At 33.8% G+C, this 232,945-nt stretch overlaps 1 protein-coding gene across 1 annotated transcript; it reads left to right on the forward strand.

Moving 5' to 3' along the window:
* Positions 1 to 3,696: 3,696 nt before the first annotated feature.
* Positions 3,697 to 230,337, forward strand: LOC148277422 (uncharacterized; the record flags this gene model as incomplete). Its single annotated transcript, XM_088232903.1, has 12 exons — positions 3,697 to 3,814; positions 4,896 to 4,931; positions 6,079 to 6,105; positions 162,503 to 162,568; positions 206,220 to 206,420; positions 222,757 to 223,743; positions 223,850 to 223,980; positions 224,093 to 224,488; positions 225,319 to 225,494; positions 227,160 to 227,431; positions 228,828 to 228,974; positions 230,284 to 230,337. Coding segments are annotated over exons 5-12 (2,169 nt in total), but the record flags the coding sequence as incomplete, so codon positions are not given.
* Between the last annotated feature and the right edge of the window lie 2,608 nt (positions 230,338 to 232,945).

A 232,945-nucleotide genomic window follows, 5' to 3' on the forward strand; every position in this document is an offset into this window, starting at 1 on the left:
CGATGACGGCAGTTGGCAGTGAAAGATTTTCGACGCTGAAGCGAACAAAGACCCTTTCAAGAAACTCTATGAGCCAATATATAGTGCACTCGCTATGTTAGGTATTTTGATAATTTGTGTATCATATTTGAAAAATCCAAATAGACATAGATATATTAATGTATTCTTACAAAAAAATATTGTGTGAAAATTATTGTGAAATACACATGTACCTATTTTGTAAAATAAATGACCCCCCCTCATTTTAAACCCCTTCAGCCGCCACTGAACATGCCAATGTTAGCGTCTGCTCCACAATTATTATCAGACCACTGCGCTGCGCATTGGTTGTAGGGGTTAGGTTGAAGTGAACTAACTACATTCAAAGTATCAATGTCAATTCAGTTGGCCAAATGATTGGTTGTACCGGTCGGGCAATAGTTGGCAGCGGGAATCTTGTTTGCGGTTGTAATTTCGTTTTCTTCGAATTAAACAATTATCTACTCCGGGATGTTCCTGTTAGCCGGAATTGGTTTCAAACGAAATAAGTTTAACCCGTGGCAAAATTGGATGCTATCTCTCTAGACCAGTGGTCGGCAAACTCATTAGTCAAAAGTGTCAAAGATCAGCATCACGACAATTCAGACTTCTTTTCGTTTTAAACTGTTTCCTCTTAAAAGCCAACGCACCTCATTATGCAGCGAAGCTCTCTGTATAAAATTTCCTTTCTGTTATTAAGTAAACATTCTTTAAATTAGCGATGTAAAGGAGATTTAATGACAATAGGGAAATATTACTTTTTTTTTTATTAATTACATACTTAAAGTAATAAAGTTCTATGAAACAACGTCCAGTAAAAAAAAAATGTTACTTACTCGTAGCATAAAAAATATTTTTTAATTTTTTATTCCCGCAAAAACAGTCATTCCATTGGCCACGCCGCTAATACGTCACGATTCATGTTTCCTGACCATTCAAATTTGTTTACAAAAACTATTAAGGCCATCAAAACATCGCGTTTTTCTAGTAACGTATTTAAAAAATATATATATATGAAAACATTTCTCCGCAATATCCATATTGATTTTGAAAATACAATTAATTATTCTTAATTCATTTCATGCATTTTTATCGGTATTCATAGTATGTGATATTTCCCTATTGTGTTGACAACCTTGATCACCAAATCCATAACATTTGAAATTTTTCGCCTTTTGATAAATGATGCAATGGTAAAAAATAGAAAAAAGACCGATCTCACTTCGATCATACTTTTAGCTCCATAATATGTTCAAATAATTTCATCAAGTTAATTATGATGCTTCTTCATGCATTCGATTACAGTATTTGCAATATCCTTATTAAAACAAAAGACAATAGTCCTAGAAGCTCTTCTATAGAACTCGTAGACTAAATAAATTGAACGAAAACTGTAACTTGCGTTGTGTGAGCCGCACTCGAGTGGCTAAAGGGCCGCATGCGGCCCGCGAGCCGCGGTTTACCGATCACTATTCTATACCCTTTAACTGATTTAGAGCTTTAAGAAAATCCTGCTCTTTGGGTAGAGCAAATATAAAATGTATACCTATATTTTATTACTCCTGAAGTATTTGGAGCGGGAATAAACGGAAAAATTTCAATTTTAAACAAAATTTTATTTATTGTTTATCTTATTTATTAGTGTATACACGGCACAAATGCCTTTTATAAACATAAACATAAATACAATTAACATACAGTGTTCTATTACAAAAATAGAATAACAATATATCTATTCATATTACACAGTTGTTTTATAAACGTTCTATGTAATAACTTTAGGATTTAAATACTTAACATACTTAGGTAGAAAAATAATAAAAATAAAGATAACGCGGTACATTCGAAAGAGCAAAAATCATAAATGTTGCAATGTATATTGAATGCCTTAGGAATAATACTAACTGACTCCTGATAAGAGCTCAGGCGTTCTCAATCGTTTTAAAAATAAAATATTTAAAAAAAAACAAAATAATAAACTTTAAAAAAAAAAAAATTAAATATATAAAAATTTAAATTTTCAAAACTAAAAAAAAAACAAATATCTTGTCGTACGTTTATAAATATATTTGACGTGTATTTATTTATATATTTATTTTTCTCTTTTTACAAATGAACATAAATACTTGAACGTCAAAATCCTAAACTATTTCGTTTAATAGCAGTTTAAACTTCATTTGGCTAATGTGAAAAATGTCAATACAACTGATCTGGTTCCCTGGACTGCAATCTTGAAATAGGTGAAATGAATTATATTATAACAGATATGTTTTTTTTATTCAAACATGCTTGAATTATCATCAGTGTCGCTTGAAAAGTCGCCTTTTCTACTCCCGAATCTCATCACCGCAACCAACGCACGCATAAACTGTGCGTGCGTTTCGCGAAAGGCTCGGCTGTGTGCGTAGGGTATCACAGATCACAGGCGTACATCTAAACACGGCCCAAACCCCGAACAAAACGCGAATGTATTTTTTAGATAAATATTTTATGTTAAATTATCTCGTTATATTCGGGTTAATACGGTATTTGTTTATAAGATGGTTTTCCACTGCAATATTTTACTGTCCTTGGACTGGCTTCTGAAGCGCAATACATCACATTGCCTTACTGTAACAGATAATAGAGTAAACTGCACCTGATGGTTCGGATAAGGGTTTAATGATCTCGGTCTCGACGAAAAATCCGTTTGTGCCGTTGTTCGGTGTCTCGGTCACCACGTAACCAGTCACAGGCAGTCGAGGAAGATGCCCTCGGTAGTGATTACAGAGCCCATTCGGCTGCGACTATGGCAGTGTGGCGGCGCCGCGTCGGATTAATTTCATTAGGCAGCGCTATTAGCGACATCCCCGAGCCACCTTGTACGGTGCGATGCTAAAGGGGGTTGGTTGTTGGCAATGATTGCTGTTTAAATGGTTCTCAACCCTGAATAATTTCACATCGAAAACATAGAAGAAAAAAAAGCCATTTTTGAATTCGCGCGGTATTTGAGAAATTCGTACATTGCTCACAAATGCAATAATCTGTCGACCGTCCTTCAAGAACTCTGCACTTTTACTTTAAACAACAGGTTGGACATTACTCAAAACGCCTCACAAACTTCCTGTTTTTGTCTACAGCAGTTATTCAGTCTTCTATCGCGGGGTATTTTATACCCCTTTTTTACCGAATTACTTTCTCCACTGTTAACCGCATTTCCACCCTCCGCTCAGTCCTCATCCCGCGTCGCTTTCTCGGTCTACTTCTTACTAGAAAGAAAGTCACGGTCGCGTGATAATTCATTGCTTTCTCGGGTCGTTCTCTTTCGTTAAGTGTATTTTCTTCTCTCAATTCTTCTGCCAAAGTGCTCGGAGGAAGGAGGAAACACATTGTGTCCCGTCGTTCGTGTAGTTTTTTCCCATTTTCGAATTGAAATTGACTGGATCCCTTCTGAACGGGTCGGCCCCGGGAACATTATCCGGGGTAATGGAGGCAGTAATATTGTTGTTAGAGCTTATTGGAATGTAGGTGGATTTTGATACACTTTTTGTGATATTTTAGGGTTATGTTCCCCGCGTAAGATTATCTTTATGTTTTCACATATCTTCCAAAAGTGTTTTATTTGTAGGCGCAATTCGGTTTGTCCTTTCTGTGGGGATAAAATTATAGGTTTTTATTATTTCTTGGTTTTTTGCAGGGCGTGACGTTAACGCACGATGCGGGAACGTCGGACGATAGTGGGCGAGCTTCTGAAAGACTGACCGGTAGTTCAGTGGCGCCCCGAGATCCTGACAGCTCCAGAGATCGACTTAGTGACGTAAGTGCATTCTTCATCCTTTGCTTGGCTCTGAGTCTCCTTAGTTATTTTTCTAATGAAGCCTCAATTATAAGTGGTAATTCATGAAAAAAATACTTCTTTATTTTGAATTCTACTTCAATATATATCGGTGTCGTTAGAAAATATTAGTATATAATTACCCACCGACTTCTTAACTCCATCCTGACGAACAGACGTATACGTCTCTGTACCGGCAAAATTAGGAAGTCTGTAGGTACTTTTATATTCATATTAACAAAAATTAAAATGTTTGACCACAAAGTTAATTCTTGAAATAAAATAAAATTATATCTTTATTTTTTTAAACGTAGTCTCAGTATTGGTCAATATGTAAAACTAGAATCAATGAATATTTTTTTTCAATTACATTTGCAAAAAAAACATATGTGTTCTTTCCACAGGGATTTTTTAAGGTGGATTAATTAATTTTTTAATTTTTATAGTCATTTTAATTTTTCTTAAATGTGCTTTCAATGTTTTTATTATTTTATGTTGCATGACCATTCATGTTTAATTTAGTAATATTAATATTTTAAATACATTTGTTTAGTGCTATGTATTCAAAAATATCCTCGTTCCATTATGCTTGTTTTATTTCGGACTTACTCTAATGAACGCGCCCGCGAGTAATTATTTCCTAATTAAATTCATCGCAATGTTCACAATTGAATTTTCTAATTCCGAATAAAATATGACACTAACTCTTATCCATTTTTTTCTATTGGAAATTAAATAAATGATTTTCCTCTCGGTTAAGTGTCATTTTGACGATTAACTTTTCAGTTAATTTCTCCGACCGTCCCGTGAATGAACCCCTATTACTCGTATTATGATCCCCGCTTATCACGATTCTTTGTGCCAACTAAATCCGACGGGGAACATTGTCGCCCTTCGATTGAGCAATCAACAGCCCCGTGGAAAGTTCATTAGTCATTTTATTTGTTTTTGTTTCCTCATTCCCGCTTTTACGTTTTCACTTTATGTTTGGACGAAAGTCGTTTTTATTGTCGTGTTTAACTGTTACCTATATGTGTTTTGTTTTCTGTTTTTATGCCCGCAGGCGAGTAGCCGCTGTAGCTCCGGTAAAGGCTATATCGTAAGTATCATTTTTATTCACATTATGTTTTATTTATTTTTCGTCCCCCTCTTCTCTTGCATTATTTTATTATCATACAATGTGATGTTTTTTCATGACCGTGCGTATGTTTTTATGCCCTCAAAATGTATTGTACGATTTTTCTGCACGTATATTTTCTTTATTGTTTTCCTGTATCTGTCAGCACAAAAGTTATGAGGTTTTCTTTTTACCATATCGTTCAGAGATTTTCTCACGGGAAATAAATATTGTATCATCAAAATATACTAAATTATTTCGATTATTTAGTTTCTGTAATTTATGTAGAAACTTTCTGAACACATCTACACCCAAATCTAACTAAGCGGTAACTTTTTTTTGTGTTTAACCTTACGACTTAACTCAATATAAAATTACTTTTGTGTTTTTTTTCTATAGTAACTAATACATTGTTGGAACATCATATTACAAGCTTTCATTTTGTTTTCCTGTAAAAAGTTTATTACCTGCTGCTTTATTCGTTATGGATGTAGATTTATAGTATTGTTAAATATTTTTATCAGCATTTTCACCATGTAATCTGTTTTAAAGTTTACAAGCGATACAAAAACGATGAAACAATTATTTCATTGAGGATTTTATTTTTCAAAGATCGCCTAGACGTGCGGATAGTAGAAAAAATTGAGTTAAGTCTTTCGACGACCTTAGATGCGCAGTAAGTCTGATTCGGTTCAACTGTGATATGCCTTACATATTCTGTAAATTTTAAATTGTTTTGCAATATGTCATTTTAAAGACGCCAAATCGATATAGGCAGAAAAATTACCCGAACGTAAGACTTGACTCAATTTTACTCTACCTCTTGAAGATTAGATCTCATCTAATTCAGACGATCTTGCATGAAGTCTCAGGTTCGATTCCTCCCGAAAAATATTATTTAAAAGGCTGATCAAAATTTATCATGCTCACAAGCAATAATCACTACAAGCAGTAGAAAAATTCAGAGCCCCACGTACCTCTAGGTGCGAACCAGATAGAGAAAAATTAAGATTTTTAAATCTGTCGATTTTCTGATATAGTTATTTTTTAAATAAGAATTTGCCTGTATTTTAAAAATATTTAGTTTTTTAAAACCGGCGTAAATTAATAATTTTTTTTGTACTTTCAGTGTGATAGTGAAGACGACGACGATAAGGTAAGAACATTTATTTCTTCTCGTCATGTTCCGGTTGGATTCCGGTATTTTATTAGTCGGGTTCCTCATAGAAAGGAGGAATGTCCGGTCGCCCCGACCGATCCCGTGTCCCGCATCGGACGTCCGTTATCTGACTAAACTGCTGAATTATATTCTGTATTGTATCCTTAGTTCCTCACCCCGCCCCCGCCCTGTCCTTTCGGCCGTACTTTACAGCCGACACGGGCCGTGTGATTGCTTATTTATACGGACGGTGATATTTGCCCCCTTTCTGTCGTATTTAAATTTATACGACAGTATATTTGGAGGCCTCCAACTTTTACCAGATCTTTTTTATCGCCGTTTTTATGAACATCAATTTTCATTCAATATGGCCTCCATAATTTTATCAGCTTTCGCATTGAATATAAACTGAATATATTGGTTACTTTGTTGATGTTTCCACGTCATGTACATAATCATATTGTAATTATTAAATTCTTAATTGTGATTAATTTTCATAATTTTACGATAAAATTATTTAAAGTCTTTTTATAATGTTTCAGTAATTTTTCCTCGCATTTCGGTCCCGGGTTCGTTTTCTGGCAAATTCGTTATGAAATAATTTTAAATCAAATGTCTAATTAAGTTATCCATGGTTTCCTCGCTCTACTATCTGCAGCGTAAGACCGCTTTCATGTAAAAAAAATATGCATATCGAGCAGAAAAAAGTGTACTACTGCAGTGCCTTTTCCACCATTGTGGAGTGTTTTTTAAGGTACGTGATAGTGCCTTTTCTTGTACGCGATATAATACTTTTCAAATGGTAATTTCCAAATTACTACCAAGGTATTAAAATAACGCCAACGCGAAAGTCAATTTATTCCACGTAAAAATCCGTGTGAAAGAAAGCGAATGTAAAATTGAGATTTATCGTACAATTAAAACTTGCTTTCAGGGTGGAAATTTACTTCGCACCTCATTAAAAAAAATCTCTCTTTCGTTCGAGGTAACGGTCCATCTTCCTTTTCACTTGTAGCCCCCCCCCCCCATTCATACATAATTAGGCGGACCCCGACACACCTCCCTCCCATCCTTTTTCTAAATGAACGTTCTCAAATTACCATTAGCGCGGGCCAAAACTTTTTATGAAAGAATTATTACATCTTTTTGTTGGTGTTATTTTCTCTTCACTCGGTAATTTAATTTCAAATAATCTCCACGGGCGCGCCTCCTCTTTTTGCCTTCTCGCTCTGTCCCTCTTGTGCTCGTTATATCACGGCATTCCTCTCACTCACCCCGCAGCGCTTTGTACACTCTTTGTAAAAGTTTTTATACGCTTTTAATGATACACTGAACCTCGCCATTTGTAGCCGTGTTGAAGATTTCATTTGCTCGGACATATTTAATTATATTGCTCTCGACAGTTTGCGATGTTTGTGTTCAATTATGTCATCTTGTTTTGCCATTTAAAGGATCTTAAATGTTTTACATTTAAAGGATCTTTGTTGTTTTTGTCAAATTAAAATAACGTGTCGTAATATCTAACTGTTGCCTACATTATCGTGTATGCAAATTCATGTTGTTTTTTCAGTATTTTTTCTTAAAACATATAGATATATGAATATATATTGGAAGATTTCAAGTATATATATATATATATATTTTAAATAGTCCCTCTATTTGATCTTCTATTATTTTATGCCGCGCAACATATTAACGGTTTCTTAAATATTTAGCTTTTTACCTTATAATCATAACTGGTGTTTACCACGACAACCTTTTTAGTATATAAATCCGTCGCCCCATTAAGCATATCTACCTACTGCCTGCTAACCATCTACCCATCTACCCATCTACCCACAAAGCTCAAGCCGTAAACATTGTCGAATTAATAATACCGCTTTCCGAATCGGGGGAATTTAGTCAGAGAATGCTTTACGTTTTTTGAGTTGCTGGCTCCTTTATTTAACTCGTTTCCGTTCTTGTCGGAGTGTTTTTACGCTGCTATTTCGCGATTAACTCCATTCCCGAGAGATAAATGTTGATGGAACGCAATTTCGTTCTCCCATCAAAATTCAATATCAGTGACATTGAAATATTAATTGTTTCGTGCTATGTAATAAGTATTTTTTTTACAACTGAAGTATTGCTTGGATTTTACGCGCTGTGGGAAGATTCGTAAATCATTAACACACCATTATTTTTTTAATGCATCTAACTTTGTATCTATGAATGTACATCTACAATTGTATGGTCAGCTTAATACCTATCAGGCACCGTACACTAATATCAGCGGAAATTAGAGTTTTGTGGACTGTATAGAAATTGTTTACTCGCTTTTAAGTTCTTCCGATTGTTTCTTTTATGAAGAACTTTTTTGCTATTGCACGAATACCGGTTTCGTGTATATTGATGATGAAATATTTATTTTAGGCTGTTAATATAACACTAATTCCACTTTGTCCGGAGTATGCAGATGCGGGATATGATAAGGATTTATAAGAGAAACAATAAAATGTGACTAGCTCACAGGACGGTAGAACAAGAATTTTTAATATGAAGGATGTGGTAGGAACGGGATATTTACAGTCTTATGAGTCGCCAGTATAAAAAATATAAATATTTAAAATAAAAAAAATAATTAAAAAATATAATAATAATAATAATATATAAAAAAATAAAAACAGTAGATACTAAACAACAATATTTACGTTTATAGTATTATTTCATCTCATTTTTCATTTCATTTGTTTTTTTTTTAAACTAGTTTAATTTGGAAGTGCGTTTTTTTAAACATGCAGATATATTTTTTTAAAACAACATATCATTCAAATTTAAGGCTTAACGTACATTTACTTAAATAATATTTTATAATAACCTTTAACATATTCAGTTACTACTGTAATGTAGATTCGCGTAAGTTTGTACTATTAATTTCAACTAATTGGATAAAATGTTTACTTGATAAAAGTTTCGCGTCATCTCAGTGGGAAAGTCTGACTTAATATTTATCCGACTAGCGCATGGCGTTCCGCTTTACCGGCCCGAGAGTTTATACTACCTATGAAGGGCTAAGTTAAAGAGGTTGTTAGTCTTACATTCACTGCCGTGGTATGAATAAAGCGTTATAGTCTAAATGTGAATATCTAAATTCAAAATAAAAAAAATATATATATATGGACCCCTGTATTTCTCGGAAAAAATCGTTTTTGTTTGTCTTGGAAATGGGATGTTCGACAACTGATTTTGGTTTATTACCTTTATGATTCCAATCACCATTGTTGCAAAGTTCAAGAACAATGGCGCGTGATAACTACTTTTAACTACAGTGTGGATATCTGTTAAGGATATTCCATCTTTCCTGCATTCTGCTTCAAGATTATGGCGTTGTAAACTGAAAAGTGGGCACTGAAATAACAGATGTTCGATACTCTCTGAAGAAATATCATCGCATGGACAATAGTCATCAATCCTTAATTTAAACATATATAGATAACTTCTCATAGCTCTATGTCCGATAAAAATTTGGGTCGTTTCGAAAGTACTTTGGTGATGATGACGGAAGTTTGCTGCATCATATGAAAGTCTAAGCATTTACATGGCTGTCATGCCCCGTCATCGGCTGGTTTAAGTGGTCACTTTTAGATCTAAATAGCTCTAGGGAGGAAATCCAGCCAGTCTGCAAACATTTTGACATACTAAAAACAGTGTGTTATGTGAATATTTTGTGTATTACCGCGTAAAAGGATTATATTGTATTTCATTATGTAAGGGTTATCATGGTTCATCGTGTAATGTAGACTAATCATAGTTCCGCAAATAAACTCTCGCCCCGGCGTGTCGTTAGTTGCTATCATCACCGCCGATGTCGAGTCGGTCGGGGGATAATCTCCGCCGGAAAGGTACCGCTTGAGCCCCGCTTTGCGCGCATATACCGGTACTAATTCCCCCCCCGTTTCATCTAGAACTTTGGCTGAGCTTTCCGACGGTTTATTTACACTCCGTTATCCCTTCTACAAACCGAGTATCCACCTTGTCCGAGAACTTGGATCATTCTTGCGCTTACACCATTTTCCATATCTCTCTAAAAATTAAAAAAAGGTTTTTGCTAGTGAAACTCGTTTTCTTCCGGAATTAGTTTATTCATCACTGTCAGAGCCCTGATGAATTTCCGTATTTTGAGTACTTACTCAAATTAATAAACGATGTAACATATAAAGCGTAATAAATATTAGCGAAGACGGGTCTTGTAATGAATATTTGTTATCTTGATTAAACTTGTAGGATCACAATACGCCGACCACGAAGCTATTAATTGAATGAGAGCTCGGAAGTTTACCACCTCGCGGGGAGTGGGAATTGTTGTAACCCGCTCAGTTTTACTCCTCACTGAAATCTCTCTGGCTCACAAAAGTACACACGGATCTCTCCCCCATATCTCTTTTACTTACTCTCTTGATATTTCATTCCACGCTCGTTTTGTTCGCCGTCCTCTTTCACCTAGGCATCCTTACTTTGCAAAACTTAATTGCTCCCGTGGGAGATCAAAGTTATATTGTTTAACGAAAGAATGGAGATGAAAGAAGTCTCTTTTCTCCTATTCCTTGTAAACCGGGTCTCTCTGTTCCCCGAATTCTCCAACACGTGCAACAAATACTTCGGTCATGGATATGACCCTTTTTTATCTGCTCTTTATTTTATGGTGTTTTCAATTATTTCCTTTTGTCCGTTGCAACAAATGTTTTCTTAATCAGTTCTTTGAATATTTCATTTTCAACCTTATTTTTTTATGGAATAATCATCTAAGACTCTATTTTTACAGGCTTGTCGGAGATGGCAAATGTACGGAAGGAAGTTATAAAAAATACACAATAACACCTAGTTTAATTGAGAAAAAATCTCCTGATTTTTTTTCTTGTAACTGGCGGGAATCGAACCCGCGACGTCAATTTTACAAATTCATCGGTTGCATTATGTGATAACGTTACACTGTGTTTACATTCACCCTTAGCCTATAGGTAGTTGAATTCCATATTCTCAACAGTTTCATCTCTGTTGATCTCTTATTGATATCGATTCCGTAAGAGAAAAATACACAATTATGACTACGAAAATTCGGGCATACCCAAAATATTGTTAATAATTTATTCGTTTATTTACTCCTAGTTTATCTCTGTGTCAGTAATTTGCAGTAGCACCTACTAACATAAGAAACATATCGTCGGTGATACTGCAATACCGCGTAACGTTTAATTACTCCTAGTTTATCTCCGTGTCAGTAATTTGCAGTAGCGCCTACTAACATAAGAAACATATCGTCGGTGATACTGCAATACCGCGTAACGTTTAATTACTCCTAGTTTATCTCCGTGTCAGTAATTTCCAGTAGCGCCTACTAACAAAAGAAACATATCGTCGGTGATACTGCAATACCGCGTAACGTTTAATTACTCCTAGTTTATCTCCGTGTCAGTAATTTGCAGTAGCGCCTACTAACATAAGAAACATATCGTCGGTGATACTGCAATACCGCGTAACGTATTTTTTTAACAAAAACAATTAACTGTTCGTTATTCGGACTAAGAGCCGTTAATTTTATTGCTATCTTTTCATTATAAATAATGATAGTTTTTAATAATACTCCAGCGGTATTTTCGGTTAGTTAATATCGTAAGAAATATATTAACAGAACGCTTTTAAAGTTCCCCTACCAATTTTTTTTTGTTATTATTTTTTTTTTAAAGAAGAGAAATATCTGTATTCTGATTATTTACTCAAATATTTGAATTTTCAGACCATTTCCTAAATGTTGTAAATAACTTGTGCTGGAAAAATGGAAATCGAGTAGTTGTAGAGTGGAATTTGTACCTCGGACCTTTGGTCGTGAGTCCACAATACTACCATGGGGCATGGGACCACTACTCGGTTCAGAAATTAATAGATAGTTACGCGGTATTGCAGTATCACAGTATCACCGACAATATCTTGATTGTTTTGTTGATTTATTATTTTTTATTTAAAAACCTCTTTGAAACAATTATTGTAAAATTGTGTTTTTTATTTTGTAAAACCCTTTTAAAAATAAACAAAAGTCTACAAATGCGAAGTCAGTATTGAAATCTTTTGCTATAAAGATTTTCATTAAATACATATTGTTTCGGTCAAATGTTTCGATACCAAAAACCGAATACCGTCAAAATGTTTCGATACCATAATACAAAGCTTTTTCCCTGATTCGTTTTAAGTCGATATCACTTTTATCGCCCTCTCGGATCGGATTGCAAACTATACTTTAGCGAGTGGCACTTCTTTATCTTTTCGTCACATTAAACGAGATTCGCCTTACTTATTCGCAAGGTGATACGAGACCGAAATCAGCGGTAGCAGTTTAAATTCAGACTACCAAGAAACATCGGTTCTCCATTTAGGTTTATGCCCCGACCTGAATCGTAATGTCGCCTTTATGCGGCCCGGATCCGTGGCTTCTCTTTTGATTCCTATTACGTGGCTTATCCCGGCCACGATTTCCATCTTGCCGTATTTTAAAGTGGCTCCACCAAAGGGATTGAATAAATTGCGATAACATTTTGGCTGAACATCATCTCGCCTTTTTGTATTATCGGGATCAGTTATCGCGTTAGGTAAGCGAGGTAATTTCTATGTTAATATGAAACATCCACAATGTTTTTACTTTTAATTTCGAAAAGCGGATATTTTATCAAATTTTATTTTTAAATGTGTCACCCTTTATTTCATTCAGCATTTTTTCCGACGTATGCTAGATCAATAAAGCAAAAAAACCGATTGTACGGAATAATAGTCCTCGGCTCCTCTTTCCACAGCCCTTTAGTTTGGTGACACGCCGCGCTCTAGCTATAAAGTCGATTCTGAGCATCTCATCGGATGGTGACAAACTCTCGCTTATTAGCCATGAAAAGGCGCCATTCCTTCATTTACGACTGTCTTCCCTAACGTGGCTGCAAAAATGGAACGAATTTTTAACGCTGAAATATATTATGTCGGAAGGCTTTTCCGTAGATTCTCTGGTGAATTTTCCCCCGGGCTGTAATACAGTGTTGCGGTAATGTTTTCTCTCTGCTTTATGCGATGAGTTTTATAAGGTTTCCCACAAAGGGCGCTTTCCACTCGTCACCGAAGTACTCTCCCGACGTTCGACATATTACCGCGTTATAAAATTACTTTACTGAATATCGGTAAACAGATTACGCGCACCAAAGTTGGCGTAATGTCGTACTGTCGTGTGTCGTAACGTTTATTGTAAGGTTCCAATTGCTTTTAACATAATAGTTACCCCTTGGTTTTCCTACTTCCTGCATTGATAACACATATTTAGTTCTGCTATAACTTGTATGCCCTTTTTTTTGTTTAGAAATGTTTTCTTGCATTTAAAATCTACAACTTAAGCAGAAATTAAATAATCAATTCGATTACTTCATTTCTCTGTGCTGCGTAGTTGTTTTTTTTTTCTTCCTTAAGTAGCCCTCTTGTTGTAATGGTTAAGATGCTTTCCTCACACACTTGAGGGTTCCGGATTCGATTCCTGGTGAGATAACAAAAAAATAATAGTGATTTTTCTCAAGTAATTAAAATTCACCACCGTAATTGGGCCCCCTGACCTTGTGTGCGTATTATTTTTTTTATGCATAAAAATATGCTGTTCCTCAAATCAACTTATATAGTCCGTAGCGTTTTTAGATGGGCCGCTAATTTCGTGCTATTTGTATACACGATTTGTAAACTCCTTATTTCCGTTTTCTCTGGAAATAATTTTTTTTTTCAATTCGGTGACTTTTCTTCATTTTTAACTGTAGAGTTAGCCCTTATGCTTCACATCACATATTCTTCGCAAAGTAAAACAATAAATATTTCACGGTATGTTAAGATTGTAATGCGGCTCTTTCTCTTTTACATTCTTTGTACATATATTCAGTTTCATTGGGAAGCAGGATCGTAAAAGAGGTATCCGAGTTGTTATCTTTGATTTAGCAATCCCTGTCGTTTATCACCGGTTGATTCCACTTGACGGTTTCCTTTACGCCCGTCTAAGACCTCCGTTCATTATTTTGTATCTTTCTTGTACCTCCGTAGGCGAATTGTTAACATATGTACTTGTGTATTCGTTTATTGTATCCGGGACATCAATAAACATGATTCTTTTTTTAAAGCGAATTAGTTTAAGCAGACTGTTGACGTATTATTTTTTTTAGGTTCGTCATTTATTTTTTGTTTATTTTGTGTTGGTACACCGCATGTAACATTTAAACTATCTAGTCGTGTAATTTTATAGTCTTTTATCGGATAAACCATTATAGCTCGTTACTCTCCCCTTTAGTTACCGTTAAAATGTTTTTATGCGCTGTATTTTTGATATTATTAAATTCCGGCATAAAATGTTTTTGCGGTACAGCAAAATACTTACTAAACCTATTAAATACTTGGTACGTACATTTCTTTTAATACTAAATTAAGCATTTAACAAAAAAGTTAATTACAATAAATTAAAGATTACCGTTAAGGTACCGGTGCTGGGTGAGTTTAGGTGTGTTTTGAGTTTAAGTACATTGCTTCCTAACTCACTTTTAAATCGTCTCGCAATTTTTCTTGCTTCTTACACAATTTAGCCATCAACACCTTTTTAGCGGAGTAATGAAAACCTCGGCGTCACAGGTGCCGCGTAATTACCTTTAATGTGATTTATTTACACTACTTGTCGCTACGTGGCGGTGGCGGTGGTGCGCCGTATTCAGAGCACGCCGCAGCCTGGAAGCTCTTCGGCAATTTCTCCCTTCGTTTTCTCACGCCTCGTTACATGGCCACTCGACAAACCGACGCCGACGCCGACGCGCGTATATTCCTCGTGTACAGCACAATTAAAAACACCCTGAAAATAGATTCGGCTTACTCCGCACCGAAGGTATTTTACAAGAATGTCGGATTTATTTACTTGCAGATTTTGTTTATTGGATATACGCGCATTAGAATTTTTCGCGAGTTCGGCATGCTTTCGCAGATTTTACGTAAACGAATTTACTCTTGATTTTTCTACTCCGCTAGCATCCAAGCCTTCTTTCACACCCGAGTGTTTAGCTCTGTGGATAGCTCTCGTTTCGATGTAAAGGGGTTTTCTTTTGTCTGTTCCTATCGCGTCCGTCACCTTTCCGTGCTTGGCGTATGCAAACACGCACTGGTGCCGAAACATTTGTCACATCTCCTTGAATTAAAAATCTGTTTTTTTACGCCAAGTATTACGAAGGCTTTTGTGGAAATATATTACGCGCCATGTTTTTTTTCCCGTTGAAACATGTCGTAGCTACGTACTTCCAATCCTAAAGGATGTTTTAAAAAGCTTTCTACTAAAATTTGAGTAATGGTATTTTCATTGATGATTTATTCATTGATCATAATCAAGTTATTGCGGCAGGTAATGAAATAGGTATTTGATGTTTGGCTTTTGCAACGTTGAAAAAACTTTGAAACGTGATTTTGAAAAGCGATTATTGCACTGGACTAAATAACGGAATTATAATGTATACTTTAACACCGTAGATACATTAAATTGTAGTAAATCTACATTTATGTATTAATCCGTAAGGGTTTATAAATAATTTAAAATAAAAAAATAATGAGATGAGGTTAATTAAAAAAATCGGGAATAACGTTAAAAATAAATTTAATATTTAGAGCGGATTTTTACGATTCTAATTCTTTATTCATAATTTTTGGATTAAAAAAAAGATCTCATACAAAACAACTCTAAGTTGGCGCCAAGTCACTTTGACGTCACACGTCGGACCCGCCGACTTTGCTTCTAATAAACATATATTTTTTTAGTTGTCCCATAGTGCACAAAACGTCTATTTTTTGGGAAAATCAAAAAATATATAATTAAACCTTCGTAGAAAATTTATCCGACGTCGCACAAAAAAAATAATATTACCGTTAGTATATTTTTTTGTTTATTTGAATATAAAAATATTTTTTTAAAAGTGAAGAGACCCTGTTATGAACATTTAAAAAAAAAATCTGTTTCGCTATAATTTATTTGTGCATTATAATTTATTCCATTTATATCTATTAGTTCATTTAAATCAATCGGCCACACGTACACACCCCAACTCACCCTCAACCCCCCCACACTCACACATTATTGTTGTAAAATATTTTTATGCATGTTTTTATTTTTATAAATAATTATTTGCGTTCTTATGATTTACCTAAATATTTAAATGTTGGTGGCCATTTTCAACGAGTTGTAAATAACTCACTATTAGAAAATGGAAATCAAGAAAACTGAAATTGAACATGTTAAATACTTAGGACTAACAATAGACAGACAATTAACATGGACAATTCATATCAACAATTTGATTAGCAAAGTCGCGACATTATCGAGTCTTTTTTTAAAAATCAAAAATTTTAATCCAAAAACGGAAAAAATTCTAATGTATGAAGCCTATGTAAAAACTAAAATATGTTATACGCAACTATTATGGGGAGCAGGATATCAAAATGACATAAACAGACTACAAAGACAACAAAATAAAATATTAAAGTTAGTATATGACCTTCCCTATTTAACTGCAACTAGAGAACTTTTTAAACAAACTAAGCAATTAAATATAACTGAACTCTTTCAACTAGAATCATTAAAATTTATCCATAAATTAGCCACTAATGTAATTGTAGACGAAGAACTAAAACTAGTAAAAAATTGTAGTCAACATGGACATAATACGAGAATATCAGACAAATACCATATACAACTTTCTAAAACAAGACAAGGACAATCAAGACTAATGAACCAGGGACTGAAATTATACAATAAACTACCAGACAAAACTAAACAAAAGACTCAGACAAACTTTACAAAAGATGTAAAAAATATTATTTTGAACAACAGAGTATAAATGAAAAATATATATATTATTTTATGTAAAATGAATGTTATAATCCGTAAGGGTTTATAAATAAATTTTCAAATAAAAAAAAAAAAATAAAAAAAAAAAGTTGTGGTAGAGTGGGGTGCGATCTTCGGATCGTTGATCCATGAGTCCACGACACTAGCCACGGGACTACAACCCGATTCTTTTTTCGATTTCTATCTTTATTGGATTTTAAAAATGTTTTTTGGGTTACTTTATTGGCTTTATTTCATACATGCACATGTTTTATATAAATTGTATTGTTGCTGTTTTTCCTAACATTCCTAACAAGATTTCTGTAAAAAAAAATAACTGTCTGGTGTTACATTTTACACGATGGAAAGGAAAAAGTTATCAATCGATATTTACCAACTTTACAGAAGACGCAATTAAAGTTTTTTTTTAAATTATAAAGAATCATATTTTATTTTTTATTAAAATAATGTAGGAATCACGCCAAAATAATTCGTATTGATGAGATTTTTTTATTATTATAATTGAAATACAACAAAATGATTTTACCTAGCTATTCTGTAAAGTTGCTACATGTCGCTTGGTATTTTTTCCTTACCAGCGGCAGCGTCGATATCTATAAATGGAAATCTCAAAAATCAACCAATCTTTTTTTAATATTTTTTTATTCAATCTTTTAAATTTTTTTTTTTATTCAATCTTATTCATTAGAATTATGCAAGTCTATGAAGCTTAGTTTTAGAATAAATATTTGCAGGTTTTTTTGTTTGGCTGTGGGATAATAACGTACCTATATATTTCCAAGTTTAGAAAGAAGATAGATGTCACAAGCCGTACGTGGTGTATACTACGAATATGCAGCTCCCGTTTTGCATTCGGCTTCTCAGACGTCACATCTGTTGGTTCGCACCATTTTCCAGGGACAAGTGATCTCATGCGGCATTGTGTGCGTCGCGCTTTCCCACCGTCATACGGCGGCGGCTCATTGTGCTCGCTGGAAGATATATCCTAGGAAGGGGATCCCGACTGGGGGATGAGCAATAGAGCGACAAACGAAATGGAGTGCTTTTTATTTGGTTTGAAGCTCCATTTAAATAGTATTTTCGAAATTCGGCGAACATTTTCATATTTTCTTATTTTTATATATTTATTAAATGTAACTGCCCGAGTTGAACTATTTCCTTGTCTAGTAAAAATGATGTGTTAAGTCTGGAAATCGAATGTACAAAATAGATACGTAACTACGTGGAGTCTTTTTATATTAATAAAATAAAACTCTAATTTGATGTTATTAAATTTATATAAATACTATAATGGACATATACTTTTGTATCTTAATTTGATACAAGTATACACAGCTTTTGCTACCATTCGTGTTTGCAATATGGTCATGACGAAGAATGATAATATCCGACCAAGGGCCTCTGTATAAGTTGCCAAACTCACAGTGAAAGGGGGAGTGAAAGTAGTAGAGTTAAATTTAATTAAAATCGCGATTCATGGAATTAAAAAATTGAATGAATAACGCGTTTATTGACAAAAAACATTTATTTTTATACGAGCGAAACTGATAGGAAGACTCGCGGTTTTTAAATGGCTTTTCGAGTATGTGGAGGGAATACATTCACTGGATATGATTTTTAAATTAATAACAATGGATTAGGTATCCATTTATACTTCACGACGCGACGCGACGTTGAAATTAAACAAAACAAAAATGTTTTTTTCACAAAAATACCACCATTTCACTTAATATTATTTATAAAATATATTTTACCAATAGTCTAGTCATTATTTAAAAAAGGACCCTCTATCATGAATTAAAGATAAAGAATTTAAATAATTCCTTTCGATTTCCCTGAATGTAGTAACCCTACAATTCCTGTGTACACACTCCAGCTATTTCCCGTTTCCATATGCAGTACGGGGATTCTAGAAGATTCGACAGAAATCCAATTTTCTTAGAGGCTAACAGTGGCGGGCTGCGCGGCGGCTTATTGAATTGTAGTCACGCGGAGGGTTACTCGTTTAAGGCCTGTGCGACGTACATACCAACCACAATATTATGAGAAAGGAATGTAAATACGGCGACATTACACGTAAAATGCTATTTTTAAATCAGTTCCGGAAATTTATTTACTTTGTAATACGTTCGTGGAAAATTTCAATTGTAGTCAAAGTAAAAAAAAGTCAATCACTCGCGCTTGTGCTCTTTATTATCAAAAATAATTTAATTTTACTTTTCCGATTTCTTTGTAAAATTTTAAGAAGCTATTTTTATACTTAATCCTTATCCGCTCCCTGGGGTATAATTTTCTATACAATAAATTAGTATTATTTAAATTTTTTTCTACGAGCTGAACCCGGCAATGCTTTGCTATTGCTAGATTTGAGTATATATTCGGATATACATTCAATGAACAAAACCGAAAATTTATGGAATTGAGTTAAAGCTCATGTTAAACTTTACTTTTAATTAACCATATAAACATGTTCGGTGTTGTTAAATAAAATCGTCGACCTATTATTACACACGCGCCCTGAGAACTTAAAAATTATAACGTGATATATACGTGATTAGTAGGAAAAAACATCACAAAAAAAAAATGATTTCGTGGGTTAGTAAATTTACATCATATTCCTTTATTCCATACAGCGAGCCAGTTGCGCCTCTATCGGCCAAAATTATTACTACTGAATTACTTTTATTTATTTATTTATTTATTGTGGATAACTTATATAGCGCCATTTTCGTAATAAAATACCTCAAGGGCGCTTTACATGGTGATTCTATTGTTAAGTTAATTTAATTGAAGCTTTTAAATTTGTAATTTAATTAAAATAATTTATTTTGTTGTCACGTGCTACGGATTTATTCAAATGATTTAGAGAACAAGTGGGTTTTAAGTTTTTTCCGAAACATCACTTCACTTACACAGCCTCGCACCTCTGCTGGGAGAGCATTCCATGCCATAGGGCCTGCGACCGCAAATGCGCGCTCACCAAATTTAGTGCGCTGTTTGCGTAGAGGTATAATAACTTTTCCTCTCGCCGTAGACGTAGCTGATCTAAGCGTGAGACGCCTGTCAGCTAGTTCATCTGGAATGCATAGTTCCCTTAGATATTCCGGAGCCGAGTTGTGCAGTGACTTATACATAAGCCAACAGAGTTTGTATTCGACCCTTTGTGGAAAACGTAGCCAGTGTAGTTCCCGAGATTACTCTGCAGAAAAAAAAACATGAATACTATTACGTCTTTAAATCCCAAATTTTAGAATCATGTTTGGAAAATGATACTTGTGTTTACAGTAAAATCTTGCAGCTTTCCTTAATGCAATTTAGTCTTTCAACACTTCTTCATAAGGGCTATAATTCTTTAAAATAAATCTATTTGGCTTGAGACGGTCCAAAAGAGGTGACATTATACGCACTAGTTATGTGTGAGAAAGAGATAATGCATATATTTTGTATTTCTTAACACGGAAGTTACAAGTAATAATGCTTAATAAGTTTCGGTGGTTTTGTGAAATTTTGTTGTAAAATAAATAATATAACGAATTGATATTTTAATCCATAATAATAGCGTTTCAGTAAAAATCCTTTAGTGGGTTTTAAAAAACAAAGATTCGCTAAACGAAAAAAAAATATACATGATTTATCAAATGTTTTTGTGCAGACTGATGACAGTTGAATTATAGGTTATTCTTCAGTATCCATTTAAACTTTTTTAAATATGTTTGAGTTATGTTAAAAACGTTATTAGTGTTGAGAATAAATGTACATAAAGTATTATAAAATGTATAACTTAATGTCGTTTCGTGAATATTAATGTGATATTAAAATTCGTAGAATAAACGTTAGTTAGATTTTTTTTTAAAGTTTTGTTTGATAATATTTTTTTCAATTTTACCCAATTGTTTATATTGCTCAGAAAATTAGTAATGCACGTTCATTTAAAAAAATAAAATAGTACAAACATAAACGAAGTTGTCGTTAAGTATCGTGAGTTTGCAGTCACCAGTCAGTCAGCGCGTAAAACTGGATTTACGCGAACATTATGGTGTAGCACTAAAGCACCCTCTACAAACAGACGATGCATATTCGTGATTACCATTCCGACCCCAAGCTCGATTAGTGCGGTCCCTGTTAAATTATTGACACGATATTGCGGCTGTTGTACGGGCGGATGCCGCTTGATGTAATGAATCGGATATTGGCAGACAAACCGAAAAGTTGGATAATAGAATTGCGGTTTGAACAGCGTTTAACAAACCCCTTTGTTTTCGCAGTGTTGCGACTAACAATCGTTCTGCGTGCCTAGTTCCTACCCATTGCGTGGTTTTGTTTTTATTTCGAGCTAAAGAGATCATATTCTACAGCCTATTTTGTAAAACAAATAGTGGTTTAAAATACAAAATGATAATCGGTAAAAAAATAGGATTTCTAATATTTCACAAAACTTAGTAAAATTATTAATTTTATGGATTATTTTACTCGCTAACTTTATTTCAAATTACTTAAATAAATAACTGAGCTATTTTTAAAACATATGTTTGTTTATTAAAACTTTTATTAAAAAAACAATACATATAAATATATAGGTATGTGTACGAATACTTTGTATCATATAACTTTTTAATATGACTATCAGTTTTATACCATTGTAGAAACAAATAATAACCGTAATAATGTAGATAAAACCAATTACATTTTTAGTATTATTTGTAACGAAAAATATATACAGTGGTGCCTCACACAACGAACTTAATTCGTTCCAGGAGCAAGTTCGTTATGCGAAAAGTTCGTTATGTGAAACGCGTTTTCCCATAACAATACATGTTAAAAATAATAATTCGTTCTGTAGCATAAAATATGGTAAGATGACATAAAAAAAAGATAAATTTTTTGTTATTATTTTTATTTAGATACATCTAAAAACATAATGAAAAAAACACACATTTTTTAATTTTAAGAAATAATCGAATCTTGCACATCTTCATCCATTTTCCGCTTTTTGGCCGATGGTGCAGTGAAAAACCTGTCCAAAGTCGTTTGTTTCTCTCTTTTCTTCAACATCTGCCGGAAATAACGGACAAGAGTATCGGAGTACAGGTCGTTGATCCTGTTTGCTTCAGCGGAATCCGGATAGTGGGCATTGGTAAACTCCTGAACTGCTTTCCATTTGACCAGGATGTTCTTGATGTCAGCAGTTGGAATTGGTTGATTGTTTGATTGTTGCTCCTCGTTATCAGATGACGCTTCCCTTTGAGCATTGTCCTGTTGTTGGGCCAGAAGTGTTTGGAGCTCTTCAGTTGTCAGCTCTTCTTTGTGTTCCTCAATAAGCTCCTCTACATCCTCTTCAACGATTGCTGCGACACGTGCGTAAGTTAAGCGTACTGCTCAGTGACTAACGACTGCCTGCGCGGAAGGATGCAATAAATCGGCAGTGATCGTGTGAAGTGGGCGACTTCGTTGTGTGAAGCGAAGTTCGTTGTGTGAAGCGAAGTTCGTTGTATGAATCGTGAAATGAACGAAAAGGAAGTTCGTTGTGTGCAGCGTTCGCTGTGCGAGGCGTTCGTTGTGCGAGGCACCACTGTATATAAATATATATATCAGTATCTACAAAAATAAATATATGTAACGTAAAAACCCCCTCCTCTCGTCTATTAACAGGCGTCATTTCCCATCATGTTTGCATTGTTTTCTTAAAACTGTTTAATTTTGTTTCGCAGAAATAAATATACGGGATATTTATTACAAACGGGTGTTTAAAATCATGAAAATGTAATATGTTTCTCGATGTTTTTATGTCTACCTAAAACGTTGAAAAATGAAATTCAGTGACTTCATTATTTTTATTGCTGAAATCCCCGACCCTAGTGTAAATAACGCCGAGAAGTGTGACGTTTATTTTCCCACCCCGAACCCAGAAAGGTGTCCCTAATACGCTTTCGATTTGAATGCTAAAAGAATTCCTGCCTTTCAATGGACATGTTGACCCTTGTCGTTTTCGGAACGGTTGCCATCTAAGAGTTTGCCCCTTTTACGATGAATCGAGTGTTTACTTCTCATTGTGTCATTCACTTGTTTCTAAACTCAGCTTGTTTGTTTATTTTTGTTGCTTTTTATTTACACTTTTATTACATTGTAACTCCCATCTCAAATGAAAAATGCTGCTCAAATTCTTATTTTAACAATTCACGCATTAACTTGATTATCCCTGAGATTCATTCCGCAGTTTATATTTTTAAATAAAAAAAATCATATAAACGATAATTTGAAATAGCTGTGTAGATTTAAGATTGGATGTTGCTGGAAATAATATTTATTACATTTTTTAAATAGCTTTCTGGTTCAAAAGAGCGTTTTCCCTGGTCTCTTCAAAATGTATGGAGAGTGTATAATAAGGAAAAGCTCTTGACGGCTGGAAGGCTGGTTTCAGTATTGGAGGCAAAAAAAAATCAAACCTGCAATTTGCTGATGACGCAACACTAGTGGCAACTTGTGAGTCCAGAATGAAGGTACTTTTAGATCGTGAGAGGGAAAGTCTGGCATTCGGTCTAAGTATCAATCAAAGTAAGACCAAACTAATGGTGATTGATAGAGCCAATAAACAAAATAAACCATCGTGAAAAAGTACACGACTTTGTCTATTTGGACTCAATGACACAGGTGGTTGTGACAAAGAAATAAAAAAATGGATCGCAATGGCTAAAGGTGCAATAGGTAGACTCATCAGTAAATGAAAGGATCGAAGCATTACCAAAAATTCGAAGGTTTATCTTGTTTTAACTCTGATATTCTACATATTTCTTTACGGAGTAGAAACATGGACCTTGGTGCTGGAGAAGAAAGCTCCGGATTCCATGGACGGCTATGCGTTCTAACGTGCCCATACTGAATGAACTAATGATTGGGGATCGACTGTCAACTATACGTTACTGGTGAGTTCTATAGTATTTTGGACACATCGCCAGGAGAGAACTAGACCTCCTCAGTCATGAGGCCGAGGATGAAAAGAATAGAAGAGTTTTTTTGTTCTGTTAAATAGGAATAAAATATTCTATAAACATATAAAGAATATTTTTAAAATTCGCTTCTGATTCTCCAAATCCTAAACTTTATAATCCATTCCCGTCATTCCGTTTCCTGCCGAATATTGTATTAAATTATAGAGATCAATGCTTAATATGTTATATTTATAACGAGGCCGAATTGATATAATTAAATCATAAAATAATGTGCTTTTAATGTGTTCGCTTTGTGTAGTGTTATGGTTTATTGTCACGATCGTTTTGTTTATAATAGTCGCACGCGATAGCGGTGTTCTGTTTCAACAATAATTCCCATCTGTTCTGTATTCTCTCTTGACTGCATGTTTTGTTTAGATTTTATAACATTTGTTAACAATAATCTACCTCACTTTGTATCAATTAAATCAATGAACTCAGTTTAAATATCTCGTAAAGTGATGCAGTGAGTAAAAATACAATGCGCGATGATTTGAACGATAAATTAATATATCAAGTTTTTTTTATTTATCTTTACTAGTTATTTTATTATTAATATGTAATCTGTGTTTTACTGTGTATCTCCTTCATAACTAAAGATGTATATTTTGCAAACATGACTTAATTATTCGGTAAAAACTTTTTTAGGTTCTAGCTTGGAAATACCATTTTAAGTTGTTCTTTAAAAATCTTATATTTAACTTCTTTTTCGAAAGTTTTTTCCGCGTTTTGAAGACTATGCGTTAACAATATTTATAGTTTGTCCAAATTTTTGTAGACAAGGACTGGATTCAACTCCCTGGGGAGCTGTTTATATTAACATATTACAACAGAGATGAAGAACATTTAAGAGAAGGTAATATAGAAGTCAAGGCATCTACAGTGTGTAAAGTGGACACTTAAACCAGCCATTGACAGGTCAAGCCTTGTAGATGCCTTGACTTCTATATTACCTTCTCTTAAATGTTCTTCATCTCTATTGTACTATGCGTTAGGTATTTTTTAATAACGGTATAATGTTATAATTTGTGTTATCAGGTTGTTTGATTTTTATTATTTCTTCGGTTGAGGTGTTATTTTTGTCTATAATTATTTCACGAGAAGTTAATTAGAATAGGTAAAAAATGTAAATTGAAATATTTTGAATGTAGAAAGCATTATCTGAAAAACTTTCTCGATACTTCAACTACTTATTTCAAAATGATATGATTTTGATGCTGACATGTGTTATGAGCGCACTTTTTACTTCGCAAATAAATAAAAATAAAATATTACAGCTGTTTTTTAGTGATAAAAAAAACATTATAATTTTTTCGTTCCTACATCGTAGAGACAGCAAAAAGCAATTCGGTAAAATGGAGAAATTAATAAAATGTTTTAGGTGATGAAATACAATTTGTAATATTTTTGGCATCCCTTTTCATCTCCAATAAATCCGTCTCGGGTGAAACAACCGCTGCCGCCGCTTGTCAGAGCAAATACTCGAGTCTCGAGCTGAACATGTGTCAGCAGCTTTGGGATTTTTCCGAAGCGTCGTCGTGTTATAAGGATTACGCTCTTAGTCTTCCTAATGCCGGCTGAGCGCTCTACAGTTTTATTACTGCCTCCGTTTTCCTTTCATCTCGCTACAGACTGCCTCTCTTTTCACTCTTACAGAGTTTACCTACATATTTTAACGCCAGCGTTCTTTCAATTCAGGGGAATGGCATGATACCACTTTTCTTGCTTTTTCGCGCACTTTTTTCTTGATTATGCAACTATATTATAATACATTGAATCACAAAGTCAAAAGAAGTTATCCTATTCTGAGGAGACTTAACAATAACAAAAATAAATGTACGCTGATTTGATTTAATAAAAAAACACTTAACAAAATTTTCAATTCGGAATTGTTTGAGCTTAATCCTATCTTAAGATTAAGGCGTACTTCTTGCCTTTTGTGTACCTTTCTTGGTATATATTATACCCCTTTACTCTTTTGACTACCTTCCCCTAAACTTCTCCCACCCGCCTTTTAATCTGCCCGTTTTAATTACTGTGAACTCAACCTGCTCGCTGTCAATTACTCGTCCTCTCGGCTGAGCCCTTTATTTTGTCTTTATTTTGCATATCTCGTTAGTACCCAGTACCCAGTACCCAGATTCCCAGCTGAAACTTTTCACCCTCCGCCAAATGACTATAGTACAAGAATTTCAAGAAACATAAATGGCTGAATTACGCTCTTGTATTCATTAATTTTGTGTTAATATTATACCTGAATAAAATGTACAATATACTCTTATACCACTTAAAACTTAAAATACTAAGAATATTATTCTTCAGTTCAACGTGGAATACAGTACATCTCTTTTTTCTAGAACTGTGGTGAAATAAAAAAATATCCGTCTTATTGCCCTTTTTCAGAGAATATTGAAAGACCTCTCGAGCGAACATTTCCTCCAGTTTTTTTCCACCGTTTTTATTTCTATGGAACGATTATTCTTTTATTCTCCATTCCCCCGTTGGGGTTTTTCTTGTTAATTAAAACCTGCTATCTGATTTTTAACGTAAACCTCCAGAGAGAAAGGGATTTTTGTTAGCAATAAACGGTGGCTTTGTTATGTAAATATTATATCGGATAACTTTTAGAATTTTCTGCCTTGTTTTAATTTTGTTAGCGGGAAAACTCCCTCCCGCTTTGTTTGCACATTTACTCATCTTTGATCTCCTTAACGTATATGAATTTGGATTTTGCTATTCTGCTTGGAAAAAAAGAAATATAAATGCTACTCGAACGGCTACTTTTTTTATTGTTTGACCGACTTTCCTAATTTTATTCTGGATCTTTTTCTCTATTCAATCACACTTGAACGTAAATCAACTGCCAACATTCCGACGTTGGACTGAAGCTCATGTTCCCGTTTCTCACCCGTTCTGTTTGCACCAGAGAGTGAGGGTGGGTAATATCCAGTCGGTGATTTTATTACACCTTTCCTGATTTACGACCCTCCTTTCCTGACTGTCCCACTCGTCACGTGTCCCATCCCTCTTGTCCCGGTAGGAGGAACATACCCCCGGGTCCAGGCGACTTTACGGCACTTACTGCTGTATCACGTCCCGGTTCCCGGTATTCTGTCATTCCTAACATGTCGTATCTGATATTGATTACTTTATTCGTACCTCTCAAATTTTTATTTTTTCACCGCTCAGCATCCAGTTAGTATGTCTTGCAATGTTTCGTTTATCGTGTTGTTTCCAATCGTTGAACTATACAAAAAAAAACTTAAATATTTCAACACTATAACCGTCAGAATCCCAAATTAATCAAGAATAATGCGGTTCAAAATGTATATCTTATTGTTATTTATTAATTTATTGAAATAACTTATTAAACCCGATTTTACATTATATTTCTTAGCAGTTAAATAATGTCTAATGACAAATTCAACGTCCCTAAAAATACTTTAAATATCTAGCTTGTTTATGTTATATTTTACATACGCGTCATTTGTCAAATGAAATAATCCATATTTTTTTTCACAGTTGTCGGATATTCTCTCCCCATTTCTCGTTTATTTCGTTTCTTTCTTAAAATGCCGAAAAGTCATGCTATTTGAGTTTTCATCGCTGTGTAATTTACTTTTCATTGTGAGCTTTAACTCAGCCGAATCGACTCCGGCGAATATCCGTAAAAATATATTTTTATCCCTGTGTATTAAGATACTCGTATTACACATATTTCGACAATCCACCCACCGAATATTGCCAACATGTGTTTTGGGGATTTATGTTCATATATAAAGCCCTCCCACGTTTATAATAAAAACAACATATTTATATCAAAATTTATTGCAGTCGCAATTATGAGCGCAAATTATGAATGGTATAAATCGTTTTATTATGAATGCCGTAATAAATTACAAAAAGATTTACAAGGGGACAAATAAAGTTTAAAGAAGAAAATTGTCCAATAAATAAAAATGAATGTAGTGTAATTAATCAATAGATAAGCAATAATAGGAATCTAAATAGGGAAAGTGATTAATATTTTGAATACCAAAGAGATTTAGCAATTTTGAGCAATAACTCTTTTATAGCGGTTTTTATTTACTTTTTTTTGTGTTTATTATATTTAAAAATGATTGTCTGTATAAAAAATAATATTCATAATCTATGCACTCAAAACTCTCGTGTAAAATTAAGTAGGTACTCGCTATTTACTTTAACCTGCCAAATTGTAATACCTTAATATTAATGCTATAATTGTGATTATAAAATTGTTACGCATAAAATGCGTGAAGCCTTGTATATATATAAATATATAATTTGATTGTACAAAATAAGTATTTACTTTTTTTTTTTACCCGTTACCAAAATTACATGCATGCATAAAACAAGTCGTTTGAATTATTATTAGATGAGGAAATATTTTAACTCTTAAGTAGGGGGAAACAGACAGGTTTCTACAGAATGTTGAAACACGGGTAAAAATATGTCTCGGCTCATTAATAATCTCTCGAATATAGGAAACTTCATCGCATCTTTCCGATCTTCTCTCACTCGGGTTCCCTCTATAAGTCCCTCTCAGCCGATCTAGATGTTTGCCGCTCTCCCCTCGGTCCATTAAAATAATATGTTTACGTTATCTTTTCACTTTGAATTTCTCCGCGAAAGCCTTTCATAAATCAATTTCACCAAGGCGGAAAATTTATGCCCCGATTTATGTTTATGACGGAAAGTTAACGGTTGTTGTTCCACGTTTATTACGTAATACAAAATTGAGCTTTCAATGTTGGCTCAGAGGGATTTCAGATGGAATGAGAATTTTATTTCACAATGTATGAGACTTAATCTAAGGTATTTATTAAAACTCTATGATATTTTTAAAAATTATAAAATTTTGTTAATGGTCATGATTTCTCAGGTATCGTCAATTACCGACTGACTATAAGTAATATTTACTGTTAATGTTTTTTAATCACTTCGTCTAATAACTAATTAATATATTATTGATAATCATGGGGTAGTGTACTTAGTAATATCCAATAATGAATGCACTCATTTTAACATTATGTGATAGATGTAGAAACGTGAATTAATTGAACAATAACAATTTTTGTAGCAATCTTGTTTTCATATACCATATCATGACCAATATACGATGAAATTTGCGTACTTACGCAGTGCCCTGCGCACCATTGCGTGCAAATAAGGGGGTTAAAAGAAGAATACGGAGAAGAGGTAAAAATAAAAATGTTACCACGAGGCCGCTAGTACTCGTATCTTATCACTTCATAACCCAGGTCACTTTGACACTGACTGAATAGTTAAAAGGTCCACGGGGACAGCTAAACTTAAATTATGGAAATCTCGTCGCTCTTTCTTTCCTCATTCTGCCAGGGCTCCGCGCTGTTAACTTTTTATAAGGAACTGATCGCGGCTAGACGAGCGAAACATTTAAGTGATCGTAAAAACTAATCGCATTGCACTGTGTGTCAATCGCACAGTAATTATCGAACCGTACTGTTTTTTTTTTCTTTTACATTGTTTTATTTTATCATCATCATTCCTTTTCCGCATCTAATGGTGCATATGGAACTGCATTAGTACACCAATCGCAGTGTGTCTTGATCATTTTTGTTACACGAAGGTAAAATGATCAATTTTACGTTTCAGGTGCCAACCAATCCAGGGATTATGAAATATTCTAGTGAAAAACACCCCTTTAAATAAATATTTAATGTCAACCATGTCGGGAATCAAACCCTAGACCTCTTGCATGGTAGGCAAACGCGCTGACTACTACACCACGAGGCCGACACGTTTTATTTACGAATATTAAAAATAAAATTACGAAAATCATTATTATTTCCCTATTTGCACCCAGTGGTCTATAGGGCGCTGCATTTGTACACCAAATGCAGCGTATCTCGATTATTTGTTTCGCGAAGGTAAGGTGATCAGTATTACGCTTCAGGCGCCGCTCCAGGAACAGTGAAATATTGCAGTGTAGAGCCACAATTAAAATCATGTCTACGGTGTATTGGTTTGGAAGTAGATAAAATTGTGTCAATTATAAAATATGTTAGGGTAGGCAATTAATCCTTAAGGTAGCATTTAGCAGTTATACAATATTAAATGAACCGTTTCGCACTCTCCAGTCACGTTAATGCCAATTCTGAACAATTTATGTACAGATGCACGAAACTGCGATCGTTAATTCAGCAGCGAGTGAAAGCTTCTGATCAAAGTGAGATATTGTGCAGTTGGATCTATTAAATAAGCAAATTAGTCAGGCCCATATTCAGTGTTCTTTGTCGGAGCTGTCCAACTGCCCTCTGCGGTGTGGTAGAGTCACTAAATGCATTATCACGGCACTACTGTCGAATGCTTGCAGCCAGACCTAAACCAATAATAGTCCAACTGCGTTGAATCAATAACTACTATTACCGATTTTCGGCCTCGATATTGTTTGTGATGTCTAATTAATTATTTCTTCCAGTAATGAGTTCATGTCATAATGAATTGGTAAAATCAAATTCAATAATTTAGTCAATGCCTTAAAAATTACACATATCGGTGATTGAAGCTTTTCTACTTATTAAATATGTTATTATTATTTTTATTAATAAAAAGTCTGGTCACGTCCAGAGCAAGCAGAACCGAAGAACATGTATGACAAAATGTGTAAATGCGGAAGAAGCTAGGAATGTATCCCAGGATAGACGTGTATGGCGGTCCATTTTCTCCGCCTACCCCTACGGGGAAATGACGTGATGGGAGTAGTAGTAGTAGTAGTATTAGTAATTATTAAAACAACTCTTTTTTTTAAATTTATGTGATTTTTAACGATATTTTGAGTATGTTCGAATGTTTATAAACAAGGTTGGATTCCACCCACTAAAGAGTTCTAAAGATTGACATTTATTGCAGCAGAAAATAAAGACATGAAATGATTGTCATGTTATTAAAAGTTTAGATTAGTTCTTAAGATGTTATGAACTAACTTAATAAAGCATACTAAATAAGAGAAGAAAATATAGAAGTCTAGGCATGTTTGTGATACATTATTAAAAATAAAAGTTTTTTATTGCCTAACTTCAATTGTATAGCGACGATATCATATGATAATGTTTAACTGAAGGTTCAAAACTTTGTTTACACGCAAAAGGCTCAACTCATGTTGAATGAATTGGATGGAAATCGAGCGTAAAATCTAATTATTTTAATGCATACTCAAATAGCCATCTGTGCTGCCGTCTACGATCTGCAATAACCCTTCATTAGGGAAACCTCCTACTCCGCATTCGTCGTTCACGAGCGCATAATGTGCCTCCTCCCACTATCCGTTATTTATTCCACGACCATACTAAACTCTATTGTGGCCGAGTATGGTTTTGAATATACCACGCACTTTGAATTATTTATCCGGCCGGAATAATACGAGTACAATGAAGACGTGTTTCGTTTTCTCCGGTCAACTTCACAATTCGACTGTGTCACTGAATTGTGCCGATATTGATGAATTGGCATTATTACCACTATACACATTACGGTGTAGTGGCCAACACCCGGGTTTCTACCTCAAGGTTCCGGGTCGATTCCTGGTGAGATCCCATAATAATTATCGTTGATGCTATTTTTTCAAACCTAAATGTTTGTGTAATATGCTGTATTTAAGAATCTTTTATATTTTTTATTCTCATGTTTGCTGTAGAGCTAAAACCTGTCTCCTTATCTTTATTTATATTTTTAACTAAAATTTTAAAAAAAATCAATTTAAAAAAAACTTTTGAATTTAAAAAAACTTTTAAATTTGAGGACTTTTCGCTAGTCATAATATCAGTTTAGATTTTGTCTTCTTTGTTCTCCTGTTCAGGAATATTATTTAATTTATTTATATTTTAGATCATACGTTGCAATAGCTCTCTCTGAGACAATTCTATCAGCGTCGCTTACCAACATTTCCTTAATTTATTTAAAAAATGTTAAATGTATAATGTACTGGAGCTTCCACTATTTTTTAATTTATCAATAAATAATAGTGGAAGATATGATTCACAACCTGACTTTTATAAATCCACCTAACCACTTTTCAGAAGGTTCTATTTTTAAACCGGCTTTTCATTAAAAAGCAAATATTGTTTATACGAAATAACACTTAAACCCATAAAATTCTTATGAACTAGTATTCAAGCAGTTTACTTTTTATTCGTGAATTTATTATGTTAAATAATCACCCTCAAAATGCTTTTTCTTAACAAAAATACGAATAAGATTTTGTTCCATTACAGTGGATTGTTTTAGCATGAAAAATTTCGTGAAAATGTCGAGTTTATTTTGCCACCTCCAAAGTTTGCCCGCTTGAATTATTGCTGGAGGGTGGTTATAAGGAAGGGTACTGTCTGGAGGTCTCCTCCCTCCCATCCTATTTCCTTCTGGAAGTTATAAGTGTATTTTGAATTAGTTCTCAATAAGATTCCGGGAAGTTTTCCGATTGAATTATGATTCGATTTAGAAGACTGTAATGAGTTGTGTTTTCATTAAAATTATACGCCTTAACAATTTTTTTCTGCCAAGTACTTTCAGTTGAATACTTACGAGTTTGATCTTTGTTTAAAAAAGGTATCGTGTTTAATTATTAGAAAGTTTATCAAAAGGTTTTTTATAATATTAAAACATTTTTTTGAAAATACACGTTGAAAAGAGTAATAACTTCTTTGGCTTACACTCTTTTTTGTAATTCTGTATTTTTCTAAATATCATGAATACTTTAAAGGAGCTTCTAACCTAACCGTAACCGTAATGTTTACAGAAACCTGTCGTGATTAAATTTCATCGCGAAAGTTGTGCTCAGTGTTAGGTTAAATATTTTATAGCTCGTTTCCATGAAATAAATTCTCATTTTCCATTCCTCTAGCAAAATGCCATGTAAAACACAGTATAATTTTAAAATAACGTTTCTTAAGGAGTCTTCTGTGTACAAAATTCATAACAAAATTCTTACAAGCTGCCATAAAAAAGCACATTATATTCCCCCGTTTTCCCGGCGCTTTCTTGTGTCATTTTCATCTCGTATATTGTAATGGCGGCCGTTTCGGTTGATGGCCGCAAAAGCGATTCCTCTCCGTGTTTTCACATCACGAATAAAGTTTGCGCTAAGTAAGTTGCCTTGTAATGTGACTTTATTGTTATCCGTCGGGTTACGGTCCCTAGTCCCTAGTCCCTAGCCCCTAGCCGGCATAAAAGCACTACTTCCGGAATAATTGACAGTTTGCATCCAACAGATTATTTTGTCTCCTGCCGTTCAAAGTAAGGGATTATTCTTGTTGGAACAGTTCATTTCATTTGTGTTTTAGGTTTAACCAATCTGGGGAGTAAATTTCAAATTACAGTTTCGCCCGTACCGAATACCTACCCATAAAATAAACAACAGTAGTAAGTAGTCCGTAACCGCACGTCCATTACAAGTGGCGGCCAAACGCCTCACGACTCACGATAAACTTTTAAGTATTTTTACGACGCATTGTTCTGATAATCTTATTGTTCGCCCTTGCCATTTTGGTCAGACGGCTGCCACAGACCTGCTAATGGCGTCTGACTTGTATTTCTCGTGTAAGAAAATTAATTTTCTTGCACGTAAAAACATTAACTTTTTTCATTTCAATACAGTGATTTACCTACCGTAAAGCTCGAGCGTAACATAATTTTTCAAATATATTCAGCATTATTTTTTTTAGTTAAATTTTTTTCTCATTAAATTGTTTTTGTTTTTGACTTCGGTGTGCTGTAAATTTTCCGTTTTTCAAATTGCCGCGGCTTTGTTTAATTTATAAGTTTTGAGTATGTTAAAGTTATGTATATTTTAGGTTACTTACAAGTTTATTATTTAAGTTAAATATGAAAAAAAAAACGTTATATTTTTTTTTCGTAAAAGCCTGTTAATAATATTTGTAAAGTACCTTTGCTAGCTTTTAAAAATAATACGGAAACTACCAGATAATTTTCTTTCACCATAAATATCGTAAACTGCCCCTTTTTCCACTTACTTTACCAATTTTATCGTCCAGCAAATATAATGTAGAATTGTCTACATTCTTCGATAAGCTTAGAATCTGTCACATCTGTTAGAATAATGCTTTTATCCTCGTGCTTTCGTGTAGGTCATACTAATAGGTATAAAGTGTTTTTGTTAGGCCGTAGCTTATATTCTTGAATGTATTGGGTGTTTTGAAAAAGTACTGAATTGTCTAAAAGTAATATTTTATTATATATATTATATATAAGTATTTATTTTATTATTTAAAATGTAACCTTCTTTCCCTTTTAAAAGATAATATCCATCCTACCTCTTATCCCAATTTCTGGACACAAAAGGCTTCGAGGGGCTTTTACAAGTTGCCCACTCGGTGATCAAGTGGCCACTAGTTCTGTCTCCCACTACCCTCCCTTCCTCTGATCGTGCTTCTCGGTCCAATAGATTCCTCTCAAAACGCGAGTCAAGGGACAGCCCCGCGAATCCAGTGAGGCGGCTTCTTAGATTCGCACCCTCTTTCGCTTCTTTCGCTTTCTTTCAATTGTCTTTACCGGCCAGGGCTGTTGACGTCTCTCCTCTCACTACACAAAAAGTATTAAAATTACAAAATCTTTCATTTTTAAGATATCGCCAATTTTATCGAGCTTGAGAAATTAAACTAACACATTTCTATAATTTCTCATCATCGATATGGGTTAACCGGTGAATGGGGATATTGACGGCCCTACTTTATTTACATTACCTTAGTACGCTATCAAAGCTCTGCCAAAAATAATGCTCCTAGATAAATGAGTCCATGAAAAAGTTTTACCTTTTTATGAAAATTATAATTAATATACACGATGTTTTTAACGAATATATTATACACAAAAACCCTTACACTACGAAGCCCGTTTTTTAAATATTATATCTTCTAATGTTTTATTGTCTGTGTCATTAAATGTTCGCTTTCTATTTAAATCAATGTCGTGCTGTATTGGAGGTATAATTCTATTAAAAAAATTATCATTTATCTTCTTTCCATTAAAAATTGAAACGATTTTTTTTTTAAATCCTAAGGACACACTAAAAATGTCTACCAAAATATAAATGTTTACCGATAGTAATGAATATAATAATACCACATAAAAAAACTGACGTATAAAAATGGTTAAGTTAGAATGTTGTGCCCGAGTTCGACCTTCTTAATTAGGAATAAGTTAGTTGTAGTTCGGTTGGCTATTCAATCTGTTAAGTTCTAATGTCTTGTCTCCGTCGGCGGCAATCTCGCGCTGGCCCAACTTTTCCATTGTGTAATTTCCCCGGTTGCCGGTTTTTCTCGGTACCGCCGGGATTCCGCCGCGGAGCACAAGTTAGCTTCGCCGCCCGACCCCTCTCCGAGAGCGATCAAATTGGATTTAGCCGGCCCCACTTTCGCATTACTTACTCTCCTTCAACTTTGATTACCATACGAAAGGGGAGGACTCGCTACCCGCTACCCGCCGCCCGCACCCTTTCCGTCGTTTCTTTATTCTTTCCTTTTACATTATAATTCTCGAGAACCTTCTCCGCTATTTTGATTTTTGCTTTTAAACAACCTCAGACGACGTGCTACAGAGAAAAATCCACCTTTGCTCTTTCCATCTAAGATTAGATGTCTTATATTTGACGCGATGTGCTTATCTCTCTTATTCGATTTTTTTTTAAAACGAGTTTCTCTCGAATTAAATTTTCCTTTTATTTTATTCTTTATATTAATAAATAAATATATGTAATTCTCTTACTCTGGGTGTGTACACTAAAATTATATTATTGTTTCTCTGTATTCTTATGCCTTTATTTTATTATATCTTAATTTATTATGTTTTAAAAGACTCCTCTTTCCTTTTTTTATAAAAAAAATAATGAAATTACCTGTTCTTATTTTAAAGAAAAACTTATTCTACAACTATGTTTATTAATGAATTTTGGTTTATTTGTAAAAAAAAAATGAATTTCACTAACTTATTGTGGCTTTTTCGGCTGTGCCCGAGTTAAGCTATAAAAATGAACAGTAAATAAATGTATGTGTAGTTACTTGAAATAAATAATAATTACATGTGAAGAATAACAATCCAAAAAAAGGGAATAACATAAAATATTATCAAATATAAATAATAAAAAATAAAGACACCGGTATGCAGGCGTAATGTTGCAAATTAAAAAAAATGTACTTTTTTACACAAATTAACATTTTACGTACAGGTACAGCCTTTTCACATAAAGCCAACTACACTACCAAAAAGTATCTGAAAGCCTTAATTTTAAGGGGAATCAGGGTATTATTTGTCAATAATTTTACCGGTGTTCAAAGCTTTTACCCCAGATATCTCTGCTTTTTTTATCACTTAACACCTGTATCCACTCATGTATTTAAATATAAATTATATATATATGTAGTTACAGGCAAACCTAATTAAATAGACAAAATAATAGAATCATGCAAGTTATAGAAAATAATCATTGAAATACGATTTATAAGTACAAATTAAATTTGTTAACATAATAAATAATGTAACCAAATAACAGTTTGTACTAAATTCAATAATCGTCGAAAAAACATCGAAATATATAAAAAGTAAATAAAGCTATGGAAGGAAAGCAGATACAATAAATTGAATAATTTAATGAATTAGTGTAGTGAGTGCATAATGTAGAATGCAGTAAATTTTCTCTAATCTGTAACTTTAAATTTAGATTAATTATCCATAGATGATTTACGACTAAGCGTATAAATTCTGTAACTTTTGTTTAGACACCGTAATCTCAACAACGGGTATCGTACACGACGCGAAGCGCGAAAATGTCAAACCTTTGGACTAATTTATTTTCTTGAATATTTTTTTCATAAGCATAAGGCTCAACAAATAGCTCGGTCAATTGGTTTCCCACCCGAGACGCGCGTGCTTACATTTGTACCGATCATAAATCTTCCACATGAAAATTGGCAAGAGCCAGGGAATCTCCCTCGCCGGGTTTTTATTTTCCTGGCCACGTCTTGATGGTTATAAGCACACTTCATTAGTTAACTTATATATATTATGAATATTTTATACGTAAAAAGTAGAGGTATTTTTTTTTGTGAAATGAGAAATATTTTTGTTGCTTAATTCAGGTGTTTTTAATTCAGTATTATTTCTATTGAAATAATCAGCTCATTTTCCTTCTATGGGGTGATTTATTCTTAAGCTAGGTGAATTTCGTTTAATTTTTATATATACACAAGCTTTATTTATTTTATTTGAATTTCATCAGTAATTATTATTGAACACATGGATTGTTCGAGCACGAAATGGTGGCGGAACCAGATGATTCTAATTGTCACCTGTGCAACAATTTATGACAACATTAAAACCAAACCTTATTTTTGCATACTGCAATTATTGTTTTCAAAGATTTCTAGTAGAAACGAACTTTTAATTGTATAATTATAGCGCTCGACTTAACGGTCAAAACGAATATGATGTACACTATATAAATGCGAACAATACGAAACAGGTCCCTTAAGGGGTACCCTAGTTGCTGTTTCCGTCATATCTATTCCGTTCGATAAACGTCCTTTGTCTTCACGTACCAACATCAGATATACTTTATATTTCGCTCCGAGCTCAAAATGCGGGCCCGATGTGAATTATTAAGTTTCCTTTTATTTTGCAAATTTATTGCGTGTTGAACAAGCTATAAATCTTGAAGTTTTTGGCTTAGGAGTACCGTACTTATTATGTATACGAGTACTGGTACATGACTTACCCGACAGTTCTGTTAAGAGTCGAGATGGTATTTGTTGTATGAGGAATATATTTTGCGAAATTCCGCAACCTTTATGTCGGAATTTTTAAAATTTTATTTTAAAGTTTCACTGTACACCGAAAAGATTCACCATGTAGGGTTTTGAAACACCTTTGTTTTTATTTTATAACAAATCTCTCAAACTTCTCGGTTTTACCAATAGAATGACGAGGGACTTCAAAAATATTAATACCATGAAAACTCTTTATTGCTCACTAGTTCGACTCCCTCTAGAATACGCTTCTCTTATTTGGTCTCCATTCTACCGGACTCATATTGACCTTATCGAGTCTGTCCAACATCGTTTTCTAAGAAAAGTGGCATGGTTGCTCGGATTACTAAGGGGTAATTATTCCTATTTTTAAATAGAGCAATCTCTTAATCTGTCTTCATTGGAGAGACATTGAACTGAGATGGACCTTAAATGCCTTTAAAAAATACTTAATGCCATTAGTGATGTCCCATCTCTGTTGCAATTAATTTCTTTTCATGTTCCCAACCATGTCACCAGAAGTCAAAATGTGCTATTTATTCAATCTTCTAAGAGCAACTTTTGTTTTTATGCCCCAATGTCCAGAATGTGTAGATTAGTCAATTCATCACACGACTTGGAATTCTTTAGGATAGATCCTCCGACTTTTCGTAGATCTCTTCGCGACTAAACAGTGTGGGATGAAGTTGGATTGGAATGGTTTAGCTCAAAGTCTTATGTCTTTCGTTTTTATGAATATATTTTATACCATTATTGTTTTGCCCTTGTTTGTCTTTGTTGTATAGTTTTATGTTCTTTTTGTTCAGTTTCTTGTATTCATGTTTCTTCATGTAACTGTTGTAATTGGCTTAGGCCGTATATATTATAAATAAATAAAAACAAATAAATAACATTTTTAATTCATATTTTTATTAATTGTTTTTTTCTCTAGCGGATTTTGGTTTTATCCTCCTTTTATTAATAGTAAAAATCTTAATCGTTAGACATCTGAATTTTACAACTTTTGCCGACCTATGGTATATGTTGGTTGGCGGCAGTGGCGGGTGAAGGGGTCAAAAAAGGGGGGGTATTTTTTTTACTAAATCTGCACTTATGGATTTTACAATAAAAATACATTCATAGGTATGGAGGCAGTCAAAATGTGATACGCAAATGCACAAAACATTACTTTTTTATTATAATTTCTAAAAACCCGCTAGGGTTTAATAAAAAATATTGTAAAATCTAGTCATGTTATGATTCGTCTGGTTAGTGTATTTATTAAACAGAAATTTTTTATTAGGGCTTAAGGCTAATTTAACCTAGAAATATAAAAAGTAAGGAAATCATACGATTTAGCCATTTTAAAACTTTTTTTTTTAAATTGTGCCCTTACAAAATAATGTAAATCAACATTGGGCAAAACTTTTTTTTTCTAAATCCCAAAAGGCGTTATCTGCTGGTCGAAAAGTATTTATGTTTCAAATACGTAAAACTATTAAGTATACTTTTTACCAAATATATTTTGAAAAATAATTGTATTTGCCCAATATTTATTTACTTTACTTTTTAAGGGCATGATTTTTAAAGGAGAACGGCGTTTTTAAATGGCTAAATAGTATGATTTCCTAAATGTTTATCAGACCACTTAATAACTTTTTTATTGATATTATATAATTACTGAATATAAAGAATTTTTTTGTAAATTAAATCTGTTTTTCTTCGTTTTCTGGTAGTAAAACGATTTATTACACGAGAGTGAAAAAATAATAACCATAATATTGACGAAGCTCATTTGAATATTGTAAAACATTACGAACATCTGACAGGATGGCACATTCTCCAAAGAGAAGAGAAACTGTTATCTCATTTTAATCATTTGCATTAAGAATTTTTTATTTTTAGTGTAGGCATGTAGAATACTTAGGAATACAATTATAATTTTTATCTCTTTCACACCGATGACAGTATTATACATTTCATTCTAATATATTTCTTTCATTCGTATTGTTTATCTCACACGGGACACTGTCCCGCGTTCATGTAATTTTTAGCGAGGTGATTTAAAATCTTCTCGAACTAGGGTACGTTTTATCTCTTTCCTTTCCATGCAAACTATAAAGACAGGACATTCGTTTTGGTACATTTTAGGAATTGGCCCGCGCTGTGAAATATGCTGCGCGGATTTGAAGGGCAATTTTGATATAATAACATATTAATAAAAATATGGAGATTAATAGGTACTTTATATTTCAAAACATTTTTAAAAATATTATAAAACCTTTATTATAACCTATTACATTATATTATATACTTTCTTTATAGTAGGTACAACTTTTTTAAAATTTTAAATTAAATTGGTAGCAAATTTTGGGAGCTCATCGACCCAGTGGACATAAGGCGAAACAGCCACTGGTTGGCGGAATATTAAATGAGTTTACCGAATATTCGCTTCTTGAACTAAGTACACGCATTAAATAACTGTTCCACCTCTCCTAAGTTATGCATTATTCACGAATTACGTTTTTACAAAATAAGTTGTAATTATTTTTCCTCTGTGATTTATACGCGTACTTTGACAACGTATAAAAGTTTATAAAAACGCGTGCTCATCCGAGAGCAATTCATTCCTACTTGTATGATATTCATAGGGGCGCATTAGCCGTAAATTCCCGAAGTTTTCCCTCGTTTGGCATTCAATTTTCTTGCGCGGGTGGGAAGGGTCCCGCAGGTGTCCCGGCTGGGGCCGGAGGTGCGCTCGATGATGTTATTCCGCAGTGTTTTCTTGTTCCTTATCCCGCGCCTACTCCTCCGACTATAAATTCCCGTACAAAACGTCGCTTTAGCCTATCTGTTTCTCCAGTATTTTCTCTCTATTTGCCCTTGTTTTAGCATTCTACTCCATCGAGAAATTCCGACTTTATTTATTCATGATTTTTCCTCGCTTATGATATCGTAGGCGTTTTAAATCTCGCGTGTTCTTGCGGATTGCTTGGCGTGTTTAGACTGGTGGAAATTTCAATCTCGCTGAATTCTTAACAAATAAAGATAACATCGTTGTTATGTTTTTGTATAAAACGCTACGAAGTTAATTTACTTATTGGATTATTTGTAAGTTATTTCCTTGAAAAATAACAAATATTTTTTTTAGTATGAAATATTAATTTTCTCTACTCGCTTACCTCTGATATATATTTTATTATTTTAAAAAATCAATTAAATCCCTTTTAAAATATAAAATGACTTTATTGGTTTACTTACATATTCGTTATGTCGGTCACAAAATATACCAGAAAACTATAAGGATTTTGTAAAGCCCGCGTTATCCGCCTGTCTTATAACCCTTTCACGGTGCCCCGAGCGTGTAAACATATCTCATACTATATTAACTCCAAATTCTCACCTTTGTTTTCTCGGTCCGCATGTTTTTTAACAACTCCAACAACAAATGTTTTCCTACCGAATTTACGATCCTGCCCGCCATGTAACACGATACACTCACTTTAATACTGGCGTGTTTTTGTTTTCCCGACAAGACTTGTTTTCACTGGTGCTAATATATCAAATTACCTAATGAATGGCGTTCAGCCGTTTATGCAAATGTTTGCGTAAGCCTCGCTTGACAGGCGGACTTGTATTAGCTCGCGATGAGAGGAGGGCAATAAGGTACCGGTACTGAATAATACTGAAGGCGAGGCAATAGACATTAGACATGATGGAAGTATCCTGGCTCCGTGCTCTGTTCACGAGATTTTTTTTTAACTACGCATTTAAAATGTTATTCAAATCATTATTTATGCATTATATTTCATGGTATTTTTTAAATATTTAAAAGGTAAACCTAAAATGCAATATTTTTAACGAATTCGTGAGAAATCAATAAATTACAGGGTTACGAATGTTGAAATCAGGTTAGAGTGTACATCTGAGACAGGTATAATTGATAAGAATTAGAAACGGTCACTGAGATGGTCATGTAGAACGAATGGATGGCGAAAGCGTTGTAAAACACACGGTTTTTCAGGACCATACACGAAACTTCAGAGGAACATTTTTTAAGATGTAGGTACTTTTAAAAACATCGTGATTATATATTTTTTTTAAATCGCATTTTTAATTAATAAAAAAAAAGCAATTAAAAAAGTATTTGACCAATTAAGCGATACACACCGGACGCGGACTAATGAAGCGGCAGGATAGGGGTTTGTGGAAGGGATGCTAGTCTGAGACATTAAGGATTGTCCCATTTTCAATATCAATTCATAATAATATTTTTTTTAAATCAAAATTTAAAGAAGAACGTAAAATAATTTAGTGTTTTATTTTATATAGAACCATTAACAGACAATATTTAAAAACAAATACGAGGGTTACTACTTAAGTTTTGAAATATGGCAACACTAGTGTGAATATGTCAAATCTGACATTGTCATCGTAAAGTTTGCCATTTTTAATAGTAAACGTACTCAAAACGTTTTGTCATATGTGTGATATTTGTGTTGTTTCAGATACTTAAAAAAAATTTTGTTAAAAAAATGGAACTAAATTTGTTTTTACTTAACTTGTACATTTCTCAAAATTATTTTTAATATTACGATTATTAAATTAGATTTTTAATATTTTTGATGATTTGGATAAGTTACTGAGCTTTTTCTGAAATTTAATTAATTTGTGTAGAATTTGTTTTCAATCTAAATTAATATCCAAAAATATAATTCTCCAATAATATGTCCCTATAAAGTGAATAAACACCCTTATTTCACCCGTTTAATGCATATAACACCAATATGTTCACATAGGTAGAGGGCGTAATAAATTCAAATGAGTCAAAAGCCTAAACGTTGGTGTTTTACCTGGCGTGTTTATTTAGCACATAAATACACAGCGAGAATAGCGAGGGAGTGGAAACTTGATTAATAGTATTATAATTTGGGTATAATCGATACAATAGTTCTTATTCAGATAACATTTCCGTCATGCACCAATGCACATGTATTGAAGAACTCATTCAATTGTTTTTTTACCTAAATCGATTGTGAAGTCATTTTGAAAATTAATTCAGACTTTGCGCATACTGTTATTTTCAACATACCGATTGTTTTTATTCTCGAACCCTGTCAATTTTGTATGTTCAATATTTAGTTTGATTTTCTGTGCCCGGGCGGAATGAAAAATACCGTTTTTTTATTCATTTGTTTTTTTGTCATTTTGTTCAAGAATTAAATAATTTACGACTACTTTTCCCCGTTGAACGGGGAAAACCGACATCTAATACTAGCATTATTTTCACACTGACTGAGCCTAAACTGTGGATCCTCCCCATTGAAATCCCACTCTTATTGTATTACTTCGAGCATTCATTGCACTGCACTGGGTCCACTTTTTACCCAAGATCTGATTGCAGGATCCAACAAGTTCGGATTGAGATATTTTTCTAAGCGTATTTCTCGGTATATTGAAGGTAGTAGCAGCATTTTATTTATTTTTATTGCTTCTACCGCTTAAGTCATATTTTTTTCATCCCATGAGCGTCGTTCAGAAATCTTCGGCCAGGTACGTACCATGGCTCTAAATTTTTTAATGCCCTGGCAGGTAATATATATATTTTTTTTTTGTGGTGTGAAACAAAGATTTTACTACTAAAGATATTATTTTAGATATATTTAAGTCATGCAGACATGCCATTGATCCGATTATAACATTATCCCTCAAAATTCAAAACTCTGGGAACGCAATAATTTCAATTGACGTTTGAAATATATCGCTAAATATTATGAATAATTCCCAAAAAACACCGGATGTCTGCCGATTGAAGTTTTTATAGCGCCAGCAAGTACGTTTTGTATTATTTGACATACCTACTCGTAAAAAAAAGAGCGACTGTCGGCAAGATTTAGGAGAGGGGGTCAAAACCTTAGCTGTGTGTCGAATGCCCTCCTGTCGGTTTTCCCAGGATTACCCTACGTATGTTTAAAAAAACAAAATAAAATAGATACTCAAATAGAATCAGCAATATGTGAATATAAATAAATTAATATCGCTAGTAGTCTTTAATAGAAAAAAAGCGTAAAAAAGGAGAGAAAAAGAAGGGAGTTTAAGGAAGAGACAGGTCTGTGCGTTAAATAAAACCAAAATCTTAAATGAGTGTTATTAACCCGTATAGGACATCTAGAACAAAGTGGTACAGAAATATACCACTAGAATAGATGTATTTATTTTCTAATGGTTCGTATTAATAATAAGGCTTATGTCAAATGTGTATCATAATAACATACTCTGGTAGATCAGTCTTCCACTCGGCTTTTACAAATGCAATATGTTTATTATCTCAAAAAATAACATATTTTATTAGGTTTACAAGACGTAAATCAACCAAAGTTTGTATCCTATAAAGGGTTAACTTGAAGGCATCTCTCATGTAATGCGGAGTGTGTAGTGTAGAACAACTAACTAAAGTCAAAATCAAATAATTTCAAGTACTGATATCATTTAAATCGTTTTTGTCTTCTTACTAGCTTATTTAAATTCATTTAAAGAGTTACAATTTTTGTGAGAAATGCACCGAATGGTTTGATTAGTTGCGTCCGATAAATCGAACGCTTTCAAAGCTTGCACAAGGACCGCCGCGTCTCCCTCCCCTGATTTGGAGGCTTTATTAGCCCCATATTCTATCTCCACATAGCTCCATGCAAGTGCCCACCGTGCAGAACAAAGAACACCCCGGCCCGCCCCGGCTCCGGCTCAGCTTCTGCCGCAGCGCCATGTTGCCTGTAATCACATTACTTAGTCCTACTCCGGGCGCGTGATATGCTCTTTTGAAATTGGTGGACCTAACACAATCGGATGTCCTTGTAGGACATACATGCATCGTATAACTTGCTATGTGCACGTACATCGCTTAATATACGTACGTACTGTTGTTTTAAACTCATTTAAAGTTTTTTTATTACTTAAAAAATAAGACATAAAAGCATACAAAATAAAAGAAAATGAAAATCTCGCTAAACTGCGAAACCGGTTTGTCGGCGAGTTTTTATTTTGAACCATTGGCGTATAATACATAGACATGTCCTGTAGAGTAAAATATTTTAAAAACAGTGACACGAAAACGTATCCATAGTTACTAAGTATTGTTTTTAAACCAGGGCTGCATTCAACAAGCATGCATATGCTACATAAAAAAGTTTTTATTTCAATGTTAACAATCAACATTCGTTTTTGGTGGACCCCAATCAGCTTCTTTTCTTAAATTCCTTATAATTTCGACCTAATTATTACTTTTCACTGGATATTTAGGAACGAAAAGATAATATTAACTCACGTTTATTATATTTTAAAAACGTATCTATATCTGTGCATCACTGTAGCTAAGAGCTTCGCATTTGCGCCGCTAGGAGTAGTTTGACGTCAAAAAAATATATATTTAAATTGAAATATGAAATGTTTTAAGCTTTGGTAATCACTCATGAACAAATATTTACCAATGAATAGTTACACAATCCTTTTTTTCTTTATATTTTTAGTTTGTATCACAAGTAAGAATTTTTGTTTCGATTCTAAACGTCACGCCTAGCTGGCGGCCAAGGAACGACTAAATACGCGTTGGGCATGACGGAGCGTTTGGGCATTAGTTAAGTGTCATTATTTTTTAGGGCTCAGAGCATGTCTATGTATTATACGTCAATGTTTTAAACAGGTATATGTTAAACTCAGTTACCTTAATTTAGAAATAAACGTAAATATTATACAAAACTAAATAATAAATCACCACAGAAGTTCACTTTCAAAAATCTAAATTTTGCTGTTTTGCGTTTTAAATGCAGCCCCTTTTTTATCGTGGAGAAAATTCACGTAAAATATTTTTGAGCAAGAAATATCACAAACTTCTGTATTTTTTTGAGTAAAATATTGAAAAAACACTGCACTATTTATGATGCTACAGTATTCTCTTTATATTTTAACCATAAAATGATCAAATACCAGAAAACAATCTGGGCATTATAATGCCAATATGCGAGCATTAATAAATTTTAAAAAGTTTTTTTTTCTTTTCCTTCAAAGTGACCGATTTAAACATATTGCAGTGAACTTCTGGGGGTGGGATATATTATACACATATCTATTTTCTTTACTTAATGAAATTGTTTAAAAATGTTGACATGACCAGATTTAATATTTTGGTTTGAGATTTGATCATGTCACGTCTTTTTTGGTCGTCCTCGCCCTACTTTACTGTTCACTCTCGCCATACATATCTGTTTTACCATTATTTCGTCATCCATTCGTTGTACATGACCAAACCACTCCAGTAATCCTTTTTTTTCTTTCTTAGATTTGCACTCTTACCTATTTCATATTTTGTAACCCTTCCACACGTTGTTGTTCTACACATTCGTCTAATAGATCGCATTTCGACTGCGTTCACTCTGCTTTCATCCTTATTATTTATTTGATTCATGATCTAACACTTGATTGAAAAATTATCCCATTTAATAAATCGTTTTTAATTCTAGGGCTTTTGCCTACGTTAATATAAAGCCCTTGTCGTCCTTCCTCCTTTTTAACATCGTCACTTTTAATTAAATTGAAACAATACGGCCCTGTAATCTACATTCCGCAGAAGCGAATGAAAAATAAATATTAAAATGCGTAGAATTTGAATTCTCCGGCAGATCGCCGCCGCCACCACCGCGCACCGGTAGCCGCCAGAGATCTCGATTAGCCGACCCTTTTCAAAGGGCGTTTGTTTGTTTTCTGCGAATAAGTTAGGTCCCTTTTCACGCTTTCGTATGGACTATTAAACGTTGTTTTATTATTTCCACTTTTACAACTGAATTAAACGTACTCGTATTTCTCAGTATTTTATCGTTATAATTAAATCGCCCGCAACTTGCTTATTTTAATGAGGTATTTTTAGCAAATTATAGTCAATCACCCTTAAACCATAATATTATTTTGCAATCTATCACAGACGTTAGAACCACGTATATTCAATTTAATCAAGTTTTAAAAATCAATACTCGTTTTTTTTTAGTTACGTATGAAATTGTCGATACAATCGGATAAAATTTACAAGATTATTTTTTGACACGATGTTTCTCATCTGATTCTGTCATTGTTTGATCAATCTCCGATTCATGTCTCGACAAACCACGTACTAGCGGCATCAATAAAAGTCGATATAATTTCCTTCTAGCATTTTAGGTGTCTTAATTTTATTGAAAAATGACAACACCGTTATAAGGCAATTATAATGTTTTTGATCCTATCGACTCGTTTTAGGAAAGAGAAACTTGTCTATTCCCATTACCATTTATAGTTTCATTTTTAAGGTTTGTGAACTCATGTTTTTGTGACCTACTAATTTATTTTGATAATTCCTTACTAACTACTTAAAAACAAAAATATAACACATATTATGAGTACTGTTAATTGATCTATTTTCCATAATTCATTTAAATAATTGTATAATTTAGGCCTCTCCTAACAAAACACGGATTTAAAAAACATATTTATATGTTATATGTATCAAGTTTTGTATTATATGTAGACTCGTGTAACACCAAGGGTTGATTTCAAGTCTACCAGTTAAGGCATATCAATAAACATAGGTTTGCGCTGACTATATTTATTAGTTTACTAGACAATTATAAAAAAAAAAAATTTAAAAAAATGGTGAACTGTTTACGATTTGAGTACCTCAAGGTGCCCTTTTTCTAATGACTTGTGATAATATGAGACTGCAAACATTCTCCACCCAACTTTCTAGGGCCCAGTACTTATTCTAACCGCAAAACCTGTGGAAACCTCCCGCACTCTAGATAATATTTATACATTAATTTTAATAGAATAAGGTTATATAACCGCAAATTTTATTAAACCTCCGCAAACCCTTATTTTATCTTGTTTTTTTTTTAATGCGCTTTCCATTAAAACATTTAAGTTTGTAAGTGATAGCCATTAGCTTGTTATTATTATTAATATTATTATTATGGATAACTTATATAGCGCCATTTTCGTAATAAAATACCTCAAGGGCGCTTTACATATTGATTCTATTGTTAAATTAATTTAAATGAAGCTTTTAAATTTGTAATTTAATTAAAACAATTTATTTTGTTGTCACATGCTATGGATTTATTCAAAAGAGAGAACGAGTGGGTTTTAAGTTTTTTCCGAAACATCACTTCACTTCACTTGTATTTATTCAATGCATGTTCCGTTAGATTTAGTAAAAAAACACATTAACTATAGAAACGTTACGTAGGTATGTAATTTTTAAAAATTATATCTGTATATTTTTGTTTATTGTTGATGGTATTTTAACGAATTTATAATAACACAACTGCATGTATATGCTAATCTATTATCTTGATTTTCAAAATTTTCCACGACTAATAAAAACATAAATACTTTTGTGGTAACGCAAAAAAAAATGCTATGCTTTCATCCTTTGATCGGAACATAATGTTTTGTTGAATTTTAGAATCTCGCACTTTCTGAATAGTGCGATATCTCGGCAAGTCCCCTTGTCGCTCCATTGATTCCGGCATTTTCCCCTGTCGAGCGAGGATTTCGCCAACATAAGCCTTCTTTTGACGGGGACGTTTAGCCCTTTCCAACGCCGGATGACGGCACTATTCGTCAGGAGATTGACAGCCCGTGATAAATAGTACGGCTCGATAGCACTCCAGACTAGAGAAACGTCTAGATTTTGACTCCTAACACTGAGTGATCAAATGTTAATGTTTTTTGAACTCGATAATTTTTTTTAATTAATCATCATGTGACGTTCTTGCTTTATTTTGTATTTTTTTAAAAATTTTATCCGAATTATACAAATACAGCAAGATAATATAGTTTTTTTTTGTTATAAAAATACCTCGTTTATATTGCCAAAAAATTGATTCTGGTGTATTTTTATTTACATTTCATAGTGAGACTGCATGTTTTAAGTATTATGTGGTTTTTCTTACCTACTATAATTAATAGCCAAAGAATTTGAAATTTTATTTGAATAGCAAAGAATCTCATTAAATGTATTTTTTTCTATTATTTTTTCTTCTACCATGCCGTTTTGTCACATTTTAAGGACACATTTTAAGTAATGAAGTTTCAAAACTACAAATTCGTTAGTTTTATTTACGATGTGTTAAAAGCTCAAAGAAAGGTAGCTTACTCATCGTATTAACATCGACAGAATGAGGAACTTAAGCCCTACGGGAATTTCGATTCCATAAATGTTTTCTTGCGCGCGGTAAAAATTGGAGCAATAAATTATATGGCAGTTTCCTGAAAATGTTCAAAAATAGTAATAAAATATATTTTAATAAAAAGGAACTACTTTTAACGAGGTCACTAGTTCATATAAATCAACCAATGATAAGAGAGTTATGGAAGATTTCCGGTTTGCTTGACATCAATGGACCAATGGGCAGAACTGATCGAGAATAAGCGGAAGAGAATCTCCGACGTCACACGCGGAGTTATTATAGATGTATCGTCTTAATGGTACTGGAACATGGTAATCTCGTAAATTAAAGAGAAGAAAAACACTTTTGATTTTAATTTTCTTTATTTTCCAATTATTTAGAAGTACAACACTATCAAAACAGGGCGCAGATGTCAACTTGCGAAGAAAAGGCGTATAAAAATAGAAGAAGGGAGGTCCGTATACAAAGACAAAGTAATACGGCGTACTATCCTCTCCGCCTACCCCCGCGGGGGAACGGCGTTAGTACACACTCCATTGAACCAACTAAAAATGTTCCACACTCTCTTAATTCTGATTACAGTCTGCCTCAATCTGCTCGCGTTCCCTTCTTATAAAGGGGAACAATAAGTTTTTATCATAAACAAATGGCCGGCGTGAAGACGCCATAGTAAATAATAAATTCGTCTAAAACAAAACTGCGTAATTCCAAACATGACAAAGTTTCATTTCCTTTATAAGAAATATTACGCAGCAAATCTAAAAATTTAAGAACTTTACATACGAATTGCATTGTTCAAAGAAATAAAGTCATACCCAAATAGATTTTTCTTAAAGCGCCCTGTTTTACCTACTCTTATAATGTTACAAACACAATACACATTGTTTCTTATTAATAACACAATAGTCTAAAAATTATAAAAAGGCAAAAGTACATCTTTATAGTTTCAAAACTTAAATACAAGTACATGAAAATGTTAGATAAGACATAATCAGAATACTCTAGTAGGCCAAATAGAAAAATAAAATATTTTCAAAAATCTGCACGTAAAAGGTCCAAACAATAGAAATACAAAACTTTGAAAAATCATAGCGCTGATAATACGAAATATAAAAATTGAAAAAAAAATTTTTGGTTAAGTTTAGTCTACTAACAAGTTTTTTTTTTTCAAAAAAACAGTTAACTTCCTCATTAATGTAATTGTCCAAATTTATAAAAAACAGTAAATTTATTTGGAACACCGCACGTAATTTTTTAACTAGCAAGTAATTGAACTCCTATTAAATAATGTATTTTTTGGCGTACGATCGAACTTAATGACTTTTTTCTTTCAGGTAAGCTCCACTTCTTTTCGTTGTTCGCCTCGAGGAAATCCCATCCTAAAACCGGTAAGAGCGAAATTTTATTTTATTTCCGACACATTTATATAATCGTTTCGCATTCCAAAAATGACCCCTTTTAACTAACAGTTTAATGAAGTGAATTTGTAAGCATGGTAATAATAGTCTTCCGCGAAGTCAACGAACGCTGACACATCTGATTGGCTCTCTACCTTGTAAATACGGCATTCCATCTGACAGCTGTCAGGTGCGACCACGTGCCGCACTTTCAGGCAGCCACGCTACTGCCATCTCCCGGCAACGCGGTGAACTAATACACTGTATATATTCCCCTCGCCTTCATCGTACCCCAGATTAGTACAATACTAATACTTGGCGAATGCTATTCTTTTGATCGGAAGGCAATTTTTTAAGACCCATTAAAGTATTTATATTTTGTTATTTAGGATTTAAATCATGTTTTACAAAACAAAATATTTGTTTAGTACCTACCTATTTGACGACTAATTCAAATTATAACTTTTTGTCTTTTTTATTTGAATTATGATGCAGGTATGATTTATATATTTTTGTAAAAGACGAAAGGAAACTGATGTGTTTAATTTTTTTATTCGTTTTATAAAATGTAAATTATATATTTCGTTTTTACTACTACTACCATCACGCCATTTCCCCGCAGGGGTAGGCAGAGAGAATGGGTCTCCACACACGTCTATCCTGGCATATACTCCTAACTTCTTCCACATTCATACATCTTGTCATATATGCCCTTCGGTTCTGGCTGCTTTTGACATTAACAGACTTAAGATTTTGGTTTATCTGATCACGCCACGTCTTCCTTGGTCGTCGTCGTCTCGCATTGCCGTTCATTTTCGCCAAATATACTTGTTTAACCATTCTTTCGTCGTCCATTCGTTCTACATGACCAAACCATCTCAGAGACCCCTTTCTTATTCTTATCAATTATACTTGACTCAGTTTTACACTCTCGCCTGCTTTCATTGTTCGTTTTCATATTAATTAATATTTTAGTAAAGTGCTTGGAGGTATAAATATTTTTATTTTATTTAATGTAATGCGTTCCTGTATTTTTATACGTTTTGTACCTTTTAGCTATATCATAAAAAACTGTTTATATTCTTATCTTTCGAGAAAAAAAAACTTTTTTTTTATACAAAAAAGTACCTTTATCAATAACAATTTCGTTTAAATCCATCTTATCATATCACGTGTTATAAATGAGTTAGTAGCCCTTTCTTCTAAAAGTTTAGTGAACTGTAAATAACATTGTTTCAACAATTAATTGTAGGCTCCTGCTGCTAGGAAAGTTTTTGAGTTTCCCCAAATCGCGTTCGGTAGGAAGGGAGGCTGTCGGATTATTAACTAAACAAAGGCAATCATCTCGTAAAAGATCCTCTCTCGGCGAAACATCTCCGCTGCCCTCAAATTACTCGTCATTATTACATCCTCGGCTCGACTCACCTCCGCAGGTAAATACCGTAATGTGGGTTCACATTCCATCCCAATTGTTACACATCCCCCGCCTCCGCCACCCTCCCGCACTGGCCCATCAACCCACTACGGGGATAATGGATTCGGAACCGTTTTACGGCAAGATGGGTTCATGTTGCCTATAACTTCGTGATTGGGGTTTATTGATACGTACCGAGCGTTATTGTATCATTGATGGAAACAACTGCGATCCGAGGTATGAGTTTTGCTCGTTGAACTGAGAGATCATTTTAATTAAGTACGTCGTTAATCGTTTATAAACCGTGACGACTTAAACCTACCGAACAATGAACTTTTTTTCGGTGAACTATAATCGATATTTTAAAAATTCCAACACTTGGGTTTCTTTTACATCGCTTGTCTCGATAGGATATTTTGACATTTTCCCGACGTATTTTGCCTAAGTTTCAACATCGAAGCATTCATTTTCTTATTTTTATTTGATATTCTTATCAAATAAAAGTCTCCTCAAACGGAGTATGTTCCGTTTGCGACTCGTTTTAAGAAAAGGTTGCCTCTTATTCGATTCTATTTTATCCCGACTTATTTCCTTTAAACTCGCTCCCTTTGAACGCCGCTCCCGCTCCCGCTCGCCTCGTGTGTTTATTCGCTTTTCAATAGTCTCAATCCACGAATTCGTCCCGCCTGGGAGCAGCATGCGGAGCCGGAGAGAAGAGAGAGAGACGGTAAACGTGTTCCGTGCCCACCTCGTTGCGTTATCCGAAACACGAACTATTTGCATTCCCTTTCGCATACGTAATAACAGCTACGGAGCTTCGATAAACCCGACTGAGCCGACAGCCAGCTTTATTCACGGCAGATTGATCTTATGTAGTCGTGGAATTCCCCTCAGGATTGTTATATAATCTCGGAAAGTGATCCCTCGCTGGCACTTATATTACTATGTAATTACGACTAGTGTAGCAAACATATCCGAAGGTACTCGTTTCAATTATTTAAAACGTTATTTTACCTTCGCTAATAATAAATTTGAATCTATTAAGGTTTTAATTTCGCGAATTATTGAGTAAAAATGATGGGTCAATATGCTTAAAATATTCATAATTTGTGCGCCTTCGTCGGTTTGTCAAATGGTAGCGTAATAAAACTTAAGATGAAAGTTTATTTCAGCAATTTTCAACATAATCTCGTGATTCGATTATTTCTTATAGAAATATTCAGGTGGAAATTCTTTTCGTTGGAGTTTTTCCTCTGATGGTTCTCCAGTCACTCTCCCTCCATATCCCACACCCCGTATCGGCGGGGGTCGGGTTGAGGGCAACATCGATTTTTAGTGAAAGAAATGGGGAGCGCTTGTCAGAGTCACTGACGTCAGTGAGTACCCGAGCTGTTAGGAGCACTTTGGAAATCATTTTTTCTGCTTGACCTAACCCGGCGCCACCATCGACACTTCCGAAATTATTTACTTTTCTGTCAACGGACATGCAATACAAAAGCTGTTTTCTGAAAATGTTCAACTTTTATTTATCACACAAATTTCATGTAAATACTTAATTTTACATAATATCTTAAAGGATATTTTCAATAATCTACATTTGAATCCAGTGATATTCTTCTTGATTTTTGTAATAAAATTATCAAAATAAACACTGTGGAAAAGCCGTAACTTTTTAAAACAATGTATATAAATCATAACCAACAACAACAACAAACCATTACGCCGTTTCACCGCAAGGGTAGACAGAGATGATAGAACGCCACATCACTCTTTATCTTTGCATACGGATCTCGGTTCCTCTACATTCATACATCATCACATGCACGCGCGCCGTTTATTCCGACTTTTGACATGTCCATCTTCAAGTATTTGTTAGATTTGGTCATGCCATGTCTTTCTCGGCCTTCCTCTATTTCTGCATCCAATAACATTAGCATTGTAAATATTCTTAGCCGTTCTTTCGCTGTCCATTCGCTCTACATGTCCAAACCAGCGCAGAGCTCCTTTCTTGATTTTGTCGATAGTGCTTTTCTCAGTTTTACATAGTGTACGGATCTCAACATTTGTGCATCTATCGTACATAGTTTTACCAGACATTCGCCTGAGAGATCGCATTTCGATAGCATTGAGCCTACTTTCATCCCTGTTTTTCTAAGTCCATACTTCGCTCAGAGTCGGGACCAGGACTCCATTATGAACTGCTAATTTTGCCTCTTGCGACAAACATTTATTTGCCAAGGTTGACTTAAGTGCACCGTTCACTCTGTTCCCGGCACTCACTCTCCTTTCAATATCTTTCTCAGTCATTCCATCCCTAGTAAACATACTCTTCAGATTCACAAATTCCTCTACTTGTTTTCGTAAAACTCCATTCACAGTGATTTCACATTTAGTCATGCTTTCATTTCTTTCGAAAACCATCACATTCGAATTATCGACATTTATCAGCAAATCGTTTCCCTTGCACGCATAGTCATAACCATGCCACAAATAATATGATGCCTAGTTTGATTAATATTTTTTTCTAAAAACTCTGGTAGTGTGTTTATTTTATTTTTTTCGCTGGTGATTTTTTTGACGAATGTAGGTCGACTTGGTCTGTAATATATGAACAAATCCCGCGATGCCATCAACAACTCCGTATGAAATCTGTAGTCCATAGTTTATTACCTGGCTTATAGGATATGTCATCACATTATTCTGTTTTTTCATCGTGTCTATACTAGACCAACCAATCAACGGGCTTAGTATATCGACCATTATCTGTCATCTGCCATCGATGGCCAATGAGGCTCCATTCAATCATCGTTTGTCCCTGGGGAGGTGTGGTAGATAACCCTCCTTCCCCTCCAGACCCGCGGGTGGCTCCACCCACATTACCCTCCTGACAGCACTCCGGGGAGCTGGAGGCGTTTATTCTCCAATCTGCATATATACGACAAATTAACCTGACAGATTTACCAAAAGCTTAGTCCTCTAATCAGTATTGGTAGAGATTAATCTGTCACTCCCGATTTTTTTTAATTCTTATTTTTGCACGTCGCGCTCTCTATTTCATTTTCCGTGGATTTATGGATCACAGGCATTCATTACATAGCTTTTTAATAATCTCCGGTTTTCTGTAAAAAAATGTTTATTCGCTCTCTTATTTGATTTGAAATATTTTCCAGAAAATTGAGTTTAGAAATAACGTAATGTCACAAATGTATCTTGTGTTCAACTTACGCTGACCCGACTTGGGCTCGGAGCGCAGGGAGTTCTCAATTATCTTGTTAGTGGAACAATCTCCTTGTCTGTCAATCAGTGCCTACCATTGTCTCCCGGGGTTCGAATTTTCGATTCGTTATAATCCAACAATTGATGGACTATAATGTCGGTTAAGTTATTTCGTTGAATTAAGCGTTGATTGATATATTGTTTTATTGCAGGTCCTAAAAAAACAGCTGTTTTATTTTGGATCATTATTTTTTGCCTGGAATCATATACAATCTATCTAAATATTTTATAATTGTTTAAAATATTTTTACCACGAACGTTTATATGTTTAGAATACAAATTAAGGGACAATAATAATAATTGAGTGCAGGTAAGAACTACCGAAAATGTTGTGGTGTTGTGTGGTCTAGCGAAGCCTGTCTCGGTAAAGAAACGCAATAAAATATTAAGTTCAAAACCTGTGGTACGTTACAATATTATGCTATTTCAATTCTCATCTGGGAGGACAGTGTGAATAGTGAACCGCTGAACTACGTTCAGGTGACGTTGTGCGCCGGTGAACCGTCACCGCCTCCTGAGATCGATCTGGCCGACTGAGCAAACATCTGCGGCAATCACTGCTGTGGAAACAATTTCGGATGTATTTGTTTGCCTTCGGAGACCGTACGACGTAACAAGTTTTCCTTGTAGGAAAACATCGTATCCTTCTTGTGTTTCCACTTTATGACCCGCCCGCGCCCCCAACTCCTCCCGCGTTGTGTCGCTCCTCTCCCTTTGTAACTCTGGAAAGTATTGTTTTTCCCCTTGACCGGATTTTATTCGATTTGCCGTCTCCCTATAAAGCGATATAAAATGAAAAAGGTTTCCGTCATATTCCCATTCTATCCACTTTTTATGGACACATTGTTGACTGCCGTTAGTGTTTTATGGCCCTTTTTGTTTGCTCCGCTAAATATTTTATTCCCGCTTTATGTTCTGAGAGAACACGCGCGGAAACTTGAGTAAAAAGACCACTCGGCAATACGGTATTCCACTAAAAATGTAAATAAGATAATCTTTATGCTGAAATTTGAGAAAATCCTAGAGATTCTTCCGTTTCGCTGTCGCGAAATGAATAATTTATATTCTCGGCGAACATATCATCCGAAAATGTTTTACAAACTACTTCGCGATTATGGCTTAAGTACGTAATGCAATATAATACCGCGATTACACAATGTACCTTTCGTTTAATCCCGCGAGTTCAAGCTTCTCGCGTAGAGACCTACTTAAGGGATGTAAATACTGAATTATTAAATAATGAGTTGGGAACAGTAAGGCTTCTTTATAATCCTAGTATTTCCGTTCCCCCGTTCAGTCACCTCGTCGCTCCCTATTATCGAGTCACTCAGCTCCCTTGACTTTGGGCGTGACGAGTAGAATGTGACAAATCACTCAGCCGCCCTTCTGCATATTTATCCTTTGACTACGAAATGGCTTTTTTCATCATTACTTTTGCGCTCATCAGTATTCAGATCGGCGGCCCGGCTATATCCAGCTTTTACGGCCAGAGGAGGATATAAATTTATTTCTCTTTTGACTTTCATATTTGCTGAGCAACATTGGTATTCTGTAGAGTCACCTGGAGGCTTTGTGATTCAGATTGTGCGGCCGCGTTATTAGCTCCCGATAAATCACACCCTTCGTGACCTTACCCCTTACCCCTACAACCCACTACTCTCCACATGACCTTTTTTATTTCATGTTTCTATTCAATTGAATAAAATAAAAACAATGTATACATTATTGCGATACTACATAATAATATTTTAAATAGAAATATATAGATACTATATTTTGTCATTGTTTAAAATTATTTATCATTTATTTGAATTATATAAACCCTTCTACGAGTTGCTTGTAAAGCGCACGTTTGACGCCAATAGTGGTTTTTCAAACATTTTATTTGTCTTTTATGTATAATTTATAAATATTTATGTATTTGTTGATTTTATTGAATTTGTATTTTTTTGAGATTCAGAATGATCACTTTTTTCATCGCGGTTTTTTTTTCATACCCTGTTTGCTAAAAGAACCAGTTTAACATAAAAGTGTTCTTCCCTCGCAATGCATTCAAGCTGACATCAGTGGTAATTTAATATTTTAACGCGTTTCTGTGGAGAACGTGGTAGGATTTTAAATGCTCAAACACTGAAAGGAATAATATAAATTAATCTCAGATAAACCCTTTTAAGGCAACTCGATAGTAATAATATTCATTGCATCTTTTGCCAATTTTTTTTCTTCGATGAAAGTCAGCACGTTGACTATAAGAGAAATGGGATACATTGCGAGAAATATGTCTTTTTATCTCCAGTATAAAACCAAGTAGTCTATTTAAAAATTATAAAATATATTTATTTATTTGTTTACATAAATACTATGTTCGTATGTGTGTCCTCGATGAACTGAATAACTACTGGACCGATTTACATGCGGTTTTCGGCGAAATGTAGATCTTTGCTACGAGCATATTTATAGCTATTAATATCTTGAATTTATTAAGTAGAATCAAAGCTTGTATCGCAGATGTTTTTTTTATCCATCACCAGGGTCGCATTCGACTAGAATGCATATTATAAAAAAAATGGAGAGATGTTATTTTTTCGTGCATAAAAAAGTACGTTTTTGAATTTTTACAAACAACATTATCTTTTTATGGATGCCAATCAGAGTATTTCCTTAATTCCTTATAATTTCTACACATTTGTTTCTTTTTATTGGATTTTCGGTAATATTAAAATAATATCAACTAACATTCGATACATTTTTGAAAATCGCATTCCTAAATACAGTGCAACCCTGTTGGTGAGAAGATCAAAGTTTGACATTTGCAAAAATAATTCCATATTTGAAAATTAATTATTTAAAGTTTTGGGATTCGACCATAAACAAGTTTCTAGGTACCTACTCAATTTCCATATTTGAAAACGAATTATTTTAAGTTTTTTAATTCAATCATAGACCTAGGCACAACAGTACGCTAAATACAATAATTAATATTAAACTTTGGATTGTGTTCATTACTCAAATCTAGCAATAGCAAAGCATTGCCGGGTTTCAGTTCGTATTCAATAATATAGTATCGTATCCCACACTTACGAGAATAAAAGCCCTGTGTCGAGCTGGGATACAACATAATGGTAAGGGGGATAAAAATAATATATTAAACTTTCTTGCTGATTAATTTCTTGGGTTTGGTGTACAATTTGTAGCAAATGGCTCTGCAAAATAATATTAAAATGATATTTTACTAAGAATACTATTGTACCGTTAAAATAATGAATAATTAATTTTCCAATATTCGGATACGCACAAAACAAGTCCTCGCTACATTTAGTAATCCACTGGGTGCTGGGTTGTTACTAGTTGTCATTAGTATTCCACGGAGCAAATATCTTGAGTCTGTTTTGCTTCCGGTAATCAATACGAATGACCATTACGTGCCCGATTACCCTGTGATCCTCACCGCCTGACAATAAGGCTGAGCCGTTATTTGAATATCGATACTCGCAAGAAACAAAACGTTAGCACGTTCTCCGCCCTACATCGGCAACTTACTCCTGCCCCCGCTCTCCGGATCTGTGTATATATATATATATATATATATACACAGACTAAAATTATATATCTCCGTGGTGTAGCTTTAAGACGCTTGACTCACGCACGGAAGGTTCCGGGTTAAATTTTTGGTGAGAACACAAAAATTAAGTATAAGTATTGTGTAATGTAATCAGGTATCTTGCCCTGTTGTGGTGCAAACATATAAATAATATTTTAAAAAACTGTAAACTTTATGTTTGAAGCGTGAAGTATTTAGTAAACATGGATAAAATAAAATAGGAAATAATTTATTAGTTACGTAAACCTTGACAAAGAGCTTGTTTGCTTTGAAACCAGTCGATAGAAAAAAAATAAAAAAATAGTGGTTAAAAACAAAATTCTTTTATTTATTTTCTTAAAAAAAAACTGTATTTACAAAGCTAGTGGTTTCTAGGGAACTGCATTGAATTCTGTCTTTTTTTTTCCTAGCCCGGGGTACTTTTTTGTTTTTTTTTTTTATTTAAAAAAAATATTTTTTTAATCAGATGCATTTTTTTACAAAAATAATAAAAATTAAATTAAATAAAAAGAATTTAAAAAGTAAATCTAAATAAAAAATAATTGTTAAAACATGTCTTTTAAATCTACAATATTTTGAGTTTGTCCAAATTTTTGTAGACAAGGACTGGATTCAACTCCCTGGGGAGCTGTTTATATTAACATATTACAACAGAGATAAAGAACATTTTAGAGAAGGGAATATGAATGTCTAGGCATTTACCAACTGGTCCAAGAAGTTAAAAAATTGGAAAATTGTTTTCAGGCGTTGCCTAGTATGTGAAATAGCTCAATCAGACGAATCACTTTACATAAATAAAAGTTTTCAGCTCTTTAACTTCACTAAAATCTTTTTTTTTCTAAATTAGGGCATCTCAAAATACTGTAATAAATAATTATGGATTTTAATTATTTATTTTTATCGTGTTTTATTTATATTATGTATAAACAAAACTATTTTTTTAACGGTCTACCCGTCGCGACGCGTCGTTATGAAGGTTAAATAATATGTCTTACGCTTTAGGTGCCATTCCAAGGAAACTATAAAAGTGTAAAAACACTACCTGGTTAGGAATTGAACCCTTTTTTGCACAGATAATAATATTGGTACTTAATTTAACGTACTGGTTGTTTTTTTCTTAAATCTGGTATGTAAATATTTTTTCCTATTTAAAAATCTATAAATAATACCCATGTTTCGTTATTTTTTTTAAATCAAACACGTCTTGTCTTATTATGTTTTTGTTGTAATATTACGAATTATCAGTCATTATTGACGGCGATATTATATATCTAAGATATCTACATGTTTTTTTATAATATAGAAAGCAAATAGCCCCGTTCCATCTGCTCACAGTTGCTCTGACGTGGTAATAAATAAATAATTGTATTGTTTTTGTAGAGAAACAATCATTCTCTTAATCTTCATCTTGATAAGACCCGTACTCGGGAGCGAAATACTCCCAGTTGGAAGATTGCCGTGACTTTAATGGCAATTCAATTTCCTAATTAAATATGATTTTTAAACATGTTCTACAAAGAAAACTGAATAAGAAAAATAAGTCAAAGTAATATTATATTGATTACATTTGAAAAAATACCCAATATTATAATGAACTTAAAGGACAAACATTGTGATTTTATTTTTCATTATCCAATAATTGTAGTAAAAAATCATTTGTTTCATGCGCTGTTTAATGTCATTTTTAAATAAATGTCACGATACAATACAAAATAATAATTTATGTTTATAGTTTCACAAAGAGTGCCTACAACGAAATAATGACCCGGGCCTCGATTATGATGGGAAGATAAAGACGTCGTTCCTTCACTTTGACGGTAAAGTTGAAGGTAAATTCTCTCTAGCGATTACAAACAAATACTACCGACCCCCAACCTTTATGTTTTGAGTAGGTACATCGATATGAAACAAGGGAAAGCGTAAGTCACGGTTACATATCTACGCTCTAAATGAAATAGCTTAAGTATGACGTCATAGTTAAAGATGAAATTCTCCCAACAGACTACAAAGATACACTACCGATCCCCCCACCATCAAGTTTTGATGTAAGTACATAAGTTTATATCGACGGGTCGAGAACCTCTCGATCCAATCCTGAAACCCTTTTTTGAAAATAGATTTCGGCCTTGAGAGCTTAATATGCTCTTCCAAAATATTAAATACTCTCGTTGCGATAAAGGAGAGGTATCTATGAGCAAAAGTCGTCCAGGTTTTGGGTTTAACATAATTCATAAAACCTGGGGAAAACCTCTGATATTACCTACCCTATGACATCAAATTTACACAAACAGCTATGATGTTTTTTAGTACCTACCAGGGGCTAACCGTGTATATAAGCGATTATGTGCAGCTTACCATCATATTTGACTAACCATAATAATGTTTTACTGTAATTTTATTTACAGAAAAACAAATAAATAATGACTATTTATTTAAAATCATCTCCACCGTTTGTATCTTTATCCTAATATAAATATTAATATTAATAAAGCGCGCCCAGCGCCTGCGGTGAGCCAAGAAACTAACCGATTATTACAGCTTATTTTTTCATACAAATAAGTATACTATATTTTGAATGTCTTAACCGCAGTGCGGGTTTTTTCTCCTAGATTAAACTTGCAGATCACACAAATTATTTGAAGATTCTTGATTTGGAAAACAGTATTTTAAACATTGTTTCTTAAGGGCTTTTTTTTTCGATGTTACTTTTGACATAAGAACATAATTACTTTCATGCGTCATAATGCAGTACATATGTGCACGACGCGGCCGTTTTTAGAACTATTAATTTCTAGAACAATTCGCTCAGTTGACATTTCGATTAAATATTTAATATCGACTGAATTCGTGGTGCTTTTTTTAAATTTATTTTTTAATGAGATATGTATTAAAGTAATGGATTATACATCTTAATAATATAATGTATCCCGAAGTTACGTCGTTTGAGTTGATTTCATGGATGAGAGTTGTATCACACAGAATGACAGAAAAATATTCATTTATAGTATATATTACTCTCATTTTATTATGTACCTTCCATGTAGGTACAAATATATGGTATTTTTTTATAGCTTACCTGTAAATAAAATCACCATTTGCTGCTGGTAACTAACTAACTAACTAACTAACCATCACGCCATTTCCCCGGAGGGGTAGGCAGAGAGGATAGAACGCCACACCACTCTGTCCTGGCACACTTCCTTTGCTTCCTTCACATTCATACATCTTCTCATGCACGCACGTTGATTGTTCCGACTTTTCACATGACCGCCTGGTACCTGGTACCTTCATATATCAAAATCCACGTAGAAAAGTTTAGTACTTATTAGATTCAACCAAAACAGGTATATCTTGAAGAAAACGGTAAATTAAAAAAAAAAGAAATACATTAAATAAATATTATAACCGTACAATTCAATGTATCCTTCTTTATTTTTCTATCAAAATTTTATGCACTCGAAATATTATTTATTGGACCGTTTATACATGGTGTGGGTGCGTTACAAATCAAGCTGTCTTAAGAGTTTTTTCTCTTTCGTTTCTTGACCAAGTCATTTGTGTGAATATACTGGTACCGCTTTGCAGACAAATCTGGAGACGTTAGTTCCCGAAGCACGTTTTTCTCTCGCTGTCTTCAGTCGCCCGTCGCCCCTCGCGCTCGACGGCCCAACACTGATCTCCATCGGATTATGGCTAAAAGGCGTGCTTACATTGCACTTCTGTTTCGCTCGCCTCGGTCATCCGGCAATCTTCTATTTCTCTCTTTTATAGCTTCTAATCGTACATTTTGTTTATGTTAATTAAAACAACCTGGTTGGCTCATTTTCATTGTTTAAATTATTTTTGCATATGAGTTTTCTCACTTAACGTTACAAAAATGTATCACTAGTGCATAAATGAGGAGCAAACATTGTAAATGTGATTTGTCGCGTAAATATAGAGCTTAAAAAATGAAAAAAAAACTTGTTTTTAACAACACCAATAGAATGTATGAACTTTAGGACATATTTTATGTAAGAAAAAACGCATTTTTAATGAATAATGTTATTGTTTATCATAGATTTAGATATGCACTATAAAAAAATCCTAACTAATCCCTTTTTGAATGTTTGCTCCTCAAATATAATCCACTAACAAGTTTTATTTTAATTGAAAAAAATGCTTGATTGATTTATAATTTACTCAAATATTTTAATTTCGGGACTCATTTTCAACAAGTTGTAAATTTATTTATTTTACAGAAACAAACAGGCAACAATGATTAAATAACATAATAAAGATAAGATTTAAAGACAGACCAGCGAAGTTTCCAAATAAAAATCACACATATAAAATTGGGGTAGTTTGTTGGTAGCGTGTTTGTGTGTATTTGTATGAGAGTAAGTGTAGAGTTGTGAGAGTGTGTATTTGTGTGAGAGTTAGTGTTCATGTGTGTGTAAGCGTGAGCACCATTCAATAGCAAGTGGGAGCGTATCGCAGTCAGAAAGAATGAGTCTTTATTTATTTATAACTAAATTTAGGGGCATGTTACGTATATCAATAAATAAAAAAATAAATCTAGTTTGAGCAAGAACGATAGAGGAAAGAGTGTTGTGCATAGTTAGTGCTACAGACTAGCAAATGGAATAAATAATTATTGCTGTCACTTGGGACATTAAAATTATTTTTGGAGAGTATGTTAAAAGAGTCTTCTTTATTATTAAATAATTTATATAAATAGCATAAATCAGATATAGTGCGTCTATTTTCAAGCGTAAAAAATCCATTTTGTTTAGTTAATTGGCTGTAAGTGCAAAGCGTACGCATTAAATGTTAAATTTTAAAACAATTTCACCGTTTTTTGCAAAGATATAAAGAACTTGGCAAAGCCTACACGGACACTAGTATAAAGTATACTATTAATTATAATCGTGTATCTCAAAGAACTTAACACTGTTTATTTTATTAATTGATTCAATAAAAAGTCGGACACAATTTCATAGGTATGTTTTTGACAGTTGTAATCTATGGTGCTAAATAACTCACTAATAGAAAATGGGAATCAAGCCTCGGACCTCTGATCCGCGAGTCTGCGACAATAGCCACGGGACCACAACCCTGTTCGTAACACCGCTTTTTATGTTTACGTTTTTTCATCAGACTTGTTTGTTCATAATAATAATAATTATTGTTGAAATTTGAGTCTAGTGTGATCACATATCGGTATTACCTCCCTCTCCGGGTCCGTTGCCCCCGGCCGCGGCCATAGCCGAGTAGATCTTCCATCAGTGTTAATGTTCCCGCGCCGAGAATAGTAATTTCTCCGGGGCCGAATGCTCTCTTGGTCCTTGGTCCCTAGTCCCTACACTTCCTACCTCCCTACTCCTCGAGCGTCTCCTTAAACGACCCGACACACGAGTACGGACGTGATTTGTGCTACAATTTTATCGTATAAATTTCCAATAATCCCTAACTAACACGTTTAACCTGGAATCGTAAATGTTACATTTATGGTCGTCGCGATTTCAACATGCAATACGACAGGTGGTTTATTCCAATATTTATTGTAAATGGGGAAAAAAACTAGGCATGTATTTTTTTTCTATATATCTATGTATATTTATTATATTATGTTTTTTATCAGTGTTAGGTGGGAAAGTATCTAGGTAGTTTATATTAACAGATCAATACCGACAGTTTACGAATAAAATTATATTTATTGCAAGTGAATATAAGTGCATGTTTTTCGTGTTTGTACTTATATACTTATAAAATACACAATAAAAAATAACACTAGCATACTATCTCATATCATTACAAGAAACTGCGAATATAATAACAATACCGTCAATATAATCAAACAATTATTAAGGTTCCAAAGCAAAGTTTTAAACCGGTCAGTGGAAAAAAAATAGTGGTTAAAAACAAAGTTGTTTTATTTATTTTATTATAATGAATAACCACAAAGTTAGTGCTTCAAATATAAACTTTAAATTAAAAATGAACCCACGAAAAAAGTTTGGCAACTGGACTTTTCGCCTTCTCTATCGAAGTGTTCAACTTGCTTTAATATATTAGGAACATTATTTTTTAAAGCTCTAATATGCCGCCTTAATATTTCTTTTATTTTTTAAACTGTAAATAACTCACTTTTAGAAAATGGTAATCAAGTTGGGGTAGAGTGGGATTCGAACAACAAACCTTTGATCCGTGATTCCTAGACACTAGCCACGGGACCACAACCCGATTTAAATAGTTAACAAAGTGAATAAAAAGAGTTTTTGTGCACGAATTAATGACTGGGCCACCCAAGTAAGTTTTTGTAAATTTTTAATAATGAAATACACCATTCATTAGCACGGACGGCACAGTGCGCAGTAAGGGCATTTTCAATATTGCTGTATTTTAAAATAATGTTGTTAAATTTTCTATCGGTATCGATTGCGTATTATTTAGATATGTACTTATAATGATTAATTTTCATAAAAATATCTTAAAAAATGTTTTTTTATTTTATTATTTTGTTTATTGACCAACAAGCGCTTTCGCCTTAGGAGCTATCTTCAAGACTGGTCAAGTCAAAATCATTAATTACGGAATTTTATCAAGAAATATCTACAAAAATATAAATATTGTTGTTATTATCATGCGTGTTTTTCTCCTTTTAACTAAATCAAAGTAATATATTGAATCCAGTTATCAAATTAATGTTAGAAAAATTAAACCAGGCTGTCAAAAGAAAATATATTTTCCTCGGTCTCCGATGGGGTATTATATTACGCCAATTGAACGGTCCATTTTGCACGTATCAAATTTTATTTCACCCTCTGGCGAATGTCCCGAGCGAGTAGCTTAATATTTTTCTTTTCCATCGTTCCTTAGGCGTGTTTTTCCCAATGCAAAATGTTATTTCCCTCCCTTTTAGTTTATACTTCGCATTGTGTTTTGTTCCGAGGAAATGTTTTTTATTTATTTATTTTATTATTATTTGAGCCCTATTGGTTTGAATCTGTGTTGTTTTCCGCGTTTTATTAATTTATTACGAATACCGTGGAAACATTATTTTACTCGGATATCAAAGAAATTACATCGTGGCTTCACTGTTATTGTTTTACGTGCAGTAATTCCAAATATTTGAAGAAATGAACTTTATCTTATTGTTATTCTTTTATCGTTTAAAAACTGTTTTAACCCTTTTCTTTGTGATGTATCCCATAGGATACATATGATTTCATTTATTCTCGTGAACATCAAGTTAAAACTACTTAACTGTATTTTTAATTCTTAACTGTATTATAACAACTCACAATGAACTTTGATTAAAACAAAAAATATATTTTAGTTTGGAATTCTGAAGCCTTTTCAACCGTCAAATGTCTAAAAATACTTTTTTTTGTTCTGCCAAGTTAAGGGTTTACAAGAAAAGTTGTTGGAAATACATACGGTATAAAGTTTCGGCGGGCTAATAAAAAATTCGACCTGTTCAAAAGTGACATAACTGCTGTTGAGTTTTCTGCTAGCACAGTACATAGTTAAGCGTTTTATATTGTCACCATAATAAGACGCTTTATTATCAACTCAAGAAGGTAGTTCATTCGTTAAAAAACACACGTCACGCAAATTCGTAATAAAACTACCAACATAAATTAGTTTCAAATTTATCCCTTTTATCTTGTTCTTTTAACCAATAATTTTTTATTGCTTTACATATTTAATAAAAAATATTAGTGTTTTTTAACCGTTTTAAATACGCGACCCCTAACGAGTCAAAAAAAACGATACTTTACTACTTGTGTTATTTCCACTCATTCTTACTCTTGTTTTTTTACTTTTGTCTTGCTTGTGATTGCGACCCACAGGTTGAAAAGCACTGGTATAAACCAATCAAAAATAAGCTAATACAGTATGGAATATAAAGAAAAACTTTTACATGTAATCTCATGCAATGTATTTGTAAAAAAAACGATGTTGTAATGAGTAAAATTTACATTTCTGTTTTTTCGGTGATGTTATTTTTTTAAAGAAAAAAAAATATATGTATGAAAACTGGTTTATGTATTTATATTTTAATATCTGATTGTTTGTGTGAATGAAACTGCGAATATCCGTTTGAAAAGACACGTGTTACGTCATGCTTCACCCGACCCTCGGGCGTTTTGTGACGTGTGTGGAGAAATGCGCCATTTTACGATACTTTATTCCGTGCAACGCTGCAAAATCGGATTTTCTTCTCAAGTGCATGCTTGAGTATAATATACATTTAGTGGTGGTTATTCTCCCCAAAGTGAGCTTCCCGCCTTCGTAAGAACGCCGCTTGTTCAACGCTAACTTTATTTGGTGTGTTATTTGTATGTATACTATAGGTTTTGCGAAGCTGCGAGATTTCTACAGTCCTAAATGTTTATTCAGTATATTTTAATTTTACCTCTTTATTACAAAATACTAGCATTGAAGTTTCGGTTTTATTACAAACATCGAAGTCCGAGAATGGACACAGCAGCCTACTATGACGACCGTTTCGGGGGTGCAGCGGTAGACATGGCTTGAACGCGCGCTGCGGATGCCTCAGGAGAGCCTTAACCTGTGCCTGAGCCACCTCTTCTTCACATCCACGAGCTGCCGCCGTCCCGGAAGAGTCCCGGAAGACCGGTGACGATCTTTTGGCTTTATTCGGCGGAACTAAAGGACGCGAGATTGACGTCCGATTTGGAGAAAGCGAGATAACAAAGTACTCAATAAAATATTTTAATGTATTACCAAAAGGCGGTTTTACTCCTCGCGATAACTTTATATCCGCTCTTCGGCCTCCGTTATAAAGCCAGATCACTAGCCACGAAATACTACCTTTTAGCTTTATCGGAGTGAAAAGGCATATCAGCACTTACAGTAATAGTGTGTTGAACCAATTGCCTGCGGAAGCCGCAGAGTAAGTGGTACGTTAACTTTATCTCCAAGTGACCCTATGTTACAAGATCTCTTACTTTGTACAGAGTATTATAAGCTCTCTCCTGAAGCTTGATTAATGATGAGTAAAATGAACAAGCTCCAAAGTGTGTTTTATATCTTTGACCTGCATTTAAATAAGAACATTTCCGTAAATAGTTATATTTTATTAATAGTTTTCAACGGAGATGAAAAACGTTGTACAGAAGTCTAGGCATTTATGGGGCTTACGTCTAGTCATTGGCTGGTTAAGGTGGCCACTTTACACACTGTGTAACTTTCACCATTCTGCCAATGTTTAAATATCTATATTCCTTCAATTCTTCCATCCGCCAATAATTAATCAAGTGTAATTGCGGACCTATTTTTTAAAACACGACATTCGCCTCAAACGTAATTTTTTTAGATGAGGGATTTTCGTGATTCGCGTCAAATCACGCAAACAATCTTAGTTGAAAAAAATAACACCTTGAAGGTAATCTAATTGTGAGTTTATGTTTTATTAATTTATTTTACAGAAACTAACAGTTGACAATGCTATAATAACATAAAAAAGATACGGTTTAAGGACAGACCAGCGAAGTTTCTAAATGAAAATCATACATAATAAATTGTGGTACAACAAAAGGGTGTGTTTATGTGTATTTGTATGAGAGTAAGTGTAAAGGTTTGTTTGTGTGTATGTGGGAGTAAGTGTTCATGTATGTGTAAGTGTAAGCATCATTAAAAAGCAAGTGGGATCGTATCGCGTATTTTGTTTTACATTTCTAAGGCACCTAATATAAATTATTGAAATTAAGGAAACACCAAAAATTATAGTTTTTTCAAAACCCGGTATTTTATCTTAAAGATTTGGTTTTTTTTTAGCCGGTTTTTAAGCGTATTCAAAAATGTTTTAAGTATGTCCAATTGTTTACAGACAGGCTGGATTTCCTCCCTAGAGAGTTATTCAGATCTAAATTCGTTGCAAAATGATTTAAATTAGATCTTAATTTGTAACAGAACAAATTTAGGTATTTAGTGTGTTTATGTTAGTTTTTTTTTTCAATTGCGTTAAAAATATTGAATCAAGTAAAAAAAAGTTGTGAAAAAACTCACAGCTTTTGTTGTTGTACATATTGTACTCGTATGGTAAGCAGTAGGTACGGCACGGCGCGGCGCGGCGCGGCGCTAGGCAGCAACATCATGGGCTATTGCACAATTTGCCTCGGGTGGAGCGAGATAAAATTCCGAGTTGATTTTCTTTGTCCGCCCACAACTTCCTAGAGAGAATAAAGGCCCTTCGCTTATTACACTGGAAAAACATACACTTTTATTAAATTATAGCTCATCTTCCCTTTTTATCCATTACGGCCGCATGCAGTGAAGTTTGTCTCGTTATTTTTGCCATATTACGTGTAGCATGAAATGGCCGGATAAAGCGGCGTAACGATGTTATCAGGAGTAGGATACAGTTTCGGTCCGAGAATGTTTTCCACTATTGCTTCCAGTTGTTTTCCCGAATGAGGTATCAAGGGTCAGAGAAAACCTTTGTTGTAGAGCTCTCCGTTTTATTTGGGGAATATCTTTTATCTCACATACTTTTCCGGTGTATCGTCGTCTTAATGTATTTTTTTAAATGTATTTGAGATTCTCTGTCATTTGAATGAAGAAACAGTTGGCAGAAAAGAGATAAAACACGTTTTTCGTATAACGCGTATCTCAAAGAAGATGTATTGTATATTCCTTAGAATTCAGCGTAAACTTATGTGGTCAGTAGTATAGTAGTTTACATTTATTTAGATAAAACACTAAAACTTGTGGTACATCTTATAAACAAAATATTTGATAAAAAAGAACACTGAAGTTTCATACAAAATGACTGATTTATTGTCTCCTGTTAAGCTATCACCTATCAATTAAAGCGATGATATGTAATTTTTTTTTATCTACATTTCAAAAACTTTGGCTTCATTGCTTTTTATGGGGTAAAATTTTATTTTATTTAATTCAGAAAAAAACTGGGGAGGCCGTCGAATATATATAGTGTATACGGGTATATACAGTGATAAATTTTAACATGAAAGTCACGAAGTTAGTGCTATAAGTATTAGTTTTATAAATAATTCATTCAAATTTAAATGCGAATATAAATTCATTTTTACTCAGTTAACATAGTTAAAATTCAACACATTTTGTTGAAAGCTCTTTTACTTCAGAAAAGTCAACAGATGGAAGAGTTGAGGAAATGTGGATGTTCAAACATGGGCAGAATGTTACACAGTGTGTCAAGTGGCCACTTAAACCAGCCAATGACAGGTCATAAGCCCTGTAAATGCCTAGACTTCCATATTCCCTTCTCAAAAACGTTTTCCCTCTCTGTTTAAATAAATTTAAATATGAACAACTCCCTAGGGAGAAAATCCAGCCAGTCCGCAAGCATTTGGACATACTCAAACATTGTTGATTTTTTATAAATTAAAAACACTTTTTACTCTTTTTTTGTGCTATGTAAATGGGGGCTATAGATTTTTAAACTTCCATTATGTAGCTGCAAGACATGTTGTTATCTAGTTCCTGCATGACTATTAAAAGTTCACCCTATTGGAAATGGGGAACTAGAATCCTAACCGCCTATGTGATCTGTACCTACCTAGTACAAGTCGTGTTGGGATGCTTATTGTGCAGCGCCCTCCAGGTGAGTTTTTTTTTACAAAAATGGCGCTATATTAATTATCCTAAATAAATGTCGATCTATCTATATACATTAAAACACTTCGAGTGAATTCTTAAATTATTTAATTAATTAATTGAATTTCAATATACAATTCAACCAGTTTTTAAAAAGTAGTGTATTGTAAGATGAAGATAAAATGCCTTTAAAAATTATGAAGGAAATGGTGTATTTAGGGTTGCTATGTACTCATTCTTAACGATACATTTTATACTTCATGAAAATGAATATGTTTGAGACTAGTAAGCTGTCAAAACCGGTTAAGAAATCGTACAGCATAATTTATATCAGCGAAGTAAGTCCTCAGCTCGGGAGCATAATTAGACACTAATTTGCATGCAAATGAATGCTGTGCGAGGTTTCATCTCACTTCCCGGGGGATCTCAGTCCCCGAGACACATCAACTTGCGATAAATCCAGTTCATTTTAAACTCTGCACACTCCAGAAGGGAACTGAACCGCCTACAGTATATCTGCACCCTAACTTGTAAAACTCGTAGTCCACAAATGGTCGAAAATTATATTTTGGCGTTTTCTGTTTGGACAAATTTACTATCATGATCAATGTTTGTTTTTGTAAATTTATTGATAATTTTAAGTTGCTAGAATTCTACTCGTCCATGTACTTTGCAGCTGCAAGACGATTAGTAATCTAGCTTCAATAGGTAAATGTTATCTACTACTACTACTACTACTACCATCACGCCATTTCCCCGTAGGGGTAGGCAGAGATAATGGACCGCCACACACGTCTATCCTGGCATACACTCCTAGCCTCTTCCACATTCATACATCTTGTCATACATGCCCTTCGGTTCTGTCTGCTTTTGACATGACCAGACTTAAGATTTTGGTTTATCTGATCATGCCACGTCTTCCTTGGTCGTCCTCGTCTAACGTTGCCGTTGCCAATGTTATCAACTATCAAGTATACAAATTTAGTCAATGAGGTCTAGAATTCCAACTGTCCATGCGCTCGGTAGCTGCAAGACTTGTTGTAATCTAGCTTCTATTTTTATAAATTTGTTTTTTATTTTTAAATATTACGAAAACTCTAAACGGTATTATTTTAACTTTACTTATTCCTAAACGGTAGAGTGATGTCGAGATGTCACGATGTCGTCCCGTCGATGGGAAGAGTGCCCTCCCGGAACTGTAGTAGTGTTCTTGTAAAATAATGAAATTGTGTAACACTGATAACAAAGTTTTATTTTCATGATAATTTTTAACGAAGTGAATGATAAAAGTCACTAAGCCTAAAAATGAGAGTTTTGAGTTAAATATTATGCCATTCGAAGCGTTAAATTATGTTCTTTAAGAGGCAAACGTCGCTAAGGTTAGTTTGAAAAAAGTTGCGTTTATTCCAATTATTTGTTTTGTTTCATGTGACTTTATATTATTATATGAATTAAAACATTTTAAAAGAAACTCGTCAAAAAATATTTCTTTAAATAAAAATTATTTTTAACCACAAAAGTAAAATAAGTAATTATTTCTTCAATAGTATTCCCTTCCTTTCGCTAACTTAGTTTGCATTGTCCAGATTAAAAGCCAGCAAAAGTCACACAACAAAATTTTAGTCACCTTGCCTCCTAAAAAATCTTCCATATATTTTTTAATGTATCAGAAGGAATAAGTTACCAATCGATTTTTAAAAAAAAGACATGAATGAATTGTGATTTCTGAAATCATCAAATTGCGATTCTCAATTCTCAAATGATGTTTTTTGGGTAAGTGATTTTTGCCTGAACGGCGACGATCGAATCTAAGGTTAGACCTCTGTAATATGTTAAGATTTGGGATTAAGGGGTGGTTAAAATAAATACCCTAAATGTTTGCATTCTCTCCCGTTAGCGTTAGTTTCTCGCTATCACAATTCACACTATTATCCGTATTCAGATTATTCAGAGACAATACTCAAGGTGAGGAAAGTGCATTCTAATCTCATATGCAGAGAATAACCCGAAGGTGAAGACAATAGAATGTACTTTCCTCACCCTAAGTATTGTCTCTGAATACGGGTAAATAGTTGTGTCCGTCCGTATGCAGACGAAACAACGTTCGTCTTGTAAGCTTGCGCAATCTACAAGCACGGGGGTAATGAGTCGAGAGAGATAGTTCCTCGTTTGTCGTCGTATCGGCTCCCCGTTCTCAGCTCCAGGCCCGGCGCCGGCGTTCAGACCTGAAATTGTGCATGGACGTGAAAGACATCTTGTTGGTTTTCTGGTAACGGGTAATATCTCCTCTCCGCTTAATCCGGCTAATTCATCGTTCTTAGTCAATAACGCTTCGTCGGGAATGAAATTCAGTGGTGTATTATATTATTAAGGGGAAACGCGGACTGATGTTTCTCCATACAAACGTATTTTCGTATTTTCTTTCTGGATTATGGCACTAAAGCGGTGTTTTTTTTACACATTAGACATTAACCATTAACGTGTGAAAAGTAAACAAATAAAACCACAAAATCGGTTCAGTTTTGAGGTGCCGAAAACGGGACAATAAAACGTCGATTTTAATTAAGCATAATTAATCCGACTTGCAGTTGTCTTTTTCGCACAGTATCGGGGAGGCATTTGCGATAGAGTGACGGAAAAACAATGTTCAAATACATATTCATTTAAATTGTCTGGCACCGCGTATCCTCTAATTTTCTGTTTATTTTATTTATTTATTAACATACATTAGTTGATTGCACATTTTCTGAGACATAGATCCCAACTTCATGGGACCTGACCGTACATTTTTTTTTTTATATATGGCACAATGCTTTCATGGGGTAAAACATAATCATTTATTTGAATCGTTTTTAAAATAGGTACTTCGTTTATATCACTGAATCATACATATATTAATTTTATTATTTTATGCATCTTTTTAATTTCTTATCTTTTACATTTTTTATAATATTTAACATAATTTAAATTATTGTCTTAAGTGTTAACATTTTTTTGGTGTGTGCATGGGTGTCCTACACTAATATAAAAAGAAATTGTGAATTTGTTCTGTACGTACTGTTTGTTAACCCAATAAAATAAATAAATAAAAATAAATATCTGTCAGTCAGTTTCAGAAAACATACCTACAAATAAGTATTTTGAAAATGATTAAATCTGTTATTATTTATGATTTACTTCTAACCTTTTGTCCGTATCCTGGTGGATGAAGAATACCATTGTGTGTATGAAATAGAACCAGAACCCTAGACGAGCTTTTTTGATTCTATAACTACTCTCGGGTAAAAATCTTGAAAATTGATATGGAGTGAAGATTAGTCCTTCTCGTAGTGTAGTGTTTGCCGAGTTTGTCAACCATGTTTGAGGTCCCGGGTTCGATTCCATGTAGGGTCAACGGTGAGGTATTTATTTTAAAGGTGCTTCGCTGCAATATTTTACTCACCCTGGGGTGGTATTTTCAACGCAAAAGCGCGTGTAGAAAACCTAAGTTTTAACGCGTATTTACGTACTAAATACACGCTAACAGAGCGACCTCTTCGCGCGCAATTCCGTTTAGAATATCAGCCCTGGACTAGTACCCGAAACGTATGACTTATCACCTTACCTATAAATAACAGATATTTGAAATACACTCCATTTTGGTACCCTATGCACCACTAGGTGCAGAAAGAGAAATGATGATGTTTGTCTTTTGGGTGTATAAAATTTGAAAAAAATAAGATGATTATTTAATAAACTGTCACTTCAGTTAGTGAGGGACCAAAATGTATGAAATATGTACAAACGAATATTTTTCATGTATGTTTGTGTATGTATATATTATATAAATATACATATATATATATATATATACATATATATATATATATATATATATATATATATATATATATATGTATATATGTGTGTAATACAGTGTGTATATGTATGTATGTATGTATCAACATGTGTATTCTAGTAAGTTTATATTTTATTTGTATGCTCTTTCTATTACCTTGTAAATTATTATGTAATTAAATGTAATTGCCTAGCTTGGTACGGGGTATGTACCCTTGGTAGTTGGGCAAAGTTTACAAAAAAATGTATATATGATAAAATAAATAGATAAATAAACAAAAATATGTACATTTTTTAAATAATAATTTTATCATTAAAGCGGAAAATTATTCTGTTTGAAGCATCAAAAATTCTCAAATTACTCTTGCTTTATTAAATTTACATAATATTTATTTCTGTCGACATTTTTCACCTCACAATATTAATTACACATCAAAAAATGTTTCGTATACATCCATTTATAATACGTTTTTAAAATTCTATACATTTGTGCTGTCCTGATTGCCGTATTTTCGTTGTCGTATAAGTTTACCACAAACATAGCATAAAAATATGGAATCCTATAATTAATACTTAAGTAGATATTTTTAAAACAGGTTTTCTTAATACCGCAGACTCCGTTTATCCGAACTCCTGCCATCCGGATTGCCAAATATCTGTATCTTTATCAGGAAATAAAAAATAAGAGGATGTGTTTTAATAACAAATAAAAAAGGTTTAATTATCTTTGCTAGACATGTTTAAGTTATTTTTTAATATAATTCCAAATCGCTGAATTATTTCAAAAGCAATAAAAAGGTGATCTTAGAGTAAAGTTTGCATTTTCTTTCAAAACTTTGCCTTCATTTAATGGTTAAACCATTTATTACGACTGGCACTCATTAATCCGTATAATTGTAGTTTTATATACCTAAATATTATTATTTGTTAAAATGACGTGTTTATCTTTAAACAATATAGATTAGCAATAATATAAGTGATGAAACAGCAATTTCTCTTTTGACTAACCCTTAATTGTACAAGAAACAAGAAGGGGATTAAAAAAAAATATTATGGTATATTATTATTTTTAATGGGACAGTGCTCATGCATTATGAATGACTTGTTGGAAGCGACCCGCTTTTTTGTAAGAACAGTGTTTCTTTGTGCTTGCCACTGTTTTTTTGACGTCGTCCTTTTTATGTTACAATTAAAATTGATTAAAAGATCTCTAGCTTTGTTTTTATGACCTTTTTTTGAATTGGTCGATTTGGAGTTTTATTTTACCCCTTTCAGTGTGATATTATTAAATAAAAATTATTTATCATGTTAATTTCATATGCATTTTTTTGTGAGTGGAGATTCCAATATCTTGTATTTATTTAATGAATTTTGAACTCTCCCACAACAACAGTAAATGACATCTTAAAATGAGTTTTTTTTATGAAAAAAATTGTTTACAAAATAAGGATAAAATTTCATATGTTTTGTACATACACAGTTAATAATAACGTTTCTACCTCTCGAAAAGAGTAAAAACTCGTGTTTTCTCTTAAGAAGTTGCTCTAAAGAAGTTAGTTTTACATTCATTTTTATTTTTAAATGTATTTTACCTTTGTTTTATTAAAGAAAAAAAAATGTATTTATCATATTGTATATTATATTATGGTGAATAAAGATTTATTATTATTATCATTATATTTTATATACATTTCAATTTTATTATCTAAAACGGTTTCCTTTAAATTATATATTAAATTCTAAAAGATACGCAATTTTCCACTGTACGGAGTTCAGGATAGGGTGGGTCTCACGTGTTTTTTTTATATTTAGATTTAAATGTTTTAATATTTGATATTGATTTTAAGACTTCTGGAAGATAATTAAAGTTTTTTTCCAACATGAGAATAATGAGTTGTGTTGCATCCATGTAAAACTAAATTATTTGGAAATCTAGGGTTTCGAGAATTTTGTAAATTGGTGGATTTTTTTTGTTTGAAAGTTTGCATAATAGATGATTTTTTTAAGATGTCATCAATTGAGGGTGCATCTAGTTCTTTAAAAACTACATTTAAATGGTAAGTTATAGGTTTTTTAAACATAATTTTAGCGGTTGTTTTACGGCAGTTAAAAGTTGACGTAAATTTGTCTTATAAGGACCTCCCCAGCCTTTGACTCCATACTGCAGAATAGACTGTATGATTGCTCAGGAAATAGTTTTTATATTTTTTGGAGAGAGAATGTTTCTTATACCCGTATGCAGAGACAAACCTTAATGTGAGGAAAGTACATTCTATTGTCTTCACCTTCGGGTTATTTTCTGCATTTGAAATTAGAATGTACTTTCCTCACCTTAAGTTTTGTCTCTGCATACGGGTATTAGTCTAACTAATATGTAAATATAGAAAGGGTACGTTACTTACAATTTTACTTGGAAATACCATTTTATAAAAATAAGAACAAACGCTAAAAATATTTAAAAAATCGCCATCAATTTTTCTATAAAATTTCTTAGAATTCTACATAAAACATTATAATTTGTAATGATCACTTGAATTACAAAATATGTTGTATATCCGAATGTTATACATGACGTAGATTTATTTTAAGTTTATTATCGACTATTCCAATTAACTGTTTTTCTGTACATATGATTCTTTTCTTCGCTACGCATTTAATGCAAATCAACAATCAAATATCTATTCTTGATGGTTTAAAATCATGTCATCCGTGTAGATTCGGGTTGAATTTAAATTTGAATTCGGTTGTGGTCCCGTGGCTAGTGTCTCGAACTCACGGCTCAAAGGTACGTGGTTCGAATCCCACTATACCAAATGGCCCTCAAAATTAAATATTTGGGTAAGTCATCTGAACGCAAAAATTTCTTATAAATTTTTTTTTTTTAAAAAAGAATATGAATATTATAATTATTAGGCAAACTTTACTTCTGAATTCGTCGATACAGAAAAGTTGTCAATTTTGTGAGTGCAAAAACCCATGTATATTTCTTAATTTTATAAATATTTTTTTTTTCGAAAACATAAATAATTTGAATTATTATTTACCCAAATATTTCGGTTTTCTAAATGTCGTAAATAACTTGAGCTTAAAAAATGGGAATTCAATTGTGTCAGAGTGGAAGTTTAACACACCCTTGGATCCGTTTGACTACTCTACCACGGGACCACAACCCGGTTCCTTATTTCCTAATTATTTTGTGATTTGCAATGTTTTATAGTACTTGCACGTGTGTATGTTATTTTCTATTGGTTCTTTCATATTAATTTTTCTATAATTGGCTACCAGAAAACATACATAAATGTTTTCAACTGGTTTTCGAGTTTATCAACCGCTTACCTCTCCTCGGAACGTGTAGTTCTGCCCCTTTAATTCCTCCTCTGATAATTGTAGTATTTACACGCCATCACTATTATTACCTAAATTAGTAGTAGCCTTCATTTATCGGTCGGAAATACAATCGCTATGATGTTAACTGAAATACGCTGGAAGAGTGTATTATTAGTATGGGCGGAGGGTACCAGGGCCTGTTTTGCCCGCGGCAGGTGTATTTAAGTTGCTTATGATTGCCTGCGTACTTTAAAAATATTTTCCCTGCCCTCATTATTATGTACGTACATACGTAAATAAGTTGTAAGTATAAATGTTTTAAATTGAAATTATTGTCCACTCGACTATATGATATTGATAACATTTAGTGTCTAAATCGAGTTGTGTTTTAATTAGGTTGTGTGGTCCCGTGGCTAGTTTATTTGGGTAAATTATAAGAACGCATATAGGCATTTCTTTTTCATGTTTTTTTATTTTTTTAAATTCAATAAGTCTTTTTTAACATCACATTGTCTTATTTGGCAATTAATAATGAAATTATTACAAAGCGTACGTATCTATATGAGTATGAAAAGTGTACCCTTAAATATTATATTTTTAAATCAATTTAGTTTTGTGATTATATCGCCGTTTAATTAACACCTACGGAATTATTCACATTTCATCTAATTTGGAAATAATTACTATAAACTCTTAATAATTATCTTTGCCTACCAATTTTCTACGCAAATTATGTGTGTATATGACTGTATTGGGTTAATTTAATAAGCATTACCCGCAACTTTTAATTGTTCGATTGAATGAAATTTGTAATAAATTTCTATTAGCCACATCCCTCTCGACTTGGGGGCGCAATTTGCCTTCTTACTCTTCATCCTATCTCTCTCCCTTTCTATCCCTTGTCCCGCGAATATGCCTGGAAGAGTATGGTCGGGCCGGTATAAATTTTCATATTTTACGTAGTCCTTGTGAATGGAAAATGTTTTATTCCGGCCGTTTATGCATACCGTACAATAACAACGAATGTTTCTATTCAAAGTCAGATTTATTCAGACGTAGGTATTGTGTATTATTTTAAGCATCCGAGCATCGGGGGATAGAGTATAATGGATGACGAGGTTTACGTCTGTCTCGGGGCCAGGACCGTCAATGACATCAAATTAAATATACACATTGCAAACGCGAAGAAGATGGCATTTGAATTCGTGGGTAATTGCCTTCCGTACTTTTATTCTTTATCGAACTTTTGTCATGACTAGACGTCACGCTATACAGAAATATATGGCATCGCGCATGATGAAAACATACTTTCACTGCAGCTTAACACAGAACATATATTTTGTTTCATTCGTAAATCCAATATAATTTATAGAATAAGTAAATAATCAAATAGATGCGTAGGTTTTCTCGGTCACTTTTATCAATATGTATCTTTTTTAGGTGCACATTTTTATTTAATGCACAAAATACACAATTTTACATAGCCACAATTATATGTTTTTTTATGTCCCGACTTGTTAGAAAATTCCGTGTTAAGTCGAGACTCTTCGATATATAAATCAAAAATCTAAAATATTTATTTACATATTAAAACAATATACAGGTAATCAAAAACAGATGCAAAATAATCAAAACAATATACAAAATAATAATAGAAAAATAAAAAAAATAAAAATGTATAATGCATGTCGAAAATGGAACCAAAAGTGGTGATTCCGTGTTATTATTTAGCCAAATATCTTTCTCTGCATTATCTTTTTGAGGTCTGCAAACAGCCAATAGTAGCTGAGGGTCTCTAGAGAATACGGTGGGTGCGGAGCAATTCGAAGTTCAACTCATGCAATTTGGCCATCCACTTGTGACACGTTGCAGTGTCTTCTTCGTTTGGGGTCTTTTTTCCGCAATTCCTTCCATCAAACACGCCAATATGTTGTATAATATTCGCTATTGATGGTTCTTCCTTTCTCAAGGTAATCGATTAGTAAAATATCGTGCGCATCCCAAAATGCGTTGGCCAAAAAAACCTCACCAGCTGAAATTGCGATTTTAGTCGCTTTAGGCTGCTTTTGCCTGTTGCTGTCTACTCAGCTGACTGCAATATAACTCTGGAGTGTAGTGATGGATTCATGTTTCATACATTGTCATATACCGCATGAAAATACTATTTTTATTGCGCTGAAACAGTTCTAAACAGCGCTCTGAATTGTCGACGCGTTGTTATTTTTGATCAATTGTGAGCAAACGCGGTACCCATTTCGAACATAGCTTTTTTATGAACAAATGTTCATAGTGAATTCACTTCTTTCTAATATCTTTAAGGTATCATCTTTCGCATGCAACTTCAATTTACGATCAGCCAAAACTATTTTTTGCGCCTTTTTATTTTTTCTGGAACAACGGCCGCATTTAAAATCAGCAAACCACATTTCTACCATTTGTCTCGATGGAGCAAAGTCCAAATAACGCCTTGTCAAGCCGTTGGTCTTTGCTTGAACGGTACTTTTTGCCATTAAAATGCAATGTTTTTTATCAACACAAGAAATTCAGATTTTTTATTGTTTTAAAAGTTTGAAAGCAGTGTCACTAAAATTAATCGAAAATTAACACCATTTTCGGTCAAAGAAGATTGGTTCACTTCTCCATTAAAGTGTACAACCTACTCCCATTGTCCATAAGGACAATTAGTAAATACTATCACTTTAAAATCGCTATTAAGAAATAGTTAATGGAGGTAGGATGCGCACGAATTGACGAGTGCATCAGGCCAAATAGTTAGAAAGATGTTTTTATTTCTAGTGTTTTTATTTGTATGTTTAATGTGTCATTATTCTATTTTATATGTAAATTTTATATTCGAAGCACTAACTTTGTGGTTATTCATTATAATGAAATAAATAAAAGAACTTTGTTTTTAACCACAATTTCTTTTTCCACCGACCGGTTTCAAAGCAAACAAATATTTAATAAACATGTAAAAAATAAAATTGGAAAGAATTCATTAGTTACGTAAACCTTGACGAAGAAGCTTGTTTGCTTTGAAACCGGTCGGAAGAAAAAAAAACAGTGGTTAAAAACAATTATTTATTTATTTAAGATTTCATTATGTTTAATACGGCATGTTTCAATATTATATAAAATGTTTCTCTCATTTCTTTCATTCGATTATCTTTAATGTAAAAAAAGTCATACATAAATTGTAAAATAACAAATGAATAAATTAAACCACTGTAAAATGTGATCTAAACGTCAGAAAGTCATGCAATTTTGACGCGTAATATTTGAAGGTTGGAACTTTCCAAAAATCATACGGATATGCCAATAGTGACGCCAACTATATGTCATCCTACGAACTTATTGAGTGATGTAATATAATAGCATACAAACGAAATTGAAATTTTTACATGGGGGATACGTTCCACGCAGAACAGTGCAATAAAAGTATACTAAAAAGGACACAATGGTGGATCGGTTTCCACTTATAAAAATCATTCAGAGATTTAAAAACAATGCCTAATAACTAAAAGAGCAATGTAGGTTATTCCAAAAACGAATAGTATAATAATTATTATATTACTATTACGCACTTTTGAATCGATGTTCTTTTTTTTATTATTTCATATTTGTGTTATTTTGAAACCCTGTAGTAAAACCGTTGAAATGAAGTTCCGTTTTTACTTAAAATTAGTTTGCTCTATTAAATTTATTTTTGTAGATTCAATTTAAATGTTACAATGTTTGAGCACCCATTGACAAACTGTTAATATAGCAGTTTATCGGTACAAACAGCTTTTGTTTTTTTCTTTTGTGTATTTTTATCTTCTGATTTTTAATAAAATAATATTAAAACTATTCTGGCCCCAAGTCGCGTGGTGCCATATTTCCCAAGTTTGTTTTCCAGCGTAAAATTGTCGAGTTTTTGGTGTTTTATTCGCCCGTGTGTATTTACGGCGGTCCTGGCCCTGGCAAGCGGTTTGTGTCCTATTTACATTTTCATACGCTTCTGCTCTACGTTGGCATCCTTTGTTTTTTTTCTTTTACGGGGGATAATAAATGTGTAAGCTCTGTTACTTGAAATGTTTCTTTTAATCGGGTCAGTTTTTTTCCGACATTGCGATGCTCCAGAATTTTAGAGACTTACTGAATTATTTATCAAGTTTTAATTTAATTTTGTATTTTTTAATCTACGTTTTAAGTATTTTTAAAGCGGTTAGTAATTATTTGTAATTTTATTCTTAGTTTATAAACTATTTACAATAACGAAAACAGGCTGAGTTCTGTCGCAATGCAATCTCTCGGGTAAATGCATTGTTAAACTTTTTTTTGTGTAAATGTTACAAACGTAATATTATTTTATTAATATTTAAAGCATCAACTCTGTGTTCAAACATTTGATTACATGTTATTTAATAATTGTATACAACTACTTTCTATGTCTACCGATTTCGAGAAATACCGGTCTTTTCGTCAGGAGACTAATCACACTAACATGCGAAACCCACCCCAATATACACTTCGCCATAGTAGTTGCACAAAAGTATGAAACCAGCGTGCTGATTGGACTCATGTTATTAGAAGCCAACACCAACGTGCACTGATTACATTTTTTTTTATCATGTGGGGGTGGGGGGTTATAAATTATTTACTAATTTAACATTTTGTTTAACTTGTTTCTTTCTGTAAAAATATTATAAAATACATAACGGCGTTGAAACCTGTCTTAGTTGGTGTTAAAATGTCGAGATCCACGCAGTATACATATGGCCTAGGCAAACATTATTGAATGGACAGATATAGAAAGACTCACAGAATTGACCATGCGAATGTTAATGGATGCAGAAAACGAAGAAGACCTAGAAAGACAAGGCTTTACCAAATTCAATAAAATCTACACTTGGAAGATTTAAGTCAAAATCCAGAATAATTCGCGTGCGTGCATGAATATGTCAAAAAATAAAAAAGCTAGGTATGTATGTAAAGACAGACTAATGTGGCGTTCTATCCTCTGCCTATCCTTTCGAGAAAACGACGTAGTGTTTTGTTTTTGTCTCAGTTATAAGCTTAAAACATATCTTATTTAATATTGTTTGAATAATTTTACCTACGTATTTTAGGTATATTTCCTTGACTTTTGTACCTCGTATTCTTTCGTTTTTTATTGTTGTTCAATTGTATTTTTAGTATTAATCAAATGTCTTTTTTAGTTGATCACTTAATCATTACAAAGGTTAAATTATGAAACCAAACAGGTAGAATTTTCTTTTTTTATTGATGATGGCGGATTTATTTATTATTTTAAACATAATGAAAAAACTATTATACAGTAATTCTGGCTTTTATTGAGTATTTAAATAAATTATGTCGTACTTACGACATGTATTATGTTATTTTTTTAAACTTTTATATAGCTTTATATTACCAATGCAAATGTTTTTTTTTGTAGATAGTTGTTTCATTTATGAAATAAATTCAGTAAATATTTTGATTAAAGCATTTCAATAGCTGCCCCGTAATTTTGATTACGTTAAAAGTATCGGAAATAGATATATAGGCGTCCGTAAAATGGGTCTCCTGACCTGCTGTGGTGCAAAAAAAAGTATGATAAGCTGTTGTTTTTTTTAATTATGTAGTGGAAAGTACCCATATTTCGTAGTGTCTTAATTTCGGATAGCGTGATTACTTTTTAATCATTACCTGGATGGCACTGTTAACCACTGTCGGTTAAAGCTGTAGCCGCCATTTTTTATCTGTGTTGTCGCTATAAGCAAGTAGCACTAAAAATATTCAAAGTTTTTTTGTGAAAATCTATTTTTTGATGATATCGGGATTAAACTGTGTAGGACAAGCAAGTAATGAGCATCAATACTTTATTATATAGTTTAATATGACGGTGTCATAGTCTATACGTTTTGTCAAGTCGATTATGAGATTATGTTAACAAGCTGTAAAATATTTTTGGTAGTGTCCTATTTTCGTATACATAACCGTAACTTATTTCGGATACGAAATCAGTCGTCGCCAGGAAACCTACGAAATGTCAAATGAAGAACCCTCTCTGTCAAAAATATTTTTTTAATGTGTTTTTTCCATTGCGACGGGAGTTCAATTTTTTAGAATCAATTGAATATTTAATGATGTAATAGAAAATGCCAATTCGTGAATCATTTGTTTGTTTTTTTTTAAATTCGACATTATGAAAACAAAATAGTATCCAAAATATAAGTACCTTCTTTCTTCTATAGTTAATATGTTTTATTGGACTTTTTAAATAACTGTTTATCTATTATTTATGTTTAAAGCATTAACTTTGTGGTCAAACATTTTGACTAATGTTAATATATAACTACTTATCGACTTTTTTAGTCTACTTTTACTTTTTACCTATACTTTTTTAGTCTACTAGAGACGGGTCCGTCTTGAAACCGGTAGACTAAATAAGTCGGTAAGTTGTTTTACACTAATATTTACTAACATTAGTTAACGTTTATCTTCCTACGAATTTTGGAATGCTTCACACATATTAACTTTTAGTTAATTAACGATTCGTTTTTTAAACAAAAACGTTAATTAATATTTATCACGTTCGCCCAACTTCCGTTATAAAATTTTATTGCGAATGAACGTCGAATTTGTACCAGTTGAATAGAGTAGTAGCAATTTACATTCCTTCTATAGCACGGTAAGAACTGGAACCCACTTAGCATTAACTATTAGAAATGCACGACGGGTATCATTTCATTCTGAAACTAAATTTTAAGTAAGTTAAGAGGAAACGCGGTCTGACTTTTCTTCATAAAAACGTATTCCCGCATTTTCTCACTGGATTATGGCAATAGAGCATGATTTTTTTATACATTATAGATATTCACCATTCGCTTCTCCTTATCGTTTTCTTTTTATTGTTTTTTATGGGAGCCTAGGATCGTCCAAAATCCTTAAAAGCGCTGAGTTTTATCTGTTGCCTTCGGACATACGGTATTCAAAATATGATGGAAAACGCAGAAGGCACCGACACAGAAAATTTCATTCTGATACTCTTTCTTAAAAAAAATAAAATCGGAAACGGTAATACGAGACCTCGGTTTTGTCGATTTTAGCTAAGCGTAATCGGTCCGATGCGCGTTTTTTTATATATTTTAACATATAAGAAATATATTACTCGTAAATACATAAATCCCACCTAGCCACTTTATGGCCTGGTGGAGATTTATCTATAATATATAAAATTAACCCTCAAAAATAAATATCTTTACATCTACACAATTTTACTCAAAGTAAAAAACAGTATGACCTGTATCTGGTCAATTACAAAAAAAATAATACATAAGGCTACCATTTTTACATCTGTGCGTTCACTGCTATGATTGGGCGCCCTGGCCTGTTGTGGTGCAAAAATAAGTAATACTAATAATAGCATATAAAACGGATACATTCAATTTTAACACATTATTTTACACTGCATTAATATGAAAACTCGCGATTGAGAGCCCAATTCCTTATTTTATTTTTTGTTACATCTAATATTAAATCTCGGGTCAATAAAAATATTTAAAAAAAGAATTATTATTCTTATTTAAAACCATATACATATTCTATTTATATGCATATCTCTTCTTCTCTGGTCTCAATCCTGGGATTGGCTGGCAGCAATTACTTTCATTCTTCTCCTCCATTCCTTCCTGTCTTGTGCGGCTCTTTTAAAGTCAACATATTATAAAAGAATATGCATATAAGGGCGGGCAAATTGCCTTAAGGTAATTTCTTCTTACCTACCCAAAACGTTCAGTTTGAGAGAATTACAAGTACATGGACATATTCTAGGTAATTATGCAGAACCTTATAATATTATACAAAATTTTAAAGCAAAAATTAACTAAAAAACTACTATGAAGAGATGAGAGGAGAGGTGAAAGGAAGGAAAGAAGAAGGAGAAAGGAACAACTCAAACATCTGGGTACAATGTAATTTTAATTTCTACTACCATATTTATTACAAGTTTTAGTAATCACTTATCCATAATTACAAGTAATGCGAGTGTTGAGATTATGAGTTTGATAAATTAAAACAATCTTAAAATTACACTGCTCTATAAATCATTTTTCTCTCCCACCGCATATCCTCTTAATGTGTTTGATATTAACATTGTTCAAATAATGGCAAAGGAATTCGATATAAATGCTTTGATACGATATAACCGATATTTTTATTGGCCTTTTTAGTTTTCCCGATTCACGTGTCACGTGTCACGTGCCGCCTGTACCTAGAAATATAACACATTTTATCTCTCTTCACCGATAACAACTCTCACTCCAGTCCTTAGCCATTTATTTTGATGGTACTGTTACTGTGTGATGTTTTCTCTTGATTTTATTCCGTATTTCAACACGTTTACCTTTCCGTGTGATCCTCGAATGTCAGTTTCTATCAATATCCACATTATTTCTCCCCCAATCTCCGAGACCGAACAATATCGTCGCTACCATAATATAATATACACCTACGCGTATGAATCGTAAATATACCTATGTATCCCTGATTTTTTCTTTGTTTGGTTACGTAGGAAACGTCTCGTATAAGAATCGATTGAGCAATATTTGCTGAACACACAGTACAACAGTAACCGATACCATATTCGTACAGTATATTGCAAAGTAATGTTTCTATTGACTCTGTGTTTTACGAGATCTTTTTTCAAACAATCTCGATTACATGCCGTAAAAGCTTAACGTTTCAATCAAAGTCTGTTGCATGCCATTTTTAAAAAAAATATGTATTTACTCCATAGCGTATTAATGTTTTCCATTCCTAAATCATCGCGTGCTACCAATTCGCAGTGTTGTAAAAACGCAATTAACTTATAATCATTGCGTAGTTCCTGTTTTGTTATAATTAATAGCCGTGTGTTCAAAATCATTTTCGTCTTGCAATAAATTTCATTCATTATCTAAACTAGTATTATATCGACGCTCCGGCTGCACCTATTAAAAATTAATGTTGTATAAGTGGTTTAATGTTATTTATATGCAATTGTTACGTGAAAATCAATTTTGAGTATATCGTACCAAGTAATAACCCGAATCAATAACCTACCCAGAAAACTTCTTGGTTTGCTTTTATTATTTTTTTTATTGACCAAGGAGTGATTTTGCCTCAGTAGACATTTTAGACTTCTTGCCAGTCTTAAGAAGCTTACTTAGGCGAAAACGCTCGTTGTTCAATAAATTAAATAATAACTTAACCAAGAAATTTCATTGATATCGCATATCTATAAAAACATTAATATTATATTCACTTTGTCGACACGGATCAATATTTTTTTAGTAAATTATATAACGTTTTAGTAAAATAAAACCAGCTACATTTTTTCGAGTCTCTTTATTATTTTTTTAATACATGGGCGATTTTATACGTATAGACCCAGGACAACAACACCTAAGTCTAAAAGTCGTAGCTGAAAAAAATCGTTTTGTGTTTTTGTTTTCGTAATGGATATTCGATAGTCTCACATATTTACTTAGCCAAAAAGTCATTTCTGCTTCTCAAATATGAGATACTCTCTTTTAAAAAAAATTAAAAACGTATTCAAATTGGCAGACATAAAACAGTAATGTCATGTAAAATTTGCAATTTAGCAAATACGATTTTTAGCCTTAGCAGGACAGAACAGATAAATAAATTAAACATTTGTCAAACGTGAAAGTAAGGGTGAATAAAATATATGCATAGATATAATAATAAGCTAAGTGTTTAAAACACGTTTACTTCTCTATTTAGGGTTTTTTTTATCCACAAAGATACTCGCGTTGTTTTCATCTTCATAATCATTGCTATATCTACACCTATTGGTGCACAGGGCACTGCGTTGCTACCTTCTCGTTAATGTTTCACGAAGGTAAGACATCAGTTTTTCAGCTTTACATGACAATCCGAAACTGAAACATTCCAGTGTAAAAAAAGCTCTTTGAGTAAATATTTCATGTCAACTATGTCGGGAATCGAATCTGAGCCCTAAACGCTGACCAATAAAGGTGGCAAGTTTTATTTACTATAAAAATATTATACAGTATCAACTAAGGGATGGCATAAAAAATTCAGGTGTTCATAGCTTCGGTACTTAGACCTTTACCACTCAAACGAACTTTAGTTTCTAGATTGGTTGTATGCATAACGCTTATTTAGACCAAACCATGCTGAGCGTGATATACATTATAAATAATTCTTCACCATACCCCGCTGTTATTCGCCATCCGGTTATATGAAATAACTATTAACGCGATTTTAAATATTTATTTGTTGTTATCAGATCGTGCGTTGCATTCATTTTCTCGTATTTATAAATTACCGTCACGCAGATAGTATAATTATTGCTTTATTTATTACGTGTTAATATCACTTTACATGTCGGTATACTTATTTACACCATCGTAAAAATATATCCGTTTTTTATGATAATTAGAATATTTATTAATCGCTGAATCTAACAAAAAATATTTTCAACGATTTATTCAACGGTGTGTTTTGAATCATTCGCGAATGCAAGCTGTTCATATCTTATGTCTCAAGTGTTATGATAAAAATGGAGTCAATTTTAATTTCCTTTAGAAATGTTTTTTTATTTTTATTTAACTTTTGTACATAATGTTATTTTTACATTGGCGGGCTTATTGCGAAATGGCAATTTCTTCCAACCAACCAATAAAATAAAAGTTTTATTTTTATAATTCAAGTCACAGAACATATTCAATAGAAAAAAAAGATTAAAAATCTAAAAGCATATAAAAATAGAAATAAACGTATTTGTTTATAAACTACCTTAAATCAAAACTATTACTCAATGGGAAAAAGGAAAAAAAGAGGAAAGAGGAAAAAGGAAAGGAGGAGAGATTAAGGAAGAGAAAAGAGATGTTTTTTCAGACGTGATTTAAACAGAGATAATGTAGTAACATCTTTTATGGTGGGTGAGAGATGATTCCACAGTCGAGCCGCATGGACACTATATGAGTTAGAGAAGAAAGAGGAATTGTGGATGGGTATTAAGAGAGTGCCTTGAGAATTAGAACGAAGAGGTAAACCATGAACTGATAAGCGTTGAAATTTTTCACGCAGGTATATAGGAGCGTTAGGACTATGAAGTACATTGAACATAAGTGAGAGGGCGTGATAGTCTCTCCGCTGTCTAATTTTGAGCCATTTCAGTTGCCTACGATAATCAGAAATGTGGTCATATTTCCTAAGACCAAAAATGTACCTTATGCATGTATTCTGAAGTCGTTCAAGTTTATCGAGTTGCTCACAGCTTAAATCAGTCATGGAAACATCAGCGTAATCTAGAATGGTTAGTAGTAATGCTTGTACAAGGGTGCATTTAGTACTAATGGGTAAGAATTTTTGCAACCTTCTAAGTGAGTGTAGACTGAAAAATATTTTGCGGCTTAATTCATTTGTATGAGCTATTTATTGTAGGTACAAATATAAAACATAAAAATAAGTGTGTTTTCATCGTAGTTTCTCGTACCGAGGAGACTCAACGTTATGTTAAGTTATTTTTTACTAAGATGAGTACTACAGAAAGATGTTTTACAAAATGTTAAAATTATTTGAAGCCTTTAACAATTTTAATTTAAAATATCAAAGCTTTTATATATTTTTTAGCTATTTTTTTTTAATGTGGAGTAGAGAGATCAAAATTGGTTTGGCTAAATGACACAATTCATTTCTCTCTTTCATTATCCAATTATGCACTTTTCATAGCCTTGTTTACCCCTGTGTGGCGTCACATGAATCTACATACATAGAATACTTGACTTGAATATATCTTTTATTTTTGAAGTCTTTAACGTGCGACCCAAACGGTTTTTACCTACGTTAAATTTTGCGAAGTAAAAGAGTTGAAACCTTTATTGACCATCGTTCTGCGGGATAATTTCACCTACTGCCAACCCTGAAAATGCTTTTTTTTTATGCTTCTTATTGGACCAGTTGGTTTAATCAACGTGATTTTGTGTATGTCCAAGTAATTGAAGAAATTATTGTTTCTTCTTTTTTTTCTTACAAATGTTATAATGTATTTATTTCTCGGTTACAGGTAAGCTCTTGCTCCAGTTTTCACTACAATGAATTTAGAATTGGTACGCCTAACAAATCAAGCCTTTTGGTAAGTGTCTGTGAATTATTATTTATTTTTTTTTTTTTTTAAATTCAATTATTTTATTTAAATATAACAAATACATGACAAACATATATAGAAAACGTACATATTATAAAAAAGAAAAAAATATATGAAAGAGACTCATGTCAAAGTAGTAGGAGAATCCTGCTCCGGAAAACCCCTTCACTTAGATTAGACCAGCCCTAATCGCTTTCAGTAAGGGCTGGTCTAAAGGTCTCAAAAAAGTCAATAAGATATTGTTTTAAATTGAACCAGAATTATCTTTTTTTTTTCAAAAAAAGAAAATAAAAAAAAGTTTCAACTTAAGTAATTCAATAATTTTAAAAAAAAAGTATTACCGAAGGCATAATTTTAAGTAGAAATAAAGGAAAATGTCACAAAAATGTATGTGACTTAAAAGGCTTGTATTTTTTTTCAAAAACAAAAAAAAAATATTTGGCCGCGGCCACTTTTATGTTCAATTTATTATCTTCAAATTATTACATTAAATGTTAGTTCAATACTTAGTCTCTATTGAGATCCCAGATACCTAAGTTTAGTCTACATTTGAAATGGCGTAATCTGCCGGTCTAAAAGTAATTATATTTTAGTTACATAAAACCTTTAAGTATATTTTTAATAAAAATACCTTCAAAAATTATTATTTTTATCTAATTTATTTGTTTTAATTTTTCTATTATTGCGCGATTGAAAAAAAACATTCGTTTTAAAATGGCAAAATCGTATGATTTCCTCATTTTGCGTTCGTTTTATCAGACTACAGCCTTAACGTTCATTTATTTGTACAATTTAATACCCGGGTTCGTACCTACCAATGGGAACGCTACGGAAAAAAATATTTGTCCCGTAATCATTATGCTATTCGAATAATTTAATGGCAATTGACATGTCGAAGTAGAAGCGAGTTATTCTCATTAGTGGTGATAAATTAGGTTCGTGGTGTGTAGATTGTTTCCCGGTTTAATGAGTGCGGACGTAGTGGAACACCTTGCGCACACACCTGTAGGGCGCGTGGACTGTGAACCGTGGACCGTGGACCGCCCTCCAATCCCAACCCCCTACTTCGCCGGAGGTTACGACCATAAACGCCAATGTCGCCGGTTGAATTATGTTTTTATGCCATCGTTGGCCCATAATACGATCGTACCAGTATTGGCCATTTTTACAACCACAACAGCTTTTATCGAACTTTTAATGGTACATTCGTTACCTCTATAAAATGCGACACACATTCTTATTTCTTAGTACAGGAAATGAATGAGTGCGTAGAATTTTATTTGTGTCTCTTTAGTTTATTATATAATAACGTATATTTGAACATACGTTATGAATTAAAAATACTTTGTACACTTCCACTTGTTTATTTAACTTTATTTTCATCGATTTTTTTTAAACAAGTATTTGCATTCTTGTGATTTCCCCAAATATTTGAGTTTTGGGGACTATTTTATAACGATTTGTAAATAACTTTAAAAAATATGAAATTTATTGTTTTTTCTTTACATTCTTCCTGCTCGTACATTTCGTAATTTTGTACTCTTCGGTATTGCACGCTCACAGATTAATTTCATAAAATTCACATACCTCCATACTCAACGCACGATATTTCATGGCTGAACCGACCAAGCGCTATACTGGCAAATAAGCTTTTGTAGTATACACTCACACCTTTACAACACCGTATCGTATGATCCGATGTGACCAATAATGAACGAGATATATTTAGTTTTAAAAAGAAGGGCGCGAAATTCGAAATTACCTTTTCCCCAACCTGATACATAAACGTACATAAAAAGAAAGAGAGAGGGGGGGAATTTATGTGTTTTTCCTATCATTTGTACATAGTATTTATATTTTTTTATTTCCTTCTAAAAAAATAAATTTAATATGGGCATTTGGTCTAATTATTAAATTTAAAAAAATAAAAAAACCGTATGATTTTCATAATAAATTAATAACTTATTTCCTCATTTGATGAAGTTTTATTAAAACTTCAGGTGTAATATGTTAAATTTACTGTTCAATTCAATTTAATTAAGTTTTTTTTTTTATTGAATCTTACATGTACAAAAACAAACAGTGACAGTAAAATATTCCTTAATGTTTTTTATATATATTTTTTTAATTGTGAAAAATTCGATTAAGTGTGTTAATGTCTTATCTGTTATATATTTTAGTAATTTATTACTATGTTTGGCTATCATAAATGAATTTCTAATCGCGTTATGAGCTCAATATTTTTTTAATACGTAAACCATTATAACATTATGTTGATTTTTCAAATATTTAATCACCTACAAATAGCCTTGACATACATCACAACAGGGGTGGAGCATATTATTTTCAACAGGGGTGAAAGAAAGTCTAGACATTTATAGGGCTACTATTAATTTATTATTTGTTAAGGCGGTAGGTAGTTCCCCGTACGGCACGAGTAGATAAGATAAATAATAATTTGCAATAATTTTAATAAAATTTTGTGTGCATTATTAAAACAGAACACAAAACGTATGTAAATAATATGATAATGTCCTGGACATACTACGCAAGAGTCGTTGAACGTATACGTAGTTGGATACTGGCGCATGGCGGAGCATTACCATTATTGCTAACACTTGCTTTAACCATTTTATGCTAGACTGAAATTGGCACTAGAGCCTTGGCAGACTTACGGTGGTAATAAAGTGCCAAGATTACGTTTAGTACGACCTCGTTAATGCTGTTATTTTACATTAATCGCATTTTATTACTTAACCGTCTGCGATAAACTGTTACCGAACTCTTCCGTACTACGATACTATAATACCGATTCGCTCATTTAGCTCTCCCGCTACTCGAATATGGATGGACTTAGCGTTTTTACATTTTACCGACAATTCGATTCTTACAGGTCATTGATTGAAACTGTGTTTTATTGATTTAGAGCCAGTGATGGCTAACCTTCTTAGTTCGGCGAGTCAAAACTCTGAAAAAAACCTGGCTTGACTCGGGTACCGTGTCGCATGTAGGAAAGTAATATTTTTTGCAGCCCTTGCTTTAGAATAACACTAGAGAATAAAATTATAGTTGTTTAATGAATGAGTTTTTCTTTTGAACTATTTATGTATTGTAACTAAAAAGCGCGAACAAATAATTATTGATATTTCGTTCATTTTTAACACAAGCTAGCGTTACAAACTCCATAAGTCAGTCGAAACTCCACTACCCCTCCACTACCGTCCAGTGCAGTCGTAAATGAACGAGCGATGGAAACACATCGGTCGTTCTTGGGCGAAGATTGTCTGCAAACGAAGCTTGTTACCCGTGCGTGTCACCTCTGACACGCGCGTCATAGGTTACCCATTACTGAATTTAGACAATGTTTCGTATAATTTCGTTTTGCGTGGAATAAACAGCCACAAGAAAGCTTGTATGTTCACAAAAACATACAAAATCGACACTAATCATAGATTTAGTTGTGATCTAAAATATGTTGTATTCTTAGTGAGCAAAATCCCTTTGTATATCTCTTATATATTCCTGTTATGAAGGCAGCAAGTAATTGGAACCGGCGAACGTTAAGGTGAGACTCGACGGTCCGCGTGCCTCTCGCAGTCTCGCACTGTAGTAATCGATGCGTTCCGCACATTTCACGCATCTTCCGACGCTTTATTCAAAACCCGACCATTCCGTGTCCCGTGTCGCTGCCATTGCATGTAAAGCGATCGGCGTGTGACCTGAATTATTATTGTGTGTGGTCAAATATTGTGACCGCGCCATGAGTCGACTCGAACAATTCAAAAATATTACATTAACGTACGCCTATTCTACATACCTATGTGAATGCAGGCCACCGATAACAATAATGTCTATAGGTTTAACTCTGGTAAATCAAAAAACATGCTCATCAGTGCTGGTAAATAGACAAATGAAACAAATCTTTTAATACATTTTATTAAATACTTACTTCACCTTACTTTCCTACCCAATTTACTTTAACTTTCGTTAGCGTGTTATCTACGTGTTCTATCCTCTATGAATCAAATTTTCTGTTTTTTTTGTGTGTAATTCGCTAACCTGTTTTATTGTTTTTTGTTATTAAACTAGGCATTTGTGAATGACTGGTACCAAATATTTTTTGAACTAAATTTCTTTGTTCCTAAATACGAAATTATACGAATTAGTTTCTTAACGTCTAGACACTGTCAACGGATATCGAATCATGAAATAAATTGTCTAGATTCGTGAAGGATTCCCATGAATAATTCATTTTACGCATATCTAGCCTCTGCGAGTGCTGTAAAATATAATAACAAGCGTTCCCAGTAAGTAGAACGTAAAAATAAATTACTGTCGGTCGTAAAAGCGTTAACGGTTGGGGAAGTATTAAACTTTTAAATTTTCTTTCATAAATATACCGCAATTATCTCAGTATTTGCAAGTTAAACAGTCATTTTACTGACTGCATTTACAGACTCATAAATGTTCAATGATCTCCTTTCAAAATAATGTAAATATATATATTTTACATGTTTAACAATATTGAACAATAAAAATAATGTGTCCTCCGTGTGGTAACTGGGGGTTTTTTATCGTAATTAATTGAGAAATTACATCAAGTGTTTGTAATTCCTTTCTAACGATTGTCAAATAATTTTTCGATTTCGTATCGGTAGATACGCAAAGAATTAGTCATTCTGTGGCTTCCCCTAGCCGCGGAGATTACTAGAGGCTAATTACACGATGAACTCCGGCAGTTATTATGTATTCATCCTCCGTGGGCCAGAAGGGGGGGGACGGGAACAGACTCCCAAATAACCCGAAGCATCTTTTCCCGAGTTTCCCCATCGCCCGCTAATGGAAAAGCTCAATCGAAAGTTAATGTCCTTTGGGAAATTCAACTTTGCCTATACTGTCAAAAGAATTTTTATTTATGTTTTTTCTTCTCCGTTCCTTTTTGTGTTCTGTCTTTTTATCAATAAATTGGGAAAAAAATTATAATGTTCCCTGTCATTTCATTTTATTTAATTTGGAATATTTAGCTGTTTAAATATTTTTAACCTTTAATATTAAATCATGTTCAATGCATTTTTATTATTAGAAAACGATCTACGCTTCTAGATTAGTTTAAACAGAATTAAAGTTAAGTTCAATTTAAATTTCGCTATATTTTCTTTTTAAAAAAAATAATGTTCACACTAAATAACTCATCTAAAATATATGTATCTAAAATTAGCCAACCATATCCATTATTTTTGTTTTCTTTTTTATGTTCAATTCCTACTGTATATAATTAGTACCTGGCTACATATTTTGTAAAAAAATCTCTATAAGTAGAAATCTATAAATGTCATAAAATTCTTATAGTATAATTTGTTTAAAAAATCTTTAATGTTGTTTTCTCAAAAAAATTAAGTATATCAAATATTATATATTCTATAAAAGGGTCTCATTTTGTTTTTAATTCTTGCGTAAAAAATAGTATGTAATATAAATATAGTGTCATTCCTTCGAGTAAATAACCGGATCAATATTTAGTGCATCGACCTAATTAGACCTGTAATCAATTTCACGGCCGGGTATTGACCCGCGCGATGGTTCTACGTGGCACAAAACCGTCGTGTTATCCCTTGTACTTCCATTTAACTTTATTGTTACTTCAACCCTGATTTTCAAGGATAATTAACGATTAAGAGCCATCGGAGTGTTTTCCAAAGTTACAGTGCAAAAAAGTCTACTTAAAAAAAGTGGTCATGGAAAATTTGAGTTTATACCTATTTATTTTTCCAATTTTATGACGGATAAACACTTTCAAAATATAGATATAATACCACCTGATTTTGTGATAAAATAATTACGCTCGGTATTTTGACGGTGCCTCTGAAACTTTAAACAAAAAATCAATTTGCATAAATTTTTACACATGGAAAAATGATTTTGATCAAAATGTTTCACAAATTTTAATCACAATATTTCACAAATCTTAATCACAATACTTCACAAATCTTAATCACAATATTTCACAAATCTTAATCACAATATTTCAGTGATACTCAATCATAAAATATTATTTTTCAAATTCAGCGCTCTAATTGCGCTTTACGAGAGCAAATTAAATAATAACTATTTTCCAATTTATTTATTTATTTATTTTTGCACCACAACAGGCCAGGAGGTTCAATTACAGTGGTGAATTACACCACAGAACACCCAGGCTTGAGAAAAATCACATTTTAATTTTTTGTGTTACCAATCCTAATACCTTACCTACTAAAACTTTATTCACGATGCGCAATTTTAACTCTTTAGGGTTATTTCTGGATTTAAAAAAATACTTTTAAATAAATGAACACTGGATATTTCCTGCTTTTGTAGGCACGTATAGGCATTTGGAATATCTTTTTAAACGCAGAAGAAAAAAATAGATTTTTCTAATTTGTAATTTACACCAACCTTTTTAGAAATTCTTTGGTATATTTATTAAATATGTACCTATACACTACACACATATAAACAAAATAATAATTACTAATGAACTCATGAATCGTATTAAATTTATAATTGGAATTCTACTTTTTTAACTAGGCGAATCAATGAAGTGTTATGATAAGAAATTAATCCACGGGCGTTCTTGCTAATCGCACTTAATTATACGAGCTTTTGAGCTCTTAAAGATTACTCGCGCGGCAACTCGGGTCAACAAATCAATTATTGTTAATCTTATTATCCTTTTGTGGGTTTTTGCATAATACAGCCATTTATATTTCCTGTGGGTGATGTTCCATTTCATCTGATGGATTAATTAATCCTCAGTTTAAATTCCTGAACGCGGAATATCCGCTTAAAATGTTTATAAATATTGAAAATTGTATTTTGCGGTAAGAACCTATGTATATGATTTGATTGTTAATATAGCTTAGTTTATTTCCATAATAAAATTAAAGCAGTATTTATATACGTCGCTTTGTTAAATTAATTTAGTCAATTTCAGTATTTTCAATGTAACGTCATTTGACCTAACTGAGAATTTTTTTTAATTGTGTTTTTTTAAAAAATATTAATGGAGCCTAATTTAAATGTAAAGAGAAAACAAAAATACTTACTAATTTAAATAAATTCTTCTTTTGGTATTGCTTTATATATTTATTTTTAAACTTCGAAAATTTTATTCAAATTTTATTTTGTTGCTGGGGTGAGGGTCTGTCTTTCTTTTTTAATGTCTCCGAACTGACTCTCGCGCTAATGTCGTATAATATTTATTTTGCTGGATTACATCTGTAATAATGTTTATGCTCTTAACTAGGTATAAGTAGCAAAGTAGCAAACGAGTATTAACTTTTTAATAATTTCAAATTAAATTTATGCAGCCTGCGGTGTACAATTTATTCGTGTTGAGCATACTATTATTTACGTGCCTAACTTTCGAATCGGAATTAAAATCACGACTTTTGAGTGTAATTAATTTATTGTAATACATTTCCTCCTTTATATGAATATAAAGGGGTTACGCTATTTGCTGGCTTTACCATTTGGATTCCGCAAAGCACGATGATACTACATAATGTGTATAATCCCCACAGTGTCCGCTAATTGTACCGTGTGTAGCGGTCCGCGCGGGCGCTCGGCGCCCCCCAACCCCCACGGGAAATACGGAAAACTCTCCCCTCTGAATTCACTATTTTGATGTGCAATTAAGCGCTTTGGCCGCAGTACATTCTCTAAAAACAGCCCGATTCAACGCTAGGTGTCTGTTATATAAATACCATTGTTTGAATAATGATTTCTTTCCATTTTCAATAGTAAATTGATCTTTAGTGCGTTACTAGAGTGTTTACGTGTTAAACACGCAAATTGATTTTTTTTATTTGCTTTGTTGCAGAGCTGTGCTTTGTCACATTTAATATTTTTATGCGTTTAGAAATGTACACTTTTTTTTTATCAAGGTTGACATGATATATTTCCCTGGTCTGGCACCCGAAGCGTAAGGCTGATCATCTTACCTTCACGTAACAAACAAAATGATCAAGATACGCTGCGATTGGTGAACCAATGAAGTGCCCTATAAGCTATTAGGTGCGGGTGGGGAATACTGATGATTTTTTATTACAATGGGTCCATTGCATGTCAAGTGAACTAACTGACATTTTAAAACTAAAGTAAACTAATTGTTTATATCTGTGTCTTGGGCCTAAAAGGGCCAATGTCGGATTTAATTTTTTCTTGTCAACATTTTGTATAGGGTGGATGTCAATTACAAAATACGCATATTAAAAAATGTATACACATGCTTATGTGGTAGTATTTATTTATTGAAAATAGTTTCACACGCCTCAAACAGTTTAATATAACGCCACAAAATAGCTGTAATGTTGTGATTTACGACGTTTCCCCTTTTAGACCCAAGCCGCAGATAATACATGTTTGTTATCAGTATAATCCAAAAAACTTTTTTGTCTGTTTTTTTATGTACAAAACATCCTAAAAACATCAAAACAGTTGAGTAAAATGACGCTTAATTCACTTAACCTGCAATGGGCTCAATTCACGAATATTTTTTTTACCTATCTATTGCGAAATATTTTAATCATACATTCGAGCAAGGAACTTGATTCGTTGTGATTATTAACAAGAAAAGAATAAAATTATAAGTATAAAGTGAATTGATATTGGCTAAAGGAAATTATTTCCCCTTTGTTCCAATTAAAATGAAAAGCGTGTTGCTACCAGTGTATGATTTAATTCCCTGTTGCGGCGTAATGTGGTAAGCGATCATGCTGTGTACTGTGTACTGTGTTTTGCGACTACCTCCATTCCAAGTGAAAACAAACCCAATTATAAATTTGTCGGAACACTTCTCCCGTACCGCGATAGTGCTTCAGTCTGCCTTGTTTTGTGTTCAAATATTTAATTTCGTTTCACGCTTTGCTCATGTTTACTTATGACGCGTTCTGTTTGTGTTCTAACTTCTTCGCTATTTGCTATTTATATGGACCGATCACTAAAAGTTTACCTCTTAGGTATCGCGAGACTCAAAGCGTAAACAGATCCACCTAATAATGATCAAATCATAACAGAGATGGAGAACATTTTCGAGAAGTCATGATCTGTCATTGGCTGGTTTGAGTAACTACTTTACACACTGTGTAACATTCACCTTTTTTCTATGTTTGTACATCCATATTTCTTTCATTCTTCCATCTGTTGATTTTAGTGATGTCAAAGAGCTGAAACCTTGATTGTTTTAAAGGTATTCGTCTGATTGTATTATTTCACATACTAGGCAAAGCCTTAAATCAATTTTATTTATTTTTTTGCTTCTTCTTGGAACAGTTAATTTAATTACAATATTTTGGGTTTGTCCAAATGATTGTAGATAAAATACTGGATTTCGCCGCAAACTGAGTTTTTAATATTTACAAATTACAACAGAGATGAATAACGTTTTAGAGAAGGAAATTTGAAAGTCAAGGCATAGCAGGGCCTATGACCTGCCATTGGCTGTCTTAATTTTTGCACTTTACTCACTGTGTAACATTCAACACCTAATAATTGATTAGATATAAATACGTCGCGTGAATTTAATTACGTAATTGTATTATACTCGGCAACCAAACGACAGAGTTGATATTTGGCAATATCAATATAGACCATTGGGTCGATATCGGATTTCACGCACGTCCCTAGGACGCGACGCAAATGCTAAATTTTCCTTCGCAAAACATATTTTCATCGAATTTGAATATGAATCGGGATCCATTGCTTCAACCAGTGCGGGCAGGGTTTTATTATTCACAACTGTAATGTAAAAGTTTTAATAACTCTGTTTTTTGCCCGGGAGCTCTCCTCCCTCACTGCCCTCTTTCTACTAGCAAAACCGGCCGGGAGAGATAGACAACCCTCTCTGATTTACATTCCGGCCAAATTGTCTCTTCAACTTACCGTACCAGTATTTTCATCCCCTTTTTGTCTGCTCCTTTATTTAATCGCAAACTTGCGACTCCCGATATTTTAAACAAAGCTTTTTTGTAATTTGATAAAATTTTGCGAGAAATTCTGTCTGCTGCCAAATTGATTTATTGTCTACAAAGCAAAGAAGGTTTAGCTGTTATTTTACTGTTTATTTGAGTTTATGATAAAGGATTTATTTTATTGGCGAATTTCCGCGTCGGCCGTTATGAATTTTAGCGTTTCGTTTTATTAATGTCTTTATTTTGAACTGCTATAATTTATAACCAAAAATATTTATTTATAAGAATATTGATACACAGTAGAAAATAATATACAAATAACTAGATAGTAATAGAGAAAAATCAATATATGTAACATTCATGTTAACTCTCTCATTTCGCTTCCTAAGAAACGTGGCAATATATTAAAATTAGATTATTTTAATCAATTGTTAATCATTTTAAACAAATGAACATTCAACTCGAATATTTTCATTTTTTTTTCTTTAGTAAATTGTCTATAGTTTTGTTTAAAAATAAGCTTTTATTATTTTTTATTTATTTTTGCTTTATTTAGTTAGTTTACAACATTTTACCAACTAAACAATAAATGTTTCATAACATTACAGTTTTATATCAAAATTTATAAAGAACGTATTTTGTCAAAATATTTTGGAATATTTTAATGCTTTCTAATCCTTTTATTTTTTCAGATAATTAATTGCACAGTTTTAATCTCTTGTACAGTCATTTTTGGGACTCTCTTTTTCTCTTCGTTTATATTTTTTAATCTCTAGTTTCGTATGTATGACATTGTTGGTTAAATTTTATTATGTTTTTTATTTTACTAATCCCCTGAATTATTTTATGAATAAAAATTGCCTCGTCATATTTTTTTGTTGCTTACTGTGAGAAAGCCAATTTTATGAATATTTATTGATTCAATTGAAAAACCTAATCAAAATATTGAAGAACTAAACATTGTGTTTCTGCTTTTTATTATATTTCTCTTCTACGTATTTTCTTTTGTAATTGATATATTCAGATTCGTAGGTGTTTCTATTGTCTAGCAAAGATTGGATATTTAGTAATAGTACGAGAACACCACAATTGTCCCCACGACTTCCTGCCGTAGTTTCCGTATAATTTCCCAATGTATCTGGTGCCGGATACTACTTCTTCCCGGTTGAGTCCCTGATGTTAACTGGCTTTTCCTATCGTAATATAATTCAAACATTTTTCGAATTTCAAACGAAAGCATATCAATAACTATGTGTGTAGTTTTAATCTGTTCGATGATTTTTTTATTTTAATTATGTATGTTTCATAACGATTTAGAAGTGTAACCATTCGCTGTATCTAGCAGTGGCGGCTGAAGGGGTTAAAAATGGGGGGGGGGGGGTTCATTTTTTTTACTAAATAGGTACGTATGTATTTCACAATAATTTTCACACAATTTCTATGTATGTCTATAAAGATTTTTCCAATATGATACACAAATTTACAAAATACCTAACATAACGAGTGCACTTTATCTTGGCTCATAGAGCTTCTTAAAAATGTGTTAAATCGCTTTAGCATCAAAAAACATATTTTCCTCCTAACTGTCGTCAACGCAATTCCACAAATAAAAATAACTAGTGCATTTAACTTTTAAAATACAAACAAATTACTAAAAATGTATAGGATTGAAATTTTACGAGTTAATATGAGTTTAGTGCATACGAAACAGGACCCTAACCAACACTAGGTGATTCAACCCGTGCAAGAAACAATATATTATAATAATATTAATACTCAAAGCTCATTCCAATCTTGTAAAAAGGGACGAAAAAATTTAAGCTTATGTAAATCATTTCCATTAAGAATTCGTTCGTTTTAAGTGTAGGTATGTAAAATACATAGGAATTCATCTTTCACCATATCTTTTCTAGTCTAAACCAATGCCAATATTATATTTATATTATTATTATCAATGTTATTCTTACCTTCCTCGTTTCATATTCTTATCTCTACCAGGACAATGCCCGTGTTCGAACTAATTTTGAGCGAAATGTTTTAATGTTCATGTACGCACGGGACGTTTCATCTCTGTCTTTCTCATGAGAAAATTTAGAGATAAAACATTAGCTTTGGGACAGTTACAGAAATGACCCGCGCATCAACACAACATGAATATTTGATGGCACACAATAGTATTCTCGATAACGTCTATAAAAACAAGAAGATTAATAGGTCCTTATATATTTGAATGAATGTTTTTTTTTTAATATCATAAAATCGAATTGAATTATATTATATGCTTTCTTTATAATGTATTTTAAGTCAATTATTTTAATTCGTAGCAAATTTTAGGGGGTTATTGACCCAATGAACATAAGGGAAAGCCGCCACTGGTATCTAATGTAAATAACGGTTTAAGTCAATTTAAAAAAATTCTTATGCGAGTTGAATCTCTATTAGAAAATTAGCCCACAAACTTGCAAGGGCTTGTTTTCATCACAATGTCGTGTACTAAGGAAAAACAGCGATTATAAAATATTTTAATATCGTTATTTTTTTCCTCACATTCGTTTTCATTATTTCGCAGCGAAAATATTCTAATAAAATGCCCCGTCATATATTAGAAATAAGTTGTAAGTTAAAAATAGCCCTTTTCGCTACGGTAAAATTGTATTTGAAATGCCGTCGACAAGCAAAAAGCGACCGTACTGTCGCGCGCCGCGCCGCTGTCGTGAACATACAAAGCCGATAAAAATCCACAATCGGCCATTTCCCCCCACGGCCACCGAATGCAAATGCAAACGTTTCTCGCTGAGAGGACTGAATTATACATTGGACGGATTTTTCAGCCATTTTCCAATCACAGGAGCATACAGCCAATTCAACCGACCCACTACGCCCCGAGGCTGAATACGTAATTTCATCTATAGCATTCAGTATGCAAATACAATTGAGTTTCATCACAAGATAAATGATGGGTACTACCACAGCTCCGTTGCTACAGGTATATTCATTTTTACCAAACATATTACATTTATCGCATTCAACCAGGTTGCCTTTTGCGATATTGCGATATTGCTTCCTATTCTGTTGATGTACTATTTTATGAAAGCCACTCGCGGTAAGGGAATCTTTTATGTTGTTATTTGTCGTGAAATATTTCGCTTTTCTATTTCTTCGCGTTCTTCTACTTGAATGTTGCCAGGTACGGTCGGCTGGAAGAGATCGCCAGTGACAATGAGTCCACCATTTGAACGTTTTATTATGTTGTGTATTTACGGTCAATAAAGGCCATTTTGTTATGTTGAGTTGTTACTAATGTTATCCTAATTATACAAACCTACGTCTTGCATTATTATACTTGCCATTATAAAATCTTATTAAGTCGGCACTGTGTTGTTAAAAGCGAGCTTTCTACAATACTTGGATTTTATCCGTCAAATTTCAGTCTTCTTTTGCGTATTATCCATGTTACAAATAAGTATACCGGTTGTTTTCGTATAGTTAAATTCGACTCGTGCAAGCACGTGTCTTCTTCTACTAGACATTACTTTATAAAAAAACACTTCAATCATTATGGAAGACCATTACAGAAATAAGATTGTCCTTTCAGGCAGGTTACTTTAGAGAGTGATGCAATGTCTTGAATAATTATGATATTTTCGTAACAATTTAATACATATCACGTGGCACATTTTTTACGCCTCTCCTTCGTGTACTTTATTCTGTACAGAATGAGCTAAGATTGAGGGTTATGCTATTTTATCTCGACTCACACGAAATGAGCAATTATTGATATAATAAATACATATGTAGTGGATGCTAATTGAGGTAAACCTCGTTTAAAGTATTGTGATTTCGCTAGTTTTCCTTATAACTATGTACACATTGTAACTGTTTGCATCTCGTGACGTCTGTTGCTCCTCAATTACTCCTCCGCCGTGAAATGTATATTTGCGTTCCGTTTAGGGAATAAATACATTCGCTACCGGTTACTGGTTAGTAGCAGTATCAGTGGAGAGTACGCGGTCACGACTTCGCTAACCGACCATTTATCAAATCGCTCCGTGACTCGAAACATGCGCTAACGAATAAGATACGCCACTGCTCGCTTTATCATGCGAACGGTCACATTTCCTTTGCCTATATGCACATAACATTAATTTTAATGCTATTATTCTGTATAAACCTGATCTAGAATATTGCACTTCAGTTAAGCTCTGTTTTGATCTTATTTTGAATTTGTATTATTTTTAATGATCTTTTTTTCCATTTTTTTATTGTTTTGTTACGTTTTAGTAATAATGAAATACAAAATGTTGTGTCGGGTAACACTCCAAATGCCAATTACCTCCATCTTATTCAATCAAATTTTACTCTACTCTTTAAATCGAATTTTAGTTACGGTAGGTACATGCTCACCTTTTAGATTTAAAATAATCGAAAAATATGTAAAGCAAACTAAATGAATTGAGCCACCGTTGTTTGGATTGGTTACCCAAAATCTTGAAATAATGTCGTTCATAAGCGAGACTACAATGTGAGCAACCTGTGAACTATTTTCACCAAGAGATGTTGAAGTTCTCCGACTGCAAGTCTGCTACGCAATATCACCCGACTTATCTCGGCCACGATTGCCTGCCCAAGGGTTAACCTGAACGTTGTTCCTAGCGAGTTCTCGCATATACCATCCCCGACGGAATAATCATAATAGCTTATAATATAATACGCGAGCATTCCTTCCTGCGGAAACCGCAGCACTGGCTAATTGAGGTTGTTATCTGCCCGATCGTTGATATCGAACAGCGATGCAAATGGCTCTATAATGTCGGATCCATATCCACAATACGCAAATACATAATTGATATGGTTGCAGTTTAATCAGCAGTTGGAGGCAAATATTTATTAGTGATGCGGTTTGGCAATATTAATCTGCTTAATTCCAGTGTTGGTTTTGGCTACTTCCGGTTGACCGAATAATGAAGCCGTTTCACCTGTTTTAATTATATTAATTTATTTTAACAAAATATGTTTACACTGCATTTTTTATGTCCACGTAATATCTCATATTGTGCAACTGTGCCAACGTTATTAAAAAATGGCGTTTTGTTTTTGTTATATTTTATTTTATAAATGCATCGTGAAAACATGATTTTCGAAATTTTAAAATTTGTATTAAGAATAGGTTGCGGGGACCATAGAATAAAGTGATGAAAGTAAATTATTTTCTATGCGCGAGGTACCCAATGCACCTATATAAGGACGTGAACACGGCACTCGCCGTTCTCTGCCTCCACCAACATTCTTTACAACTTATTAGCGTTACTGTTTTATTTCATTGTGAACCAACTTCGTGTGTGGAATAAATTTGAATTGTATTTAACCTCAATTATTTTACTTTCCTTGAGTTAAACATATAAATTAATAGGCGTTCAATTTTATATATATAATATTTTATGTTATTGTTTTAACTTTGTATCATGCTTGAACAAAGCACAATATGCAAGACCTACAGCAGAGGGCGCTGTGAAAAATGCTATAAAAATGAGAACACAATCATTCTGTTTTCCATGCCGACAGCCTCCGATGCAAAATGTGAAGTTAAATAATAAAGCTCTTGATATTCTTACCATTTGTAAATTCAGTGAAAATATTTCTATGTAAGATATTTTACTCGCGAATCATTTAATAATCATAACCTACCTAATTCTAAATAAAAGAACTGCAATTAAATACTATTAAATCGGGATAATCAAACTCCGTTTCATCCCGACAATTTTTTTTCTTATTCTGAAATTAGCATAAAATCTCTATATTATGTTGACATATTACAACAGAGATGAAGTACATTTAAGAGAAGATAATATAGAAGTCTAGGCATCTACAGGGCTTATGACCTGTCAATATATATATGTATATATATATAGTTGGATAATTTATATAGCGCCATTTTTGTGAAAATCACCTCAAGGGCGCTGTACAATTAATAAATATCCCAGTACGTCTTGCAGCCACATAGCGCATGGACGGTTGGGATTCTAGTTCCTCGTTTTCAATTAAGATCAATCAAAAATTATAATAGATAGGAGCTAGATTACAGGACGTCTTGCAGCTACAGAGCGCATAGACAGTTAGAAATTTAGCCCCCATTTACACATTTAAAAAATTGACAATTAAATTTAGTGTATTAATGATACTAAAAAAAATAAAATAATATGAATAATAAAAAGGAGTAAGATGTCACGTCTTGCAGCTACTAAGCGCATAGACGATTGGAATTCTAGACCCCATTTACAAAATTGAGGTATTTTAAAGTTGATATATGAAAGCTAGATAACCAATCATCGTGCAGATACAAAGCGCATGGACGAGTGGAATTCTAGCAAAGTTAGAATGATATCAATAAATTTACAAAAAATAGAGCATAGTAATAAGTTTGTCAAGTGTTCATGCCAAGAAGTAAGCAATAAAAAACTAAATAAATAAAGCACTGTATCAACTCCATGGTTAACAAAGGGAGATAGATGTCCGAAGAGAATCTTTTGTAGACAGTAGGTTGATACCGTCCCCATGTGGTCCACTGGCTGCTGGAGAATTTCTGGAAACGCACGTGTGTAGACTGGGGGATTATGCCTATTGTTCCAACGACTTGTTGTCCATTTTGGTTTGTATTATTTCATTTTATGAGACGCAACATTCCTGTTCAATTCACTTTTTTACATGAATATTACACAAACTCGTGTATCAATGGCTGGTTTAAGTGGCCACTTTACACACTATGTAACATTCACCATTCTGCCCATATTTGAACATCTATATTCCTTCAATTCTTTCATCTGTTGATGTTTGTGAAGTTAAAGAGCTGAAACCTTCATTTATGCGGTGAGATTTATATAATTGAATTTTTCACCCACATACTAGGCAACGCCTGAAAATGTTATTTTTTCAATTTCTCTACTTCTTCATGGACCAGGTGGATTTATCAACAATATTTTGAGTTTGTCCAAATTTTTGTAGACAAGGACTGGATTCAACTCCCTGGGGAGCTGTTTATATTGACATATACATATTATGGTCAAACAGACGGGTTGTGTTTACTACGAAAATATGGGTTTTGCATTGCACCTAAAACATTAAATGTTAAAAATGACTATTTAAAAAAGTATATTATATCTGTTGTTTGTGCAGTGTATTTGCGTTGTTTGTTTTTTTTTCAGATTTTACAATATTTTAAAAAAATAATTAATTTATAGGTTATGTGATAATAACTAACTACCTTTTGTGCATTTAAATAAGTATGTAAATTTTTAATTTGTATCGACATGTGTTATGTATACACAAAGTAGGCTTCCTCTGTAAATGTTTTTCGTTTAAGCACTGGCTCTTGTGAAATTGTTATTTTACTTACCTACACACCTACTGCATTTAAAATGTTCATTCATTACCACAAATATGTCGGTTGTTTCGTTCTCATTATTTGTTTGGGAAAACATGAATATGCATGCTCAAAAACAGAGTTACGAATGTTTTTGTAAATGCACCAACTGCAGATGCGATTATTGACCGACTCCTGAGTAGCATACTTCGTTCGGTTATTCAAGTGTATAATATGCTAATACGTCACTGCTCTATGTAGGTGACACTTTAGTCACGTTAATAAACCTGTGTGATATCTGCTATTGTTTATTTCTTGAGTTTGATGATGTAAATGTTTTTCGAAAGAGTTTTATGAATTTTGCTCTCAGGTTAAATCCTGAAAAAGAAAATCGAGTGGGAAAAAGTCTGCCTCGTTGTGTAATGGTGAGTGCGTTCGCCTACCATTCTTGAGGTCCCGGGCTCGATTCCTGGGAATGTCAACATGATATATTTGCTTATAAGGTGATTTTATAATATATTTAAATTTTACTTTCCCTAAACTTGGCACCTGAAGTGTAAGACTGATCATCTGATTTGATTGATTGATTGATTGAATTTTGTGGTGCAGTACATAAGTGTGGTTTAATTTCGCTTATATTATTATTAGATAAATGGTAAACTCTACACACAATTTACACTGCTTTTAGGCTTATCTTGGATATATCGCCTTTCTCCGCCGACATTTTGTAGTGGAATTATTTTACCTTAATGATCCAGAAAAAAACAAAATGTTCTGTGATTTTTTTCATACGGGTAATAAATAAATCTCAAGTTTATATTTGAAGCACCAACTTTGTTGTTATTCATTATAATAAAATTAATAAAACAACTTTGTTTCTAACCACTAATTAAAAAAAAAAAATTAACAAAGTTATTTTATTTTAATAAATAAATCGTTTAAACGTTTTACGGCAGAACTAAAACTTTATCTGCCGTAAACCTTCAACATACGCCTTTAATTCATATTTGTGTTTTTTGATTACGTAAATCACAAATTTGTTTATTTTGCGCCACTTACCACCGTGTTACTTTAAAAATTCTTTTTCAACGATACCTTTATCGCGATTCCTGCGTTATGAACACACACAGTTTACCTCGTGCATAGTAGCCTCGAGGAGGTAAATCGAGTCCGCGTGTGTTGGTGCATAATATTCGGTTCCCTCCACGCTTATTGGAATAGGGCGTATTCCTATCCTCGGAGTTCGTGGGCAAAAAGCGCAGTCCGTACACTACATACCTCCCGGAGCCGGCGGTAAGTATATTTCGAGAAACTGCCACCGCCTGCGCCTGCAAAAGGCAGGGGCGGAGGATATCTCCCGCATTGTGCACACGTCCATTAGTATTATTTACCCAACTTACGTGATTCCGTTTCGCCATTCCGGATTCCTGCCGTGTGCCAACACGGACCGGCTTGTTTTTTCTCTTTGTATTCGGTCCCAGTGGCCGAAACACGATGCTCTTTGATTGTATGTACACTTATACACTTCCCATTAGCAGCCCCGATCAATTACGGTGGTTAAATTCTTCAAATTAATTGTTTGCTTTTTATTTCGTCCAGCGAACGTTTCAACTACCATAATCAATAATGCTGTTAAAATGGTGGATCAATTAAACCACAGTCGCCTCTGGCAATGTACAATGTATTCGTATGTTACGTTATGAATTTTGTACAAGTGTTTAATGTATACTGGTGATATAATTAATTATGTTGCCTTGTAAAAAGAGCTTTCTGATTATCTAGTTAGTATTTATCTATAAACATGACTTTTAATTATTGGACGAAATATCTTCGGTACATATGTAGGTAGGTCAATTGCTAAAACTTTCACCTCCGCTATTTTTTTAATATTTTCAAGTTAAACCAAGAAATTATATTTTACAAGTAAAAATGAGGAAGTTCGGTGGTTTTACTAAATATTTTTTATTTGTTAGTAAACAGTTATACTAAGCCAATTAAAAAAAACTTCTATGTAGCGACAATGTTTTGAGTTAGTCCATATTTTTGTAGACAAGAACTGGATTCAACCCCCCAGGGAGCTGTTAATATTACCATATGACAACACAGATGAAGAACATTAGAGAGGGGAATGTAGAAGTCTAGGTATCCACTGGGCTTATAACCTGTCATTGGCTGGTTTAAGTGGCTACTTTACACACTGTGTATATCATTCACTATTCTGCCTATATTTGAACATCTATAATAATTGTTGATAAATCTACCTGGTCAAAGAAGTATAAAAATTAAAAAATATTTTCAGGCGTTGCCTAGTATGCGGGTGAAACAATTTAATCATATGAATCTCACCCGCAACAATAAAAGTTTCAGCTCTTAAACTTCACAAACATCAGCAGATAAAGGAATAGAAGGAATATAGATGTTCAAATATATGCAGAATGGTAAATGTTACAGAGTGAGTAAAGTTACCGCCTAAACCAGCCAATGACAGGTTATAAGCCCTGTGGATAACCAAACTTCTACGTTCCCTTCTCTAAAATGTTCTTCATCTCTGTTAAATACCTATAAAGAACTTGCATTCCAGATGAACTAATTGAAATACGCCTTACACTTAGATCAGCTTCATCTACGGCGATAGGAAAAGTAATTATACATGTTCGCAACCAGCGCACTAAATTCGGCGAACGCGCATTTGTGGAAACAGAACCTACATCATGGAATGTTCTTCCAGCCGAGGTGCGAAACTGTGTTTTTTTTTTTTTTTAATAAAGTTTTTCTTATTATCATAAAATGCAGTTTCATCAATAAATGAAGCAGTGAAAATATTTTTGAAAATGTATTAATGAAGTATTTTAGCATTTGGTTGTTGTATGAAGCGCTAACTGAATTAGTTTTAATGTGAATGAATAGGATTCACTTTATTTATTTAGTTTTTTTTGTGCATTATCTTCTTAAATGAAGGATTAAAATTATGATTACGATTTACGCTTTCTGACGTTTTTTATTTATTTTGATTTTTTTCACTCAAACACATTTTTCCCGATCCCGAAGGCTTTGCTACCGCGACCACTTAACACGGGTAGCGCTGCTACGTGTGATGCATTCACATTTCGCAGCTTGCCCTTCTACGCCTTTCTCGTCCCCGATAAAGTCAAACAAAAAATATATACCGATCTACGATCCTTCTACTTCGTCCCGTGGAGTGCCGAACCGTGGTTCACTGGAACCTCGTTTTACGTAGTTTCGAAATAACACGGTTCGAAAATTCATTAAAAAAATATATTAACATTAATTTTTACAATGCGCAATTGCATTTTACTATTAGTTATTGAAATGCCCTACAGCCCTTTTTTTATTTTATTTTTTATTTCATTAATTTTTCACGCCCATAAGGCTTTTACATACATGGAAGTTATTTAAAACATGAGTACATAAACAACATAAAATTTAAAAATACAATATAAATCAATAAAAGAAAGAACAGTTTTTAGAAGTAAAGTTGGTATAAAAAAGAAGATGAGTATATAAAAAACGTAAATTAAAAAAAAAAAAATACAATTTAATAAAATAAAAGATAGGAACAGTGTTTAGAAGTATAGTTGGTATAAAAATAAAAATAAAAAGATAAATGTATAAGCAATTAAAATTTTAAAAAATACCAAATAAAGAAATAAAATATAGAACAGTGTTTAGAAGTATAGTTAGTTTATATAAAAAAGAAGCTATAGAAGCTAGATATTAAAAATAAAATAAAATAGATAAACAAATAAAATACAAACATATTTTAAAACATTAGTTTAAAGGTTTAAAGCATCTACGTAGGTTCACAATATTATAATACGATATAAACAGAACATTAAGTTATATTTGATATGGAACATATACTCGATCATTGATTTTTAAAATTTACAAGACTCACGTTAAAGACATCGTTGTTGTTAGCATATTGGTTCGCAAGTACATGCATCCGTACTACTGGTGAATTCACGCTGTAATAAGTCGATGATGGACCGCAGTAGAACAGAGTATTATATCGCAAAAAATTATGCTGAACTCTTTCGATGTCCTTTACATGAACCCTGTAATACGGTGACCATATAACTAAGTTATATTCAAGTTGACTTCGCACTAGGGCAATATACACTGTTTTCATCGTTTTTATAGACTCAATATCCCGTATCGTTCGCAGCAAAAATCCCAAAGTTCTCATGATCTTATTTGTAATGTTTTGTATAAGTTTAATAAAACTCAGTTTTCCGTCAAATAGAATACCTAAGTATGACATCTCTGTAACTTTTTCTAATGGTGAAGAATTTATTTTAAACTTGAAAACGATGGGATTCCTGTTGTGGCAGAATGTCGTAATTTTGCATTTTTCAATATTAAGAAATAATTTATTTTTTTCACACCAATTATACAAATTATTAATATTTGATTGCAGAGTTTCACATTGACTAATGTCCGTTATTTCTTTATAATTTTAATATCGTCCGCAAAAAGCAAAACTTCGACATCACGGAAACAGGATGTAATGTCATTTACAAAATTTAGAAACAGAACAGGCCCAAGGTGACTTGTGAGAGACCACTAGAGGCAAAAAAACAGTCTGATTTTACATTTTTGATATTTACGTGTAAGATAGATAGGCTCGAAACCAATCGAGGATAGCTCCGCGAAAACCCAAACCGTACAATTTACTAAGCAATATTTTGTGAGAGACTTTGTCAAACGCCTTAGTAAAATCAGTATATATAAAGAGTTTTTTAATAAGGGCGGGTAGATGTTAAAATGATATAAAACAAGTTGTGTAAGGTATTGACAAAATTCTTCTTTATTTGAAAGGCCCATATGTGCCATTAAGTGTGAAATATGACATCGTTTAAATGCCCGCATCGGCTTCATACGGTGGCACGGATCCGAGTGGTCTAATTTCCAATGAATCTTCCGCGTAGATCCGGCTGAATTTGAGCGATGGCCTGTGTTATGTTCACCTTTAGGGCATCGGTCGATTGTAGTTTATTTGCATAGACCTGTGACTTCAAGAAACCCCACAAAAAAAAGTCATGCAAATTGCATGACCTTGATGGCCAATTCAAATCACTCCTGCGAGAGATAACCTTACTCTCAAATCGTTTATGCAGAATGTCAATCGTGGCGTCCACTGTGTGGCACGTAGCGCCGTCCTGCTGGAACCACATGTCGTCTAGGTCCATATGGTTCAATTTGGGCCATTAGAAATTGGTTATCATCGTTCCGTAGCACTCGCCGTTGATGGTGACCTCACCAACGTCGTTTTCGAAAAAGTACGGACCAATGATGCCGCCGGCCCATAATTCACACCAAACAGTAACTTTTTGAGGATGCATTATCACCTGGTGAACCTCTCGTGGGTTTGGTGTCGTCCCATATATGGGTATTTTGCTTATTAACACAGCCATACATCAAAAAATGCGCCTCGTCGCTAAAAATAATTTTTCGGCAAAAATTGTGGTCGTCTTCCAAACGATTCGAACCCCAGTCAGCAAACAAATGGCGTTGTCCTATGGTAATGAACTTTGAGTTCTTGGGTCAGTTGGATCTTGTACGGGTGTTGGCCTAAGTCCCGGCACAATATTCGCAGTTGAAGTCCGCGAAAGGCCGAGTTCTTGTGCACAGCGAGGAATCGACTGCCTTGGGTTCTGCTGTCAATATCATCACTATCAATATTCGAAAAAGTCCAGTCTGTTTTAGAAAGTTGATTAATTATGTAATCGAAATCAGCCTTTTTGTAATTTAACGAAGTATCAGTGTGTTTTGAACAGGTTTCGTGTAAATTTAATATTAATTCAAGAGGAGGGTGGTAAGTATCAATTGGCAAGATCGGATCAAAGCACTTTTCAACATTTAGGTTGGCATAATTCGACAAAACTATATCTAGCAACTTGTTTTTTTATGTTATATATAAAATGATGTTGATAAAAATTAAAAAAGTTAATCAAGTCCAGTCCAGTATTGGTCGCGCCCGATCGTTTTCACTTTCATTATGAATATAGCCACTCTCACTATTTTCCCAGGACAAGTTGGGGAGGTTATAGTCACCAAATATAATCAGTTTGTTGTTAGGGTATTTTGAACACAAAAACTCGATGTCTTCACAATGCCCCTGATAATTTTCTGAATCTGTAAGTGGTGGAAAATACACATATCTAATTATGATTTTCTCAAAAGCTGTGCTAACTTGGACGAATATTTGTTCTAAAATGAGATTATTATTTTTTAAAAAAAGGTGTTTTGATGAATAATTGTTATTAATCGCCAGCAAAACTCCCCCCACCTCTCGATTTAGTACCTACTTGTAGAAGGTAAGCGACTTAGCGTATAATATATAATTATGATAATCTGTGTTACGATTTATTAAAAAAAAATTGATGTGACATTATATTTAAGGTACTACAAATAGTATGAAAATCATTAAATTTTTTTTAAATTCTGAAATAATTTGTGTACAACGAAACCTATCCAGCATTGTTATTTTTATTGTATATATTTTTTACATGATTTTTTTCCACTACTCTGAGGAACGTATCCTCCGTGTAAAAAGAGGTTCCTGTGTACTTCCCTTGATGTTTTACTGCCATGGATCCCGTGGTTGCCGTAATGGACCGACAATATACAAAATTCATTTCAGAATAAAGTGCGCATTGTTTTCGAACCTCAAGCGAATTATTGTCGAATTGTTTTTATTGCGTTAGGGGTTATATGCGGTTAGAGCTTTTGTTAGCGATGACCGCGTTTCGAAAAACCATTCTGTAGGTATACTTTATTTGACCAATATTATTTCGGTTTCTTCGTCGTACTTTAATTACCCAATGCTTTAAAAAATAAATTTTAAAACCAGTATTTGCGTTTTTATGTTTTTTTGTTATCTCGTGTGTCTATGATGTCACATGATTTTACATATAATACAAAACTTTACACATCTCTCTTATTTTTTAAATAACTTGATAATTTGTTATAATAGGTCTAAATTATATTATTATTTATGAATTATGGAATATTAAATATCCATATGTTTTTTTTTTGTTTTTTACATAGATACTGGCCTTTTAAAAATATCTCGTATTTTGCTTATATTACACGATGTCACCGCTCTCTCTAAAGTGATTTTTTAGCAGTCTTTTAAAAGTTCATTGTACATAACCGTTGTAGAAAATGAGAGACGACGTTGTGAAATAGCCGGGTTTGAATGTCAGTTCTTCTGTTCTCAATTGAATACAAAATATATATATTTATAATACAAGATTTTTAGTATGGAAACGTTTAAACGACGACTACTTAAACCATACAATTGCCAAATCTCAGCATTTTTTTGAAAGCGCACAAATTGTTAGAACTGGATAGTTTAATATTCGAATCACAGTGGAGTAAATGGAGACGCCTCGTCGCTTTGTTTCTCTGGTTACGTTCCTGATATTACCGGCGATAATGTCTGTTTATTTTATAGATAGCCACTTTATACGGCTTGCCCGCGAATAGGAAATACACCTTATAAAATATCTGGTGCAAGATACGTTTTATGTACCTTTACTTCTTAGCAATCCAGATAAACATTAACGTTCCTACAGTGCTTTTTAGATTAACGTTAATTACATTTATAAATACAAATAACAAACTTATAAATATGTATTTAATTTTTTGAGTAGATTTTTTATTTGATTAGTAAAACTTTTAAAATCTTTTTTAAAATCACTTTTTATTAAAAATTTTGTACGTAATATCAATTGAATATTGGCGGTCTTATTGCCAAATGGCAATTTCTTCCAACCAACCAATAAAATAAAAGTTTTATTTTTGTAATTCGAGTCGCGAAACATATTCAATAGAAAATAAAAATGCTAAAGATATGCAAAAATAGAAATAATTGTATTTGTGACTTTAAATCAATACTATTATCCAATGAGAAAAGGGAATAAAGAGGAAAGGAGGAAAGATTAAAGAAGAGGAAGGAGATGTTTCTTCAGACGTGATTTGAATAGAGATAATGTAGTAACATATCTTTTTTTTATTTTTATTAAGTTTTATTCATTTTAACAAATAAGTAAGATAGTGGATGGGAGATGATTCCATAGTCGAGCCACATGGACACTATATGAGTTAGAGAAGAAAGAGGAATTGTGGATGTGGGTGGGATTAAGAGGGTGCTTTGAGAATTAGAACGAAGGGGTAAACCACGAACTGATAAGCGTTGAAAGTTTTCACGGAGGTATATAGAAGCGTTAGGACTGTGAGGTATAGTAAACAGAATTGAGAGGGAATGATAGTCTCTCCGCCGTCTAATTTTGAGGCATTTCAGTTGGCAGCGATAATCATAAATATGGGAATATTTTCCAAGACCGAAAATATACCATATGCATGTATTTTACCATTTATTTATTTTACAGAAACAAACAGTCGACAATGATATAACAACATAAAAAAGATACGGTTTAAAGACAGACCAGTGAAGTTTCTAAATAAAAAGTAAACATATAAAATTGTGGTATAATAAAAGGGTGTGTTTATGTGTATTTGTATGTTAGTAAGTGTAGAGGTGTGTTTGTGTGGGATTGTGTATAAATGATTGTATAGTGATATTGAGTATAACATTAGGTGTGAAATAATTGTACAAAAAAAGACAAAAGAAAAAGAGTACAGAGAGAGAACTTTGACATATAGTCACTGCAGCATTTTAAAGTCGTTCAAGTTTATCGAGTTGCTCACAGCTTAAATCAGCCATGGAAACATCAGCGTAATCTAGAATAAGTAGTAGTAATGCTTGTACGAGTGAGCATTTAGTATTAATGGGTAAGAATTTATGTAACCTTCTAAGTGAGTGTAGACTGAAAAATATTTTGCGGTATAATTCTTTAGTACGAGCTCGCCAGCATAGATGTTCATTCATTAGTACTAGAGTTTTTATAGATTTCCTGTATTGGATATTGGTAACATTGATATTAAGAGGATTAAGAGAAGATAAGTCTAACTTACTTTGCGATCTTTGACTACCCGCAAACATAATTTGTGTTTTATATGGGTTGATAAGTAAACCATACTCCTTTGTCCATGTTGACACGCTATTTAGTGTATTAGACATCGATTCTATTACTTCACTGGTGCTTTCGGGTCTGCCATGAAGATATAGTTGTAAGTCATCTGCATAGAGATGATATGAACAATTGAGATATTCTGCTCTCGGATTGATAAACAGTGAAAATAGTCATGGTGATAAAACTCCACCTTGAGGTACTCCAGCGACAATATCAACCCTCTTGACTTATATGAAAAATTAATCAAATTATTATCAATCCAATAAATTTATTTTATTTATACAAGTATCGCTGATTTTTCTTTCAATTATTATGTGCACTCGTATTTGAACTTTATATGAACATTATTTAGTGGAACCACTTTTAATGAGCAACAAACTTGTCGATATGTATTTATTTTTCCTAGTAGCTCCATACATATAATGTATTGATGTACTTTCCTTATACTCGCGATTCACAATATAAGGAATTCCTTTAGTATCTCAAGGCAATGGTTGATAATATTTTCTGCTCATTACTAGGTTCGAACATTCTGGCTACGTATGTTTTTACATTACTACGTCAACTGAATAACTGCAGTCACTAAATACTAGTTCAAGACCGCGACCGCCTAATGATGTAGGCTTCTGGTGAAACCAGGGACTGGTGCTCGTACACGAGGTTAACTAAATTGCCGTATAAAACTATAGAGGGCGGCGGCGGCGAGCGGCATACGGGCCTTGTGAGGTTGCCGTACTAGTGTTCACCCTTATTCTCCTGTCACGCAATTTGTTGCGCGCTTAACGCAAAGCAAATGATGGCATTTCAATATGCGCTGTACGTCCCACCACACCGTCCCAGTATGCACTCGGATCGACCCACGCGAATTTGCATCAGCGGACAATTATTTATGGAAACGAAAATGAATTCAACATGCACTCGGAGATAAGAATCGCCATCCTTGCGGTGCCGCCGCGCCTGACCATTTGCGGCGGCTGTTTTTATTTTATTTACGTACACCCGCTTCTGGCTTTGCAGAAGGAACATGAATAATGTAGTTGCATTCTGTCTTTTCGGCCGTGCAATCCGGATTTTTCTGTTTGAAGAATTGGATTTAATTATTTTTCCAAAAAAGGCTGTTCATAAATCAGAACATTCAAATTGTTACCTACCCTCTATCGCGTACATGATATCATCAACATCACTCCTTTATTGCTATCAAGTCGATCAAACGTCTTGGGTTCTGTTTCAATTTCACACGCGAATATAAAAATTCTTTTTTTTTTCAATATCAATAATAATTCATTTACAAAAAAATACAGTAAGTACATTAAGTCCTACTGAATTGCTTAAATGCAATTCATCAGTAGTTGCTTATAACTATATCTTATGTTTATATATACATATACATATTTTAATTTATTTATTTATTTACTTATAAACAGTTTATTACACATTGTCCCAAATCCATGGGACTTAAAGTCCTATAGATGCAACTAAAGCTCTTGTAAATGCTTATGTCGTTTCGCGTCTAGATTACTGCAATGGAATATACGCAAATCTCCCAAAATATCAAACTAATAAACTTCAATCTGTTTTCAATGCAGCAGCAAGGCTTATTACGGGAGTAAAAAAATATTCTCACATCTCACAACATCTTCGAGATTTGCACTGGTTAAAAAGCCCAAAGAGAATAAAATACAAGCTGTGCTGGACAGTATTCAAATCCCTTCATGAAATGGCTCCAAAATACCTATCGGACCTTTGTATTAGGGAAAATACATGTCAAAGAAAATCTACTCTTAGGTCAGCATTTGATTCAGGAAGAGGAAAACTTGTTGAAATGCGGCGCTCCCCAAAAACTAGATTTGGAGATCGTGCTTTTGCCGCCGCCGGCCCCTCTGCCTGGAACCAATTGCCTTCAAACTTACGAATCATCGACAGTTCCATTCAGTTCAGATCCCAACTAAAATCCCACTTCTTTAAACTATCATACCCTCAATTTTAAATCTGGAAATATAATATATCACTTAAGTTTAGTTAGAATGTAAGTTTAGATATACAATTGTAAAGCGCCCTTTAGGTGATTTTTTTACAAAAATGGCGCCATATAAATCAGCCAAATATTATTATTATTATTAACACTGTTAAAATTCCGAATAACCGGCGCGCGTGCATGAGAAGATGTATGAATGTAGAGGAAACGAGATCTGTATGAAAAGACAGAGTGATGTGGCGTTCTATCCTCTCTACCTACCCTTACGGCGAAACGGCGTGATGGTTTGTTTGTTTGAATTCCATAACAATAAAAAATCCTATTACTTTGAAAAATTATCGACGGTAGAAAGTTAAAAATTTCTAAGCGACATGTAGTCGACTTTACTGAAAACCCAATTAAAGTAATGTTTTAATTTTTTTTTAAACTTTTTTAAAAATTTAAATTATGTAGGAACTCCAATACAGTAGGTAAATAAGTTTAAAAAAGCTTTAATTGGCTCTTCTGTAAAGTTGGTTATATAAATGGCGGCATCCATGTAGTCGATGTAGTGGTCAAGACGCTTGACTCACGCACGGAAGGTTTCGAGTTCGTTTCCCGGTGAGAACACAAAAATAAAAGTTGTGATTTTTCTCAAGCCTGGATATTCTGTGATGTAGTTCACCACTGTAATTGGGCCTCCTGGCCTGTTGTGGTGCAAATATATATAAATATCTCTTAGTATTTTTTACCTCTCTACCGTCGATATATCGAAAGTACCTATGTAAGTTACGATTTAGATAGGAAATTCAAAAATTAAAAGCATAATGTTCTAAATATATTCAATGAATAAAATCACAAATAAATCACACTTAATAAAGAAAAGCACGTTTAAAAAGCAAACGTCTATCTCTTGTGCGTGCTATATTATTATGTTTTATTTTAATTTTAATGTGAGAATTTAATGGGCACACTTTAATTTAGATTGATTCTCTGAATTCAGTTTCCCTTGCGAGGCTTCCCACTTCATCGCACACGAACGTAAAAAGTCCCGCTTCACGTATCGCACGCGGTTCGGTGAAAATCAATTTGTTAGCGTTGACTCTATGCTTCATTGCTTGATCGGCTCTTCCAGATTAGCGTCAACCACTTCGGGATCCACCTGCTCGTTTACAATGCGACCTTCTCGCAAACAATATACTATCTTATTTGTTACGGAACGCTGCGCTCCAAATAAATACTCGTCATAATGAAGAGGTAGTCGACCGCCGCCGCCGTTGAAAGGTGCTTCATTATGTTTTTACCTTAGCTTGTTTGTTTTATATTTCAACTGAAACTATTGGTTTTTTAAATATATTTAGTATCTACACTACTTCCGCGTCCTTTCTGAATCAGCTTAATACATCTTAATACTTAGCACAAATGTAAAGACAACAATTGTCATGGTATTCAGTATTTTGCACATTATGTAAATACGTTTGTAATATATATATTGATTGTCACTGTGTGAAATATAGTTGAAATATCGTCTGACAATTTGCAAAACTCCTATCTCCAAAAAAAATTTTTTTTTACTGGAGGGTGAAAAAACAGTATAATTTGTTGAATTGGAGTTTTGCAAGTTAGTCAGACGATATGCTAAAAATGTGACCTATACCGACAATTTTCGTATTTAAGTTCCAAGCAGTTTATAATACATTATAAACGAACAAACAAACTTTCACTTTGTTTCTCCGTAAAGGTATGTAGGATAGAACGCCAAATCATTATGTCTTTACGAAAATTTATTTGTTTATTTATTCATACAAATACATATTTATTTATCCTTTATCCTTTTTTTTCCTTCCCATCCCCTCTCCTCTCTTCATAGTATAGTGTCAATTTTTTACAAATTTTTATTTTGTAATTCTTTGTTTTTCATTTTTGTATAAAATTGTAAGATTCAATATGTCCATGTATTTGTAATTTTCTCAAACTGAACGGTTTGGGTAGGTAGGAAGAAATTGCCTTAAGGCAATATGCCCGCTCTCATGTGTATATATATATTGTATATGTATATAAAGTGTTAAATAAATAAATATATTACAAAAAAACGTATCCCTAACTCTGAGGCCGAAGAGCCATGTGCTGTTAACATACCTAGCTTCTTTATTTTTTTACAATTTCTCATGCACGCACGCCGATCATTTCGACTTTTGACATGTTTATTGTCAAGTATGTGTTGGATTCGGTCATGCCATGTTTTTCTCGATTTCTGTATCCATCAAATTTCGCATCGTAAATCTTAGAGCCGTTCTTTCGCTGTCCATTCGCTCTATTATTCCATTATTTAATATTTTATTTTATGTTTACTTATTTTTATGTATGTAAATTGTATTTGTCATATATATTTTTTACTAAATATTGATTATACATAAATAACCATGATATAAACAAGAATAAAATATAATAAAAAGTATTTGTAGCACGCGTAGCAATTTTCTGATTTTCGATGTTACACAAATTTCATTTAACAATGTTTGATTATGTCCAAATGCTTGCCACTTAAACCAGCCAATGACAGGTCATAAGCCCTGTAAATGCCTAGACTTCCATATTCCCTTCTCAAAAATTTTTCCCTCTCTGTTGAAATAAATTCAAATTTCATTTATTTATTTTTATTTAATAACAACAACATAATGCATATATTTGTTACATATGGACTCACAGCTATTTACATTTATTTTAAATGTTAAGTTGCGTATTATGTTTTTATTGTTTTAAATCGCTCTTGAAAAAAAAAATACACCAACTGTTTTTAATTGTACGCCTTGACAAAGGAACAGTTTTGTTCCGAAACATGTGTTCATTTATATAATTGTTAGGAATAAAAAAATCTTTTCCATTAAAAAGATATTGTCAATTGAAGAAAACAATCAATTCGTAGGTATGAAAAAAATCAGTTTATGTAAATCGTATGTTGATTATAATGATTCACAATAAATAAATAAGTTATTATTGTAACGTGTAGAAACATTCACCGGCGTTACCGGAATATAGTATTTATTTCCCCGACGTCTCGGGCGTCTCGGCGCTCGGCGCTAGGCGCTCGGCGCTCGACATCAGCGTCCAGGCAGTCCGCGCCCACCCTCCCTCGACACGACTTGGGAAGTGACTCCCGGAGACTCCCACTGCGCTGCTGCGCTCCGTCTCTACCCGCTCGCCATTCTGTAGACCCGTATACATTGTGGAAACACTCTGAATAGTTACCCATTACAGATTTTTCCCTTTTGAAATTCTTCATCTACGGAGCGAACTACACTGCCGCTTTTTACAATATGCCGCAATTTACTTTACACGTCCTTACACTTCGGGCTTTACGAGCTGAACTTCATGCGCATGCGGCCCCCTGCCACGGAGCCCGGGGGGGACTTCCCCATACCCAATCCGCAGAACGAGTTGAGTTACCGCGGGTGCCGCACGTCAGTGTCCCGTTCTTGCGCGCTTTCATTGTGTATAACATGTTTACATCAATAAGTCTGTATTGAATTTCAGGGTTCGATCGTTTCTTTTCGACGCTTAAATTTATTCGAATAGCGGTGAATGTTGTAAAGTATGGGCGCAAGCCTAACGGAAAAGAATTCGCGTGCGAGTTTTACGAAAATCAATATCGCGCTTCTCTCGCGGTGTGCCGTGCCTATTACAGGTTTCTTTATTCTTCCCGCCGCGCGAGGCCGCCGGCTGACGAGAGTATCCGCCGCCTAGTCTGGTCCTGTTCCCTTCCGGGTCCCATCACTTCCCGCCCTCCCCGGTGCCGACTCTCCCCGGAACCTGTAGTGTAAACCGATGGATAAATCAGAAGCTTTAACAGTGTTGCGCTCAAACGGATAAAGTTTTTTCCCTTGGGATTAATAAGTGTCATGTGATTATAGTGGGCTTCGTCCGAAGTTGTGAAATAAGTGAGAATATGTGAATTTTTCGAATATTCGCTGATCATTTCGAAAAAAGTGATTTACGAGGTGATGATAGTCAGTGTTTTCTACATTTGTTGCTGCGTTTCGTAGTGTTGGCCATAAATCAATTCCTAAATAGTAATTTGTATCCAATTGCTAATCTTCCAAATCCCGAGGGCACTACTCCCTTTATCTGTGTCCGAATGATCGAGTTAGTCTAGCGAGTGGGCTTGACAAGCGTTCGTTACTTGTGGTGTGTTAAGGTCGTCTAGCGACCTGAGGCATTAAGGTTTTGTGACCGAAAATTGCTATCATAGTGAGGCTGAAAGAATCACCGAAGAACCATGTGGATGGCAGCGAAAAGAAAGAAAGCAAGAAGAAAAGTACTAAACAGAAGGACGTAGCCCCTGCAACCGCCGGAGACAAGAGAACTCCAGAGCCTAAGGATCCTCAACCACATAAATCTAAGGATAAACCTGATGAGGTTTGTCCGTGTCTTATTATCATTTTTGCCAAGTCGTTTAAATTTTTCGAACGAACTCATTCAAAATGGCATGTAAAACTTACATAAATAGGTTGTTGATGGCCATATAGTAAGTGGCACGCCGTACTCGCCGTCCAATTTGTATAGTAATTCGAACACTCTTGTATTGTGTACATAAATACATCACAACATCGTCTTTATTTTTTTTAAAGTTCATTGATTTTGATATATTTTTTCCAGTAACAGTAATCTATCTAAACTTTTTCTACAGCGCTATTTGATTTTAAACTGAACCTTATTTCATGCATGTATTCGGATTTTTCATCAATATTTCTCCCCACGCTTACACTTACAAAACGGCTTCGATATTTGTAGTGGTGCATTTGTTTACAAAATAATGACGTAGTGTGGAGAGATTACTCTTGTACTCCGAATTGTGGCACGCGTGCGGCACGGCGCGGCGGGCTCTCCACGTGTTCGGAGTGTGTCCACCGCGCGCTCCGACGGCGGTAGCAGCATCACCCCATTAATCCGCTTCTTATTGCTGCCTGCCTCTCACAATAACACGGCTGCCACATGCAGCCAGTCATCAGTCCTTGTGCGAATGATGAATTATTAACAGTTATTATTATTATGGATAACTTATATAGCGCCATTTTCGTAATATAATACCTCGATGGCGCTTTACATAGTGATTTTATAGATAAATAAATTTAATGTGCATTTGTCACATTTTTTATGGTTTTTATGTTCTTTTATAATTTCTGTTGTTAATGTTATACGTCAGTTTCAACTTCAATACCGAAATATAAATACACTTATTATCTTCCTTAAAAAAAAACTTTTTTAATCGCTTTGTTTTTTCTTTGTCGGTGTTTTTAAATTTCTCGTCTTGTGTGGTTTAGCATCACGTTTCCGGTACGGAATAACACGTTTTATATATTTTGCACTTACAATGTTGATATTATATTATGTGCGTGTGCACAAGCTACATTACATATTTTCCCTTCAAATGGATTAAATAATTTAATGTCTTTGTTGTCAGCCATGTTTCTCATCTACATGTTTTGTTCGACACTGTCTCAAGAATATTGTAGCTTTACTTTTTATATTATGGCCATTAGAATACTAGGGAAAATTATTAACCCACCCAATTGCACGTCACCTTGCCTTATCGGCACACGCCTGTTTAACTGCACAATCCCTTTAAATTATAGGGTGAAAATTGTACGCCTCCCTTAACGCACCAATAGTCATAAAACTTTGATTTCAAAAACGTTTTGACTTTACGACTTCGAAGTTAAGAGTTTCGAAGGTGATATAAATCGTAACGTTCTTTAAACGATCGGCTTAGATAGTTGTTAAGTTCAATTTTGATAAAAAAAAAACCTTATTTTATTTTATCTGGCTCTATTTTTTTAACATCAAAAATATATTATTACTTTCAATATACCTACCTTATAACACTTACTTTTGTAATCATACTGTAATAATTTAAAGCATGTTTACAAATATATATTGCTGTACATAATATTTCTAAAAAGTTGTTTGCTATACTGCAGGGTGGGTGGTGTGTGCGCGATTAGCTGTGAAGCCGATCAAAAGCCACTTTAAGAGCGGAGGGGTGACGATAGTCTCATGAACACCGGGTAAGGGTGAAACCACCCCGTTTCCTATTCGCGCAATTTAACTTGCTAATTCGACGAGATCGTATTTTTGACTAAGTTGCTTAAGTCGTAAAGAATAATATATGTTTGATGTGGCTATAAAATACGACCAAGTTATAAAGAACGTCATATTACACTTTTATTCGTATTAATGTTTCGCAAAAGTTACAAGTAGATTGTTTATGACGGACGAGACGATTTTCAGCCGTCAAGAATGTCACTCAGTTGTACTCGTAGTTCGTAGTGTTTAGATGTAGCGCTAGCGAGTGGCGAATCACTCATCATCATTCCTGATCCCGATCAGTGTACGGACACACGGACAGCGGACAGCGGACAGCGGGCAGCAAACGACGAGACAAGTTAACGTGAATCACGTCCACGTCCGAGGCCTATTAGCTCTGCTAATGTAGGGTGCGTTTATTCCCTTTCTGGTTGAACGTGTTCCGTGATATCAATAGCCATTAATATTTACACGAGCACAAATTGACCTTTGTTTCCTCGAGCGGGATTAATTATTTTCATCCGGTTTGCTGTGATTTATCTTATTGAGCTTTATTGAATTTGTGTAAATGGGATGATGCCGGTCGCTTTCATATGTCGGAATCGGATTAAAATAGACATTAATATACATTTAAGCTGGCCTTTGCCCGTGTATTACGTTTCATTTCTGCTCTGACAGTTGGGTGACATGTCAAAGGTTTTTTTTGCGAGTCCGCTTATCCATTATTATTCATGTTTGCCTCCAATAAACTCGGGGAGTTTTTAGAGAAATATATTTGTCAGGCATAAATTCATCGCAGTAGGTATAATACCTATACATTTATTTGTAATATGGGTTTGTTGGCTTTGCTTATTTTTTAGTGATTACGTTTTATTACATTTAAGTAAATACCGTTTATTTACATTGAACAAACAACGTTAGATCAACGTTTTCCTCAGTACTTATCTTTCTTTCTGTGCCATATCAGGTCTCCCCGACGTTGGCGATCACTCTAGAGTAGGCATTCCGGTCCTGCGCCAACTGGAACAGCGCCTCAACCCCACGCACTCCCGTCCAGTCGCGGATGTTTCTCAGCCAGGACATCTGTCGCCTTCCAACCCCACGCTTTCCCTCGATCTTTCCCATCATAATAAGCTGTAGAAGCGTATATTTGCTTCCGCGCATAATATGGCCCAGATATGCGAGTTTTCTCTGTTTTATTGAGGACAATAGTTCTTTTTCGGCACTGGCTCGTCTCAACACCTCCACGTTGGTCACTAAATCTGTCCACGGGATTTTCAGCATTCTCCGGTGAAGCCACATTTCAAAAGCCTCTAATCGGTTCATGGAGTTCACCTTGAGAGTCCATGTTTCAACCCCGTAGAGCAGTATTGACCACACATAGCACTTGACCATCCTCTGTCTCAGTTTTAAATTAAGACTATCACTGCAGAAGAATGATTTCATGCCATTGAATGCTGATCGTGCTATTTCTATTCTGCATCTAATTTCCTTATCCGGATCCAGATCAGAAGTGATTTGACTGCCGAGGTATTTAAAGTTAGTCACTCTCTCTATTGTTTGACCATTTATTAGCAATACAGCATTATTGTGAGGGTTTCGGCTAAACACTATCATCTTTGTTTTGGCCACATTGATGTTCAAGCCCATTACTCTACCAGCTTCGTCAATTTTATTAAGAAGTTCCTGAAGGACACATGCGTTGTCAGCCAGGATAACGGTATCGTCAGCATATCGGATGTTATTGACAATTTCGCCGTTAATTCTTATTCCCTTTCTGACATCAGAGAGAGCATTCTTAAATATCTTGTTCGAGTATAAGTTAAAAAGTAAGGGCGATAATATGCAGCCTTGTCTCACTCCACGCTTAATTGCAATATCTCTCGTTACATTGTGACCTAATCTTATCACAGCTGTCTGCTGCCAGTAAAGGTTCTTTATGAAATTAACATCCTTGTCATCCAGCTGGCACTCCTGTAACAGTTTCAGTAATTCTGAATGCTTTACTCTGTCAAATGCCTTCTCGTAGTCAATAAAGCAAGCAAAAACGTCTTTTCGCTGATCTCGACATTTTTGTAGAAGGACATTCATTCCAAATAGTGCTTCACGTGTACCAAAAGCTTTCCTAAATCCAAACTGGGCATTGTCCAAATCCTGTTCACATTTGCCTCTTATTCGAGCATGAATAATTTTAAGGAGTATTTTGAGCATATGGCTCATAAGACTAATGAGTCGATAATCACTACATTTTTTGGGATGCTGTTTTTTAGGTAGTGTAATAAATATTGACTGGAGCCATTCTGATGGAATTCTTCCTGTGTCATAAATTTTATTATAAAGTTTAATGATTTGATCAATGTTTTCTTCATGGATAAGTTTTATCATTTCTATAGGGATTTCATCAGGTCCACTCGCTTTATTATTTTTTGATGTGGCTATAGCGTGGAGAAGTTCAGATTTTAGAATAGTAGGACCCTGATTTGGGATTGTCAAATCAAAATTTTCTCTATCGTCTGCAAATAAGTCTTTTATATATGATTCCCATGTATCTGTCAGTTCATCCTCATCTAGTATCAATTTATTATCGTCATTTACTAAGCTCATTGGTCTATGCTTTCCTTTTGTCACTCTGGATATCTCCTTCACTTTCTTATGCAAATTAAATGCATCATGCTTTGAACAAAGGATATCCAATTCATGACACTGTCTCCTCATCCATTCTTCTTTAGCCTTTTTTATTTCGGACTTGATTCTTCTGTGTATAATTTTATATTGGTCAGTATCATTTTTATTTTGTCTACGATGTTCCATGAGTTCAAGAATATGATCAGTCATCCAAGACTGTTTCTTTCCCTGTTTTCCTCTCTTAAGGTGTTCATTACAGACATCTTTTATTATAATTTTGAAGTTGTTCCAGCTCGTATCAACATCAATTTCACTATTACTTTCACTTGCATTGTCTGTCAATTGTGCCAATTTTTGGTTTAAATCGGATTCCACTTTTTGTTTGACAATATGATTCTGCAGTTTAGTTAAATCTATTTGATTGTTCGGATGCTTTGTTTTCAATTCTTTCAACTTCAGTTGGATATCCGCTACAAGTAGGCTATGGTCAGAACCAATGTCAGCTCCTGGATAAGTTGTAGCACGTTTAACACAGTTTTTAAATCTATTATTAATAAGTATATAGTCGATTTGGTTTCTTACTGGTGGAAGGTTATCTCTGATGTCCATTGGTGCTTTCCATGTATAGAGTCTGCGCTTGGGCAGTTTAAACCATGTATTTGTAATGATCATTTCAGTTTCCTGACAGAATTCATATAATCTATCTCCTCTTTGGTTGCCTGCGCCAAGTCCATAGTCACCTACTATATGCGATCTTCGACCTTCACCTACTTTGGCATTAAAATCACCAATAACAATTGTGATTTCGTCTCCTTTTACCGAGTTAAGGACACTTTGAATGGCCTCGTAAAACACTTCCACGTCATCATCGTACCTCCTTTCAGATGTTGGGGCATACACCTGTATGATATTCATGTTGAATGGTTGGCAGCTGATCTGCAGCAGCATAATTCTGTCGTTCACAGGAATGAAGTTCTTAACAAACTTGGTGTACTCTTTTGTAACAAATATTCCAACACCATTCCTATGGTGTTTGTCCTGCGGATCACTTCCAGAATAGTAAATTGTGCCTTTTTCATGATGTTGAATACCTGCGCCAGACCATCTCATCTCACTAATTCCCATAATGTGTATGCTACACCTAACAGTTTCCTGTATCAAGTTCTCTAATTTACCTGCAGCATACAGGCTCCTCGCATTCCATGTTCCTAGTCGCATTTTAGAGTTCACCATTTTGAGCCGGGAGATTCTTCGCACCCCTGGTCCATTTAAGGACCGCCCGGGACTCGGGGCCATGGCTTTTGGTTTTCTCTCCATAGTGATTTCCTGGGAATAAGTACCGGAGTGGTTTCCCGTTGCCTTCTCCGGGGAATTTTCTGTCAGGGTTACCTACCCTTAGCTGGATGCTCTCAGTTTTATGGCGCTAAGAACTCGCCATTACCCTCTCATTATCTGCTATGACCCATACCTATGTAAGCATAGAGGGATCACATTGCCCGGGGTTCGCGGCGGGGACGCTAATGAGTCGGGCGGTTGGTAGTGCTGCTGGTGTTATGCAGCGAGGTGTTACACGACATTTTATAGACATAAACTTCCCAGCAAAGCATATGACATCGTGATTCTACCAACCTTCGAACCTTTTTATACCTTCGAATAATTTTTTTAAATATCTCGTTTAATTCTGTTTTCGTACATAAACATAAAGTAGTAAATGAAATCATACAAAATTATAATGGAAAACTTGCTATTTACTTTCGAGAATTAATCGTGTTACGGACTCACAGATCAGAGATCCGAGGTTCGAACCCCACTCTACCCCGACTTGATTCCCATTTTCTAACAATGAGTTATTTACAACTTGTTGAAAATAAGCCCTAAGTTGAAATACTTGGGTAAATCAGAAGAACGCATTTTTTTTTTTATTAAAATAAATAAAAATGTGTAATGAACGCTGCTAAGAATAACATTAATAAAATTAATTTAAGTTTAAATTTCCCTAATGGTAATACATATATCTTATTTGCTAACAAAAAAATAAAAAGGTTAAAAAAAAACAGACATTATGTAGATTGTAAATTTAGATTTTTTAAATTTGTTTATATATCGTATTGATTATTATTATGGATAACTTATATAGCGCCATTTTCCTAATATAATACCCCAAGGGCGTTTTACAAAGTGATTCTATAAATAAATAAATTTAATTGAAACTTTTACACTTGTAATTTAAGTTTGAAAAAATATTTTGTTTTCACACGCCACGCATTGATACTATTATCTTTTTATAGTTTTCTCCTTCCTCCTAAATTTCACTTGTATATTTATTCGTTATAAAGGTATACGAAATTTAAGATCACTGCGATCCCCCTCAGCCGCTGGGTTAGACCTCCCGCTGCATTTGACTAATGAATATTTTTCTTATTCATACTCATCTAAATTTAAACACGAACGTGTGTGGTTACTCGCAAGAGGGTCGCCATTAACAGAGGGATCCGCGCACATATAATATCCGCCCCTACTTTCGTTACACTGGAGATACAGCTTTTAATCACGTAGTTGATCATTTTCGCTCCCCTAAATATTTCAGAACACTTTTGATTATTATAGATCCCCCGCCGCGGGTTTCGGGACTAACAAGCCCCCGGGCTCTAGGGACTGTGGACCTACGTAGAGGGCCATTATTTTTTTCATTTATTTTTACAATACGTGTTTATGTGCTGACGGCACCTGGCTCGGTATCAATAAAACTATACTGCTTATGTCGCCTATCAAATGATCGTCCCAATAGATTAGTATCGAATTTCGTGATCGTATTTAATTTATTTGTATAAAAAAAATCCCCGTTGCAGTGTTAATTAACTATGTGATATTGGTTTTTATGAATAAGTAGCGCCATCCCAAATAACCATTTATAATAATAGGCAATAATGTAAAGCTTAATAAAAACGATACTTATGTTTTATATTATTCATGTTTTACAAAAAAAACAGGAAAACAAACTAATTATTGGCAATTGATAAATTTATTCGTTACACTTATCGTACAAGACAACACGAGTTGACCTTAAAATATATGTTTAAATAACCTTAGCTGGTTTTCATAAATTATAAACAAATATGTTTATAAATATTAAAAATAGAGCTTGAGAACAGAAAAAATATCTAATATTTTTTATTTTTCAAAATTATAAACAAATATGTTTATAAATATTAAAAATAGAGGTTGAGAACAGAAAAAATGATGATAATACTTAATATTTAGCTATTTATTATATTTGACCAGTTAAAACTTTTGTTTAATTAAGTACAATAACATCTATTTCCTTTGTCAATGTTTGTAAACATAACCCTATCAATGTAATATTTACATTACGTAGTACTTACCTACTAATAGATTCTTAGTCCTTAATTATTGTTATGTTTTTATTCAATTTATTTATTTGCAAAATATCTTTAACAGCATACTTATATATAGTGTATAGATTTATATATTATGTCTTAATTACGCTTACTCATCCAGAATTAGTTCAAAATGTATTATGATAAAGCTCTCTTTCACCACTCATGACGTCATAAGCTATTATTACATTACTCGGAATCAAGATTTCTTTGAAGTATTTTTTTTAAGCTCACTACCCAAGCTCCGTGGGTGGTGTAAGTAGGATATCAATTTTAATAAGTGTTTTAAAATATATTTTATACGAGTGACTGTAATTTTTTAACATGTTAATGAAACAGTGAAGTTATCTTTTTTAATGGTCAGTCGAGGGTATATTTATTACATACAAAGTGGGGTTCCATGTGATTTCAAGCTTCATTAAAAAAAACTGTGTTTACTTGAATTGCTTCTCTTTTTAAAAATAATATGATTACATTTTAATATTCTTAGTATTCTGCAGTTCAGTAAGATACAGCGATGTGGAATTCTATCCTCTCCGGGAATCAGCGTTATTGTTTGTTAGAATGATTTATTATCAATCTGTTGGAAGCATTAATTAGAGATAAGATAATAAACACCGTAAGAAAGTGTAAAAATATTTTTAACTTAAATAATAAGGAGTGGTTTTTTTTTGTTTGTTTATTGACAAAGTAAAAATAAAATAAAATTGTGTAATGTATTATCATTGTTATGATTTTTAAAGATTTGTAATTTTGAAAATCCCCACCGAGATTTAGAAATTACGCCGCCCGCGACGTCATGAGTCCTGACATTTAAAAGTTGAATCCCGTACAATAATAAAAGCAAATTATTTGTACCCGCTTAACGATAAAACACGCTATTCGTCGAAAAATATGGCTACCCCGGAAACTGGAAATCTGTTTCCTGTTGCCACAACATAACAACGCTATAATTTACTGGTTATTTTATACTCGTGGTCACGTAAACCCGTGACCTTGCAAAATAGTTCATTTTTATTAATTTTTTTTAAAATTCATTTTAAAGAAACTTTGCCGAACAATCAAATGCTTTACCACGTGTAAAAAGTAATTTTTCGTATAAATATATTTTCGGTTTCCCGTAGCACTGAACTTCCTCATTTTTGCCTTTTTGTAAAAATGTCGTGATTTATCTGGCGTTTTCAGACAGCAAATCGTCTATTTTAAGAAAACGAATAATAATTAAAGTTTAAATTTTTAAACTTTTTTGTGTCCTGAACACGTGGCCATAACAACAAACAACTGTATTAAAACCTATCAAGTTTGTATATGTGTAAATTAGTTTCTGCACGCACAAATACCTAATTGATTTTAATTTTACGATTTTGAGAATATTATATTTGCGTTTAGGCCATCCCTGTCTCTCGGCACTCGGCCAATATTATTCTCTATGATAAATGACTCCATTAGCTCTGGGATCAGACTGCGCCGGTCTATTATCACTCTATGGTTCGGCGAATACTCCATCTCGACGTTTCAGCATAATATTTCACATTTTCGACTCTATATTTTTCATCATTATTCAGTGAAATGTTTTGTGATATTAGTCAACAAGCTGTAGGTACTTCTAGAGCTTTCACGGATTACTGAATGTCGGAAGTTAAAAAAAAGGTGATTCATAATAATGTGACATGAGACCTGGGTATTCTTTCATATCGTTTTTTTCGGCATCTCGTAGAAATATATATTATATTATAACATACACTTCACACAGGGTTATTTTCGTGGTTGCTGGTTGCCAGCTAATTATATAATGATATAAATGCTGCGCCGGATAAATATGGAGACTAGCGCGAAGCAATCCACTGATTGTTAGTTATATCTTCCGCCATAAAAAAATATCGTGACAGTTAAAATGTTTGTTTTACTTTTCTTCCCCTTATCATTGAGTATTAATCCGAAGTATGATAGCGTGACTGGAAGGTTCTCTTTTTTGTAATGACTTTTTTGGCATTTAGCCGTAATAGCGAAGTCGCACGACACATAACATTGCGAGGATCGTGTTCCACTATCTCCACCTTAGAAGTTTATTATTTAAGAGACTTATTTCTCTCAACCTTACCGTTTGTCGCTTTTATTTTTACGCGTGATATTTTTTTCTCATAATACACATCATCGTTTCGAGATTTTTTCCCTCAAGTATTCGGTCACAAATTACTAAATATTTACACTCTAAACCCATCCACTGTTTATTTTCTTGAAATTAAAGCAACTCGTTACGTTTGCCAAAAAAATGTTGTACTTGCACAGACTTAAAAACCAACATCGAAATCTCCCAACTAACTGTAAACTATTGTTATTGATAAATTTAAACGCAATTTTATTAAATTGCCTTAGCGTTGTCGTTCCCTCGGAACGAGAACTGGGCTCGCGTGTCTTACGGCTGTTTATAATACACAACCATGCAGGTTGGAAATTTAAATAATCTTTGTTTTACCGGATTATTTAATGTATGCTTGGAAACACCAGCTGTTATATTGGACAATTATTAATTTGTGTAATGATATGCAATCAATAAGTAAACGGGTGATTGTTGTAGAAGTATAATTCCGTTGGTATTCCATTTTCCGTCAGTCGAACAGCACGCCCACCTTATAGCGACCCTTCTCGCAGTATTTTCATGATGTTTTTTGTATTTATTTTTATCGCGAACGTTAAATTACGGACCCGTCCGTATTATTATTATAAATTAACGTTCTTTAAATTGTGTAGTAAAATGATGTGAACACATTACATCGAATCTTTGTATCCTCCGGCATGATCCTCATTAAGCCAGCTTTACTCTTCAACTTTAGTTTAGCCTCCGAATTACTCGGTATTAACCCGCCATCTCCGGCGAACGAGTCTCGATAATAAGAAGAAACATTTCGACCGATTTGTAATCATTTTCTCATCGGAAGCTATTCGTTCCTTTTTATCCGGGCTTATTAATTTACGTTCCGACGTTCCTAGTGAGTATATTTGCTTTTCTCACGTGTGAGTAGGATAGGACGTGCTAGATAGGTCGTGGCCTGTGGCAGTTAGGAATTAGTGGGAACTATTACTAGGGAAACTGTTTACGGTATTGCGAGACCGACTGGCTGCCGCGCCGATGGTCTGCCGCGAGCCTCCAGCTCTAGATGATTTCTAATTTTGTGTGTCTTTCCCGCGATTATATATCCAGATCCTCCATCCGCAATATTGTCTAAAGCTTTTCTCTAGATATCGACTACCAACTGCGTCGTAATCTTTATTTTATTATACTTACCGTTATTTTGTTATTTACAACTAATGTACCCCGAGTAATCATTTATTAATATCCGCCTCGGGTATATGTATTATTTTCATTGTAATGTAATATCAAAACTATACGACGACGCGACGTGTTGTCTTTAATATTGTAAAATATTGGCTCGTAATTATCTGCTGATTATGTTTTCATTTTTTATAATGGAAATTTCGCATCGTGTACTTGTTAAAAAATTCTCCTTATTGACTAAAATTTAGGTTAGTAATTGGAAAAATCAGATTAGTAAATAGAAAACAAGTTAAGTAATTTTGCGTAACTTATTATGCGTAAATACATATTTGTAATAAATTATTTTGTATATTGTGTCCGGATTTGAGCGTTGACCCTGTGTCCGTGTGTCCGTGTGAATCACGGCGGATTCCCCGTTTCAGAGTGTCGGGAGACACTGTGTCGTGTATTGCCAGTTCCCTCAGCCGAAGTTACCGCCACGAATCAGCGGTGAAGACACTTCAATCCCGCGCGAACACAATGAAGATTCAAAGGAATACTCTTCCATTCTATTTCGCCCTTTTTTTCGTTTTTCTCCCCTTTCCTGTTTTGTCACGCAGACGTCTACTTCCCGTTCATGTCCTTTGGGGTGTTACTGGTTTTATCGGAAATATATATTTTTATAGATGTTGATTAATCTTGTCTTTCTGGTTATTCTTAAATATTTTTACCCCCTATATCTTTTTACATCAGCCGTGATAAATTAGTTTAGTTACCCCTGTACTTTGTGACGTTTTAATCTCAAGTATAGTAAGTACTACCTGCGTTAGATTAACATTTTTATTATTTTCATTTTAGACATCAATTTCCTAAACTGTTATTGTAGAATGTTTTATCTATATTAAAAGTAGAAATGATATTCATCATCTTCGTCCCTTATCCGCATTTATGATAATTGTATGTTTTTTTTTGCACCTTACAGGCCTGGCGGCCCAATAATTACCGTTGTGAATGTACAAAACACCCTAGCTTGAAAATTATCATATTAAATTTCTGTGTTCTCATCGAGAATCGAACCCGTAGCCTTCCGCGTGTAAGTCAAGCGTCTTACCCATTACACCACGGAGATCGAGGATGGAAATATCTAAATAATTCGATAGTATCGGAATAATATAAGTCGTTGACTGTGTATAGGTATTTCGATCGATCAATGGTGTTTTTTCCTCCGACTAAATCTAGCACATAGTAGATTGTTACTTCATTAGACAAATAACGTCGTACATTTTTTCTCCACAGAATAAAGTTTGTTGCGGGGGCGGGGGTGGGTATGTTAGGTAGTTAGGTAGTTAGGTGTAAGTGGTCCGATGCATGTTGCATTCAGCCCCCCGCGTTTCTCTGTCTCCCGGGACATGCCACGACGCTAACTGCATGTAGTGTAACTGAACAAGCCGAAGGGGGCAATATTCCACTCGGAATACGGTCGCTTCATCGGCTCAATTCCCATTGTGCCGAGTGGATCCTTCCTCCCCCGAGCTACGATCAACCCTCTTGCTGCTTCCATTACTTTCGTGGGTTCATCTCAAATCATATCCCTAATGCATTTATCGTATTAAGTGTTAGGGAAGCCGTAAGATAAACCGCCTGATTAATTCTACGCCTTCAACCCACTAGAATATTACCCTTACACTGCTTATCGATACATATATAAGAAAACAATATTGTAGGTTAACTTATTTAAACTTCTAAATAATACCATTTGTGAAAAAAGATTCTATCCCATCATTAAAGCGATAACTTGTACCGTAATTTAAAAAAAAACATTATCATTTTATTGAGTACTCCGTATAAAAATATTATGAACCCCAATATAAAGTAGCCGATCGAGGGTTGATCTCGCGCATTCATTATTAGTTGTGTATTTGTTTGCTTAGTTGTGGGACTGGGGAGAGATACACGGGATTTATTTGGTGGTATTACGTTGGGGTTGGTATTTTGAGGGTTTAATTTAACCCCAGGCATAAAGGCATAAATGATCAGTTACGGATACAATGGGTTCCGCTCACCCCACCTTTCCCTTCGGGAACATTGAACACGTTTCATGTCAAAATTCGAATATTCATTTTAACCTTCGTGTGAATTTTCATTCAATTTTCACCTTTGTGATTTACATAATACCTACATAACAGTGTTTGGTATTTCAAGAACCAATTTTACAATGTATGTTTTTTTTTTCATCAAACGTTTATTTTATCCCGGGTTTTACTCGCCAGTTACGATATGTATTAGATGTGAATTAAATCATTTGAATAAATCCGTAGCACGTGAAAACAAAATAAATTATTTTAATTAAATTACAAATTTAAAAGCTTCAATTAAATTAACTTAACAATAGAATCACCATGTAAAGCGCCCTTGAGGTATTTTATTACGAAAATGGCTCTATATAAGTTATCCATAATAAATAAATAAAATAAAAAGCAAATATGTTTGTATGTTTATTTAACTATGTTTGAAATTTGATTTCAAAGATTTTTCGTTACCAAATTCATTATTTTGGTACAACGTCGAAAAAATTAATCTAGACACAACCAATAGTGACTGACAGAGAACAAATAAGTTTTTCCTTGTAATATTATTACACAATGTATGTTTACATCTTTGTATTTCCCTGCGTTTATCCTAATTTCGTAGTATTTTTTGTGGCAGTCCGGACACCCTTACTTATCGATGAGCGTAAAACTATTGAAAAAAATCAACCCTACCTACCGTATACGAGCACCACCTGATCGAGTTTTGCCCAAATGATTTTTTTCCAACAATATTTATTACTCGCTGCCTCATCCCCTACAACGGGTTCTCCTTTCAATATTTTTTGTTTACCGTAATCTCTTTTTTCTGCCGTTACATTTTAATGAATGCCGTTTATTTTATTTCTTCTGCATTTTTTTATTCGCCGGCAGTCCCTCGGCCCTTTGTTCTCTCCATCTCAGTGCCATCCTTTGTGCTCTCTTCGGGGCTCCGTACCATTTGAGCCGAGCATTATGTTGTTTTATGCTTAAACAGATTTGAATAAGGCTCATGTCCCCGCCTAAAGGGAGAACAGTTGTTACCCGGGAACTCATTGTCGTGAGTCGTGATGTGTGTGTTTGTATAGTGTGTTGTGTATTGAAGATGGTCGGGAACCACTTGTGCCTCGAGGAGAATGTAAGGCTTTTGACGGCTCCGCACCTCCCGTCCTACTATCTCAGTCGATTCGCCGAGATCCGACTGAAGTGTTTGTTTATTTTTTGTAGACACTTTTCGGTGGGCACCGTATGTACACTTTTTTCTATCTTAGTGTGAATAAAAAATGCTGGGCGGCGTTTTAATCTTGTTTTTTGTTCACTGAATAATGTTCGGGTATATTATTAACTTTTTTTGGCCATTCATTCTATAATAGAGCCTATCTGAATCATTTAACATGTACCGAGGACCTTTTTTGTGATGTTTTTTTCTGGCGAGAAATCTATTTGTGTTGCTAATTGAAGTATCGTTGTTGTTTTTTCCGTTTATTTTATTTATTTTGTTGATTAGGGAAAACAACAGCATTACAAAAAGTATAAAACGTTATATGAAAGCTTAAAATAAAGTGAGTACCTACCTCAAGTGTTCCACAGAAACCCAATTTAAAAAATGGGTATAGGGGTGGGGTTTAGTTTTGTTTGATACAAATGGATAGATAAGAAGTTATTATTTAAAAACAAATTATAGAAAAATAGGATTTAAAATAAATAATTGTTTAAGAGTTCTCATTTGAGATGTAGGTTTACTGCAGTTAAATATATCTATGGTGTTGGACTTGTTGTAATCAAACTCCTGTTTTTATAAATTTGTTTTTTAAACTATACATTAGTTAATTGTCAAATAAAAAACAATGTAAATGCGGCCTAGATTTCTTACTGTCCATACGCTCCGTGGCTACAAGTGCTGTAATCTAGTTCCTATATGTTTAGAGCTAAAAGTCTAGATCTAGAATCTCAACCGTCTATGCGCTCTGTAGCTGTAAGTTGTGCTGGGATATTTATTTATTGTACAGCGCCCTTGAGGTGATTTTGACGAAAATAGCGCTGCATAAATTATCCAATTATAAATATAAAAATACACTGTAGTTACGAGCTAGGCGAATCAGGGAAGAATTCTGCGCATAGTTCGTACGAACTATTGGTAGATGGAAAAGAGATAGACTCGCGCGTTTGTTACGTTCTCGAGCCAAGTTTTAGTTTTAAATATTTATTTTTATAAAATTATTGTATTTGAGTCGTGCCGCATGATTTTTCAATATTGTATTTCCCGAAACATTTACGTTAATTGACTGGCGTGGAAACCCATGTACTCGTAGTTGGCAGCTTTTATTTATAGAAGATTTTGTTTTCGCATTCTCTTCAATCTAAAAGTGGTTTGTTTCAAGTTGTTAAGCTCGAGTGGTGTTACCTTCATTGCGCGCCTATTATCTTTGCTCCCTCCTTGCGTGTAAATGTTATTTTAAGTAGCCGCAGTTCGACGCCGACATGACCGAGCTTCACTTTGATGTCAAACATAAAAGGGCAGTTCCTCTTTGACATTATTAGTCAAATTAGCATTTAACGCTCCTAACGAAACTCAAGATTTGCTTTTTCTCCGTACATATATAATTGTATGCGAATTTAAATCATTATTAGTATGCAGCCTGCAGCCACAATGATGACAAGCTCTTTAAATATCTAAGCGAAGAGGAAAAGAGTACGTATTGCGTATTTCCTCCCTCATGGCACAGCGCGCGGCGCTATAACATTACTGTGTGGATAGATATTGTTTGTTGGTAAAGTGCCAAGATAGACCCTAACAAATTGGTGTTGTATGATTGCTTCAGTCTTAACTTCTGTTACGATGGCATTTGCTGTTGAGAGATTTGTTTTTGTTGCCCCATCTTTTATTATAATGCCATTAGGGATACACGCTGTAAATACTTGGCATCCCTCGCCAACATTCTGCTATACGCATAGCTCGTTAATATCCCACTGGTTTTAATATTTTCTTTTTAGATTCGTCAGTTCAAGAATATTTGTATCGTAATAATTTGCGTTTTTGTTAGTTCCGAATTTCGTATTAGTATTTATTATTTACAACCAAATGTCTTTGATCGTGTTCATGATCCTTTTCTCGAGATCGCTGGATAGGAATTTATCAATTAATAACTGCAATTTTTATCCGGAAATGTTTTTTTTTGTTTTTTAGTGTTATTTAAGATGTACCCATTTTATGCAAGCGTATTTTTAGCTTCTAGTTCCATCTGCTTGTTCATCCCGTTCTTTGATTCATTTTCTCATTCGAGCCATTTCCATTTTATTGCTCATGTGAAACAGAGATTCCTTTCCCTTTTTAGCAAAAAACGAATATACTATACTTTAATACAGTTGTAGCAGAGTAGAGATTTAAAAAAGAAAACTATATTTACCCTAATGTCTTCCAATCTTATAAATAACAAAATTAGTCATTTAAACATGTTTTAAATACGCCATGCGCCGTGCATTAATTTTCAAGTACCTTTATCAAATATAAGAATCATGTTGTTTCGGAGAAGTTTAGCGTTCCGATTTTGGATTAACGAATCGATTCGTACACCCGTGATGAATAACTCAGTACACGGGTGCATGAAATGTGTTTCCATAAGTTTTTGTATTGCGTTCGTAATTTTAAGATTTTTTCTTACCAAATAATTCAAAATTCCCCATTTGTTGGTTACAGTATTGTATGCTGTGTAATGCAAGTATGAAATATGTCCGTATTCCTCTAAACGGTCCTCGTATCGAGCTGCTAACCAAACATGGCCAATTGCTACCCACTGGGGGCCACTGGCAACTGTCGTTATATTCAAGTCGTTAAAATGCCGTTACCCTACAATGCATTCATGAGACATTGGAGAACTAACTAACGTTCATTATCTACTCAAGTTTAAATATCATATTATCAAACATTTAATAATAATGTTCTTAAACGTAATAATATTCTACCGTATAACCATAAAGTCTGTGCATTCTTGTTTAAAGATATTCAACAATAAAGCAAATATTTCGTCATTAAATATTATACCATTAGAATACAATCCCCTTTCGATGTTTCTCAATCCTCTTAGGGGCATTGTTTGAAAAATATATTGTTAGAGAAATATCCCCGCGATTTATTTTGCCATAAATATAGGATTAATATCCCCTTTGTCGAGCGAATCGTTCAACCGAATCCACCACCCGCTTTTATTCTATACCATCTACGTCTGTATCAACATTTCATAATATCTATTATGTAGGTACCTACCTACTCATTGCAACCCATGACGCGTCGTTTTCTTATTTTATTTAATATCATTCTTCATATTGATATGCATACATAATGTGTACAAAATACTGGGTCACATCGATTTCACTTTTTATTTCAATATATTAGTCAGAGTTTTTGAGAGAAAATTTCTTTGAGACATTATATTATTTTTATTTAATTTTCAACGTTTTATAAATAAGTATTGTTTAGAGTATTTGATCTAAAATCTTGAAAAATAACTTATTAACCATGTAGGTTTATATTAATATCGCTTATGTGTTGTTTATGCTAGCCTACTAAACGTTTGATTATTGTTTTAATGTAATTTTTTTCTACAATAATATAATAGCCCTCGATTACCGACAGTCCGGCCCCAGTTTTCTTCCCAGGAGCTACCGGTAGCAGATCTCGTAAATTCCGTCGCCATAAATCAAACAAGATGAGCCGGTAGCGTGCGCGTGCAACTATGGTATGGAAATATATAATATAACCGTGCTCAATGCTCACACGATTTGAGAAATCGTGCACACTACTAAACTATCACATACTCGTACATTTCCAGATTTCTTTTATTTATTACAGTAGGGCTCAACGTTTATCATTGAAAACCTATTATATTGTTACTGAATCTCGCTGATTTATCGTTTACAAATCGCCTTGATCGCGATCTCACAAATACGTATAATTATTTTTATTAATTGAGGGCTCCTTTGATCGCGTGGAATGCCATCGCGAGGACAGTGCGATGTCAGGCTCGCGGTTCGCTTCCGCCGCCAGCATATTTTTGTCTCTCTTTATCTTTATTTTTGTTCCTTCGCGTATCGTCCCGCACGCTATAAAGATCACTGGTGAGCTTTACGGCTTACGTTTCTTGTCCGCTGATTCAATTACCCCCAACCGCGGGGCTTCGAAATCATTCACTCGAGCTTTTAACCTTTAACTCTATTTTCCGCAATTTTTCATGCAAATTGCGCACTCGTATTTTTTATTCTCTTTGTGTGCGAATATTTCAAAACCTTTTTCACTCTTTATATTGACGTTTCCTCCGATAAGTATCTGCTCATAAACTTCCAGTGTTTATCGGCAGTCGAGTACTCTCAACGCTAAGAACCACTCAATGTCATTGCATGTTGTATCGATGTTATCCATTAATGTTCTTTCCTTCTCGATGATGCTCAGTTGGCCACTTGAAGTATCGATTATAAAACACGGATTCTGATCATGATTTATAGATATTCTTTGAGGGCCTTACTTATACACTTGGCGTAAAGTTACGCCTAGGCATAGTGGTAGAATAATGATGGTATTCCCATCCTTATTTTACCACTATGCCTAGGCGTAACTTTATACCAAGTTCATAAGTAAGGCCCTGAGTGTCGTGTATCTTATATCTACTGTAGTAACGCGATATCATTAGCGATTTAATTTTGACTGTGACATATAAACGAGCTTCTCTTTAATTGTGCACTTTTAAGAGTAACGAGTAATAATATTTTTTTCTCTGATCTTTTACTAACATCCATCTTCAGAGATGTGATATTAAGTCTAATGAATTGATTAAATTAACAAACCAGGGGAAGTGTACCTTTTAACTTAGACGAAAACATATCACTGAAAATGAAATACGTTTTAGTCCTTCCGAGTCAGTTTGATTATACGTTATGTACGTCCATTTTCGTGAGTTACGTCCACGTGCCCTGCCAATATGTGCGTAGTTTTGTATTGTCATTAGGATCCCGAGTTCCCAGCGAAGGCAAAATTCCTTGAAATCCGAAGATTCTTGGCGAGTTTTTGTAACGTTAAACGAAGAACATGAAAGCGAATTCGTCTTAAAATTTTCCAATATTAATTGAGCGCTTCGCCAATCTCTGTTAAATATTTAGCGATTTGGTCACCTTCCAAGCGATATACCTACATACATATAACATGAGGTGGCGAACATTGTTGGCTGACTCGGGAACGCAATTCCTTTGGGAATCAAAGTGTCTGTCTTTATACTGGTAGTTGGCATATCTTGGCAACAGTTGTTTTACTAAGCTTTTCATTGGTGCTTGCTTATTCATCACGTGAGTAGTAATTATAATGTATTCAAAATATGTTTTAAAAAAATAATTTTATCACAAATTTTCTGTTATTTTTTCGCATCGTAATAGACAATTTTAAGAATTAGAATTATGAGTAGGTACGTAATCAAATAACTAAAGATAAATAATATATATGTATGTTTAGATTCAACGTAGAAATTTAATTTATGATAAAGAATTGTGTTTTTATCTAATCAGGGGTGGTATTCTGAACGCAAAAGCGCGCGTTGAAAACGCATTTTAACGCGTATTTAACGTACGAAATACACGCTAACAGAGCGATCTCTTTGCGCGCAATTCTGTTCAGAATACCAGCTCTGGTCGTTGATACTGTATTAGTTTATATTATCTTAGTGTCTATATAATTTATTTATGCGCAACTAAAGAAAATTCGTGAAATATGTTTTGATTTACTATTTATCCTACCTTGACGAAGAATTAATTTATGTGGGTTTATAACTACTATCCAATGACCTTTTCCCAATCTGAGGCCTTCTGTAACTTCTTCGTTTCATAAATTCATTCGTATTGTATGTAGCGCGGGAACGAGAGCAAAATACAATTTCAATTGCGTTAGAGTAAGATGGATATATCGTCGTGATAGTAGAACAACGTAGGGTGTGCGAAAAATGTGACATTGACTTTCTTTGATATTTGATCTTAAAAAGATTACATGAAAGCTTTACATTCTAGGTTTAAAAATAATGTATAATTAATCGAAGTATCAAATCGGGTTGTGGTCCTGTGTCTAGTGTCTCGGACTCACGGACCAAAGGTCCGTGGTTCGAATCCCACTCTACCCCAATTCGATTCCATTTTCTAATAGCGAGTTATTTACAACTCGTTGAAAATGGCCCTCAAAATTAAATATTTGGGTAAATCATAAGAACGCAAATATTTCTTTTTATCAACAAAAAACATACTTTTGTTCTTATCAAATTGTGACATAAAGTGTCAAAAAAATAAATAAACCGCTCTTATGTACAGTTCAAGAAAATCAAATGCGTTGTTGTTCTACGATCGTGGCGATATGAGAAATGAACGAACTTGAACAAATGGAATTGCAGTAGAATATGTTCTAAAAAATAAATGAAGTTTTACTCCATTTTTATTACAAGACACTGAACTCGCAAAGTTGTAATATTTCATTTTATAAATAATATTTCAAGAATCTATAAAAAATATATACTCGATCATATTAACTTCCTAGGGAGCGAAATCCAGCCTTGTATACAAACATTTGGACATACTCAAAATATTGATGATTCTACATTATATTAAAAATTATTTTCCTAGTTGGCGAAATAATTCAGCCAGATAAATCTCATTCATATCAATAAAAGTCTCAGATTTTTTGCTTCACAAAAGTCAACAGATGAAAGAGTTGACAAAATGTGGATATTTTAACATAGGCAGAATGGTGAATGTTACAGTGTTTGAAGTGGCCACCTTAAACAACTAATGACATATTATGAGCCCTGTAAATGCCTGGACTTCCATATGCCCTTCTCAAAAATGTTTTACCTCTCTGTTGCAATGAATTAAAAAAAATTGTATTATCAAAACGTTGGCGTTGCTACGTAAGTATTATTGGCAGATATTTTCTAACATTCAATTTATCAAGATATCATTTTCTTGTTATACTAACTGGTTTATAATCGAATTCTGTTGATTTTATCAGGAGCAGGAATCTGCAAATTTATTTAGGACGAACTCTTTGTTCCGACGTAGATGTGCACGCCTGTCAGATCGTTTAACAGTCCCCGATATGTTGGTTGGTTGATCGTCCCGCATCAATTGATTCGGCAGTCCACTGAAGAAGAGTCAGTCGCTCCATGAATAATTCATCCGTGCCGATAATTTATAGGCGGGGGGGTATTAGTATTCACGACACAGGCGGCTTAGGGCGGCCGAGAGATGTTTGTCCTTTCGGTTTTATTCAACGTCTGAAGGTTCGCGCACTACGCGGCTTAACCCAAATTCTATTCATATTTATATGCGCAACTTTTATTTAAAAAAATAATATAATAAACATGCTATCTAACTGTAATATTTACTTTTTTGTGTAAATAGAATGAATTTTTATTTATTATACAGATTTCTCATAATAATACTAATAATATTTGGCTGATTTATATAGCGCCGTTTTTGTAAAAAAAATCACCTCGAGGGCGCTTTACAATTTTATACGTAAACTTACATTTTAACTAAGCTAAAGTTACATTTTCTTTATTATAATATAATTATTTTTTCTGATTTAAAATTGTGGGTATGAGACTTTAGTTGAGATCTGAACTGACCGGGACGGGACTGTCGATCATTCGTAAGTTTGAAGGCAATTGGTTCCAGGCATTTACCATAACATTCACAGTATTTTTTTAATTCGCGTGCAAACATTTTTTATGCTCTCGAAGATCTTATTGAATGAGTGAGAAATTATATATACTTTGTACGGTCAAGTAATATCGTCCTTAGAAATTCGTTTAGGTGACCGATTTCCAATCAGCGTAAGTATAAATTTTCTGATATATTAATATAAGGAATGCATCCATCATTCATAATTAAGTGATCATTCCTTAATTGAACGATCCGTTACCTCCGATGTGCATTCGTCATTATGGAACCATTTGCAATTTTGTAGCCAAAAGTTCGTCGTTGAATTTTGCAAATATATTTGGTAGCTTCCCTCAATTTCAGAACCATAACATAATCTCCCTCTTTACCATCCACAAATAAATAATACCTTATACGATGGAAAACAAGTCGTGCGTTTTTATCATACTATTTTACGCTTATTGATTACTTGATTAAAAATGTCAAGTTTTTTGTTCGAAAAAGCATAATATATTATTGTTTCTGTCTAACGACGAGGGAAGAAATCTGCTATTTATGGAGATGTGTTTATTTTGAATTATTTTGTGAATCCATTTTACTATATAAACAAAGAACATGCCAGTATATTTAAAAAAAAGAATCTGTCTAAAATACTCGTACATTGCGCAACAGTTTACTCGTACGGCGAAAAGCGCATAATTCTTCCATAAATGGATTAATGAATGTCTTATCAAAACAGGCAAGCATTTCAAGATTTATTATCTTTAGCAGGTGGTTGTGTTTTTTTGTTCACTTTTCTTATTTTGAACGTCCAGTTCCGATAGCGGTTTTATTATGTAATTGGCTTCCTTCAGTCCTGCGCTTGCGGTCATGTAAACGGTCGTAAACAGTATTGTTTGTTCAAATAAACTCAGCTCAGTGGGATTGTTCCTCTTATAAGCTTTTTTTTCCATTTAAAAATGAGTTAGGTGGGTGTCTCTAATTAATGCCAACTTTTTTTTGGCTAAACATTCGTGTTCATTAACGGTTCGTAGAATTAATAAATAAAAACATTGCATTAACAAGTTACAGGTTACAGTACTTAGTTTGTCAGTGAAAACTCTTGATGGAAGTTTATTGTAATATTTATTATAGAAATAAGAAATGAGTGATACTTAAATACTCCAATTTTGTAATAACTGTGCATTTAAGTTTCACTCGTGTTGCGAATGTTTTAGTCGCCAATAATTGATTAAGTATTTTAATTCGATAGAAGCACTGAATATTTTCTCAATTTGAGGCTATCTGTATTGAATGCCGCAGCGAGACTTATTTTCGGAATCTCTAAGTTCAGTCATATCACTCCACTACTTTGGGAACTACACTGGCTACGTTTTCCACAGAGGGTCGAATACAAACTCTGTTGGCTTATGTAAAAGTCACTGCACAACTCTGCTCCGGAATATCTAAGGGAACTATGCATTCCAGATGAACTAGCTGACGTTTCGGAAAAAACTTAAAACCCACTTGTTCTCTAAATCATTTGAATAAATCCGTAGCACGTGACAACAAAATAAATTGTTTTAATTAAATTACAAATTTAAAAGCTTCAATTAAATTAATTTAACAATAGAATCACTATGTAAAGCGCCCTTGAGGTATTTTATTACGAAAATGGCGCTATATAAGTTATCCATAATAATAATAATATAAATCGATGCAACCAATTTTGACATAAATTGCCAATTGAGCCATCGTACTATTTTATATTTATCTACCCTAACTTATGATTCTTCACATCTTTATATAATAATTCTTCTGTACGTGTGATGTCACTGAACTCCTCCTGAATGTCTTAACCGATTTACGTGCGGTTTTTTGCATAACGATGAGCTTAGCGCTGCGCATGTTTGTATATCTAAAAATCTTCAATCTAATATGTTTTAAAAAGTTAGGAGCCTACATGTTTTATTCATCAATAATTTTTAGTTTTAGAATTAAATCATTAATAAGTACCTGGGTACCTACTTATTAATGAAAAGTCTTTTTCCAAGCTAATAGCAAGCAAGCCAATGTTCGGGCAAGACAACGTCTGTCGAGTCCGCTAGTAATATATATTTTAGTGAAATAAATGTCACATACATGACAAATTAGATGTTTTAAAATACCATAGAAAATACTCCAAATTATTGTAATGCTTATTTAATATTTACATACCTAATAAAAAAACAATCTTCGTCTTAAATTTTATATGTTTTTGACAAACATTACGAGTGCATTTATTACACATATTGTGTCGTGTCATAAGCAGTCAGCTTAACGGTGCTTCAATTATAAATGCAAACAACCTGGTGATATTTTATCGAGCTCCTCCTTACTAACATTAAATTTCATGTAATGACATTTGCGTTTGATATAGCATATATATTTGCTATAATAACAAGAAACATAGCAGAGTCGATATAGCTAGAAAGGCATGCATTTCAGTAAATTCACCACATATTCGGGTCCTGGCAACAACTGCCTGCAAGCAAGCAGCCAGCGGAGTAATAATTATTCACGTGTCACGAGACCATCCGTCCTCCGCGACCCCATCTCACTTCTCGCTAGATGCCAGTTTGTGGTATTTTAAACACGTTTATTGGCCCCGTTTTACGCTGATTACTCGTTGTTAATCTACTAAATTGACTTGTCTGTCGGCCGTGCCGCGATCTCAGTCGCCCGGTTTACGATGTTATTTTATCGTGGGCTCGGGAAAATTGTAAGGTGTGACACCTTAATAATTGACCGCTCATAATTACGAATTAAAACACGCTACCGAGCTGTTTCTCGCCGACGGCCTTTGGTCCTATTAAAGTGTCGTTAGTTAGATAATATCTCGGAAAGCGGTGGCGGTGGTTCGCCTCGTCCCGCGTAAGAAAAAAATATGTTCGCGTGCAGGTAATCGGCCGATACAAATCTCACGGTTGTCGGTCGAGTATTATGTTACAGACAGCGGGAGCGTAATCCTATTTGTTCTGCACCCACTTTACCGCTCTAACCTTACTAGTTCTTCGGGTTTCACAGCCCCGACTATTTAATACTGATCCTCTTTTGTCCGATGGATGATGTTTCTTCAGTACGCATTACCTTTAAATTACACTGGCACTGTTGGCATTCTGTCAAAGTTGTCGTGTAACGCCACCGGTCACCGGTAATAATGTAATCGCAAAAACTCGTGCTTTTATAAAGGGATTAAAAGACTCGCATTGCCGTCGTAAAATTAAATTGAATTTAAAAGTTTTTTATGCTTAGTTTTAAATACGTATGTTTTAGCACCAAGTTTGCAAGAAAACTTATACCCATGTACCGTGGCTTGTATTTAAGCATTATGAATATATTTTATTTACTTGGCCAAATATTTAATAATGATATATTTATTTGTTTGCCCTCAGCAGGCCCTAATTACAGTGAATTACTACACAAGAACACCCAGGCTTGAGATAATTTACATTTTATTTTTGTAATTTTACCGGGAATCGAACCCGGAATCCTCCATACGTGAGGCAAGCCATTACGCTTGGATAAAAAAAGGAAATTAGATTGTGATAGAGCGGGAAGCGCTAACCTTGAACCCAGCACTAACCACGAGACCACAGCCCTGTTCATTTATATTATTTACAATCGTATTTCTTTTAATTTCCGAAAGTCTGGCAACCTCTTGGAAAACTCTTATCTAATAATATTGTTCCTTCCTATGTAAAGGAGCACCATAATATTGTGTTTTCTTGTTGTACCGCTTTGTTAATCTCGCAGCATATTTTTGTAGCTACAATGGAACTATAATACCCTAATAAAATACGAAGAAAAAAACAAAGGAAAATGGTATCGTTTGATCAGAAGAGTCATAAATGTAACAGAGATTTATGAAAAAGGAAAATGCTTCTTTTATATGTACAAAGCTATTCGTATCATTAAAAATGTATTGTAGAAATGCGTACGAGTACGTATAATTATCAGAGAAACAAAAATCACCGACTTTAATATAAATGTATGTGAATATTTTCATTTTATTGAATACTTCATTGTAGTAGGTTTATGGAAATTAATACGTTATCATTTTAACTGTGGTTAAAAATATATGTTTTTAGCATTTTTTGCCGTAAAAAACGGAATTAGTAAAATGGATGCACATATCAGGTATCCAAGGCGCGATGACGATATTTTTGTTTAAATTTTTCAATTATAAACCCTTACGGGTTACATACATTTAAACAAATATTTTTACTTTTAAAATTCACATTCTACTGTTAATAATAATATTTTTAACATCTTTTGTAAAGGCTGTCTTTTGTTTAGTTTTGGTAGTTCTGGTAGTTTATTGTATAATTTCTGTCCATGGTTTATTAGTCTCGTGGTATCATTAAAAATGTATTGTAGAAATGCGTACGAGTACGTATAATTATCAGAGAAACAAAAATCACCGACTTTAATATAAATGTATGTGAATGTTTTCATTTTATTGAATACTTCATTGTAGTAGGTTTATGGAAATTAATACGTTATCATTTTAACTGTGGTTAAAAATATATGTTTTTAGCATTTTTTGCCGTAAAAAACGGAATTAGTAAAATGGATGCACATATCAGGTATCCAAGGCGCGATGACGATATTTTTGTTTAAATTTTTCAATTATAAACCCCTACGGGTTACATACATTTAAACAAATATTTTTACTTTTAATATTCACATTCTACTGTTAATAATAATATTTTTAACATCTTTTGTAAAGGCTGTCTTTTGTTTAGTTTTGGTAGTTCTGGTAGTTTATTGTATAATTTCTGTCCATGGTTTATTAGTCTCGTTTGTCCTTTTCTCGTTTTAGAAGGTTGTATATGATATTTTTCTGATATTCTCGTGTTAATTTTTTTTCAAGTTTTAATTCTTCGTCTACAATTACAGCAGTGGCTAATTTATGAATAAAATTTAAGGATTCTAGTTTAGAGAGTTAAGTTAAATTTAATTGTTTAGTATGTTTAAAAAGTTCTTTAGTTGACGTTAAATAGGGTATATAGGTCATATACTAACTTTAATATTTTATTTTGCTGTCTTTGTAGTCTGTATATGTCATTTTGATTTCCTGTTCTCCATAGTAGTTGCATATAACATATTTTAGTTTTTACATAGGCTTCGTACATTATATTTTTTTCCGTTTTTGGAACAAAGTTTTTGATTGAAAAAAAAGACTCGATAATGTCGCCACTTTGCTGATTAAATTGTTGATATAAATTGTCCATGTCAATTGTCTGTCTATTGATAGATAGTCCTAAGTATTTAACATGTTCAATTTCAGTTACTCGTTCATTATTTATGTAAGCATCTACTTTATGACATGTTATTCTAGATTCAAAATGGATAATATTGCATTTTTTTTCAATAAGTGTAAGTAAGTTTGTGTTTGTCCATTTAGTCAACATAGTACGGTCTTCGTTTATGTCATTGTTTGTTAATACGTCTGTTTATTTTTTTTAGAATAGTCCAATTTCGTCGGCATACAGAATAATTTTTCCTTTAAAATTGTACAGTGATAAGTCAATAATATATATAAAATATACAATAGTGGACCCAAAATAGATCCTTGTGGGACTCCAAAATTTACTGTTTGTATATTACTTTTTTTTTCATTTACAAAGGTATACTGCTTCCGATTTGATAAGTATGATTTTAATAGTTTGCATTCTTGAGATTTTACTCCTATATAATTTAAATTTTTTATCATGGTCTCAATATGTACCGTATCAAAAGCTTTTAAAAAATCTAATATTACTCCTGTTGTTGGAATTCTAGCATCCATATTTGTTTGAATATAATAAATTAGATTTTCTTTGGCGGCTCAGGTTCCTTTTTTTTCTGGAAAACCACGTTGGTTTAAGCATATTTTGTTGAGATTTTTTATACGACCCATTAATTATTTATGAATATATTTTTCGAAGATTTTATTAAATACAGTTAAATTTGCTATAGGTCTATAGTTACTCTATAGTTACTAGGTTCCATTCGATCTCCACCTTTAAATAAAGGAGTTATTCTTGCAGTTTTGAATTCTTCCGGGTAGCTTCCTAACTTTATATGCATGTTAATTAATTTTGATATGACCGGGCTTAATATATCTTTGGGTTTTTTTATGAGTGTAGGTTTGATTTTATCATATCCTGGTGATGCATTTTTTTAAAGATTGACAATTATTTTACATACTTCTTTTATCGTTGTTCATGTTTAAATATTTTATGTTTTATCTATTCATTTTTACTAAGAAATGAGATGTTTATTTTATTATTTAAAATATGAAATTTTCCTTTCGATTCTGTTAAAATAGCTTTACCGATAGTTTTCTCTTAACAATTTGTGTCGTCCTCTCCCAGTCCCAGATTTATCTTTATAAGAGAATGTGTATTTTCAACGAGTAGTATATCACACGCGCCCCGTTTCCCGCTTCCAGCTTCCCGCTCCTCTGAATATTTCATGATAATATTCTCCCGGTTCCGTTTGGTGTCAGCGGTAGTGCGCTAAACCGCCCTGAGGAAGGTGCAGCGACGTAGCGAAACCTTTGTGCGGGGTGTTCCATTCCCGTACAACGTAATATATAGGTAATCCAGGTAATGTGAAATGTCACATTACGCTCATTTTGCACCTTCCAACCGAATGCAAATATGTTCCTCTCTATTATCGTAATATACAGTACTGATATATCGACATCGACATCTCGATATATCAGTGAGTTAAATACATTCATACCACGGAACGGTTATATTAAATACTCCCCAAGTACCATGATACCAATGTCAGACAAGCTAAAGTTATATTTACGTGCACTCCCCGACTCGTCGGCTCGTCTAATGGCGGTGGATGGTTGAAAACATGGATACATCGATGCGATAGTGAGCGTACACCGCTCGCGATGGTCTCGTGCGGTAGGTTGGTCGGGGCGGGGGAGAGGGCCACGGGGGAGGACTGTGCAGATGTGGGCTGTTTTTATTATACCTCAAAGCTCCCGTCGCCTCCTCCGTTCCCCGCACCCGCCGAGAACGTGTGCCTCCACGTCGTAAAATGAAACGTTCCCTACAAAGAAAGAGACTACGTGAGTGGAACTACGCGACGCTGCTACCCTCCGTGAGTTTTACGGGTGGATAAAGAAAATATGGCTCCCCCTGGCGCTGCGCTGGGGAGTTTTATGAGATTGACGGGATATTACGAGAAAAGACGCGTGATTTTGAAGATGATTTGGTACGCCCTATCCGACGAGCGATCGATTGCTTTTCAGCTTTTATTCGGATTACATTACGCGATGTCTTTATTTTGGCAGTTTGTTTTACGTGTGTCCTTTTTTTATTTGATTTTATTCTTCCCATGTTGTTATGCTAGCATTTTGTTAAAACCGTATATTTATCTCATCGCAAACGCGTTAGCGAGTTGTTTTTTACAGAAATAGGACCGCAGTTTCTTTGATTCCCCTTGGTTATTTGTTAAATTAGCAATTCCATCCCCGCTTGTACCGGTCACGCCGTCACGCCCTACTCGGCAGCTATTAGTCGTTGTCTGGGGATTCTCATTTGAGTCAACGATTCGAGTGCCAACTCAAAAGGAGATGATTCTTTTAATGTCAAATGGTCTGCTGACATCGACAGAAGTAGACGAAAGACTTTTTGTCTTTTGAAAATATCCTATAAGAAATTCGGAGTGATTTTTGAGGGCTGCCATTGAAAACACGATTTTCCTCTGTTAAAATTAATTTGAGAATAATTGTTAATTTTTATTTAATTAATTAATATCTCTGCAACTCTGCAACTCTGCAAATAAGCTTGTTTATGCGGCGTCGCAAGTCGAACTTTTAGTGTCTAGGATTTTGAGAACTTACCTCCAAAAATATTTTAACATTTATGATTTTTCTTAAACATTGCGTATTTGAATTTCGATCGTATTGAATAACTGAGTTTAAACAATAAATCTTAAAGGAAAATCGAAAATATCTGTCTAAAATGTAAAATGTTGATTCGCCTAATACCTCTACCTTACGTTACTCGAATCAGACCTTAATCCTCGCTTGACTGCAATATATTGGATTATTTTTGTACCATCACAATATTGTGTATTCTGCCTTTTATGCCCCAAGACGTTTTCCCTCTCGGGCGTCACTACATTACGGCCTTTGTCCCGGTGACAATGCTTTCAAAAGCGCTCGCTGAACAAAATTTGCGTTTTTACCCGTTTTACCCGAGTGATGTTTATTTGAGAACATTTTCGTATATATTTTATACCTTTATTTTTCATTCTTATTCTAATAGGTATATAAGTTTTATCCGAAATTAATGTATTTTTTTATATTTTCTATTGCGTATATGATGATAATCTGTAATACTAGCAGTAAATCCAGCAATTTACAAAACGAACAATGCCAACAATATTTTAGTACATCGAGTATTTGCTACTCGGTAAAAATATATATTCTAATCTTATTGAGGATTTCCCAAGAAAAACAACGATCTCTTTTGTCTGTCGACTATTTGATTGTCGTTTACGTAATGTATTTTATACAATACGAGCTGAACCCGGTAGTGCTTTGCTGTTGCTAGATTTGAGTACATACTCGTATACATAGATTAAATGAACACAATCAAAAATTTGATATCAATTATTGTATATACTCGAAATTAGAAATGTATGTATACATAATTATTTTTGTGTTTCGGTTTATATAAATTGCGAGGACAGAGAATTTTGATAAATTTTGGTATTCGAACATTGTTTTCCTGTCACTGCCTTGCAGATGCCTCCCGGATACTGTGCGAAAAAGACAACTGCATGTCAGACTTTCTGTTAGAATAGACAAAATCGACGTTTCGCTGTCACGTTTTCCGCACCTCAAAACTGAATTGATTTTGTTATTTTTTTAGACAGAGCATCAGAATAAAATTTTCTGTATCGGTACGTTTTGCGTTTTTCAAACAGTTATATTTGTATACCGTGCGCCCGAAGACAGCTGATAAAACTGTGTTTTTTTTTTACGGGTTTTCGGGTGGTTCCAGTTTACATAATAAACAATTTTCATTAAACGAAACAATAGGAACAAGCCGCGCCGTGTGTAAAAAATTCACTGCTCTTGTGCCATAATCCAGAGAGAAAATACGAAAAAATGTTTATATGAAGAAAAGTCGGACCGCGTTTCCTCTTAAGATTAAAAATTATTAGGTATACTTACAAAACTTTACTAAAAAATCTTTTGTGAACACTATTCGGATAAACGTAAAAAAAGATAGTGTAACTTTTTATTGATAAGTAGGTGCCTAGGTACTTGCTAATGATTAAATTCCAAAACTTAAAATAATTCATTTCTAGGTACTTTTTTTATGGTTGAATTCCTAAACTTTAAATAATTCAGTTTCAAATATAGAATTCTTTTTGCTAATGTCAAACTCTGCCAACAGGTATGTACTGTATTTAGGAATGTGATTTTCAAAAATGTATCGAATTTCAGTTGATGTTATTTTTATATTACCAACATTTCAGTCAAAAGTAAAAAATTGCTAGAAGTTATAAGGAATTCAAAGAAATAATCTGATTGGGATCTTTTAAAAACGAACGTTGTTTGTAAACATTCAATAACAATATTTTTTTATTCACTAAAAAATAACATCTTCACATTTTTTTATTATATGCATTCTCGTCGAATAGTGTCGAATCGTGATAGATAAAAAAAAACGTAAGCTCCTAACTTTTTTCTACTTAATAAATTAAAGCTATAAACACGCTCGTGCAAAGATCTACATTTCGCTGAAAACCGCACGTAAATCGGTCCAGTAGTTATTCAGTCCATCGAGGACACACAAACGAACATTTCCTTTTATATTTTATAAATATATATATATTTATTTATTTTATTATATATATACGGCCTAAGCCAATTACAGTTACACGAAGAAACATAAATGCAAGAAACTGAACAAAAAAAACATAAAACTATTTAGCAAATACAAACAAGGGCAAAACAATAATAGTATACAGTATATTAAAAAAAACGAAAGATCAAATTATATATTAAATATTAATATTTAACGCCATGCCCCGTCCATTGGTGGGCTTCGCTTTGAATTTTTCAGGGATGAACTCGCACATGCATGAATCAGTGCTAGAATTATTATAACGTTTATATTTAACTGAATATCCATCATGTTTGTGTATCGACAATCTGCTATCACACATTGCATTGCACTTTTTCCGAATTTCTCTTATTGAGTGTTGATTGCTGGTGTGTGTTTGAGGTTTAAACAAATATTTACACCCTCACTCGCACTCACTGGAAATGCCTGTGTACTTTTGTCACAATAATTAAAAGTGCAAGGTTTCTTAATAATATTTATTTTTAAAATATTTATTCGACTGCTTACATTGGTTTCAGCGGTCATTTGTAAACATTTCCCTGTGTTGTCGTGTTTCGGTTTTTTCAGACGTGATAACCGTACGAAAGGGAACGTGACAAAAAAGTCAATATGATGAATCAGTCGAGAAACCATTTTCAAATTATCGTTATCATAAAATACCTTGCATCCTTACCTGTACTATGGATCACCATTAACCAGTGTAATGAGTCTCGTAGTGAATACTCGAGTTCGTGCATCAATCATTTTAGTCATAATTACGCATGAAAGATTCCTCACCCCGGCCCCGACTGCGGCTGCCTGCGCGTATTCGCACCACCCTTTTATATTCCAATCTCGTGCTTGTCATATTAAAAGTCGTTATCAGGTTCAAGTGGCCCTCGTGAGCTATTTACATCCATCCGTTGGTGCTGAACAGCAATAATAATTATACTGACATGACGGCCTGATTACGGAATGTGCATATTTCTTGTTCTCGTCCAGCTCATGTAGAAACTTGGTCACACAGACCCTCACAGTTACAGAAAATATTCCGCTATGGTTGCACTTTTGGCATTCCTTTTATACGACCACCCGTTATGCCCTTTTCAATCAATTTGCGAGATCGGTTTTAATTGGCTCTCTTGTCGTTAAATTGCGAAATAATAACCGTTATTTATGTATCTGTAGGTAAACACTGTTTTGTTACTTCTTAGTGCGGATCTTTAATACACGATGTAATGGTACCGGGAACCTGTCGAGATTGAGAGAAAGCGGTAAAATTATGCACATTTGTTCGCCTCCTGGCGATTCAATTTTCAAAAAATTTACGCCAAGTACCATTACGTATTCACTATATAAATTCGTATCTATATTTATCCGTAAGTACTACAACAAGAGCGCGTATGTAAGTTATCTTGTCGATATAATTTGCACTAGGGCTGCGGCCGGTTTCAACATGGCCATGTTAAGTGCGCGCATAAAAACAAGCAGGTGAAATTTTTAACCGGTATATTATTGGCACCCTCGAACATAAATGAACCAAATTATGATTCCGCATCCCGTAAAAAGCTTGCTTATTTCTCGTAATACGATGTTGTTTAATGTAATTGGACACGCATTTCTGCATTCAATTTGTTACTCAACATATTTCTAAAAACATGTTCCAACCAACATATTTCTGAGATAATTCCTATTTTGGAAAAAACGTGAATAACATTTTTTGCAAAATAGCATAAAAAGATGTACATTTTTTACAAACAAAATGTTATTTATTTATCTAATTTTAATGCTTGTATCTTGCGGAAATATGTCCGACTGTAATCATAACTGATGTATCGTACAATTTATTTTTTTCGTTTCTTTATAAACGTCCAAAAGGTGTTTATGTTTGTGTTTCTCGCTAATCGGTGCTAGTTATCTACTAACTATGGTCAACAGTACTCTATACTTAAGAGAAAAGGGGAAATATCACGTACTACGAATACCGATAAAAATATGTGAACTGTATTTAAATTCATTAATTGTATTTTCAAAATCAATATGGGTGGGTTTTGTGGAGAAATGTTTTCATATATATCCTTAAAAAAGAAAATATAAAAAAATATGTTACTAGAAAAACGCGGCATGTTTGGCATTTATAGTTGTGACGTCAAGATTCGTTACGATGTTCTATAAAGTTTTGAATGGCTTGGAACAAGGTTGAAAATGAACATGAATCGTGACGTATTAGGGGCGTGGCCAATGCAATGACCGTTTTTGCGGGAATTCAAAATTACAAATTTAAAAATATGTTTTATGCTTCTAATAAGTAGTAAAAAAATATTTTAATTACTGGACAGTATTTCAAAGACCCTTATTACTTTGAAAATGTATTTTCAAAAAGTGATATTTCCCTATTGTACCAGCAGATATTTACAGACAAAGAAGGCATAAAGTTCTGTACAAAACACTTACAAACTGCCAGTTCGAGGATCACTGTGGCTTTGCATCATTTTAGAACAAAAACAACTCACGCTTCACTTATAATGATGGCTTAGCAGTACCAAAAATATATAATGTAATAGAACTTTATAAAAAATAGATATGGTAATAGAACTCTTAATTATATACCTAGCATTTTTTATTTATTGCCTATTGCAAATGAACTTAAATTTATCACACAATGTAACCAAGGTAAAAATAAGAGAGTGGCTACTCGATCCAAAGTTTAAATATGAATAGTTATTAAATCACCTTATGTATAAATATTTTTATCTTATAACTGAAATAAAAAAAACCAGTTCATTTGTGTCTATGTAACTGATCTTTGCTGTTAACTATATCTGTAAATTTATTGTTTTTATAAATTTAGGTAAAATTGATAAATCCACCTGGTCCATGAAGAAGTATAGAAATTGAAAAAATAACATTTTCAGGCGTTCCCTAGTATGTAGGTGAAATAATTCAATTAGATGAATCTCACCCGCATAAATAAAGGTTTCAGCTCTTTAATTTCACAAACATCAACAAATGAAAGAATTGTAAGAATATAGATGTTCAAATATGAGCAGAACGGTGAATGTTACACAGTGTGTAAAGTGGCCACTTAAATTAGCCATTGACAGGTCATAAGCCCTGTAGATGCCTAGACTTCTATATTACCTTCTCTTAAATGTTCTACATCGCTGTTGTAATATTATATAAGTTAGTTATAATATAAATCTCCACCAACAAGCCACAGAAAGTGGCTTGGTGTGATTTTAGTTACTGTAAAAATATTTTTTTAATTTATTAAAATGTTAAAAGTGTAAAAAAGTATATTAATGTAAGTAATAAAAAAACATTAATTCCGCCTGCACCCGCAGCCCATGGCAAGTTCTCGCTCAGTATTCCCCGGTCCGCAAACTTGTCAATATTCCTCTCTTGTCGCGTAATATTTATTATTCACCCCTGTTCCGCGGCCCGCCCGTGGCCCGCGAGCAGCTAGTGGTGTCGGCCATTGTAACACGAACGTTGAACGAAATGTTTACGACGTTTCTCTAGATTACTATCTTATCGTTCCCGTAGCGCTATTGCATCTAACAGCTAACAGCTGTTTTCTTTATTTAAAAAAATAAAATATGGAGCTTTTATTCGAGCCCGCTATAAAAAGGTACTTCGCTCTTATCGGATTTTAATAGTTTGCGAGAACGTGGATATTCGTGTTTCAGTTAACGTCTCATTAAAGGTTTTAATTTTCAGTCATTGTTTAGGAATCTTGATGACTAACACGAAGAACTTGTCAAACAAGTATCGTAGTGCAAACAAGCGAGGTTTCATACTCGCTAATTTAATTTAACGTTTTCATTAACCCATTTGTTTGGACTCCTCATATAGTATTAAGTGTCAACATTTAGTTGTGTCCGTTTTTTTTCCAAATTTAAAAATAAGCACCGAAAGTAAAACAAAATGGTAAAGGTTTTTACGCGATTCTAAAGATAAAAATTGTTTCACAAAATATTGTGTTTGCTTTTACGTTACGTTTCTTATATTATTTTACTTTATTACAAGTCTTCGAATTGGAATCTCCAGTAGACGAAAGAGCGCATTTTCGACATCTCCTTCTGTTCGCGTTCAATCGAGGGAACTAAGCTGCTAGCGATATTTGCGCATGAACGGCGAAAATGTTAAAAATTATTGACTAGTTTGTTGTATTTTTTTTGTGTCCTTTTGTTAATTTGGAAAAAATGGACAAAACTTATGTTAACACCTAAAAATTGAATATATAACGTTTGTCGTAATTTACACCTATATAACAATAATTATCGCGTTTGTTGTAAGGTTTGTTGTCATAATAATCACGAATAAATTTCGTTTACTTAGATAAAAAATAACTGTGCTTAGTGTTTCATTATTATCTTAAGCATCGTGTATGCTTATAATAATAATATATTGGTATGTATATACATTGAAACCTCTTTATACGGCTTTAAAATAACTGTGCTTGGTGTTTCATTATTATCTTAAGCATCGTGTATGTTTATAATAATAAAATAGGTTCCGGTGTATTTTTTAATCTATTAAGCTTTTGGACTTACAGATTTGTAGTATAGTGGTAGTGTAGCGGATTCGCGAATCGGATGCTCAAATTCAGGGTTCGATATCCGCTTTACCACAACTTGATTTCCACTTCCCATCTGTCATTTACCACTAGCTGAAAAAGGCCTTAAAATTTAAATACAGAGGTTTCCAAGTTATTAAGAAAAATATTAACTATATATCCGCTGATCAAAGTCACTTTACGATTTAAATGTCGCCCCATCTTACTATAGATAATAGTTTCAAGGTTGGCAAGAGAGGGGGAAAAAAGCAAATACAAAAATACTGGTCGTTTTAATTCTCGGACTAAAGCTCGGAGAAAGGCATCAATTTTGGAGTTCCACGAGGAATCATACTGGGTCCGATTATTTTTTTGATATACCTGAATGACCTTCTAAATATAGACATCGATGGTGGTGAGGCAGTGTCATTTGCAGACGATACGGCCATTATATTTTCTGACAAAACGTGGAACAATGTAAATAGTAGATGTGAAAACGGATTAAGACTGATAAAAAACTGGTTAGATTATAACTTGTTGACTCTTAACGAGAAAAAAAACCAAAATCATAAATTTCGAATTTCGAAATAATATAAACCAGCAGCCATTAGGGATAATAAAGATCCACCAGTGACTAAACATTGACAGTGATGTCACTCCTGATTCATCACTATGCGACTGAACTATTTTGGAGACAGTTAAAACTTTTAAATACCTTGGTTTAACCTTAGACGATTCTTTGAGATGGGATAATCATATAATGGGAACAACGAATAAATTAAGAAAAATAATATATTTATTCAAAATTCTACGAAAAATTGTATCCATCTCATTGACAAAAATTGTGTACTTTGCGCTTGTACAAACTGTATTGTCGTACGGTATTTTGGGATGGGGAGGTGCGTCATTGTCTTGTCTCGACCCTCTCATCAAGTGTCAAAAATCTGTTAATAAATAAGTAAATAATAAATAAATCTGAGTAATAAATGAAAAATCGTATCGCTATTCTTCAGGGCAACTCTTCAAGGAATTTTAATGTTTTGGACGTTAGACAATTGTATGCTAAAACAATAATAATTAATCATGACAATAATAAAATTGACCACGTCTTAACAGCACACAATATATCAACTCGTAGTGTGACGTCACATAAACACATTGTACCGCGGACGAGAACTTCTTTCGGACAAAGATCTTTTAGCTTTACGCCTCCTAGAATTTATAATAAGGTTAAAGATATTTTATTCACCCAACACGATGTAACTTCTATGCAAAAACAAATTAAGTAACCCAGTGGCTTATTAAGTTAGGAAGAAAAGAAACCGAAACCTTATTAAACTACATTTGCAAGGTAAATCATATTAATATTATCCACGACAATTTAACACTATACAATACAATGACAAGAAGGATAAAATTTATAAATATATCTATATATATATGTATGTATGTGTATGTAAGGGTGTTTATGTATATGTGTGTTTGTATTTGTATGAATATTTATGTAGGTATGTGTATGTGTACATATATTTATTTATTTATTTATTTACGGACAAAGTCCATTATAAACATTACAATTAAAAGAAATTTTTACAAAGGAATAAAAAAATATAAGGAACAGAAATAAGCAGCAAAGACAGATGATAGATTTTTTAGATTAAGTAAAAAGCATAGGCTAACTATACAGATTCTTTAGCTGATTTGTAAAGAAAGACATCCTTACACCATAATAATCAAGATCTTGATGATCGTTCACCCGCCTGATCATTCTGGGCAAAGGCGACTGTGCACCATAATTGGTCCTGTAGTGACCGAGGAAAAGCATTTCATTATTTCTTAGTCTACGGGTGGGAACGTTAAAAAGAATCTTTTGCAAAATTTCAGGGGCATCAATGAGACAGTTCATAATTTTATACATGCAGATTATATCTGCAATGCATCTGCGTTTTTCAAGACTTGATATGCTTAAAAACCTCTCCATATCAGAATATGAATAGTCTCCTCTTTCCAATCCCATCTTCCATGCAATTTTTCTTATAAAACGATGTTGAACTGATTCAAGGCGCTTGATATGAACAGCATAATGAGGGGACCAGATAAATACATGCATATATGTATGTATATATGCATGTATTTGTGTGTATGTGCGTGTATGTATGTGTGTATGTGTATGAATGTTTGTAAGAGTGCACACGTGTGTGTGTGTGTATGTATATGGCAATATATAAATAAACATATATGTTAGTCTGCCTTAGCACGGGTCTTCTCCTACTAGGCATTACTTTATAAAATATATTTTAAAAAAAAAACTTTTAATGGCATTGGCAACATAAAAATTAATGCATGGTTCGTGGTGTACTGTTAGGTGGATTTGTTTGATTTAATTCATTACCAACCGAATAAAATGGCTTTTCTGAGACGCTAAATATTTTAAACCAAATTTATGAATGAAATTATTGATTATCAGAACTGTTATAAATACCAAAAAGAGTCATTTAAATGTACAGTATGTTAAATCCGATAAACCTTCCGAGTGATAATAATATTGCGGTGTTGTTTATACTTAATCACAGAACATAATAATTATTTTAATTTATGTAGAGCGACTTTGTATTGTATCTGCATGTTAGAATGTAATTACGCACATCAAATCCCATAAATTAATTATGGAAATGTTTGTTCTATAGTGTAATTCAATAACATAAATAGTCATATTCATTACATTTAATTTATGAATATTTGCGGTTGATGGTCGACGAGTTAATAATTATTATTGTCGAACGAATACGTCGGTTGGCTGCGCGCCTCCGCCCCCGCCCTCGCCACCGCCCCCTTTCACCCCACACGCCATAATGTAATACTCACATTATGGTATTAGCATAATGAAATGGAGAAGCTGCGGGCGGTGAACGGAATCCTGATCCTGATCATAGCCGATTGTGTTAATGCTCTATTACACGGATTAGAAAATTGGTCAGAAATTATCAGTTCTCTATCCGCACCCAGTGGTGCTGAGGGCTCTGCATTGCAATCCTAATTGTAGTGTATATGGATCGTTTTTGTGACGTGAAAGGTAAGGCAATTCTCTTCCAATACCAGCCCAGGGACAGTAAAAAATTGCATTGAGGGGATTCTAAAGCCCACTATCCACCTGCAGCTGTTTAAGAGTCCCGGGCCTCGATTATGATGGGAAGTTCAAATGTATCTTAAATTTTATCTACTTAGTAAAATTAAGTTTTCTGCATGAAAAATATAATATATTTGTTTTTTTTTCTAAACACGTTCAATTACCGGTTACCAAAGAAGACACTTTGAATTTTCATACAAATATACACACTAAGTACATACTCGTAATAATGTTATTTATACTTTACACCGACTTCATCGATAAGTTTACGATTACTCGATAAAATAGAACTACATACATATAAATGGAAACTTTTTAAACGATTGTATTTTGTAAGTACTGACCTCTAACATAGTTATGTACATGTGGGCACTACTTTTACAATACTCAGTGATGACACGCGGCAGAGATTGTTATTATTTAATATTGTGAGGAAATACGGAGACGGAGAAATTTCATGAATAGGTATTTCCACACAGTCTTTATAGCACTTTCTCGCGGATGCCTCCCCGATATTGTGCAAAAAATACAACTGCACGTCGGACTGATTATGCCAAACTAAAATCGAAAATATCGAGGTTTAGTTTTCCGTTTTCGTTTTCCGTTTTCCGCACCCCAAAACTGATTATTGTAATAACACGTGTATATTGAATAAAGACTCTTATAATATAATTATAGTTATATTGCTTCCTTTGGAATGACGCGAAGTGGTGTTTCTAATATCTGAACCTTAAATTAATTGATATTTTAAAGATAATATTATACATACAGTTATCGAGTATAGAGACCCATCTCATGATGACACAGCCAGGGACGAGTCGGGCTCTGCATTTCTGTTGTATAGTATTTACAAATCCTAATGTATATTTCCCTATTGTTTCAGGTATGTTCAGCTACTAGAACTTACGACATACCAACTGCTGACTCCACTGCAATACGCTCAGTAAGAGTAAGTAGTATCCTGTATTTATTCAACCGTACTCGTGAATCTCATCATGTCATTCTAGAGCTGGTAAATACACCACCACAGTCACGAATTCATCCTACATGAAACATATACCCTTCTTTTTATCTGAGTCCGAGGGCATAAAGAAGACAGTTCTATCTGTGAAATAGAACCTGAACCCTGGACGAGTATTTTTGACTCGACGACTTATGTCTAATATCAGATAAAAATCTTGAAATATTGAATCGAGTTGGGATAAGTCCGCCTCGTAGTATAGTGGTTGACGCGTTCACCTACCATGCTTAAGGTCCTGGGTTCGATTCCTGGCATGGATATGAAATATTGCTTTTTGTGGTGGTTCTACACCGCAATATTTAATTGTGCCTGGACTGACAATTGAAGCGTAAGACTGATCACCTTATCTTCCAGGTTACAAAAATGATCTAGATATGTTGTATTTGTAATACCAATACAGTGTCCTATGCGCCACTGGTGATAGGAAAATAATGGTAAAATGTATTTCTACCTGAAATTTCTTATCACCATTCTGTAATATAGTTCTATAATGCTAAACGAGTATTTTGTGTAATTTATATTAAGAGTACTTCAAAGTAGAGAAAATTAAATGAAATGATCATAATTATTTTTCTTATTTATTATCGTAAAATACCAGAATGTATCGTATATTTTTGCAAAACGCAATATTCATATGAACAGTAAAGGTATTTCTCTGCAGTTTTTTTTTTTTAAATTGCAGAAATATTTGCGTTATGATATAACAAGTTGTAAATAACTCACTATTAGAAAATGGGTACTCTGTTGTGGTAAAGCGTAGTGCGAACTCCGGTCCTCTGATCCCCGAGTCCGCGACAGTAGCCACGGGACAACAATCCGGTTCACAACAACAACAAACCATCACGCCGTTTCCCCGTAAGGGTAGGTAGAGATGATAGAACTCCACATCATTCTATCTTTGCATACAGATCTCGTTTCCTCTACATTCATACATCTTCTCATGCACGCGCACCGATTATTCCGACTTTTAACATGTCCATCTTCAAGTATTTGTTAGATTTGGTCATGCCATGTCCTTTTCGGTCTTGCTCTATTTCTGCATCCATCAACATTAGGTTAGGTTAGGTTACGTTAATCCAGTTAAAATTTCCATTATTTATCGTCACAAATAATATATTTTTGATGTGACGTACTTTTCATATCTGCTTATCCCTACCGGTAAATGGCGTGATGATTATAATAAATCTTTTGCGTGTGATTTTTTTTTACTGTTTTACAAGTACAGTTAATAAAAAAAAACAGATTAATAAACATGAATATATATTTTCAATACTGCCAAGCTGCGACTTATAATCCTTTTAAATCAAGTCAAACAAACTACACCTTGGCAGCCCTGTTACAGAGAGCACGTACATTTAGTATAATTATTTTTTTATTCAAATTTCAAGTATAAAAAATATATAAATTATTATTCAAATAATTGATTACTTTGCAATATTCCTCTTAGGTGTTATATTACGAAAATGGCACTATATCCGTATTTCTTCAATTATTACATCTGTTAATGTTTGTGGTGTTAAAGAGCTAAAACCTTTTTTATGTGGGTGAGATTCATCTGACTGAATTATTTCACATAATAATATGCAACGCCTGAAAACATTTAAAAAAATCTACTTCTTGGACCAGTTTGCTTTCAAACATTTGGACAACCTCTAAATATTGTTGAAAAAATATTGTTTTTTACTCTTCTGAAGATTGACTGAAATTGAATTTTAACGTACTTAGTGTTAAGTGTTTTCACGTAACCTGAAAATCACGCTTGTTTCACTTTGATTTGATTGATTTAATATTTTTAATATCAAAACATTTTTTACATTGTAGGATGATATTTTTCGCTTGTTTATTTATAAATTTGTACAAACCACTTTAACTTTTAAGTTATACGTCGACGTATTTAAATTTTCAAAATATTGGAAATTACACGCGGCGAAAATATTTTCTGAACAGTGTACAAATTATTATTGACTAATGCAATACATCAATAATTTAACGTAACGCCTTTACTACTCTTGATAATATTGTGTTGGTTGTACGTCGTACCTGATTGCATCACGAAGTTATGGTGATCCTGTAGAACAGTGTTTTTCAACCCTTTTGAATATGCGACTACTTTCTTTCTTTTTTATTTCTTTTTATTTTTAAATACATATAAGGGCGGGCATATTACCTTAAGGTAATTTCTTCCAACCTACCCAAACCGTTTAGTTTAAGAAAATTACAAATATTTTTTTTTTTTTTTTACAATTTCAAATACAAAATTAAAATTACAATTAAAAACAAATATATAAAAAAAATAACACTATACTTTGAAGAGAGGAAAGGGGATGGGAAAGAAAGAAGAAGAATAAAGGAACAATTTAAATATTTAGATAGTGACATTTCAATCTTAACTTAAATGTAAATAAAGAAGGGGCGTCTTCAACATTAGTGGGTAGATTATTCCACAATCGAGCTGCTACTACTGTGAAAGAGGAGGCAAGAAATTTAGAGCCATGACAGGATATTAAAAGGGTTCTCTCGTTACTAGAACGAAGAGATAGTCCATGTTGTTTACTACTTTCAAAAAACTTTATAGACCTTGCTGCTGTCAGCATGGTTATAATTAATTTAATTTGCATAAGATTGACGTGTTCTGAATTTAGAGAAAAAATATATCTAGAGCTAGCAAGGAAAGCCTTAAAATTATTAGTGCCATTGGCCATATCCTGCCTTGACATGGTGGCCTCCGTGGTGTAACGGTTAAGACGCTTGACTCACTCATGGAAGGCTCCGGGTAAGATTCCCGATGAGAACACGAAAATTAAATGTAATATTTCTTAGGCTTGGGTGTCCTGTGATGTAATTTACCACCGTAATTGGGCCTTCTGGCCTGTTGATTTGCGTCTCATAAAAAGAACCACTAATCTTCCTTTTCACTGAAATTATTATGTTTTTCTAAGCCTTTGATTTTTACTCTTACCTTTCTTGCGTCGCGACCCACAGGTTGAAAAACACCGCCCTAGAATGTCGACGGTAGACGGTTGGGTTCCTGCCGTAAATATTATTTGTCATTTAGTATTCAATTCTTACTTTATCATATTTATTCGCTTTTAAATGGAGGTTGGGATATTTGCCGATTAAAATTCCAACACGGAACAAGATAATTAATAATTTGATCTGACGCGATATGATCGAGTCAGCTCGAATCAATTACAAAGAGCTCGGCACAATGGAATTCACCTTGGCGCTATAGATTACTTGTATTTCAAAAGATTATATTTTTACTGTGTTAATATATTTGCTTTACTAGTTGGTGTTTTTTTACAATAGAAAAAACAACTCGTCATTTTGATATGTTGCGTATAGTATTAATATATTTTCATAGGAAAAAATTTGAGATAAAATAACAAACTTACCGATTGAAATTTATTACAACAGAGAGGTAAAACATTTTTGAGAAAGAAACATGAAAGTATAGGTATTTACAGGGTGGTCATTAGCTGGTTTAAGTGGCCACTAGACACACTGTGTAACATTCAAAATCTGCCTATGTTTAAACATCCACTTTTCCTCAATTCTTCCATAAACAAACATTTGGGCATCCTCAAAATATTGTTTAAAGGAATACCACGTATTCTTTTTATTTTTGTTTCGAACTATTTCATTTTGATACATTCCAACTGCATATCGGACCTGAGTTCTTCGTTGAGTTGGGACATTCAGGTTGCAGAAATGAAGTTACATTATTTTCGAACTATTTCATTTTGATACATTCCAACTGCATATCGGACCTGAGTTCTATGTTGAATTGGGACACTCAGGTTGCAGAAATGAAGTTACTTTATTTTCGAACTATTTCATTTTGATACATTCCAACTGCATATCGGACCTGAGTTCTATGTTGAATTGGGACACTCAGGTTGCAGAAATGAAGTTACTTTATTTTCGAACTATTTCATTTTGATACATTCCAACTGCATATCGGACCTGAGTTCTATGTTGAATTGGGACACTCAGGTTGCAGAAATGAAGTTACTTTATTTTCGAACTATTTCATTTTGATACATTCCAACTGCATATCGGACCTGAGTTCTATGTTGAGTTGGGACATTCAGGTTGCAGAAATGAAGTTACTTTATTTACAATCATTATTCAGTAATTAAAACAAATAATACATCATGAAAAAAAATTAAAGCTTGTTTTATTAAAATAACACTACTACCACACGCCATTTCCCACACATGTCTACCCTGGCATACATTCCTAGCTTCTTCCATATTCATACATCTTTTTATACGTGCCCTTCGGTTATGCCTGCTTTTGACATGACCAGACTTAAGATTTAGGTTTATCCGATCATGCCACATCTTCCTTGGTCGTCCTCGTCCCAAGTTACCGTTCATTCTCGCCATACATGTATATACCTGTCTTACCGTACTTTCTACATGACCAAAAAATGGAAAAAATAAAAATAAAACCACCTCAGATACCGTTTCTTAATCTTATTAATGACTCCTGACTCAGATTTACACTCTCGCCTGATTTCATCATTCGTAACCCTCTCATACATTGATTTCCATACATTCGTCTAAAAGATCGCATTCCGACCGCGTTCACTCTGCTTCCTCTGCCAGTTCCATGTTTCACTTCCATGCACAATTTTTGGGACTGAAACTTCGTTGTGCACTGCCAGTTTAGCTTAGATTTACATATTTTTATGCGTTGTTCATTTTACTGCCCCTATTCACCTCCTTTCAACATATGTTTTTACTCTTCCATCTGTCTAAAACATGATTCCCAGATACACAAATTCATCTACTTGTTGTTGACATTTATTATCCAATCAGTAACCCACCCATTTTGACTTATTTTCATTTATCACTAATTCGCTCTCTAGGCATATATTACATTCTAGAGACTATTCGTTGTAAATCCTCCTTGCTGCTTGCTAAAAGAACTGCATCATCGGCGTACAACAAACAGCTTACTACAAAATAATCAATTTTCGCTCCAATACCCATACATTCTATATCTTTCATGCAGTTGTCCATATGTGGATTAAACAATCACGGTGACATTACAAATCGCTGTTTCACGCCTTTTGAGATCGCAAATCACGATGCGAATCCCCCATGAACTCTTATGCACGCTGAACTCTCCTCATAAAATAACATTAAGGAATCTCTCTCTTCCTTTTACTTCTTAACTATTAAGGTGAATATTGCCTTAAAATACGTAATTTTGTCTCATACTCTTGTATAATAAATATTATACTGTTCTCTTGTAAGAAGTAATTTAGATTTTAATTCATCAATGTGGTCACCCTGCTATAATGTTCATGTTTATAATATAGAAAACATTCAACACAAATTTCTACGATATATAAACTACAAACCAAACATTCCAATACAAAATGTGAATTATGACTATTTATTAACACTGCTTAACCTAAAAACACTTTCTGAAAGAAGAACTATTAATGATCTCATTGTACTGTATAAAATTGTAAACTCTCTTTTTGACGCACCAAAAATACTTGAATTGATTAATTTTTGAGTACCTGCTGTCAACACTAGGAGTACTTTATTGTTTCATTACTCCAGTACTTCTTCCAACCAACAAAACAATTCATTGATACCGAGACTGCATAGGTTAGGTAATACTTATGGAACGGCTGCAGACATTCTATCCAATTCTTTGCCATCTTATAAGTCCACAATATCAAGTTTATTTGTAGCTGCTCGTCAAACTATTATTGGCAATTCAATTTCATAAATTAAAAAAAAAATACTTACTTGTTTATTTTTATTACCTTATACTTGTTTTTTATTTTTTACTATCATATCAAATTGCACTGTAGTATTGGCAAATACGCATTTCATAGATACATATTTTTATTTCTTATTTTTTCGTGATAATATATGCTTGCTTGTTTATTAATTTAACTTAAAAATGTCTTTCTTGCTTACCGTAACACTTTATTTATTGTTTGATTTACAGAATTTATTTCATAAGCTTATATCTTTGCATTTTTTGTTTATATACTTACAGTTTTTTCTTGCATACCTTTGTTATTATTGTTTTTTTTTTTTTTTACTTTGTAAAACTTTTTATCATATCCTTTTTAACTAATTTCACAATTTTTTTCTGTATATTCTGTTTATTATCTAGTATGTTAGCATGTATTTCATGTTTATTTTTTGTAAATGCCTTTTGGGCGTTAATGAACAAAATAAATAAATAATATTATCAGAGCAGTCATCTGCATCCTGCTCCAGCCGTTTGTGCATTACCTTAGATAAATATAATATAATATCGTACGGTTAGTGATTCTTGCGCCCGCGCCCGGGGGCTAAGTACTAAGTGCGGGGTTAATTAATAACTGGCATGCTGCAACTTGCTTTCGACTTGACACGATAATGCACCCAGCATCCGCCCTTAATTAACTCTATTCCAGTCTGTACCAGATTTTTAATAACCCGCCACACCATTTGATAAATAAGAATTCTTCGCGAAACAAGTCAGACACTTAACTCCCGAGAGATAGTTATCTTATCTCGAATAGAATTGCTTTCTTCGAATTGGGTTTGTTCGAGTTTTTTTCCAATTTCAAACTAATTAATTAATTAAATAAATGTATTGTAACGATTTTTTATCTCCTTTCCGTTCCCAATACTACTTAGATTTTATAAGCAGGTAAGTAGTCTGAATATAAAATCCACTTATCGAAATATTAACCTTGTAAGAAAAATCTCATTTTTATTTTTTACATATTACAAAGTTAACAAATATTAATGGAAAAAATATAAATAAATAAATCAAAACCAAACAATAATGGGATTCGAACACAAAATGGCTAAGTGATCCAATAAATTATTCTACTTTTAATAAAAGCCTTTCCTCGATATTTAACAGCAAATTATATCAATAGAGTTAAATTCATTGCCAAGTAGGTACATAACGTAAGTAAATCTTCTCTATAAAAAAAATATAAATCATTTGAAAAAATATTTTGATAGGCGCCGCGCCGTGGGGCAGTTGGTTAGATGGCCAACAGCGAAACCGGCGTCGTGGGTTCGGTTTCCGTCAGTTGCGAGAGAAAAATCCGAGAAAGATTATTTTCTCAATTAGTCTCGGTGTTGTAATATATTTTTATAATGTCTATCCATATCCTCTCTTTCCCACCTGCTGACAACCCTCTATAATAGAGGCTTAGAAAGTTATCGGTTTAAATAAGAAAACATAAGCAAATTTCAAAAATTCAAGGGAAAAGAATATAACAATGTTTTCTAAATACTAATTCTTAGTTTAAAAAATACGTCCTTTTTAATACGTTTTTACTACATGCTACATGCATATTGTTTTCATTTGCAAAAAACATAATCGATAGAGATAGCGAGTATTAAAGTAGGTAACAGTGTATTCGAGATTTAATTGGATTTTTTCATAGTACATGTATGATCAAAGCGAATAAAACAAGAACTAACGAAAAAGCTCATGAGAGAATTTGACTTCGGGGGAAAAGCGGGATGTTTTGCCGCATTTTTTCTTTTTCCTTTTCATAATCCAACGGATTTTTCACGTTCAGCTTGTAGGGTTTACTTTTTAATTTACTAACAGAACTTATTTATTCGAAACCAATGTGAAGTTTTTTGTTAAATTCCTGTCGTTACTGAAAATATTATTTTCTCTGATTTTACACTATGATTAGGTATTATAATTTGTATAAATCCGAATAATTATAACAATATTTTAGTTTGTCCAAATGTTTGTAGACAAAAGACCGGATTTCACCCCCTCGGGAGTCATTAAGATTAACAAATTAATCAAACAAATAAGCCCTGCACTGGAAATGTCCAGACTTCCATATTACCTTATTTAAAGTATTCTTCATCCCTGTTGTAATTTGTTAAATCATTATTAAATAAACATACATACTTAAGTATAGTCATAACATTTATTGTAAATATATGTTTTTATGTTGCTTATTTTCGCATACATTTTTTCTATGGATTTTGTCTACTGTAGAATGACGATATTGTGTTGATTTTTTAATTAATTAAGGAAATACAAATAGGTCGTTTGTCTTTTCGTAAGGCTTGATGGGTTGATATGGCGGCCAATCAATTAGAATAGTAGCAGAAAACAGTCGGCAACAGTCGAAAATGAAAATATTAAAAAAGGTCAACGAATCACGATAAATGAACTACTTATACTTTAAAACATACAAAAAGTCTTCATCTTAGAACAGGCTGAGCTACGTTAGGTGGAGGCTACCCTGACGAGAGGATTTCACTAGTTGTATATGGATTCCCTGGTATTAAATATGTATACTTGTGTATGCAATCATTTTATAAAATAAAATATATATAAAATGACCTCGACCGCCTTTCTGGCTTTTCCACTTTGTAGTTGTATATTGCTATCCCCGATCTTACCGACGTCTATTTTTGAGGAAAGTAATAAGCTGCTGGAAAGTAATTATTTAGTAATGTTATGACTGTATTTGTGGTTCGGTGTACAAATAATAGCGTGCATTTCCGAAATAGCCCAACATAGGATGGTAATTAACATCTTTGAACTGGCATTTAGCCTTAATGCTTACTTAACTCATTTTATGAGCTATAAACCGTTGCATGTTCTCTAAATGTTAATTATTTATTACTAGCGCGCGCTTGTTTCACTCGCCGTCTTATTTTCATTATGAAAATTATTCAAATAACCGATTCCTCCGTGATTTATAATGCAAATTGAGTAATAACACGTATTTCACTTTTTAGCCTAGTTATATTGTGTAACATTGTATGTATCACGTACTAACGCTGTTATAAACATACGTTAAGTATACCTACAATTACGATAATTTTTCTTCATTATGTTGAATAATACCTCCCTCTTAATAATCCGACTGACTGATAATGGTTTCTAGAGCTCATTTCCTACTCAATATATCAATTAAAAACGTGTCCGAATGTTAGTTTTTTATTGATTCAGAAATGGTATTGTTTATATCGAGTTATATCGAGTTCGTTGCAGGAGATATTATCGCTCTTAGTCGTAAATATTAATGTTCCTACACACGTATGTACGAGGTACGCCGTTAAGCATTTTTACGATATCCAATTTATTTATTGTGAACATGATGGTAAATTTATTATTAATCAATAAATTAGTAATAATAAAAACGGCACGATGAATATGTGTTTGGGTGCGGATGATATGTTATGAGACAGCATATTTGTTTTCAAAATACTGGTTATTTATACAATGTACGTGATCTGACTTATTGATTTTGTATTGGTCGCAACGTTTTCCAAGTACATACAGTTCATCAAAATAATCCGAGCTACTCGAATAGTGACACCTTCCCCAGAAACGTATTAGATTAATCGGGAGATAGTTATTGTATTGAGATTATCAAACGACCCGAAATCAAACAGACAATATAATGTTAACGTGCATTATATTATCATAACAATTTACGCTGATTTTGATAAATATTTACAAATTCTTAAAAGATTCGGTGATGTGTAAATATTGAAACTTCTGTCGATATTTCAAACGAATAAAAACGTTATTTCAGGCACATTTACGCCAAAATAGTTTCGTACGAGGGCCCGAATACATAATATGATATTTATAATAAACACGCAAGTTTGTGTAAATCTTATTTACATTTTATAATGAAGTTGTTGCCTTTGATCTTCTATAAATCGTTTTACCCAAATATACATTAAGCTTAGCTTTCGTGAAATTGTCCATTGAAATAAATGTTATTTTTACATTTAGTTGGTAATAAATGAATTAGTGTATGTAACATAAATTAAAGTTTAGTAATTTAATCCAAAAAGCGAACCTCATTAAGCACGTAAATTGTACTCGTACACTCAATGTGCGCCTCGGTTCCACTGGCACTGCGACGATGGCGGGTGAAACATGTGTAATTTCTGCCAACATTTATCCCCGAGCTACTCCGACTTTACGACGCTATATGGATAAAGCAACAACTGCGTTTTATAACTTACGACTCGAGCTTCCTGGAGAAATGGTAATTTGTTCCGGAAACGTGACAAATTATGGACACAAACCGCAGACTTCTTCACTGCGAACTTTAGCTTTGTTTCTTATTAAACTCAAAATGAAAAAAGAATGTCACAGCTGTTATACATAAAGAATACTTTTTCAAATGCTTCTATTTTCAAGAAGGAAAAGGGAACATATGAATTTTTTAAATAAAGTTTTTTTTTTATTAAAAAATACTTTATCCTTATCAAGCGCCACTTTCTTTTCTCTTATCTCGCGTCGTCTACGATAATTCTTAAGAAACGGATATTTTTTTCATTTAAACTCGTTAATTCTGTATGTAGGTGCTCTGACGTAAAAGTGTCTGGAAGAGTAAGTGTTGCGACTGACCTCCCCCTTCACCAGCTTCCTGCTAGGCCCGCAAATAAGCATGGGGGGTTTGTTTTTGCCGAGAGAAGAGATGGCCAAAGCGTAATCTTCAATATGTCAAGAGTCACGCTGCCGACGCGAGTGCTAACCTCTCGGTGTATAGCGCTAGCGCTGTATTATTATACTTACTACTAGTACCAGACCTGTAGCTGCTAACTATACCAAGTAGCTTTAACTGAAGGGCCAGCTCGACACAGTACCAATAGTACCAATACCGTCCGATAAATTTGTTGTCTGCGTCTCTGTGGTGAAATTCTTCATTTTTTTAAATCATCATCGTGTCTTTTCATGCGTCCTACAGCTACACTTAAATTATGATATACTGATTTTTGCTCTGGATATAATATTTATTTTGCATGGCCCGTGCACTGACTTTTTTTAAATGGATTAGTTTGATATTTGACGTTTTTGCTAAACCATAGCGGCTATATCTCCATAATCAGTACATTAGTAGCTACTTACATCGAATACCTCGCAATATATTATAATGTTGCTCCCCGCTGAGCGACAAAAAAGCGTTTGTTTTATGTCGCAGTCAATTTGAGACAGGCCACCCAACATGCTACAGTTTACCCAAAAATACGCTTGAGCGCACTTAACGCGTTATAACTTATACTTTTGAACATTTTCCTTTTTATTCTGGCTAATCTAAGTGCTGATTCCAAAATATCGCGCCTTTTTTTTTTCTTTAAGATCTATGTATTTTTTATATACCAGTTCCATAATTTTAACAATTCTGTTAAAGTCTGTGTGTATAAGTGTTTTTTCGTTTGTTTTTATCGTTTAGAGAATTGGTGAAATAAACGTGTCCAGGACAACATTCTGTCAGCGTGCCAAGTGCATCCTCATCAAGCTGTAGTTGTATATTCTGTTTATGTGTCTCTGTTGGAAACCGCCTCACGCTGCGAGGGTCGCCGCTGTGTGGGATTCCTGCTGCCAATGTACTTATTTTAATGACGTTTTTGTCTTCGTTTATTTTCTTTTCCTTTTTTACCATTCCACGCTGCCTCACTGGTCAAAACATAAATATTTTATGTGCCAAGAGCGGATCTTTCTGCACGACTTCTCATTTGAGCTTTGGAACAAAACAAATCTCTAATATGTGAAATAAAATAAATGTATTTGACACGTTACCGCAGGGGTAGCTTTATGCATATATTTTTTGTGTATTTATGACTTCTTTTACATTAATGATCGAGTATAAGTGCCTCTATCTCCTTACTGATTTTTTTTCTGCTTTTTGTAAATATTTTTATTTTTGTAAATAGTGCAACGTAAAACAGCTGCAAGGAAACGTTTTCCGTGAAAAATGTGAATATTTTTATTTCATCATTAAATAATTTCGAAACGCCTCTGGTTTGATATTATTTAGGCCAAAATTAAAAACATTTCAATAAGAAGCGTCGACAATACTGGGAATGTTATGACGGATGATCTCTCCCGTATCATTTCAATTTATAGTCTTGCGAGGCTGTCGACTAAATCCTTACTTCCTGGTACTGGTACTCGCGTTAAAATCCTCAATATAAATTTAACGATCGTAACTTCTCGCATTAAACGTATTGTCGTAAAATATTCGCGGCACTTGTCGCGGGACCATGGACGGGTCGAGGGGTTGAGGGGTTGAGGGGAGGGAGACGGAGGGGGAGGAATCGCAAAGCGCTGCTAAAGTTCTCCGAAAAGCCTTTACGACCGCGAAATAAAACTCCGCTATGATGATTCCGTATTCCCGGCTCTGTATAGTGCCCCTGCTAGCCGGAGACATGGACAAATTACTAATGAAAATACAGCACCTCTCATTGAGAGAACTTTGATTAATTTAGCTTTTTTATATCTTTTCATTTTTACTGAAGATAAATTCCTGCAGTCATTTTTTAATTTTATTTTTCATCGCATGTTCATAAAATCGTACTTTCATTCTTCAACGGTATGCAATTATATCCATGACTTACTTTACAATTCAACAATATTCTTGCACGTCAGCTGAACAGCCAAAAACATGTACTCACGATGAAAATGTCAACGTTTCTTTATTTTTATGGCATGTCAGTCTCTATAATGTGAACTGACTGTATAACTGACGAATACAATCTCGAAATATTTCCGCTCCACTCGATATCTTTACGAAGACCGTAGCTACGATATTTTACGACCAGCCTGAAGCGGTAGGTTTTAAAACCATATTTTTCGTTCGGCGAAAGTAATGGCATTATACTCGTACACTATGACGGATGGGTAATAAATTCTTCGGTTTTATATTCTAATTTACCGTCCGTCTTTTTTGTTCTACGTGACTTTTACATTCAATAATACAACAGTTTTCTTTTATTAAAGCTTTTTATCATCCTTGTATACACGTTAAACACAAACATATTCTATGTATCGCTCAGTAATGCGTAATTTTTTGATTAACCCAATTATATATTGACTTAGTCGGTGATGTATAATGTATTATTTAGAAGTATAATTGAACTTCCCAGCGCCTGACACTCGTTACTACCCATTAGATGAGGCAGAGCCGGTGTTGATCACCTCTGATCCTTCCGCAGGCGCAGGCCCGCATATTGCCATTCTGTAGAAGCGAACAGGGAAATAATTCATGTCCTCGTAAAGTCACCACATTGTTTGATACACCCTACAGACGGATGATGGAGTAATTTCACCTACCACAGTGCGAACATCGCGTCGTTCCCTGTTGTTCGAAGCTTATTGTACCCCGACATTTGTGGTATTATGACTGCGGTCTGTTTTGTACCTACTTGGGAATTGGGAAGCAGGCGAGTCGAGTGCATCTGATTCGCTCGGATTATGTTCATTGCACAATTATGTACGTTGTGCGTTAGGGGAAGCGCTACAACACGCCGTACACTATTCGCATTACGTTCATGGAGTTTTGAAATCCAGCCGATCTCATTTCACCATTCTCTGTCATTACTCATTACACACTGGCTATCAGATAACATCTTCATTGAATTAAGAGCTCACGTTCAGAGAGTTCTTGGCAGAGCCACTGTTCAAAGAAAACGATTAAACTTTATACTCCTAATTCCATTGCGCATTCTACGGTTTGTATTTTTTTAATGCCGATCTAATCTATAATAGCAGAATCGCTGCCAACATTTCGGGCGTTGTTAGATTCCTTTGTTAGCGGCTAAGTGAAATTCCCGCTCGCATTCGAATGCTAAAATAGCTGAACAAACGTTTTCTGTGAAAAACAGACATTGATATTATGTGTTTTGTAAGCTAGTCTATCAACTTGCTTCCGTTGTACCTAATACGTACGTATTTTTTGTATATGTTGTTTGTTTTATTCAACTATCAATTTTAATTTAACTTACCTAATGTTTATTTATTCACATTGTGTTTATGCAATATTTAATAAGTAGATTGTAATAGAAAAATATCAAAACGTATGTACGTAAGCATGTCAATTAAGTTATTAAAAAAATATCAATAACTGTTTAGAAAAGTAACGTTTCGATGTTTTTGAAACAAAAACACTACACCTACACATACCGTGTAAATACGCCTGTTAATTAATAAAAACATATTAATTTGTTTCGTAATTTAGTTTCTTTCTGTATGTAAGATAATTTATTACCAATTATCATGCGATTAAAATTTATGACTTAAGTATTTGTGTTCCGCGAATGGAATTTACATACGGCGTTGTTTGTTGCACATATAAATTTACTGACAAGACATTGAATACCAACAAGTCGTTCTCTTGGCACCACAGTACCACACATGATCTTATTGCGCAAATACCATTAGAAATAAATTACCATTAGATTGTTTGTGATTGATTGTTCCTAACGGGTGTCAATTTAAATTGGAACACTTTTTGCTGGGGGTTTCGTTATCGACTGCCGACAAATGATTGAATGTTGATTAACGCCTTGTCAGCCAACAATCAATTTAGAATTGGCTTTTTCTGTCTTGGAAAATGTTGCGGTTTATAGGCGGACCGGACCTACTTCGGTTGTTGATTTTAAATGCTTGTCATGTTCGATCATACATATCATATATAAATATTTTTCATGTTTAATTTCATGTTGAAATTAGTTGGAAAATAAAGATTTTTTTTAAATTCACAAATTTTAATTAGCTTTTATTTTCTAAAATCTGCATTTAATATTTTGTTCCAAAAACTAACTTTTATCAGGACCCACCACTACAAACCTTCAGTTTTGGTTCAAATAATGGTATATTTTAATAAAAAAAACAATTTTAAATTAGGAACAGCAACAGATTACCAGTTAAACATAGATACAAACAAAACAAAATATTACTGAGTCAGTAATTCTTTATAACTGCCCGCAGTATGCATGTGCGTTAACAATGCGATTCCAAATAAAAATTACACTAGCATACATAATACAATGAATTTTGTGAAAACCTTTTCATTCTGAAATGTTATGTGAACGTTATGAAATATAATGGCGGCCCCGTAATGTAATGGATAAGATTCTTTTCTCACGCACGGAGGGTTCGGGATTCGATTCCCGGTGAGATATTATAAGAAAAATATTATCAAACCTGGGTGTTGTTGTGCTGTAATTAACCACTATAATTGAGCCTCTTGGCCTGTCGTGACAGAAAAAATAAAATAAAAGTAACGTCCCAGGACTGGCACTTGAAGCTTGAGACTGATCATCTTACCTCGGTGAAATGATCAAGATATGATGGCCAGTTGGTGTTTTTTATACCGCTTTAGATTCATTGAAAATAATTATTAAAAAACAGTTCGTTCAAGGCTTCGTTAGTTCGGAAAAAAACTGTATCAGCTTTACTAACCGCTGCTGCCATGTAACAAGTGGCCAAGTACCGAATGCCATGAAGCAAACTCGCGGCTGTGAGTGAATCATCAAGCGGAGTGCACGGCTCGACCGCGCCAAAGTGGCTCCAACACGGTCCGAGTGGTCCACGTCCACAGTCCACACTACAGCCTACAGCCGTACAGCCGGTTCCCTGTGGTGTTCGTGTGTTTGTGGACGGGAGGGACGGGAAGAGTAATAATTAGTCTGCCCACTAGTAACCACCCTGCGGCATGTGGCCAAGTTCTTGTCTCCGGACCCAGTGACTCGGCGAACTGACGACTGTGAAACCTACTCATGTGGTCCATTCTTACAGTATAAACATCTACACATATACTCTAAGGATCCATTCAAAGGTTAAATACACGACTTGTCTATTGAGTACTTTTTTTAGTATCTAAACGGTTCAAAATACCCTGTGCATAGTGTTGTCGACGAAGTTACAAAGCCAATATAATAATATATTAAATCATATAAGTAATTGTACCACTTCTTAATATTTTAACATTCATTATATTAACAAATGAAGATAAATGAATCATCGATATTTTCTTACGTCTTAAATATGTGTAAAAATGAAATAAAAAATGAAAAAAATAAGTATTTTAATTAAATTCATTAAAAACATAATGTTTACACCAAGTAATGTAATTTGTGTCTACTATTCCCTGGGGAGAAAATCCAGCCTGTCTGCAAATATTTGGACATACTCAAAACATTGTTGAATGTGATTTGTGTTAAGGTTTAGCATAGAACTAGCTCTAGAGCGCAAAATATACTGTGAATAAGTACGAAATCACTTTATTATTTTTCTGCTAATGGTTCATAGAGAACCGTATCCGTACACCAATTGCTGCGTACTTTTGTTAATTGAAATTCTGATTACTTGTACACTTATTTATAAATTTATTGCAAAATAATAATATACATACGTAATAACAGGGAATCCATATAAAACCAATAAATGTAAAATGAAAACGGAGTGTTCTCTGTTTATGATAGTCTCCATCTAACATGGCACAGCCTGTTCTAAGATGGAGATTTTTTTATCTTTAGAGCGTAAGTAGTCCTATACTAATAAAACAATAACATTAAAAAAAAAACTACTAAATTATAAATGCCTAGCTAATCAAATGTAAGAAATTAAGAATCATTATTATACAAATATAAAGTGTATATATGTGCCAAGAATACATGTTACTTAAACATAAATAATATAGTATAATATATAATGAAACAAATATAAAGCAATGAAATACATAAAAATAAAAATAATATGTGTACCAATGTGTGCTTAAGATTTACAGGTAAAGTATAATACTTTGTAAAAGTAATGTTGTGAAGACTCATTTGAAATATTTTTTGCTTAAAAGCCAAGGCTTTATACATAATAACCCGACGAGTTAACCACTACATTGATCGGCTTATAAATATTTGGTTACTAAAATCTGACTCTTGCTGCTACTTGGTATATATAGCCTTTTTAAATACCAATTAAAATTCATGATATCACTTACGAGGCATTAGTGTGATTTAAACGGATTGCTAGCACGTTGTGCAATTCTCGAGCCGAATAAATAATTCAGAACTGTCAACGGGAATTTATTATGCGAAAGCGAGCCATGTAACTGATCTCCGCGATCATATCTTCAATCCCACCAATCATGAATGCACGTGTGTCAATATCTATTTACTATTTACTAGCCAGAAGGCGCAAGCGTCCCGACTTTCTCAGCCATCGGCCGCGACTGCGTGTGTTGATAAGTCACCTGAAGAATTACTACACACAAAACATTTTCGTTAAACCTGGTGGGAAGGAGATTTATTATATTGTTTTTCGAGACAACTTTTTTTATATTCCTAAAAATTATTATGAAATAACAATAGTTACTTAAACGTCCAATCATAACATAATAATAATATTGCCTACTACTGCAAATAATTTTGATATATTAAAAACAAAAATAGGACGAAATATCCTTCTCAGTATTGCAATGACAGTGGACAATAGACAACGTCTAATATGTTTGCTTATAATTTAATTTTACAGAATTGTACATATTACAATTAATTTTACCCAATTATGTCCTTTTCACTACACTATTAAACAGAACATAATGTATAAATTACTATAATAAACTTCGATTTTCGGCATTGAACTGAACTGAATGAGCTGAAAATGTATAATGACGTCCACCGCACAAATAATGTAAAATAAAATCTGTTCTGAAATAAATTATACGAGTTTTAGAAATGAATACTGAAACTTATATGAACTTGTGTTAATTTTATAAATGTGCAAAATGCAGAGTTGTAATAGGTTTTCTTTGTTTTGTGCGTTATTTTATTTCTTAATAATTTATCACAAAGTATTAATTATTATTATTCTTTATATATTAGGATTCATCGAATCTATTATAATCGTCGATAAATAAATTATAACTTTAAATCAATAAAATATAAATTAACAATATTTTGAGTTGTCCAAATCTTTGTAGACAAGGACTGGGTTCAACTCCCTGGGGAGCTGTTAACATTAAGTGGCCACTTAAACCAGCCAATGACAGGTCATAAGCCCTGTAGATGCCTAGACTTCTATATTACCTTCTCTAAAATGTTTCTCTGTTGTAATATGTTAAAATATAAATCAATAATTAGTAAATTTAACCTATCAAACGAATTTAAATTTAAAAAACTAAAATCAATAATCGCCAGTCTAATGCCAAGCTGTCTTGTCCTGCAAATATTCATCTACAGTAGCTCTTTCCAAACAGGCTGTTCTTGTCAAAATATTTTTAAAAAATTGGTGGCAAAGCCTGAATTTTAAGAGGTATCGTATTGTAGAATCGAATGCAGTTTGAGGCAAAATAATGATTAATTACGAAGTGAATGCTTATTAATCAATAATATTGCGTTTTATTCGTTAGGTACCGTATAGAACCATTTCCTATAATGGAAAAATATTTTTCTCAAATAGTTTTGTAAGTATGTTCACAGAGTGAATATAAGTTTTTGTTTGAAAATTATAGTTAAGTGTTAAATCCAGTGCTTGTTTGCAATGATTTAGACATGCTCAAAATCTAAAGTGTTCATGAAGCAATTCAGTTTTTTCCTTTCACGTACCATAACTTGACATTCTTCCAATATCGTATCGGACCATGCTATTTTACTACTTTTATGTGTATCACTTAGATTGTTTTAGTAAAATACGTTTGTTGCTGTACTTGGCCAATTATGCCAATCCGTGATAGGTGTTTAAGTGTTGACTGATAAAAATATTTTTAAAAAGGCAAAAAGGTGCTTTGCTCGAATCGGCCCACCCTGTACTAGCCGGTACCCGCTTTCCTTTGGACTCCATCGACTCTGGTATTTGATATTCTGCTGGAGTTTCGACAGCAATTCGGACCTCGGAGTCGAATCGCCGGCTGTTTGCTAATCGCCCACTATCCATTGTGTTACAGCGACGACCACTTCGACACTTTGGTGTGTTTTTCTGTCTTCGCCGAGCTGGTATGCCCGCTGATTCCAAGTACGGTCACGCCTAGAGTACCTTACCGATTACCGATTCACTGACCAGACAATGAATTTATTTTGGACGGTCAGTCGACGTCTTTTGTTTATTGAATTGCGCGCATTATTATTATTTTCAACGGATTAAATCACCGGTGACGATCTCCATTTTTTAAGGCCTGTTATTTAATGCCGCTTTTTAAAAGCCAGTTGGTAACAGTCAAAACCTTATTCAGTATTCCATAGGCTGACCACTGACCATTCTAGACACGGTTAATGCATAATGCGCACCCGTGAGCTCTTGAAGCGTGTTAATTAATGTGATATATTTATTCAGCTTCACCACACTACGAGTATTATATTGTTCTCTTCATATTTCACGGATCGTAATTAAATAAAATTGTTTCAGCAAAAATTAACAAATTGTTTTTTAGTATTATCTTTCCAAAAAGGCGAATGTGAGATTGACGAATATGTTGCATTTAAATACCAGTGCTGGTCTATTTTAAAATAGAAATGGCGACTTCGCACAGAGGGTTTCGGGTTCGATTCCCGATGAAAATACAAAAAATTAACGTTAAGTTGAAAAACGAAACGTGATTTTTCTCAAACCCGGGTGTTCTGTGCTCTAACTCGCCACTTTAAATAGTTCTCTTGAAAAAATGACGTTTTTTCGCCACCGTAATATATATCATACAAGCTAAACCCGGCAATGCTTTGCTATTGCTAGATTTGAGTACGTACTCGTATGTATATTAAATAAACACAATCGAAAGTTTGATATCAATTATTAAAATTAGATACGTACATATACGCTACCATAATATATGTCATACAAGATAAACCCGGCAATGCTTTGCTATTGCTAGATTTGAGTACATACTCGTATATATATTAAATTATCACAATCGAAAGTTTGATATCTATTATTAAAATTAGATTTGTACATATACATTATTATTTTTGTATTTAAGTTGTGAGGATATGCGGTGGACAGGGAATTTAGATAAACAGGTATTTAAACATTGTTTTCCAGTCACTGTCTTGCAGATGACTCCCCGATACTGTGTGAAAAAGACAACTGCACGTCACACCTTTTGTTAGAATATAAAAAATTGACGATTCGTTGTCCCGTGTTCCGCACCTCAAAACTTAACCGATTTTGTTATTTTTTTAGACAGAGTATCAGTATAAAATTTTCTGTACCGGTTAGTTTTGCGTTTTTCAAAAATAGTTATCATATTTGTATACCGTGCACCCAAAGACAGCAGATAAAACTGGACGCTTTTATGGGGTTTTGGATGGTTCTAGTTCCCATAGTAAACTATTTATCAAAAAAAAAACAATGGAACACGCCAATAATAAATATCTATAATATGTAAAAAAAAAAACAATGCCATAATCCAGGAAGAAAATACGGGAATACGTTTGTATGAAGAAAAGTCAGACTGCGTTTCTTCTTAAAATAAAACATTAAGTATACTTGAAAAACTTTTCTTCATAATGCTTTTACGTAACCATAGAAAAATGTTCGGTTTTCTTAAATAAAATCATCGACCTATTAATACACAGACGCATCCTGAGCCCTCTAAAATGATGACACTTTACCCATGCCCGAACGCTCAGTCATGACCAAAGCGTATTTAGTTGTCCTTTAACCACCAGCCGGGTTTTGCCGTAAGCTTGACATTTGATTCGAAACCAAAATGCCTGTTTGAATAAACGTAAAAAATGTGGTGTAACTTTTCATTGGCAAATATATACCTAGGTACTTGTTTATGATTAAATTCCATAACTGAAAATAATAAATATTCAAATTTATAACATTTTTGTAAATGCCAAACTCTGCTATTTTTGCCAACAGGGGTGCACTTAATGTAGGAATACGATTTTCGGTATTTAATGTCAGTTAATATTATTTTAGTTTTACCAAATATCCAGTTAAAATAAGTAAATGTGTAGAAATGAAAGGTAATTTAAGGAAATAATCCGATTGGATCCATAAAAAATCTGATGTTATTTGTAAACATTAAAAAAACAAACTTTTTACACACGCAATAAAAACATCCTCCCATTATTTTAGTATATGCATTTTCGCCGAATACAGCTCTGTAGGTCGATGAATAAAACATTACGTTCCTAACTTTTTTCATTGATTGAAGATTTTAACAGGTATAAAAATGCCCAGCGCAAATTTTTGTCATTTTGGAAAAAAACCGCACATAAATCGGTCCAGTAGTTATTCAGTCTATCGAGGACACACATACGCACATTTTCTTTTATATATATAGATAATAACTATGATACGACAATAAGGATGCTTTAACAAATAATAAATTTTCATTTTGAATTATTTCCTTTCCTACTATAGGTTTAACTTTTTTTTTTTAAATGCACTCTGCAAATAATTTACTTGTTTGAATATGTTCCTTCACTCTTTATAATAGGATATGAACCGATATTACCTTTTCATGCAAACATTCTTACATAATATATAATGTTATTTTATGTTCAAGCAGACGAGTTCATTAATTCGGAGTTCGGAGCATCAAGTTTGTTTTTCAAAAGTTCATAAATTACGAAGGTCGACTATTTAATATTCATAACAAACTTTATTTATTAACATTGTATTGGGTATGTCCAAATGTTTGCAGACATGCTGAATTTCCTCCCTAGGGAGTTACCTAGACATGATAAAAGTATCGGCTCTTTTATTTCACAAAAGTCGACAGACGGAAGAGTTAAGGAAATGCGGATGTTTAAATATAGGCATAATGGTGAATGTTACACAGTGTCTAAAGTGGCCACTTAAACCAACCAATGCAGGACTTCCGTATTCCCTTTCCTATTTTTTCCCCTCTGCTGCAACACATTTATAACTTTATTTATATTTTATATTTACCTGTACTTTGTGTCCTATTATCGAAATATCTTTGCGTTTATTATTTTCGTCAGAACACAACTTTTACTTGTAAATATAATTTAATTTCTCCAAAATTGTTATGATTTTAGCATAAGCCATTTTGTATTATTTCAGAATAGCCGGGCGGGAAATTTATCCACTTGATACCTTTTATCTCCCAAGATGTTTATCCCAAATAAATAAATAATTCTCTCGAATTTCTTACCGGAATTCGTAATCACTACGGAGAAAGTTTTCTGTTTATCCCATTTGGCGGAGTTGCCCCATAAATAATATCCAGGGAAAGGAGACGGAGGGCTATCTCCGTCTCTGTTTCTCCCCTCCCTCTGCCGACCCCTCTCATTGATATTCAACGAATATGATAATGACTACAAGATAAAACGTCCTAGAGATTTATTTGAAATTCCCAGCGTTTATGTCTCACGCTCGCATTTTTTCTACGCTCCATTATGCCGACAGGGAGGAGAGATACGATCTCTTTTAAATAATATTTTCGTAATACGAACGGCCATTCCTCCTTTTTTCCTCCGTAGCCCACGAAATGTTAGCAACTGCTAGATATGTATCCGGCTATATGAATGCGCATAATTTAAATTATTACATTGTTGACTATTTGGAATTAATCTGACACGACGGATTTATGAGCTACCTACATTCGATGCTATTTGTAACTCTATTTTATTTTTCATTTCTCGAGTTGAATTGAATCATTCTTTTTTTGCGTTCCGCGTACAATACAATTACGTCCTTTTTTTCGAAAATGTTTGCGTAGGATGGTAATCTGTGAATCAGTGTGTGTTTTATAACGTAACACGTGTTATTATTTTCAACTAATGAATATAGTTTTCCAATAAATAATAAAGTCGAACTTTGAATCCATCGTATTGCGTCAGCACTTTATAAAAAGTACCGCATAATTGTTTATTATTAGCATCCATCATTTAGATTTTTGGTTATTTCGTATTGAATAACTCGACAGAATGAATGACATTTAGAACGCAGTCAATGTTTTTATTTAGAATCAGCGAGGCAATAATATATTTATTACAGCTATTAGTATCTCGACATTTAAATAATTTGTTTAGTAAAACTTATATTACAATGCCATAAGAATGAACGAATTGACAAATTAATTCATAATCCATTCTGGTATTACGATCGCGTTTCATTTTTAATTAACATTCTACGCCGTTGTCATATGCAAAAAATACAGAGTTTAACTCGCTAAACCAGTTTATCAATACCGAGTTATCTGTTGTAGATCTACTCGAGGTTGCATTGCCGGAGAAATAAAAATCGTTTATCGTAAATTAATTATAGTCCATGTTTATATTTCATATTCATAATGAAAATGTTATTTTTAATCGATTTCCTATAATACTCCACATATTTATTCAAGTTTATGTATCGAGTATTCAATTAGCGCGGTGTAATTTAAATACACATAACATGAAGTATTTTTAGACTATAAGTATTTTAAGTTTATTAAATATAATTTAAAATCATAAAATATACTTGGTTAAGCTATTTTAAATTTTCTTCATTATAAAAATGTGTAAAATTGGCATCACCCTACAGTAAAAAAACGTTTTTACGTATTCGAAATTCAATCTTGAATTCATATTTTTAACACACCTGGTTAAAATTTCATTTTGTACATTTATTATACTATAATGCATATACCTAACCATACTCGTATTTGTGTTTTATTGTATTTTTATTTATATATTAAAAGATCAGTTTAAAAAAAAACATTTTGGTAACCCCGACGATACTGTTATGTTCGAGTTGGAAAGGGGCTTTCGATAAGCCTATTATAAAAAGTGGCGTTTATTATATTTTCGAGATGGATTGATTGAAGAACATAACTTTTCTTGCTAACCTTTAATTATTAATTGAAATAGATGTTAAAGATTAAATACTATTTTATACGTCATATATTGGTTTTTGCTCTACTTGTGAATATAATCATCATATTGTTGTTTTTAATCTCGTCGTCATACTTCTCTTGATTTCTGGAAATATACATAATCCAAATATACTGAAAGAGATTAGTTAGTCTGTGCCCCCGGAGCGAGATCTCGTGCACTTTTTTACGCACCCAGTACCAGTAGCCACTAGCCTCACAAATGTAAGTCTGAATTATTAACTCATTAATAGGCGATTTGCTTGCTGAATATCGGCAGTTTAGCAGCTATCTGCTTTCTATTCATCAGCTGATAATCACAGATCACAGTGTACATGATCAAACAGATTAAATAACCCGTAAAGTAATGCTAACTGCAATTGAGGACCGTTTTCACAAAGCGGAATATCTACAAAATGTGAAATTTTCAGAAGGTCTTTTATGATAAATTAAATAATTACTAGGATTTTAACAAAAACAAAAACATTATTTTATAGAAATTCTACGTCCTAAGTCGTATACTGGAAATCAATATTATAGAGGAAGTGGAACTATTTATTTGAAAAATCCAAACTATCCGAATTTTCACAAAAACGATGTAAAGATAAGTTGATATGTCTTAGGAAATAATAAGTGAATTTACTTTTGCGTGAAATCATCTATTTTTTATATGCCTACATATACCTATGTATAGGTATGGTTTTTCTGAAATATTTTTATATGATTACACCATCACGCGATAATCCTATCCAATTCAACTTCCTGCAACATCGCGTATATTCCGTTTTACTAAAATTTTATTTCACCAATCGATAGATCTAATATTCTGTCAAAAAACACATTTTGGTTTATATAGATATTTCGCTTTATTAAAACGGCCCTCTATTGTTAAATAAATAAATATAGCCCGCGAAATATAAATGTAATTTTGTCTATCCGTTACAAAGTATTTATTTATCCGAACGAATTATACACTAACAGTCTAAAAAAATATTATTGATTGTCCACAAAAGCGAATGGCGACGTGCGACGCTAATGTCGTTCCCTTGACTCTATTTTGTCCGCCACTACAATCTGCAATATTATCTAGAACACCCGTGGTCTACATTAAGCCGGCATAAAAGTTTCCACTAGCCGATTAATTCATGTCAACCCGTACGATAAAAGCAAAACACGTTAAATACGATTGTTTATTTATGTCCAACATCAACTTTTTATGGTTACTTCACACGCGAATATGCTTTCTTTTAAGGAGTTTTTACAGCCTTTAAATTTTTGTAACTAACCCATTACGTATTTCCTAAAAACATTCATATTTAATTTTGAGTTAATATTCAAACTTAATATTGAAGAAACTCCGAATGTATTTTCTTCGTATTCTAAATTATTCATATTATTTGTAAACTTATCTAGATCTGCTTATCTAGATACTAAAAGGACATAAATATTTAAATACTAACATGATTTTAAGAAAGTGCTTTCAATTCTAAAGACCTACAAACGTACCTAATAATAACATCAAATCCCACTGAAATACCAAATGCAGCGTATCTTGATCATCTGTTACATGAAGAAAGGTTAGGTGATCAGTCGTCACCATTTAATAGACAATTAAATATAGTAGTGTAAAAACATCTAAAAAAACTAATTACACGTGAACCCTGCCAGGAATCGAACCTGGGATCTCAAGCAAGGCGAATGCGCCAATCACTAGATCACGCGGCGGGCTTTTCTCCCTCGATATCCTTTTTCGGGATTCTTTCCTGAGACTTTCCATCTAGTCGAAGACACTCGTCTAGGGTCCTGGTGCTGTTTTTCACGCAGAATACTGAAAAATTAAACATTCTTTGCTTTTATCTATTATTATTATTCGTACATTTATCTATGCAGCCCCTGTATATAAAAAATGTATTTTTTAGCATTTGTATAACCGAGAAACAACCCTTAAATGTCACGAAAGACAAAAAAGCAAAATAAAACATTTCATCTGGTATCTAAAACACTGCTTCCCAACTCAATTAGCATCCGCTTCTACCGCCTTACCCTCTGGGCGAGCTGAAATTTTAGCTTTTTATTATTAAGTTTTAACGATTCCGTAATTCGAAAGTTTAATGCCGACACGGGAACTCGGGAGGGGGCTAACCTCCCTTTTTCCACCCCGACCTTCTTATTTTCCGCTTTTCACTCACAGCTTTCCTCCTCCTCCGAGTCGTTTTCCCTTCCCGTCTGCCCTATAATGTAATACCGCCCGTTTTATTCTACCCTCCCCTTACTTTCAATTTTACGCCCTGAAGAAAAACTCTCTAAATTAATCGTGTTTTATTTAGACTTCCTCCTCGGCCTCCTGGATGGAGTAGCGATTTTTCGGCAATTAATTAAACCCAATTTTTAATTATGAAAAACAGTTTTTGAATTTAGGAAATATTTAAACAAGTTTTAAGCATATCCGGAAAAGGGAGATTGTTGATTGTGTTATTTTCATTACACATAAACGTGTATAATCTGCTATACTTTGTGTTCCACCGTTGGAAGTGAGATTTACTAACCGAGCAACCCGTAAAATTCAATAATATCGCAGTGTATTTATATTTCATGTATGTATGTATGATTATGTATTATCTGTTGTTTTTTTGTGAACGAATTAATAAATAAAATGTACCACTACCTTCTTGTACCTTATAACAAAATAATATGTAAACTTTAGATGCTTTTTGATCCCTATATCGCCCGCCAAATAAACGTGTCTTAACGTTTTGAATAATTGCGGTTAAATTTTTTGTTTATTTTTTTATTTACGAGCATAAGAAAACAACCTCCGGTTTTTATTTTCATTTCCTCACCCTTGTAAATACGCTACGTGCGGGCCTGTCAAACATTTTCAACTTTGCCTGAAAATTCTCTCAACTTCTTAATAAAATATTCGTCTACGGTACCTAAATGTATATGTACTTTGAATTAAATTACACCAGAGTGGAGCTGGAAGATGTCTCCACTGACACGACTAATATAAATGCCAAAGAAATGGTAATTAATTGAAAAGACGAGACGGAGCGCCCTCGAGGGAAGATTTCTTTGTCGATCTTTCGTTTTGTAATATTTCGTTTTTCAACTTTTAACGTGCTCGGAGTAATTGGACTGTTATTTGTTTTCCTTTTATACTGTAATGTTTTTTTACAAAAAACGTACTTTTTTTTATTAAATACGTTTATTTAACGCTTCTGTAATATTCTTATTGGTAATTACGGTTTAGAGTATAATAAGATTGTTTATTACTTCTTCGAAATCACTGGATTGAATTAATTAATAACCCCGACTCAACGCGGATTTTCTAGCGAGTCTAAGCAAGTGCATAGGCATGGGTCGTTCCTGATTGTGCCACTATAAAGTGTGTCACTTTTCCGAATAAATGTATGTACAATGTGGTTAAATACATATAAAAGTAGTTTATTCTCTCACGCTACCCTTTCAAATTGTTTAATATTGAATATAAACTTGTATTTTTTGTTAAATAAACAGAAGAAAGTTTTGACATTATGCGGGCAACCGAACGACAAAAAAGAATATAAATTTACGTTGATTTGCAAATCTACATAGTCTGCGAGTCGAGTTTTGGAAATAAGCTTGGGTTGGCAAAAGAAAATACGACTTTTTATCTGAAGTATTTTCTTTTCGCTTGTAAATGTTTCTGCCTACTTTTTTTATTAAATGTCTGCTCATGAAAAACAGTTTTCTCCCATCTGAGTTGGCACAAATTTATTCTCACCGCCTCTGAAAATATGATGACAATCGGGGTGCGAGCTTTTTGCTTCTTCCGGCTCGTTCGCGGTATCTTCTTGTACGAGTAACGGCTTTGTGTAATGAAAAAATATTCTATTTTCCTTAATTTTGTACAAAAAGTATTCAGTACTGAAGCCGTTTGATTTTATTATCGCGAATTAAAATGTTTAGCACGTTTTTTTTTTCACCGAAATCTTTTTAATTACTCATTTAAATTCTTAAAATCGTAACATTTGAAGAATTTGTTTTCCCATATACGAATTAAGTAAAAGTTTATATAATTCGAAGAATGTATGAATCCAGTTGTTATGTCTCGGATTGATCGTCAGTTTGCACATTCTCTTGAGGTGGTCTCTACTTTCTGAGCTTGTTTTTTCCCCAGTAATATGATTGTTCCATCCTCAGCATGTACTTTTGACTTTATCGTTTATTGCAAATTCTCCACGCTCGCTCATAAATCTAACCTCGGTACAACATGTGACGTTCCTTTTGAATCCCGGACTTTTCTCTCCGCGCCGGATACATCGCCTTGCCGCATCTTCTAAATCCTCCGTTATTTTCCTTCCCCGTCCTGCCTCTAGTCGTGTAACTACTCCTACTGAGCTCACTCGAGGGTTGTCGACTTTATCCCGGTTCTCGAGTTGTTCTGTTTTATTAATCCCTCTTTGTTATTTATGAATAAAACTCATATTGTATTTTCAAAGGTAATTTCGTTTAGCGGCCGATACGAATTTCTAATTCCTCTTTATCAGATTTTCAAATCACGTTATTTACATTATTATAATTATTCGGCACCACGATAAATAGAACCCGAGAGCGAACTCGGCCAAGACAAGCGCCATTTTTTTGTTGGCCTTCTATTTTTATTAAACAAATGAATAATGAAATTCATTAAATCAAACATAATAATAATTCCACCTGTAGATGGGAAGATCTGTGTTTTCCGTAACTATAGCTATAGTAGTGTTGTAACGGAGTATAGTAGTGCCCCAAAATAAATTCAAGTAATCTCGTAACAAAGTGTGTAATTTAATACATTTTATTACGTTATTCACAAAGTTAATGCCTATGCAATAAATAATATGATTAATAATAATATTGTTTCTCATTTACTTACTTAAACATTGGAAATTTTTTTGCCGATTTCGCATGCTACAGATCTCTATTGTTTTTAGAAATAATTTCTATGTATTTTTATTATAACCTGTTGCGAATGATTTGACGTTACCGGTCGTGCTAGATTGGTAGTCCCCTGTCTGATGTTAGATAGTCCCGCATGCAGCAGTTTCCCCCCGCGCGCAGCTGTGTCCCACTCCTGCTCGGCAGCGGCAGCCAGAAGAGATTACCGCGTACTTCCCCACCCCTAGTAGTATATCTGTACACGAGTAGGTTGACTATCTTCGCTTTGATCGTTTTCCCGACCGATCCCATCTTATCTCGGGAGCTTTTCGCGGCTTCTAGCTCTGGTTTGGTAACTGCAACCGATTTTACACCCTGCAGTGGAATCAATTGCCCGTCAACAAGAATTCCGCAAAGACTTTATGGAAAGCCGTAAAACGGCTAAAAATATATTATTATTTTAGAATTTCACTTTGTTTCCGTTTATATTTATATAGTATCTACATTGCATAAAGTGATTTCTGTATTTTTTCATACTCCGACAACTGAATTATATTGCTTTTTAACTTCAAGATAAAGATGTTTCGTTGCCTTGGTAAATCTCTATGTAAATTAGTAGAATAAATGTCTCCGAACATCTTTATTTTTAAAACGTTTTTTAAGGCCGAAAGTAAATGTTGATAGACAGCTTTAATACTATTTTCCAACATGCTTTTGTCTTGTTTGTTATATGCTTATGAAATACCTTATATAAGCGACTTTTTGCCGAGAAGTTTTCATCTCCGTAAAGTAAATAAGACAGGTTTAAGACAATATGAATATTCTGTAAGGAAGTTTCTCCCCTTCCTCTTCCCCCCATTTACCCGCTTCCGCTCCCGCTACCCGCTTCCCACCCCCGAGGAATATAATAGACATTTCCTTCTGAGCTTACTTTCCTTACGGGATTTTCCCCCTCATTTTCTATTTGCGCTCTCGAGTTTTCTTTTTAAAACTTTTCCGTTTCAAATTATACAGCTCTTTGTTCCTTTTTATGTGTATTATTTTGCTGAATTTATTATGAGCTTGGCTCGCTTCATATTCATTATTAATTTGTTCATTTAACAGTCCTCGGAGTGGTTACTTTGGCTTCGTGATTTTAGCGTATTTGCTTCCATGCTAATTTACAGTGCTCGAAGCTTTCCTGCACCGGCGGAGAGTATGACTTATTCCAGTTAAAATTCATGGGTGACCTTGTTTCTTTTTTTAATTTTGTCGGGCCTGTGTATCCGAGCATAAACAGTTTTCATTTTAATCTCGTAATCGCTATTCCAAATTCCCATCCGGCTGCAGGGTGGAAGCATATTGGCGAACACCCCCTTTTGTTATTTTACGAGAGCGATTTTTCTCCCCGCGGGCGAGTCGTTGACTTGTGCGAAAGTAAAAATGGAGGGCTAGAGATATAAGAAATATAAAACTGGCCGCTATCTGCCCGAGGAGACGGGCACAGTGTGCAGGGGTGTAGTCTCGACTCTCGACTGGGGGAGTCTCTCCGCTGTAAATGCAATTTCCCGGCGGATCAATCGGCCCTTTCCTGGAAAAAATACTATAAGTGAATTCCTACCCGTGTGTTTTTATCTTAGAATTTTGAATATATATTTGTATTCGTTTGAACTGTGTAATTCCGCTGTATTGTTTTTTTTTCGTCGAAGTATTGATTCTTAGGTAATAGCACTAGCATACATACCCCTTTCTTTATCACAAAACAATTTCTAAATATGTTCTTCCCCTTTCAAAATTTTAAATCCGCATTCAAAAAAATATATATGAATTTAAAGGACAATGTGTTATTATGCATACATTATATATACATCAAAAAAATAAGTTTATTTCCCGAACGACAGGCTATAAAGGTTTTCAGGGCCCGTAACACAATAGGAAGTTAACATTTATCTTCAATTTTATCTACAGAGTAAAATGAAGTATTCTGTATGAAAAAATAATATGTATACAATTCTTTTTTTCTAAACATGTTCAAAAATATTTTGAGTTCTCCAAATTTTTGAAGACAAGGACTGGATTCAACTTCCTAGGGAGCTGTTTATATTAACATAATACAACCTAGATAAAAAAAAACATTTTAGAGAAGGTAATATAAAAGTCCAGGCATCCGCAGGGCTTATGACTCTCAAAATATTGTTGATAAATCCACCTGGTCCATGAAGAAGTATAGAAATTGAAAAAATAAGATTTTTAGGCGTTGCCTAGTATTTAGGTGAAATAATTCAATTATATGAATCTCACCCGCATAAATAAAGCTTTCAGCTCTTAGACTTCACAAACATCAACAGATGAAAGAATAGAAGGAATATAGATGTTCAAATATGGGCAGAATAGTGAATGTTACACAGTGTGTAAAGTGGCCACTTAAACCAGCCAATGACAGGTCATAAGTCCTGTGGATGCTTGGACTTCTATATTACCTTCTCTAAAATGTTCTTCATCTCGGTTGTATTATGTTAATATAAACATGTTCAGTTGTAAGTTACCGACGAAGATACATAAATATCGATTTTACTTTATACCGTCTCAATATGTACCGATGAAGATTTTGCGGTTTTGATTGCGGCCCAGTTGATTTTAAAAGAAAATATTAGTGCCTAGATCTAAGATGTATGATACGAGTACTTGTGTACGTTTGACAATCAATTTTATGTGTCATTTTCTCGTAGTTTAACTATTAATGTTGACGTAATAATTCAGTCATCAGAACAGATTATTCTAGAGAAAAAGACTAAAATAAAAATATTTAAATCTTTATCCCTTTACGACAATTTGTTTTTTTAAATTTCAGGTCCTGAATGTCTACGATATTTAGGACCTGAAATTCTGAAAAAAAAAATCTGATACTCGGACCGTGAAAAATTAGGCTGCGTTCTCTGATCTTGATATTGATTAAGTTGTGTTTAAACTGTATCTAATAACTTTTTTGACAAATTAAAACCAAATGGAAAAAGGAGTGATATGCTATTAAAGCGAAATCAAATAAATGTTTACTTTCGTCTACAGCTTAACGAGTGTGGAAATGTTTTGTTCGCTCACCAGGAAATAAGTGCTCAGCAGAATGACTAGAGATGTGATAATGCTAATTAGGGGGTTAGCTCTCAAAGGGTGGTCTGTAGTCGGTAATACCGCTCGCGCCCGCCAGCGGCCGAACTTTAACTACGGCGCTTATCTACCCCCATTACCGGAGTAATTTAATTAAAGTGTAACTTTTAATGCACTCTCTCTGTCAAGATTTAGCTCCGCTCCGCGGTGGCGGCTCTTTATCACACGTGTCGGCTCTGGAGCCTGAACTGCCTGGAGACTAATTAATTACCTGTATCTATTGACTTTATCTTAGTTTTACCCTGCTCCTATATTATATATGTATTGTAAGTAACGTGAACCTGAATTACTGTCATATTTTACCCTCGTTACTGAAATCTGCGTATTCACAGGTCGCATCAATAATTCATAACGGTGCCGAAGTTAAAATAAACATTTTAAGTACTACATACATACCTGTTTTTTTTTTAAACTTTTACTTCGTGATAAAATCAATATTCCAATTTATTCCTTTCTCAAATATTTTTGTTAACACGGTTTAACCTAGTTATTTATTTAATTTCGTAAAAATATTTTAATTAGCTGTCAAACGCTATTTAAAGGTTTTTTAATACGGCTAGTAATTGTGAAATTGATAAATAATGATTCTACGAGCAGGTCGTATCCGATTAGCCTCCCCTAATCGCACAACCGTACCGCTAATTAAGTGAAGGGAAACGTTAAAGCGAGCTGCTCTCTGCTCTCTGCTCTGCTCATATTTAAGTTATGAAAGATTCCGCTTTACTAGTTAGTAGTTAGTAGACCGCCAGCGCCGGTATATTTCCTTCACCTCTTGGAATTCTTTTCCCTGGTGCTATCGTTTTGCTAACACGCTTCGTGAAGCTCTCGTTAATGCCATTAGCTGAGATTTACTTACCAGACTTCGTGTTTTAATAAGACTCTCGTGTGGTTAAAACGAAAACAAATTCAAGATTGTATGTAGATAGATGGATGATTCGGGAATTAAATACGGAAATATAGTCATTTACAGCAAAGCGTGTACGATTATTTCATACACTGCACCATTCATATTTTTCCCACGTGCCTATCGCTAATAGTGGATAGTGGTATCTGGTATCGGTGTACTGAAGTACTCCACAGTATCTATCAAAACAATAATTCTATTGCATATCACGTTTCCTTTCTGCGTATTTGTGATTTGAAAGGGATCAAAATATTCACCATTGTTGACTAGATCTTGCTGAAAAGCTTGATTTGATATAATGCAATTCAAATAAACATTAAAAAAGGGTTTTTAACAAGGAGGCATGTTCATATAAGATTTATTTATATTTATTTATTCATATCTCACCAATGGGGTTTAAAAAAAACAAAAAATAAATAATTATTGTCATTCTGCCATAATAAAGTAGCTTGTGGGATTCACCATTATGTGTTTTTTTTATATTTGTAGTAGGTTTTACCGATCAAACTTTACTTTTATTAAAGACGTGCTACGATCAATGTGTGTATATTCACAATAATTCATTATTGTTGCGCGCTTTGCATTAGTTATTAAGTTCGTATTTATTGCTTTTGTACTATTTGTTTTGTTTATTATACGGCACAAGTGCTTTTTACAATATAAAATATAACAGTTTAAAGAACTAAGTCAAATAAAAATCAATACAAAAACATGAAATAGAAGAAAAATATAAATTTAAAAATATTTCAAAAATATATGCATATTTAAAAAAAAAAGTCGGAATAAGTGTATAAAATGCAAGTTAATAATAATACGGAATAAGTGACTTATAAATCGTTAGTATAGTACATCGTAAAATATTTATTTAGATATGATTTTAATTCAGAAGAGACTCGTCAATATGAGAGGCACATTTATTCCCTGGTCTACTTATACGCGGTATAGACGAGTGACATAGAAGTTTGGTTTTAGAAAGATGACAATAATATAGCGCATTATGTCAGTTGTACGTGTTGGTATGTTCATGTTTGTCAATTCCGGAGTTCGCAACAATCGAATTTAGAATGAATTATTTTATGTAAAAACGTTTAATTTTGTTATCTTTCGCCGATCTTCAAAAGCTACCATAATATTGCGCAGTAGTTGTCAACCCGTACGGGCGCTGGATACGCTGGGGATGGGCGGATGGGGTAAGTTCGCCGGTTAGAGGTGGCTATGTATGTCCACGTAGTCGACTAAAGGCTGACATTACCCGTTTAACCCATACTTGAAGTTTTTATATTTCACTTCCTCTCTGCTTCGGCTAATATTTACGTTTCCATGTTACTGGCGCGTTCGAGACTTCGTTTTATGGTTCCGCGGGACGTAGACACGTGTTTTCATACTGAAAACACACTTTAGAGAACATAAATGTACACGTTTGTTTTTTCTCATAGCATTTATCAGATCGGTTGCAACAACGTTTATTAATATACTTACCTGTTTGCTTACTCCGATGTACAACATATTTCGTATCCATCTTTACTGTTTAATATAGACTTTTTTGTACCACAAGAAGCTCAATTATAAACATAAACCGACGCAAGGTTAAGATAAATTTCATCTAATTATTGTGATCTTACCGGGAATTGAATCTGGAACCCCCGTTAGTTAGCCATTACACCACGGGGCCGCCAATTACAAAAACTAGCATAAGTACAAGAGTTTCTGATACTAATCAAAGAAAAATATATTACGATTTAGCTTCTCAACATTAAAATAAAGTATATTTCCCATAAATAAGGTGTCGTTTTGTAATTTAACTGTCTCGAGGTATAATTAATTCCCTAAATAAAAAAATAAAGATTTGAAGCGATAATGTAAAGAGTTAATACTAGATAATTGTAATCCATGTAGGTAATTGGATAAAATGTTAACTATAAGTTGGAATATGTTTTTTTTTATCACTAATTAAAATACTCATACAAACAAATCTGAAAATGAACTGGATTGTGGTCCTGTGGTAGTATCACGGACTCACAAAGCGGTCTGTGGTTTGGATTCTGCTCTTTCACAACTTGATTCACATTTTCTAGCACTTTGTAATATTTTGATGAATTAATAGAACGCAAATATTTTTTCGTTAACATTAAATATTCATTTTAAAAATATGTAGACATAAAGTAAAAGTGCCAGCAGTGGAAAGGTAAATGATTATGACAGGAAGAAATCTGTATCGATGAATATTTACAGATATAATTGAATATTCAGTATTGTAGGCGGTAAAATGAAAGACTGAGAACATTAATCACATCGCGTGCTCCACCCGATCGTTTCTTTGCTCTGTTCTCAATTCCACTATACATCGGCATTGGGGCAAGTCAATTATTGTGAAGATGTAATAACTTATATTTACATATAAGTTATTAATTTCAAAATACTTGGTACACTTCCACTTATTTTTTTTGACCATTTAGCGCTTTCACGCATCTTTAGACACCAAGTATTTTAAAATTAATAACTTATATGGAAATATAAGTTATTACACCGTTACATTGGAATTTCATCAAGAATTGCCAATAAATAGTTTAAATAAAATAATTATTGTGAAGCTTTCCTAATATTACGTTTTATTTTACCCCCGCGACAAGAACCTTATTTGTAAATTACGATTGATATATCATTAAAATCAGCACAGAAAGCCACTTCATGTTATCCTATATGTATTTCCAACAAATTAATTTTCAATACATTGTCATTATACAGAAAATTATAGTTTTTTATTAATGTCAAAATGTACACAACAAAAGCTTATAATGTTAACACGTTTTCATTCCACCACAATGTACCGTGTCCATATTATTCAATAGGAGAAATGATTAATGGCTTAGCAAATAATATAATTTGGATTCGAAGTAAATTTCTACCGTGAAATAATAACTTTATTTCAATTCTTAATTCTTAGATCCGAAGATCGCGTATGTTGGCAATAAATCATTCTCTTTTTTTATTTCGAAAAGTTTGTGATCAAAGTCTTACTGTTCAATGATTGTACTCAAAGTTTTTTTTTCTTTCTTTTCAGTTTAATGCCATTAGTTTTAGTGTCGTCTTTTTTACTAATGTTTTACATGAGTTCTTTTGTTTATGTCTAAAAATATTTCAATTATTTCCATTTGTTCTTCTATCCCGAAGTTTTGGAGATTAGTTTTAAACTTACATATTTAAAATTTCTCGCTTTTAAATATTATGTTTAGAAGCCCATAAACAACGTATGTGCATCATCAGAATATTCACAGGTAAGTGTAACTATAAATGTGTGTGTATTGTGTTAGTACTTGCCTTACGCCCAGGTTTCAATACGTTTTTATAGCTCGTTAAACGAATATCGTACCATTTTTATAACACTATAACGACGTTTTCGTTATACACCGACGTTTAACAACATCGCCGTTAAAATGGAATTGCACTCTCGATGCGATAATGTAAATTTTATAAATGTGCCCAGTTTAAAAATCATTTTCTTGTTTGCACGAAGTGGCAGTGTTCCCGGCGATTTATTTAATCGCCGTTGGGGGAATACGTTACAAATAACAAACCAGAGATATTTTGAAATAGCCGTAAAAATGTTTATTCCTAGCTACGAAAGGAGCTTCGGTAAATGTTTATTTCGTTTTAATTAAGATCTACAAAGTGAAGGGAAATATTGAAGCTCGCTCTTGGTATTTTATTTCCTCTGAGGCAGGGCCTCGAGCGAACTTGCGATTATTACTCTTAGAACTTAAGTTAATTTAGTTATTAAATCGCGTTGTTTATCTCATTGAAACTTCGAACAGAATGTTATTAGATTTCCATATAATTTCCTAATTTGATTTGTGTATCGTCTCGAGTGTTAATGTGGGAGTGTGCAAACAGCTAACACAATACACCCGGGGCTGTTTGTATATGGTAAGATGTCAAGGAACCGCGCTTATTTGTCTGTTTGCCTGAGGTGTTTTTATTTAGTTTCCTGAGCTTTCCCGAGGTTTCAGTAGTGTTGGAGCTGGAACGCTTATGTGCCCACTGTCCACCTAACATAATACTCTTTCCGGCTAGCTTTACTAGACTTATAATGGAGTTTCGTACACCTCAACATTTCGCGATGAATAATAATAACGCGTATCGAAGCATGAAACGCCTACATATGAATTAACTCAGGCTCTCTCGGGACATGGATGCATGAGGGAATATCTGCATCGCTTTGGGCTGCGAGACGATAGTTGCTGTCCATGTGATGGCATCACTGAGCAGACTGTGGAACATCTTCTTGTATACTGTCCAATGTTTGATAGGCCGAGGTGGGAGCTTGAATGCAAAATAAACACTCGGATTGCTGCGACTAATAACCTAGCTGAGCTCATGAACTGTAATGATACACGAAGAGAGACCGTTCGATTCATTACAGGGACGATCAAGCAGGCTAAGTTATTCAATGGTGGTATCTAGCTCCTTTTGTTTTTTTTTGTGTCCAACTTTTACTTTTTTTTTATTTTTTATTATTTGTTAATGTAATATTTCTAGAATTTTTCTGTTTATTCTGATTCTGCTTTATTTTTATTATTGTAAGTCTACGGTGAAAAATTTTGAAGTCAACGGAATATAATTTAAAGATAAATGTATTCGATAAAACCTTGCACATAACAAAAGCAAGGTACAAATAATTTGCAACTACAAAAAAAAAAAAAAATAAAAAAAAAAAATAACGCGTATCACCTTTCCCGCTGAGATAATACGCGGAGTTTTAATTAAGAATTTACACAACAAACGTGAATAATTATAACTATCACATCGCTCGTTAATTGTTCTTGAATTGCTTTTTGATTTACGCGATGTCGGTTTATAGCGACTGTAAATCTTTTCGTTACTTTGAATGGGATAGTTTATCTTATTGCACATCGCATTTCCTATCGTACAACTTATACGAATATAGCATTTCACTAATGAGCATTTTTATTTTACTAATTTATTATTCGCGTGAAACTAAACTGCCACATTTAATTGCGCTTTTTATAAATATTTACATTTTGATGAATAATTTTCGTACACCTACTCGTATTTTTTCTTAATTCAGCTGCCAAACTGAAATCAATACTGTTTTTATGTTGATAATTTATGCTAGAATCGAAACCTGCTCTCCGTACATGGGCACGTCCGTGTATAATGTATATTTATTTAGAAATATTTAACTAGAATTTAATTTACTCGCAATCAACTATACTACTATACTAATAATAAACTGATACACATCGCTACCTACTCCGGTTTATATATATCACCTACCGAAGCTAGTTTTTGTTCAGCACTGCGCCTGCGGTTGTGCATGGCACTGATGCTAGGAATATTGCAGGTCCTGGATAAGTATGCATTGTATGGCATATAAACACATCTGCATTGCATAATAAACATGTTTTTCACGTTTGTACGTTGAATGAATCGAAAACTTTCCAAATATTAGCATGCGACTCGTGGTCCGATTGCATTACAGCATTTCCCAAATAAGAATGATGACGTTATTTGTATACACAGTATGATAATTTTTCCAACTTTAACGATACATTTTCGCTTAGCTAAAAACGAATAAAATTCTATTGAAATGCCTGCTGTTTTTTTTAAATATATCCACCAAAAAGTAAAACTCTTTTTGAATTTTCAGTCGTTTAAATGCACAATTATGTTTTCTGGGTTATTGCGCCGGGTGTCGTTTGAACTCTTACGACGTTTCGGATCCCAATTACTGCGTCCAACCTGTTACCCAGTTATAAATAAATGACATAAAACCGTGTCTAGTCTTAAAACGACACAGATTTCAAATTAACAAGCCACAACGACTGCGACACGAAACAAATTCCGAGTACATATGCCTTCCCCTATATTTCATAACGATGTGCATGCGAGTGATAGTGCTGATATTGTTACACATAAGCTAGCCTTCCCTACGCATTTAGATGCTCATAAGATCACCGACATGGTAGAGATTGCCAGTTGAGCGAGAATCAACCGTATCTTTCATATAATAACCCACAAATACCAAATTGGTCCTATACAATTGAAAAAATTGTCTTCTAGTGAACTATAACAAAAGGTCTCCCATTCGAGAAATCCCAAAAGGTAATGAAATAAATAAATAAAATAAATATAATACAAAATTTGTGAGATTGTAAGGAAAAATATATATAAATAAAATACAAGAGAATACTAGAGAGCTGATTCCTACTCCGTGTTCACCGTCTAGGTCAGTTAAGATTAAATAAGATCCCACTAAGAAGAGACGTCGCCTAGGAGTAGGCAAGTTCAATACAGGAATTACTAAATGAACATTCTAATCAATACACATGAGAAGAATCTAAAATAATAATTTATATGAATTGCATGGCCTTTGGGATAGTGAAATAAAATATTATTTTTTGTTAATAACGGTTTATAATTAAATATAATAATTTCTTAAGGCTAAAGTAAATTTTTAAATCTATAATCTCGGATAACACTTCTTTGGATACAATTTGAATAAAGATCTTTGATCTGAAAGACCCCATATAAACTAACATTAATTAATTGATGAGATGAAAATCATTTTATAGAAAAGTTCATAATTATAGCACAAGGTAATCATGAGTTATTTTCAAAAAGAGGAAGAATTTAGATCAAAAGATACTAGTAAATTGCACAGTATAAATATACTACCCTAACACAGAATGTTACCATTCGCTTAATTTTCGTTTATAAATATACTGATAATTCTAAAAGAATGATTTGAATACCGTTTATACAATATTGAACTCGTAAAATATTACAAAGATTTATGTTCTGGCTGTTAGAAAAGATAAATGAAAATTGCACTAAGAAATTATTTAAACCAAATCCCTCTAATCAATTAAGAAAATCTAAAGGATTATTACATTATGAAATAAATAAATGTGCAATTAAATAGAATTTAAGTTCTTAAAACGTTGGCATTGTAATGAATTTCAAATTTAATACAGAAAATAGAATAAACTGTAGAATAAAATTATATTTTCTAATCCTACTACGATGGTAAAAGCACATCCCTCGCCAAGTTCGAGATTTACATCGGGTTCTAGTATACAAATCGAGTAAAATTTGAGATCTGTTTCGTGTATTCGGTCGCTAACTTGATCGTCTTTGACCATCGATAATCCTGGGCGGAGTCGTGTCACATTTTTTTTTCCTAAGTATTAGCAATGTCACATCTTGGAGAACATTCCACCATCCTGGAATCAAAATTTTACTCTTGTAGGTTGAAGATTTTGAGGTTGAAATTCGTTCATCGTAAAGCGCTTGCCTCCAGGCCTCACGCAAAACGAAATGAAACATGATATTTGTATTCGAATTATAAATACAAAATACGGGAATATAATCCGATTGACATAAACATATGACGTTAGTTCACATGGGTGAGAAATTTAAAACGAATGAATAAAAATGTTGTTTCTTAATAGAGATGATGCATTGATTTTATAGTATTTCTAAAATGCTCGTAAAGAATTTTATGTTTATATATTTTGTAGATAATTAAATATTGATGAAATATAGTTGCATTTAACATTTTGAGAAACTTTGATGTCTTGCGTGGGCTGTTTTTACTGCAAACACAATAATTATGATGATGCTCTCCGTCAGCGTTTTTTTATTACGAATTATTTCGCTCCGCATTTAATTTATTCTATCACGGTAAGAATAAATTAATAATAATTAGCATTTAATGTAATGCTCACAAAAACCTCTTGATGTTTATTAAGTCTGTTCTCTATACTAATGGACTAGATACAAATTACCGAATAATCAAAGGATTTAATGCATCGTTAATATATGTATATATATTATATTATAATGAACAGAGGCGGGCTCGAGTAGACAATGAATGGTGAATATTTTGTGGTGTTTGTAAATAATACGTTGTTTATACGTATACACTAAGTATTTAATTAACTTTAGTGTTTCATTATTCATGAGTTGCGATACTGAAGATGCGTGGAAGATAATAATAAATAGATTACTTCACACGAGGAAATATTTTTATCGTTAGATCCGGTTCAGAAGCACATTAGACGTTAGAATTCAAAACACTCGAGGGTAATGGTATCTAAAATATTATAACGTGCATTTTTAGAAATGGTGTTATTGCATCATTGTGTGTATTTTCATATAATATCATCCTATGAACTTATTTTGGATGATTATTACTGAAAATGCCCAAATAAAACGAAAATATTATCCAATTTTTTGTTCTTTAAATAACGAAATTAGTAGTCTCAAATCAGCATTTGAGTTCTTCAAAATAAAAGCCAACTCGATAAATAAATTCCTATTTCTTATAAAATAATTGGAGAGCCTCACGACTTCTAATATTAATTATAATTTGTGAAAAATTTTAAACGTTCAATCATGTCGTTGGCCAAAACTGTGAGGGAACATTTTCGTTGTACTTTGTTCTAGTATATTCCTTAAGTATATGTCCGCCTCGTGGTGTAGTGGTCAGCGCGTTTGCCTGTCATGCGAGGGGTCTCGGGTTCGATTCCCGACAGTAAATATTTATTTAAAAATGTGTTTTACAATACAATATTTCATAGTTCCTGGACTGGCATATAAAGCGTAACACTTATCTTCTTACCTTCATGTAACAAAAACAATCAAGATATGCTGCGATTGGTGTACCAATGTAGTACCCTGTGCACCATTGGGTGCGGAAAGGGGCATGATGATGACGATATTACCAACATTACGATATGTTTTTATCTTGAATATTTTACACTTTGTCCCTTACAGTATTTTAAACTACCGCCGACGATATGATTCAGTGGTAGTATTTATTAGAAAAATCTAACGGATATCATGGGAGGTGGGAGTAACGCTTTTGTTTCAACACGAAGATTTAGTAATGTAATTCATAAATATCGCATTAAAATTGCTTGGTTATACTTTTTTGATCGTTTTATGTTTTATTTATATGCTCTCAAAACTAGAGCACCTCAAAAATGCTAGTTTTTAATCGGAATAATAAAATACTGTTTTCTTGGCACGGTGTACAAGTATGTGCGTGTATGTGTGTGCTGTGTTAAATAAACATTTCATTTTCTTAGGCGGATGAAAGAAAATTCCTTTCATAATAATTATCAGTATGATTTCTTCAGCTCATAAAATATTTTTAATATGCGTGAAGTAAAAAATCTGTATCGATTTTCGAGCTTTCATCTTTATTCGTTTAATTTCAATTTGTAAAGCTGGCACAAAATTTCAATTTGGAAAAAAAAAAAACGATTTCATTCAGATTTATAATTCGTCTTTGTAAGAATTTTATTTATTGTTTGTTGTAATACTTCAAAGGAACATTTTAATATACATGTACCTATATAGACGGTAGTATTATTGTTTTGACGACTTTAGCATCGAACGAGGACTGGGTACATTTATTTATACAGAAACAAAAGTTTGTTTTTATGGAGGCGATGCACGTCCCTTCGCATAATTGAAATTTCCTCGTGATTTTTTATATGTATCGAACTTTGCACACTTTAAAAAATATGTATCATACTATTACGTCGTTTATGTTTATATGAATATATGATTTTTAAAACTGATTTCCAGATAATAATTTATTGAATTCCAAATTCCAAGAGTTAAAATTTATTGACCGCGGGTACGTTGCTGGACCAGAAATATGCAAATACTTCATACGAATTGTCTCTTTTTATAAATTGTTGGAAAGAAAGAAGAGATTTTTTTTGATATATTTATTCTTGGTAATTACTTGTTGTTAGAGCACATAAATATTCATGTAATAACTATTTAAATAAATAGTAGACCATAAAATTTATATTGTATGCACAAACTGTGTGGATATTAAATATAATTAAGATAAAAAAACTTCGTTTTTAACCAAGTCTATCCTAATTTTCGTAGAGGTTTTTGTAGGTCCACGAAGAAGTATAAAAAAATAATAAATTTTTACAGGCGTTGCCAAGTATGTAGGTGAAATATTTCGGTCATTTCGGTAATATGCCACCCGCATTAATAAAATTTCCAGCTCTTTAACTTCACGAAGATCAACAGATGGAAGAATTAAAAGAACATGGATGTTCAAGCGTAGGCAAAACAGTGAATGTTACTAAGTGTGTAAAGTAGCCACTAAGACCAGCCAATGACAGGTCATAGGCCCTGTAAATGCCTAGACTTATATATGCCCTTCTATAAAATGTTCTTTACCTCTGTTATAAAATATTAACTTATTTTTTTACGGAATTTTACCTTGATAAGGATGCTTATGTAGATTCAAAACCAGTCGGTAATAAAATAAGTTGTTAAAAACAAAGTTATTTTATTTTCATTTTAAAAATCATAGACCGTGACATGCTAGAAGTTCGGCCCTTCTTGCCTCATTTAATCCGAGTAAATTTTAAAGTATGAAAAATATTTTAAATATTTGTCAGCGTCGCAAGAGATGCGTCCAATTATTGTGGACACCCCACGACCCCACGCGCCTGGTAAATAAAATAATAAGACGACTTATCAGTAAAAAAGATCACATCTCGATTAACAACTACAACTTATTAAAAGTTTATATTAGTTCTTGAGATGTTATGAACTGACTTAATAAAGCATAAATAAATAAACTTAACAACTTTAGAAATTCCACAGGGCTGTTTTACGGTGTTACCGGTGTCAATTTCTGGAGCAGTAATAAGCCGCGGCGTAAGCAAATGAAAGCTAATATTGGAAGAAATCATACAAAAAATTGACCTTTTGAATAGGTGTCACCATTTATTGTGGACAACAGGGCCTGCATTGAATAAAATAGTTATTATATAGATGCAATTAAATCATTTTGTGGTATCGTGGTATGTCCTCTTGCTCCTTTACCGCGATTTGATTTCCTATATAGCGTGTATGGTAAACCCTGTCACAAATATAAAAAAAAAAATTTAAGAACACAAATATCAATATCATAATCTATTTCAATAGTAAAAAAATATCGTAATTGATTTACGTGAATAAAAATTATTTTTCTTTCTTTCCAGGGTTCCGATGGCGGTGGCTCTGTCGTGTTCAGCTCCGGCGAGTTTGGGGCTCGGGGCGTGGGGCCCGGCGGAGCGCCCCCCGCGGGAGGGGGCCCGGTCGGAGGGGGCGCCAGCCCAGCTCCTGCCCCGCTGCCCCAACCCGCCCCATCACCCGCCCCCGCCGCCTTACCACCACCGCCATACACCACTTCCAACATGCAGGTAAATACGACACATTATTTTTCCTCCAGTTTTCCAATATTCAAATTGGGAAAATTTATGAAAGCGGTGGCCACAAATTACTTTCACTAATTTATTAATTTAATCTCTTTTGCAAACGTTCTAAGAAGTTCCACAAATATTTTGAAATGTTTACATTAAGGCAACTTAATAAATCGGAGTAGTTGGCTGTTTTGACAGTAGAATTACATGTATGCAACACGCATTTTGTCTAATTTATTTTTAAACGATTTATTGAATTTGATTTGTTTGATCAATTATCTGAAAAACAACAACACCACCACATGACAAATCCAGGACAGTCAAAAATACTATATAATAGACTTAAACGCTACAATTACTAACCTGACTATTTTAATGGCAAATATTAGAGACTATTTTAAAACCAACATTAAAAATCACATATTCACTATAGTTAACAGACGAGATATGACATGACTTGACATTATATGTTTATATAACTCTTACGGGTTTTTTAAAATATAAATAAACGAAAAAAAAAATTCAAAAATTAATCGGTATTTTTAGTGAAATTTAAAATCTTATACAATTTATAAAGTGAATACTTAAACCAGCCAATGATACGTCTTAAACTCCGTAAATGCCTAGCCTAGACGAGAAGTACATAATATAACGTTTGTGAAATATTTTGGCCGAACACTTGTGCCTACTGGCTACAGAGTACAGAGCAGGAATGTTCATCAACCCAGTATACGGATAGACAAAATTAGGTTCAATATTCTAAAGATACAATTCCATAATGTTTTATAATAAATCATTTGATTCAATGAGGAAGTTCAGCCCTACGGGAAATTGGGTAGAGAAAATATATTCTTACGCGCGGTAAAAATTAGAGCATTAAACTGTAGATACTGCGAAGTTTTTTGAAAATTTTACTTTATATACTTTGCATGACGTTACTAGTTCTTCCGACTCAACCAATGCTGAGAGAGTTGGGGTAGATTTCCGGTTTACGGTAAGTCAAGTAACGAATTAGCAGAACTCATCGAGAAGAGGGGGAAGAGAACTTGAAACGTCACACGCGGTCATTTCCAATCTACAAAACTTTTAAAAATCGTTGCGCTGATAATACGATGCATAAAAAATCTCCAAAGAATTGGCTTACTCTAATAGTCTATTAATAAATAATATTTTTTGTAAAACCACTGAACTTCCTCATTAAATATGTATGTATCGTGATGTGACTGTGACCCTTTTTTATGACTACTTAGTATTTAGTACTATCATGTAGTATGATGGAATCCATCCTTATGTGTATATTACTAATATAACTCTTATCTTCTTTCCTCTGTTGTAACGTTGGCGATAATTTAATGTAATCATTTACCATAAACCACCCACTGAATAGTTTTACGCGGCATGTCAGAGCGCCACTCGATGTTATAATCAGTATTATTTATAATCTAATAATATTTTAACCGGTTCGTCAACAACTTGCTATCTCAATTATTATAATGTGCTGGCTGGCATGTTAATATACAAAACTGATTTGATGATTTTATTTAGCGCCCGCCCACCCTATTATAATAAAATTAATCGACGCGATTGACACGTCACTGGACGTGGGTAGGGGAGCGGAAGTAAGGTTACCAAACGTCAGGATTATTGCCAGGATTTTAGTCGGATATGAAAATGACAAAAAAAAATACAAAAGAACAGTGCTTTTATAATTCAATACACATTTTAGTAGTAAAAAGGCGTTTTTTTCATTATAAAGACACTCGGTTTTACCATATAATATTTATTTGATTATAGACCGGTTTCGAAGCTACGCAAGCTTCCTTATTTAAGGTACAACTTAAGTACAAGTTTGTGCTTTGCATATAAATTTTATGAATAATTTTTATTTGTGAGTAAAACAACCAATGTTTGTTACCGTATTTTTTTTTTGTTTTTTCATTTGGTCTTAAAATAGTACAAACATTTTAATATATGAATGTTCTCATATTACTTTTCTGAATCTATATTGAGTTTTTCTACTGACATTTCTTGGTGGAACTGCATTTTAATTATAATAATAAGAATACGTAGATAGTTTTATTCCACTTTTATTTATATTTTTTTTAATAAATTAATTACCAGTGACCGGGTTTCGTCGTGACCGACATCCACCAGTCTGACAATGTCAGTCACGACAAAACCCGGTCACTGGTAAAAAAATTATAAATAATATATAAAAAAAAATATAAATAAAAAATATATAAATAAAAGTGGAATAAAACTATATCCGTATTTTTATTATTATAATTGTCTGAATCTATTTATCATTAAATTATAATATACTAATAATTAATAATTTCTTAACTATACTCGCTTCATTTCATCAAAACGCTAAGGCGGTAATGAAAGGTTTTTAAAAAAAAGTTTTTTCAATACCGCAACACAATCACTGAACCCCACACCAACTATCGTAACAGCACATTATCCTATAGAAATTGTATATATTTAATATACGATTTTCCTAATCGCGCCCAATGATGTATGGTGTTTAGTGAGCTATATTGGTACTACTCCAAGCGAAGTGTATCAGCGATTATTTGTAATTTGCATGAAGGCAATGTGATCAGTCTTAAGCTTCCGGCACCACCAAGTTCAGAGTCTATGAAATACTGTAGTGAAAATCCACTTACATCGACCTTGTCGGGAATCGAACCCGGGACCACGAGCGCGGTAGGCAAACTCTCTAGCCAGTACATCACGAGTCGAACTAATCTTTACTCAGTTCCTTTTTCAGGATTTTTACCTTAATTATTTACATCATTAGATTAGGTTCTGGTTATATTATACAGATAATTGAATTCTTTATTCCATCAGGAAATGGAAACTCAATAAACTTATTTACAATAATTTTAAAGTACCTAGTATACCTACACCTAGACATAGTATTCAACACAATATAAAACGTGGCTTGTTTGTTACATTACCTACTTCGCGCGCGTTTGTTCCAAAAATATTAGATCTTTTCAAAATGGGAATCAGGCTTTTACTCAGGTTTCTTTCGTTTTACATATGGTCGCTCTAGGGAGGGGAATTTGGGACTAAATTACGTCGCGACACGATAGTCGTTACAAGAATCATATCTATTTAAGTGCTGTAAAATGCAAGTCACGCATCATCATATGAGTATTGAGTATAACGGTAGCCAATATCCGCTACAGTTTTTTTTTTTCATTTTTAATGCATGCAATTTAACGTTTTTATCCTATTTGATTATTCATGTGATAATGGCCCCATAAACGAAGTCGTATTGAAATTTCTGACATTTTAATTTACCGAATAATTACCACAAACTTTTGGGATATTTTTTCCACTAATTAATAAAATTGTATGACACGGTTCAATTGTGTTCGAATTCGATCATTTTGTGTCAAAACATTTACAGTATAAATATTCAACTGAAGGTGTAATGTAGGCGCTTGTATCTTCCTGTTTTTGTCAAATTTTTAATACTTTTATTCGTTTGGTTTAAAACCAGTCTAAACTTTGAATCCTTAAGACCCGTTGTTAACGACCGTTTTTGCAAGAAATGTGTACTAAGTTGGACAGTTTTGTATGGGCTAGTATGAATTAACGGATTGTCAACAAGGATTTCCGTTTCTCACCGGCCCGTTTTCACGGTATAAAAACGGTCATTAACAAAGGTCCTAATTCGTCAAAAGATAAGAAATGCATGCGATGGTTTTTACGTTATTACTTAATTCCTGGTTTCTCCTACACACATTTTCGTTATGGAACCCGGATTGCTCCTTCGTGGTGGGTTAGATGATGTTAAATATTATGTTCCCAGGAAGCATCTTCCCACGTCGCACGTAGACTGGGCATTGGACACCCCGACTCAGTGGACAGTGGACGCATTTTTACTGACACGACTCAATGTCGCTTTCGGCTGAAACTTGACATAAAATAGTATTTTACTGCACTGCCCCCGATGTAGAATGATTTGAAGAAAGACCATCACAGCGCCAGTGCCTATAATCCGTCTTGACATTAAATTATACTACTGTTTTATACTTCTAAAAGCTTGTTATGTTGTACTTTAAGTACCCATTACTGGAGATTGAGTTGACGTTATATCGTCATTTAATACCCGAATGCATGATTATTCTTTATTGGCGCTTAATATATTTCTTAATTTGACACATCGGCTTTTTTATCATTTAAGATGTGTTTATTTTACTTGACGTATTTTATCTACAAATTGTATTCGCGTAAATCAGCAAACCGTATTAGGAGCTCTCAACCTGTCATTGCTTGAATGTCAACTTAGTAATTTATTGATATAGATTTGTAGCAAACACTTCTGTGTTACCATAATACACCATTTGTTAATGGGATTTGTTCGAAATGGACAAGCTATAATATTTCGTAATAATCCGTGTGTGGATAGGTTAATATATATACTATAGATAATCCTATGTTTATATCTATCTTCAATTGTTTATGATACTAGGAAAATGCCTTATTTAGCTATTTTGTTTCATACAAATTATAAATCCCGCAATAGTTTCCGCTGATTATTTTAGCGCTGTTCATAAACATCCTGATTGGTTAGTGAATAATTTATACGAATCTGCCGATTATGAATTAATTTGACCACAAACGAGCCGGAAAGTAAACAGCGGCAAAATAACATTCCGCATTGTGTTCGAACACTGTGTTCACATAGTGCTTTGTAAGTACTTTAAAATGTAATCAATAATTAACGGACACGCTCAGATCAGTAAGTCAAGTTAACTGTTGATACTCGTATAATCGCCAGTGAAAATATCCACCGGTCTTGATTACTATCTCTCCATTTCTTTCTCTGGCTTTTCTGATTACGTTATATTCTTTTTCGGCCCGTTTGCATTGTCCTAAACTTGAATTTGGCAAGGCAAAGGAAAGTTAATAACGATAGACCTTAATCTCTATATACTTGTAATTCTGGCTATTAATATATGAGAAGGGTGCGGTGCTATCGACAGTGGTCATACCTGTTCAACATTATTATAGAATCAAACAAATTAAACGAATTTAAACATGAATAAATTCACCGTATAATAACTACAGGGCCCCTGAAATTTTCACTTACATAAATGACGCAATGCTAGTTTTTAAGAATATTTAGTAATAATACCCTCTTTATTTATTTAACCAGTACCTACCTACTTGACTGTTTTTGTAACATAAATCGAGGATGGATTGGATAATTCAAAAACACAAATTAACTACCATGTGTTCCCATTGCATAACCAAACTCGAAATATGAAGATGGTGTCAATCAAATTAAACCAGGGGGTGAAGTACACCTTATTTAGCATTTAATCCTTATCGTCAGCCGACAGATGGTTATCCTGGCGTGTCGATAGTATGTTGTGCTTTTGACTCCTTTTATTTAACTCTCGTTACGTTCAGATGGCGACGATAACAGTTAATTGCCCCTCGCTGGGAGAACAGAACACGCATTTTGCCTTCTGCATTTACCCCGAGTGAGTTATTTACAGGTGTATAATGTTACGTGCTGTAGACACGTTCCAAAAACAGAAGCCTCCATATATGTACATTTATTATATTTTTGTGTCACGCCTTGTATCTGTTCGCATATTGTTTGTATCTACAATCTACACTAAGGTAATAATTCTGTAGAGAAGCCCTTAAGCTTTATTGCATAGAACAAAAACGTTCCAAATTATTGGTTTGGTTTTAGTTTGATTTTTATGAATAACGTCGAAATTTTAGTCCGCGTTCCTTACTTAATTATTTTTTTTAAATTGTTCTCATTTAAACTTTAAATGGGCTTCTGCGATAAAAAGTGGCCGCTTCAAAGCGACTATAAAATCCAAAAAATCCTAATTCAAGCAAAAAATGCTCGCTTGAACATGACTTTTGACAATTATGAAGACGGTATGCTTAACTTTCGCCTGTATTTAATCTACCGAGGTATTACAAAGTCGGCTCTTTTGGCATCTCGAAACGTGCACTCAGGAAGATAGTAAAACAGATGGAAAAATATTAAAACTAAAAAAAATTAAAATATGGTGGCAACGTTTTAACGGCTAGATAGATGTTCTTATATGTTAATAGGGCAGCATCTAGCAAGTCTAACCACTGAATCTAGCCGTTGGGATTCAAAACTGACCATTATGTCAGAATTTAATTCGAATTCAAATTTTACTTATTTCTCTCTCATATTTAAAATAGGCTTTTAAGAAAAAAACTGACCACCTCGGAACAATTAAAAAATTAAATAAATAGTAAATATGTATAGCAAAAACTGCTCGGTGGAACAAATTTTTGTCACTTTATGAGTAAATACGTGTACCGTGAGGTGCTAGACCCGTCGTTACATACCGATTTACCTACCCAAAACTTGAAGGTGGTGGGTCGATAGTGTATCTTCGTTATCGCTCGGGAGAATTTATCTTCAACTATGGCGTCATAATAAAGCTATGTCACTTTAGTGCGTAGATATGTGTACCGTCAAGGTGAAAGTATGACGTCCTTAACTTTCCATTGTAATCGCGGCCCTGCGCTGCTATTCCGAACGCTCTCGCGCCGTAGAAAACACTTTTATCTCGCGTATTTTGTATGTAAACACGCGAGATAAAAGTTTTTTGTACGGCCGCGAGAGCGTTTGGAATAGCATCCTTGGCCGTGAATTTACGGCATTTTTCAAAATGTTCAGGAGGGACAAAAAATCTTGCTATTTCTTAAAAATTAAAAAATTCAATGCGGTTTGTTTTATTTATATTAGAAAGTTTATTTTTACTATCTCATGCGTCTATACGAAGTTACTTGTGGCAGTTGTGCATGGCGTATTCACTGTATTGCCTTAACGCAAATATAGAAAGTCTCATCCGCTGTATTGGATTTGGGGATATAGGCGGTATTGCTTGCTTCTTTAGTAATGATTCATTCGCAGAATTGAATTTAATCGAATGCCAGCAGTCTACTGGTCAATTTCGAAATTTAAATACACCAATCAATGCGGCTTGTACGATTCAACTGAAAACGCCAAAAAACGTATTTACATTTTTTAGTTCATACCACGGCATTAAACTTACAAAGACGATATGTTTTTTTTAAATTTTGGTAGATAACGATACACTTAGCTAATTTTCGTAACTAGATAGTTTCTCTAACAAAACATTTTCTTGACAAGTATGTGTGTCTGAGTCTTTCAACAGACTCAATCAATTCTATCAACCAATCTTACAATGGGGAAAATATTTGTTTAATATCACTGAGAAATGGACATTTCTTCCGTATGTCAATTTTTTTCTATGATACCTAATTAATTTCATAGGCAATTCTCGAGCGATTTCATCATAACATTATAACGTGTTTATAAAATTTGCTACTACGCATTTAATTACATTCTACAATAAATTGAATAACTTGTCACGTACAAAATAACATTAATTCATAAACCTCTAATACCTCTAGTATTAAATTAAAACATGGTCAGAGTATCGTGCTGGTTTAGCGTGTACATAAATATATTTACTGTGTATATTTCCAGCTCCATGAAAGAGAATGTAATATTAAACTAATTGATTCCTATTCTCAATAACAAGTTCTTAATGGATCCGTATAAAGTTGTGATACATTTTTTCTCCCTATATAAAAATAATAAATCATTATGTAAACACACATTTCTCATTCGCAGTGAACATTAATCATTCTGTCGTGTTTGCGTAATTTCCCGTTAGGTTTAATGCGATTATTTTAATTTTTATTCCATTTCAGATATTAAATAAATTAACTGACGTATTAACGTTTCAAAACACCAGCTCGGGTTCGTTAATCTACCTCTCAATTCCATAATGCCTTATAATAACACGGTCGAGCGGGATTATACGTCTGCATTCAAATCAATTACCTTCAATTGCCATATGACTGCTCACTGCTCAGTGTTCAGTTCATTGTACTACATGCTAATCTGACAGTATAAACATGATCGTGTTGTCCAAATATTGTACCTATATTTTCCTATGTACTATTATTAAATTTACGATTTAATCCGAGATAATAGCGGATCAACGTTTTGCATAACAAACTGTATGCCAACTACCAACATTATGTTTTATTTATGATGCCAAATTAATATGCATTCAAATTACTAATAATGTACAATCGTCTACCTTTTCAAACTGGTTTTATCACCGAACATGTACATGTATAAAGATAATTATAAACTCTCCTTCTATATTAATACGTTATGATACACATATTATAACTGAGTCATCTTTGTTACACCCATCGTCTGCAGAGTATATTTTGCATGTTTCTCTGAAATTCACAACTCTAGTTTTATTTTTTGGAAAAACGAAATTTACAAAAACATTTTATTTTACTTTATTTGCACCACGACAGGCCAGGAGGCCCAATTGTAGTGATTAATTACAGCACAGACACCCAGGCTTCAGAAAAATAGCATTTTTACTTTTTTGTGTTCTCACCGGAAATCGAACCCGGAACCTTCCGTGTGGAAGTCAAGTGTCTTAACCACCACACCGCGGAGGCCGCCTAATGTTTAGTAAAATATTATTTGTTCGCTTAAAATTATAGTTTCCATCTGTCAATATTCGATCTGATTTACTTCCGAATTTATCTTTTTGTACTTGATAATGTTTTTATTCATGTTGTATGATATAATTGACCTTTTCAATATTTCGTTATTCTTGTTTGTAATTTAATCATATTTTCACCAATTTAATTCGTATTTATATTGGTACTAGGTACTGCCTACTCTGTCTGCCTATTATTTAAATAACAAAATGCTTTAAATGATATTTAGCAACTGTTGCGGTTTAAGTTAACGTCCTGTGCCAAAATTACGAGTAAATTGAATATTGAATACAATGTACGCCTGTTTAACCGCCAACATTCAGTCAACGTGCATAATGCGTACTCTCCAATCTACCCACAAACATTATTTGTTGCGCAAGTAATACTCGGTACTATTTATTTGTACGGGATAATAAAGCCTACATTCAATACAAAACAACATTATTGAATATCCAACCGCAAAAGCAGTTTATTAAATTACACAGTCAATCTATTATTTAACGCGGTTGTGAGTTCGTTTACAATCATTATGAACAGCGAATATTTTAAAGATAATTATATATATGTGATGTTAATGCCGTTTTTATCTTATAATTAAAATTCCCCGCGTAAGTAAAATGAAAAATATTTGTTTTAGGTGACTCCTGTAAAACTTTCTCGCTGATAATGATATCATTTAAACCGAGACGGTTGACTGTTGTAACGTTTATTTTTCAAAGTATGTACAAAATGTATATATGTTGACTGGTGCTTGCTTGCTGTTTCTATCTACATACAGTACCTAGTACCTATTTCATACTGCGGTAAAAGTGTCGCGTACAATGTCGAGATAAACCGCAACAAAAGTATGTGATGAATTTATTATAACCTTCTTGAATATACACCCGAGCATTCGTTTTTCCTGAAAACATCTTCACTCGTTACCTACGTTATGTAGGTTGCGTTCATATATTTAATAAGTTTTCTTTCACATAAATAAAACGAGTAATAATGAATTCTATCACGTCCAATTTAACAGATGTAAAAATAATTCAGATAATGTTTGCTTGACATTTTATTTATATAAGAATCCATTAAAATAGTCTTCGGTTCGCTTGATTGAATCGTAGTATAAAAAGAAGTCACTTCACTTGCCTTGTAGTTGCCGACAAATCGTGCTTGTTTCATTAGGTTTTCTGTTGTGCGGTCATTTACATAATTGTCTACGTAAAGTATGTTAATTGAATCTCATCATTAGTATTTATCTTGTAAAAACATATCTCCCCCACTCTCAGCCGTCAATCTTCATCATACTAGATGACGCAGAATCACTATTCCGTAAATGGTTCTACGTTTTCCCTTTTTAAAAATTAATTATGCATTCTACTCGTCATAATGAATGCTATTCGCATCTTTAACGAGTATTTAATAGCAGCTTTGCTGTTCAATTCGACGAATTAATATAAAGATTTAAACAATAGTTTTATTAATTATTATAATTGAGTATTAAATCGGAAGAAAGAACTCGGCGAATCGGTTGTTATTAATTTTGACTTTCTGATGACACTACCTAATTCCTTGTTATATGATACATAGAATAATAACTTCACAAATTGTTTGTTATTAATGAAGACTTTCTGATGACACTATCTAATTCCTTGTTATAAATATGATACATTTTACATAGACTAATAACTTCAACAAATTGTTTGTTATTCATTCAGACGTTTTCTGATGACACTACCTATTTACTATACATGAATGTTTGTTTTTGATAAAAACCATAGCTATTTCACGAAACTTTGCGATTGACCCAGTATATCTTTAACGTCGTAAGTCCTTCATAATACAGATTATTCTGAGTTACCTTGATTCTTGTTTTGGGAAGTCTAGAACATTCATCTCCCCTCACAGGATAGCGATGAATTTCGTTATTACGTTGAACATTACTGAACATTACTGAACATAAACAGGTATTCGGGTAACAAATTATTTTTCAATCTGAATTTTTTATTGTACAGTTCGTTCGAAAATAGCCTTTATTAATGAGTATGTGCCCGTCGGTAAACCAAGTAAACATACCATGTTTATTCGTGATAGTACGCACATTTGAATATTTTATTTAGTCATCATACATAAACTAGGGCTATATGTAGTTAAACATTGTTTTTTATCAATTTAATTATTTCGGTCAATTATAACTGTATAAAATTAAAATCACCCATTTCCTGATTTTTTCTATCATAAGGAAGGTTTATATTAAAATAATTACTTGGTATTTAGTATTTCAGTATTATTCGTGCACCCTATATTTTAAACGAAATATTTATGCGAAAAAATATTACCTCCGTTAACAGTAAGAAACTAATTATTTTTTTGAAAATACATTTTATATAATGTAGATCGATTACAGGCGTACGAATTTAATGTTTTTTATACTTATTATGTTGACGGTTTCACGTTCCTTGTATCCATTATCCATTATCCATTATCCATAAATTATTAATATTACACACGCAAATCTAGCAGTCATATTGAGTTGTGTTTACCTTTAAAATTGATGAATGGTAGATACACCTTATCATTTTCATCTCAGTGCCTATAATACTCGGTAATTAGTTGTATTTCACTCCTTCGCTTACGAATATGTCAAAATGTAATTGAATGCTCGCGCGGCTCCAGTTTTTGTACGGCTCTTGTAATTAATATTTATGAACATTGCGGGTTTATAAATTGGCCAAAGCATACCTGCATTTACGTTAGCAATTAGCGAGCTAATGAATTAGCGCCCATGCAAGTGTTATTAATGGTGTCATTACCGCCCTCTGCATATTTTACAATTCCTAATTTGTTTGTTAATATTATGCAGTAAATACTGTGTGTATATAAAACTCTAAATGGATTCCTCTCAACGCTTGCTAATAAATAATGCTTGGAGTTTCATTTGATCTTCTCCAAACATAAATGTTTCATTCTATTCAAAAGGAAAAATGTCGCAAATCAATGATTTCAAAATCTCCCAATTTTTTAAAAATATCACTATCGTCATCATTATTTCCATTTTTTCACCATGCGGTGCATAGGGCACTCCATATTAATGCACTAAATGCAGCGTATTTCGATCAACTACTATATGAAGGTAAGGTGATTAGCCTAACGCTTCGGGTGTCTTTAAAAAAAAAATCACGCCGATTCTGCTAGGAATCGAACCAGGGACCTTAATCACGGTTAGCAAACGCTCCAAGCACTACACTACTTGGCGGACGTATTATCTCCACTCGATTTCAAATATTAAATTTTGTAAATGGGGTCTAGAATTTCAACAGTCCGTGCGCTCTGTAGCTGCAAGACGTGCTGTAATCTAGCTCCTATCTGTTATAATTGAAATATATCCATAATTGGAAAGGATTAACTAGAATCCCAATAGTCTATGCGCTCTGTAGCTGCAAGACGTGCTGGGATATTTATTTATTGTACAGCGCCCTCGAGGTGATTTTCACAAAAAATTCGCTATATAAATTAGCCAACCATAAAAGTAAATGAGTTAATGTCAGTTAAGAATGTGCATTGTGCAGAAATAAGTAAATATGTAGTAGGTATCTACATACATATTATTGTATTCAAAATTACCTTACTGGTTTTCTTTCTTCATCCTCATTAACTCGTTACAATCCAATGATCCAGTCGACCGGCTATAACCGCGATTATAAAGGCTACTTCATCGGTACATACCGAGACGGTATACTTAACTTCTGTACTATCTCTATCTACCTCGGTATGTTCTGCCGACTTGTCATCTCGACATCATACGATCGAATTCAACCAATGAATGACCCCGAAAATTTAGTCTGCGTTCCTTACTCAATTAATTTTTTTTTTAAATCTCATTTATATTTTAAATAGACTTACGTGATAAAAAGTGGCCACTTCAAATCTATTATATACTCTCAATAAATCCCATTCAAATCAAGCAAAAAATGCTCGCTTAAATATGATTTTTATATGACTTGACAATCATCATGACTGTATGCTTAACGATCGTCTGTATTTATCCACCGAGTGATTACAAAGCCGATTCCTTTAACGTCTCGATTCGTGTACTCAGCAAGATAGTAAAACAGATGGATAGAATGTAATAACTATTTTTTTTTTAATAGTAATAACCATTTTACGCTTAGATGCTCTTACATGTTAAGAGGACAACATCTAACCAATCTAGACACTGCATCTAGCCGTTCGTTTTCAAAACTGATAGTTATGTTAGAATTTAAATCGACTTCAAAATTGACTTATTTCTTGCTCATATTTTTAATAGGCTTTCAAGAAAAAAGATGCCAACATCAGAACGATTAAAAATTTTAATAAAAAGGAAAAATTACTCGGTGGAATATTTTTTTTTGTCTTTTATAATGTGTAGATATGCATATCGAGGGGTACTAGACCCGTCGGTGCAAACCAATGTACTTGCATCAAAACTTGAAGGGGGGGAGTCGATGGTGTATCTTCGTTATCGCTCGGGAGAATGTATCTTCAACTATGACGTCATAATGAAGCCATGTCACTTTAGTGTGTAGATATGTGTACCGTAACGTATGTTCCCCTTGTTACTTATCGATGTATCTACCCAAAACTTTAAGTCGGTACCTTCGTAATCGCTCGAGAGAATTTATCTTCAACTTTACATATGGTGAAGATATGACGTCCTTAGCTCCCCATCATAATCGCGGCCCAGGGTACGTATTCTGATAGGAAGTTAAAATGTATCTTCAATTTTATCTGCAAAGTAAAATTAGGTTTTCTATATGAAAAATAGAATATGTTTACATTTTTTTTTCTAACCATGTTCAATTACCGGCTACCGTCGAAGATACATTCAATTTACAAATACAAATAAACACACTTTCGTACATAAATATCGATATAAGTTTATACCGTCTCAGTATATACCGATGAAGATTGCCGCTCATAATCGCGGCCCTGATATGTATAGTAAAATATTATACATAGAATGTAGTGTGTACTGTGTAGGCCTAAATGCCTACGGTTTGTAGCTGCGTGCATTACTACACTATAATTTTACTGCTATACTACGTTCATTTATAGCCATTTAATTCCGATCATTTTACGACTACACTGAACCCGGTATTTAAAAAATAAATACAAAATAAATACCGACCATTTTTCACAATCGCATTTATTGATTCAAATTAAATTAACTTTTCAGAGGGGAAATGATATTTGAATGTAAATCCCTCTTGGCATTTTATTGAAAATGTTGATTTTTACATTATCGTTTTATGACCGCACTTACGTCGTTAAAATACAATCATATTATTATTGTGTATTTTAAAAGGATTTTATTGCTAAAGTAAAGTACGTGACTTTATCGCCTTATCATAAAAAATATACCGCAAAATTTGCGATTACGATAATGCCATAAAAGTATTTATTATTTAAGTATACGAGTATTTGTATTGTTATAAGAAAATTTCATTTTTAATATTATTTAGAGACTAAAAGTAGTACATATTCAGAAGAAAATGTGATTTAAAAAAAGCTTAGAGAAAATATTTCGTTTTAAAATCTTAATTTTTAAATACCGCGTACATAATAATTACAATTATTGTCAATATGAATGTTAATAATATACTATGTAGAAAAGTGTTATAATGCACCTTGATCGTATAAATTTAGTCTTTTAGGCGTTCGTTTTTTTTTTTAGTCTTATTTTGGATTTGTTTTATGAGAGCTATTCTGTTTTTATGTTATTTTTATCTGTCCGCAATCCTTCTCGTAATTCTAGTAATAAACCTGTGCTCATGTGCTTTTTTGATAGCAGTTATTAAATACAATAATTACATAAAATTTATGACTTACTATCGGAAGAATCACTTTTCATTCGTTTTCTATCACGCATATCAAAGCTAAAAAATTATTCGACTCTAGCATTCACCGCGTGTTGACAAACCTCGTAATATTTGTCATGTCCTATAATCGAGGATTATCATAATATACATAAATTATTACACTGCGTGATAATGCTGTCCCAAATTATGCATTTATAGCAGGCTATATAATATTATCACGTATTGGGTGTTGGGGTTAGTTTGTCTGATTCATTTTAGTGAAATAATTTATTATTCCATTACGTTTCCATTTACTTTTAATTTATTTTTGTTTTTCGTGACTGCATATTTATTGCATGTTTTCAAAAGAAGGTGTTTTAATCAGAAGCTACTGGGTTTTTAACACACGTGCACGTGAAATGAAAATTTGGCAGTGCGGCCAATCTTTCATTAAATTTACCCTTGATTTGTATGTAGCTACAAACGATTGCGTTCATTTTTATTACATTTCATAGAAATTAGAGGATCAAAAAAAGGGCGATTCTTCGATTTCGCATATAATGTCCCCTGCCCGAAGACCTGTTATTTAATTTCCATGACTATACATTTCAAAATTACAAGACGTAGATTGTTATTGATTTTTTATGAATAATTTAGAAGACTGTTTTGAGTTCTAAGAACATGTCAAAGTACGGATGCTCCATCTCGGCGCGGCGTTAGAATGTTAAACGTTTCGTCGAATCCTAAAAACCAAATGAAAGGAAATCTTTATTTGAAGCCAGAGAGTAGCATTGGTCGTGTAATGACTTGAAAATACGTCTCTCGCGGGCTTGATTTATCGCGGGCCTCGGCTCTCCGAGTATTTACTAATGTATTACATTTATCACGAGCAATAAATTTGCTAGCAGTGGAGCGGATTTTACGGTCTCCCGTTCGTGTGACGTTAACATTTTTTTCTCGTTAGGTTTTCATGTCGGTAAGCCATGAATGATAAGTAGCCAGCAGACTTTTTTCACCACTAACTGTTCTAACTCGCTCATACGCCTACTAAATTTTATAAACACGTATTATTGGACGCACTGTGTTGTATAGAGTATAGATACCATGCGAGTATACCCTTTTCGCCCTCGAATTCCAGTTTCCAGTGTGTTATGTAATAGTTTAATTGTCCGCTATTGGAGTAGAGGATAACCTAATTTACGAGTTTACACCGCAAGTAGCCATTTAGAAAAGGTTTCCGAAGTTCTGTTTTGTCTCAAACTCAATTGAGTATGTTTCCATTGTTCATTATAATGATATACCTACCCGTATAATACATCGTTGTACTAGCTATTAAGATAATAGTATTTAATTTGACGCGAATGATTTATGAGTGTCATAATAATGTCAGCTCCTTGTAATTCCGAACAATGCCTACGCTAATTCCGAAACATTCTGACGGTGTTTGTTTAACAAGAAGTGGATTAGATGGCCTTAAGGCGTGTTTGGTTTGTGATCACTCGAAGGTTTCAACTTTCCTTCTAAATGATAATACCTACTTCTCTACATTGAATTCATTTTTTATTTTACATTCAAATTTGATCTACTGAGATCATACCGGAAAGTTTTTGTTTTGTAAGGGAAAAAAAAAATTTTCTCAATATTTCGGAAAAAATTGTACTTATATAAAAAAAAATATTGCTAGAAACGCGTCACGAATTTATGGCGTATATTTTTATATTTTATGACGCCTTTATTATGATTAACGATAAAAAAATATATTTTATGGGGTGAGCTACACTAACAAGAATCGTTAATACAGCCATAAATTTGTGTATTTAAATTTTTTTCAGTCTAAGAAAATACATGTTGCCTTTTGCGTTAAAAAATATTTATTGAATATTTTAATTTTTTTACCGAACTAATGTATAAAATTGTTTCAGGTTACGAACGGTCCTGTAACAACGCACATAACACCGCTCTCCAACCATGTGCCTCTCAACCATCTCGCGCAGCCTAGGCCGGCATCCGCCAAAACTCAGAACACTCCTCCCGCTACTAAATTACCATCCCTTCAGACTAGTAAACCAATAAGTAGTAATAATGTAAATAGTAATAGTAATAATAACAACAACGGCAGCACGACGGAGACGGGGCCTCCGCTCGGGCATCCCGCGCTGGGCGGGTACCACTCCCCCGGCTACCCGCCGCACCATCTCCTGCCGCCGGTGCCCGCCGCGCACCACGACTACCGCCACCACAAGGGAGCCGCGCCGCCCGTTCCTCATATGGCTCCTCATCACCCGCACCACCCGCCGCACCCTTCCCATCCACCGCACCCGCACAACGCTCAAAATCACAATTCTCATCCCGCGAATATGCAAAATCACAATCCCCACCCTTCCAACTTCCACCCCTCCGGTCTTCCTTCTCACGGCCAGCATCCGCAGAACCACGGCCAACACCCCTCCGCCATGCAGAACCACGGCCAGCACGTCTCGCTCCCCAACCACGGGTCGCACGGCCCGCACGGCCCGCACGGGCAGCACGGGCAGCACGGGCAGCACGTGCCCGGTCACGGGCAGCACGCGCAGCACCCGGCGGGCATGGCCAGCCACGGCCAATACCCGGTGTCCGGGCACGGCGCGCACCCCGCCATGTCCAGCCAGGCGCCGCCGGCCGCCGCCCTGCCTGTGGGCTCCGCCGCGGGCCAGGGAGCGGCGGGCGCGGCGGGCGGCGAGGGCCGGGCGGGCTCCCCGGCCGTGGGCACGGCGCCCGGCCACGCTCCGCACGGGCCCGCTCCGCCGGCCGCCTACCCCCCCGGCTACCCGCCTCTGTACGCGCCCTACGCACCCGCCATGCACCATTCCCCGTACGTGCCTGCCGCTGCCTCTCCCAGTGCTGCCTCACCCAGGAACACAGACACTACAGTGAGTTTCACTTCTAAATTTCTATTCGTATGTCAGTAACTCGTTACCTACATTAAGCGAAGTAGTCTTGCTCGGTACTACAATGTTTATTTATTTTCTTTTTCAGCAGCGGTCAAGTTTATCATCGCCACTCGTGGCGCCAAAGACTGTCAGGGCGCAAACCCCGAGTGGAGCTCCACCTCCTCCTGCCCACTCCCCCAGGGGGCATAGCCCCAATAGGGAAAGAGATAGCTATGGGTAATATATTCTGAATTTCTATTTGCTTACAATATTTTCCCAAAAGACACCCACATTATTATCATTTGTACTCAAGACACCCGTTTTTTTACTAAATTTGTTAAATTCACAGAAGCAATGTGAGCAGCATGTCAAGATCGAGCGTTACTACTCCAGTATCAGCATCAGGCCCCTCACCAGCCCTCCCTCCCACCTTACCTCCCACAGCTCCTGTGTCCCTAGCCCCCTGTTTAGCCCCTAGCTTAGCCCCTACCCTAGCTCCTAGTTTAGCACCGAGTTTACCTCCCAGCTTGGGGCCCGGCCTGGCGCCTAGTTTGGCACCAAGTTTAGCGCCGAGCTTGGTACCGGGCTTGGCGCCTAGTTTAGCACCAAATTTAGCACCAAGTTTAGCACCAAGCTTAGCACCCAGTTTAGCGCCCAGTTTACCTCCGACGACTGTTCCTCCCGTTCCTGCCATACCCGTGTCTTCCTCTGCCCCAAAACCTCCGTCACATCAGTGGGGACTTAGGTAATTTACTTGTTATATTTGTAGTTATCTTGTAAAGTCATCGCCAAAAAAAGAATGCCTACGCGCACAAAGTGACCGCAGTGTAAAAGTAGGCATTCTTATCTTGCGATGACTATACTTATGATGAATTTTCCTTTGGTTTTAAAGTTTTTATTAGTAAAATATTTTAGGATACTAGGGATATAAAAGAAAATCTTTATTTTTTTTTAAAGAACCAATCAAATCTAAATGAGGCGTATTAAAACAATAAAGGCATTCTCCACTTTATTCATTTTAAATATGCTATAAATGTTTTTTTTAGTACCTACTATTCCCAGATTGCAAGAATAATTTATTATTTTATTTAATAATTGTTGCCAGAAGTTATTCTCTGTGTTTATTTTATTGTTATTAATCGGTAAATTATTGGCTTATTTTAAATTAATATTTGATTTTGGTTTGTTTGATGGATTTTGTTCTATAATATAAAGGAAACTCCCGTTGTTGTTGTGGAACTAAATACATTGAGTTAAAAATGTACGAGATACTGCCCTGCCATTTATGCTTCAAAACCTTGGCCGTTCTCAATAGTATTTTTGTTTCTCCATCCATCGCCTTATCTAACTCATGTCTGACCAATGGTAGAGATTACCATCATTATTTTAACACGCCTCAAATAATAATGGCTATTAGAGAGTGGTGTTTTTATTTTTATACCATTTGTGTAATAATTTAGTCCCGGGCTGCTATTCTGAATGTCTGTTCTTGAGATCTTGATTATGTGGTAGAGATTATTTTTGCTTTTATGAAATTTTGATCGAAAAAAACATATACGAATGCTTCTTTTATAGTTCTCCGAGTGTGGTAGCCGCACCTCCCTCAGCCCCTGTAGTGGTGAGCTCGAGGGCCCCCTTCGCCCCTCCAGCAGCAGCCCCTCCTCTGTTTGCAGCGCCCATGCCTCCGTCAGCAGCACCACAACCCCCCACCAATCCAAACCCATTTTCTGCGGAATCGCTCTTCCAATCTAGTAAGTGTAATCATTGTTTTAATGTTTCCTCAACTCATCATGTATTTCATTTGATGGTTTCAATTATGGCAGGCTTTATGATTCTATAAATTAATCAATTAATTATTGTCAGCATTACTTTATGGGTTATTTAGTGGTGGATCAACATTATGAATGACAAGAAATAAATAGAAAGTAGATAACTGCTAAACTGCTGATATGTACAAAAAAGTATGTCCATATTATCTGCAGAAGCCGTATTAATGGGTGAATTCTGACTTGCATTCTTGCGGCTTCTGGGTGCGTAAAATTGTGCGTGAGTTCTTGCTCTAGCATAGTCATTGGGAACATACAAACTGATCGCTTTGGGTGTATTTCGATGAAAATATGATATACATATATGCCTCTGAGGATCAAAACCTCTTTAGGAGTTCCCACATAAATATAAATACTTGTTCCCAAACCAGAATCGTTGTCCTTAAAAATAACTATCACTTTCTTTTAAGTAGGCATCTTTAATATTGGTAAATCGATTATGACATATTTAACTTCAATATAATTTTACGGAGATAAGAAAATCAGGTAAGTATTTTTAAACCTGGTTTACCTGGCTTCGTCACGTGCTGCGGGTGCCTCAGGAGAGCCTCGATCCATGTTGCCTCTTCTTCATACATGCGGCCTTCCTGCCATCCTAGAAGACAGTTAATGATGATTTTTCGTCAGTATTGGGCGGAACTCGGGGGCATGGGAGTGTCAGAGGAGACAAGTTTGCTGGCAGGGGATAGTCTCCCGGAGATGTCTCCACCTAGGAGCAAATGTGGAATGAAGAAGAGTAGTGGTATTTTTCATTTAGAGACAGACATATAGTAAAATCTAGTTCGCAAAACAGTTCATTTTTATGTTAGGAAAAATTGCACTTTGTAAAAATTGGGATTAAGCTTCATTTTATTTATTTATTTAAATCTTAAAGTAAGAGAAGATTTTCTATAATTAAAAAAGTTAAACTAAATATGTCACAATAGAGAGGGAAAACATTTTTGAGAAGGGATATGGATTTATTTCTAGGCTTTCAGGGCTTCAGGGCTTCAGGGCTTATGACCCGTCATTGTCTGGAATACTTAGCCACTACACCTGTATAACATTCACTATTTCACTATTCTCTGTTGTGACAAATTTAGGTCTTAATAGCTCCCTAAGAAGGAAATCTAGCCTGTCTACAAACATTTGAACATAGTCAAACTAAACTTAATTTTATTAAGATTTTCTAAATAACATTACTGTAGCTGAGTGGTAAATAATAAGTGAATAAAAAATAATGATAACTACAAAGTTAACAATAACACCTCGTTTGCGGACACTCTTCTAATAGGATCCACTCATACAGACCCATATCATAAGTTTGGAATTTTTTGTAATATTTCACTTCAGACCTTAGTCAATGGTTTGAAGTAAATCTTATTTGACGAACGTACTGTGACACTTTTGGTGTCGACTATTTCTTATAGGGATGCAATATCTCCTCCTAGCATATAATTACTTCCGTTGCACGTAGGCCAAAGCCATCTTTCCACAACCGATGTCATTTAGACTGACAGCAATAGCTGTCAAAATCTTGTCTCCTTTAGGAAATGACAGCTATAGCCGACGAAACCGCGAATATGTTATTTTTTAATGCAACAATTTCAGGTCCATCGGCTGACCTGCTCCGTCGCGAGCTGGACAACCGGTTCCTCGCGTCGTCGGGCGCAGTGGCGGGGGGCGCACCGCCCCCTGGCGGCTTTGCGCTGCGCACCGAGATGCACCACCACCAGCATCAGCATACGCATGTGCACCAGCACCAGCTGCCGCCGCCCGCGCCGCCGCCTCCTTCGCACCCGCCCGCGCCGCATCCGCACCCTCACCCGCACCCCCACCCCCACCACCAGCAGCAGCTGTTTCCGCCACCGCCGCCTCCCTTGGTTTGTACCCCTTAATCTTTCTTTCATTCTAAGAAGTCTAATTGCTGATAAAACTAACCGGTAAGAATTATAAACACTGAAAAGTTTTTTCCGGCGTTTTTCTAGTGGGTCAAATAATTATATAGAATCTTGCGGCTCTTTTTCTTCCCAATAATCAACAAATGGAAGAATTTAAGAAAACTCCGAATGTTACATTGTTTTGTGCATTTAAATAATCCTTCACTGGTAAAGCCCTGCGAAAATCTGGCTTTCCATATTTCGTTTTTAAAGATGTTATTTATCTCTTGTGAAATATTTATCGAGCCAGGTAAAAACAAAATTAAAATCTCTTCAAAAATACGAATCTTCAATTCAAATCATGGGAAGGGGGGAATGTCAAAATAAAGACACAGAGTAATGGTTGTTTTTAGAATCTTAACTGAATTTTGGTTACGAAAACCCATACATTATACATATTAATAATAATAACTACACCGCTGTGAGCTGTGAGCCGCCTACTACAAATTTGAGCTGCAGCTCAACAGCTTTTTGAACCGGTTCAAAATAGAATTACCCGTGCCTATCTCGTACTTCTTGTTCTTTTTTCGGACATTTCTTCCTTCCACTTTGCCCTCAAACAATGTTTTAAACTTTGCCCGTTGATTACTAAAAAAGAAAACAAAATTACATCTAGATTACTGTTTTTACAAAGAAATGCAGTAAGAAGGGTTTTTAAGGACTACAACTATAGGACTTACATATTCATTCAGAAATTCATATCCTTGACGAAGATGTATTTTCGTAAGAAATAAGAGCAAAACAAAGAAAGCATACATGTGACGTGGTTACTTCCCGCAGCCAGACGAAACTAAAGTAGGAAGTGCGAGGAAGGGTTCTGCATCCGGTATGTGCATCTGGGTAGCTTTGCGGAATATGTTTTAAAAAATATATTCCGCTCTGCCCTCCATTTCCCTATGATTGCAGTTAACTAAACAGATCTATTGTCTAATTTTAAACTAAGTTTATTTTTAAAAAAAACCTGTTTCCAAGCAAAAAAAAATCCAGATCTCCAAAGTGTAATTTATGCACTTACACGGGTTTTATGCCAATTAATTAATGAAACATATTACCAATAAATTTACTGCACAATGTAAAATAGGAACATAAGCATACATTCATTACATCCCATGATCGAGAATTTCGGTTTTGTTCAAAATATAGCCAATTAGTTGTTTTTCAAAAAACAGTTGTTTATTGAATCCATTTAGCATAGGATCAAACGATTTTTAAATCACCGCGCTTGCGATAATAGCGTACAAGAACTATTAAGAGTGAGACTTGACAAATATTTATTTTTAACAAGGAGTTGTGATTTCTTTATATTTTTATTCGGGACTCTTTCCTTTTTGATCCACAGTTCAAAGACATTACCAAGATGGACTCCCTGTACAGACAGGGGCTTGGCCTAGGATACCCCGGCTACAGCCCGGGCCTCCTACATCCAGGCCTGGGAGGCCCAACACCCTTCGTGCCGCCCAATGCACTCCCCACATTCACACCAAAGGTCAGACCATTTATACCCCATTACTAATTTAGCATCTACTAACCTTAACCTTTCCCTTACTGTCCTAAAAACACCCGCGCGTTACGGTGCTGTGTAGTCACTACACATTAAAAAAATAAGAGATTTAAAAAGGGAAAAATGGAATGTTTATAGGGAATGGCTTTAACTACCCATAATTTAATTAAAAGATAATAATATTTCAAATCTAACTCCTTAAAACATGAAAAAACCATTGTGTATCGCTAACGACTCGGGCGAAACGTGCACCCGCGCCAACTTCCCGAGAGCTACTAAGTATAAGTAGCTAGTACTGGACTATGTGACTGACTTTGCGACGGGCGTAAATTCTTTACTATTTTCTTCATACACAACAATGCGAAACATTGGTATACTGTAAGTATACAATTGATAATATTTGTAATTTATCCCCGATTTCCGATAAAATGCTTTTATGTGCCTAATAAGTACTTATTATTTTATAAAAAAATATTTCAGTCGATACGTAAATGTGTAATGGAGGAATACTGAAAATCTAAACCCAATATTTATTTTATTTATAAAGATATTATAGTTATTAGACACAATGTGTACTATAGCTAACCCATCACCGGGGAGGGAGGGTTAAACTCTTTTTTATACATAGTTACAATGGATTATTATTATTTGGTTGTGTTTAAAATACTCTGTAATTATTCGATGAGAAGTGGCGCAACATCATGCGAACCGACATGCAATAACTCTAGCTATCATATGTTTTCCCCATTCCTTGTTCAACAATTTTATGTACTGGATTTACACTATTGCATTTTAATAATTAGCTGAGTTTATTGTAATTACTATCATTTTTACTCTCATTTAAAAATCACTAAAATATGGATTATTTAGAATATTACATTTTTATTGCATTGATGAATAATTTGGTACATGTAATTTATAAATAATAATTATTAATAAGTCTGTCTAAACTAATAATCCTTATGATAATCTAACTTAACAGCAAATGTTACAGTTTTATGCAGGTACTTATCGCTTTTTTAAGTTAAGTTATATTTTTTATTGCTTAAATTATGTTTTTGCTTTAAATGATTTATGTTATGCCTCTAATTTATAACACCCTAATACTTGTATTAACACATTGTATTTTATTAATTGTGTTCTAATTATCATCCCTGTTCTCAATGAAATAAAATTTCACTTAGATCCATTAACTTTCATATCATTGTGTTTTAAGACTTGGTATTATTTTCCCGCCATCATTTTTATTTTTTCTTGTTTTTTTTTAACCCATGGGTATTGTGGTTCTTCACAGCAGGCGATGCTGCCACCAGAACAAACTAACAAGATTCCCCGGCCGACTCAAGTGGTAGGTCCCCTGGTCACAAGTTTATGTACATTATACATGCAACATTGGATAACCACTCATCAGTATGAAGCATTAAACTCCAAGTCGACAACTATATTTCATAAACTATATGTATAGGAGATATGTTTGAATCAACTGGAGGAGTATTTTACTTCATACTGTGACTGATTCAAAGAGTTGCACCATTTATTTATTTATTTTTTATCATTTTTCATCATCCTTTTAACCACGCTGCTTTATAAAGTTGCCTCCCTAACTGCTTTTTTAAATCCGCTTATCTGTTTATTGTTTTTTTAATGTACGTATTTGAAAAGCAGATATTGCCTTTTTATTTTAAGAAGTACTTTTTTTTAAATATAAAAGTAAGTTAGCCTCTGTGAAAGAGGTTTGGATAAAGTCTTCATTGCACTAGTGATATTTCTTGTGATTAGATTTGGGTAAAGTTTTCATTGCACTGATAATATTTCTTGTGATTAATTATTTAACTGTTTTTTTGGGTTAATGAATTAAAAATAATATTTATAACTTCGATATTTGATTTGAAGATTATTTGTCCAGCATCTGGTTTTGAGATTCAATACCAATAATAATTCAATAACCAACAATTGATATATGTTACAGAAAAACACTTTTGGTTAAATACATCTGTTGCTTAATTTTTGCAGTAAGTAAGAAAATTAGCATTTTATGGTGTCTTAGTTGGTTCAAATACACCTAAATAATTGAGCTAAAATTTTCAATGGAGAAAATCTATGACAAATATTTATTACCAATACAAAGATGAATCACGTATGCAATTTTTCTATTTCTTATTCGATTACCTTGCTTAGGACACCGTACGTTTATTATATACCTGCATAATATACATAGGTTCATTTAAAGATTTTCCATTTTTTAAATACAAATAAGTAAATATGATTTACTTTTTAGGTTTGGAAATTCAATTCACTCATTATTTACGAGATAATCTACGAGTATTTCTTGGTTAGTTTGAAAACCTCTCTCAGAAAAGAATTATACTGTAAGGTGAAATTGGGGATGTATGGATCAAATATTTGCATTACGCAATATGACAGAAAAGTTTTTGGTGAAAAACCAGAAGCTTTTTTGCGCTTTTGTTGATTTGCAAAAAGCATTTGATCGAGTTGATAGGAAAAAATTATGGATGGTTCTATCGGAGTATGGAGTGAGTGACAACCTTGTCCGCGCTATTGCTTCCTTGTACAAAGATAGTGTAGCGTGTGTAAGGGTAAATGGGTCATTAACTTCCTGGTTTGACATCCCTAAAGGAGTCAAACAGGGATGTGTAATGTCACCGTGGTTGTTCAACATATACATGGATAAATGTATGAGAGAATTGAAAAGTATGGATGTGGGAGCGAAAATGAGTAATCTTACTGTCAGTTGCCTTCTGTACGCCGATGACGCAGTCCTCCTAGCTGACAGCGAAGAGGAACTGCAATCTATTTATTGACACTTTATATACATATACAATAAATATACATATAAGGGCGGGCATATTGCCTTAAGGCAATTTCTTCCTACCTACCCAAACCGTTCAGTTTCAGAAAATTATAAATATATGGACATATTGAATCTTACAATTTTATACAAAAATTAAAAGCAAAGATTAACAAAAATAAATAAATGTATAAAAAAAAAATAACACTTTACTATGAAGAGAGGAGAGGGGATGGGAAGGATAGAAGAAGGATAAAGGAACAATTTAAATATTTAGATAGTGACATTTCAATCTTGACTTAAATGTAAATAAAGAAGGGGCGTCTCTAACATTAGTGGGTAGATTATTCCACAATCGAGCGGCTACTACTGTGAAAGAGGAGGCAAAAAAATTAGAGCGATGACGGGGTATTAAAAGAGTTCTCTCGTTACTAGAACGAAGAGATAGTCCGTGTTGTGAAAGAGGTTGGATGAGCTCTCTCAGATAAACAGGCGAAGTGGGATTATTTAAAATATTGTGAAGAAGTGATAGAATGTGAATGTTTCTTCTATGCCTGATACTGAGCCAATCCTTGGTTACAAAGGTTTACGAAGTGTGCAAGGAGAGTGATTTGCTAATGAATGTGCAAAAGTCGAACGTCATGGTCTTTGAAAGAAATGTAACTATGACTGAATGTAAGATTGTAGTAAATGGAGATAGTTTGAAACAGGTCGAAGAATTTGTATATCTGGGTAGTATGTTTACTAGAGATGGAAATATGGACAAGGATATTGAAAGGAGGGTTAGTGCCGGTAACAGAGTTAATGGTGCCTTAAAGTCTGTCGTAGCAAATAAGTGTCTATCGCAAGAGGCTAAATTAGCAGTTCATAATGGAGTTCTGGTACCAACCCTAATGTATGGAAGCGAAGCATGGAGTTGGAAAAAAAGGGACGAAAGTAGACTGAATGCTGTTGAAATGCGATCCCTCAGGCGAATGTGCGGAAAAACAATGTATGATAGGTGCCCTAATGTCGAAATTAGAGCAGAATGCAAGGCTGAGTTAAGCATTATCGACAAAATTAAGAAAGGTCTTTTGCGATGGTTCGGTCATGTGGAGCGAATGAATGATGAAAGAACGGCTAAAAAGATTTATGATGCGAATGTGTC

Source organism: Micrasema longulum, unplaced genomic scaffold (assembly GCF_059751315.1).
Source record: "Micrasema longulum isolate JH-2025_06_02 unplaced genomic scaffold, ASM5975131v1 h1tg001036l, whole genome shotgun sequence".
Taxonomy (NCBI): domain Eukaryota; kingdom Metazoa; phylum Arthropoda; class Insecta; order Trichoptera; family Brachycentridae; genus Micrasema; species Micrasema longulum.